The sequence below is a fragment of the Chiloscyllium plagiosum genome, unplaced genomic scaffold (genome assembly GCF_037043375.1).
Source record: "Chiloscyllium plagiosum isolate Xiang-an unplaced genomic scaffold, Cpla_swu_hap1 HiC_scaffold_3, whole genome shotgun sequence".
NCBI classification, from domain to species: domain Eukaryota; kingdom Metazoa; phylum Chordata; class Chondrichthyes; order Orectolobiformes; family Hemiscylliidae; genus Chiloscyllium; species Chiloscyllium plagiosum.
The window spans coordinates 143,355,328-143,639,679 of NW_028270141.1; the positions used below are offsets into that span (position 1 = coordinate 143,355,328).

Here is a 284,352-nt window from a genome sequence, read left to right on the forward strand (position 1 = left end):
TTGAACATTCCTCCTGCAGTATGTGGGAGGTAAGGGTCACCTCTAGTGTCTCCGCTGACTTCAATTGTGGGAAGTGCACCCAACACCAGCTCCTCGCGAACTGTGTTAGGGAACTGAAGCTGGAGAAACTTTGGATCATTCGCAAAGATGGTTATTGAGAGTTAGAACATAGAACATAGAAGAATACAGCGCAGTACAGGCCCTTTGACCCTCGATGTTGTGCCGATCCAAGCCCACCTAAGCTTCACTAGCCCACTATCCTCCATATGCCTATGCAATGCCCGCTTAAATGCCCATAAAGAGGGAGAGTCCACCACTGCTACTGGCAGGGCATTCCATGAACTCACGACTCGCTGAGTAAAGAATCTACCCCTAACATCTGTCCTATACCTACCACCCCTTAATTTAAAGCTATGCCCCCTCGTAATAGCTGACTCCATACGTGGAAAAAGGTTCTCATGGTCAACCCTATCTAAACCCCTAATCATCTTGTACACCTCTATCAAGTCACCCCTAAACCTTCTTTTCTCCAATGAAAACAGCCCCAAGTGCCTCAGCCTTTCCTCATACGATCTTCCTACCATACCAGGCAACATCCTGGTAAACCTCCTCTGCACCCGTTCCAGTGCCTCCACATCCTTTCTATAGTATGGCGACCAAAACTGCACACAATACTCCAGATGTGGCCGCACCAGAGTCTTATACAACTGCAACATGACCTCAGGACTCCGGAACTCAATTCCTCTACCAATAAAAGCCAGTACGCCATATGCCTTCTTCACCGCACTGTTTACCTGGGTGGCAACTTTCAAAGATCTGTGTACATGGACATCAAGATCCCTCTGCTCATCCACACTACCAAGTATCCGACCATTAGCCCAGTACCCCATCTTTTTGTTACTCTTACCAAAGTGAATCACCTCACACTTATCTACATTGAACTCCATTTGCCACCTTTCTGCCCAGTTCTGCAGCTTATCTATATCCCGCTGTAACCTGACACATCCTTCCTCACTGTCAACAACTCCACCGACTTTCGTATCATCCGCAAACTTGCTCACCCATCCTTCTAGCCCCTCCTTCAGGTCATTTATAAAAATGACAAACAGCAATGGTCCCAAAACAGACCCTGCGGAAAACTGCTAGTAACGGCACTCCAAGATGACCTTTACCATCAACTACTACCCTCTGTCTTCTTCCAGCCAGCCAATTCCTATTCCAAACCTCCAACGCCCCCTCAATGCCATTTTGCAGTAGCCTACCATGGGGAACCTTATCAAATGCCTTACTAAAATCCATATACACCACATCTACCGCTTTCCCCTCGTCCACCTCCTTAGTCACCTTCGCGAAGAATTCAATAAGGTTTGTGAGGCACGACCTGCCCTTCACAAAACCATGCTGACTATCCTTGATCACATTATTCCTATCCAGATGTTCATAAATCGTATCCCTTACAATCGTCTCTGAGACTTTGCCCACAACAGAAGTGAGACTCACCGGCCTATAATTACTAGGGTTATACCTACTCCCCTTCTTGAACAAGGGAACCACATTTGCTCGCCTCCAGTCTTCTGGCACTACTCCTGTAGACAACGAGGACATAAAACTCAAGGTCAGTGGCTCTACAATCTCGTCCCTTGCTTCCCAGAGAATCCTAGGATAAATGCCATCAGGCCCAGGGGACTTACCTATTTTCATCCTTTCCAGAATTTCCAACACCTCTTCCCTACATACCTCAAAGCCGTCCATTCTAATTAATTGTGACTCAGTATTCACATCTGCAACAATGTCCTGTTCCTGAGTGAATACTGACGAAAAGTATTCATTCAGTATCTCTCCAATCTCTTCAGCCTCCACACGCAACTTCCCACTACTATCCTTGACTGGACCTATTCCTACCCTAGTCATTCTTTTATTCCTGACATACCTATAGAAAGCCTTTGGGTTTTCCCTAATCCTACCAACTAAGGACTTTTCATGTCCCCTCCTTGCTGCTCTTAGCTCTCTCTTCAGATCCTTCCTGGCTACCTTATAACTCTCAATCGCCCCAATTGAACCTTCATGCCTCATCTTTACATAGGCCGCCCTCTTCCGTTTAACATGGGATTCCAATTCCTTAAACCACGGCTCCCTCACATGACCTTTTCCACCCTGCCTGACAGGTACATACTTATCAAGGACACTCAATAGTTGCTCCTTGAACAAGCTCCACATATCAATAGCGCCCTTGCCTTGAAGCCTACTTTTCCAAGCCACGCATCCTAAGTCATGCCTCACCGCATCATAATTTCCCTGCCCCCAGCTATAACTCTTGCCCTGCAGTGCACACTTATCCCTCTCCATCACCAGTTGTTACAGAGAGATAGTTACTCCACAGCTGTGAGAAGAAGGTAAAGGGGTTACTGTCAGGAGCAGGAAGGGGAGCCGGTAAGCAGTGCAGGGATCTCCTGTGATGGTTTCCCTCAACAACAATATACCGTTTTGGATACTGTTGAGGGGGGACTACTTACTATGGATGAGCAATGGGGCACAGGTCTCTGGCACAAAGTCTGTCCCTGTTGCTCAGAGGGGAAGCAGGTAGAAGAGCAGAGCTTTAGTCATTAGGGACTCCATAGCTAGGGGTACAGAGAGGAGGTTTGGTGGGAACAAGAGCGATTCATGATTGGTGTGTTGCTTCCCAGGTGCCAGGGATTGTGATGTCTTTGCTTTTGGGATTCTTGAGGGAGAGGGGGCACAGCCCCAAGTTGTGATCCACATAGGCACCAGCGACATAGGTAGAAGGAAAGGTGGGGATCTAAGTCAGAACTTCAGGGAGCGAGGGTGGAAGCTCAGAACTAGAACAAACAGAGTTGTTAGCTCTGGTTTGTTGCCTGTGCCACGTGCTAGTGAAGGGAGGAACAGGGAGAGAGTGGAGCTGAATACTTGGCTGCAGGAATGGTGCAGGAGGGAGGGTTTTGGATTCTTGGATAATTGGAGCTTTTTCTGGGGAAGGTGGGTCCTGTACACACACGATGGTCTCCACCTAAACCAGAGGGGTACCAATATCCTGGGGGGAGAAAATTTGCTAATTCTCTCTGGGGGGGAGGGGGGGTTTAAACTAATATAGCAGAGAGATGGGAACCTGAATTATAGTTACAGAATACAGGAGATTAAGGGTAGTGAGGTCAGGGAAGGGTTTACAAAGTCGCGGAGGGCACCGGCAAGCAGGGTGTTGGGTTGAAATGTATGAACTTCAATGCCAGGAGCATCCAGAATAAGGTGGATGACCTTGCAGCATGGGTTGGTACCTGGGATTTCGATGTTGTGGCCATTTCAGAGACATGGCTAGAGGAGGAACAGGAATGGTTGGTGCAGATTCTGGGATTTAGATGTTTCAGCAAGATCAGAGAAGATGGTAAAAGAGGCGGGGGTGTGGCATTGTTAATCAAGGGTACTATTACAATAGCTGAGATAACATTTGAGGACTCATCCACTGCGGTAGTTTGGGCTGAGGTTAGAAACAGGAGAGGAGAGGTCACCCCTTTGGGAGTTTTCTATAGGTCTCTGAATTGTTCCATGGATGTAGAGAAAAGGATAACAAAGATGATTCTCAATAGGAGCGAGAGTAAATGGGTAGTCAGTTTGGGGGACTTTAACTCCCCAATATCGACTGGGAATGCTATAATTCGAGTTGCTTAGATGGGCCAGTTTTTGTTCATTGTGTGCAGGAGGGTTTTCTGACACAGTGTGTAGACAGGCCAACAAGGGGGGATGCCATATTGGATTTGGTACTGGGGAATGAACCCGGCCAGGTGTTGGATTTGGAGGCAGTTGAGCAGTTTGGTGATAGTGACCATAATTCGGTTATGTTTACAATAACAACGGGCAGAGACAGGTACATACTGCAGTGAAAGGTATAACTGGGGGAAAGGCAAGTATGATGTGATGAGGCAAGATTTAGGATGCATAGGATGGAGAAGGAAACTGCAGGGGATAGACAGTGTTGAAATGTGGAGCTTATTCAAGGAACAGCAACTGCGGATCCCTGATAAGTATATCCCTGTCAGGCAGGGAGGTAGTTGTCGAGAGAGGGAGCCATGGTTTATCAAAGAAGTTGAATCTCTTGTCAAGAGGTAGAAGGCAGCTTATGTGAGGAGGAGGCGAGAAGGCTCGGTTAGGGGGCTTGAGAGTTACAAGTTAGCCAGAACAGATCTAAAGAGAGGGCTAAGAAGAGCCAGGAGGGAACATGAGAAGTCATTGGCAGATAGGATCAAGGAAACCCTAAGGTCTTCTACAGGTATATCAAGAATAAAAGAATGACTAGAGTAAGATTATGGCCAATCAAAGATAGTAGTGGAAAGTTGTGTGTGGAATCTGATGACATAGTGGAAGCACTTAATGAATAAGTTTTGGCAGTATCCACATTGGAAAAGGGCAATGTTAATGGGAACATAGGGATATAGGCTATAAGATTCAATGGGATTGCGGTTGACAAAGAGGAGGTTTTAGCAATTTTGGAAAATCTGAAAATACTTAAGACCCCTGGGCCGGATGGGATTTATCCTCACATTCTCCGGGAAGCCAGGGAGGAGATTGCTGAGCCTTTGGCTTTGATCTTTATGTCATCGTTGTCATCAGGGGTAGTGCCCGAAGATTGGAGGATAGCAAATGCTGTTCCCTTGTTTAAGAAGGGGAGTCGGGACAACCCTGATAATTATAGGCCATGAGCATTACTTCAGTGGCGGGTAAGATATTGGAAAAGATTAAAAGAGATCGGATTTATAGTCATCTGGAAAGGATTCATTTGATTTGGTTTTGTGAAGGGTAGGTCGTGCCTCACTAACCTTATTGAATTCTTCAAGAAAGTGGCACAGGTGGATGAAGGTAAGGTGTATATGGACTTCAGTAAGGCTTTGATAAGGTTCTACACGGTAGGCTATTGCACAAAATACGAAGTGTCAGGATTGGAGGTGATTTAGCGGTTTGGATCAGAAATTGGCTCACTGAAAGAAGACAGAGGGTGGTGGTTGATGGGAAATGTTCATTCTGGAGATCAGCTATCAGTGGTGTGCTGCAAGGAGCTGTTTTGGGGCAACTGCTGTTTGTCATTTTATAAATGATCTGGAGGAGGATGTAGAAGGATGGGTTAGTAAATTTGCAGACACATGAGGGTAGACAGAGATATGGATCATACCGAAGGATGTTATGGGTTACTGAGGGACACAGATAACATGCAGAGTTGGGCTGAGAAGTGGCAAATGGAGTTAAATGCAGAAAAGTGTGAAGTACTTCACTTTGGAAGAAGTAACAGGAATACAGCGCTGGGATTATGGTAAAATTCTTGGCAGTGTAGATAAACAGAGAGATAGAACATAGAACATAGAAGAATACAGCGCAGTAAAGGCCCTTCGGCCCTCGATGTTGCACTGATCCAAGCCCACCTAACCTACACTAGCCCACTATCCTCCATATGCCTATCCAATGCCCGCTTAAATGCCCATAAAGAGGGAGAGTCCACCACTGCTACTGGCAGGGCATTCCATGAACTCACGACTCGCTGAGTAAAGAACCTACCCCTAAAATCTGTCCTATACCTACCCCCCCCTTAATTTAAAGCTATGCCCCCTTGTAATAGCTGACTCCATACGTGGAAAAAGATTCTCACTGTCGACCCTATCTAAACCCCTAATCATCTTATACACCTCTATCAAGTCACCCCTAAACCTTCTTTTCTCCAATGAAAACAACCCCAAGTGCCTCAGCCTTTCCTGATACGATCTTTCTACCATACCAGGCAACATCCTGGTAAACCTCCTCTGCACACGTTCCAGTGCCTCCTCATCCTTCCTATAGTATGGCGACCAAAACTGCACACAATACTCCAGATGTGGCCGCACCAGAGTCTTATACAACTGCAACATGATCTCGGTGTCCAGGTGCATAAATCCTTCAAAGTTGTCATCCAGGTTGATAGGGTTGTTAAGAAGACATATGGTGTATTGGTACTTATTGGCAGGGGGATTGAGTTTCAGAGCCATGCTTCAGCTGTACAAGCCACTGGTAAGGCTGCACCTGGAGTATTGCATGCAGTTCTGGTCACCACATTACAGGAAGGATGTGGAAGCTTTGGAAAGGGTTCAGAGAAGATTTACTAGGATGTTGTCTGGTATGGAGGAAAGGTTTTATGAGGAAGGTTCGCAGGAACTGAGGCTGCTTTCATTGGAGAGAAGAAGGTTGAGAGGTGACTTAATCGAGACATAGAAAATTATCAGAGGGTTAGATAGGGTGGACAGGGAGAGCCTGTTTCTTTAGATGATGAAGACTAACACGAGGGGTCATAGCTTTAAATTGAGGAGTGATAGATTTAGGACAGATATTGGGGTAGTCTCTTCACTCAGAGAGTAGTAAGCGCATGGAATAGCCTGCCTGCAACTGTAGTAGACTCACCGACATTAAGGGCATTTAGATGGGCATTGGACATACATATGGATAATAATGGAATGGTGTAGGTTAGATGGACATCAGATTAATTTCACAGGTTGGTGCAACATTGAGGGCCGAAGGGCCTGTACTGCACTGTAACGTTCTATGTTCTATGTTCGAGGAGATAGTTTGGGAGGTCTTAGAGAACATAAAGGTGGATAAATCTCTGGGGACTGATCTAACGAATCTCAGACAGTTGGAGGGAGGAAGAGAGGAAATTACAAGACCCCTTGCAGAAATATTTGCAACATCTGTAACTATGGGCGAGGTGCCTGATGACTGGAGAGTGGCTGATGTTGTACCTTGGATTAACAAAGGGTGTAAAGAGAAACTGGGTAATGGTAGACCTGTGAGTCTGACTGTGGTTGTGGGTAAATTGTTGGAACTGATTATAAAAGATAGGATTTATGGACATTTAGAGAGGGACAAATTGATTAAAGATAGTTGGCATGGTGTGTGAAGAAAATTGTGTCTCACAAACTTGGTCCAATATTGTCATGATTGATAATGGCAGAGTGTTAAGCGTTGTTTATTTGGGTTTTAGTAAAGCCTATGACAAGCTTCTCCATGGTAGATTAATGAGTAAAGTTAGGTCACATGGGATTGCCAATTGGCTTGCCAATTGGATACAGAATTGGCTTAATGGCAGGACACAGAGAGTAATGGTGGAGAGTAATGCTTTTCAGACTGGAGGCCTGTGACCAGCGGTGATGCCACAGGATTGGTTGTGGGTCCTCTTTTGTTTGTCATTATTAGAAATGATTTGGATGAGCATGTAGAAGGCATGATTAGTGGTGACATAGCAGACAGTGAAGAAGGTTTTCGAAGATCACAAAGAGATCTTGATCAGATGGGCCAATGTGCTGAAAACTGGCAAATGGAGTTCAATTTGGAAAAATGTGAGGCATGGCATTTTGGTCCAACAAACAAGGGTAGGGCTTATTCAATTCAATTGGAAGGGCCTTAGGTAATGTTGTAGAGTAGAGGGACTACAGCTGCAGGTACATAATTCTTTGAAGTTTGTGTCACATATAGACAGGGTGGTTAAAAAGGCATTTGGGACGCTTGCCTTCATTGCTCAGTCCTTTGAGTATAGGAGTTGGGAACCTCATGTTGAGGTTGTGCAGGACATTGGTGAGACCTCTTCTGGGAAACTGTGAGCAGTTCTGGTTGCCCTGTTATAGGAAGGTTATTATCAAGCTGGAGAGGGCTCAGAAGAGATTGACCAGGATGGTGCTGGGTATGGACGGTTTGAGTTATAAAGAAAGGTGAGATAAACTGGGATGTTTTTCACTGAAGCGTAGAAGGTTGGGCAGTGATCTGATAGACGTTTAGAAAATAATGAGAGGAATAAATAGTTGTCTTTTCCCTATGATGGAGGATTTCAAGACAAGGAGGCACATTTTTAAAGTTAGAGAAAAGAGCTTTAAAAACTTTTTCACATAGAGGGTGGTTTGTGTGTGTGGACTGAACTTCCGGAGCAAGTGGTGGATGTGGGAACAATTACAGTGTTTAAAAGACATTTGGATAAGTACACGAACAGGAAAGGTTGGGAGGGATATGGGTCAGGAGCAGGCAGGTGGGACGGGTTAGTTTGGGATTATAGTTGGAACAAAGGGTCTGTTTCTATACTGTATGACTCTGTGATTCTCTGTGTTGAAGGGGCAGTGTCAGCTCCAGAGGCTTTAGGGATGGGGAGTGGTGCTACCAGGTCTGGAAGGTGGGGTCAGTACCACCTGGGTCACTTTGGGTTGGGTTTCAGGTTAGTGACGGAGGGGTTGGGTGGGTATTGGGTGAGGATGGGTGATGCGGGTGGTTGTAGTTCCAATCCCATTGGCAGGAGCAGGGGTCACTTTTGGGTCAAATGGGTATCAAGTCTAATGAAAGGACGGGGTTGTTGTTTTGCTGGTGATAGGGTGGGGGGAGGTGACCGTTCCAATGGGGGTGTATTTGGGGAGAAGGGGAGTAGTGGGTCAGTGATGAGGGATCTGTAGGCTCCTGGGGTTGGTGGGAAAGTGAGGGAGTTTTGGGTCAATCCAGGTCATGGTTGTCAGGTTGAGGGGGGTCTATCCGGTCTGACATGGTCATTACAGGGACGGTGTCAGGTCAGGGGAAACGGGAGAAGTGTGTCGGTGACAATGACTGACTCCTGATCAGAATTCCAAGGCCAATGAAGTGAGAAACTTGGATAAAGCCATTGATCAGAATCATTGAACTAATAAACCAGTGGGAACAGTGAGTGTAAATGGGAATGAAATGCTTCCTGCTGATGTTAATGCAGCTGAATAATGTTCAACTGAGAATAAATGCTGTACAGTATTCTTGGTTGGAGTTAAAATTATTGACTGCTAGTAGAGAGCAGTGTTTATAAACAGGATCACAGAATTCCTAAAATGGGACTTTGATGGAATTGTTCAAATTTCCAATATGGGCACGTATACATAACCAAACTCATGAACAGTCATTGTATTACTGGAAGGTAGGTATAAGGGTATATCTTTCTTTTAAAGAGATCAGAAATATGCACAGTACTCTAGATTAATACAGTGTGTACTTCAGCAGCCTCCTGGCTGCTAAAACGCAGATAGATTGCTAACTTGTCCAAACAGCAATGGATGCTGGATACATTGGCAAAGTAAAGCTCTAAAATCACAAAGTCCACACACTAAACACAGTACAAACACAGGAGTCAGGTGCTCATGACATTTGCTAATGTAAAAGACAACATTTATGCAGAACAGACGTACTCCCAACAACTTATTTACTGAACAAAGGAGGGCCCTGACAGCAAGGTACAGTGCTGGGCCCTTCTACACAAAAATAAACTAACACCAGCATTCCATCCAAATGATTGACTCTGTTTCAAACTACTAAGTGTATCTCCCTGATTGGCCAGAACAATAGAAAGTTCCAGAAAACCACCTAAAAGATATAAAAACAGGCTTCACCTATAGATGTTGTTCTTGGAATCTTCTGGAGGCCTCTTGAGGAGACCAGCATGGTAAGAGGCAAAGACCAACTGACCATCCAGAGAGAGAGAGAAAGAGAGAGAGAGAGAGGAAGAAAGCAGCTGCACACACCCAGAGAGAGAGACAGCAATTGTGTAAATCTCCTAGAAACTCAGGAAGTATTGGAACCTTAGGAGCCAAATAAGATTTGATGTTGTGTGTTTAGTATTAAAGGTTGTTGTAACTTTGTTTCTAATCAAGTTGGCAATATTTTTCATTGTTACTGGTTTATATTCATGTTGATCCTCGAGGGTAGTACTATCGGGAATACTCTCGGTACTATGAGCTAATGAGGGTAGGAATAGGAGGATAGCGCAGGTGAATGCGTGGCTCAGGAGCTGGTGTATGAGAAAAGAATTCACAGTTTTGGATCATTGGAATCTCTTCTGGGGTAGAAGTGACCTGTGCAAGAAGGCTGGATTGTGCCTGAATTGGAAGGGGACTAATATACTGGCAGGGAGATTTGTTAGAGCTGCTCAGGAGGATTTAAATCAGTAATGGGGGGAAGAGGGGTGAGACTCAGGGAGATAGCGAGGGAAGAGATCAGTCTGAGACTGGTACAGTGGAGAAAAGAAGTGAGTCAAACAGTCAGGGCAGGCAGGAACAAAGCAGAGAACAAGGTAAGACTGATAAATTAAACTGCATTTATTTCAATGCAAGAGGCCTAACAGGGCAGGCAGATGAAGTCAGGGCATGGTTAGGAACATGGGACTGGGATATCATAGCAATTACAGAAACATGGCTCAGGGATGGACAGGACGAGCAGCTTAATGTTCCAGAATACAAACACTATATGGAGGATAGAAAGGGAGGCAAGAGAGAAGGGGGAGTGGCATTTTTAAAAAAGGATAGCATGACAGCTGTGCTTAAGGAAGATATTCCTGGAAATACATCCAGGGAAATTATTTCAGTGGAACTGAGAAATAAGAAAGGCATGGCTATCTTATTGGGATTGTATTATAGACCCCCTAATAGTCAGTGGGAAATTGAAAAACAAATTTGTGAGGAGATTTCAATTATCTGTAAGAATAATAGGGTGGTTATGGAAGTGGATTTTAACTTTCCAAACATAGTCTGGGACTGCCATAGTGTTCAGGGTTTCGATGGAGAGAGTTTGTTAAGAGTGTACAAGTAAATGTTCTGAGTCAGTGTGTGGATGTACCAACTACAGAAGGTGCAAAACTTGACCTACTCTTGGGAAATAAGGCATGAAGGGGGCTGAGGTGTCAGTGGGGGAAACTTTGGGGTCAGCGACCATAATTCTATTAGCTTTAAAATAGTGATGGAAAAGGATAGACAAGGTCTAACAGTCGAAGTTCTAAATTGGAGGAAGGCTAATTTTGACCTCAATCGGAAATAACTTTCAAAAGCTAATTGGGGGCAGATGTTCATGGGTAAAGGGACCACTGGAAAATAGGAAGGCTTCAGAAATGAGATAACGAGAGTCCGGAGACAGTGTATTTCTATAAGGTTGAGAGGAAAGGCTGGTAGGTGTAGGGAATGCTGGATGACTGGAGAAATTGAGGTTTTGGTTAAGAAAAAGAAGGAAATCAGGAGAGCAAAAAGGGACAAGAAATAGCTTTGGCAAATAGGGTTAAAGAGATTCCAAAGGGTCTTTACAAATACATTAAGGACAAAAGGGTAACTAGAGAGTGAATGCAGCCCCTCAAAGATCAGCAAGGTGGCCATTGTGTGAAGCTGCATGAGATGGGGGAGATACTAAACGAGTATTGTGCAGCAGTGGTTACTGTGGAGAAGGACATGGAAGATATAGAATGTGGGGACAGAGATGGTCACATCTTGAAAAATGTCCATATTACAGAGGAGGAAGTGCTGGGTGCCTTGAAATGCATAAAGGTAGATAAATCCCCAGGACCTGATAAGGTGTACCCTAGAACTCTGTGGGAAGATGGGAAGTGATTGCTGGGCGCCTAGCTGACATATCTGTAACATCGATTGTCACAGGTGAGGTGCCAGAAGACTGGAGGCTGGCTAACGTGGTGCCATTATTTAAGACAGGTAGTAAAGACAAGCGAAAAAACGATAGATCCGTGAGCCTGATGGCGGTGGTGGGCAAGTTGTTCGAGTGAATCCAGAGGGACAGGATTTACATATATTTGGAAAGACAAGGACTGATTAGGGATAGTCAACATGGCTTTGTGCATTGGAAATCATGTCTCACGAACTTATTGAGTTTCTTGAAAAAGTAACAAAGAGGATTGATGAGGGCAGAGCGGTAGACATGGTCTGTATGGACTTCAGGAAGGCATTCGACAAGGTTTCTTATGGGAGACTGGTTAACAAGGTTAGATCCCATGGAAAAGAGGGAGAACTAGTTATTTTTTTGCTCAAAGGTAGAAGGTTGTTTTTCAGACTGGAGGCCTTTGACTAGAGGAGTACCATAAGGAGTCGTGCTGAGTTCACCACGTTTCATCATTTGGATATGAACATAGGAGGTATAGTTAGTAAGTTTGCAATTAACACCAAAATTGGAGGTGTAGTGCACAGCGAAGAAGGTTACCTCAGATTACAACAGGATCTTGATCAGATGGGCCAATGGGCTGAGGAGTGGCAGATGGAGTTTAATTCAGATAAATGTGAGGCTCTGCATTTTGGGAAAGCAAATCTTAGCAGGTCTTACACACTGAGTGGTACTAGGGAGTGTTGCTGAACAAAGAGACTTTGAAGTGCAGGTTCATAGCTCCTTGAAAATAGAGTCACAGGTAGATAGGATAGTGAAGAAGGCATGTGGTATGCTTTCCTTTGTTGATCAGAGCACTGAGTATCAGAATGGCAGATGGAATTTAATTTAGATAAATGTGAGGTGCTGCATTTTGGGAAAGCAAATCGAAGCAGGACTTATATACTTCATGGTAATGTCCTAGAGAGTGTTGCTGAACAAAGAGACCTTAGAGTGCAGGTTCATAGCTCCTTGAAAGTAGAGTCGCAGGTAGGATATTGAGTACCGTAGTTGGGAGATCATGTTACAGCTGTACGGCTGCTTTGGCCATTTTTGGAATATCACATGCAATTCTTGTCTCCTTCCTATCGGAAGGATGTTGTGAAACTTGAAAGGAGTTAGAAAAGATTAACAAGGATGTTGCCAGGATTTGAGGATTTGAGCTAAAACGAGAGGTTGAACAGGCTGGGGCTATTTTCCGTGGAGAGTCAGAAGCTGGGGGGCAACCTTATAAAGGTTTATAAAATCATGAGGGGTATGGATAGAATAAATAGACACAGTCTTTTCCGTAGGGTGGGGGAGTCCAGAACTAGAGGGCATAGGTTGAGGGTGAGAGGGGAAAGATATAAAAGGGACCTAAGGGGCAAAGGTTTCATGTAGAGGGTGGTACGTGTATGGAATGAGCAGTCAGAGGAAGTAGTGGAGGCAAGTACAATCGCAACATTTAAAAGGCATCTGGATGGGTACATGAATTGGAAGGGTTTGGAGCAATCTCGGCAGGTTGCTGGCAGGTGGGACTAGACCGGAATGGGATATCTGGTGGGCATGGGCAAGGTGGACCGAAGGGACCGAAGGGACAGTTTCCATGCTGTACATCTCCATGATTCTATCTGGGGTCTGTACGCCAGCATTGATAAGGTGGCAGTTCCAGGCTATGAAGCCAGTGATGGTGACACAATGGAGAGTAATGTCTCAGAGAGGAACTTGGAGGTGATGGTGTTCCCATCAACCTGCTGCATTTGTCCTTTGAGTGTGAACATTATGGAATGAGAATGAGCAACTGACGAAGCTGCAGTAACTCACTGCAGTCCATCCTGTAGCAAGAACAGACTGACATGCAATATACCAACAGAGGAGAAAATGGAGTACTGAAGATAATGGATGGGATTCTGGGGTCAAGGGGATTGATTTATTGAGGTCTGTTGTGTCAACTTTCTGGAGTGGGAACACACACCCAGGAAATTGGGAATATTCCATTACACACCAGAATTGTGATGTTTATTGAGATTTGTTTGTCCAGAGGGTGAGTCAGTGCAGTCTCGAATCTGGCCTGTATAATCTCCTTCCACCTATCGCATTCCCAATGCCCCTCCCCCAAGACCCTCCTCCCTACCTTTAATCTTAGCCTGCTTGGCACACCCTCCTTATTCCTGAAGAAGGGCTTATGCCCGAAATGTCGATTCTCCTGCTCCTTAGCTGCTGCCTGACCTGCTGCGCTTTTCCAGCAACACATGTTTCAGCTCTGATCTCCAGTTTCTGCAGTCCTCACTTTCTCCTTCTTTCTGAGATGTTGCAATCATTGAGCAGTGAACAGCTCACCGGCCTTACCCTGCTACTGTGAGTAAATGTGGTCTGTCCATGATCAGGGAGCAGAATAGCCCCGTGTTCAAGCTGACTGCAGGGAAAGCTGCAGGAAACCCAAGAAATGAAGATGTACAAAACTGAACCCCAAAGGTGAAATTGTTTTCTCCTCATCACCAGTGACTGGGAGATTAATCTTCCAATCCAGTGCATTCCCAAACCGGGAAGAGTGACCATGTGAGTGGGTAGCAATTACAAAAACAGCTTTCCCAAGTGCTCAGTGTTCCCAGGAGCCAGCACACAGAGAGTTAAGGATTTCTGAATCCATTGTAAAGTCAGAGCTAAGAGAAATTTCCATAATTAATTAGCTGGAATGTTCCTCCACCACGACGTTCCTACCTAAGGATAAGCTGTATTCAAAACCATCTTTATCAAAGAGTATATAACGAGTATAACTCTGTGCTCAAACTGCAGATCCACCTGAAGGTGCTGAGAGTCAGTCAGTGCGTTCACCAGTGATCTGAGAGAACACCAAGATGCTGAGAATCTTCTTAACTATGTCTGTCCTCTTAGGGCATCAAATTGCTGCTCAGGACCCAGAGCAGGAGGTGATCGACTTCTGTGAGGGTGTTGACTGTCCCGAGCCAGAACAAGTCATCGAGGACACGGTCAGTACAGCTGAGAGTTTCCTCTGTTCTGTTGTGTTTGTACCAATGGAAATTATTCGATGTTTTCTTTAGTCCCTAACCTGCAGTGCACCGACAGTGCACATCCCAACCCTGAACCATGAGGCTGGACTGAAATTACTCCTCGGGCCTCATCAACACTTTCTACATGAGCTGCCATCACTGCCTGGCTCCCACTGTCAGCTTGTGCAGTAAGAAGAATATCAGTTCTTCCATCTCCAGCAGCAGGTGAAGGGAGGGGTCAGTGTGCTCACAGAGAGGGGGCTGGTGGGGATCAACACAAGGAGTGGAGAGTCAGGGAGCTCTCCTACTGCTCCTGTCTTCACTCAATCTAACCCTGTTTCTGAAAGGCAGCTGATCACAGGCTGAAGATCTCTGTGTTCAATGTGGAAGAGGCCAAGTCTGGTTGTGAGTGGAATCCCCTCAACTCCATATTTTTTTTAAAGAATAGATTGGATACCCGACAGTGTGGAAACAGGCCCTTCCAGCCCAACAAATCCACACCAACCCTCCGAAGAGCAACCCACCCCCCTACATTTACCCCTAACATTTTGGTCAATTTAGCATGGCCAATTCACCTAACCTGCACATTTTTGGACTGTGACAGGAAACCGGAACACTTGGAGGAAACCCACGCAGACATGGGGAGAATGTACATACTCCACACAGACAGTTTCCCGATGCTGGAATCGAACCTGGGATCCTGGTGTTGTGAGGCAGCAGTGCTAACCATTGAGCCACCGTGCCACCTTGAATTTAAATTCTATCATCTGCCCTGATGGGTTTCAACCCAGGTTCCAACAGTGAAAGAGAAAGGGAATGAATCAGGAAGTGCTGCTGTCAGGAATCCCATTAAAAACTCCAAACTCTGTTTCAGACTCAGTCCCTCCAGAACATGAAGGCTCTTCCACACCTGGACACTTGGGACAGTTCTCTCAGCATTGATGCACTTTGGTGGGAGTACAGTTTATACCATACAGTGACATTTTTTACTCTCATTTCAGAATTATGATGAGGTGGCATACGTAAATGTACAATATGTTGAGGCAGAGGTTCATGGAATGGATTTGGAGCAAGTAGTGGAGCTCGGTCTGGACAAACTGTTCAAGTATTCACGTTTTGGCAATGCTGAAGGTATATCAGATATCCCATCAAAGTAACAACAGAATATAGTGACTGTTTACTTTTTCACATTTCTTGCTTAATACTTTCTACATTGACAAACACATTGACAAAACATTCCACAATTGTCAATCCCTGGGGATCCCTTGGTCACATGCTGCTATTTAGTCAAAGTGTCACCCTCTTTTGATTCTTGACTTTATGGTCCCAGAATCTGGGAAGGTTTCCCTCTTGTGGTGGGAGTGGAATTTCAATCTCACTGTCTGACTTCAGCCACGATCGCTGAATTGTCCTCACACAAATAAAGGCTCCCTGCCAGGCATGAAGCCCACTGTTGGAGTCCTTGTGGAAGGTGACACACTGCACATTCACCATCTGCGATTCCCTCCATCTCTCCCAAAGACCCACAAACAGCCTCACTCACTGACTTCTCTTTAAAAATGAATGTTTTAAGGCAATTAAAACAGCTGAAGTCCTCTTTCCAGCTCTGATGGCTTGGACACTGTCCAAAACCAAACTGCTGTCCTGTTGGTATGGTATTTGTCTTGTGAACAGTCTCCTTGTGGTCTCTGGGCTCCCCTTCTAAAGATGATGAAAGCAATCTCAGCATTCGAAGACGAACCTCTAAATAATGAGAGAAAAGATGTGGATGTTTGGAAAGAGAGCAGGTCAGTGTAATGAGCTGGTTACATCAACCAAACAGCCAGCACAGGAGACCCCTCCCCCAGCGCTGTGTCACTCTGTGAGGCTATTATTCAATCTGTCACAGTGTCTGCCCCACTTCAGCAATGTCACCCTGACCCCTCACCTGTAACCTCTGACTCACTGTCAGTGACACCACAAATGATCACCGAGTAAAATGATATAACAGGGTTTTTCTCTATCTACAGAAACAATAGTTCCTATCACTGCACCTTGGGTACTCACTGGATACTTGGTAAATGGAACATTTCCACAGAGATTCAATGTAGGTGTGACCATCGTTCCTGAGGTTAACAGTCCGCCCACACCTACAGATCAAACAATTAAACAAAGATCGTTCTTTTCGGGTCGGTTCTTTGTGAGGTGAGTTTTGATGCTGAAATATTGTGATTGATGTTTCTCTATGTCACCATCATTCCAGTCTGGGTAAGATTGAGATTAACAGGTCCATCCAGTCACACTGGGACATTGGTCAATATGAATGGTGTTGTGGAGTGGTTCATATCTCACAATCTGCAGCTCCACCTCCTGAGAACACAGCCAGTCCTCCACATTCACATTACTCCAGTTAACACAGACCTGGCTCCTGGGTTCTGAAATTCTCATCTGCAGCATGGTTCACATTTTTCACAGAACACTTTCACTTCATTTGAACAAAGGGTCTTTCAAGCAGTCCCCTTAGTCAGCTTCACCCTTCTCGGTAATGGCAGATCATCCACTTCAATGGAATTTTCCAACAATATTCCCATTCCTATTGAATAATATTGTTAATATTGTTGAGTCATAGAGTGACACAGCACGGGAACAGACTGTTCGGTCCAACCAGTCCATGCTGACCATAATCCCACACTAAACTAGTTCCAACTGCTTGGGCTTGACCCATATCCCTCTTATTCATGTCCTTATCCAAATGTCCCTTAAACATTGTAACTGTACCCATATTCACCACTTTTTTTGGATGTTCATTCCACACACCACAAACCCATCTGTCTAGAAAAGTTGCCCCTCATGTCTTTTTTAGATCTTTCTCCTTTCACCTTCAATATATTTCCCCCTTGTCTTAATTCTCCAGTCTGGGGAAGAGACACCTGCCATTCACCATATTTATATCCCTTACAATTTTATAAACCTCTGTAAGGTCACCCTTCAACCTCCTGTGCTCCGGTGAAAGATGTCCCAACCTATCCAACCTCTCCTTTTTGCTCAAACCCTTCATTCCCGGAAACATCCTCGGTAATCTCTTCTGAAACTTCTCTCCAGCTTTAATAATGCCCATCCTATAACAGAGTGACCAGAACTGGACACATTACTCCAGAAGAGACTTCACCAATCTCCTGTACAACCTCAACACAGTGTCCCAACTCTGATACTCAAACATTTGAGCAATGAAGGCAAGTGTGCTCAATGCCTTCTTAACCACTCTGTCTACATTTGATGCAAACTTCAAAGAATTATGTATCTGAACCATTGGGTCTCCCTGTTCTCCAACATCATGAAAGATCCTACTTTTAATTGCATAAGTCTTGCTCTTGCTTGTTTTAGCAAAATGCAATACTTTGCACTTATCCAAATTAAACAGCCCTGGAGATGGCGACGGTGAGCTGAGTTCACGAACTGCTGCCATCCTTTGGGGACTTGGGCATCCACAATGCTGTCAGAAAGGGAGTTCCAGGTATTTGATCCAGTGACACTGAAGGAACGGTGATATATTTTCAAGTCAGGGTTGTGTGTGGTTTGGAGGGGATCTTGCAGGAGGTGGTGTTCTCATGTAATTACTGCCCTTAGTCCTTCGAGAGAGTAGAGAGCACAGATTTGAATGTTGATGCCAAACGAGCAAGCTGATTGGTTGAAATACAATCTGAGTGATTTTCCAGCCTTCCCTATACAAGCAAATGGTGTGTAGTCTATCCCACTCCTGACCTGTACCTTGTCGATGGTGGACAGGGTTCAGTGAGATACTGCAGTGTATCTTGTAGATGGTACACGTTGTTAACTTTGTGTGTTGATGGTGGGAGGAGACATTTCCAAAGGAGCTGATTTCCGGGGCTGAGGTGAGAGAGACTGCCCTTGTCATCGAGGCTGTGTCTGAACAAATGTGATATTAAGGAGTTCCAGCAAAACTGGAATCAATGGGAACTGGGAAGAATTTCCACTGGTTGAGTCATACCTGGCACATGCTCACTAACCACCTCCCTCTTCAATGGGACTGACTGAAGCCGTCTCAAAGCTGTCTCTGTTACCAGTTTCATTTCATTCTTCATCTCAATTGACCCCTCCTGAGAAATCTTTTCTGTCCCTTTCGGGTGTTAAGGAACACCAGCCCAAATAAATCTCTGAAGAAGAGTCACACTGAACATGAATCACTGACTCTGCTTCTGTCTCCAGAGATTCAGCAAGACCTGGACAATATCTGGGATTGGGCTGACAGGTGGCAGGTGACATTTAGAATGGAGAACATAGAACATATAAGAGTGCAGCACAGAAACAGGCCCTTCAGCCCAACATATCTGTGCTGACCATGATGCAACTCTACACCATTCCTAACTACCTGCACAAGGTCTATATCTCTCTGTTCCCTTAAATGCCTCTTAAACTTTACTCCCATATCTACATCTTCCAGCGCCCTGGGTAGCACATTCCAGGCAGTGACCACGCGGTGTATAAAACATCCCCTCGCACATTCTCCACTCACCATAAAGCTGTGCCCTCTAGTGTTTGAGACTTCCACCCTGGGATAAAGACTCTGACTATCCACTCTCTCCATGCCTCTCATTATTTAATATACTTCAATCAGTTCGTCCCTCAGACTCTGATGTTCTCATGAAAATAATCTGAGTGCGCCCAAACTCTCCTTATAGTGAACACACTCCAATCCAGGCAACATCCTGATAAATCTCTTTTGCACCATGTCCAAGGCCCCTACATCCTTCCTGTAATCTGCAATAATTGGTGGCACAGTGGTTAGCACTGCTGCCTCACAGCGCCACAGACCTGGGTTCCATTCCTGCCTCAGCCGACTGACTGTGTGGAGTTTGCACATTCTCCCATTGTCCGTGTGGGTTTGTTCCGGTTTCCTCCTACAGTCTAAAAATGTGTAGGTTTGGTGAATTGGTCATGCTAGATTGCCTGTTGTGTGAGGTGAAGGGGGATGGGTTGCGGGTCGGTGTGGACTTGTTGGGCCTGTAAGTAATCTGTAATGATTTTGCAAGTTTTATTCTCAAGCCCCAGACTGATGAAGGCAAACATGCCGTTATGCCTTCTCTCCAACCTTATCCATTTGTATTGCCACTTTCAGGGAGCTATGGACTTGACCCAAGATCCCTCTGCAGATCAATTCTTGCCCTTTATTATACTATTTTGAATTCTTCCATTTGACCTTCCAAAGTGCATCATAGCCTGGATTAAACTCCACATGCCATTCATTGCCTACATTTCAAAGTGATTTCTATTTGTTGTTGTATCCGTTGACAACCTTCCTCACTGTCCATAACTGCACCAATTTGGTTTGCACCACATAACTGTCAGGCACTGACCATCTCCAACAAGAGAGAAGGTAAACATCACCCACTGACATTCAATGGCATCACAGTCACTGGATCCACCACTTCAGTGAAAACAGATACAACATATTCATTCAGCTCCTCGACCACTTCTCTATTCCTGAAAATAAATCCATCCAACTCTGTCTGGAATGGACCCACATCCGTTTTAGCCAAACATTTTCTGCACAAGTGGGAAGTTTTGCAGTACATTTCTCTGTTTGTTATGGATTGCATTCATATTCAATTCTCCTGTTCATTACAAGTTTCATGGTCCTCCTTTGTAGAACCATTCTAGTGAGGACTCTCTGCAACCTCTTAAGGAGACTCATGTATTCCCTAAAATGTGATCATCAATGGCCACAATAGTCATAACAGAATTTCATAGGGGTTCAGCAAAACTTCCTCGATTGGGGAATCAATCATCTCGTTATAAACTCAAGGCCCTGTTTGCTTTGCTATTCACTCTCTCAATAAAGATCGGTGCACCAAGATTTCCCTGTCCCTCTGCCATGCAATGTTTTGAACAGTGCCGTTAAGTTTATGTCAACTATCAGAATTCCTCACCAAAACTGTATCCCCTTATCGGCCACGGGACTGTCCATTCTGATTGCTTTTTGATTCTGTTCCTGTAATCATGATGGAACGGAATGATGGAGGGTTCCCAATGGGCTGAAAGCCTGACTCCTGTTGCTGTTGCCCTGTAACCTACTCTGATTCAGACAGGTTTTGTCACGAGGAATGAGAATTAAATGTCTATATTCTTAATTCCGTTGCAGGACTATTCCCAACAAAACTGATGGGAAACAATATGAAGAACTAGTCCTTGATTTCCTGAAAGACTTGGAAAAAGACAAGAGAATACTTAATAGAACATAGAACATAGAACAATACAGCACAGAACAGGCCCTTCGGCCCACGATGTTGTGCCGAACATTCGTTCTAGCTTAAGCACCCATCCATGTACCTATCCAATTGCCACTTAAAGTTCGCCAATGATTCTGACTCTGCCACTCCCACAGGCAGCGCATTCCATGCCCACACCACTCTCTGGGTAAAGAACCTACCCCTGACATCCCCCCTATACCTTCCACCCTTCACCTTAAATTTATGTCCCCTTGTAACACTCTGTTGTACCCGGGGAAAAAGTCTCTGACTGTCTACTCTATCTATTCCCCTGATCATCTTATACACCTCTATCAAGTCACCCCTCATCCTTCTCCGTTCCAATGAGAAAAGGCCTAGCACGCTCAACCTATCCTCGTACGACCTATTCTCCATTTCAGGCAACATCCTGGTAAATCTTCTCTGCACCCTCTCCAAAGCTTCCACATCTTTCCTAAAGTGAGGCGACCAGAACTGCACACAGTACTCCAAATGTGGCCTAACCAAAGTCCTGTACAGCTGTAACATCACTTCACGACTCTTGAATTCAATCCCTCTGCTAATGAACGCTAATACACCATAGGCCTTCTTACAAGCTCTATCCACCTGAGTGGCAACTTTCAAAGATCTATGAACATAGACCCCAAGATCCCTCTGCTCCTCCACCTTACTAAGAACCCTACCGTTAACCCTGTATTCCACATTCTTATTTGTCCTTCCAAAATGGACAACCTCACACTTGACAGGGTTGAACTCCATCTGCCACTCCTCAGCCCAGCTCTGCATCATATCTAAGTCCCTTTGCAGCCGACAACAGCCCTCCTCACTATCCACAACTCCACCAATCTTCGTATCATCTGCAAATTTACTGACCCACCCTTCGACTCCCTCTTCCAAGTCATTAATAAAAATTACAAACAGCAGAGGACCCAGAACTGATCCCTGCAGAACTCCACTTGTAACTGGGCTCCAGGTTGAATATTTCTTATCATTTGGTATAAGAAAGGTGGACTAACACAAATAGCTTTAGAAAAGGAATTGGAATGAAATTTTTCCAGAAGGTTCTGTTACCTTTATACAAACTCAACAGTGAGATGTGCTTAATTCTGAAATTGTTTTGTCTTCCCCAAACTACATTGCATTAACCCAGACTACTGTGCATAACTCTGGTCTCCGTACCGAGAGAAAGATATATCCTTCTCCCTCACTTTCAGTGAATGCAGTGACTATTCCTTAGACATATTATGGACATGTGCCCACTTTGGGAATTTGACCAATTCCACCAATGTCCTTTCTCAGAAATCCCAGTGTCCTGTTTATAAACACTGCCCTCTACTGGCAGTCGGTAATTGTATTTCCAACAAAGAATACAAGCATTTATTCTTCAATCAAAATTATTCAATAGCATCAACAGTCCCCCATTGACTTCCCCATTTACAGTCTCTGTTCCCACTGGTTCTTTAGTCCAATGATTCCAATCAATGGGATTATCCAAGTTACACTTCATTGGCCCCGGAATTCTGATCGGGAGTCAGTCATTGTCACCGACACACTTCCCCCCATTCACCTTGACCCGACAACACCCCCGACATGACCGTATCAGACTGGACAAAACCCTTCACCTGACACCCATGACTCAGCTGGTCCCGAAACTCCATCACTCCTCTCCAACCCCAGGATTCTACAGATCCCTCATCACTGACCCACTCTTCCCCTTCACCTCTACCACAGCCCCATTGGAACGGGACACCTCCCCCCACCCACCCCATTACCAGCAAAACAACAGCCCCTCCCTTTCACCAGCCTTCACAACCCATTCAACCCAAACCCACTAGACCCAAAAGCTGCCCCTGAACAGACACCCCCTGCTCCTGCAATGAGTTTGGAACTGACAGCCAACTGCATTCTCCCATCACCACACAGGACCCACCCAACCCCTGCCTCACTAACCTGAAACCCCACCCAAAGTGACCCAGGTGGTACTGACCCTCCGTCCCGACCTGGTAGCACCGCACCCCATCCCTCAACCCTCTGGGCCTGACACCGCCCCTTCACCTCACAACCCCAGCAGATCCATCAGTCACATTCCTCTCCGAAGTGGTGCCAGCAGAACTGAAATGCTCCCTCACTCCATCCCAGCCCTTACACACCCCAAGCTTTCTCTCACATACCTGACGATATGCCCCTCCCCCCTGGCACCATTCCCTCCCACTCCCCTGGTCCTCTACCTTCCTCACCTACCTCCATGCTACCCCCCTCACACACATTCCATTGAAACCCCTCACCCACCCGTCACTCTGTCCATCCTCCTTCCCACCCTCCCACCAACTGCAGCCCCTCCTCCTCCTGCCCATCATCCTCCCTCCATACTTCCGTCCACTCTCACCTTTGCACGATGGTTTTCAGCTGTCCTAGGGGCTGTACCGTCTTGTCTTTCCCCCGGGTCATAAAAATGTAGGTCCACCATTCAATGAGATCATTGCTGATCTTCTCCTTCAAATCCGCTTTCCCACTCTGTCCCTCGATTGGGTAATCTGTCCAATGATGTCATTGCACTCACTGTAATTCACTCTTGGGTATGGAGAGTAAAACTGCTGATGTCATCCACTGCTACAACTGAAGTGAGATTTTTATACTCTTCACTCCCTTTGTAATAAAGGATACAATACTGTTTGTTTCTCCAGTAGCTTGCTGAACCTGTGCATTAACGCTCTGTGTTTGATGTAGAAGGACATCCAGGTCACTCTGAATGCCACCATTTTCCAGTCACTCACCAGTACAAAACATTCCCCTGGGATATTTTTTCCATATTTGGTTACCATCAGATTTCCCCAAATTCTGCCCACACCCTCAACCCCGCACACGATGTGGCCTCCTCTATATTGGGTCCGCTGCACCTGATGTGGCCTCCTCTATATTGGGGAGACAGGCCGCCTACTTGTGGAATGTTTCAGAGAACATCTCTGGGACACCCGGAACAACCAACCCAACCACCCGTGGCTCAACACTTCAACTCCCCCTCCCACTCCACCAAGGACATGCAGGTCCTTGGACTCCTCCATCGCCAGACCATAGCAACATGACGGCTGGAGGAAGAGCGCCTCATCTTCTGCCTGGGAACCCTCCAACCACAAGGGATGAACTCAGATTTCTCCAGTTTCCTCATTTCCCCTCCCCCCCCCCCCCCCACCTTGTCTCAGTCCCAACTCTCGAACTCAACACCACCTTCCTAGCCTGCAATCTTCTTCCTGACCTCTCCGCCCCCACCCCCACTCCGGCCTATCACCCTCACCTTAACCTCCTTCCACCTATCGCATTTCCAACGCCCCTCCCCCAAGTCCCTCCCCCCTACCTTTTATCTTAGCCTGCTGGACACACTTTCCTCATTCCTGAAGAAGGGCTCATGCCCGAAACGTCAATTCTCCTGCTCCTTGGATGCTGCCTGACCTGCTGCGCTTTTCCAGCAACACATTTTCAGCTCTGATCTTCAGCATCTGCAGTCCTCACTTTCTCCTAGAACACATTAACCAGACATCAGGTTCCAGCTCTGGTCGCTCTGACTGTCCCTGACAGAGCTGTCCTGGATGCTCATGTCCCTTTTAATATCCTTTATAGTGAGGATTTCTCTTCAAAACTAAATTATTGCCCAGTGTTTCAGATACATCTCTGACCAACCATCTCTGTTGGGCATTGGTGACATCAGTTGAAAGTCTTCTTACAGCACATGCAGGGGGTTAAATTTAATTGTAAATGGGGAGCTGGGTCCTTCACTCGGAAACAGGGATTAAGTGTCCTTTAACCTTCTTTGAAATGAATGAATTGTGTATAGCATGAGACTGGGATTTGGTCCTGCTGATGGATTATATTTCTGTTTAATCAGTCATGCTGGGTCAGAATGTTTCACATTGGTGTGGTCAGAGCTCATTGACAGTGGGAGGGATTACAGAGCCTAGTTGTTTGAGGTTGGTCTGTGCTGGAACTGCCCTGTGGAGTATTCCTACATGGAATGGATTTGTATTCCATCAATACTCATTGTTGTGACCCTTTTGGAATGATATCCCACCTTCATCTGAAAGTTAGTGACACATGAGAATCAGTCAGCTTTGTGCTGTTGTGTCTGAGGTCAGAGGTTTCATTTGTTGAACTCTGCAGCACAAGGGGAGGGGGCAGGAGAGTGGGAGCTTACATTGAGGCTCAGGACCAGGAGGGGTCAGTGAGAGGAGGAAGAGGGATGTGGACTGGAGCCTGGAGGAGGGTGTGGGTCTTGCAATTGGAACCAGCAACTTCCAGACACATGGAGAATTCTAAATACGTGAATAATGTGTTCCCAGTCTCACTGGAGGAACTTACATTTGTATTGGAACCAACAAGAAGGAAGAGAGTGGAAGTGCGGGACACTGTCAGGAACACCAGGCCAGGGTGAAAATTTCACCCTCTTTGTGGGTAGTAGAATATTCCCTATTCCTGCCATTCCTGATTATCAGAAACTGAACATTGTGCTGGGATGAGGAGAAAGGTTGTTTCTCAATCCAGTTCAGTTTTACTCAGGTCAGTGCAGGTTCAGAAAACACCTAGATCCAGGTGAAGAAGGACAAGTGGAAGATTTTGGGAATCAGGAATGAAGCAGCTTCAAACTGATCCCTAAAATGGAGAAATAATCCTAACGTGAAATCAGAATCCAGAGTCTGATGAGAGAATAAAATTCAGCTTCAGATCTCCCACCCACACTGAGAGCTCCCACCCACATATAGACTGACTGAATGTGTGATTGAAGAAATGATCTATTCCAATATGATTCCTGTTAACAGGCTGTTTATTCACAGGCTTCTCGTGAAGAAGCCATTGTCTTTGAGTTTGTGTTTGTCTGTGTTTTTCTAACTGCTGGGAATGTATTCTCACTGTGAAGTAAAGAGGGTGATGCATCACAACACTCAGTCTCCTGTTCAATTCTCACTCTGGGGGAAATCCGGGTCACTGATCATATCACGAGTTTAATATTAGATAAAATCTTCCACATTTTAGTGAAATGAATCTGTCGATATATTGAAGATTAAAAGTAATAATTCTCCCATTTCAGAGAATTATCCTGCATTACTGTAGGGCATTTGGTCCACCGTGTACCAGTGGTAACGGGCAAACTGACACTGGGGATTTAAAGTCAGTTACATGTGTGGCTCAAAGATTGATGTATTTCAAATTTCTTCATCACAACCTACTTTCCCAACAATTGTGGCATCATCTGCAAATCCCAGATCCTTTGGAATGGGAGAGCAGGCTCGAGGGGCTGAATGGCTCACTCCTGTTCCTATTTCCCATGGTATTGTAGTTACAGTGAAAGTCACCATCGTCCCAGAGGCTGTTCTCTCCCAAAAGACAGAGGTGGCTGCTGGTGTAGAGTTATACCTGAGGGTCAGCAGTCCTCATGCAAGGGGTGAGGGGGAATATGATGGGGTAGCATTGTTGGTATGGGATAGAATAGTAAGAAGTGATTTGGAATTGGAAGATGAAGTATCCAGGTGAGACACTAGAAATTCTGCAGACAGTAACTCACCTCCTGACTTCCCAAAGCCTCTCCAAGGCACAAGTCAGGACTGTGATGGAATATTCCCCAAGATGTGCTCCAGAACCTTACCAAAGCTCCTCAGACAGAATCTTCCAAACACTCAAACATTTCCGTCTCGAAGGACAAGAACAGCAGATACATGGAATCACCCCCACCTGCACGTCCCCCTCTAAGCCACTCACCATCCTGACTTGTTCAAGTTAAATGGATTTAGTGCAGGGATAAAGGTTCACTTTCAATCCCCATTAAACACACTTCACTGGAGTACTCTGAATGCTGCCTCTAGGTGTAGCAGATACAAGTTCCTGACTCATCACTGAAGCAATTCTTCCAAAAACGAGAAATATTACCCGGAACTGGAAATGGCTGACCCAGCACGAGATCCGACAGGCGACCCACCTTTGATCACTCGACTCAAAGTCTAAAGTTCTTGTCAAATGGTTGGTCTGTGCGACGTACATAGAACATAGGATGTGATAGCGCAGTACAGGCCCTTCAGCCCTCAATGTTGCACTGACCTGTGAAAATAATCTGATGCCCATCCAAACTATACCTATGGATGTCCAATGCCCACTTAAATGCCCTTAATGCCAGCGAGTCTACGACTGTTACACGTCCCTACTACTCGTTGAGTAAAGAGACTACCCCAGATATCTGTCCTAAATCTATCACACCTCAAATTGTGTCAGCCTTCACCATCCAAGGAAAAAGGTTCTCACTGTCCACTCTATCCAACCCTCTGATTATCTTATATATCTCAATTAAGTCACCTCTCAACCCTCCAATGAAAACAGCTTCAATTCCCTTAGCCTTTCCTCATAAGACCTTCCTTCCATACCAGGCAATATCCTAGTAAATCTCCTCTGAACCCTTTCCAAAGCTTCCGTATCCTTCCGATAATGCGGTGACAAGAACTACACGCAATACTCCAGCTGCCACCTTACCAGTGTCTTGCACAGCTGAAGCATGACCTTGTGGCTCTGAAACTCAATCCACCTTGCAAATAAATGCCAAAACACCATATGCCTTCTTAACAACCCTATCAACCTGTGTGGCAACTTTCAGGGACTTATGCACCCAGACACTGAGATTCCTCTGTTCATCTACACTGCAAGAATTTTACCATAAGCCCAGCAACTGTATTCCTGTTACTTTTTCCAAAGTGAACTACCTCACACTTTTCTGCATTAAACTCCATTTGCCACTTCTCACCCCAGCTCTGCATCTTATCCATGTCCCTCTGTAACCCACAACATCCTTCGGCACTATCCACAACTCTGCCTACCTTAGTGTCTGCAAATTTACTAACCCATCCTTCTACACCCACCTCCAAATCATTTATAAAAGTGACAAACATCAGTGGCCCCAAAATAGATCCTTGTGGCATTCCACTGGTAACTGAGCTCCAGAATGATCATTTCCCATCAACTGCCACCCCCGTCTTCTTTCAGCGAGCTAATTTCTGATCCAAACCACCAGATCACCTTCAACCACAAAACTCCATATTTTGTCAATAGCCTACCATGTGAAACCTTATCAGACGCCTTACTGAAATCCATATACACCACATCAACCGTCTTACCTTCATCCACCTGTTTTTTTCACCTTCTTGAAGAACTCAATAAGGTTAGTGAGGCACAACCTACCCTTCACAAAACTGTGTTGACTATCCCTAAGCAAATTATTCCTTTCCAAATGATTATTAATCCTATCTCTTTTAATCTTTTCTAACATCTTACCCACAACCGAAGTAAGGCTCACTGGTCTATAATTACCAGGGTTGTTCCGACTCCCCTTCTTCAACAAGGAACAGCATTTGCTATCCTCCAATCTTCTGGCACTACTTCTGTCGACAATGATGACATAAAGATCGAAGCCAAAGGCTCTGCAATCTCCTCCCTGGCTTCCCAGAGAATCCGAGGGTAAATCCCATCCAGCCCAAGGGTCCAATCTATTTTCAGATTTTCCAAAATTGCTAAAACCCTCTCTTTGTCAACCGCAATCCCATCTTATCTTGTAGCCTGTATCTCCGTGTTCTCACGAACATTGCCCTTGACCAATGTGATTACTGTCAAAACGTATTCATTAAGCACTTTTCCATGTCCTCAGATTCCACACACAACTTTCCACTACTATCTTTGATTGGCCCTAATCTTACGCTAGTCATTATTTTATTCCTGATATACCTATAGAAGGCGTAAGGGTTTGCCTTGATCCTATCCGCCAATTAATTTTCATGTCACCTCCTGGCTCTTCTTAGCCCTTTCTTTGTATCTTTTCTGGATAACGTATAACTCTCAAGCCCTCCAACTGAGCCTTCACACACTTCATCCTCACATAAGCTTTCCTATTATTCATGACAAGCGATTCAATTTCTTTATTAAACCATGGCCCCTTTCTTGATAACTACCTCCCTGTCTGACAGGTATATAAATACCCAGGTCCTGCAGTAGCTGTTCCTTGAAAAAGCTCCACATTTCAAGAGTGTCCATCCCCTGCAGCTTCCTTCCCCAACCTATGCATCCTAAATCTTGCCAAATCGCATCATAATTGCCATTTCCCCAGTTATACCTCTTTCCCTGCGGTATATACCTATCCCTGTCCATTGGTATTGTAAACATAACCGAATTATGGTCACTATCATCAAAGTGCTCACCTACCTCCAAATCTAACACCTGACCAGGTTCATTCCCCAGTACCAACCCCAGTATGGCATCACCCTTGTTGGCCTGTCTACATACTGTGTCAGAAAACCTGCCTGCACACATTGAACAATGGTTGGTCTGTGCAATGGTTGGTTTGTATGATGAATGGTCTATGTGATGATTGGTCTGTATGATGGTTGGTCTGTGTGATGATTTGTCTGTGCGATGGTTGGGTCTGTGCAATGGTTGGTCTGTCTGATGATTGGGTCTGTACGATGGTTGGTCTGTGCTATAATTGGTCTATACGCAGGTTGGTCTGTGCAATGCTTGGTCAGTGCGAAGGCTGGCCTGTGCGATGGTTGGGTCTGTATGATGGTTGGGTCTGTACGATGGTTAGTCTGTGCGATGGTTGGTCTGTGCGATGGTTTTACTATACAGTTCTCACCGAGAATAGGGAGTGAACCTCCATTTTTATGTTTTCGTTCAGTCCCCAAACTGTTCAAATTTCTCCTCTCCAGCTATGAGGTCATCCTTGAAGCTCATTAATAGTTTTTGTCACTGATCTGACTGTCTTTGAGCAATTTAATGCTCTGCTTTAATCTTTTCAGAAGATATTTTCACAATTTTCACCAGGCCCAACAAGTTCACACTGACCCGCCGAAGCTCAACCCATCCAGACCCATTCTCCTAACACATCGGGCAATTTAGTATGGCCAATTCACCTAACCTGCACATTTTTGGACTGTGGGAGGAAACCAGAGTGCTAACCACTTTGCCACCATGCCGCCCACGGTGAGTTTGCTTCACTTGGCTATTCTGCTTCCCAGCATGTATCAGAAACTTCCCTGACCTGCCATTTTAGGTTACAATCAGTTCAGGAAGGCAATGCACCTTATCAATGATGTGAAGGTGTTGGTGTTGGACTGGTTTGGACAAGGTGAAAAATCACATGACACAGGTGATCATGTTTTTCAAATAAACCCATTGGACTCTAACTTGGTGTTGTGTGATTTTTCACCTTGTCAGTGGCAACGAGGAATAGTCAATAAATACCCTCCCAGCCAGCAACACCCTAATCCTGGGAGTGAATTAGAAATAATTCCTAATGTAACCATAGGTTTCTCACTGTTTCTGTAAAGCAAACTCTGTCCCTGTCAATCTCAATTTAATGCAGTCCCTCCCAATGGTTTAGTCTTCTCTCCCAGCACCATTCACCACTCCAAAAATACTTAAGCAGTCCGTGTTCAAAAGCAACAAGGTCTGAACAATATCTGGGCTTGCACTGGTAAGTGGCAAGTAAGTTTTGTGCCACACAAATGCCAGGCTGTGACCATCACCAATAAGAGACAATCTAATCATTGTACCTTGATATCCAATGGTGTTACTATCACTGAATGCCTGACTATCAAAATCCTGGGGGGGTTCTCATTAACTAGAAATTCAACTGGACTCACTGTGGAAGCACAGTGGCTAAAAGAGCAGTTCAGGGCTCAGCATACTGCAGCAAGTATCTCACCTCCTGACTCACCAAAGCCTGTTACCCCATCTGCAAGGCACAAGTCAGAAGTGTGATGGGATACTCCCCACTTGCCTGGATGGTGCAGCTCCAAAAACACTCAAGAAGCTTGACACCATCCAGGACAAAGCAACCGCTTGATTGGTACCACATCCACTCCCTCTACCAATGAAACTCAGTAGCAGCAGTGTGTCGTATCTACATGATGCACTGCAGAAATTCACCAAAGATCCTGAGACAGCACCTTCCAAACCCACAAACATTTCCATCTGGAAGGCCAAGGGCACCAGATACATAGGAACACCACCACCTTCAGGTTCCCCTTTAAGCCACTCACTATCCTGACTTGGAAATATATCGCCCATTCCTTCACGGTCACTTGGTCAAAATCCTGCAATTCCCTCCCCAAGGGCATTGTGGGTCAGCCCACAGCAGGTGGATTGCAGCAGTTCAAGAAGGCAGCTCACCCCACCTTCTCAAGGGGCAACTAGGGACAGGCAATAAATGCAGCCTCCCAGCCAACATTACTTACATCCCACAAAAGAATAAAAAACATTAGAGATCAAACTTTTTAAAAATAACCAACGGATCCCAACTCCAAACTTGGCAGGATCCCCTGAAGTATTATCAGTTTAAAAAAATGGCCGAAAGGGGCAGAATTTTGCAGGAACCCAGCCTGACCCTTGGAGTGAAGGTTCCCTGCTCCAGGACCCTGTGGTGAGAGGCCCAGAAGGAAGTGGGGAAGAAATCTGGAGAGCTGATCCCAGCGATTGCTGCTTCCCTCAGCCTGGAAATCTCTTGGCCCGGGTAAGGCAGCTGAGATAGATTCATAGAGCACAGAAAACAGACCTTTCAGTCCAACCCCTGCATGCTGACCAGCTATCTTAAATCAATTCCGTTCCATTTGTCAGCATTTGGCACATATTCCTCTAAACCCATTCTATTCATGAACCCATCCAGAAATACAAGCACAGCAACTGAAATAAACAGGAACAGACTGAAATAAAAATTGGCCAGAAATCAAAGTATGCTTGGAATGCCTGAGCCAAGACAGACACACAAGAGACAGTTCTCCCCAGGGAAACTGAAGCCCAGGCAATTGAAAACTGGAGTGGCATCAGAACACATGAGGAAGTGTGAAAGGGCAATTCGACCCTTCCTGACAAACAACCAACATGCGATGCACGGGACAGACATTCCTCAGTAAGGTAGAAGACCAGGTGTATGTTCTGGGATGAAACCAGACTTCCAGCCTCAAGGCAGACACATCGAACGGTTCACTGTTAGCAAGCCATCGAGAACCATTAGCAGCATTTCAAGGTGATAAAACCAATTAGTTTGATTCCCCTGATCAGCCAAGTCCTTGGAACATTCCAGAAGGTAGCCAGGAGGGTATAAGAACCCAGCCTGGCAGGGCATGACCGAACCCCACTCTCCAGCCGACCTACAGGCAGGTCAGGATACAGCAGTGAGCAGAGCAGCTCACCCTCCGACCAGAGAGAGAATCAACTCATGAAGAGAGGTACAGACGAACAATTCGACAGAGCAGCAAAAGGTAAGCATGTCTGGGAATTGTTTTAATATTCAAAAGAATCGGATCGTTAGAAATAGAGTTGGTAAAATTGTTGAGTGTAGTTTTTCCCTTTGTTGTCTTAAATAAAGTTGGGACTTGGCTGACTGACTGCAGTCTCGAGCTGTGTTGTCCTTATCTGGTACACGCTAAGGAGCCTGGGTAAATAAATATTGTGTACACCGGTCGAGGAGTCCATAGGGTCTCAGAGATATCCTGTTCCAAGCAACACCATAAATCTCCAATAGGGGAAGGGAAATCAGTCACAAAAGGATTCAAAGTTAATCAGGAAGAGTCTTGAGATACAAGTTATGGGTAATGTCTGGTTCTGGTGATTTGAGTTGATTTTTATCTGAAGCAAATACGAGAGGGTGCCATTGTACTGGAATGACTGAGAGCGCAGATTAAACCATCAGGAGGGGCTGCATTAACATGAGATTCATGATGTGGAGGAGCCGGTGTTGGACTGGGGTGTACAAAGTTAAAAATTACACATCACCACATTATTGTCCAACAGGGTTTGTTTGGATCTACTGTTCCTTCATCAGTAGCTGTGGAGCAGGATCATAAAACGCAGAAATTTTCACAAATGATTACATGTCATGCAGCTGATATGATAGATTGAACAAACCTAGATTATGGTTCAGTTTGAATTAATTTTTATCTGAAGCAGTGCAAACACCATGTTGTGCCATTGAACTGGAAAGACTTGGAGAGCAGATCAAACCATCGAGAAGTGCTGAATCAAAGTGAGATTGACAGGGACACAGCTTGCTTTCCAGAAAGTGAGAATCCCATGGTTTATATTAGAAGGATTTTTTAAAAATTCACTTATGGGATGTAGGTGTTGCTGGCTGGGAGAGTATTTTTTTGCCCATTTCTGTCTGCCGTTGAGAAGGTGATCTGCCTTCCTGAACTGTTTGTAACCTAAAATGACTGGTCAGGGAAGTTTCTGATGCATGCTGGGAAGGACAATGGCCAAGTGAAGCAAACTCAAAACTATTGAAAGAAATCTGAACTGGTTCCATTATAAACCGTTCACAACAACAGACTTCTGTAAAGAGATGAGCCATTCAACACAATCAACAGGTTCGAAGGCAATGCTCATAATAAACATTTTATCCTACCTCATACACAACTCATATCTTGTGAAAACACAGCATTAAATTGCTCAAAGACAGATAGATCAGCGACAAAACCATTGAGGAGCCGCATGGATGATGTCATCGCTGGAGGGAACTCATTTGAACAATTTCGGGACTGAAGGAAAACATAAAAATGGAGGTTCATTGCCTCTTCTCCATGAGAACGGTACAGAGCAATTATCACACAGACCAACCATCGTACAGACCAACCATCGTACAGACCAACCATCGTACAGACCAACCATCGCAGAGACCAACCACCACACAGACCAACCATCGCACAGATCAACCATCGCAAAGACCAACCACCACACAGACCAACCATCACACAGACGAACCATCGTACAGACGAACCATCGCACAGACCACCATCTCACAGACTGACCATCTCACAGACCAACCATCGTACAGACGAACCATCGCACAGACGAACCATCGCACAGACCACCATCTCACAGACCGACCTTCTCAGACCAACCATCGCACAGACCAACCATCGCACAGACCAACCATCACACAGAACAACCATCACACAGACAATCACACAGACCAACCATTGTACAGACCAAACATCGCGCAGATCAACTGTAGTACAGACCAACCATCACACAGACCATCCACGCACAGACCAACCATCACACAGACCATCCACGCACAGACCAACCATCGCACAGACTAACCATCGCACAGGCCAACCATTGCACAGATCAATTGTAGTACAGACCAACCATCACACAGACCATCCATCACACAGACCATCCATCGCACAGACCAACCATCACACAGACCATCCATCGCACAGACCAATTATCGTACAGACTGACCATCGCATAGACCAACCATCATACAGATTAACCATCGTACAAGAACTGCAGACTTTGAGTTGAGGGATCAAACGTCGGTTGCTGTCAGGTCTCGTGCTGGGTCAGCCATTTCCACTTGTGGGTAATAGTTGTCCTTTTTGTAAGAATTGCTTCAGTGATGAGTCAGGAACTTGTATCAGCTGCACCAAGAGGCTGCATTTAGAGTACTCCAGTGAAGTGTGTTTAATGTTGGATTGAAAGTGAATCTTCACACCCATACTAAATCAACACATCAGGATGGTGAGTGGTTTGGAGGGGAATGTGTAGCTTATGGTAATCCCATGTATCCATTGTCCTTGTCCTTCAAGATGGAAATGGTTGAGGGTTTGGAAGATTCTATCCAAGGAGCTTTGGTGAGGCTCTGGAGCACATCTTGGAGAGTATTCCAATTTTACACCTGAATTGTGCCTTAGGCAGGCTTTGGGAGGTTAGGTGGTGAGTTACTCACTGCAGAATTCCTAGTTTCTGACCTGCTTTCAATGACTTGCAGTGAATTAGATTCATCATATCAATACAGTTTCTGGTCAATGGTAATCCCCAGGGTGTTAATAGTGAGGGAATCAGGCAATGGGAACATGACTGAACTTCAAACGATACTGGTCAATTGTCTCTTACTGGATATGGTCAGAAGTCACACAAAACTAGGTTATAATCCAACAGGTTTGCTTGAAATCCCAAGCTTTCGCAGTCCTACTCTACCTGATATGGGGGCTGTGCTCTCACTAATCTCACCTTGCCCATGGTTCATGTACACAGTGGGACAAATACCCTCCATTAGAGCAGGTTCATTTTCTGAAATAAGAGAATTATTACTTTTAATCTTCAATACTTTGACACAATGATTTCACTGAAATGTGGAAGGCTGTGTATAATATTAAAATTGTGATGTGAGCAGTGATCCGGATTTCCCTTTGAATAAGAATTAACAGGAAACCAAGTGTTGTGATGCATCACCCTCTTTATTTCACAGTGAGAAAAAAATTCCCAGCAGTTAGAAAAACACAGACAGACACAGGGCAGTTCCAGCACCGACCAACCTCAAACCATCAGGTTCTGTAATACCTCCCACTGTCAATGAGCTCTTACCACATCAACGTGAAACATTCTGACCCAGCATGACTGAGATTAAACGTAAGTCCAATCCATCACCAGGACCATCCCTGTTTCAGGCTGTACACAATTCATTAATTTCAAACAAGATTAAAGAACATTTAATCCCTGCTTCCCAGTGAAGGACTCAGCTTCCCATCTATAATAGAATTTAACCCTCGGTACGTGCTGTAAGAAGACTTTAAACTGATGTCACCAATGCCCCACAGAGGTGGTTGGTCAGAAATGAATCTGAAACACTGACTAATAACTTAGATTTGAACAGAAATCCTCACTATAAAGGATATTAAAAGGAACATGAGCATCCAGGACTGCTCTGTCAGGGACAGTCAGAGTGACCAGAGCTGGAGCCTAATGTCTGGTTAATGTGTGGTTTGAAAGTTCATGTACGCATTCAGCAAACAATGAGGAAAACAAAGAGCATGCTGGTCTTCACTACAATGGAAGTGAAGAGTACGAATCTCTCACTTCAGTGATAAATGTGGGATCACAATCTTTTGGTCTCTTTACATAAGGAAGGATGTACTTATCCTGAAGGGGAATGCAATGACTGCTCATGAGGCAGATAATAAACTACAAACATCCAGGTCCCCGAGCTTCTTCCCTCTCTTAAGAATCATATCCCTGACTTTATTTATAATTGCTATAATAGATTATTGGCTAAAAGAGAGGCAAGGATGGCAGCTCAACATCCCTGGACACAGAGTTTTCAGGCAGGACAGAGAACGGGATATAAAAAGGTGAGTGTGCCAGGAGCCTTACCAGGAGCACACTTGCTAAATCAAGGTCTTTCTGAGAGTGAAAGGTTGGAGTTCATCATAGCAAATGGACAGGAGTATTATCAGTTGATGGTTCATTGTCATAGTCTAAGGGATTTTCCATAAGTAATGTAGAAACAGGTTGAAGATTTCCCATAAAACATCTAGATGTATTAGATCAGTATAAAATCCTGTGTTCAGATTAATGGCAACTGCCTGTACAGAAATTGAAAGAAAAAGGCTCTTATAAGAAGTTCTTAGAACAGAGTATTAAGATGTAGATGCAGACGTGAAGAGGGATGGAAAGGGAGAGAGCGAAAAAGAGAGAGCGAGAGAGGCAATCTGCGAGTAGCTGTGGTGACAGGGGTTGAGGTAGACTGTGAAATTAAAGTTGAAGTGTTCAAGCTGCAAGAGGGTTTTGTGTGTCTGTTTGAGCTAAATTGACTTAGGCAAAAACATCAAAGTACTTTATGAGTCAACAGATCAGGTTCAAAGAATTTTTTAGATGTTTGGGTGTTGATGGAAAGACAGACCCACATGTCCTGAACCTGTGTACTGTGGTATGCCTCAATGAGTGAAATGTTTAGTGCCAACCTTCACCCTTATTGTATAATCATTCTCTTTGGTTTGCATTTAATGTTGTCCTTCTTACCAGGAAGATCATTGCATAACACAAACTTTTTTTCTCTGGAATTTGAGCCTAAATCCCAACAATTAAGTAAACCCTTTTTTAGATAAGGAGACCATAATTATGCATGCTAATCCAGGTTAAAGCCAAGATGTACCTTGCACATGAATAAAACAGTTTAAGACAGAGTTAAGCATGATTGATTGTTATATGTTATATTGACTGTTATATATAACAGTAAAGGGAACAGAACCTTCCAGAAAAAGGAAATCATTGGGAAGTTTTAAGAAAAGCTATATCCATTAGCCCACGTCTGCTAAAGAAATTAAGAGAAAATATTCCTGGTTCAAAGGGTTGGTTGTCTTCTTCCAAATCCTTCAGGAATTCAAGCACATGTTCTTCATATTGTTTCTCTTCCAGTTTCCTATCAACTGCCCTGCAATATGAATATAGGCATTTCATTCGTGACAACGTCTGCCTGGATCTGAGTAGATTAACAGGACAATATGAACAGGTGACAGCCATTCAGGTCATTGAGAACCCTCCACCATTCAGTGCAATCCCAGCTACAGGAATGTCATCAATAACCTCACAGAATGGGCAGACATGTGGCAGATGGAAATTAGGACGGGCAAGTGTGAGGTGAGACACTCTGGGAAAAGGGATGTTGGGAATCATTATCGATGACGGAAAGGCACCAGGGACAGGGAGATCTGAGGGATATTGACCATTGAAAGATGCAGCACATATTAAGGAAGTATGGGGGACTTTGAGCTTCATTACTGGGGGTAGTGAGTACAAATGGGGGGAGATCATGCTGAAGCTTTGTAAATTGCTGGTTAGGTCACAGCTTAAGCATTGTGTGAAGTGATAATCACTCACACTTTAGGAATGATATTTGCACCTTGTGAGGATGCAGAGGGATTTTACCAATAGGTTTCGGGTGGAGAAGCTGGGAAATTTGTCCTTGGACAGTTGGTTGGAGCTGTACCAGACAGTGACATGAGTTAGGTAAGGGAGACAAAGAAAAGCTGTTCTCGCTGACTCATGGGACAAGAATGAGAGGGAACCGTTTCTGAAGGTGATGTCAGGAGGATGTTTTAAAATCTTTATTCATGGGCTATATGAGTATTTATTGCTCATCCCGACCTGCCCTTGAGAAGGTGGCATTTAGCTGCCTCCCAGACTACTTCTGTCTATTTGGTGTAGGTACATACACAATCTCGCTAGGGAGGGTGTTCCAGGAATTTGACCCAGAGAAACAGAAAGGACGGTAATATATTTCCAATTCAGGAATTTGCAGGTGGTGGTGATCCCACGTATCTGCTGCCCTTCTCCTTCCAGGTGAGGTTGGAGGGGGTGTCTCTTATCTCAAGAGGGTTGGAATATAAAAGCAGAGATGTACTACTAAGACTTTATAAAGCTCTGGTTAGGCCCCATTTGGAGTACTGTGTCCAGTTTTGGTCCCCACACCTCAGGAAGGACATACTGGCACTGGAACGTGTCCAGCGGAGATTCACACGGATGATCCCTGGAATGACAGGTCTAACATATGAGGAACGGCTGAGGATACTGGGATTGTATTCGTTGGAGTTTAGAAGATTAAGGGGAGACTTAATAGAGACGTACAAAATAATACATGGCTTGGAAAAGGTGGATGCTAGGAAATTGTTTCCGTTAAACGAGGAGACCAGGACCCGTGGACACAGCCTTAGAATTAGAGGGGGTCATTTCAGAAAAGAAATGCGGAGACATTTCTTCAGCCAGAGAGTGGTGGGCCTGTGGAATTCATTGCCACGGAGTGCAGTGGAAGCCAGGACGCTAAATGTCTTCAAGGCCGAGATTGATAGATTCTTGTTGTCTAGAGGAATTAAGGGCTACGGGGAGAACGCTGGTAAGTGGAGCTGAAATGCGCATCAGCCATGATTGAATGGCGGAGTGGACTCGATGGGCCGAATGGCCTTACTTCCACTCCTATGTCTTATGGTCTTATGGGTAGGGATGTCATGGGTTTGGAAGGTGCTATCTTAGCAGAAAAAGCAGAAAGTGTTGGAGAAACTCAGCAGGTCAGGCAGCATCTGTGGAGAGAAAAACAGAGCTAACATTTCAAGTCCAGTGTACCATCATCACCGATTTTTTTTCCACAGATATTGTGAGACCCGCTGAGTTTCTCCAGAACTTTCCATTTCTGTTTTATATTCCCAACATCGCAGTTCTTTGTTTTACTTTGTTGTCGAAGGATTCCTCTTGAATTTCAGCAGTGCATTGTGCAGATGATACATATCGCAGCTACCATGTGTCGATGGTGGAGAGAGTAGATGCTTGTGAATCTGATGCCAACCAAGTGAACTGCTTTGATGTGGATGGTGTCAAGCTGCTTGAATGTTATTGGAGCTGCCCAATGGCAGTCAGGTGGGGAATATTCCATCACACTTTTGCCTTGTAGATGATGGACATGTTTTGGAGAGTTAATAGGTGAGTTATTTGTTGCAGGATACCTCTGACCTGTTCTTGTAGCCACAGTAGTTATATGATTAGTCCAGTTGATGTTTTGGTCATTGGGAACTCCCAGGATGTAGATAGTGGGGGATTCAGGGATAGTAACACTACTGAATGTCAAGTGACAATGGTCACTTTCTCCCCTGTTGGAGACAGTCATTGCCTATCATTTGTATTGAATGTTACTTATCATTTGTCAGCCCAAACCTGGATACTGCCCAGGTCTTGCTGCTTTGCACAAGGGCTGCTTTAATATCTGATGAGTGACAAATGGTGCTGGACATTGTGTAATCATTAGTGAATATCCCACTTCTGACCTTATAATGGAGGGAGGATTATTAATGAAACAGCTGAAGATGTTTGGGCCAAGGACATTATCCTGAGGAAATCCTGCAGCATTATCCTGAACCTGAGATCACTGACCATGTGCAACCCATCCAGTTAGTACTGGTTCCACTTCCCCAGAACCAGTCCCAATGTCCCAGGAATCTGCAACCCTCCCCTTGCACCACCTTTCCAGCATGTGTTCAATTATAATTTCCTGGACTTTCTACTCTGACTCGCACGTGGCAATAGTAGTAATCCTGACATCACAACCTTTAAGGTCATACTTTCAACTTACTTCCTAACGCCCTTTATTCTGCATTTAGGACCTCATGCCATATTTTATCCTCTGTCATTGGGACCAATGTGTACCATGACCACTGGCTGTTCACCCTCCTCCTCCAGGATATCCTGTAGTCATTCTGAGACATCCTTGACCCAAACACCAAGGAATCTCATTTGTTGCCAGAGAAACATCCATCTATTCCCCTTCCAGTTGAATCCCCGATAGCTATTACATTCTCACACTTTCCCCTCCTCTTCTTTGCTACAGGGTGAACCGTGGGAAACAGATGTGGCTGTTACTGGTCCTCTCTGAGGGACCATTCCCCCTGACATTATCCAAAGTGTCTGTTTTGCAGGAAATAGCCACAGGGGGTTCCTGCACTGCCTGCCTAGCCCCTTACTCTGCCTGGTGGTCACCCATTCCCTTTCTGCCTATGAAATATGAGCCTGCAGTGTGACCATCTCCCTGTATGTGCTATTCGCAGTACTCTCAGCTTCATGGATGATCCACAGAGTCTCCAGCCATTCCTCCAGTTCTGAAAGCTGAGCTTCAAGGAGCTGCAGCTGAGACCCTTCCTGCCCCTATGCTGGCCCTGGGCACTGGAAATGTGGCCAGCTTCCCACGTAGAGCAGGAAGAGCACACCATGGCTTTGAGCTCTCCTGTCATGACTTACGCATTTGGATGAAACCTTTAAGTGGCACCTTAATGTCAAATAATACCAACTACTATCAGGGCTACTGCCAATATCAGGGCTGATCTTTGACCTGTGCCTAATTCTGAGCGGCTCTGTGAACAATAAATTGCACTGATACCCATTGCCGAGACACATATATGGAAAATGTCCTCAATGGTTTAGTGGCGAGTCACATTGGAACAATGTCATTTATGGGTAAGGGGAGGGTAGAGCTGGCAAAAAGCTGTTGAAAATAATGACAGTAAAATAGAACATCAGACAGCTCAAGGAAACCTTGGATCTTCCACAAATTAAAGGTCATGACTTTCTTTTCAAGAAATATGAAGAATTTTGGAAAAACAGGAGCCAGCTCCATGTGAATGTGAATGTGGAGGAGCAGTTGTATTCTCAGATGATGGGCCATTATCACAGCCTCTGGATATGTCCTGCAGCATCATGAGGACTGACACAGCAGAGGTGGCAGCACTGTCACATATACCAGGGAGTGAGTTGTCCTCGGAGTCCTCAATATTAACTCCTGATCCCATGAAGTCTCATGGTATCAAGTCAAATGTAGGCAAGGAAACCTCTGGCTGATTCCCATGGACTGTCCGCCCGCAGCTGATGTATCCGTGCTCCTCCATGTTGAACACCACTTGGAGGAAGCACGGAGGGTAACAAGGGCACAGAATATATGCTGGGTGGTGGATTTCAGTGTCCACCACCAAAAGTGGTGAGCGATCTGGTCCACTTCTCCAGGACATTGCTGGTAAAACATGTCTGTGACAGGTGGTGAGGGAACCAACAAGAGGGAAAGACATACTTGACCTCGTGCTCACTAATCTGCCGGCTGCAGCTGCAGGTCCCTGCACAGTCCATGTGAAGACAAAGACCTACCTTCACATTAAGAATACCCTCCATCTTGCTGTGTGGCACTGTCATCGTGGCTTGCTGTGTTCTACCAACCTCCTGCCTGTCTACTTTGGATTCCAGCATCTGCAGACTTTTTTTTGTCTCTAATCGTGCTAATTGGGACAGACATTGAATGATCGAGCAACACAAGACCAGCCATCATGAGCCCCGTGGGCCATCAACAGCAGCAGAATCATCCTCCAATAAAATCCAAGCCAATCACAGCCAAGCCTATTCCCCACTCTACCCAATGAAAACCAAACCAATAAAATCCAAGCCAATCACAGCCAAGCCTATTCCCCACTCTACCCAATGAAAACCAAAAAACGACAGGTGCTGTAAATCAGAAACAAAATGGAAATTGCTGGAAAAGCTCAGCAGTTCTGGCAGCCGCTATGGAGAGAAATCTTGAGTTAATCTTTCGGATTAAGTGACCCTTCCTCATAACAATGACCCAGAATGTTAACTCTGATTTCCCTCCACAGATACTGCCAAACCTCCTGAGCTTTTCCAGCAATTTCCACTTCTATCTTCACCCTACCAATACCATCAAGCCAGGGATCAACCCTTGTTCAATGGAGAGTGCAAGAGGGCATACAATGAACAGCACCAGGCATACCTTTAAAATGAGGTGTTGACCTGGTAAAGCTACAAATCAGCTGGTCAGGCAGCATCCAAGGAGCAGGAGAATCAATGTTTCGAGCATCTGCTCTTCAACAAGAATGTGGGGCATGAAGGGCTTATGCTCAAAATGTCGACTTTCCTGCTCCCCAGATGCTGCCTGACTGGCGGTGCTTTTCCAGCACCACACGTTTCGATTCTGATCTCCAGCATCTGCAGACCTCATTTTCTCCTAGAAGCTACAAACCAGGACTACATGCGTGCCAAATAGCACAAACAGCAAGTGACAGACAGAGCTAAGGGATCCCACAACCAACGGATCAGATGGAAGCTCTGCAGTCCCGCCATATCCAGTTGTGAATGGTGGTGGACAATTAAACATCTCACTGGAGGGGGAGGCTCCACAAATATTCCCTCTCCTCAGGGATGGGAGAGACCAGCAGATGAATGCAAAGGACAAGGCATTTGCAGCAATCTTCACCAGCAGTGCCGAGTGGATGACCCATCTCTACCTTTTCCAGTGGTCCCCAGCATCACAGATGCTTACCTGAAGCCAATTTGATTTACTCTGCATCAATATCAAGAAATGTTCGGTGGCACTGGATACCACAAAGGCTGTGGGCCCTGACAACATTCCGGCAGTAGGACTGCAGACTCGTGCTCATGAACTTGCCACATCCCGAGCCAAGCTGTTCCAGGACAGCCACAACACCACTGCCTTGTCTCCCTTCCTTTCCTGAGCAGCTTATTTAACGTGCAGTGTTTCACTGCCTTGAGCCAGATCTCTATCACTGCTACATCATAATTCGAAAGCACTAGCTTTTGGAGTGCTGCTCCTTCATCAGGTGGTTGACAATCTGAAAGCTAGTGCTTCTAAATAAACCTGTTGGAAAATAAGCTGGAGTTGCGTGATTTTTAATTTTGTACATCGCAGTCCAACACCAGCTCCTCCAAATCCCATCATAATTCCACATTGTAATCTGCATCTGTAACTCCCCAGCTTTAATTATTATGCACATGCATTCACTTTGTTTTGGATTTCCTTCCTTTCTTCTCCTACTCCAACTTCACCTGTTCACTGAAGAACCATACCAGACTCAGTGTGAGTTTTCTCTCTTCACAGATGCTGGCAGAGCTGCTGAGTTTCTCTGTTCCTCCCCTCTTCAACCTGCCTCCAGATGATCTTCCAGATGGGACTTGAACTGGGCCGAAGGTAGGGGCACTACCACTTCAACATAAGTACCCTCTGCTGTGTTTCTACAATACATCAGCAACTAAACTCACCTGACAAAGTACCAACCATCAGATACGTTTTTGAATTTAACCATTGGATCTGGAGGTGCTGGTGGACTCCTGACTTGAGGAGTGAGAAGCACATGCACCTCATGCTTCTGTGAAATCTTTCCGTCTACCAAGTGTCCTGTAAGTCCCCAAGGTGCAGTGACAGGAACGATTGTTTCTGTAAATAAACGATATTTTATTCGATGATCATCTGTGGTGTCACTGACAGTGAGTCAGAGGTTACAGGTGAGGGGTCAGGGGTGACATTGCTGAAGTGGGGCAGACACTGATGTGACAGATTGAATAATAGCCTCACAGAGTGACACAGCGCTGGGGGAGGGGACTCCTGTGCTGGCTGTTTGGTCGATTTTTAACCAGATCATTACACTGACCTGCTCTTTTCACACCTACACGCAAATATTCCTTCATCGTGGAAACATTTATCTTTCGAATGTTGTGACTGAATTTGCTTCTATCACCATTCCAGGCAGTGCTTTCCGGATCACAATGCTACAGGAAAAGTCATTCTCGTCTGACCAGACCATAGATACGGCTACTGTCTCATGAGAGAGAACTGGTGGTGGTTTAACCCGAGGGTCACCCCACCTAATGTAAAAGGAGAGTTTGAGGACGTTTTCCTTCATGGTGACCTCAGCCTGTGCAGGACTTGAACCCATGCTGTTGGCATTAGGCTGCACCTCAAGCCAGCTGTACAACAAAGTCAGCTAACCAGCCCCTTGACAATAGCACATTGTTGCAACTGGATGTAGGTTTGCTCACTGAGCTAGAAGGTTTGTTTTCAGATGTTTCGTCACCATACCAGGTATTATCATCAGTGAGCCCCCAGATGAAGCACTAGCGGCATGACCTGCTTTCTATTTGTGTGTTTATATTTCCTTAGGTTGGTGATGTCATTTCCTACGATGATGTCATTTCCTCGTTACACAACTGAAATTCACATACTCTCATCATTAAAACCTCTCCCAAAGTTTCTCCTCCTTTACCCTTCATGGTTTTGAATAGATCTCTCCAATCACTTACTAACCCTTTCTGCTCTAAGGTAAGTAACCCCAACTTCTGCAGTCCCTCCACACAGAGGCCCTGCAGACCTGGTATTAATGCAGTAAATCTCTCCAGCACCCTCTCCTGGACCTTGGCCACCTTGCTAAAACGTAGTGCTAAGTATTAAACTCCACACTCTCGTGTAAAGGCCTAATCAGTGTTTCATGTAGGTTTAGCATAACTTCTTTACTGATGCATTCCATTCTTCTCATTTTAAAACCAAGAATTCTATATATCTTTTGACCACCTACTGACTTTGTCCTGCCTTTTATTGAATATGAAAACAGAAATACGAGAAGTGATCATCAGGTCTGGTTTTGTTGGGGGAAGGGGAGAAGAGAAATGGAGTTCATGACTGGAATTTCCATTTCTTTGTCTCACTGCTGAGGTAGGAGAGATAGAGAGACACCCCCGGCCTCAAAAACAGGAAAGTTAATTAAGTTAACTCCTGAATGAATTATCCACCAGCCTCTCTGCCAATCAGATATCGGGACAGTGATGTCCCACTCTGTTTGAACTGGCCAGTCAGTCAGAGGGATCGACCTGTTGAAGGTCCAGTCTGCTGGCAGGGACCAGGAAGTGTGAGTGATATTTTTGGGGGGAATCATGGGGACAGGGACATGAGGGAAGGTGATGGGGTTAGGGCCTGGTGGTGGTTTTCAGCAGCCTCCCTGAACACTATCTGTGCCCATTATTGCCCTCAGATTGTGGCAAATCAAGGCCCAACCCGACCAGCAGATGCCCCATTAATAACTATCCGGGAGGCTGCCACATTTCTCACAGATCAGGCAAGTGGCAGCTTAAGGCTCTGAAGTGGCTATAAATTCACCTGTGAAAGACTTTAATTGGTCACTGGTTCAGGAAAGTTGAAATTGACCTTCCCACAAAGATCATAATTATTGAGGTAGCTGCAACCATGATCCAGGAGCAGATTGAGGCCAATTGGCCCGTCGAGTGTACACCACCATTCGATCATGGCTGGCTAAGTAGTGGCAGATGGAGTTTAATTTGGATAAATGCAAGTTATTGCATTTTGGTAAAACAAACAAAAGCAGGCCCTGGGTAGATTTGTCAAACAGGCAGACCTAAGGATTCAGGTACAGAGTTCTTTGAAAGTTGCATCACAGGTAGACAGGGTGGTTAAGGTGTTTAGCACACGAGCCTTCATTGCTCAGATCACTGAGTACAGGAGTTGGGATGTTTTGTTGAGGTTGTATGGGATGTTGGTGAGTCGAGAGTGTGGTGCTGGAAAAGCACTTGGTGAGAAGGTGGTGAGTCTGCTTTAGGAGTGCAGTGTACAGTTCTGGTCACCCTGCTATTGAAAAGATACTACTAAATTGGAGAGGGTTCAGAAAAGACTTGCCAGGATTGGAGGGTTTGAGTTAAATGGATAGACTGGGGCATTTTCACTGGAGCGTAGGAGGTTGAAGGGTGACCTTATAAAGGTTTATAAAATCATGAGGAGCATAGATAAGGTAAATAGCAAAGGTTTCTTCCCCCGTGTGGGTGAGTTCAAAACTAGGGGCATATTTTTAAGATTAGAAGTAAAAGATTTAAAAGGGACATGAGGGGCAACATTTTCACACAGAAGGTAGTTTGTGTGTGGAATAAACTGCCAGATGAAGTGATAGATGCAGGTATATTTACAACATTTAAAAGACATTTGGATCGGTACATGAATAGCAAAGGTTTAGAGGGATGTGGGCCAAATGCAGGCAAGTGGGACTAGTTGGGTTTGGGAAACTTGGTCAGCATGGATGAGTGGACTGAAGGGTCTGTTTCCATGCCACAGGACTCTATGACTCCCTGACATCTTTCTCAACCCCATTCTCCTGCTATCACCCTGTAATGTTTGATCCCTTAGTAACAGCTACTTCCCAATTATTTGCCACTTCTGGGGTGGGCAAAATGCCACCCATTGTTTCAGGTCAATGGGTGGCACAGAGTCTCAGTGGTTAACACTGCTGCCCCATAACGCCAGGAACCTGGGTTTAATTCCACCCTTGGTGACTCTATGTGGAGTTTACACATTCTCCCTGTGTCTGCATAGATTGCCTCCAGGTACTCCGGTTTCCTACAGCAGTCCAAAGATGTTCGGGTTAGATGGATTGGTCATGTTAAATTGCCTGCAGTGTCCACAGATGTGCAGGCTAGGTGGGTTAGCCATAGGAACTACAGAGTTACAGGGATAGTGTAGAGGGTTGGGTCTGAGTGGGATGCTCTTCGGAGGGCTGGTGTGAACTCAGGCCAAATGGATTGCTTCCACACTGCAGGGATTCTTGCATTAGAATTGGAGAAAGTTATAAAGGTGCTGGACCAGGCCAGACCCCTTCAAAACATTTTGAGAAGGTAGCCCGGACCCGAATAATTATTTTCCCTTTAAAAGGCAGGTGTGAGCTGGATATTCCAGGAGTGATGCAGCTGGTCAAACCACTCGGCTTCAAGTCAAACAAATTTTATTTACACACTGCACTTGAAACACCAAACAAAACAGAATTTAGAATAACTTAATTTATTTGATAAACCAACGGATACGATATCACAACTTAAAAAAGGAGCTGTTCCAATTCCTACAACATCGTATAAATGCACCCCTTGGCAAAAGGTAAATTCAAACAAGTGTCTTACAGGCTGGAGAGGTTTCGGAGAGAAACTTCAGGCAAGACCTCTGTTGAAGCATGGAACCTCTTTTCACTGCAGCTGCTTCTCTAAGTCCCCAGCAGTTTCTGACCACCGGCTAAAACTAAACCAATCTAGAAACAAAACCTGAACTGGGAGAACGGCCACTCCCCTTTCATTATACAACTGTTTTAAAACAAATCTTAAGGAGTCCTCTGATTGTTGACTTTGGGCATGTCTGTTAGTCACTTCAGCATCACTGACTTTCCAACCCCTCTTGAAAAGAACCAAGACAACATAACCTTGCAAAAGGTGCAGCATCGGGATATAGAAGTGTTAGAACTTGGACATTGGTGCACACAGATTCTGGATTAGTGGTGCTGGAAGAGCACAGCAGTTCAGGCAGCATCCGAGGAGCAGGAAAATCGACCTTTCGGGCAAAAGCCCTTCATCAGGAATAAAGGCAGAGAGCCTGAAGGGTAGAGAGATAAGTGAGAGGAGGATGGGGGTGGGGAGAAAGTAGCATAGAGTACAATAGGTAAGTGGGGTAGGGGATGAAGGTGATAGGTCGGGGGGGAGGGTGGAGTGTATAGGTGGAAAAGCAGATAGGCAGGTAGGACAAGTCATGGGGACAGTGCTGAGCTGGAAGTTTGGAACTAGGGTGAGGTGGGAGAAGGGGAAATGAGGAAACTGATGAAGTCCACATTGATGCCCTGAGGTTGAAGTGTTCCGAGGCAGAAGATGAGGTGCTCTTCCTCCAGGCGTCTGGTGGTGAGGGAGCAGTGGTGAAGGAGGCCCAGGACCTCCATGTCCTCGGCAGAATGGGAGGGGGAGTTGAAATGTTGAGCCACTGGGCGGTGTGGTTGATTGGTGCGGGTGTCCCGGAGATGTTCCCTAAAGCGCTCTGCTAGGAAGCGTCCAGTCTCCCCAAAGTAGAGGAGACCGCATCGGGAGCAACGGATACAATAAATGATATTGGTGGATGTGCAGGTAAAACTTTGATGGATGTGGAAGGCTCCTTTAGGGCCTTGGATGGAGGGAGGAGGTGTGGGCGCAGGCTTTGCAGTTCCTGTGATGACAGGGGAAGGTGCCAGGATGGGAGGGTGGGTTGTAGGGGAGGCGTGGACCTGACCAGGTAGTCACAGAGGGAATGGTCTTTGCGGAAGGCGGAAGGTGGAAAGGGGTGGGGAGGGAAATATATCCCTGGTGGTGGGGTCTTTTTGGAGGTGGTGGAAATGTCGGCGGATGATTTCGTTTATGTGAAGGTTGGTAGGGTGGAAGGTGAGCACCAGGGGCGTTCTGTCCTTGTTACGGTTGGAGGGGTGGGGTCTGAGGGCGGAGGTGTGGGATGTGGACGAGATGCGTTGGAGGGCATCTTTAACCACGTAGGAAGGAAAATTGCGGTCTCTAAAGAAGGAGGCCATCTGGTGTGTTCTGTGGTGGAACTGGTCTGCCTGGGAGCAGATACGGCGGAGGCGGAGAAATTGGGAATACGGGATGGCATTTTTGCAAGAGGTAGGGTGGGAAGAGGTGTAATCCAGGTAGCTGTGGGAGTCGGTGGGTTTGTAAAAAATGTCAATGTCAAGTCGGTCGTCACTAATGGAGACGGAGAGGTCCAGGAAGGGGAGGGAGGTGTCAGAGATGGTCCAGGTAAATTTAAGGTCAGGGTGGAATGTGTTGGTGAAGTTGATGAATTGCTCAACCTCCTCGCGGGAGCATGAGGTGGCGCCAATGCAGTCATCAATGTAGCGGAGGAAGAGGTGGGGAGTGGTGCCGGTATAATTACGGAAGATCAACTGCTCGACGTAGCCAACAAAGAGACAGGCATAGCTGGGGCCCATACGTGTGCCCATGGCTACCCCTTTGGTCTGGAGGAAGTGGGAGGATTCAAAGAAGAAATTGTTAAGGGTGAGGACCAGTTCGGCCAAACGAACGAGTGTGTCGGTGGAAGGGTACTGTTGGGGACATCGGGAGAGGACAAAATGGAGGGCTGGGAGGCCCTGGTCATGGCGGATGGAGGTGTAGAGGGATTGGATATCCATGGTGAAGATGAGGCGTTGCGGGCCGGGGAAACGGAAGTCTTGGAGGAGGTGGAGGGCGTGGGTGGTGTCTCGAATGTATGTGGGGAGTTCCTGGACTAGGGGGGATAGGACAGTGTCGAGGTAGGTAGAGATGAGTTCAGGGGGGCAGGAGCATGCTGAGACAATGGGTCGGCCAGGGTGATCAGGCTTGTGGATCTTGGGAAGGAGGTAGAACCGGGCAGTGCGGTGTTCCTGGACTATGAGATTGGTGCACACAGGATGAGTTGGGGTAAGATGGGGGTGTCAGGTTTGTATAAATTTGATTGTTATGCAACGAACTCTGTTTGTTTGAGTCTGTGTGTCGCCCTGAATGTGATAGTGCCAGCATGAAGCCTAACTCCATGTCTATACAGGATGGACCATGGATTGATGTCTGTGAGAGCCGTTGCAGCACGTGAGATCAAGATGAACAAGGTATTTGTACGATGGTGGTTTCAGCTGACAATATTTCCCCACATCTTCAAACATCCCGATTCTTTTTTTCTTGGCCTGTGCTGGTGGGAATGAGTTGGTCATTGATGCCTGATGCAGCGAGCTGTACAACACAAAGGGAGCCAGGGATTAGGGAGACCTGCCCCCCCACCCTCCACACCCCTGTACTGACTAATGGATCCACAGGACTGATCGATCCATTATCCAGACTACAGAGGTACTGAGCTGAAAATGTGTTGCTGGAAAAGCGCAGCAGGTCAGGCAGCATCCAAGGAGCAGGAGAATCAACGTTTCGGGCATGAGCCCTTCTTCAGGTCAGTACAGAGGTACTGACCCTCCCCACTGAGAACTCCCTGAGCAGGTACCTCACTGTGGTCAATCCCCTGGACTGGTGTCCTAGGCTGTGCCTGATTTACTGTATCAGGACCCCTGACTGATGAGTGTCACTATGGCCTGCACTAAGGACTACTCCACTAAGACATGGCAAGTTGGTAGCTGCCCACGCAGTGAGTGTTTGCCACAGAAAGTGCTGGCATTAGTAAGTGGTGTGGGTGTGAGACTGACGTAGCATCTAGGTCATCTAGAAAGATGTGTGTCCCCTTCTGACTGAGAGCTGCTAAGTAGCAAGGCAGACTGCCTGTTTGTGTGACTGCACAACATGGCACAGCCAGGAAAAGCACAAGCATGCGGGTAGGTGCTAACTGAGTGAGCGCAAAGAGAAAGTGACAAATCTGAGAGGCAGCCTGGTCTAATCTGTGAGGTGGGTGGCCGTCCCACCCAAAGTATCCTTTCAATGCTATTTGCTGAGACATCCTATGATGCAGTTCTGTGCTTTCTGAGCATCCTGCAGATTGGACAGAGGCCAAGATGGTCAGGAGAGGTTGGCATTTGATATTTGCCAATGTTTGTGGATACAGAATGCATGTACCTTGTTCCCATGGGTCTTGCTGTAAGATGCTGTTTGGTGATGAGTACCACAGAGGCTGAAGTAATCAGGAATCCGCCCTGACTTTCACGCTGAGAATTCTCAGCATCTAGTTTGTTCAGTGCTTTTAGCAAAGGAAGAAGCTGTGTATTAATGAGGTGAATTGCAGCATTAATAAGGCATTTAACAACCTAGAATCCCCTTTAATTAGTAACTTGCTGCTGTCTAACAACTCAGCAAAAGCACAAAAGATACAGCGAGTTGCTTGCTCGAGTTGTGTTTGGCTTTGTGGGACTTTTCACCGATAGACCACGTCAGCCAGACCCTGGGAACAGTCAGCTCACTGTGTTTGAAACACACCTGCCACTCCCCAGATTGTAGGACCACAGAGCTGCATTTATCAAAACAGTATTCAAACTGACAGTGTGATCACATTGGCAAATTCATTGGTCATTGGGTCAGTCTGTGCAGAGGTTTCAAACAAGATAAGTTACAGAGTAAACGATTCTTTTCACATCCTGTAATAATATAAAGGAATATGTCATGTACCTTCAGCATTGTTAAAAACTGCATAATTGAGAAGAATTTTCAAACCAATCTCCACTGCACAAACCACATCCATTCCATCAACCTTTGTTTCAATCCATTGGATGGCTGGGTATTGCATCTCTTTATAATTCTAAAACAAGAAGAGGAATTGTGTTATCACATGAGAAAACTAAACCTACACCAATAAAAAGTTGAGAGAACTGTCCTAAAGTGAAAGGACTACTTTAGCTTTTTGTACGGTGAATTAAAATGGGGAGAAGGTACTGTTTGAGACCAAGGAAGATAGGTGCAGTTGAAGAAACAAGTTAGTGGAAAACATTGTGAGTTCAATATTGTGCATTGCTTTATTTGAACAGTGAGGCTGAATTCTGGAAAATAATTAGCATTGCCTAGATTTCTTTAGAGCAATTCTTCCCAGTGGCAATCTTTTGAAAGGCATTTTAATCAACATCAATTGTTATGGACTTAGGAGGGCTCAGCATAGTAACAAGCATTTGATTGGTTCCTGAGCAGGTGGTCACAGCCCAAAACACCAAAGCTTAAAGAGATATCTACCTGTGTAACATCAAATTGGTTATACCAATGTTAAGTCATGCCATTTGGGTTTAAACATGTCCCAGCCACTTTCTAAACACTGATGAATCAAGTCACAGTTAAAGTACCTAATTGTGAAGGTTATTTAGAGAATACAGTAACACATGGGAGGAATTTATAAGGCAATTAGAGGGTGTGTTCAAGCGATTGCAGTTTGTTGACTTTATAATATGTCTGGCCAAAAGGGAATTCATAAAAGCAAGAGTGATTTACCTAGGGCATATCAAGGACAATATTGCAATGAACAGGAATACTGAATGCTGTGACTGGATTCCTTGTTCCTTAACCTAAGTGGAAAACTCTAAGCTGTTTAGTCATGTATTGATTTTATCAGAAATTTGCATTGAACTTGCGCACAGTAGCTGTTCCTTGAACAGATTTGTTATAAAAACAGGTCAATGTGATATGGTCAGCAAAATGACAAGCAGCCTTTGAGAAAAATTGGAAGTAAAATAAAATCCAAACATTTCTCCTCAACATTCCTTTGCATTGTCATTGCCGAATCCACCAATATTCTGGGTTTTACCATTGATCTGGACTAGACAAATCAATGGTCTGGTTCCAAGGGAGATTCAGAGACTCTGAATTCTGCAGTGAATAGCTGACCTCCTTTCTTCCCCATGCTTGTCTACCTGCAAGCCACAGTGCAGGAGTGTGAGTGAAGACTTTAACTTGCCTCTTCCAACAACATTCAAGAAGCTTGACACCATCTTGGAAAACACAATCCATTTGATTCTTGTGCCTGTTCACCAATGTCACCATCCACTCTCTATTCTCTGTCAATGCATCATGGCAACAAGGTGTACAGTGTTATCAGTGCAGTGAAGAATTACTGCATTATCTTCAAGACAAGTACATTCTTTGCTCAAAAAAGAGCAAAACTGCATATAGTACTTGAGACGCAGTCTCACCAAAGCCCCCTGTACAAATGCAGCAAGGCCTTCTCATTCTTGCTCTTCAACTCTTTCAATAAAGGCTGTTTCAAATTCCATGTTTGAAAATGTATCTTTCAGAGGATGTGGGTTTAATTGGCAAGCCCTTCAGTTGTTGCCTATCCCTAATTCTTTGATCTGAGTCACTTGCCTGGTCAGTTTGGAGAGGATTTGAGGGTCATGCACATTCGTGTGGATTAAGTCACATGTAGATCAGTCCAGATAAAGATAGTAGATTTCTTGTTCTATAGGACATTGTGGCTGACAATAACTGATAACAGTTCTGTGGTCACCATTATAGAGAGTAGATTTTCCAATCCAATTCCAGCGACCATTATGGGATTTGAACCCATTTCCCAAAGCAGTTACATCAAAGCAAAATACAGTAGATGCTGGAAATCAAAAATAAAAAGCAAAAGTGGCAGACAAATTCAACAGGTCTGGCAGCACATGTGGAAAGTGAGTAAATGTTTCGAGTCTCATTGAAATAAAGTCATGTCAGCTTGAAATAATTAAGTTTGCTTCTCTCTCCGCAGATGCTGCCAGACCTGCTGAGTTTCTGTGTTTTCCATGTTTATTTCTCCAAAGCATTATACTCCATCTGCCCATGTGTTGCCCATTCAGTTAACCTACCTAGATTTCTTGCCAGATTCTCATTGTCCTCTTAGCAACTTACATTTCCACCTGGCTTCATGTCATCAACACATACATGACACTCAGTCCTCTCATATAGATTGTAAGTAGCTGAGGCCCGGGCACTGATCCATGTAACACTCCTCCAGATTACAGCCTGACAACTTTACATATCCTGTTTCACTTTACTCTTTGCCTTTTCCTTCTTTAAATCCGAGCTGCCCAGATTCCCTGAAAGATCTTGTTCTTGGGTCTATCCATGTCATTTGCTCCTACATGGATCAATCAGATCCTGCTCCTCCTGCATTCCCTTCTCCAGCCTTTAGCCAGACCCAGGGACAGGCTGTACAACCTGCAGACTGCTCAATGGTGACCGTACAGAACGTTATCTCCCTGATTATACCAACCCCGAACACAACAGGGTGTTCTTCTCACCCAGCAATTGGCATGACCTGATCCTCCACACTCTGGTGGCTGTGGTCTGTTTACCCTTTACATTATTGTCCTTCTTCTTGGTGACTCATGTCACACTAACCTGCCTGGAGTTCCCTGTTTCCTCTCTCCCTCCAGTTTTGAACACCAATGATACAGTGGTCACTTACCAATCTGCTGATGCTGTTAGAGAATCTGGGCAGTACAGAAGATCACAAACCATTGGATCCAGTCGTCCTACAGTCAACTTCTTTAAGAATCCTAGGATGCAGGTTACCAAGTGCTGGGAATTTATCAGTTGTTTAAACCTGGAGATTTTCTCATATTTACTTTCTTCTTTACCGAGTAATTCTACAACCTCTTCAGATATTTGGCATCCCACTATTCATGTTTTAATAAAATACTATTGTGTGAAGACAGATTCAATATGTGTGTTTTATATCTCTCCCACTTCCCTCTTCCCTGTCATTTTCCTACCTTTGTTTCTCAGAGTTTAACAACTATTTTTGCTTCTGTCCTTTCTGCTTGTGCAAGCTCTTGTAATATGTAAATTCCTGTCTGGTATGCTGCCACTGTCTATTATTCCCTCTCTGATCAATATTTTGTCATCACTTATACTGGACTACAACTCCCCAAATATGCACATTTACTGGAATTGTCAGAAGAGTCCCGTCTTAAATCTGGTATTACCCTGAATTAATCCCCCTCTCTGTGAGCAGACTGACCCTTCCCTTCACCTGCTGCTGGAGATGGAAGCCCTGATATTCTTCTTACTGCACAAGCTGGCAGTGGGAGCCAGGCAGGCGATGGCAGCTCATGTAGAAAGTGTTAATGAGGCCCGAGGAGTAATTTCAGTCCAGTCTCATGGTTCAGGGTTGGGATGTGCACTGTTGGTGCACTGCAGGTTATGGACTAAAAACAACATCGAATAATTTCCACTGGTACAAACATGACAGAACAGAGGAAACTCTCAGCTGTACTGACCTTGTCCTGGATGACTTGTTCTGGCTCTGGACAGTCAACATGAGTACAGAGGTCAATCACCTCCTGCTCTGTGTCCTGTGTAGCAATTTGATATCCAAAGAGGACAGACACAGTTAAGAAGATTCTCAGCACCTTAGTGTTCTCTCAGATCACTGGTGAATGCACTGACTGACTCCTCAGCACCTTCAGGTGGATCTGCAGTTTGTACACTGAGCTCCAATTTTTATATACTGTTCGATGAAGATGATTTTGAATACAGCTTAGCTGTATTATGTGTTGGGGAAATGCTCCAACTCATTCACTATGTAAAATATTCTTTGTTCTAACTTTGGAATGGATTCACAAACCATTAACCCTCTGTCAGTTGGTTCACGGGAACTCTGAAACCTGGGAAAACGAGTTTTGTAATTGCTATCACTCATCACTGTTGTGCTGACACTTACTCTCCCCTGGTTACTGTTTCTGGTGGTGGTGTACCTATGGTCTTAATTTATCTATTTCTAACTATTGAAGAGGACCAACAGCTCTGGGTAAAAGGCAGGAGAATGAGGTTGAGAAACGTCAGCCATGATAGAATGGCGGAGCAGACACAATGGGCTGAGTGGCCTAATTCTGCTCCTATATCCAAAGATGTGCAGTTTAGGTGCATTGGCCGTGGTACATTGTCATGCAGTGTCCAGGGACGTGTCGGCTAAATGAGTTAGCCAAGCTAAACGTGGAGTTATGGGAATAGAGTGAGTGGTTAGATCCAGGTGAGATGCCCTTCGGAGGGTTGATTCTGAATCGATGGGCCAAATGGCCCATTTCCCTCCTGCGGGGATTCTATGTCTTATTAATTACGAGATATATGAATTACTTTGAAGAAGAGATGGAATGTATTGCATCTGGCTGATGGCACAAACATCACTGGGAAAGCAAATTGGGTGGATGTTATGGCCACGTGAATGCAGCTGTAAGACCAAAAGATAGAGGAACCGAGTTTGCTCAATTCCTTCACACATTCCACTCTTCAAAATATTCCAGATTCAAATAAACGTGTTCCCTTTAGAACTTGTCACCTCCCTGGATCTACCTCTGAGTGGAATCATTCTTGCTGTGAATTGAATAATGAATAGTTCATCAACTCCTACGAATACAACCCCTTTAGCTCCACTCCACACCCCCTCCCCCATTTATTCTTATTGGGATGCAGCTATTTAGTGATGTCCTTCATAAAGGGTCTGACAAGAACTTAACAATCCCATGGCCTGTTTTGCACCTCTGCAGGCCTTCACAGTCTATTCTGTCCATTTGACCATGGGGAAGTTCCCATTTTTATTTGGGATGTCTTTAAAAACGTCTTCCAGCAACTTGAGAATGTGCAGTAAAGCCCTTTGTATTCCTGAACAGCTCCCAAGGTGATCAGAACACTGTTCACAGATTAGATCACTGAACAGCTTCTTAAATTTTATGTTAAGTTCCCCATTGAGTGTTTGAATGACACTGTTTATCAATTTATTTATCAGTACTAATTTCTGAAACGTTCACAAACACTTAGTCTCAGAAGATAACACCTGGCTGGTCAAGGCCAAGTTTCTAAAAGGCAAATCCCAATGGGATGTCTGTAAATTTCCATTAATACACATTTAGAGATATGGAAGGTGTCTGGGAGAATTGAAAGGAAGCTGCCAGCAGAAAGAGTTAACTCACCGTGAGTCTGAGACGGTGGGGGAGGGAGGCAAGTCACTGAGTGATTTTGTTGTAATTGTTCAGGAAAACTGCTGAAATCTGCTGTTCACTTCAAACTGACCTTTTGAATTTGATAATCCTTTCTTTGGTTTTAAGATTTGTCTTCAATTGTCTCCAATGCCATTCAGTAATTTTAAGATCACCTTCAGAGCAGAAGCATTTATTTCTCATTTTCGACTTTTTCTATATTTCTCTGAAACATTTTTGAAAAGCTGAGTTCAGTTTGATATTTGCCAAACGATAGTTTATCGAGATTGTGAGAACAACCTGAAGGTGTAAAGCACAAAAACTTGTTTTTAATTAGAATAAAAAACCATAGTTCACTCCACTCTCAAAGATTTGAAATTCATTATTAAAACAATATTGAATCTTTGATGTTGTGCATGAACAACACCCTAATTTTCAGTGAGCCCTCTTTAACTATGGGGTGAGTTCCCACCTCCGTGCAGTGTAGTGAGGTACACAGCTGTGATTCAGTATACGGGGTGTCCCTGTCTACCTCCCATTTTTCAGCTGTTTCTACCTTATCCTCATCGACACCTGCTGCAGCCACTGACTCACCGTTTCTTCTTGTATTAGTATTAACTCATCGACACAACTGTAAATATAAAGTGATGATGATCACTCCCCTTTCTGATCTTTATCATTCTTCAGAACCATCCATGAACAATTTCCTCTGGAGTGGGGGTGGTCCGATGGGTTGAACCCATCTCTCAGCATTCCCTTCATCAATTTTGACTGTTGTTCTACTGTAAACTCGGTGATGGAGCCCTCTGACATTCAGTCAAAGTTTACAGCCTTTTCCTCATTCACCTCCCTGACTGCATCTTTAAAAGTTTGTTTCATACTCAGTGCAGATCCCACCGGCATGGTCCTTCTTCAGCCCCTACACAGATTCTTCCTGCTTGGATTTTGTCTCCCTCCTGGCTCCTGCACAGCTTCGTCCAGTCCGGATACAGCCGACTTTATTCTTGGTCCCTTCATGGATCCCTCAGTGTGGACCTGACCCATTCCCAGGGTCATTACTCTCGTGTGGAATAGACAAAGAGGAGGCTGGAAGAACACAGCAAGCCAGGCTGCATCAGGAGGTGGATAAGTCAACGTTTCAGGTATTAACTCTGAAATGCCCAAAACACTGATTTCTCCACCTCCTGATGCTGCCTGACTTGCTGTGTTCTTCCAGCATCCTGTTTGTCTACTTTGGATTCCAGCATCTGCAGATTTTTTTGTCTCGACTGTAGTGTGGAATCTGACTCCTGAACTCTCTTGGCTCATGTGTGGTCTATGCAGCGCAGAATTTGGCGTGTCCTCTGTGATCATCCCTCACTTCCCTGGCCCCAGTGTGTTTTCTCAAACGTGGAGTAGCCACTGTGGGCTTCCCCAACACCTCATGTCTAGAGTACTCCTTTCGGATTCTTTTGGTGTGCAACCAGATTGTTCTCAGGATTCCTGAGCTAACTCCGGGTGGGAAGTGAAGTATACTCCACCTTTTGCAGAGCTATTCCAACGTTCTGATATGAGTACCCTGTTCGCAGGCCAAATGTTGTAGCTGACTATTGTATGGAACAAACTCAGGATTCTCAGGCACACGTTATAACCAGTTATTTTGTCAAAGCATTGGGAGAGCGTTAACTCAGAAAGATTTCTGAGGCAGCACTCTTCCCAGCCAAGAAATCATCAGACATTTATACATTGAAATGCAAACAGGCAGAATATAACTTTAATTCCAACTGAACAAAGAGACCTTGGAGTGCAGGTTCATAGCTCCTTGAAAGTGGAGTCGCAGATAGATTTGTTGTCTGCAAACTTACTGACTATACCTCCTATGTTCACATCCAAATCAATTATATGAATGACCATCCATCCAAGTGCAGCAGATACATTGCAACGCCATCACCTACAAGTTCCCCTCCAAGTCACTCACCATCGTGACAAGCACCGATCCTTGAGGCAAACCACTGGTTACAGGCCTCCAGTCTGAAAAACAACCCTACACCACCACCCACTGTTTACTACCTTCAAGCCAGTTCTGTATCCAAACGGCTAGTTCTCCCTGAATTCCATGAAATCTAACCTTGCCAACCAGTGTCCCATGAGGAACTTTGTCAAAAGCCTTACTGATGTCCATATAGATCATGTCTACCACTTTGCCCTCATCAATGCTTTCTGTTACTTCTTCAAAAACCTCAATCAAATTTATGAGACAAGCTTTCCAATGCACAAAGCCATGCTGACAATTCCTATTCATTCCTGCCTTTCCAAACACATGGACATCCTGTCCCTCAGGATTCTCTCCAACAACTAGTCCACCATCGATGTCAAGCCCACTGGTCTCACAGTTTAAATTTCCTTATCGTTCCGGTTTTCTTCAGTTCCTGGAGGCAGTCAGAGAGGTCACGAGGTTACATATTTGGGCAGTTGCTTAACCCAAAACACTACTCAGGTGATGTCTCCCACCCATCCTTCTCCTCTAACCAAAAAAAAAGTTCCATGCATCAGTTTGTTGGTGATAAGTATTTTCATTCATGTTTTTTTTCCAGCAGTCTATTTGGGAATTTAGAATAGCAGGAATGGAGGTTTGGGCAGTTGAATGTTCCTCCTGCAGTATGTGGGAGGTAAGGGTCACCTCTAGTGTCTCCGCTGACTTCAATTGTGGCAAGTGCCCCCAACACCAGCTCCTCGAGAATAGTGTCAGGAAACTGGAGCTGGAGGAGCTTCGGATCATTCGCGAAGGGGGTTATTGAGAGGAGATACAGGGAGGTAGTTACTCCGCAGCCACGAGAAGAAAGTAAATGGGTTAACGTCAGGGATAGGAAAGGGAACTGGCAGGCAGTGCAGGGATCTCTTGTGGTGGTTCCCTCAACAACAAGTATACCATTTTGGATACTGTTGAGAGGGGACAACTTACCAGGGATAAGCAATGGGACACAGGTCTCTGGTGCAAAGTCTCTGTTGCTCAGTGGGGAAAGGGGAAGAAGAGAAGAGCTTTAGTCTTTGGGGACTCCATAGTTAGGGGGGCAGAGAGGGGGGCAGAGAGAGAAACAAAAGCGATTCACGATTGGTGTGCTGCCTCCCAGGTACCAGGGTTTGTGATGTCTCTGATCGTGTTTACGGGATTCTTGAGGGAGAGGGGGCACAGCCCCAAATCGTGGCCCACATAGGAACCAACGACATAGGTAGGAGGAAAGGTGGGGATCTAAGGTAGAAATTCACAGAACTAGGATGGAAGCTTAGAGCGAGAACAAACGGATTTGTTAGCTCTGGTTTGTTGCCTGTGCCATGTACTAGTGAAGGGAGGAACAGGGAGAGCGCGGAGCTGAACATTTGGCTGCAGGAATGGTGTAGGATTCTTGGATAATTAGAGCTCCTTCTGGGGAAGGTGGGAACCTCTACACACAGGATAGTCTTCACCTGAACCAGAAGGGTACCAATATCCTGGGGGGGACATTTGTTAATGCTCTCCAGTGGTGGGGTTTAAACTAACGCAGCAGAAGGACGGGAACCTGAATTGTAGTTCCAGTGTACAGGAGGTTGAGGGTAGTCAGGTCAGGGATAGGTTTACAAGGTTGCGAGAAGGGCACTAGCAAGCAGGATGTTGGTTTGAAATGTGTGTACTTCAATGCCAGGAGCATCCAGAATAAGGTGGGTGACCTTGCAGCATGGGTTAGTACCTGTGATTTCAATGTTGTGGCCATTTCAGAGACATGGCTAGAGGAGGAACAGAGCTTAAAAATGTGTTGCTGCAAAAGCGCAGCAGGTCAGGCAGCATCCAAGGAGAAGGAGAATCGATGTTTCGGGCGTATGCCCGAAACATCGATTCTCCCTCTCCTTGGATGCTGCCTGACCTGCTGCGCTTTTCCAGCAACACATTTTTAAGCTCTGATCTCCAGCATCTGCAGTCCTCACTTTCTCCTAGAGGAGGAACAGGGATGGTTGTTGCAGATTCCGGGATTTTGATGTTTCAGCAAGATCAGAGAAGATGGTAAAAGAGGCGGGGATGTGGCATTGTTAATCAAGGGTAGTATTACAGCAGCGGAGATAACATTTGAGGACTCATCCACTGAGGTAGTTTGGGCTGAGGTTAGAAACAGGAAAGGAGGTCACCCTGTTGGGAGTTTTCTATAGGCCTCCGAATTGTTCCAGGGATTTAGAGGAAAGGATAGCAAAGATGATTCTCAATAGGAGCGAGAGTAAAAGGCTAGTCGTTATGGGGGACTTTAACTTTCCCAATATTGACTGGGAATACTATAGTTCAAGTAGTTTAGATGGGCCAGTTTTTGTTCAATGTGTGCAGGAGGGTTTTCTGACACAGTATGTAGACAGGCCAACAAGGGGCGATACCATATTGGATTTGGTACTGGGGAATGAACCCGACCAGGTGTTAGATTTGGATGTAGGTGAGCATTTTGGCGATAGTGACCATAATTTGGTTATGTTTGCAATAGCAATGGGCAGGGATAGGTATATACCGTAGGGAAGGAGGTATAACTGAGGGAAAGGCAATTATGATGCGATTAGGCAAGATTTAGGTTGCACAGGATAGAGGACGAAACTGCAGGGGATAGACATCTTGAAATGTGGAGCTTATTCAAGAAACAGTAACTGTGGGTTCTTGATAAGTATATCCCTGTCAGGCAGGGAGGTAATTGTCGAGAAAGGCAGCCATGGTTTACCAAAGAAGTTGAATCTCTTGTCAAAAAGAAGAAGGTAACTTATAAGAGGATGAGGTGAGAGGGCTTGGTTAGGGGGCTTGAGAGTTACAAGTTAGCCAGAAAAGATCTAAAGAGAGGCCTAAGAAAAGCAAGGAAGGGACATGAGAAATCATTGGCGGATAGAATCAAGGAAAATCCTTAGGCCTTCTTTGGTATATCAAGAAAAAAAGAATGACTAGAGTAAGATTAGAGCCAATCAAAGATAGTAGTGGAAAGTTGTGTGTGGAATCTGAGGATATAGTGGAAGTACTTAATGAATATGTTTTAACAGTATTCACATTGGAAAAGGGCAATGTTAATGAGAACACGGAGATATAGGCTATAAGATTAGATGGGATTGAGGTTGACAAAGAGGAGGTTTTAGCAATTACGCTTCCCTGGCCCCCAACACCTTATCTTCATGATGGACATCCAGTCCCTATACACTTCCATCAGCCATCACGAAGGCCTCCAAGCCTCCGCTTCTTCCTCTCCCGCCGACCCAACCAGTACCCTTCCACTGACACCCTCCTTTGACTGACTGAACTGGTCCTCACTCTTAACAACTTCTCCTTCCAATCCTCTCACTTCCTCCAAACCAAAGGAGTAGCCATGGGCACCCGCACAGGCCCCAGCTATGCCTGCCTCTTTGTCGGATATGTCGAACAGTCCATCTTCCGCAGCCACACTGGCACCATTCCCCACCTTTTCCTCCGCCACATCGATGATTATATTGGCGCCAACCCGTGCTCCCACGAGGAGGTTGAACAGTTCATCCACTTTACTAACACCTTCCACCCCAACCTCAAATTTACCTGGACTGTCTCAGACTCTTCCCTCCCCTTCCTAGACCTCTCCATTTCTATCTCAGGCGACCGACTCAACACAGACATTTACTACAAACCGACCGACTCCCACAGCTACCTAGACTACACCTCCTCCCACCCTGTCCCCTGTGAAAACGCCATCCCATATTCCCAATTCCTTCGCCTCCGCCGTATCTGCTCCCAGGAGGACCAATTCCACTACCGAACAGCCCAAATGGCCTCCTTCTTCAAGGACGGCAATTTCCTCTCCAACGTGGTCGACGATGCTCTCCACCGCATCTCCTCCACTTCCCGCACCTCCACCCTTAAACCCCACCCCTCCAATCACCACCAGGACAGAACCCCACTGGTCCTCACATACCACCCCACCAACCTCCGGATACATCGTATCATCCTCCGTTATTTCCACCACCTCCAAACAGACCCCATCACCAATTATATATTTCCCTCCCCTCCCCTATCAGCGTTCCGGAGAGTCCACTCCCTCCGCGACTCCCTAGTCAGGTCCACACCCCCCACCAACCCAACCTCCACTCCCACCACCTTCCCCTGCAACTGCAAGAAATGCAAAACTTGCGCCCACACCTCCCCCCCCACCTCCCTCCAAGGCCCCAATGGATCCTTCCATATCCATCGCAAATTCACCTGCACCTCCATATACATCATTTACTGTATCCGCTGCACCCGATGTGGTCTCCTCTACATTGGGGAGACAGGCCGCCTACTTGCAGAACGTTTCAGGGAACACCTCTGGGACACCCGCACCAGCCAACCCAACCGCCCCTTGACTGAACACTTTAACTCCCCGTCCCACTCTGCCAAGGGCATGCTGGTCCTTGGCCTCCTCCATCGCCAGACTCTGGCCACACGACGCCTGGAGGAAGAGCGCCTCATCTTCTGCCTAGGAACCCTCCAATCACACGGGATGAATGTAGATTTCTCCAGCTTCCTCATTTCCCCTCCCCCCTACCTTATCTCAGTCCCAACCCCCGGATTCAGCACCGCTCTTTTGACCTGCAATAATCTTCGCGACCTCTCCGCCCCCACCCTCTTTCCGGCCTATCACCCTCACCCTCACCTCCTTCCACCTATCGTATTCCCAGTGCCCCTCCCCCAAACTTCCCCCCCGCCCTCCCTTTTATGTCAGCCCACTTGGCACACCAGCCTCATTCCTGAAGAATGGCTTATGCCCGAAACATCGATTCTCCTACTCCTTGGATGCTGCCTGGCCTGCTGCGCTTTTCCAGCAACACACTTTTCAAAAGAGGAGGTTTTAGCAATTTTGGAATAACTGAAAATAGATGGGCCAGATGTAATTTATCCTTGGATTCTCTAGGAAGCCAGGGAGGAGATTGCTGAGCCTTTGGCTTTGATCTTTATGTCATCATTGTCGACATGAGTAGTGCCAGAGATTGGAGGATAGCAGATGTTGTTCCCTTGTTTAAGAAGGGGAGTCGGGACAACCCTGGTAATTATAGGCCAGTGAGCCTTACTTCGGTGATGGGTAAGATGTTGGAAAAGATTAAAAGAGATAGGATTTATAGTCATCTAAAAAGGAATTATTTGATTCGGTTTTGTGAAGGTAGGTTGTGCCTCACTAACCTTATTGTATTCTTCAAGAAGGTGGCACAGGTGGATGAAGGTAAGACGGCTGATGTGGTGTACATGGATTCAGTAAGGCGTTTGATAAGGTTCCACACAGTAGGCTATTGCACAAAATACGAAGTTTCAGGATTGGAGGTGATTTAGCGGTTTGGATCAGAAATTGGCTCGCTGAAAAAAGACAGAGGGTGGTGGTTGATGGGAAATGTTCATTCTGGAGATCAGTTACCAGTGGTGTGCCGCAAGGATCTGTTTTGAGGCCACCGCTGTTTGTCATTTTTATAAATGATCTGGAGGAGGGTGTAGAAGGATGGCTTAGTAAATTTGCAGATGACACTAAAGGTAGACAGAGTTGTGGATAGTGTCGAAGGATGTTATGGGTTACTGAGGGACATATTCAACATGCAGAGTTGGGCTTAGAAATGGCAAATGGAGTTAAATGCGGAAAAGTGTGAGGTAGTTCACTTTGGAAGGAGGAACAGGAATACAAGTGCTGGGCTTATGGTAAAATTCTTGGTAATGTCGATGAACAGAGAGATCGCGGTGTCCAGGTGCAAAGTTGCCATCCAGGTTGATAGGGTTGTTAAGAAAGCATATACTGTGTTGGTGTTTATTGGTAGGGGGATTGAGTTTTGTAGCCATGAGGTCATGCCTCAGCTGTACAAGACACAAGTAAGGCAGCACCTGGAGTATTGTGTGTAGTTCTGGTCACCTCATTACAGGAGGATATGGAAGCTTTGGAAAGGATGCAGAGGAGATTTACTAGGATGTTGTCTGGTATGGAGGGAAGAGTTTACAAGGAAGGTCTGAGGGAACTGAGGCTGCTTTCGTTGGAGAGAAGAAGGTTGAGAGGTGACTTAATCAAGATGTATAAGATAATCAGAGGGTTAGATAGGGTGGATAGTGAGAGCCTGTTTCTTTGGATGGTGAAGACTAACACGAGGGGACATAGCTCTAAATTGAGGATTGACAGATTTAGGACAGGGTAGTTTCTTCACTTCAAGAGTAGTCAGGGAGTGGAATAGCCTACCTGCAACTGTAGTAGGCTCGCCAACGTTAAGGGCATTTAGATGGGCATTGGACATACATATGGATAATAATGGAATGCTGTAGGTTAGATGGACATCAGATTAATTTCACAGGTTGGTGCAACATTGAGTGTCGAAGGGCCTATCCTGCACTATGACGTTATATGTTCTATGTTCGAAGAGGAAGTTCGGGAGGTCTTAGAGAACACAAAGGTGGATAAATCTCTGGGGACTGATCTAATGAATCTCAGAATGTTGTGGGAAGTAAGAGAGGAAATTACAAGACCCCTTGCAGAAATATTTGCAACATCTGTAACTATGGGCGAGGTGCGTGATGACTGGAGAGTGGCTAATGTTGTACCTTGGGTTAAGAAAGGTTTTAAAGAGAAACTGAGGAATCATAGACCTGTGAGTCTGACTGTGGTTGTGGGTAAATTGTTGGAAGTGATTATAAAAGATAGGATTTATGGACATTTAGAGAGGGACAAATTGATTAAAGATAGTTGGCATGGTGTGTGAGGAAAATCGTGTCTCACAAACTTGGTCGAGTAGTTTCATGATTGATGATGGCAGAGCGTTAAACGTTGTTTATTTGGGTTTTAGTAAAGCGTATGACAAGCTTCTCCATGGTAGATTAATGAGTAAAGTTAGGTCACATGGGATTGCCAATTTCTCTCCAACGAAAGCAGCCTCAGTTCCCTCAGACCTTCCTTGTAAACTCTTCCCTCCATACCAGACAACATCCTAGTAAATCTCCTCTGCATCCTTTCCAAAGCTTCCATATCCTCCTGTAATGAGGTGACCAGAACTACACACAATACTCCAGGTGCTGCCTTACCTGTGTCTTGTACAGCTGAGGCATGACCTCATGGCTCCAAAACTCAATCCCCCTACCAATAAACACCAACACAGTATATGCTTTCTTAACAACCCTATCAACCTGGATGGCAACTTTGCACCTGCTTTTCAGACTGGAGGTCTGTGACCAGCGGTGTTGCCACAGGATTGGTTGTGGGTCCTCTTTTGTTTGTCATTATTAGAAATGATTTGGATGAGAATATAGAAGGCATGATTAGTAGTTTTGTGGATGACACCAAAATTGGTGACATAGCAGACAGTGAAGGAGGTTTTCTAAGATCACAAAGAGATCTTGATCAGATGGGCCAATGTGCTGAAAAATGGCAGATGGAGTTCAATTTGGATAAACGCGAGGCATTGCATTTTGGTACAACAAACAAGGGTAGGGCTTATTCAATTCAATTGGTAGGGCCTTGGGTAGTGTTGTAGAGCAGAAGGACTACAGCTGCAGGTACATAATTCTTTGAAGTTTGCGTCACATCCAGAGAGGGTGGTTAAAAAGGTGTTTGGCACGCTTGCCTTCATTGCTCAGTCCTTTGAGTAGAGGAGTTGGGAACCTCATGCTGAGGTTATGTAGGACATTGGTGAAACCTCTTCTGGGAAACTGTGAGCAGTTGTATTTATCAAGCTGGAGAGGGCTCAGAAGAGATTTACCAGGTTGTTGCTGGGTATGGACGGTTTGAGTTATAAAGTAAATGAGATAAACTGAGACTTTTTTCACTGAAGCTTAGAAGGTTGAGCAGTGATCTGAAAGAAGTTTATAAAATAATGAGAGAAATAGATAGAGTCAATAGTAGTTATCTTTTCCTTAGGATGGAGGATTTCATGACTAGAGGACACATTTTTAAAGTTAGAAGAGACAGTTTCAAAAACTTTTTCACAAAGAGGGTAGTTTCTGAATGTAGAATGAACTTCCAGAGGAAGTGGTGGATGCGGGTACAATTACATGTGTAAAAGACATTTGGATAAGTACATGAATAGGAAAGGTTGGGAGGGATATGGGCCAGAAGCAGGCAGGTGGGACGGGTTAGTTTGGGATTATAGTTGGAACGAAGGGTCTGTTTCTATGCTGTATGACTCTATGATTCTATGTGATGAAGAGGCAGTGTCAGGTCCAGAGGTTTAAGGGAGGGGGTCTGGAAGGAGGGGTCAGTATCACCTGGCTCACTTTGGGAAGGGTTTTAGGTTAGTGAGGGAGGGGCTGGGTGGGTGTTGGGTGATGATGGGTGATTCGGTGGTTGTAGTTCCAATTCTGTTGGCAGGAGCAGGGGCCACTTTTGGGTTAAATGTGGTGTCAAGGCGAGTGAAAGGGAGGTGGTGATGGGATGGGAGGAGGTGACAGTTCCAATGGGGCTGTGTTTGGTGAAAAGGGAGTGATGAGGAATCTGTGGACTCCTGGGGTTGGTGGGAAAGTGAGGGAGTTTTAGGTCCATCAGGGCATAGTTGTCAGGTTGGGGGGGTCTATCCGGTCTGACACAATCATTACGGGGTTGGTGTCAGGTCAGGTGAAATGGAGGAAGTGTGTCGGTGACAATGACCGACTCCTGATCAGAATTCTAGGGCCAATGAAGTGAGGAACTTGGATAAAGCCATTGATCAGAATCATTGAACTAATGAACCAATGGGAACAGTGAGTGTAAATGGGAATGAAATGCTTCCTGCTGATGTTAATGCAGCTGAATAATTTTCAACTGAGAATAAATGCTGTACAGTATTCTTGGATGGAGTTAAAATTATTGACTGCCAGTGGAGAGCAGTGTTTATAAACAGGATCCCAGAAGTTCTAAAATGGGACTCTGATGGAATTAGTCAAATTTCCAATGTGGGCACATATACAGAACCTACCTCATGAACAGTCATTGTATTACTGGAAGGTAGATATAAGGTATATCTTTCTCTTAAAGAGATCAGAAATATGCACAGTACTCTAGATTAATACAGTGTGTACTTCAGCAGCCTCCTGGTTGCTAAAACACAGATAGATTGCTAACTTGGCCAAACAGCAAGGGATGCTGGGTACATTGGCCAAGTAAAGTTCTAAAATCACAAAGTCCACACACCAGACACAGTGCAAACACAGGAGTCAGGTGCTAATGACATTTGCTAATGTAAAAGGCAACATTTATGCAGAACAGACATACTCCCAACAACTTATTTACTGAACAAAGGAGGGCCCTGACAGCAAGGTACAGTGCCGGGCCCTTCTACACAAAAATAAACTAACATCAGCAATCCATCCAAATGATTGACTCTGTTTCAAACCACTAAGCTTATCTCCCTGATTGGCCAGAACAATAGAAAGTTCCAGAAAACCATCTAAAAGATATAAAAACATGCTTCACCTACAAACTTTGCTCTTGGAATCTTCTGGAGGTCTTCTGAGGAGACCAGAGCTGAAAATGTGTTGCTGGAAAAGCGCAGCAGGTCAGGCAGCATCCAAGGAACAGGAGAATCGACGTTTCGGGCATAAGCCCTTCCTCAGGAATTGCTGGGCCCTTTGCTGACATATTTGTATCATCGATAGTCACAAGTGTGGTGCCAGAAGACTGGAGGTTGGCTAACTAGTACCATTATTTCAGAAAGGTAATAAGGAGAAGCCAAGGAATGATAAACCCAGAAGCCTGGTGTCGGTGGTAGGCAAGTTGTTGGAGGGAATCCTGACGGACAGGATTTACATGTATTTGGAAAGGAAAAGACTAATTAGGGATAGTCAACATGGCTTTTTGCATTGGAAATCATGTCTCATGAATTTGATTGAGTTTCTTGAAAAAGTAACGAAGAGGATTGGATGCCAGTAAGGCATTCGACAACTTTCCCATGGGAGACTGGTCAGTGAGGTTAGATCTCATGGAATACAGCGAGAACTAGCCATTTGGATACAGAACTGGATCGAAGGTAGAAGATAGAGGGTGGCGGTGGAGGATTGTTTTTCAGACTGGAGGCCTGTGACTAGTGGAGTGCCCCAAGGATTCGTGTTGGGTCCATTTCGTTTCGTCATTGAAATAAATGATTTGGATATGAACATAGGAGGTACAGTTAGGAAGTTTGCAATTGACACCAAAATTGGAGGTGTAGTGCACAGCAAAGAAGGTTACCTCAGAGTACAATGGGATCTTGACCAGATGGACCAATGGGTTGAGGAGTGACAGGTGGAGTTTAATTTCGATAAATGTGAGGTGCTGCATTTTGGGAAAGCAAATCTTAGCAGGACTTACACACTTCGTGGTAAGGTCTTAGGGAGTGTTGCTGAACAAAGAGACCTTGGAATGCAGGTTTATAGTTCCTTGAAAGTAGAGTCGCAAGTAGAGAGGATAGTGAAGAAGGCATTTGGTATGCTTTCCTTTATTAGTCAGAGCACTGAGTATTGGAGTTGGGAGGTCACATTGCGGCTGTACAAGATTTTAGTTAAGCTACTTTTGTGCAGTTCTAGTCTCTTTTCCATCAGAAGGACGTTGTGAACTTGAAAGGGTTCAGAAAAGATTTACAAAGTTGGAGGATTCTAGGTATAGAGAGAGTCTGAATAGGTTGGGGCTGTTTTCCCTGGAACTGCGAAGGCTGAGGGGTGACCTTGTGGAGGTTTATAAAATCATGAGGGGCTTGGACAGGATAAATAGACAAAGTCTTTTCCCTCGGGTGGGGGAGTCCAGAACTAGAGTGCATAGGTTTAGGGTGAGAGGGAAAAGATGTAAAAGAGACCTAAGGGACAACTTTTTCACATAGAGGGTGGCACATGTGTGGAATGAGCTGCCAGAAAACGTGATGGAGGTTAGCGCAATTGCAACATTTACAAGGCATCTGGATGGGTCTATATTCAAGAACACTGCTGAAATTTGCTGTCCATTTTCAAACTGACCTTTTGAATTTGATAATCCTTCCTTAGGTTGTACAATTTGCCTTCAATTGTCTCCAATCCCTTTCCTAATTTTAAGATCACCTTCACAGGAGAAGCATTTATTTCTCACCTTTACATTTTCCATGTTTCTCTTAAACATTTCTCAAAGGCTGAGTTCAGTTTTAAATTTGCCAAATGATAGTTTATTTAGATTGTGAGACAACCCAGAGGGCGTATAGCACAAAAACGTGTTTTTAATTAGAATAAAAAAAAGTTCACTCCACTCCCAAAGGTTTGAAATTCATTATTAAACCAATTTTGAATCTTTGATGTTGTGCATGAACAACATCCTAATTTTCAGTGAGCCCTCTTTAACTATGGGGTGAGTTCCCACCTTCGTGCAGTGTAGTGAGGTACACAGCTGTGATTCAGTATACGGGGTGTCCCTGTCTACTGCCCATTTTTCAGCTGTTTCTACCTTATCCTCATCGACACCTGCTGCAGCCACTGACTCACCGTTTCTTCTTGTTTTAGTATTAACTCATCTACACAACTGTAAATATCAAGTGGTGATGATCACTCCCCTTTCTGACCTTTGTCATTCTTCGAACCAACCTTGAACATTTTCCTCTGGGTATGTGGTGCCCTGTGGGTTGAACCCATCTCTCAGTATTTCCTTCGTCAATTTTGACTGTTGTTCTGCTGTAAACCTGGTGATGGAGCCCTCTGACATTCAATCAAAGTTTTCCAGCCTTTCCCTCATTCACCTCCCTGACTGCATTTTTACACATTCTATGATACTTTTCTCCTTCAGATTTGATTTTAACCATTGGAAGAGGCATTGAGACCGTGACTACTCTTGGGAGATCTGTCAGCAAAAACCTGACGTGGTTTTGCATTTTGTTTAGAAGAAGCCCAGTTAAATGTTGGGCTGTAATGTTTTGAAATATTTTTCCTGGGTAAAAATGGCAGAATACAGTATTCAACCCCTCGAGACTGTCCCTCCATTCCCACCCTCGGGTCTGTCCAAGTGTCACTCCAGCTCCCACTCCCATCTCTTCACCACTCCCTGCTCCAGGTTTGTCTTCCCCTTCCCCAGTTGTAATCTCTCCCAGCCCTTTTCCCGGATGACTTTCCCGATGCCAGGAATCATTCCCTCCTGTCTCAGGTGGTGTCACTCTCCCACCCACCAGCCACCTCCTCGTTCCTTCTTGTTTCAGGTTTTACCACAAGATTTGTCACTGTACCAGGGAGTAAAGAGCCTGTGGGAGTTACAGGTACATTTTGTGTCTCATGTTATAAAATTTCCATTTAATCAAATTCAGGAATTTGGATGGTCCAGGTGTGGATGAAGTCAGCTTAGGGCTCGGAATGATGTTTTTCTGCATCACCCATGATTCAACATTAAAATGTTCTGTCACCATGGAGACGTTAACGAGAAACGTGGCCAATTGGTGGCTTGTGTGTCTGTTCATGCAAAGTAATAAAGTTAGCTCAGTATCTCGCTCATGAACAGCAATGGTGTAAATGTTGGTCAAATCTGGACCACCCAATATTCACTGAAGTTAGGTCAAACTCAAAAGGCAGACCTGAAGCTAAATTCCACACGTCCATCAGACATTTACAGGGTCTGCATTTCAGAGCAATGGCTGGAGCTGATGTTCATCTTTAGAAGTAGTTCAGGTGCTCCTCATTGACATCAAAAAAATGAAGCTGGAAAACACTTGAACAGAAACATACCCGGTTTCGGAATTTCACATTGCAGACACTCAGTGTTGTTTATTCCTTCTTGGGGTATGGGAGATTCTGACAAGATTGATTTTTATTGACCATTCCTTGATGCCCAAAGATGGTGGTCAGTCCTCTGTTTGAATTGCTATAGTCCAACTGGGATTGCCATAGTGTTAAGGGTTTAAATGGAGAGGAATTTGTCAAGTGTGTACAAAAAAATTTTCTGATTCAGTCTGTGGATATTCCTTCTAGAGAAAGTGCAAAATGTGACCTACTCTTGGGAAAAAAGGCAGGGCAGGTAACTGAGCTGTCAGTAGGGAAGCATTTGGGGCCAGCGACCATAATTCTATTAGTTTTAAAATACTGATGGAAAAGGACAGACTAGATATTTTAAGATTCCCTACAGTGTGGAAACAGGCCCTTTGGCCCAACTAGTCCACACTGATCCTCTGAAGAGTAACTCATCCAGGCCCCCATTCCCCATATTTACCCCAGACTAATGCACCTAACTCTATGGGCAATTTAGCATGACCAATTCACATGATCTGCACATCTTTGGACTGTGGAAGGAAACCGGAGCACCCAGAGAAGCGCACATAGACATGGGGAGAATGTGCACACTCCACACAGACAGTTCCCCGAGGCTGGAATCAAACCTGCGTCCTTGGCGCTGTGAGGCAGCAGTGCTAACCACTGAGCCATCATGCCGCCAACAAGATCTAAACATTGAAGTTCTAAATTGGAAGAAAGCTAATTTTGACAGCATAAGGCAAGAACTTTCAAAAGCTGATTGGGGGCTGATGTTTGCAGGTAAAGGGATGGCTGGAAAATGGATAGCCTTCAGAAATGAGATAACAAGAATCTAGAGAAAGTATATTCCTGTTATGGTGAAAGGAAAGGCTGCTGGATGTAGGGAATATTGGATGACTACAAAAATTGAGGATTTGGTGAAGGAAAAGAAAGAAGCATATGTCACGTATAGATAGGAAAGATCGAGTGAATCCTTAGAAGAGTATAAATACAATCGGAGTACACTTAAGAGGCAAATCAGGAGGTAAAAAAGGGGACATGAGATAGCTTTGGCAAATAGCATTCAGGAGAATTCAAAGGGTTTTTACAAATACATTAAGGATAACAGTGTAACTAGTGAGAGAATAGGGCCCCTCAAAGATCAGCAAGGTGGCCTTTGTGTGGAGCCACAGGAGATGGGGAGATACTAAACAAGTATTTTGTATCAGTGTTTACTGTGGAAAAGGACATGGAAGATATAGAATGTAGGGAAATAGATGGTGAAATCTTGAAAAATGTCCATATTACAAAGGAGGATGTGCTGGTTTTCTTGAAACGCAAAAAACTGGATATATCTCCAGGTCCTGATCAGGCATACCCTAGAACTCTGTGGAAAGCTAGAGAAATGATTGCTGGGTCTTTTACTGAGATATTTGTATCATCGATAGTCACCGGTGAGGTGCCGGAAGACTGGAGGTTGGCTAATGTGGTGCCACTATTAAAGAAAGGTGGTTAGGGCGAACCAGGGAACTATAGACCAGTGAGCCTGACCTCGGTGGTGGGCAAGTTGTTGGAGGGAATCCTGAGGGACAGGATGTACATGTATTTGGAAAGGTAAGGATTAATTAGGGATAGCAAACATGACATTGCATGTGGGAAATCATGTCTCACAAACTTTATTCAGTTTTTTGAACAAGTAACAAAGAGGATTGATGAGGGCAGAGCAGTTGATGTGATCTATATGGACTAATAAGGCATTCAATAAGGTTCCCCATAGGAGAAGGTTAGATCTCATGAAATACAGAACTAGCCATTTGGATACAGAACTGGCTCATACGTAGAAGACAGAGAGTGGTGGTGGAGGGTTGTTTTTCAGACTGGAAGCCTGTGACCAGTGGAGTGCCAAAAGGATCAGTGCTGGATAAATAGACTAGGGATTTTCCCTGGGGTGGGGGAACCCACAACTGGAGGGCATAGGTTTGGGGTGATAGGGGAAAGATATAAAAGAATCCTAAGGGGCAATGTTTTCATTCAGAGGGTGGTACGTGTATGGAGTGAGCTGCCTGAGGAAATGGTGGAGGCGAGTACGATTGCAACATTTAAAAGGCATCTGAATGGATATATGAATAGGAAGCGTTTGGAGGGATATGGGCCGAATGCTGGTAGGTGGAAGTACACCAGGTTGGGATATCTGGTCGGGTTGGGCAAGGTGGACCGAAGGGACTGCTTCCATGCTGTACATCTCCATGATTCTATCTGGGGTCTGTACGCCAGCATTGTTAAAGTGGCAGTTCCAGGGTATGAAGCCAGTGATGGTGACACAATGAAGAGTAATGTCTCAGAGGGAAACTTGGAGGTGATGGTGTTCCCATCTACCTGCTGCATTTGTCCTTTCAGTGTGAACGTTATGGAATGAGAATGAGCAGCTGAAGAAGCTGCAGTACCTCACTGCAGTCCATTCTGTAGCAAGAACAGACTGACATGCAATACACCAACAGAGGAGAAAATTGAGTACTGAAGATAATGGATGGGATTCCGGTCAAGGGGATTGATTTATTGAGATCTGTTGTATCTAGTTTCTGGAGTGGGAACACACACCCAGGAAATTGGGAATATTCCATTACACATCAGAATTGTGATGTTTATTGAGGTTTGTTTGTACAGGTCCCACCTTCCCCACAAGGTATCCCCATGATCCGCATATCTAACGCCCTCCCTCACACATTTGTTCAAATTTGATTTCCATATAATTTCCAGGCTATTACCTGATGACATCTTACAAATCAGACCACATTTTATAAGTGTGTGGATGACACAAAGATTGGGGAAGCTGTGGATAGTAAGTGGGATTGCCAGAGGATGCAGCAGGAAAGAGATAAAGTGGTGACCTGGGTGCAGAAATAGCAGATTGAATTTAATCCAGACAAATGTGAGGTGATGCATTATTGACATTGTCATGTTGGAAGGAAGTATCCAGTAAATGGCAGAACATTTGGAAGCATTGACATACAGAGGGTCAAGGTACACAGGCCCACAGTTCCCTGAAAGTGGCAGCACAAGTAGGTAAGGTGGTCACGAAGGTGTATGCCATCCTTGCCTCCATCGATCAGGCACAGAGTATAAAACTTGACAATTTATGTTACAGTTGTATTGAATTTTAGTTTGGCCACATTTGGAATATTGAATTTAGTTCTGGTCACCACAAAACTAGAAGGATTTGAAGACTTTGGACAATGAACAGAAAAGGTTTACCAGGATGTCACTTGGTTTGGAGGGTATTAGCTATGAGTAGAGATTGGACAAACTTGGTTTATTTACCACCCTCAAGGATAGTAATCTCTGGGTTATTACCAATACCACATGCTAGTGAGGCAAGGAATAGAAAGGTCGGAGAGATGAATGCGTGGCTAAGGAGCTGGTGCAAGGGGTTCTTGGATCAATGGGATCTCTTCTGGAGAAGGGGTGACCTGTACAAGAGGGACAGTTTGCACCTAAACTGGAGGGGAACTGATATCCTTGTAGGAAGATTTGCTGGTGCTACTCGGTTAGGTTAAACTAGGGAGGCAGGAGGATGGAAACCAGAGCAGCAGGTCACCAAGTGGAAGGATTGATGGGAAGATACATTTTAGGACCAGTAAATCACAAAGTAAAGAAAGGCAGAGACAGGTAAATATACAAGATGGTATAATGAGCTGAAAGTGTGTTTATTTCAATGCAAGAGGTATTAAAGGTAAGGCAGATGAGCATACAGCCTGGACCTACATGGAACTGTGATGTTGCAGCTATTACAGAGTTGATTGAGAGAGGGACAGGACTGGCTGCTTAAAATTCCAGGGTTTCATTGTTTTAGACGAGAGAGGAAGGTAAAAGCGGTGGAGGAGTTGCGTTACATCTGTACTCAGAGAGGACATACTGGAGGGCTTATCTACGAGGGCAATATGGGTAAAGCTCAAACTTAAGATGGGTGTAATCACGCTGATAGGGGGGCCTACAGTATAATCCTAACAAGCACCAAGACATCGAGAAACAAATATGAGGCAGATTATGGAAATATGCAATAAAAAGTGTTTTCACACTGGGTGACTTTAATTTCCCCCAATATCAACAGGGACTCCCTTGCAGCAAGAGGTTTAGATCAGGCAGAATTTGTTAAATGTATTCTGAAAGGGTTTCTTGAAACAGTTTGTGGATTGTCCAATTAGAGGAGGGGGGGCATACTGGACATTGTACAAGAAATTGACATTGGCCAAGTGACTGACCTTTCAATGGGAGAGCAGTTTGGAAACAGTGATCACAACTCCTTCAGTTTTAAGATAGCAATGAGTAAGGATAATTCAGGACCTTGTGGCAAGCTGATAAATTAGAGATGGGCAAATTATGTCAGTACTGGGCAGGAGCTAGAAAGTGTTAATTGGAAGGACAGTTATCAGGCAGGTCCACATTTGACATGTGGGAATTGTTTAAAGACCTGCTGACGAGAGTTCAGGACCTGCATGTTCCAGTAAGGAGGAAGGACAAGGATGGCAAGGTCAGGGACCCTTGATTAACAATGGAGGTTATGACTTTAGTCAAAAGAGAAGAAGCAGCATATGTAAGGTTTAGGAAGCTAAAATTGGACAGGGCCTGTAAGGAATGTCAAAAAAGCAGGAAAGAGCTCAAGCAGGGAAAAAGGACAGCACAAGGAGACATGTAATGACCTTGGCAAGTCAGGTTAAAGAGAATCCTAAGGCATTCTATACATACATTACAAACAAGAGGCTAACGAGGGAGAAATTAGGACCACTCAAGGAAGGAGGGAACTTGTGCTTGGAAACTGAGGATGTGGGTGAGATCCTAAATGAGTACTTTGTATCAGTATTCCCCCAGGAGAAGTATATGGAGGATAGTGAGATTTGGGTGGAGCATGCTAACATGCTACTGTATTTTGCGATCAAGAAAGAAGTGGTGTTGGGTCTCTTAAAGAGCATTAAGATGGATAAATCCCCAGGGCATGATGCTATCCACCCCAGGTTCTTGAGAGAGGCAGGGGAAGAGATTGTTTGGGTCTTGACCAAGATGTTTGTGTCCTCATTCGCCACCAGAGATGTCCTGGAGGACTGGCGAGTAGCTAATGTTGTTCCTCTGTTCAAGAAGGGAAATAGGGATAATCCAGGAAACTATAGACAGGTGTGTCTCACATTAATGGGATAGGGAATAGGATAGGATTTACACACATTTGGAAAAGCCAGGCCTAATTAGGGACGGTCAGCATGGCTTTGTGAAGCACGGATCATGCCTGACTAAAGTGATTGCATTTTTTAAAAAGGTGACAATGGTGACTTATGAAGGTAGAGCAGTGGATGTTGGCTACATGAGTTTTAGTAAGACTTTCAATAAGGTTCCTCATGGTAGGCTCATCCAGAAGATTAAGATCTCAGTAGGATGGGATCCCCACTGACTTCGCCACGTGGATTCAGAATTGGCTTGCCCATAGAAGGCAGAGAGTAGTTATAGAAGGATCTGTACTGGAATCTCTCCGAGTTGTGATATTTATAAAAACGACTTGGATGAAAATGTAGATGTGTGGTTTAGTAAGGCTGCAGATGATACAAGGATCTGTGGAGTTGTGGATAGCGTAGAAGGTTGTCAAAGGAGTCGACAGGATATAGATCAGTGTAGATATGGGTGGAGAAATGATAGATGGAGTTTCATCTGGGTAAGTGTGAGGTGCTGCATTTGGGAATTCAAATGTTAAGGAAATGTATACAGTTAATAGCAGGACCCTGAACAGTATTGCTGTACAAAGGGATTTTGGGGTTCAATTCGATAGCTTCCTTGAAGTGGCCACACCAGTAAATAGGATGGTAAAGAAGGTGTATGGTATGCTTGCCTTTATTGGTTGAGGAATTAAGTACAAGAGTCAGGATTTCATGTTGCAGCTTTATAAGACTTTGGTCTGGCCACACTGAAGGTATTGCGTTCAGTTCTGGTCACCACTTCACAGGAAGGATGTGGAGGCTTTGCAGAGTTTGCAGAAGTGGTTTACCAGGATGTTGCCTCGATTAGAGGGTATGAGCTATAAGAAGAGACAAGAAAAATTACGGTCGTTTTTTTCTGGGGTGGAGGAGGCTGAAGGGAGATTTGATAAAAGTTTATAAAATTGTGAGATGCATAGATAGGGTTTTACCCTGAGATGAAATATCTAAAGTTAGGGAGCATGCATTTAAGGTGAAAGGGGCAAAGTTGAAAGGAGATGTGAGGTGTAAATATTTTACACAGAGAGTGGTAGGGGTCTGGAATGCACTGCCAAGGATGGTGTAGGAGGCAGATACAATAGGGTCGTGTAAGAGACTTTTTGATAAGCACATGGATATGTAAGGGATGGAGGGATATGGACAAAGGGCAGGCAGAAGGGATTTGTTTAAATTGGCGTCATTTTCACCACAACATCGTGGGCCGAAGTGCCCATTCCTGTGCTGTACTCCTCTAGGCTCTATTTTCAACTAATGTCAGAGGCTGAGGGACTACCTGATAGAAATTTTCAAAATTATGAGAGGCATGGAGAGAATGCACAGATGGAACATTTTCCTCAGAATAAAAATGTCACTTACGAGAGGAGATAGATTTCAGGTGAAAAGGTGAATTTTTAAAGCAAATGTGAGAGGGAAGACTTTTTTCCAGAGAGCGGTAAATGCCTGGAATGTGCTGTCAGAGAATACAACAGCAACATTTAAGAAGCAAATGATCAGAAACATGAATAGACCGGAAAAAGGGGCATGGACTGCACAGAGACAAAAGACTTTTAGTTTAGAAATGTATCATGTGTTGGCACAGGCTTGGTGGGCCAAAGGCCTACTTCCTCTAATGTACTGTTCCTTGTTGTTCCTATCTTATTAACATTGATATATCCAAGCATCAACTTACTGGAAAGATAAGGGCAGCACATGGATGGGAAAGCCATCACCTCAGAGCCCCCTCTCCATTGTGTGACCGTCATTGTCTTCAAATCCTGGAACTGCCCACTGAACAATGCTGGGGTACTGACACCACATTGTAGCAGGGAGGAGAAAGTGAGGACTGCAAATACAGGAGATCAGAATCGAAGAGTGTGGTGCTGGAAAAGCTCAGCCGGTCAGGCAGCATCCCAGGAGCGGGAGAATCAACATTTCAGGCATAAGCCCTTCATCAAGATTGAGGCTTGTGGCCCAAGGGGGCTGAGAGATAAATGGGAGGGGGATGAGGTGGGAGGGAAAGGTAGCTGTGATAATGATAGGTAGGTGAAGGTGGGGGTGAAGGTGATAGGGCAGGGAAGAGGGTGGAGCAGATAGGTAGGAAGGAAGATGGACAGGGAGGACAGTTCAAGAGGGTGGTGCCGAGTTGGAAGGTTGGATCTGGGATAAGGTGAGGAGAGGGAAAATTAGGAAACCGATGAAATTCACATTGGTCACATGTGGTTGGAGGGTTCCAAGGTGAAAGATGAGGCGTTCTTTCTCCAGGCGTCGGGTGACTATGGTTTGGCGGTGGAGCATTGTAAATGCCTGCGACTGCTCAGGTGAAATAAAAACCATTAAGAAGGGAGGGCAGAAATACATCAACAGCAACTGGAATAAACAGGGCACAAAAATTGGCCAAAAGTATGTTGGGAATCCTGAGCCAAGACAGACACACAAGAGACAATTCTGCCCAGGGAAAGGTCCTTGCAAGGTTTACGCCCGGATAATTGAAAACTGGAGAGGCACCAGAGCACATTACAAAGTGTGTCAAACAAACAAGATGCATGGGACATGCCTCAGTAAGGCAGAAGACCAGGTGTATATTCGGGGACAAAGCCAGACTTCCAGGCCCAAGGCAGACACATCAAACGGTTCACTGTTAGCAAGCCATCGAGAACCATGAGCAGCATTTCAAGGTGATAAAGCCAATTAGTTTGATTGCCCTGATTAGCCAAGTCCTTGGAAGGATCCAGAATGTAGCCAGGAGGGTATAAGAACCCGGCCTGGCAGGACTTGACCGGACCCCACTCTCCAGCCAAACTATAGGCAGGTCAGGTGACAGCAGTGAGCAGAGCAGCTCACCCTCTGATCAGAGACAGAATCAACTCATGAAGAGAAGTACAGACAAAACAATTCAACAGAGCAGCACGTCTGGGTAATGTTTTAATATTCAAAAGAATCAGATTGTTAGAAATAGAGTTGGTAAAATTGTCGAGTGTAGTTTTTCTCTTTGTCGTCTCAAATTAACTTGGGACTTGGCTGACTGACTGCAGTCTCGAGCTGTGTTGTCCTTACCTGGTACACGCTAAGGAGCCTGGGTAAATAAATATTGTAGGAGAAAGTGAGGACTGCAAATGCTGGAGATCAGAGCTTAAAAATGTGTTGTTGGAAAAGCGCAACGGGTCAGGCAGCATCAAAGGAACAGGAGAATTGACGTTTCGGGCATAATCCCTTCTTCAGGAATGAGGAGGGTGGGCCAAGCGGGCTAAGATAAAAGGTAGGGAGGTGGGACTTGGGGGATGGCGTTGAGAATACGATAGGTGGAAGGAGGTTAAGGTGAGGGTGATATACCGAAGAGGGGGTGGGGGCGGAGAGGTCGGGAAGAAGATGGTGCTGCGTCTGAGGGTTGGGACTGAGAAAAGGTAGGGGGAGGGGAAATGAGAAAGCTGGAGAAATCTGCATTCATCCCTTGTGGTTGAAGGGTTCCTAGATGGAAGATGAGGCGCTCTTCCTTCAGGCGTCGTGTTGCCATGGTCTGGCGATGGAGGAGGCCAAGGACCTGCATGTCCTTGGCGGAGTGGGAGGGGGAGTTAAAGTGTTCAGCCATGGGGCGGTTGGGTTGGTTGGTGCAGGTGTCCCAGAGGTGTTCTCTTAAACGTACACTGGTCGAGGAGTCTGCAAGCTCTGAAAAACACTCATTACTAGATAAAAGACATGGACTGGAGCAATTCAAAAACAGGGCTCACCACCATCTTCGAGCAAGAAGGAATGCACAATAAAAACCAAACTTGTCAGTATTTCCTGCCCACCGAGAGGCAACAGGAAATACTGTGTGTCTGCAAAGTGAACTGACTTACTGGAAATACTGTTGCGGATTCAAGTTTTTTTTACATTTTTAATTTCTTCAATGTGAATGAAGAGCACTTGGACCACTCATATAAAGATAAATGTCAGTCCACCCATTGCTCTGAAATACAGACCCTGTAAATGTACAGATGGACAATTGAAACTTAGCCTCAGGTCTGCTGTTTGGGTCTGTCTTTCTTTCAGTGAATATTGTGTGGTCCAGATTTGACCAACATTTACACCATTGCTGCTCATGAGTGAGATACTGAGCTAATTTTATTACTTTTCATAAAGAGACATGCACGTCGCCATTTGGCCCATTTTATCAATAATGTCTCCATGGTGACACAACATTTTAATGTTGAACAATGAGTCATGCAAAGAAACATTGTTATGAGACAAAGTGAATTCACCCACACCAGGACCATCCAAATCCCTGAATTTAACTAACTGCAAATTCTACAACAAGAGCTATAAAATGTACCTGTAATTCTCGCAGGCTCTTTACTCCCTGGAACAGTGACAACTCTTGTGGTAAAAGCCTGAAACAAGCAGGAATGAGGAGGTGGGTGGTGGGTGGGAGAGTGATACCACATGGCATGGGGACACCACCTGAGACTGGAGGGAATGATCCCTGGCATCGGGAAAGTGGTCCAGGAAAAGGTCTGGGAGAGATTACAACTGGGGAAGGGGAAGAGAAGCCTGGAGCACGGAATGGTGAAGAGATGGGAGTGGGATGTGGAATGACACTTGGATAGACCAGAAGGTGGGAATGGAGGGACAGTCTCGAGGGGTTGAATACCCTATTCTGCCATCTTTATTAAGAAAAAAAAATTCAAAACATTAAATCCTTACATTTAGCTGGGTTCTCCAACGAAAATGTGAAAATACATCAGGTTTGAGCTGACAGATCTCACAAGAGGAGTCACAGTCTCACTGCCTGTGTCAGTGGTTATAATCACATCTGTCGGGAGGAAAAACATTTCGTTGGAGGAGATTGAAAAATGCAGTCAGGGAGGTAAATGAGAAAAAGGCTGTAAACTTTGATTGAATGTCAGAGGGCTCCATCACCAGGTTTACAGCAGAACAACAAACTTGACGAAGGCAATATTGAGAGATGGGTTCAACCCATCGGGCACCCCCACTCCAGAGGAAAATGTACATGGATGGTTCCGAAGAATGATAAAGATCAGAAAGGGGAAGTGATCATCACCACTTTATATTTACAGTTGTATAGATGAGTTAATACTGAAACAAGAAGAAACGGTGAGTCAGTGGCTGCAGCAGGTGTCGATGAGGATAAGGTAGAAACAGCTGAAAAATGGGCAGTAGACAGGGACACCCCGTATACTGAATCACAGCTGTGTACCTCACTACACTGCATGGAGGTGGGAACTCACCCCATAGTTAAAGAGGGTTCACTGAAAATTAGGCTGTTGTTCATGCACAACATCAAAGATTCAAAATTAGTTTAATAATGAATTTCAAACCTTTGGGAATAGAATGAACTGTGTGTTTTTGATTCTCATTAAATCAAGTTTTTGTGCTTTACACCTTCAGGTTGTTCTCAAGATCTCGATATGCTATCGTTTGGCAAATATCAAACTGAACTCAACTTTTGAAAAAGTTAATGAACAGCAGATTGCAGCAGTTTTCCTGAACAAAGTATAATTACAACAACATCACTCAGTGTTGGCCCCACCCCACTGTCTCATACTCATGGTGAGTTAACTCTTTCTACTGGCAGCTTCCTTTCAATTCCCCCAGACACCTTCCATATCTCTAAATGTGTATTAATGGAAAGTTACAGACATCCCATTGGGATTTGCCTTTTAGAGACTTGGCCTTAACCAGCCAAGACATGTGTTATCTTCTGAGACAAAGTGTTTGTAAATGGGAGAAACTGAAACTGACTCCAATCTCTTGGGTGTCTGATCTTGAAGAAAACTGTTTCACACCACCAAACCTGGAGAGTTGTTTCTGAAATTGGGATGAGCGTCATCAAGTCATGCAGCACGGAAACAGACCCTTTGGTCAAACCAGTTCATGCTGACCATCATCCCAAACTAAACTCATCCCACCTGCCTGCGCTTGGCCCATATCCCTCCAAACAATTCTTATTCATGTGGTTATCGCAACGTCTTTTAAATGTTGGAACTGTAGCTGCATCCACCACTTCCAATGGGGTTGTGGAAAGGGCGAAGGGGAGTAGTGGGTCAGTGATGAGGGATCTGTGGATTCTTGGGGTTGGTGAGGAGGTGATGGAGCTTCGAGACCAGCTGGGTCATAGGTGTCAGGTTGAGCGGGTTTGTCCAGTCGGACACATTCATGTCGAGGGTGTTGTCGGGTCAAGGGGAATGGGGAAAGTGTGTCGGTGACAACGACTGACTCCCGATCAGAATTTCGGGCCAATGAAGTGTAACTTGAATAATTCCATTGATTGGAATCATTGAACTAAAGAACCAGTGGGAACAGAGACTGAAATGAAGGAGCGTCGCTCCAAAAGCTAGTGTGCTTCCAATTAAACCTGTTGGCCTATAACCTGGTGTTGTGTGATTTTTAACTTTGTATTCTTTACTGACTGCCAGTAGAGGGCAGTTTTATAAACAGGATACCGGGATTTCTGAGATAGGACATTGGTGGAATTGGTCAAATTTCCAATGTGGGAACATGTCCATAATATGTCTAAGGAACAGTCACTGCATTCAATGGAAGTTAGGGAGAAGAGTATATCTTTCTCGAGGTATGGAGACCAGAGTAGTCTAGGTTAATGCAATGTGTAGTTTGGGGAAGACAAAACAGTTTTAGAATTAAGCACATCCCACTGTTCAAAATGTATAAAGGTAACAGAACCTTGTAGAAAGGTTTCATTTCAATTCCTTTTCTAAAGCTATTTGTGTTAGTCCACCTTTTTTATACCAAACAATAAGAAATTTCCCATTAAGTATTCCCTTGTCTTTTTCCAAGTCTTTCAGGAAATCAAGGACAAGTTCTTCATATTGTTTCACATCAGTTATGTTGGAAATAGTCCTGCAACGGAATTAAGAATACAGACATTTAATTCATTCCTCGTGACAAAACCTGTCTGAATCAAATAGATTAACAGGCCAACAGCAACAGGAGTCAGGCTTTCAGCCCATTGAGAACCCTCCATCATTCCGTTCCATCATGATTACAGGAACAGAATCAAAAAGCAATCAGAATGGACAGTCCCGTGGCCGATAAGGGGATACAGTTTTGGTGAGGAATTCTGATAGTTGACATAAACTTAACGGCACTGTTCAAAAAATTGCATGGCAGAGGGACAGGGAAATCTTGGTGCACTGATCTTTTTTGAGAGAGTGAATAGCAAAGCAAACAGGGCCTTGAGTTTATAACGAGATGATTGATTCCTCAATCGAGGAAGTTTTGCTGAACCCCTATGAAATTCTGTTATGACCATTGTGGCCATTGATGATCACATTTTAGGGAATACATGAGTCTCCTTAAGAGGTTGCAGAGAGTCCTCACTAGAATGGTTCCGCAAAGGAGGACGAAGAAACTTGTAAGGAACAGGAGAATTGAATATGAATGTAATTCATAAAAATCAAAATCGGACTGCAAAAGCTTCCATTGGTGATGATTTGGCTAAAATGGATGTGGGTCCATTTCAGCCAGAGTTGGATGGATTTATTTTCAGGAATAGAGAAGTGGTCGAGGAGCTGAATGAATATGTTGTGTCTGTTTTCACTGAAGTGGTGGATCCAGTGACTGTGATGCCATTGAATGTCAGTGGGTGATGTTTACCTTCTGTCTTGTTGGAGATGGTCAGTGCCTGACAGTTATGTGGTGCAAACCAAATTGGTGCAGTTATGGACAGTGAGGAAGGTTGTCAACGGATACAGCAACAAATAGAGATCACTTGGAAAGATGGGCAGTAAAATGGCATGTGGAGTTTAATCCAGACAGTTGTGAGATAATGCACTTTGGAAAGTTAAATAGAAGAATTCAAAATTATACAAAAAAATGTCAAGAATTAATCTGCAGAGGGATCTTGGGTCAAGTCCATAGCTCCCTGAAAGTGGCAATGCAAGTGGATAAGGTGGGAGAGAAGACATAACGGCATGTTTGCCTTCATCAATCTGGGGCTTGAGAATAAAAGTTGCAAAGTCATGCTACAGATTACAGGAAGGATGTGGGGGCCTTGGACATGATGCAAAAGAGATTTATCAGGATGTTGCCTGGATTGGAGTGTATTCACTATAAGGAGAGTTTGGGCACACAGATTGTTTTCACTAGAACATCAGAGGCTGAGGTGGGGCCTGATGGAAGTATATTAAATAATGAGAGGCATGAAGAAGGTGGACAGTCAGAGTCTTTATCCCAGGGTGGAAATCTCAAACACTAGTGGGCATAAGTTTATGGTAAGAGGAGAATGTGCGAGGGGAGGTTTTATACACAGTGTGGTCAGTGCCTGGAATGTGCTACCCAGGGCGCTGAAAGATGTAGATATGGGAGTAAAGTTTAAAAGTCATTTGGACAGATACACAAACACGCCGGGAACAGAGGGGTATGGACCTTGTGCAGGCAGATAGGGTTAGGGTTAGGGTTAGATCAGCTCAGGTATTTGGGCGAAACAGTCTATTCCTGTGCTTTACTCTTCCAGTGTGACTCTTCTTCAGAGATTTATTTGGACTTGTGTTCAGTCAGTCCTATCGAAGAGGGAAATGGTTAATGAGCATGTGCCAGGTATGACTCCAACCAGTGGAAATTCTTCCTGGTTCCCATTGATTCCAGTTTTGCTGGAACTCCTTAATATCACATTTGTTCAGACACAGCCTCGATGGCAAGGGCGGTCTCTCTCACCTCAGCCCCGGAAATCAGCTCCTTTGGAAATGTCTCCTCCCACCATCAACACACAAAGTTAATAACGTGTACCATCTACAAGATACACTGCAGAATCTCACTGAACCCTGTCCACCATCGACAAGGCACAGGTCAGGAGTGGGATAGACTACACACCACTTGCCTGTATAGGGAAGGCTGGAAAATCCCTCAGATTGTATTGTAACCAATCACCTTGCTCCTTTTGCATCACCGTCCAAATCTGTGCTCTCTACCATCTATGATTTGGAGATGCCAGTGTTGGACTGGGGTGTAAAAAGTTAATTGGAAGCACTGGCTTTTGCAGCGCTGCTCCTTCATCAGGTGATTGTGGAGTACACAATCGTAAGGCACAGAATTTATGGCAAAAGTTTACACTGTGACTTAGACCCCTTTTTACACACACACACACACACATATATATATACATTGGTGGGGTGAATTTGAACTTGCAGAGTTACTTTGTACTTTGCTCAAAAACTGCACGAATCCATGTAAGACTTTGTTAACTCACTTTTTAGATAAGAATCAGTCTAAACATTATGGCACAGACAACAGAACACAGGGGGCTAACACCTTCAACATCTTAACAGCTTATCTGGGTTGACACCAATAGTTACAGTTAATCTGAGAATGTAACTTTTTAAAAACTTTTTGTGACTTACATATGAAAGAAGTGAAACTATCATGGTCATTCTAACAGATGAGAGACTTAACAAACAATCAAGGTATTTTTCAATGTATAATTTCAGTTACATCACACTGTAAACTTTTGCTATAAATTATGTGTCTCACAATTGTGTACTCCACAACCACCTGATGAAGGAGCAGCGCTCCGAGAGCTAGTGCTTCCAATTAAGCCTGTTGGACTATACTCTGATGTTGTGTGATGTTTAACTCTCTACTCCCTAGAAGGACTGAGGGCAGTAATCACATGAGAACACCACCTCCTGTAAGATCCCCTCCAAACCACACTCAACCCTAACTTGAAAATATATCACCGTTCCTTCAGTGTCACTGGATCAAATACCTGGAACTCCCTTTCTGACAGCATTGTGGATGCCCAAGTACCCAAAGGATGCCAGCAGTTCGTGAACTCAGCTCACCGTCGCCATCTCCAGGGCAATTGGGGATAGGTCAAACCCAAATCTCATGAATGGAGAAAAAATGAACCAACATCAGGATCTGGCCATTAGAGAGACCCACACTCCTGCCATTTCTACTGACCCACCTCACCCACTCTACACCCCCATGACAGTGTCCTGCGATCCTCTACCTGGTATCACACACCTATCAGCCTGGGAGTCAGTGCTGAAGCTAGGTCTCTCAGGTACAGTGCCATCAGCAGCCAGGAGCCAGCAGTGCTTGAGGGTCACTGAATGCAGCAAGCTTTCCCTGAGAGGGCTGATGTGGGGCTCTTATCAGCTCTCCAGTCAGTGGGTGAGACACTGATCACCTCCATTCAATTACTGCCTGTGAGCTACTGACTCACAATCGCATCTATTAGAACTACACCCTTTGGGATAAAGAATCTCTCAGCTGTATCCTTTCTGCTACAAAATCTGATTTACAAAGGGATATGACAAAGGGAAACGTTAACCCTGTTTCTGTCTGTCCACAGATGCTGCCAGACCCGCTCAGCCTCTGCAGCAATTTCTATTCTTGTTTCAGATTGTCAGCAGCCGTGCTTCGTTGTTTTATATTTGTATAAAAATCTGAAATTCTGTAACTCCCACTGTTTCATATCTTGATTTCAACTACAATATTCACCTCAGGGGATCTCCCATCCACCACCTCCAACCTCAGTCCCACAACCCCGCACCGCCCATTTCTACCTCCTGCCCAAAATCCACAAACCTGACTGCCCCGGCCGACCCATTGTCTCAGCCTGCTCCTGCCCCACCGAACTCATCTCTGCATACCTCGACACGGTCCTGTCCCCCTTAGTCCAAGAGCTCCCCACCTACGTTCGGGACACCACCCACACCTTCCACCTCCTCCATGATTTTTGCTTCCACGGCCCCCAACGCCTTATCTTCACCATGGACATCCAGTCTCTGTACACCTCCATCCCTCATCATGAAGGCCTCAAAGCCCTCCGCTTCTTCCTTTCCCACCGTACCAACCAGTATCCTTCCACGGACACCCTCCTTCGACTGACTGAACTGGTCCTCACTCTGAACAACTTCTTTCCAATCCTCCCACTTCCTCCAAACCAAAGGAGTAGCCATGGGCACCCGCATGGGCCCCAGCTATGCCTGCCTCTTCATAGGATATGTGGAACAGTCCATCTTCCTCAGCTACACTGGCCCCACCCCCACCTTTTCCTCCGCTACATCGATGACTGTGTCGGCGTTTCCTCGTGCTCCCACGAGGAGGTTGAACAGTTCATCCACTTTACTAACACATTCCACCCTGACCTCAAATTTACCTGGACCATCTCAGACTCCTCCCTCCCCTTCCTAGACCTCTCCATTTCTATCTCGACCGACCGAATCAACACGGACATTTACTATAAGCCGACCGACTCCCACAGCTACCTAGATTACACCACCTCCCACCCTTGCACCTGTAAAAACGCCATCCCATATTCCCAATTCCTTCGTCTCCACCGTATCTGCTCCCAGGAGGACCAAATCCAAAACCGAACAACCCAGATGGCCTCCTTCTTCAAAGACCGCAATTTCCCCCCAGACGTGGTCGACGATGCCCTCCACCGCATTTCCTCCACTTCCCGCTCCTCCGTCTTTGAGCCCCGCCCCTCCAATCGCCACCAGGACAGAACCCCACTGGTCCTCACCTACCACCCCACCAACCTCCATATACACATCGTATCATCCGCTGTCATTTCCGCCACCTCCAAACGGACCACACCACCAGGGATATATTTCCCTCCCCTCACCTATTAGCGCTCCGGAAAGACCACTCCCTCCGCGATTCCCTCGTCAGGTCCACACACCCCCACCAACCCAACCTCCACTCCGGCACCTTCCCCTGCAACCGCAAGAAATGCAAAACCTGCGCCCATACCTCCCCCCTCACTTCCCTCCATGGCCCCAATGGATCCTTCCATATCCGCCACAAATTCACCTGCATCTCCACACCCATCATTTATTGCATCCGGTGCACCCGATGTGGCCTCCTATTCCTTTGGGAGACAGGCCGCCTACTTTTCAGAGAACACCTCTGGGACACCTGCACCAACCAACCCAACCGCCCTGTGGCTGAACACTTAAACTCCCCCTCCCACTCCGCCAAGGACATGCAGGTCCTTGGCCTCCTCCATCACCAGATCATGGCAACACGACGCCTGGAGGAAGAGCGCCTCATCTTCCGCCTAGGAACCCTCCAACCACAAGGGATGAATGCAGATTTCTCCAGCTTTCTCATTTCCCCTCCCCCTACCTTTTCTCAGTCCCAACCCTCAGACTCAGCACCACCTTCTTGTCCTGCAATCTTCTTCCCGACCTCTCCGCCCCCCCCACCCCGGCCTATCACCCTCACCTTATCACCCTCACCTTAACCTCCTTCCACCTGTCGTATTCCCAACACCCCTCCCCCAAGTCCCTTTTATCTTAGCCTGCTTGGCACACCCTCCTCATTCCTGAAGAAGGGCTTATGCCTGAAACGCGATTCTCATGCTCCTTTGATGCTGCCTGAGCTGCTGCGCTTTTCCAGCAACACATTTGAATGAGTTAACTGACATCACAAACTAAGGTCCACCCTTCACGATACATAGGTATCCTGTCAGTGGTGGGAGCTTAGAGTTGTGAGGTGATTTTTTTGATATGTGTTCACCAGAGTTATGGAGAACTCTCCCGAGGGACTGTTCTTCATGTTAATGGCGTGCAGCTAAAGTTGTGATTTAGATTTATGCTGAGGCTGAACCTATCTCCCACAAAAGACAATCACATGTCTTTGATATAACGTAAATACTAGACCAGGTAAGGATGGCATTATCCTTCCCTAATGGACATTAGTTAACCAGATAGAGTCATACAGCATGAAAACAGACTCTTTGGTCCAAATCGTCTATGCCAACCACATATGCTAATCTAGTCCCATATCCCTCCCTATTCATATACCCATCCAGACGCCTTTTAAATGTTGTAACATTCGCATAAACCAAATCATCCGCCGACATTTCTGCCACCTCCAAACAGACCCCACCACCAGGAATATATTTCCCTCCCCACCACTTTCCACCTTCCGCAAAGACCGTTCCCTCCGTGACTACCTGGTCAGGTCCACGCCCCCCTACAACCCACCCTCCCATCCTGGCACTTTCCCCTGCCACCACAGGAACTGTAAAACCTGCGCCCACACCTCCTCCCTCACCTCTATCCAAGGCCCTAAAGGAGCCTTCCACATCCATCAAAGTTTTACTTGCACATCCACTAATATCATTTATTGTATCCGTTGCTCCCGATGCGGTCTCCTCTACATTGGGGAGACTGGGCGCCTCCGAGCAGAGCACTTTAGGGAACATCTCCGGGACACCCGCAACAATCAACCACACCGCCCAGTGGCCCAACATTTCAACTCCCCGAGGACATGGAGATCCTGGGCCTCCTTCACCGCCGCTCCCTCACCAGACGCCTGGAGGAAGAACGCCTCATCTTCCGCCTCGGAACACTTCAACCCCAGGGCATCAACGTGGACTTCAACAGTTTCCTCATTTCCCCTTCCTCCACCTCACCCTAGTTCCAAACTTCCAGCTCAGCACTGTCCCCATGACTTGTCCGGACTTGTCCTACCTGCCTATCTCCTTTTCCACCTATCCACTCCACCCTCTCCTCCATGACCTATCACCTTCACCCCCTCCCCCACTCACCCATTGTACTCTGCTACTTTCTCCCCACCCCCACCCTCCTCACGCTTCAGGCTCACTGCCTTTATTCCTGATGAAGGGCTTTTGCCTGAAATGTCGATTTCGAAGCTCCTTGGATGCTGCCTGAACTGCTGTGCTCTTCCAGCACCACTAATCCAGAATCTGGTTTCCAGCATCTGCAGTCATTGTTTTTACCTCATTGTTTTCCTGACAATCGTCAATGGTCATGACACTCTTACTTCAAGATTTTTATCAACTACAAATTCCACCATGAGCCACAGCAGGATTCAAATTCTGGTCCCCTGAACACCAGCTGGGTCTTCAGGTTGAGAGTCTAGTAATAATTCGACTGGGACACTGCTTCCCTGCTACTTTGAGCAGCCAGCAGTAAGGATAGTGGTGGTGAATTGACTCAAGGTATCCCAGCTGGTTCTGATCCAAACTGACGTTTACATGGTGTAGAGGGGCTGGTGTTGGACTGGGGTGGACAAAGTCAGAAGTCACACAACACCAGGTTACCCAACAAAGGAGCAGCGCTCCGAAAGCTTGTGATTTCGAATCAACCTATTGGACTATAACCTGGTGTTGTGTGACTTGTGAATTTTACAATGTGCCGGCAGCTAGCCTATAGCATCACTATACAGATAGGAGGGTGAACAAAAAGACCCAAATACACTACAGCACAATATTGGCGATAGTTCAAAGGATAAACTGTAATTAACCCACACAATGAGGGATGACGCACACTGCAATTATGAAGTTATCTCTAAGAGTTCCTTCAGGTAAAGGATTATAGATTTGGCACAAAGATGTAACTGCTCAGCATTAAAGTGTGAACAAAGAAATTCACCAAGCATTCTTAGACACCACCTTCCAAACTCATGACCACTTCCATCTTGAAGGACATGGGAACACCACCACCCTCAAGTTCCCCTCAAAGCCACTCCACATCCTAAATATATCCTGATATAAATGATTTCTGATTAAGCGCTTTTGCCCGAAATGTTGATTTTCCTGCTCTCCATGGATGCTGCCTGACCTGCTGTGCTTTTCTAGCACTGCACTCTCGATCCTAAATATATCGCCGTTCCCTCACTGTTGCTGGGTCAAAATCCTGGAATTCCCTCCCTAATGGCATTGTGGGTAGACCCACAGCAGGTGGACTGCAGAGGTTCAAGAAGGCAGCTCACCCCCACCTTCTCAAGGGGCAACTAGGGACAGGCAATAAATGCTGGGTCCAGCCAGCGACGCCCACATCCCATGAGTGAATAAAATAAACAGGTCCCCCCCCACCTTTGTTAAGGACATATAGTTGGTTTTTAAACACATCTCTCCCTGATCTCACCACCTGCCCGTGACGAGATTATGATTTGATATTTCTCCTAATTTTGAAGAGAGGAGAATGTCTCTCCTCACTCCCTCTGTTGGTAGACTCTGACTTGGTAAGGACTGCAATAACGTTGTCAGACATTTATTTGAAATCAAACAAAATTCCCACAGGAGTCACTGTTTTCTTTCCCGGTTATAGAGAGTTTTCTGGGAACTGAGAGGGTGTTCCTCATGGGACTGACATCAAACTCTGACATCACCCTCTGTCCTTATGACGGTAACATTTGCACTTCCTCAGATATCAGACATCTCAAAGTAAGATGTTTGGGATTATCCACTGAAGCTAAATAACAATTATTCTTGTCTGCATTCAGAAAGGGACATAAAATAAATCTCTTAAATATTACTGAAATCCAAGGGACTGGTGAGGATGAGGAGTTGGAGAAGATTAGTCTTAGTAAAGAAATGGTAATGGAGAAACTGATCAGATGAACTCTGAATCAGCCCTGATACTTAATTCTTTGAAGTTTGCATCAAATGTAGACAGATCGGTTAAGAATACTTGCCTTCATTGCTTAGATGCTTGAGTATCAGAGTTGGGACACTGTGTTGAGGTTGTACAGGAGATTGGTGAGGCCTCTTCTGGAGTATTGTGTCCAGTTCTGGTCACTCTGTTATAGGATGGGCATTATTAAAACTAGAGAGAGGTTTCAGAAGAGATTTCTGAGGATGTTTCCAGGAATGAAGGGTTTGAGCGAAAAGGAGAGGATGGATAGACTGGGACTTCTTTCACTGGAGCAGAGGAGGTTGAAGGGTGACCTTACAGAGGTTTATAAAATTGTGAGGGATCTAAATACGGTGAATGACAGGTGCCTCTTCCCTCGAGTGGGGAATTAAGACAAGGAGGAGTATTATTACGGTGAAAGGAAAAAGATTTTAAAAAGACATGACGGGCAACTTTTCCGCACAGATGTGTTTGTGTGTGGAATGAACATCCAAAGAAAGTGGTGAATATGGGTACAGCTACAATGTTTAAGGGACATTTAGATAAGGACATGAATAAGAAATGTTTAAGGGATATGGGCCAGGGCCAGGGCCAAGCCCAAGCAGTTGGAACTAATTTAGTGTGGGATTATGGTCAGCATGGACTGTTTGGACCGAACAGTCTGTTCCCGTGCTGTGTGACTATGACTCAACAATAATAGCGTCAATAGGAATGGGAATATTGTGGGAAATTCCATCCAAGTGGATGATCTGCCATTACCTAGAAAGGTGAAGCTGACTAAAGGGGCTGCTTCAAAGTCCCTTTGTTGTCAGAAGCAACAAATATATGTAGGTTTTTTATTAACAACAAAATTCCTGATATATGGACTTGCCTGGGCCAGCATTAGTACACAAGAGGGAACCATCTATCTGTGTGATCCTGAGCAACAAGAGACTATACACCACCTATGCCAGGATGATGTTCTTGTATGCCAAGAGACTGATTCCTTCGATGTGTTGAACATTACCCAAGATGATTTATATTATTATACATTAATTATTATGATTGTCGTAATGGTCAACTTCATCAAGAAGATTGGATAGTCCATTTACAGAACAACCCCCAATGGTCTTTATCTTGTCAAGGTGTTATATTTCAGTTTGATTTCAGCTGTACTTTGGGCATCCCTGGTAAGCCTTGTCCCCATTCAGATAGATCAAGATAGTAAAAGAGACAAAGCGGGGGGGAATATTAACCTTCACTAACAATTTGTTTCTAGAAACCCATAATAAAATATTTGGAGAGGATGAAGTAGTTTGTTATGCCCTTACTTCAGCAAGAGACTCCCTGACCCCTTTTATCCTCCCAAATCCTAACATGGAGATAAGTGGCCTGCGCCATCCTAAACCGGGTCCCATCCCGGAAATTGGAGTTATGTAAATGAAGCATGCCCCTGACCGCAAGACCAAACCGGACTGAACCATGATGCAAGTTACAGGTAAAACAAATTAAATCCAGCGTCTTCATGATCCCAAATGCCGTATGACAGCCTTGATAGGGTTGATTGGAACCAGGATACCCACTGGTGGCGGAACCTACCTCATGTGCCCGCTCGATGACCACTGCTGGACAACTCTTCCCTGAGAGGATCCTGAAAATGGGGACAGGCAGACCCCACCACTTCAACTTTGAGACTGGCAACAAGACAGCAAAACCCCCAGTGACAAATGGCTGGCCCTTGCTTTAACTGTTGAAATGTGGCCACTGAAGAGTTACGTGTCTTTAATGTTATCTTGGATCTGACGTGAGGAATCGACATGCTCTCTTCCTAGGAAAAGGAAAATCTACTAATATACACTGACTCTTCATTGACAACATGGGCTAAATAGAGTCATGGAGGCATAGAGATGTACAGCACGGAAACCGACCCTTTGGTCCAACTCGTCCATGCCGACCAGATATCCCAACCTAATCTAGTCCCATTTGCCAGCATTTCGCCCATATCCGTCTAAACCTTTCCTATTCATATAGCCATCCAGATACCTTTTAAATGCTGAAATTGTACGAGCCTCCACCACTTCCTCTGGCAGCAAATTCCATACACGCACCACTGTCTGCATGAACAAGTTGCCCCTTAGGTCTCTTTTATATCTTCCTCCTCTCATCCTAAACCTATGACCTCTAGTTCTGGACTCTCCCACTCCAAGGAAAAATACTTTGTTTATTTATCCTATCCATACCCCTCATGATTTTATAAACCTCTATGAGATCAGCCCTCAGCCTTTGACGCTCCAGGGAAAACAGCCCCAGCCTATTCAGTCTTTCTTGTAGCTCAAATCCTCCAACCGTGGCAACATCCTTATAAATCTCTTCTGAACCCTTTCAAGTTTTACAACATCCTTCTGATAGGAAGGAGACCAAAATTGCACACAATATTCCAAAAGTGGCCTAACCAACGTCCTGTACAGCTGCAACATGATTTCCCAACTCAAACACTCAATGCTCTGACCAAGAAAGGAAAGCATACCAAATTCCTTCTTTATTATCCTATCTACCTGTGACTCCACTTTCAAGGAGCTATGAACCTGCACTCTAAGGTCACTTTTAGATTAGATTAGATTAGATTACATTACAGTGTGGAAACAGGCCCTTCGGCCCAACAAGTCCACACCGACCCGCCGAAGCGAAACCCACCCATACCCCTACATTTACCCCTTACCTAACACTACGGGCAATTTAGCATGGCCAATTCACCTGACCCTGCACATCTTTTGTGACTGTGGGAGGAAACCGGAGCACCCGGAGGAAACCCACGCAGACATGGGGAGAACGTGCAAACTCCACACAGTCAGTCGCCTGAGGCGGGAATTGAACCCGGGTCTCAGGCGCTGTGAGGCAGCAGTGCTAACCACTGTGCCACCGCGCCGCCCACTTTGTTCAGCAACACTCCCTAGGACCTTACCATTAAGTATATAAGTCCTGCTAAAATTTGGTCTCCCAAAATCCAGCACCTCGCATTTATCTGAATTAAACTCTATCTGCCCACTTCTCAGCCCATTGGCCAATCTGATCAAGATCCCGCTGTAATCTGAGGTAACCTTCTTCGCTGTCCACTACACTTCAAATGTTGGTGTAACCTGCAAACTTACTAAGTATACCTCCTATGTTCATATCCAAATCATTTATATAAATGTCGAAAAGCAGTAGATCCAGCATCGATCCTTGTGGCACTCCACTGGTCACAGATCTCCAGTCTGATAAACAACCCTCCAATACAACCATCTGTCTTTTACCTTCGAGCCAGTTCTGTCTCCAAATGGCTCGTTCTCCCTGTATTCCATGAGATCTAACCTTGCTAACCAATCTTCCATGGGGAACCATGTCAAATGCCTTACTGAAGTCCATATAGATCACGTCTACCACTCTTCCCTCATTAATCCTCTCTGTTACTTCTTCAAAAAACTCAATCAAGTTTGTGAGACATGATTTCCCATGGACAAAGCCATGTTGATTGCCCCGAATCAGTCCTTGCCTTTCCAAATACATGTAAATCCTGTCCCCTCTGGATCCCATCCAAAAACTTGCCCATCACCGACGTCAGGCTCACAGGTCTATAGTTCCCTGGCTTCTCCTTACTACCTTTGTTAAATAGTGGCACCATATTAGCCAACCTCCAGTCTTCTGGCACCTCACCTGTGACTATCAATGATACAAATATCTCAGCAAGGGGCCCAGCAATCACTTCCCCAGCTTCCCAGAATGCTGGCAAATGGGAAGACATTTATAGAGGATACCTGGTGGGCATGGACGAGTTGGACTGAAGGGTCTGTTTCTGTGATATACATCTCTGTGACTCTGACAAAACTTGAAACAGAGTTTGGAGTTTTTAATGGGATTCCTGACAGCAGCATTTCCTGATTCATTCCCTTTCTCTCTCACTCTCTCATCTTTCATGTTGTCCTGGTTGACTCACCTTGCTCCTTCCCTTTGGGTTTTCAATTACAACATTTAGAGAATTTATTGAAATCCTTCTACATTGAGCCAACGTTAATGACCATATGTCCCTGTGTTGTGTATCTCTGTGTATGTTTTAACACATTATTTAAACAGAGAAATGCATTGGGAAATGAGGGATGGGCATTAAATAGCAGCCATGCCAGGGACACCTTCACTGAATGAAAGGATAAAAACATCATTACTTACACCCTGCTGAATTGGGGCAGGTGATGTCCTCATGGGATTTATCACAAGGCTATTAATCCAGAGCCCAGGTCAGGTTCTGGGGACCTGGGTTGAAACCCGGCACAGACCTTCAGCCTGTGATCATGCTTTTCAAAAACAGGGTTAGATTGAGTGAAGACAGGAGCAGTAGGAGAGCTCCCTGACTCTACAGTCCTTGCATTGATCCCCACCATCCCCCTTCTCTGTGAGCACACTGACACTTCCCTTCACCTGCTGCTGGAGATGGAAGCCCTGATATTCTTCTTACTGCACAAGCTGGCAGTGGGAGCCAAGCAGGCGATGGCATCTCATGTAAAAAGTGTTAATGAGGCCCGAGAAGTAATTTCAGTCCAGTCTCATGGTTCAGGTTGGGATGTGCACTGTCGGTGCACTGCAGGTTATGGAATAAAAACAGCATGAAACAATCTCCACTGGTACAAACACGACAGAAGAGAGGAAACTCTCAGCTGTACTGACCTTGTCCTAGATGACTTGTCCTGGCTCTAGACAGTCAACATGAGTACAGAGGTCGATCACCTCCTGCTCTGTGTCATATGTAGCAATTTGATGTCCAAAGAGGACAGACACAGTTAAGAAGATTCTCAGCATCTTGGTGTTCTCTCAGATCACTGGTGAATGCACTGACTGACTCCTCAGCACCTTCAGGTGGATCTGCAGTTTGAACACTGAGCTACAATCTTTATGTACTCTTTCATGAAGATGATTTTGAACACAGTTTCGCTTCCAGTAGGAACATGGTGTCTTGGAGATACAATCCAGCTGATTAATTATGGAAATTTCTCTTTGTTCTGACTTTGCAATGGATTCAGAAATCATTAACTCTCTGTGTGCTGGCTCCTGGGAACTCTGAAAACCCAGGAAAGCAGTAATGGGTAATGCAAGGATAAGGTAGGGGAATGGTCTGGGTGGCATATCCTTCAGTGGGTTGGTGTGGACTAATGGGCTGAATGGCTTGTTTTCACACTGTGGGGATTCAATGATTCTATGAGCTATTCTGCTCTCTGACTATGGACAGACCATTGTTTACTCACTGAGTAGTAGATGAGGTCGGTGTGGGTGCTGACAGCCCAGTGACTGGAATATCTCACAAACATCCTTCTCTCCTCCCCTGGGATTACTGAGAGTGGCTGAGTGACCCTCACCTTCAAAACTACTCCCACTGACATCCTTCTTCTGACACAGGCTGTACACCAGTGAAAGGCTATCACTGTGGCACAGACTCTCACTGGGTCAGCGTTGCCCTGAGACTCTCACTGGGTCAGCACTGCCCTGGCACAGACTCTCACTGGGTCAGCGTTGCCCTGGCATTTGCTCTCCATTAATTACTGTTTCTGGTGAACAGCATAACTACAATCTTAATTCTATTTGTACCTGTTTACAGGGATTCGGGGCTGAGGGGAGAAAGCAGGAGAATTAGGGTTGGGAAACTATCAGCCATGACCGAATGGCAGAGTAGACTCGATGGGCAGAATGGTTGAATTGTGCTGCTATGTCTATGGTGTCCCAATGTACATTAATTACTTGCAGTGAGAATGTGTTGTAATGACACCCCTCCCTCCTACACCATCCCTCAAGCCACATGTTCTTTCATTTCTACGCTGGCTAGCACGTGGCACCGGTCGTAATCCCGAGATCACTACCTTTGAGGTCCTCCTTTTTAACTTCTTTCCTAGTTCCCTGAATTCTGCTTTCAGGACTTCATCTAATTTTTTACTTATATCATTGGTGCCTATATGCACCAAGACAACTAGCTGTTCACCCTCCCCTTTTAGAATGCTCTGCAGCCAATCGGTGACATCCCTGACCTGAGCACCTGGGAGGCAACATACCATCCAGGAGTCCCGTTTTTGGCTACAGAACCGCCTATCTACTCCCCTTACAATAGAATCCCCTATGACTATAGCCCTAGGAGTCATTTTCTTGCACTAAACTGCAGTGCCCGCCACGGTGCCATGATCTTGGCAACTGCTGCTCTCTCCTGGTGAGCCATCTCCCCCAACAGTATCCAAATCGGTATACCTGTTTTGGAGGGAGATGACTGCAGGGGACACCTGCACTGCCTTCCTACTCTTTTTCTGCCTTTTGGTCACCTATTCACTGTCTCCCTCAGCAATTCTAAACGGTGGTGTGACCAGTTCGCAAAATATGCTCTCCGCGACCTCCTCAGCATTGCAGATGCTCCACAGTGAGTCCATCCGCAGCTCCAGAGCCATCATGCAGTCAAACAAGAGCTGCAGCTGGACATACTTCTTGCAAGTGTAAGAGTCAGGAATGTCAGCCACGTTCCTGAGCTCCCACATCAAGCAAAAGGCACATGTCACGGGTCTGAGGTCCCCTGCCATTGTAAGTCTTAGCTTTATATCAACTAACTAAAACCAATCAATGCACTTAAATATATGGAAGAAAAGAAAGAGAAAAAAGTAAAAACCTTATCTTACAGTCTTCTTCATCTGGTTAGAGGAGGGGGGTGGGCATGTAGTATCTTGGGTTGAGCCGCTGTCCAAATATATACTAAGTCCTTATCTTCCTGGCACCCTCCGGGTCTCCACGTCACCTCCAATCTGTCTCCCGCTGCTCCCAGACAGGTAAAAGGCCAGGAAATTGCTGGAAAAGTTCAGTAAGTCTCAAAAGCATCTGGGGAGAGGAAAGAGAGTTAATGTTTCAGGTCTGGTGAGCGTTCCTTCAAAAGAGTAAAGAAGTCTCACTTCAGTTATAGTAGTGGATGACATCCGTATTTTTGCTCATCGTACCCAAGAGTGAATTCAGGTCAGCGCAATGACATCATTGGACAGTGTGGGAAAGTGTGTTTGAAGATTCTGCAGACTCCTGGGGTTGGTGGGGAGCTGAGGGAGTTTCAGGTCCAGCTGGATCATGGGTGTCAGGTGGAGGGGGTTTGTCTGGTCTGACAGGGTCATGTCAGGAGTGCTTTGGGTCAGGGTATTGGGGAAAGTTGTGTTGGTGACAGCCACTGACTCTCAAAAGATCAGAATTTCCGACCCAACGTTGATGTTAATGCACTAAATAATTTTGAAAGAAGAATAAATGCCACATTTTTGGTTAAGGTTGAAATTATTGACTGCCAGTACAGGGCAGTGTTTATAAACAGGATTGCAGGATTTATGAGATAGGAAATTAAAATTGGTCAAATTCCCAATGTGGGCACATATACATAATCTGTCTAATGACCAGTCACTGCATTCACAGGAAACAAGGTATAAGGGTATATCTTTCTCTCGCTAATGAGATCAGAATTATGCACAGAACTTTTTGGTTAATACAATGTGTAGTTTGAGGAAGACAGAAAAGTTTTAGAATTATCACATCTCATTGTTCAATACATACAAAGGTAACAGAACCTTCCAGAAAAATGTCATTCCAATTCCTACGTAAAACCTACTTGCATTAATCCACCTTTGTTCTTCAAGCACATTGGATAAGTGAATAACAACGCGCAGAGGGACAGTCAATCCAGCACCGAAGGTATTGTAGCTGAATGTGCACAAAATAAGGTAAATGAGCTTATAGGGCAGATTGAAATTGGCAGGTATAGAAAAAATACAGCGCAGTACAGGCCCTTTGGCCCTTGATGGTGTGATGTGGAGGGCATCACAGAGACGTGGCTGTAGTGGAACAGCAGTTGGAGCTAAATATCCAAGGATATACATGCTGTAGAAAAAAAACAGGCTGGTGGGCAGAGGGGAGTGGGGGCATTAATAAAAAAAATGAAATTAAATCAATAATAAAGAACTAAGTAGGGTCAGATGGTGTTGAATCTGCATGGGTAGAACTGAAGAACTGCAAAGGTGAAAAATGAGGGAGTTATGTACAGGCCACCAAACAACAGTCAGGATGCGGGGCACAAGATACATGCCTTTTCTATTTCCTGGTGTAAGAAAGGCCATGTTACAGCGATCCTGGGGGATTTCAATATGCAGGTGGACTGGGAAAATCAGGTTGGTAGTGGATCATAAGGAAAGGAATTTGTGGAATATTGACGAGATGGCTCTACAGGATTATCCTTATTCCGTTTGTTGAACAAGGGAATAACATTTGCCACCCTCTAAACATCTGGCCAGTGGATCATGAGGACACAGACATCATCGCCAAAGGAGCAGCAATCTCTTCCCTCACATCCTGTATCAAACTTGGGTATATCCCGTCTGGCCCAGAGGACTTATTTATCCTCGTGTTTTTCAAAATTTCCAGCACATTCTCTTTCTTAACATCAACCTGTGTCACACTGACCTCAGAAACGTCAAGATCCCTCTCAGTAGTGAACATGGAAGCAAAGTATTCATTAAGGACCTCCCCTACCTCTTCTGACTCCAGACACAAGTTCTCTCCACTATCCCAGATCGGCACAATCCTCTCTCTGGCCATCCTCTTGTTCCTCACATAAGTGTAAAACGCCTTGCAGTTTTCCTTAATTCTACCCGCTAAGGCATTTTCATGCCCCCCCACTTCTAGCTCTCTTAAGTCCATTCTTCAGTTCCTTCCTGGCTACCTTGTAACTCTCTACAGCCCTCTACATTCCTGAAGAAGGGCTCATGCCCAAAACGTCAATTCTCCTGCTCCTTAGATGCTGCCTGACCTGCTGCGCTTTTCCAGCAACACATTTTCAGCACAGCCCTGTCTGATCCTTGCTTCCTCAAACTTAAATAAGTTTCCTCCTTCCTTTTGACTAGATGTTCCACATCTCTTGTTATCAAAGATTCCTTCACCTGACCATCCCTCCCAATCCAGCACTTGCAGCAAGTGCTCCAAGAAACAATCTCCACATTTTTGTTGTGTATTTCCCTGAGAAACATCTGTTCCCAATTTATGCTCCACAGTTCCTGCTGAATAGCATTGTAATTCCCCCTGCCCTAATTAAATAACTTCCCCTACTGTCTTTAACTATCGGGTGAGTTCCCACCTTCATACAGTGTAGTGAAGTGCACAATTGTGATTCAATATACAGTTGTGTTCTTGTCTACTGCCTAGTTTTCAGGTGTTTCTACCTTATCCTCATTGACACATGCTGCAGCAACTGACTCACAGTTTTGTCTTGTGTTAGTATTAACTCATCTACACAACTGTAAATATAAAGTGGTGATGATGACTTCCCCTTTGTGATCTTTATCGTTCTTCCATGAACATTTTCCTCTGGGAATGTGGTGCCCTGTGGGTTGGACCAATCTCTCAGCATTCCCTTTGTCAATTTTGACTGTTGTTCTGCTGTAAACCTGGTGTTGGAGCACTCTGATATTCAAACAAAACCTTTTCCTCATTCATCCTCCTAACAATATTCTCCCCAGATACGATTATAGCCACTGACGGAGGCATTGAGACAGAGACTCCTCTCGTGAGATCTGTCAGCACAAACCTGATGTGATTTAGCTTCTCGGTTCGGAGAAGTCCAGCCTCATGTTGATTTTAATGTTTTGAAGTTTCTGCTCTACAAAAATGCAGAAATAGACTTTCAACCCCTTGAGACTATTCCCATCCTGTGGTCTGTCCAAATGTCACTCCAGTTCCCACTCCCATCTCTTCACATTCCCTGCTCCAGGCTTCTCTTCCCCTTCCCTAGTTGCAATCTCTCCAAGACCTTTTCCTGGACCACGTTCCCGATGCCAGGGACCATTCCCTCCAATCTAATGTGGTGTGGCATCCTCATGCCATGTGGTATCACTCTCCCACCCACCACCTTGTTCCTGCTTGGTTCAGGATTTACCACAAGATTTGTCACAGTTCCAGGGAGTAAAGAGCCTGGGAGAATGACAGGTACATTTTGCGTTTCATGTTGTAAAATCTGCATTTAGTCAAATTCAGAGACTTGAATGGTCCAGGTATGGATGGAGCCCCTTTAAGTCTCAATATTTTTCTACATATCTCATGACTCAACATTAAAATATTCCATCACCATTGAGATACTATTGAGAAAAGGGGCCAATTGATATTCCTCTTAGTGCAAAGTAATAGAGTTAGTTCAGTATCTTTCTCATGAACAGCGATGTTGTAAATGTTGGCCAACATAGTTGGTTTAGTCATTTCACATTGCATACACAGTGTTTGTTGTTTCCTCTTGGGGTGTTGGAGATTCTGACAAGATTGGGCATCAAGGAATGGACAATAAAAACCAAAGATGGTGGTGAGTCACCTGTTTGGAGTCCTCTAATCCTGATGAAAGGCTTTTGCCCGAAACGTTGATTTTCCTGCTCCTCGGATGCTGCCTGAACTGCTGTGCCTTTCCAGCACCACTCTAATCTGGACTAAACGTTGGTCAAATCTGGACCACCCAATATTCACTGAAGTAAAATTAGACTCAAAAGGCAGACCTGAAACTAAATTCCAATTGTACGTCCATACATCTACAAGATCTGCATTTCAGAGCAATGAGCTCCACTTTAAAAGTGGTGGTCGTTCACGTTGAAAAATTAAGTTGGAAAAAACTTGAACAGAAACATATTTGGTTTAGTCATTTCACATTGCATACACAGTGTTTGTTGTTGCCTCTTGGGGTGTTGAGGATTCTGGCAAGATTAGTTTTTATTGCCCATTCCTTGATGCCCAAAGATGGTAGTGAGTCATCTGTTTGAATCGCTGTGGTCTGTGTGGTGTCTATACACTAGCATTGTTAAGGGAGTTGTTCTAGGATATGAAGCCAGTGATGGTGACACAATGGAGAGTAATGTCTCAGAGGGAAACTTGGAAATGATAAGTGTTCTCATCTACCTGCTGCATTTGTCCTTTGAGTGTGAATGAGGACAAACAGCTGAAGAAGCTGCAGTACCTCACTGCATCCTGTAGCAAGTACAGATTGACAGAACAACATTCCTGCCTCTGATGGAACAGAGTACTGAAGATAATACATGGGATTCCGGTCAAGGAGATTGGCTTATTGTGAACTGTTGTGTCTACTTTCTGGAATGTTGTTGGGAATGCACCCATCCAGGAAATTGGGAATATTCCATTTACACACTAGAATTGTAAGTTTTACCAAGGTTTGTTTGTGCAAAGGGTGAGTCAGTGCACAATCTCTAATCTGGCCTGATAGAAACAGTATTGATTTGGATGGTCAAGTTCAGTTTCTGGTCAATGAGAATGACCAGGAATTTGAAACTTGGACCTAACAGTGTTAATATGATCAGACATGGTCACTGCCTGGCACTTTTACAGCATGGATTTCACTTGCCATCCAGGTATCAAAGTTGTCCCGCTCTGAAATGCTGTGTGTAATCATGAACTGCTTCATTATCTGAAAAATAAAGAAAGAATCTGAAGACCCCAGTCAGTAGAGAACAGCCCCATTGAGGGGATTATTTAACTCTGTGTTCACCATTGAGGAAGCAGGATTCAGAAAGACTCATTTTTTCCATTTCATGAATATACTTTATTCATAAAAATATCTTTGCATATATACACATTGTCACAAACGCAGTTCAGTTCTGTACAGTATCATATCAAGGAAACAAAGAAACATTGGAGTTTGATTCCATTATAACAAACCAAAGGCATCTCTGACACATATAGGACTATATTCACATGCATTTGAGGTATTCACATTACAGTACCAGACCCTCCTGCAATGGACTCCTATTTAACTTCAGCAGGAAGACCTCAGACAGTGCTCTTTCTCCACTGCGCCTTGGCAGCAGCTGCCCCAAGCTTTAGTGTGTCCCTCAGCACGTAGTCCTGGACCTTGGAATGTGCCAGTCTGCAACACTCGGTCTTACAGAACAAGGAGTTGACCCTGACTAACAAGTTTCAGGCAGACCGAACGGCTTCTTTCACTGAGTTGATGGTTCTCCAGGCACAGTCAATGTCTATCTCGGTTTGTGTCCCGGGGAGCAGACCATAGCACAGAGCTCTGTGTCAGAGCTGCTCGGGACGAACCTTGACACAGCCACTGCATCTTTCTCCAGCCTTCCTTTGTAAAAGGCACATTCCAGAAGATGTGTGACAGTCTCTACCCCTACCCACCCCACTTCGAGAGCAGTGTGTAGTTCCACAGACCAACAGGGCGTACATGAAGGATCTCACAGGTAGTATTCTTCTCATCACCAGTCAAGCAATGTCTTGAAGCTTGTTGGAAAATTTTGGTTGGAGTGACTTTGACAGTCTGCTCAGGGAACCACGTGACAGGATTTACCTTCTCCTATTCCCTCAGAGTCTCGAGATCACAACGTATTCTCGACTTGAGGTCAAAGGTGTTTCTCTTTGCAAATGTCTCCATAAAGGACAGGTAATACGGAATGGTCCAAATACTTGGAACATTCTTCGTAGGGTATGTGGAACAATCCATCTTCCGCAACTACACTGGCCCCACCCCCCATCTTTTTCTTCGCTACATTGATGACTGTATCGGCGCTACCTCGTGCTCCCACGAGGAGGTTGAACAGTTCATCCACTACACTAACAGCTTCCACCCCGACCTCAAATTCACCTGGACAGTCTCGTACTCCTCCCTCCCCTTCCTAGACCTTTCTGTTTCTATCTCAGGCGACCGAATCAACACGGACATCTACTACAAACCAACCGACTCCCACAGCTACCTGGACTACACCTCCTCCCATCCTGCCCCCTGTAAAAACGCCATCCCATTCTCCCAATTCCTTCGTCTCCGCCGCATCTGCTCCCAGGAGGACCAGTTCAAAATACGTACAACACAGATGGCCTCCTTCTTCAAGGACCGCAATTTCCCCCCCGACGTGGTCGACGGTGCCCTCCACCGCATCTCCTCCACTTCCCGCTCCTCCTCCCTTGAGCCCCGCCCCTCCAACCGCCACCAGGACAGAACCCCACTGGTCCTCACCTACCACCCCACCAATCTCCATGTACAGCGCATCATCCGCCGTCACTTCCGCCACCTCCAAACTGACCCCAGCACCAAGGATATATTTCCCTCCCCTCCCCTATCAGCTTTCCGTAGAGACCACTCCCTCCGCGACTCCCTTGTCAGATCCACACCCCCCACCGACCCAACCTCCACTCCCAGCACCTTCCCTTGCAACCGCAGGAGGTGCAACACTTGCACCCACACCTCCCCCCTCACTTCTCTCCAAGGCCCCAAGGGAAACTTCCATATCCGCCACAGATTCACCTGCACCTCCACCCACATCATCTACTGCATCCGCTGCAGCCGGTGTGGCCTCCTCTATATTGGGGAGACAGGCCGCCTACTTGCGGAGCGATTCAGAGAGCACCTCTGGGCCACCCGGACGAACCAACCCAACCAACCTGTGGCACAGCATTTCAACTCCCCCTCCCACTCCACCGAGGATATGCAGGTCATTGGACTCATCCACCGCCAAACCACAACAACCCGACGGTCGGAGGAGGAGCGTCTTATCTTCCGACTGGGAACCCTCCAACCGCAGGGGATGAACTTGGACTTCACCAGTTTCTTCATCCCCCCTCCCCCCACCTTGTCTCAGCCGGATCCCTCCAGCCCGGCACCGCCTTCCTGACCTGCAGTCTTCTTCTTGACCTCTCCGCCTCCATCCTACTCCGACCTATCACCCTCACCTTGACCTCTTTCCACCTATCACATTTCCAACTCCCCTCCTCCAAGTCCCTCCTCCCTACCTTTTATCTTCTCCTGCTGAACTCTCTCTGCTCATTCCTGAAGAAGGGCCTGTGCCCGAAACGTCGAATCTCCTGTTCCCTGGATGCTGCCTGACCTGCTGTGCTGTTCCAGCAATAAAGTTTCAACATTCTATGGTAGCCAGGCCAGTCCCATCCTTCACAATACTAGGGACAGGTAGAACCTCAGTACATAGTGATACTTGGTGTTTGTGTATCAAGGGTCTATGCACAGCTTGATGCAGCCACATGCAAAGATGACCATCAGGGTGAGGGTAACATGGGGTACATGTCCCCCCTCCCTTTATCCAGGGTTTTGTACGTGGAGACGCTGCAGACACAGTCCATCTTGGGTCTCCAGATGGAGTGGAAAGTGGCTTGGGTAACTGCAATAGAGCAGGTTCTGGGAATGAGCCAGACCCACACCATGTCCAGCAGAGAGAGTGCCTCACACCTATTGACCAGGGTTTTACCTTATGACAATGGAGAGGGAGGGGTGCTCCCAAAAGCCCAGTTTCTGCTTCACCTTGGCAAAGTGCTTTACCCAAGATTTTGTGCACACCCCAGTCCCTCCAAATCATATTCCCAGCACCTTCAGGTAATCAGTCCTGACGGTGAAGGGAATGAAGGATTGGTCGGATAGCACTTTCCAAAGAACACGGTCTTGCTCTTGCCTCGATTTACCTTGGCCCCTGAGGCCAGTTCAAACTGATCGCAGATGCTCATGAGCCTACACACTGACCGTAACACCATAAGACATAGGAGCAGAAATTAGACCATTCAGCCTATCAAGTCTATTCCACCATTCAATAATGTCTGATACATTTTTCAACCCCATTCTTCCACTTTCTCCCCGTAATCTTTGATCCTTGAGAACCTATTGATCTCAGTCTTAATTATACTTAATGAGTTAGCCTCCACAGCCTTTTGTGACAGTAAATTCCATAGATTCACCACTCTGGCTGAAGACATTTCTCCTCATCTCTGTTCTAAAACCAATTCCCTTTACTCTGAGGCTATGTCCTTGGGTCCTCATCACTCCTACCAACGGAAACATCTTCCCAACATCTACTCTGTCCAGGCCAGTCAGTATTCTGTATGTTTCAATTCGATCCCCTATCGTCCTTCTAAACTCCATTGAATCTGAACCCAGAGTCCTCACACGTTCCTCATATGTTCAGCTTTTCATTCCTAGAACTATACTCATGAACCTCTTCTCAGCATGCTCCAGGGCCAGTACATCCTGCGTGAGATATGGGGCCCAAAATTGCACACAATGCTCTAAATGTGGTCTAACCAGGGCCTTATAGAGCTTCAGAAATACTCCGAAATCCTCTTGAAATAAATGCCCTCACTGCATTTGCCTTCCTAAGTACTAACTCGACCTGCAAGTTTACTTTGAAAGAATCCTGGACTAGAACACCGAAGTCTCTTTGTACTTCAGACTTCGGCATTTTCTACTCATTTAGAAAATAGGCCATGCTTGTATTCTTGCGACCAAAGTGCATGACCTCTCACTTTGGACAGAGAGAGGGCAGCCCTGCCTGACTTCAGATCTGTTCGGGAAGCTTTCCAATTCCCACCCGTTGATTCAGACTGCACTAACGATGTTGGTATAAAGCAGTCAGATCCAAATGTGGATTCCCTCCGCAAAGCCTATTTTGAAGAGTATTTGTGTGACATCCTGTCAAAGGCCTTCCCCTGGTCCATGCTGATGAGACAAGCATCCGCCCCCACAGCCCTGCAAATAGGCAATCGTCTCCCTGCGGAGAGAGTGACTCTCAGATGGTCCTGACGACTACGCACAGATTTGTTTGGGTGAATGACTGATTCCAGAGCAGGCCTGACCTGGTTAGACAGGACCTTAGACAGGATTCTGTAGTCTGCATTCAGCGATGATATCAATCGCCAATTTCTAATCTCCTCCTTCTGCTTGTAGATGAGGGTGACAATACCTTTCCTCATGGATTCGCACATGCTACCTGATAGAAGCATGCTGTCTTCCACCTCCAGCAGTCCTGGCCAATCAAATCCCACAGAGCCAAATACAACGGCAGTAAGCCACTGTTTCTGGGCGAGTTTTATTCTTCTCTAAAGGACTCGAGGGCCTTGGTCAGCTCATCAAGGGATAGCACGCGGGAGAGGCTGGACCAGCCACTGTTGTCTAAGACCTCCGTGATAGAAGACAGGAGCTGGGAGGCCGTTCTGTCTGGGAGCTTCCTGTCATCCCGACTGGCATGTGCTGAGGTTCAGGAAGTTAGAGTGAGATGATGTTACCGAGCCATCTTCTTCCTTCAGGCTGCTGAGCACAGAGCTCTCCTTGTGCATATTCTGGAAGGAGAACGCGAGCACGTCTCATCCTACTCCATGATGGATTGGAAGATTATCTTGGAGACCTCCGAGGCAAAGAGCGAGACTTGCTGACTCTTCACCTCCTGGAGATTCTCCATCACATCGACCCCCATCGTCTGTAGCAGGAGTAGGTTCTGCATGGTCTTTTGGAGTTTGGATAGTTTTCTATCCCTCTCTCTTGCCTTCTGAACACCTTTGAGGATAAAGAACCTCTTGTTGTTTCCATTGACTGTTTCTCACCAATCCAATGGACACACAAAGACAGGCTTCATGATTCTCCAATTATGAAATCCCTTTTCAGCTCTTCAGTGTTTTTTGGGGTCAACAGTTTCACATTCAGCTTCCACTTAACCTTGCTAGCCTGCTGGTCGGCCAGCAGGAGGCAGTGGTTTGAAGGGAAAAGAACACCAGTGTGAGGGATCTGACTGAGAACATGGGGATGATAACAGGAAATCTATCCTTGAGTGATGATGAGGTGCCGGTGTTGGACTGGGGTGGACAAGGTCAGAAGACACATGACACCAGGTTATAGTCCAAAAGGCTTAGTTGAAATCACAAGCTTCAGGAGTGCTGCCCCTTCGTCAGGTGAAGCAAAGGAAGCACACAGGCACAGATTTGATAACCAGAGAGATCAAAAGATCGTACAAATGGTGTGAGCGCGATGACCTCTAACACTCTTGATCAGCTGCAGAGACCTCTTATTCAGCTGGTCGACATGCACTCAAGCTCCACAATGCAAGTCAACTCACCGATTGAGACAGAGGTGGATTTCAGAGATACATTGTTTAATAGTGGAATAATATTGACTCCGATGGTTAGAAAATGTTGGACCACAGTTGATTTGTCACTGTTGTACATCTCTAATGGGGAGCTGTGGATAGTGAGGTGGGTTACGAGACGATGCAGGAGGATGTGTATAGGCTGAAGACACGGGATGTCGGTATTGCTTGCTTGAAAAAGTTTAAAATGTCGTTCAGTGATCTGATCAAATACCAGTGTTCTGATCACCTCAGCAGCTGTTCAGGAATAGAGAGTTTTACTGCACATTCTCAAGTCACAAACATAGAAGATAGCAGCAGCAGGAGGCTATTCGGCCCTTTGAGCCTCCTCCACCACTCATCACAATCATGGCTGATCATTCCTGCCTTCTTCCAATAACCTTTGATGCCATTCATTCCAAGTGCTATATCTAGCTGCCTCTTGAATACATTCAATGTTTTGGCATCAACTACTTCCTGTGGCAATGAATTCCACAGGCTGCCCACTCTTTGGGTGAAGAAATACCTCCTCATCCCCATCCTAAATGGTCCACCCAAATCCTCAGACGGCGATCCCTGGTACTGGACACACACCATTGGGAATATCCTCCCTACATCCACCCTGTCTTGTCCTGATAGAATTTTATAAGTCTCTATGAGAGCCCCCCTCACTCATCTGAACTCCAGCGAAAACAACCCTAACCTAGACAATCTCTCTTCATATGTCAGACCCACCAACCCTGGAATCAGCCTGGTTAACCTTTGCTGCACTCCCTGGAGAGCAAGAGCATCCTTCCTTAGGAAAGGAGACCAAAACTACACATAATATTCTAGGTGTGGCCTCACCAAGCCCTGTACAACTGCCAGAACACTTTCCTGCTCCTGTACTCAAAATCTCTTGCAATGAAGGCCAACATACCATTTGCCTCATCAGGGTTTGTTTGATGATGATTCTTTCCAGAATTAATTGTTCAACTATTCGGAGGGCAGCAGATAATCTCAGCAAAATTCTGAGGCTGCATTTCTATCATCTCTCACAGATGGAAGGATGATAGTTTGCGGATCATGTTTGTTTCCAAGTCCTGTGTGCTTACCTTCACCAACTGGACATTTTCAAAAACTCAATCAAGTTTGAGAGACATGATTCTCCACACACAAAGTCCTTGCCTTTCCAAATACATGCACACCCTGTCCCTCAGGATTCCCTCCAACAACTTGCCCACCACCGACGTCAGGCTCACCGGTCTACAGTTCCCTGGCTTGTCTTTACCGCCCTTCTTAAACAGTGGCACCACGTTTGCCAACCTCCAGTCTTCCGGCACCTCACCTGTGACTATCGATGATACAAATATCTCAGCAAGAGGCCCAGCAATCACTTCTCTAGTTTGCCACAGAGTTCTCGGGTACACCTGATCAGGTCCTGGGGATTTATCCACTTTTAACTGTTTCAAGACATCCAGCACTTCCTCCTCTGTAATATGGACATTTCGCAAAATGTCACCACCTATTTCCCTACAGTCTATATCTTCCATATCCTTTTCCACAGTTAATACTGATGCAAAGTATTCATTTAGTATCTCCCCCATTTTCTGTGGTTCCACACAGAGGCCGCCTTGCCGATCTTTGAGGGGCCCTATTCTCTCCCTTGTTACCCTTTTGTCCTTTATATATTTGTAAAAACCCTTTGGATTCTCCTTAATTTTTTTTGCCAAAGCTATCTCAGGTCCCCGTTTTGCCCTCCAGATTTCCCTCTTAAGTATACTCCTACTTTCTTTATACTCTAAGGGTTCACTCGATCTATCCTGTCTATACCTGATATATGCTTCCTTCCTTTTCTTAACCACTCAATTTCTTTCATCATCCAAAATCCCCTATACCTACCAACCTTCCCTTTCATCCTGACAGGAATATACTTTCTCTGGATTCTGGTTCTCATTTCTGAAGGCTTCCCATTTTCCAGCCATCCCTTTACCTGCAAACATCTGCCTCCAATCAGTCTTCGAAAGTTCTTGCCTAATACCGTCAAAATTGTCCTTTCTCCAATTTAGAACTTCAACTTTTAGATCTGGTCTATCCTTTTCCATCACTATTTTAAAACGAATGGAATTATGGTTGCTGGCCCCAAAGTACCTCCCCACTGACACCTGCCCTACCTTATTTCCAAAGAGTAGGTCAATCTTTGCACCTTCTCTAGTAGGTACATCCACACACTGATTCAGAAAATTGTCTTGTACACACTTAAATTTCTCTCCATCTAAACCTTTAACACTATGGCAGTCTCAGTCGATGTTTGGACTGATTCGGGATAGTCAACATGGCTTTGTGCGTGGGAAATCATGTCTCACAAACTTAATTGAGTTTTTTTGAAGAAGTAACAAAGAAGATTGATGAGAGCAGAGCAGTAGATGTGATCTATATGGACTTCAGTAAGGTGTCTGACAAGGTTCCCCATGGGAGACTGATTAGCAAGGTTAGATCTCATGGAATACAGGGAGAACTAGCCATTTGGATACAGAACTGGCTCAAAGGTAGAAGACAGAGGGTGATGGTGGAAGGTTGTTTTTCAAACTGGAGGCCTGTGACCAGGAGTACCACAAGGATCGGTGCTGGGTCCTCTACTTTTTTGTCATTTACATAAATGATTTGGATGCGAGCATAAGAGGTACAGTTAGTAAGTTTGCAGATGAAACCAAAATTGGAGGTGTAGTGGACAGCGAAGAGGGTTACCTCAGATTACAACAGGATCTGGATCAGATTGGCCAATGGGCTGAGAAGTGGCAGATGGAGTTTAATTCAGATAAATGCGAGGTGCTGCATTTTGGGAAAGCAAATCTTAGCAGGACTTATACACTTAATGATAAGGTCCTAGGGAGTGTTACTGAACAAAGAGACCTTGGATGCTGGTTCATAGCTCCTTGAAAATGGAGTCACAGGTAGATAGGATAGCGAAAAAGGCGTTTGGTATGCTTTCCTTTATTGGTCAGAATATTGAGTACAGGAGTTGGGAGGTCATGTTGCGGCTGTACAGGACATTGGTTAGGCCACTGTTGGAATATTGTGAGCAATTCTGGTCTCCTTCCTATTGGAAAGATGTTGTGAAACTTGAAAGGGTTCAGAAAAGATTTACAAGGATATTGCCAGGGTTGGAGGATCTGAGCTACAGGGAGAGGCTGAACAGGCTGGGGCTGTTTTCCCTGGAAATTCAGAGGCTGAGGGGTGACCCTATAGAGGTTTACAAAATTGAGGGGCATGGATAGGGTAAATAGACAAAGTCTTTTCCCTGGGGTCAGGGAGTCCAGAACTAGAGGGGAAAGGTATAGGGTGAGAGGGGAAAGATATAAAAGAGACCTAAGGGGCAACTTTTTCACTCAGAGGGCGGTACATGTATGGAATGAGTTGCCAGAGGATGTGGTGGAGGTTGGTACAATTGCAACATTTAAGAGACATTTGGATGGGTATATGAATAGGAAGGGTTTGGAGGGATATGGGCCAGGTGCTGGCAGGTGGGACTAGTTTGGGTTGGGATATCTGGTCAGCATGGACGGGTTGTACCGAAGGGTCCGTTTCCATGCTATATGACTCTATAACTGGTGAACAAGGACACCCAGGTCCCACTGCACACTCCCCTCTCCCAATTTACAGCCATTCCAGTTGTAAACTGCCTGCTTGTTTTTGCTTCCAAAGGGAATTACCTCACATTTATCCAAATTATACCGCATCTGCAAATTGATTTGTCCACGCACCCAACTTGTCCAGATCTCTGCATCTTCATCACAGTTCATTCTCCCACCAAACTTGCTGTCATCTGCAAACTTTGAGATGTTATATTTTCTTCACTCACCCAAATCAGTAATATATATTGTGAATAGTTGGGGTCTTAGCACTGATCCCTGTGGCACTCCATTAGTTGGTGTCTGCCAATTTGAAAAGGACCCATTAATTCCTACTCTGTTTCCTCTCTGCCAACCAGTTTTCTATCCATTTCAATACACTTCCCCCAATCTATGCGCTTTAATCTTGCACAATAATCTCTTATGCAGGACATTGACAAACACTTTCAGAAAGTCCAAATATGCCACATTGTCTGGATCCCCCTTGTCAACTCTACTAGTTACATCACAGAATTCCAACTGATTTCTCAAGCAGGATTTCTCCTTCATAAATCCATGAAGACTTTGTCTGATCCTGCCACTGCTTTCTAAATGCTACTCTACAAAGCCCTTAATAATGGATTCGAGAATTTTCCCCACCACCGATATCAGGCTTATTGGTGTATAATTCCATGGTTTTTCTCTATCTCCCCTTTTGAATATTGGAGTAACATTACCTAACCACCAGTTTGCATGGACTGTGCCAGAGTCTCTGGAATCCTGGAAGATGACCACCAATGCATCTACTATTTCTAGAGCCACTTTTCTGGGATGTAGATGATCAGGCCCTGGTTATTTATCCACCTTCAATTCCCTCAATTTTCTCAGCATCATTTCTCGACTAATATTGATCTCCCTCAGTTCTTCACTCTCACTAAATCTTGCATTCTCTGACATTTCTGGTATCTGACTGGTGTTCCCTTTTGTGAAGGCAGAACCAAAGTATTTACGCAATGATTCCAGTTGAAACTTTATTGCTGGAACAGCACAGGTCAGGCAGCATCCAGGGAACAGGAGATTCGACGTTTCGGGCACAGGCCCTTCTTCAGGAATGAGCAGAGAGTGTTCAGCAGGAGAAGATAAAAGGTAGGGAGGGGGGACTTGGAGGAGGGGCGTTGGAAATGTGATAGGTGGAAAGAGGTCAAGGTGAGGGTGATAGGTCGGAGTAGGATGGAGGCGGAGAGATCAAGAAGAAGACTGCAGGTCAGGAAGGCGGTGCTGGGCTGGAGGGATTCGGCTGAGACAAGGTGGGGGGAGGGGGTATGAAGAAACTGGTGAAGTCCAAGTTCATCCCCTGTGGTTGGAGGGTTCCCAGTCGGAAGATAAGACGCTCCTCCTCCGACCGTCGCGTTGTTGTGGTTTGGCGGTGGATGAGTCCAATGACCTGCATATCCTCGGTGGAGTGGGAGGGGGAGTTGAAATGCTGTGCTACAGGGTGGTTGGGTTGGTTCGTCCGGGTGGCCCAGAGGTGCTCTCTGAATCGCTCCGCAAGTAGGCGGCCTGTCTCCCCAATATAGAGGAGGCCACACCGGCTGCAGCGGATGCAGTAGATGATGTGGGTGGAGGTGCAGGTGAATCTGTGGCGGATATGGAAGTTTCCTTTGGGGCCTTGGAGAGACGCGAGGGGGGAGGTGTGGGCGCCAGTGTTGCACCTCCTGCGGTTGCAAGGGAAGGTGCCGGGAGTGGAGGTTGGTTCGGTGGGGGGTGTGGATCTGACAAGGGAGTCGCGGAGGGAGTGGTCTCTACGGAAAGCTGATAGGGGAGGGGAGGGAAATATATCCTTGGTGCTGGGGTCAGTTTGGAGGTGGCGGAAGTGACGGCGGATGATGCGCTGTACATGGAGATTGGTGGGGTGGTAGATGAGGACTAGTGGGGTTCTGTCCTGGTGGCGGTTGGAGGGGCAGGGCTCAAGGGTGGAGGAGCGGGAAGTGGAGGAGATGCGGTGGAGGGCACCGTCGACCACGTCGGGGGGGAAATTGCGGTCCTTGAAGAAGGAGGCCATCTGTGTTGTACGTATTTTGAACTGGTCCTCCTGGGAGCAGATGCGGCGGAGACGAAGGAATTGGGAGAATGGGATGGCGTTTTTACAGGGGGCAGGATGGGAGGAGGTGTAGTCCAGGTAGCTGTGGGAGTCGGTTGGTTTGTAGCAGATGTCCATGTTGATTCGGTCGCCTGAGATAGAAACAAAGGTCTAGGAAGGGGAGGGAGGAGTCCGAGACTGTCCAGGTGAATTTGAGGTCGGGGTGGAAGGTGTTAGTGTAGTGGATGAACCGTTCAACCTCCTCGTGGGAGCACGAGGTAGCGCCGATACAGTCATCAATGTAGCGAAGGAAAAGATGGGGGGTGGGGCCAGTGTAGTTGCAGAAGATGGATTGTTCCACATACCCTACGAAGAGGCAGGCATAGCTGGGGCCCATGGCTACTCCTTTTGTTTGGAGAAAGTGGGAGGATTGGAAAGAAAAGTTGTTCAGGGTGAGGACCAGTTCGGTCAGTCGAAGGAGGGTGTCGGTGGAAGGGTACTGGGTGGTACGGCGGGAAAGGAAGAAGCGGAGTGCTTTGAGTCCTTCGTGATGGGGGATGGAGGTGTACAGGGACTGGATGTCCATGGTGAAGATGAGGCGTTGGGGACCGGGGAAGCGGAAATCCTGGAGGAGGTGGAGGGCGTGGGTGGTGTCACGAACGTAGGTGGGGAGTTCTTGGACTAATGGGGACAGGACCGTGTCGAGGTATGCCGAGATGAGTTCGGTTGGGCAGGAGCAGGCTGAGACGATGGGTCGTCTGGGGCAGTCAGGTTTGTGGATTTTGGGCAGGAGGTAGAAACCGTCGGTGCGGGGTTGTGGGACTATGAGGTTGGAGGCGGTGGATGGGAGGTCCCCTGAGGTGATGAGGTTATGGATGGTCTGGGAGATGATGGTTTGGTGGTGGGGGGTGGGGTCATGGTCAAGGGGACGGTAGGAGGAGGTATCTGCGAGCTGGCGTTTGGCCTCAGCGGTGTAAAGGTCAGTGCGCCAAACTACTACTGCGCCTCCCTTGTCAGCTGGTTTGATGGTGAGGTTGGGGTTGGAACGGAGGGAGTGGAGGGCTGCGCGTTCCGAGGGTGAGAGGTTGGAGTGGGTGGGGGGGGTGTGGGAGTTCAGGTAGCGGTTAATATCGCGGCGGCAGTTTGCTATGAAGAGGTCGAGGGCAGGTAGGAGGCCAGGACGGGGTGTCCATTCCGGGGCAGTCAGGTTTGTGGATTTTTCGACCCATCGTCTCAGCCTGCTCCTGCCCAACCGAACTCATCTCGGCATACCTCGACACGGTCCTGTCCCCATTAGTGCAAGAACTCCCCACCTACGTTCGTGACACCACCCACGCCCTCCACCTCCTCCAGGATTTCCGCTTCCCCGGTCCCCAACGCCTCATCTTCACCATGGACATCCAGTCCCTGTACACCTCCATCCCCCATCACGAAGGACTCAAAGCACTCCGCTTCTTCCTTTCCCGCCGTACCACCCAGTACCCTTCCACCGACACCCTCCTTCGACTGACCGAACTGGTCCTCACCCTGAACAACTTTTCTTTCCAATCCTCCCACTTTCTCCAAACAAAAGGAGTAGCCATGGGCACCCGCATGGGCCCCAGCTATGCCTGCCTCTTAGTAGGGTATGTGGAACAATCCATCTTCCGCAACGACACTGGCCCCACCCCCCATCTTTTCCTTCGCTACATTGATGACTGTATCGGCGCTACCTCGTGCTCCCACAAGGAGGTTGAACAGTTCATCCACTACACTAACAGCTTCCACCCCGACCTCAAATTCACCTGGACAGTCTCGGACTCCTCCCTCCCCTTCCTAGACCTTTCTGTTTCTATCTCAGGCGACCGAATCAACACGGACATCTACTACAAACCAACCGACTCCCACAGCTACCTGGACTACACCTCCTCCCATCCTGCCCCCTGTAAAAACGCCATCCCATTCTCCCAATTCCTTCGTCTCCGCCGCATCTGCTCCCAGGAGGACCAGTTCAAAATACGTACAACACAGATGGCCTCCTTCTTCAAGGACCGCAATTTCCCCCCCGACGTGGTCGACGGTGCCCTCCACCGCATCTCCTCCACTTCCCGCTCCTCCGCCCTTGAGCCCCGCCCTTCCAACCGCCACCAGGACAGAACCCCACTGGTCCTCACCTACCACCCCACCAATCTCCATGTACAGCGCATCATCCGCCGTCACTTCCGCCACCTCCAAACTGACCCCAGCACCAAGGATATATTTCCCTCCCCTCCCCGATCAGCTTTCCGTAGAGACCACTCCCTCCACGACTCCCTGGTCAGATCCACACCCCCCACCGACCCAACCTCCACTCCCGGCACCTTCCCTTGCAACCGCAGGAGGTGCAACACTTGCGCCCACACCTCCCCCCTCACTTCTCTCCAAGGCCCCAAAGGAAACTTCCATATCCGCCACAGATTCACCTGCACCTCCACCCACATCATCTACTGCATCCGCTGCAGCCGGTGTGGCCTCCTCTATATTGGGGAGACAGGCCGCCTACTTGCGGAGCGATTCAGAGAGCACCTCTGGGCCACCCGGACGAACCAACCCAACCACCCTGTAGCACAGCATTTCAACTCCCCCTCCCACTCCACCGAGGATATGCAGGTCATTGGACTCATCCACCGCCAAACCACAACAACGCGACGGTCGGAGGAGGAGCGTCTTATCTTCCGACTGGGAACCCTCCAACCACAGGGGATGAACTTGGACTTCACCAGTTTCTTCATTCCCCCTCCCCCCACCTTGTCTCAGCTGGATCCCTCCAGCCCGGCACCGCCTTCCTGACCTGCAGTCTTCTTCTTGACCTCTCCGCCTCCATCCTACTCCGACCTATCACCCTCACCTTGACCTCTTTCCACCTATCACATTTCCAATGCCCCTCTCCAAGTCCCTCCTCCCTACCTTTTATCTTCTCCTGCTGAACACTCTCTGCTCATTCCTGAAGAAGGGCCTGTGCCCGAAACATCGAATCTCCTGTTCCCTGGATGCTGCCTGACCTGCTGTGCTGTTCCAGCAATAAAGTTTCAACTTTGATCTCCAGCATCTGCAGACCTCACTTTCTCCACGCAATGATTCCAGTCTCATTACACAGTAACCAGTCTAAGATGGCCTGCTTTCTAGTTGATTCCTCCACATATTTGGTCAAGAAAACCATCCCATATACATGCCAGGAATTTCTCCTCTATGGCATTGTGGCTAATTTGATTTGCCCAACCTATGTGCTGATTAAGTTGCTGGAAGCAGCTGGTTTTAAAGATATTGCAAATAAAAATGGGAGCTTCCTCACAGTTCAAAGGACACAATAGACTGTCAAGGCCTGTAAATGTGCAAGACAGGCCAAGGGAATTTTTAGTTTTCTTCGGAGCCTTTGTGAAGGTCGTGAGTAAATAGTTGTACCCAACAGGAACTGACAAGGGAAGACGAGGTGAAGCTAAAGGAATTGTATCATGAAAAATTCATGAAGTCGTAAATATTCAGTTCAGAGCAAGATTGATCACAGAAGTAGTTCCAGGGAAGCAACAAATTCCAAGGGGAATGTTTTTGTTTGAATTTGGAATACTTTGAGAAATGAAATAGAGGCAGTCATCAAGATGTACAATTCAGAAACAGACCCTTCAGTCCAACTCATCCATGTGGACTTAATATCTGAAATTAATCTAATCCCATTTGCCAGCATTTGGCCCATTTCCCTCTAAACCCTTCCTATTCATATACCCATCCAGATGCCTTTTGAATGTTGCAACTGTATCAGCCTCCTCTTAATTCCATACACACACCATGCTGTGCATGGAAAAGTTGCTTCGTGGTTCCCTTTTAAACATTTTCCCTCTCACCTTAAACCTATGCACTCTAGTTTTGGACTCCACTCCGCTAACTCTTCAGCCTATCCATGTGCTTCATGATTTTGTAAACGTCTATAAGGTTCCCTCACCGGTCGACCCAGCCTCCGATGCTCCCGGGAAAATAGCCGCAGCATGTTCAGCCTCTCCACATCACTCAAACCTTCAACCCTGGCAACATCCTTGTAAATCTAGCTGAACCATTTCAAGTTTCACAACATCATTCCTATAGCGGGGAGACCAGATTTTAAGGCAATATTCCAAAAGTGGCCTAATAAATGTCCTGTCCAGCTGCAACAGGATTTCCCAACTCCAATGCTCAATGCACTGAACAATAAAGGCAAGCGTACCAAATGCCTTGTTGACTACCCTGTCTACTTGCAACTCCACTTACAAGGAAAAATGAACCTGCACTCCAACGCCTCTTTGTTTGGCAAGTTACCCAAAGAGGAGAAAGTGAGGACTGCAGATGCTGGAGATCAGAGCTGAAAATGTGTTGCTGGAAAAGCGCAGGTCAGGCAGCATCCAAGGAACAGGAGAATCAACGTTTTGGGCATAAGCCCTTCTTCAGGAGTTACCCAAAGACCTTACCATTAAGGTATATGAGTTCTGCCTTGATTTGTACTAACAAAATGCAGCACCTCAATGTTCTCTAAATTAAACTCGATCTGCCACTTCTCAGCCCATCAATTGAAGATTCCATTTTACCCTGAAGTAACCTTTGCTGTCCACTACACCACCCATTTTGGTGTCATTTGCAAACCTACTAAACATACCTCCTATATTCACATTCAAATCATTTATAAAAGGCAGTGGGCAGAGCACCAATCCCTGCGGCAAACCGGTGGTCCCAGGCTTCCTTCTGCAAAGCCACCCTCTACTATCACCTTCTGTCTCCAACCTTCGAGTCAGTCAAGTGTCCAAATTGCTAGCTCTCCCTGTATTCTATGCGATCTTAATCTTGCTAACCAGTCTATGATAGGGAACTGTTGTCAAATGCCTCACTGAAGTCCAGAAAGACCACATCCATCACTCTGCCTTTATCAATCCTCATCACTCAATCATGTTAGTGAGACACAATGTACCACGCGCACAAACTCTCCCTAATCAGTCCTTACTTTTCCAAACAGGTTTAAATCCTGTCCCTCAGAATCCCCTCCAAGATTCTGCCCACCATTGATGTCAGGCCCACCCCTCTGTAGATCCCGACCTTTTCCTTTCCACTTTTCTTCAATGTCAAAAGAAAGTGAATAAATTTTCTTCCTCCATCTTTTGTTCTGACAGTTGCATGCACGTGGCCATAATTTCCCCAATTTGCTTTCCTGACTTTCTTAATATCATTACAACACATTCTCATTCCAAGTATATAATGTACATTGGGACACGATAGACACAGCAGCACAATTCAACCATTCTGCCCACTGAACCTACTCTGCCATTCCGTCATGGCTGATAGTTTCTCAACCCTAATTCTCCTGCTTTCTCTCCTTAGCCCCTAATCCATGTAAACAGGTACAAATAGAATTAAGATTGTAGCTATACTGTTCGCCAGAAACAGTAACTAATGAAGAGAGTTTGTGACAGGGCAATGCTGACCCAGTGAGAGTCTGTGCCACAGTGATAGGCAGCACACCAGTGAAAAGCTGTGTCAGGAGCAGGATGTCAGTGGGAGTAGTTTTGAAGGAGAGGATCACTCAGCCCTGTAATCCCAGGGGAGGAAAGAAGGATACAAACAGGATCTTTGTGAGATATTCCAGTCAATGGGCAGTCAGCACCCACACTGACCTAATCTACTACTCAGTGAGTAAATGATGGTCTGTCCATGGTCAAACAGCAGAATAGGTCATGAAATCATTGAATCCTCGCATTGTGAAAACAGGCCATTCAGCCCAACTAGTCAACAACTAGCTATGAAGAACACCTCACCCAAACCCAGTCACCTACCCTATCCCTGCACTGACCATGACCAATCCCCCTAACCTGCATATCTTTGGACAGTGGGAGGAAACCTCAGCACTTGGTGTGAACCCATACAGGCACAGGAAGACCATGCAAGCTCCACACAGACAGACAGTCGCCTGAGGATGGAATTGAACGCGGGTCCCTGGTGTTGTAAGGCAGCTGTACTAACCACTGTGTAACTCAGCTCAATGGAATCCCCTCAGCCCCAACTCTGGATAGACCCTTAATTCCACATACTTGTTTCATTAAATTCAAACTTTATCATCTGTCACGGTGGCATTCACAGAGTTGTCAAGATGTGCAGAACAATCCAACTCATCCATGCCGACCAGATATCCCAACCCAATCTAGTCCCACCTGCCAGCATCAAGCCAATATCTCTCCAAACCCTTCTTATTCATATACCCATCCAGATGCCCTTTAAATGTTGCAATTGTACGAGCCTCCACCACTTCCTCTGGCAGCTTATTCCATACACGTACCACCCGCTGCATAAAAAAGTTGCCCCTTAGATCTCTTTTATATCATTCCCCTCTCACTCTAAACATATGCCCTCTAGTTCAAGACTCCCCACCCCAGGCGGAAGACTTTGTCTATTTATCCTATCCTTGCCCCTAATGATTTTATAAACTTCTATACGGTCACCCCTCAGCCTCCAACGCTCCAGAGAAGGCGATTTAAGTTGTTCTGGGATTTACATAATAATGAACTGAAACCTGCAACCCATTCTAAAAGATGAAAGACTTGATAGCAATCTAGGTTTGTTCAATATATCATTTCAGTTGCAGGACACTAAGCTGTTGCTATAAGCTCGGTGTCTAATGATCCTGCTCCACAGCTAGCTGATGAAGGAGCAGCGCTCCGAGAGCTAGTGCTTTCAAAAAAAACCTGCTGGACTATAACCTGGTGTTGTGTGATTTTTAACTTTTATTATGTGATTCATCACATTTCACATTCAGGATCAAGAGAAGAACCTGTGGCCTGATGGACCACCTGAAATAATGAATTTACGTTGAACATAGAACGTTACAGCGCAGTAGAGGCCCTTCGGTCCTTGATGTTGCGCCAACCTGTGGAACTAATCTGAAGCCCATCTAACCTACACTATTCCATTCTTGTCCAAATGCCTATCCAATGACCATTTAAATGCCCTTAAAGTTGGCGAGTCTACTGTTGCGGACAATCTTATGCACGCCCCTCCTACTCTCAGTCAAGAAACTACCTCTGAGATCTGTCCTATGTCTATCACAACTCAATTTAAAGTTACGCCCCCTCATGCGAGCCACCACCATCTGAGGAAAAAGGCTCTCACTGTCTAACCTATCTAACCCACTGATTATCTTACATGTCTCTATTAAGTCACCTCTCAACTTTCTTCTCCCTAACAAAAACAGCCAAGTCCCTCAGCCTTTCCTCGTAAGGCCTTCCTTCCATACCAGGCAACATTTTCCTAAGTACCCTCTGAACCCTTTCCAAAGCTTCTACATCCTATAATGCGGTGACCAGAACTGTGTGCAATACTCCAAATGTGGCTGCACCAGAGTTTTGTGCAGCTCAGCTTGATCTCATGTTTCTGAAATTCAATCCCTCTACCAAGAAAAGCTAACACACCATATGCCTTCTTAACAACCCTCTCAACCTGGGAGGCAACTTTCAAGGATTGATGCACCTGGACACGGATCTCTGTGATCACATACACTACCAAGAATCTTACCATTAGCCCAGCGCTCTGCATTTCTGTTCCTCCTTCCAAAGTGAATAACCTCACACTTTTCCACATTAAACTCCATTTGCCACCTCTCAGCCCAGCTCTGCAGCTTATCTATGTCTCTCTGTAACCTACAACAACCTTCGTCACGATCCACAACGCCACCAACCTTAGTGTCACCTGAAAATTTACTAACTCATCCTTTTATGCTCTCATTTAGGTCATTTATACAAATGACAAACAGTGGACCCAAAACGGATCCTTGCGGTACTCCACTAGAAACTGAATTCTAGGATGCAAAGTTTCCATCAACCACCATCCTCTGTCTTCTTTCAGCAAACCAATTTCTGATCCAAACTGCTAAATCAACCTGAATCCCATGCCTCTCCTTTTTGTGCAATAGCCTACTGTGGGGAACCTTATCAAATGCCTTACTGAACTCCATATAAACATCAACTGCTTTATCCTCATCCCAGTGTTTGGTCACCTTCTCAAAGAACTCAATAAAGGTTTGTGAGGCATGACCCACCCTTCACAAAACTGCCTTGACTATCCCTAATCAATTCTTCCTTTTCTAGACTATTCTAAATCCTATCGCTTATAACCCTTTCCAACACTTTACCCACAACCGAAGTAAGGTTCACAGGTCTATAATTTCCAGGATCGTCTCTACTCCCCTCCTTGAACAAGGGAACATTTGTTCTCCTCCAGGTCTTCTGGTACTATTCCTGTAGACAATGACAACATAAAGATCAAAGCCAAAGGCTCAGCAATCTCCTCCCTGGCTTCCCAGGAAATCCTTGGATAAACCCATTCCGCCCAGGGGACTTACCCTTTTTTTTTACACTTTTCAGAATTGCTAATGCCTCTTCCTTATGCACCTCAATCCCATCTAGTCTAGTAGTCTGCATCTCGGTTATCTCCCCGACTGCATTGTCTTTTTGGACAATAATAAACTTACCATGGAGTTACAAAAGATGGACAATGATTAAAGCATGCTGGGAAGTAGAACCCAGTCATGACTAAAGTGATTGTGCTAATCCACATGCTGCAGAATCCAGACAGGCTGCAGCTGCCTACAGATGGTTTGCAAACAAACTTGACAGCTGCAGACCTTGCAATACACACCCGAAGTTGCACTTGATTGGGACGATGGAATGTTGCCTTTAGGACCATCTGTAGCAATGAATCATTTGCTAGACACAGAGGCACCTAGCACCCTTATTGGAGAAGGTTACATGTACCCAGCACCTACCATAATGGACACCCAATGTGCCAGCACCTGGTTGGGTCGGATTGATCAGGGCAATTGAACCAGATCGATCCATTGACAGATCCTCAAGACCCTCCCAAAACGGCACAAAGACTTGGAAGGATAAGAATCACCACAAACCCCCTTCAGGGCATTCGAGAATAACCACCGAAAGAGAACACACCACTAAGACCATCGGAAGAAACAACGACATCACCACAAGCCTGGCCATGTTCTCGTGTGGTGGTATATGATCATACAAAGTTAAAAGCAGAATATAGTTCGTATGTTTTCAGTTAGTTTACAGGATAGTTAACATTAGAACAATAAAGTATGTTAATAAATAAGTATTACTGTCCATAAGCGCCAACTTACAGTTAGTTATTTTGCTTAATGCAAGAATTTAAACACGCTGTAGTAGGTACGACAAAGGATGCTACCTGAGACTGGAGGGGATGAGGCATTGGGAAAGTTGTCTCGGGAAAGGTCTGGGAGAGATTACAACTGGGGAAGGGGAAGAGAAGCCTGAAGCAGGAAATGGTGAAGAGATAGGAGTGAGAGCAAGAGTGACACTTGGACAGTCCAGAGGGAATTGAGGGACAGTTTCAAGGGGTTGAATACTCTATTCTGCCATTTTTACCGAGGAAAATAATTTCAAAACATTAAAGCCTAACATTTAACTGGGCTTCTCCTTCCTACATCATACCACACCTGTGCTGACAGATCTCACAAGAGGAGTCATTGTCGCAATGCCTCTGTCAGTGGTTAAAATCACATCTTTAGTGGGGAACAATATTCTCAGGGGGCTTTTAAAAAAAATGGCAATCTGGGAGTGAATGAGGAGAATTTGATTGAATGTCAGAGAGCTCCATCACCAGGTTTACAGCAGAACAGCAGTCAAAATTGACAAAGGCAATGTTGAGAGGTGGGTTCAATTCACAGGGCACCACACCACTGGAGGAAAATGTATATGGATGGTTCCAAAGAAGGAAAAAGATCAGAAAGGGGAAGTGATCATCACCACTTTATATTTACAGTTGTGTAGATGAGTTTGTACTAATACAAGAAGAAACTGAGAGTCAGTGGCTGCAGCAGGTGTCGATGAGGATAAGGTATAAAATAGCTGAAAAAAAATGGGCAGTAGACAGGGACACCCCGTATACTGAATCAGCTGTATACCTCACTACACTGCACGAAGGTGGGAACTCACCCGATAGTTAAAGAGGGCTCACTGAAAATTAGAGTGTTGTTCATACACTGTGAAAGTGAGGACTGCAGATGCTGGAGGTTAGAGTCAAGATTAGAGTGGTGCTGGAAAAGCACTAAAGGAATACAGCATCCGAGGAGCTGGAGATCAGGGATCATGTTCATACTACATGAGAGATTCAAAACTGATTTAATCGTGAATTTCAAATCTTCAGAAATGGCATGAACTGTGTTTTTTGATTCGATTTTGCAACAAGTTTTTGTGCATTACAACCCCAGGTTGTTCTCAAAATACAGATAAACAATCAATCGGCAAATATCAAAATGAACTCAGCTTTTCAAAAATGTTTAAGACAAACATACAAAACATCAAGGCGAAAGATAAATGCTTCTGCTGTGAAGGTGATCTTAAAAATACTAAAACGATTGGAGACAATTGAAAACAAATCGTAAAATCCAAAGAAATAACTATCAAATTCACAAGGTCAGTTTGAAATGAACAGCAGATTTTAACAGCTTTCCTGAACAAAATTAAATTACAACATCACAGAGCGACTTGGGCCCCACCCCCTATCTCAGTCCTGCAAGGAGTTCAACTCTTTCTGCTGGCAGCTTCCTTTCAATTTGCCCAGACACCTTTCATATTGCTAGATGTGTATTAATGGAAATTTACAGACATCCTACCTGGATTTGCCTTTGAGAGACTTGTCCTTGACAAGCCAAGACATGTGTTATCTTCTGAGACAAAGTGTTCATGAAGGGGAGAACCTAAAACGGACTCCGATCACTCAGGACACTGATCTAACAAAAAACATTTGAAACCACCAAGCCTGGGAATTGTTTCTGAAATTTGGATTGATAAATAAAGTGATAAATTGTGCTCGGCAAGCACTCAGTGGGGAAATTACATGAAGTTTAAGCAGTTCAGTGATCTAAATCTATGAGCAACGTTCTGAAATATTTTAAAACTGAAATGTCTGAAGAAATTTATCAACCGACCTTTAGAATCCTGAGATTCCCAACCGTAACAGGTTCTTGCATGTTCCTGGTTTAAAGTCTCGGATAAAACAGGAATATTTGATTCCTGTTTTAAGAGTATTATGGGAATATTTTCAATCACTGGTAGTTGGAAAATGACACAACATGGAATATGAATAACTACCAAAAGTGTAGGTAAGTGGGATATTTCAAGAAAAAAGAAAAAGTGCCAATGAAATAGGTTAACTGAGAACTTTCTCTTGGTGATGTCTGTCTCTAGCTCAAGAAGTTTTAAGAGAGCTGGATTGCATGCTTTGGCCATTACTCGAAGAATCGGGACCATGTGTGAGGATATATATGCCTCACCTCTTCAACTTTTGATCTTTTGACCTGAAGAGCAAAGAAACATATTTTGAAAAATGAGGTACTGACACACAGTTTCTCTGTGGAGTATCTTTAAATAAAGGGAGAACTGAAGAATGTTTTTCTCTTTTTTTTTAAATATGCTTACTGACACAGGCAACAAGACACCATTGTGTGAAGACTTTATTCTTTATTCTCCACCACCAGGAAAACATCCACATGTGTAGTGAAACATGAATGAGCAAAGCCTGATAAGAGCAATGATTCCATCAAAAGTTGAATTGGCAAGAGGAGAGGAGGGCAGTTCAGGAGAGAACTAAATGAAAATAGAGTTGGCAGGGGAAATAAAGCACTCCACCACCCACAGTGCCCACTACACCCTAAAGGCATCAAGAGCATTGGTGTGGGTGGACACCTCCAAAGAGAACCATGTTCAAAGATAACTGTGGATGAGGGGCAGGCAGTTGGCAGTGACAAGCCCCCTCACAGCCTACTGCCTGGACCAAGTAATTGAAAAGGGAGTGCAAACACCCACAACCAATATATACATGATCCACAGACTTTACAGCACCACAAAATAAGCAATTGTGTTGGGAATCTGTGAATCACTGCAATCTATTGTTATAAGGGACTGCTGCATAAAACACCTTCCACCCCCGGTTCCTGAGGGAAAGAGGGAGGACACGAGCAAAGAGACATCCACTGGGAATCCCGCCACCTGGTGGCAAGTAAGCAAGTTAACTGGCATATGATGCTACATTATGACAGTTAGTGTCATTACACTCTAAATACCCCAATATTTTTGGCTCTATGTAACACATTGCCAAGCTTTGATGACAGGAAAACAGGAATCATTAACACAACACCAATTAACACAAACAGCAATTTTGTGTTAAGACTGCAGGGTCACCAAATGGAAAATGAGATGCTATTCTTAAAGTTTGCTGACACATTGTTCTTGGTGATATATTCCAAAATGATGTTATACACAGGTGCTAGTGCCCTGAGCCAGCACCCAGTGAATTATTTGGCCCTTTGCCAGCAAACGTTAAATAAATGTTCATTTATTGCCCAAGGAGGCACTGTCTCATTAGTCCACCTTAAATCTGCCCTACAACCCGTAGGTGCTACAGGCATCATTCCTGCTCACATAATCTTTTTTAAAATTAATTTGTGGGCTGTGGATGTCGCTGGCTGGCCAGCATTTATTGCCTGACCCTAGTTGCCCTTGAGAAGGTGGTGATGAACTGCCTTTCTAAACCACTGCAGTCCACCTGCTTTGGGTTGACCCACACCATGAGAGAGGGAATACCAGGATTCTGACTCACATTGAAGAAACTAATATGTCTGCAAGTCAGGATGGTGACAGAATTGGATGGGAACTTGAAGGTGGTGGTGTTCCCATATATCCTCCAGGAGTCAGTGAGGGCTGCAGATGCTAGAGATCAGAGTTGAGAGTGTGTTGCTGGAAAAGCACAGCAGGCCAGGCAGCATCCGAGGAGCAGGAAAATCGATGTTTCGGGTCAGAGCCTTTCATCAGGAATGAGGCTGGGAGCCTAGTGGGTGAACAGAAAAGTGGGAGGGGAGTGGGGCTGGGGAGAAGGTAATTGAGAGCATAATGGGTAGATGAAGGCAGGAGTAAAGATGATAGGTTGGAACAGATAGGTGGGAAGGAAGATTGACAGGTGGGACAAGTCATGAGGGCGGTGCTGAGCTGGAAGGTTGGAACTGGGGGGGGGGGGGGGGGGGGGGGGAGAAAAAGAGAGAAATAAGGAAACTGAAGTCCACATTGATGCCCTGGGGTTGAAGGGTCCTGAGGTGGAAGATAACGCGTTCTTCCTCCAAGCGTAGGGTGGTGAGCGAGTGGTGATGGGGGCCCAGGATCTGCATGTCCTCGGTAGAATGGGAGGGGGAGTTTAAATGATCGACCACAGGGTGGTGGGGTTGATTGGTGCGGGTGTCCCAGAGATGTTCTCTGAAGCACTCTGGGGAGACTGGACACCTTCTCGCAACGTAGTGGAGACCGCATCGGGAGCAACGGATACAATAAATGACATGTGAGGAAGTGCAGGTGAAACTTTGATGGATGTGGAAGGCTCCTTTGGGGCCTTGGATGGAGTGGTGAGAGAGATGCGGGCGCAGGTTTTGCAATTCCTGCGGTGGCAGGGGAAGGAGCCAGGAGGGGAGGGCAGCTTGTTGGGGGGGCATGGACCTGACCAAGTAGTTACTGAGGGAACGGTCTTTGTGGAAAGCAGATAGGGATGGGGAGGGAACTATATCCCTGGTGGTGGTGTCCATTTGTCAGTGGCAGAAATGTCAGTGGATGATGTGATTTATGTGGAGGTTAGTGGGGTGGAAGGTGAGGACCGGGGTGTGTTCTGTCGTTTTGAGGTTGGAGGGGTGGGGTTCGAGGACAGAGATGCAGAACGTGAATGAGATGTGTTGATGGGGAAATTTCGGTCTTTAAAGAAGGAAGCCATCTGGTGTGTTTTGTGGAGGAACCGGTCCTCCTGGGAGCAGATGCGGCGGAGGCAGAAGAATTGGGAATACAGGATAGCATTTTTGCAGGATGTAGAATGAGAGGAGGTGTAATGCAGGTACCTGTGGGAGTCGGTGGGTTTGTGAAAAATGTCACTGTTGAGTCGGTCCTTGTGGATGGAGATGGAAAGGTCTAGGAAGGGGAGGAAGGTATCAGAGATGGTCCAGGTGAATTTAAGGTCGGGTGGAATGTGTTGGTGAAGTTGATGAACTGTTTGACCACCTCATGGGAGCACAAGGTGGTGCTGATGCAGTCAATGTAGCAGAAGAAAAAGTGGTGCTGGTGCAACTCCGGAAGATGGACTGTCCAACGTAGCCAATAAAGAGACAAGCATAGCTGGGGCCCATGCAGGTGTCCAAAGCTACCCTTTTCGTCAGGATAAAGTGGGAGGATTGGAAGGAGAAATTGTTGAGGGGGAGGACCAGTTAAGCCAAATGAATAAGAGTGTCAGTGGAAGGGTACTGGTGGGGACTTCGGGAGAGGAAGAAACGGAGGGCTTGGAAGCCCTGGTCATGGCGGATGGAGGTGTCGAGGGACTAGATGTCCGTGGTGAAGATGAGGTGTTGGAGGCCAGGGAAATGGAAGTCTTAGAGGTTGGAGGTGGTGGAGGGCGTGGGTGGACCGGGGAGGGGGGTGGAAATAGGACAATATTGGAGGTAGGTGGAGATGAATTTGATGGGGCAGGAGCAGGCTGAGACGATGGGTCGGCCGAGGTGGGCAGGCTTGTGGATCTTGGGTAGGAGGTAAAAATCGGGCAGTGCATGGTTCCTGAACTAGGAGGTTGGAAGCTGTGGGTGAGAGATCCCCTGAGGTGATGAGGTTGCATGTGGTCTGGGAGATGATTGTTTGGTGATGGGGGGTAAGGTCATGGTCGAGGGGGTGGTAGGAGGTGGTGTCTTCGAGTTGGCACCTGGCGTCAGCGGTGTAGAGGTCAGTGTACCAAACTACCACTGCACTCCCTTTGTCACTGGTTTGATAGTGAGGTTGGGGATGAAGCAAAGGACGTGGAGGGCTGCGTGTTGTGAGGGCGAGAGTTGGTGAAGTGGTTGGACAGGTTGAGACAGCCACCAAACTACCACAGTACCTCCTTTGTCCACTGCGCCAAACTACCACTAGACCTCCACTACAAACACATTACAAATTTCCTGAAGGGATTTTCCTGCTCCTCGAATGCTGCCTGACCTGCTGTGCTTTTCCAGCACCACTCCAATCTAGACTTAAATTCACCGGGCCCATCTCTGACACTACCCTCTCCTTCGCGGACCTCTCCATCAACGGTGACCAACTCAACACTGACATTTTCTACAAACCCACCGACTCACACAGCTACCTGGATTACACCTCCTCCCACCCGATTTCCTGCAAAAATGCTATCCAGTATTCCCAATTCCTCCTCCTCCGCATCTGTTCCCAGGAGGACCAGTTCCACCACAGAGCACCAGATGGCCTCCTCCTTCAAACACCAAATTTCCACTCCCACTTGCATTGGAAGGATTTTCAACCAGCTCATCCACATCCCACATCTCGGCCCTCGAACTTCACCCTCCAACCGCAACAAGGACAGAACCCCCTGGTCCTCACCTTCCACCACACCAACCTCCGCCGACATTTTCGCACCTACAAAAGGACACCACCACCAGGAATATATTTCCCTCCCCATCCCTTTCCGCAAAGACCGTTCCTGCTCCTCGGATGCTGCCTCGGATGCTGCCTGCTGTGCTCTTCCAGCACCACTAATCCAAAGACTACCTGGTCAGGTCCACGCCCCCTAACAAGCCACTCTCCCCTGCCACCACAGGAAGTGCAAAACCTGCACCCACCCACCCTGGTAAATCTTCTCTGCACGCTCTCTAAAGCTTTCACATCTTTTCCGTAATGAAGCAACCAGAACTGAACACAATACTCCAAGTGTAGCCTAACCAGCATTCTATAGAGGTGCAGCATAACTTCATGGTTCTTAAACTCAATCCCCATGTGAATGAAAGCCAACACACCAGCTGCATTCTTAACAACCCAATCAACCTTGGTGGCAACTTTGAGGGAACTATGGATATGGATCCCAAGATACCTCTATTCCTCCACACTGCCAAGAATCCTGCCATTAACCATGCATTTAGCATTCAAATTCGACCTTCCAAAAAGTGAATGACTTTACATTTTTCTAAGTTGAACTCTACCTGCCACTTATCAGCCCAGTTCTGCATTGTCAATATCTCATTGCAACCTACAACAGCCCACCACACTATCCACAACTCCACCAACCTTCATGTCATCGGCAAACTTACTAACCCACTCTTCAACTTATTCATCCAACTCATTTATAAAAATCACAAAAGAGGAATACTCGTCACCAAGCTCCAGGCTGAATACCTTCCACCTACTACCACTTGCTGTCTTCTATGGGCCAGCTAATTCTGTAACCAGACAGACAAGTTTCCCTATATACCATCCCTCCTTACTTTCTGAATGAGCCTACCATGCTAAAATCCATGTACACCACATCCACTGCTCTACCTTCATCAACACGTTTTGTCACATCTTCAAAAGAATTCAATAAGGTTTGTCAGGCATGATCTGCCCCTCACAAAGCCATGCTGATTACTTGGAAAACCATAGTTTGATTAGAGATCATAAATCCTGTGTCTCAGAACCCTCTCAAAAAACTTTGCCCACTACTGACTGGTCTGTAATTTCCAGGATTATCCTAATTCCTTTTCTTGAACAAGGGAATTACATTATTGAACCTACAATCATCTGGTACTACTCCAGTCGACAGTGAGGATGCAAAGATCATTGCCAATGGTGCAGCAAACTATTCCCTCGATTCCTGTAGTAACCTATGGTATATCCTGTCTGGCCCAGGGTACAAACCATCCTTATGTTCTTCAAAATTTTCAACACATCCTCTTTCCTAACATCAACTTGTTCTAGCATATCAGTCTGTTTCACGCTGTCCTCAGAAATGTCAAGGTCCCTTTCAGTAGTGAATACTGAAACAAAGTATTCAGTAAGAACGTCCCTTACCTCCTCCAACTCCAGGCACAAGTTCCCTCCACTATCCCTGATCAGTCCTAACCTCACTCTGGCCATCCTCTTGTTCCTTACATAAGCATAGAACACCTTAGGGCTTCCCTTAATCCTACCCACTAAAGCTTTATCATGCCCCCTTTTAGCTCTCCGGAGTCCATTCCTCAGTTCCTTCCTCACTCCATTGTAAACCTCTAAAAGTCCTGAATGATCCTTGCCCCCTCAATCTTAAGTAAGCACCCTTCTTCCTCTTGACTAGATGCCCCTCATCCCTTGTCACCCAAGGTTCTTTCAACCTCCCATCTTTTCCTCGCCTCAGTGAGATAAACCTACCCAGCACTATCAGTAGGTGCTTCCTAAACAACCTCCATATTTCTGTTGCGCATTTCCCAGAGAACATCTGTTCTCAATTTTGGCACCCCAGTTCCTGACTAATATCATTGTAAATTACCCCTCCCCTCAATTAAATACTTTCCCACACAGTCTGCTCCTAACCCTCTCCAAGAGTATAGTAAAGGTCATAGAGATGTGATCACTATCACTAAAATGCTTTCCCACAGAGAGCTGACACCTGGCACCAAATCCAATATGGCCTCCCCTCTAGTCGGCCTATTACATCAGGAACCCTTCCTGGACACCTGACAAAAACTGCTCCATCCAAACTATTTGAACTAAGCAGGTTCCAATCAATATTGGGAAGTTAAAGTCACCCATGTTAGTTCTGCACATTTCCAAAATCTGCCTCCCATCTGCTCTTCCATATCTCTGTTGGTATTGGGGGTCCTGTAGAAAGCTCCCAAATAAAGTGGCTGCTCCTATCTTGTTTCGGACTTCCACCCACACTGACTTTATAGACAAACCCTCCTACATGATCTCCCTTTCTGCAACTGTGATACTATTGCTGATTAGCCAAGCCACTCCTCCACCTCTTTTATCTCACCCCCATTCCTTTTGAAATTATCTAAACCCTGGAACATCTAACAACCATTCCTGCCCCTATGATATCCAAGTCTCCATAATAGCCACAATATTACAGGGCTTTGCCCTATCAAGTGCCAAGCTCTCCTCTCAGACTTCCCCCATGCCATATCTGCCTGTTCACTACCTATTCCATCACCTGATCTATAGCTCAGGTTCAACCAAAGTTGATCTCCTGGCTTGACGGTAATGGTTGAGTGGGGAATATACTGGGCGATGAGATCGCAAATTGTTCCGGGAGTACAATTCTGCTGTTGATGGCACATAGCACCTCATGGATGCAGAGTCTTGAGTTGGTGGATTTGCCATTTAGCATTGTGTCAAGTGCCACACAGCATTGTAGAAGCTATTCTCAATGTGAAGGTGGGATTTTGTCTCCACAAGGGCTGTGCAGTGGTCACTCTTGCCAATTGCCATGGAGAGGTGTGACTGGCAGATTGGTCAGAATGAGGTCTGTTTCTTGCTCTTGTTGGTTCCCTCACCATCTGCTGTAGACCCAATCTTGCAACTACATCCTTCAGGATCTGACCAGCACAATCAGTAGTGCTGCTGCTGAGCCACTCTTGGATGGACATTGAAATTTCCCACCCAGAGTAAGATTGTGCCTTTGTAATTCTAACTGCTTCCTCCAAGAATTGTTCATCGTGGAGAACTATCGATTCATTAGCCGAGAGAAGACAGTACATGATAATTAGCAAGAGGTTTCTTTGCCCATGTTTAACCTGAAGTCATGAGACTTCATTGGGTACTGAGTCAATCTTTCAGACTTCCAGGGCAAGCCCCTCTGCGGGGTTTGTTACAGGACATATCTAGGGATCATGATGGTGTCTCGTACATTGTCACTGAATCATACCTCACAGACAATGACCATGTTAGCTTTTGCTTGACTAGTCTGAGAGACAGCTCCGAATTTGGGCCCTAACCTCCAGATGTTAGCGAGGAAGACTTTGCAGAGTCAACAGGCCAGTTTCTGCCAGTCATTTCAGATGCCTAGGTCAATGCCAGGTTGTCAGTCCAGTTACATTTCCTTCAGAGTTTGTAGCAATTGATCCAACTTAATGGCTTGATTGGCCAATTCAGATAGCAGCACAAGTCAACGACATTGCTGTGGGTTGAAAGTCACGTGAGGTGAGGATGGCAGATTGTCTTCTCTGAAGGACATTAATGAACCAGATGGGGTTTTTTGACAATCGACAATGGTTTCATGGTCATCAGTACATTTCTAACTCCACAAAAATAGACAGAATTCAAATTCTACCATCTGCCTTGGCAGGGTTTGAACCCAGGTCCCCAGAACATTCAGAGTTTCTTGATTAATACCGGTTATCTGTAGTCTGAAACATTTCTGGCATTTGTCTGCCTTCAGTGATGTCCATTAACCCAAAAAAAAACCCAGTTAACATTCTGGGGATCCAGATTCCAAACCTGCCACAGGAAATGGTGGAATTTGAGTTCAATAAGTATCTGGAGTCTAATCATCACAATGATGATATCATTGCCGATTGTCAGGAAAAAAACTATTGGTTCACGAATGTAGTTAAGAAAGAAAACTGCTAACCTTACCTGATCTCTTGTGCATCTTTTCCAGTCGGAAAGTTGGTAGAGAGTGCTCCTTCATTACAACGGGAGTAATGTGCACAAATGAAAATTATTTCCAGTGGAAAGCCCATGATGGGTCATTGCTTTCGGGGTCAACAAGCAATTAGTTAGCTGTTATATTTTAACCTGGAGAGGAGCAAGAACTATTTCTCTCAGAGGGAAAGAATGACTGCAGAGGCTGGGTCATTAAGTTCATTCAAGTCTATGATAGACAGATTTTTAAACAGCAACCGAATTTAGGCTTATCGGGAAAAAGACAGAAAAGTGGAATTGAGCATTATGTCTTATGGTCTTATTAGGTTCTTGAGTATCAAGGATTACCAGGAGAAAGCAGGAGAATGGGGTTGAGAAACTGATCAACCATGATTGAATGGTGGAGCAGACTTGATGGCTGAGTCGTCTAATTTGTGCTCCAATGTCTTACGGTCTTATTATTTGATCAGCCGTGACCTCATTGAATGGCAGAGTAAAGTAGATGGGTTTTTGTAGTCCATTTTTTTTAAAAAACAGATTTCATTCATATTCAATTTCCTTGTTCCTTATCAGTTGCTTAGTCCTCCTTTGTGAAACCATTTTCATAAAACCTCTTTGCAACCTCAAGGACACTCTCATATTTCCTAAAATGCCGATCAATGGACTCAATGCTCAAGTTGGGGCAATTCCAGACTTCCACTGTGGTTCAGCAAAACCTCCCTCATTCTGTATTCCATCCTCTCAGTATAAACTCAATATTCCATTTGCTTTGCTAGTTACTATCTCAAGTAATGCTTCCTTCAAATATTGGCACACCCAAAATTTCCTTGTTCAATTTTCTGAAGTGACAATCCATTTATTGTAACACCTCACAAAAATACATCCCCTTATCAGCCACAGGACTGTCCATTCTGATCGCCTATTGATTCTGTTTCTGTAATCACAATTGAACTGCATGATGGAGGGTTCTCAAAAGACTGGAAGACTGACTCGTGTTCTTATTGCCCTGTTAATCTACTCAGATCCAGACAGGTTTTGTCACAAGAAATTAGAATTAAATGTATATATTCTTAATTCCATTGCAGGACTTCTCACAGTTAATTTGAATGGAAAGAATATGAAGAACTAGTATTGATTTCCTGAAGGAGTTTGAACAAGACGTCAGAAACCTTGAAAAATCTTTTTCATCAAATAGAATAAAATAAAAAGGTGGATTAATACAAACATGTTTTACACAGAAATTGGAATGAACTTTTTCTGAAAGCTTTTTTGTACATATTGAACAGTGAGATGTGCTTAATTCTGAAATTGTTCGGTCTTGCCCAAACTGCACATTGTATAATTCTGGTCTCCTTACCTACAGAAAGGTATACCATTATACCTGCCTACTAGTGAATAGAATAACTGTTCATTAGACAGATTAGAGGAGATTTACTAGGATGTTGCTTGGTATGAAGGGAAGGCCTTATGAGGAAAGGCTGAGGGACTTGAGGCTGTTTTCGTTAGAGAGAAGAGGGTTGAAAGGCGACTTAATAGAGACATATAAGATAATCAGAGGGTTAGATAGGGTGGACAGGGAGAGCCTTTTTCCAAGAATGGTGATGGTGAGCACGAGGGGGCATAGCTTTAAATTGAGGAGTGATAGATACAGTACAGATGTCAGAGGTAGTTTCTTTACTCGGAGAGTAGTAAGGGTACGGAATGCTTTGCCTGCAACGCTAGTAGAATCGCCAACTTTAAGTACATTTAAGTCATCATTGGACAAGCATATGGACGTATATGGAATAGTGTAGGTTAGTGTAGGGCTTCAGATTTGTATGACAGATCGGCGCAACATCGAGGGCCGAAGGGCCTGTACTGTGCTGTAATGTTCTATATACATGTGCCCATATTGGGAATTTGACCAATTCCTCCAATGGCCCATCTCAGAATCCTGGGATCCTGTTTATAAAGGACAAAGTGAGGACAGCAGATGCTGGAGATCAGAGCTAAAAATGTGTTGCTGGAAAAGCGCAGGTCAGGCAGTATCCAAGGAGCAGGAGAATTGACGTTTCGGGCATGAGCCCTTCTTCAGGAATGAGGAAAGTGTGCCCAGCAGGCTAAGATAAAAGGTTTCTTGCGGTTGCAGGGGAAGGTGCCGGGAGTGGAGGTTGGGTTGATGGGGGGTGTGGACCTGACGAGGGAGTCACGGAGGGAGTGGTCTTTTCGGAACGCTGATAGGGGAGGGGAGGGAAATATATCCCTGGTGGTGGGGTCCGTTTGGAGGTGGCGGAAATGACGACGGATACCATGTATATGGAGGTTGGTGGGGTGGTAGTTGAGGACCAGTGGGGTTCTGTCCTGGTGGCGATTGGAGGGGCGGGACTCAAGGGCGGAGGAATGGGAAGTGGAGGAAATGCGGTGGAGAGCATCACCGATCATGTCTGGGGGGAAATTGCGGTCTTTGATGAAGGAGCCCATCTGGGTTGTACGGTATTGGAACTAGTCCTCCTGGTCCTCAACTACCATCCCACCAACCACCATATACATGGTATCATCCGCCATCATTTATGCCACCTCCAAACGGACCCCACCACCACGGATATATTTCCCTCCCATCCCCTATCAGCGTTCCGAAAAGACCACTCCCGTGACTCTCTCGTCAGGTCCACACCCCCCATCAACCCAACCTCTTCCCCTGCAACCGCAAGAAATGCAAAACTAGCACCCACACCTCCCCCCTTACTTCGCTCCAAGGCCCCAAGGGATCCTTCCATATCTGCCACAAATTCACCTGTACCTCCACACACATCATTAACTGCATCCACTGCACCCGATGTGGCCTCGTCTATATTGGGGAGACAGGCCGCCTACTTGCAGAACGTTTCAGAGAACACCTCTGGGACACCCGGACCAACCAACCCAACCACCCCGTGGCTCAACACTTCAACTCCCCCTCCCACTCCACCAAGGACATGCAGGTCCTTGGACTCCTCCATCGCCAGACCATAGCAACACGACGGCTGGAGGAAGAGCGCCTCATCTTCCGCCTAGGAACCCTCCAACCACAAGGGATGAACTCAGATTTCTCCAGTTTCCTCATTTCCCCTCCCCCCACCTTGTCTCAGTCCCAACCCTCAAACTCAGCACCACCTTCCTAACCTGCAATCTTCTTCCTGACCTCTCCACCCCCACCTCCACTCCGGCCTATCACCCTCACCTTAACCTCCTTCCACCTATCACATTTCCAATGCCCCTCCCCCAAGTCCCTCCTCCCTACCTTTTATCTTAGCCTGCTGGACACACTTTCCTCATTCCTGAAGAAGGGCTCATGCCCGAAACGTCGATTCTCCTGCTCCTTGGATGCTGCCTGACCTGCTGCGCTTTTCCAGCAACAAATTTTCAATTCTGTTTATAAATACTGCCATCTACTGACAGTCAGTCACGATATCCCTAACCAAGCATTTACTCTTCATTCAAATTTTTTCGGCCTGAGTAACATCAAAGTTGGCCTCAAAATACCATTTGTGAACCAGTCATTGTCACTAACAACTTCCGCTGTTCCCCTCAATCCGATAACATCCCCGACATGACCCAGGCAGACTGGACAAACTGACCCAGCTGGACCCAAAATGCTTTCAACTCCCCACCAATCCCAGGAGTCTGCCAATACCTCATTACTGACCCACTACTCCCCTTCACTACCACAGTCCCATTGGAATTGATACTTCCCGCCACTCCATCACCAGCAAAAGAACAACCCTTCCATTTGCCTAGGATTTAAACCTTATTCGACCCAACTCGAGTACAACCAAAAGCTGCCCCTGAACAGACACCCCCTAATCCTGCCAACAGGATTAGAATTGACAACCGCCTGCATTTCTCCATCAGCACACAATACACAGCTCCCCCCCCCCGCCTCAATAATGTGAAGCCCCACCCAAAGTGACCCAGGTAGAACCGACTTCTCCTTCCAGACCTGGTAGCACCACACCCCATTCCTTGAACCTCTGAACCTGACACTGCCTCTTCAACACATCACCACCTTCCTCTCGACCCCACCAGATCCATCAGTCCCACTCCCCTCCAAATTTGACCCAGCTGAACCAACACTTCCCTAACTACAAACTGGTCCCTTGATGGAGCCCAAGCTTTTTCTCACTTACCTGACAATATACCCTTCAATCCCAGGCACTATAACCCCCTCACTCCCCTGGAGCCCACCCCCACTACAATTGATGCAAACTTTCTTTTCTCTCCACTCTCGTCGTAACAAAAGGATACAAGACAATTTGTTTCTCTAACAGCTTGCTGAACCTATCCATTAACTTTCCACGGTTCACAAAAAGGACATTCACACCGTTCTGAACACCAACATTTTCCAGTCACTCACCAATTCAAAACATTCCACTTGTTTATTTGGTCCATATTTTGCTCCCATCACATTTCCCAAAATCCTGTTCCATCTGCCATGTTCCTCTCCATTCCCTCAACCCAATATGGAAGAACTATGTGGTTTTCCAGCCACACATTAACCAGAATTTGGTTCCAGCTCTGGTTGGTCTGGCCCTGACAGAGCAGTCCTGACTGCTTGTTCATTTTAATAGTCTTTGTAATGAGGATTCCTCTTCAAATCCAAATTATTGGATAGAGTTTCAGATTCATTTCAGACCAATTTCTGGACATTTTTGTGACATGAGCTTAAAGTCTTCATACACAGTACTTACAGGGGTGAAAGTCAATTGTCCATGGGTGCCATGTCTTTCATTGGGAAACAAAGATTAATCACTACAGCAAAATTTCTCTGTTGTAATTGTTAAAAATGATTTATTCCCACATGGGGATTAAGGAGGATCTGGTGCCAGATATAATTCCAGAATGACCACTCTGTACATGAGCTCATTGCGGTCTGCAACATATCCTAATTACAAAGTACTGAAGTTGTTACATGTGAAATCATGCAGTGGTTAGATTTCAAATCATTCTCTAACACACTCATTCTGAGCGAGTCCCACACTGAATTATTCAATTACTGGAAAGTGTTTAAACAGTGTTCACCATTTGTAAAAATTGAGTCTTTCATCACAGCATCTGGAAGAACTCCTGTATGTTATTTGTTTTGTCGCCGGTTCTCTATAATGGATTTATCATGGATCAGTTAACATTCAAATATACACTGGGAGCTGCAGGAAGAACAAGACATTTACTGGGTGAACCTGATCACAGGCACACTCAAGGAAATTTCATGAGTTCTGAAGGAGTGGGAAATATGGCCACAGGCTGATGTAATGAGATAGGTACTAAAAATTCTCCATTCCAAGATGAATTCTTGTTCTGCGATTCACTCAATGTTGTGTTTGTGTCAGATTAGTTTGTGAGCAGGAAACTGATTTGTATCCCATCATTACTCATTATCGTGAGCCCCTTTTATAATGATGTTACACCTTCATCTGAAAGTTAGGTACATATGAGAATCACGAGGCATCTGATGTTTATTTAAAAGTGACAAACAACAGTCACCTTTGTGCTCTTGTGTCTGAGGTCAGAGGTTGCACTTGTTGAACTCTGCAGCACAACGAAAGGAGGCAGGAAAGTGGGAGCTTGCTTGGAGGCTCAGGAACAGGAGGGGTAAGTGAGAGGAAGAAGACGGGTGTGGAATGGAGTCTGGAGGGGGAAGGATCTTATAAGTGGAACCAGAAAGTGCCAGACACATTCCTCATGCATTTAGAATTCGTCACGAGTTCCCAGTCACACTATAGACACCTCAAATTTGAATTGGAGTGGCCTCGGAACCAGAAAGAGGGAAGAGTGTGGAAGCGGTGAACACTGGTTACTGCTGTAAGGAACAACAGGGTCAGGATGAAAACTCCACTCTCTACATGGGCAATAGAATATTCCCTTTTCCTGATAAGGAGACACTGGACATAGTAGAGGGGATGAGGAGAAAGGTCGTTTCTCAATCCAGTTCAGTGTTACTCAGATTAGTGGAGGTTTAGAAAACTGCTGGATCCAGGTAATTGATTTATTGTCATGTGTACAAAGTACAGTGAAAAGCTTTATGAGCACTACAGGCATATCACAGTAAGGCTCAGAACAAGATATTCAGACGGAGGACTACAGTAACATTTATCTCTCTTGTACGCCCTGTGCAATGTAGCACACTCAGCATCATTTGAGCGGAGAGTCCATTCAATAGACTGAACTGCACGGAAGCTGCCCCAGAACCTGCTGGTGGGTGCATCATTCTCTATATGGCAGCACCTCCCAATGGTTTAATCTACTTTCCTAGTCTTTCCAGTACAGTGGCATTCTCATGTTTGTACCGCTTCAGAAAAAAAATTAAATCAAAAGGACCAGATATTAACCACAGCTTGTATCTCCGGACCCTATTTGAACCCTCTTGTGACCATGTTCCCTCCTCTGTCACCATGGCCTGGGCAACATCCTCCTCTTCTGTTAAAGATAGATGCCAAGAGTTCATTTCACACCTCAGCCATACCACCTCCCTCCTTGTAAATCCTCTTTCTGGTCTCTAATCAGTTCTATTCTTTCTTGATCTCATCTCTCTATTGAAGAGTGGGATTCCTCTTGGCTAGCTGCTAGTTTTTGTCATAATATGCTTTTTTTGCCTCTCCTCTGAACCTTTAATATGCCAACAGCTTCTTAACTGTATTTTCTGCCATACACCTTATTTAGAAGCACTTTTCTTGCCCGTGTTGCTTTCTACCTCCTTTCTGATTGAGGGACTCTATTTTTGTCCTACCTTCTCCTGTTTGGAGGGAACATACTTTAACTGGACCTCAACCATCTCTTTTTGGAAGGTAGCCCATTTCAGTTCCTGGTTTTCCTGCCATCCTCTTTGTTCCAGTCAATCGGGCCAGCTTTCTTGTCAAATGTTTTTCTCACCCTGGATTGCTGCATGTCATTCTCCAACACCATCTTGTAGCACCAGCTCCAATGATCATTGTCTCCTGTCTCCCACTACCACTTCATCCAAATTGGCCCAACTCATTTCCAAGGACTAAGTCCAACAATGTATCTTGGTGAATGAGCGGAGTCAATCACATGGTGACTAAATGTATTACATTGACTACAAATGACTAGAGCAATGTAATACTGCAGACTGAATACACTTTGATTAATATATTTGTTTTAGTTTAGTCTTAATCAAGTAAACACCAGTTTCTTGTCAGTAAACTTGGTCAGGTTCCATTGGCAGGCTGCAAGAGGATTAGCGCAACCTGGGGTTCATTGCGTTACAGCTTTTGTTGAATTCCTCTTTGGCTCATCTGTCCCAGTCACTTGTTGACATGACAGTGGGACTCACCACCTGAATTTTAAAGTTAGTGTAGAGAACAGCAACAGGGCAACCAGTTTGCGGCAGCCTAAACCAGCTCAAGTTCTCCTATCCCTTCACATCCACCCCAAACTCTTGGGATCTTTATTTTGAATTTGAGAGTCAAGGAAATGTGAAACAGTGCTTTGATGCAGGAAACAAGATGGGTAGAGTAAATGGCATTTTTTATATATTTATTCCAAACAAAATGCTGGTTCAAATCTGGGAGGAGGTTCTGGAACTGCACAAGATGTTAGTGTGACTGCACCCAGAATATTGCTGGACTGAAAGCCAATTCCCCACCCACTAACTATTTGACTTTATCTCCAATGTCCATTTGTCTGTGTGTTCCAGGTATACAATGGGCCAAGTGCTCTCCATTTAATGGAGAAAGTGAGGTCTGCAAATGCTGGAGATCAGAGCTGAAAATGTGTTGCTGGAAAAGCGCAGGTCAGGCAGCATCCAGGGAACAGGAGAATCGACGTTTCGGGCATAAGCCCTTCTTCAGGAATGAGGAAAGTTTGACCAGCAGGCTAAGATAAAAGGTAGGGAGGAGGGACTTGGGGGAGGGGCGTCAGAAATGTGATAGGTGGAAAGAGGTCAAGGTGAGGGTGATAGGTCAGACTGGGGTGGGGGCGGAGAGGTCGGGAAGAAGATTGCAGGTTAGGAAGGCGGTGCTGAATTCGATGGATTTGACTGAGACAAGGTGGGGGGGGGGGGGGAAATGAGGAAACTGGTGAAATCAGAGTTCATCCCTTGTGGTTGGAGGGTTCCTAGGCGGAAGATGAGGCGTTCTTCCTCCAACCGTCGTTTTGTTGTGGTCTGACGATGGAGAAGTCCAAGGACCTGCATATCCTTGGTGGAGTGGGAGGGGGAATTGAAATGTTGAGCCACCGGGTGGTTGGGTTGGTTGGTCCGGGTGTCCCAGAGGTGTTCTCTGAAACGCTCCGCAAGTAGCCGGCCTGTCTCCCCAATATAGAGGAGGCCACATCGGGTGCAGAGGATGCAATAGATAATGTGTGTGTGGAGGTGCAGGTGAATCTGTGGCGGATATGGAAGTTTCCTTTCAGGCCTTGGAGGGAGGTGAGGGGGGTAGGTATGGGTGCAAGTCTTGCACCTCCTGCGGTTGCAGGGGAAGGTGCCGGGAGTGGAGGTTGGGTTGGTGGGGGTGTGGATCTGACGAGGGAGTCACGGAGGGAGTGGTCTTTACGGAATGCTGATAGGGGAGGGGAGGGAAATATATCCTTGGTGGGGTCCGTTTGGAGGTGGCGGAAATGACGGCGGATGATGCGCTGTACATGGAGATTGGTGGGGTGGTAGGTGAGGACCAGTGGGGTTCTGTCCTGGTGGCGGTTGGAGGGGCGGGGTTCAAGGGCAGAGGAGCGGGAAGTGGAAGAGATGCGGTGGAGGGCATCGTCGACCACGTCGGGGGGGGGGGGGGGGGGAATTGCGGTCCTTGAAGAAGAACAGCTCTGGGACACCCGGACCAACCAACCCAACCACCCGGTGGCTCAACATTTCAATTCCCCCTCCCACTCCACCAAGGATATGCAGGTCCTTGGACTCCATCGTCAGACCACAACAAAACAACGGTTGGAGGAAGAACGCCTCATCTTCCACCTAGGAACCCTCCAACCACAAGGGATGAACTCGGATTTCACCAGTTTCCTCATTTCCCCTCCCCCCACCCTGTCTCAGTCAAATCCATCAAATTCAGCACCACCTTCCTAACCTGCAATCTTCTTCCCGACCTCTCTGCCCCCAACCCAGTCTTACCTATCACCCTCACCTTGACCTCTTTCCACCTGTCACATTTCCGACGCCCCTCCCCCAAGTCCCTCCTCCCTACCTTTTATCTTAGCCTGCTGGACAAACTTTCCTCATTCCTGAAGAAGGGCTTATGCCCGAAACGTCGATTCTCCTGTTCCCTGGATGCTGCCTGACCTGCTGCGTTTTTCCAGCAACACATTTCCAGCTCTGATCTCCAGCATCTGCAGACCTCACTTTCTCCTTTTCCATAGGAGTTTTATTAGAATTATGATAAGTTGCCCCATGCGCTCCCCCACTGATACCTCAGTCATTTGCCCTGCCTCATTCCCCAACTGAAGGGATTATTGCTCCTATTCAAGTAAGAACATTTACATACTGAGGTAAAAACAATGACTGCAGATGCTGGAAACCAGATTCTGGATTAGTGGTGCTGGAAGAGCACAGCAGTTCAGGCAGCATCCAAGGAGCTTCAAAATCGACGTTTCGGGCAAAAGCACTTCACATTTACATACTGATCAAGTGCATACAAGAGAACTTCCTTAAAATGCCTCTCCATTCAAGCCCTTAACACCGAGTCTAGGATTGGAAAAAGTCAAAATCCCCCACCATTACAACCCTATTATTCTAGGGATACTTTTACGTATTTGCATTTCAATTTCCTACTGATTATTGGGGGGCAGGGGGAGGGGCACTATAATACAATCCTAACAAGGTGATTGTCCCTTTATTTCTCAGTTCTACCCTTCTACCTATGCTTTCACTGATAAATCATTCAGGAATATTTCCCTAAGTACAGGGATAGTACTATCCTGACCCAAACAAAAAGAAACACTCCACATGCCCTCTTCTCTTGACCCCCTTTGTTTCTCTCCCATAGCATTAATAACCTCAACATTAAAACTACAAGTCCTGCCCATCCCTGACCCACGTTTCTATAATAGCTATGATATCTCAGTCTCACGTCCCCAGCTCTGCCCCAAGTTCATCTGGTTTGTCAGGCTTCTTGCCTTGAAATGCAATGCTAATTTATCAGTCCCACCTCATGCTCTGCCAAGCTCTTGTCTACCTTGACTATTTGACTTACTCCCATACTGTATGAGCTTTTCTCATTATTAGTTGTCTGCCTGATTACATTAGAACCAGTCACCATACCAGAAACTGGCTAAATGCTACCATCCCAAGGACCCACCCCCTACAGTATCCAACACTGGAGAGCAGATAAACATGACAGGAGGATCAGAAGGGCAAATAACCCTGTAGAGAAGGAAGAACAGAAATTATAAATTCCCCAGAGGTCAGGTAGACAGAACTAACAAGCCAAGCTGAAACAGAAATAAGAAGGGCTCAAGAGGGATATAGGCCAAATGGGATCAGATTGGGATGCCTGGTCAACACAGAGGAGTTTGACCAAAACGTCTGCATTCTTGCTGTCTGATTCTATTCCCTGTGTATATTAAATACAGATAAAAGTCAGATGCAAAAAGCCATTTCTCTCTTCAGTGAGTCCTCTACCCTGGGCAGGATGAACACAGGGGGAATCTGGTTTCTCCAAACAGCAACATTCCCATCCTGGGGACAGATTTCAGATTTCACTAATGGCAGCAGGAGTGTGGGGGACAGTGAGTGAGTGAGGGTCAGTGCAGCCTGATTTCCCTGTGCAATACCCTCTCCCTCTCACCCAGGGGGGCACAGTGAGTGAGTGAGGGTCAGTGCAGCCTGATTTCCCTGTGCAATACCCTCTCCCTCTCACCCAGGGGGGCACAGTGAGTGAGTGAGGGTCCGGCTGGTGTGTGCTCACCTGATGAAGGTGGTCTTGCCGGTGGAGTACTGACCGACCAGCAGCAGCATGGGCTTGTTGTCGAAATCCGCATTGTCCAGGGCGGGCGAGTGGAACTCGTGGAAGCGGTAATGTTCCTCCAGGGGAAGCAGTTTGCTTTTGTAGAGCTTCTTCAGGCCGTCCGTCACCGTCTGAAATACCTCGGGATCCTTCTTGCCGCGGTCATGCGCCCCCAGCCAGCTGAACATGCTGCCGGATAACCTGGGAAAGTGTAAACCCAGACTAAAGCAGCAGTTTACAGCGACAACAATAACCTCCTTAAAGCCCGAACCCCCCCCTCCCCCGGCCCCTCCTCCTGAAAGTCTCCCCGAAGCCGCTCCGCTTTAAGGAGCCGCAGCTCGAGACAGCTCCCGCCCCCGCGCGCCGTCCTCTTCCAGTGACGTCAACCAACGGCTTCATCCCGCACGTGCGGTTCAGGGGAAGCGGGGATGAGGCCGTTCAGCCCATCCAGTCTGCTCAGCCAGCCGTGCCTGAGACGTTTCCCAGCCCCACTCCCCCGCTTTCTTCTCGCAACCTTGATAACCAACCTAGCTATCGCCACCTCATCTCACGAACTCGCTAGCTTCACCGAGTTGTCAGACTAAAATAAACTAACCAGTTTCACTAAATTATCCAGAGAAACAAGTCGCAGATGCTGTAATCCAAAGTAAAACACAGTAAGCCAGACAGCATCAGGAGATGGAGAAGTTAACATTTTGGGTGTAAGCCTTCTTCATGCTTGCTGTTTCTTCTCACCCCCTGCTGGGCTACACACTGAATTGGGAGAAAGTGAGGACTGCAGATACAGGAGATCAGAGTCAAAAAGGGATGAAGGAAATGTGGAGAATTGGTCAAGAAAACTGCGCAGTGGGGTAAGAGGTGAGTAAGAATAGAACGTAGCAATTGCCCGAGCAAAACTTCCACATGGTGGTAGTGAAAATTCCATGTGGTGATAATAAAATCCAAGTGGTGTTAATAAAACTTCCACATGGTGGTAGTGAACATTCCACGTGGTGAATATAAGACCCTATAGATAATGTCTCATGGAAACAAGGGCCTGAACAGATAGGGCAAAATAAATAAGGGGGAATTGTTTTACTAAAAGAACTGATAGACCTGTTTAGAAAGCCAGCAGAATTGTAGTGGATGATTAAAAGTAAAATAGTAGCAAATAGTCATAGTGTTAAAATGTTACTAGACTGTTGAATGTTTTAGACAAGGCTTGTATAATACTGAGACAGTAGTTTGGGAAATTAACAAAGGGTCTGTTTAAGTAAGGCTCTGAATGAGAGAGAGAGAGAGATTGATTTACTGCTAAGCTCTTGGCTGTTCGCAACAAGGCTCTGCATGAGAGAGAAAGAGCCATTGATTTAATGCTGAGTTCTTGACTGTGAGTAGAAAGTTTCTGTGTGTGAGAGAGAGAGAGAGAGAGACTTCATAGTTTAACCATTGTGATCTGGTTTGTATGCATAATTGTTTGTTGTTGGTTAAATGTTTATATTTTGTTTCCCTGGAGCTCGAGATCCTGGAGTAGTTTGATTTTATTTTGCACTGTAAGAATTTAAGATAGTGTTTTTTTTTAGAGAGAGATTTTTCAAGAAACCATTAGTGATTGCTGCATTTTGCTGGTGCAGTGTTAGATTGGTTTAAGCTGAACGAATGAGAATTATTAACTGAGAACATTTAAGAATTGTTAGATTGGTAAAGGACAATTGCAAGTTATAAAGTTAAGGATTGCTTATACTGTTGACAAAGCTGTACCAGACTTGAATAGCAGAAGAAAGTGACTAAATGGCCAAAAGAGAATACCTTTGATATTCATATGTGCAATGAGATGGAAGGACTAATTAAGAACCATAAGCTGAAAGAGAAATCTAAAATAGGAACCGAAAGAGGGATCAGGTGATGCAAATACTGAAACTTTTCAGGAAAGAGAGTCAGGAGTGGAAGGTAGCTTGTCAGACACCCATGGTGACTAGGAAGGCTGGAAAGAACAAGCTGAGCAGTTACGGGAAACAGAAAAGCAGGAATCAGATACCCCACAACCCCCCACCCAGATGTGGAGGAGCTGAATAGACCTTCCCACACAAATGTAGAGGCATTGAAGCAGTGTCCAGTAATAAAGGGAGCAGTAAAAATAGAGGGACAGTTAGAATGGGACAGAAGTACAGAAGACAAAAATGAACATAGAACATTACAGCGCAGTACAGGCCATTCGGCCCTCGATGTTGCACCGACCTGTCATACCAATCTGAAGCCCATCTAACCTACACTATTCCATATACGTCCATATGCTTGTCCAATGATGACTTAAATGTACTTAAAGTTGGCGAATATACTACCGTTGCAGGCAAAGCATTCCATACCCTTACTACTGGCTGAGTAAAGAAATTACCTCTGACATCTGTCCTATATATTTCACCCCTCAATTTAAAGCTATGTCCCCTTTTGCTTGCCGTCCCCATACTTGGAAAAAGGCTCTCCCTGTCCACCCTATCTAACCCTCTGATTATCATATATGTCTCTATTAAGTCACCTCTCAACCTTCTTCTCTCTAACAAAAACAGCCTCAAGTCCTTCAGCCTTTCCTTGTAAGACATTCCCTCCATACCAGGCAACATCCTCGTAAATCTCCTCTGCACCCTTTCCAAAGCTTCTACATCCTTCATCTAATGCGGTGACCAGAACTGTCCACAATACTCCAAGTACGACCGCAACAGAGTTTTGTACAGCTGTAGCATAACTGCATGGTTCTGGAACTCGATCCCTCTATTAATAAAAGCTAAAACACTGTACACCTTCTTAACAACCCTGTCAACCTGGGTGGCAACATTCAAGGATCTGTGTACCTGGACACCAAGATCTTTCTGCTCATCTACACTACCGAGAATCTTACCATTAGCCCAGTACTTTGCATTCGTGTTACTCTGACCAAAGTGAGTTACCTCACACTTGTCCGCATTAAACTCCATTTGCCACCCCTCAACCCAGCTCTGCAGCTTATCTATGTCTCTCTGTAACCTACAACATCCTTCGTCACTATCCATAACTCCACTGACCTTAATGTCATCTGCAAATTTACTAACCCACCCTTCTACGTCCTCATCCAGGTCGGTTATAAAAATGACGAACAGCAGTGGACCCAACACCGACCCTTGCGGTACACCACTAGTAACTGGACTCCAGGATGAACATTTCCCATCAACCACCAACCTCTGTCTTCTTTCAGCAAGCCAATTACTGATCCAAACTGCTATATCTCCCACAATCCCATTCCTCCGCATTTTGTACAATAGCCTACTGTGGGGAACCTTATCAAATGCCTTGCTGAAATCCATATACACCACATCAACCGGTTTACTCTCATCTACCTGTTTGATCAACTTCTCAAAGAACTCAATAAGGTTTGTGAGGCACGGCCTACCCTTCACAAAACCGTGCTGACTATCCCTAATCAAATTATTCTTTTCCAGATGATTATAAATCCTATCTCTTGTAACCTTTTCCAACACTTTACCAACAACTGAAGTAAGGCTCATTGGTCTATAATTACCAGGGTTGTCTCTACTCCCATTCTTGAACAGGGGAACCACATTTGCTATCCTCCAGTCTTCTGGCACTGTTCCTGTAGACAATGACGATTTAAAGATCAATGCCAAAGGCTCAGCAATCTCCTCCCTGGCTTCTCAGAGGATCCTAGGATAAATCCCATCCGGCCCAGGGGACTTCTCTATTTTCATACTCTGCAGGATTTCTAATACCTCTTCCTTGTGAACCTCCGTCCCACCTAGTCTAGTAGCCTGTGTCTCAGTATTCTCCTTGCCAACATTGTCATTTTCTAGAGTGAATACTGTCAAAAAATATTCATTTAGTGCTTCCCCTTATCTCCTCTGACTCCACACACAACTTCCCACTACTATCTTTGATTGGCTCTAATCTTACTCTCGTCATTCTTTTATTCCTTAAATCCCTATAGAAAGTCTTAGTCTGAACTGAGGGAAAGAAAAGAAAGAGAGAAAAGGGACAGGCAGGAGCAAATGGAAGCTATGTAACGAGAGCAAGAAAAGCTGAAACATGAGATTAGTATGCTGTGTGGACTAAGGGAACAAAAAGCAGCTGAGGAATACTCATGGTTGAAAGTCTGTGCGAAGATTTGTAGCTCGGGTGCTCGTCGTTGTGGTTCTGTTTGCCGAGCTGGAAGTTTTTGTTGCAAACGTTTCGTCCCCTGGCTAGGCGACATCATCAGTGCTTGGGAGCCTCCTGCGAAGCGCTTCTTTGATGTTTCCTCCGGTGTTTATAGTGGTCTGTCCCTGCCGCTTCTGGTTGTCAGTTTCAGCTGTCCGCTGTAGTGGTTGGTATATTGGGTCCAGGTCAATGTGTTTGTTGATGGAATTTGTGGATGAATGCCATGCCTGTAGGAATTCCCTGGCTGTTCTCTGTCTGGCTTGCCCTATGATAGTAGTGTTGTCCCAGTCGAATTCATGTTGCTTGACATGAAAAAAAAACACACCGGATCATCAACGCCACACTCACAGGAATCCGATTCACGAGAGAAGAAGAAAAGGATAGCCAACTCCCATTCCTAGACGTGATAGTACAGAGAACACCAGACGGAGAATTCACTACAAGGGTATACAGGAAAGCCACACACACAGACCAAGTCCTAAACTATGAAAGTAACCACCCCAACACACACAAACAAAGCTGCATCAGGACACTATTCAAAAGGGCCACAACACACTGCAGTACACCAGAACTGCAAAAAGAAGAAGAGGAACACCTATACAAGGTATTCGCCAAAAATGGATACCCCCGCAACTTCATCAACAGATGCCTAAGAGAAAGACCACGGAACGAGGACATACCACAACCAAAAGGACTAGTCACACTACCATACATCAGGAGCATCTCGGAACTGACTGCCAGACTACTGCGACCCCTAGGACTCACAACGGCACACAAACCAACAGCCACGCTCAGACAACAACTCACCAGAACGAAGGACCCGATACCCAACATGAGCAAGACGAATGTAGTGTACAAAATACCATGCAAGGACTGCACTAAACACTATATAGGACAAACAGGAAGACAGCTAACAATCCGCATACATGAACATCAACTAGCCACGAAACGACGCGACCAGCTATCCTTAGTAGCCACACACGCAGACAACAAGCAACATGAATTCGACTGGGACAACACTACTATCATAGGGCAAGCCAGACAGAGAACAGCCAGGGAATTCCTAGAGGCATGGCATTCATCCACAAATTCCATCAACAAACACATCGACCTGGACCCAATATACCAACCACTACAGCGGACAGCTGAAACTGACAACCGGAAGCGGCAGGGACAGACCACTATAAACACCGGAGGAAACATCAAAGAAGCGCTTCGCAGGAGGCTCCCAAGCACTGATGATGTCGCCTAGCCAGGGGACGAAACGTTTGCAACAAAAACTTCCAGCTCAGCGAACAGAACCACAACAATACTCATGGTGATATGAAAGGGGGGCTGATGAGAAAAGAAGTGAACGTGACGCAGAGGAAGTGGAAAGGGATGAAGAGAGACAAGGAAAGAAAAAATCTCCAGTACCTAAAGAATGGGAGGAAGTGGAAATAGCATCAGACTCAGAGCCCAAGGGGGAATTATTGAGAAGTAGCTCAGGTAAAGGGAAAAAGGGCCAACTGGGAAGGATGCTACTGCTGCTTGTAAACGATAGGAGAAACCCACTGTACATTCCTTGGGGAATTCAGGACCTGGAAGGGCTGAAGAATGTGCTGCCCAGTTTACATGAGGGAGCGGGAAAGTGAATCAGGGCTTTTAAAGGTGAAACCACAGGGTGATTGCTTGCTCTAGGAGACTTGAAGGCACTGCTGGTGAGTTTGGTAGGGTTCCCAAAGTTAAAGGAAATAATAGTCTAAGCCTGTTTGAAAAATGTAGCAGACAATCCAATGATTGATGGGGTCGGGTTTGTTCGAGTGAGACAGAATGTATAGCAAGCCTTAAAAGACTGTTATCCACCCAAAATCACCCCCAGGCTTTGAGAGGGGATCCACTGGGAGAAAGTGAAAACGTGGCGGCCTACTTCGAGAAACAGTTAAGAAAGTGGAGGCGGGAAACAGAGTAAGATATACAGATTAATCAGTTGCTGACCACAATGTACCAAAATTTCTTCATTGAGGCAATGCTCTCCCAAGTCAGGTCAAGACTGGAGGAGGTGGTGAGTCTGACATCATCAATGAGCCACCAGGAATTTAGAGATCATGTAGCTCATGAATTTGAAAGTTTTTGAAAAGACAAAGAGAAACTGTCTGGAGGAGTTGCAAAGGAAGCTGGCGCAAATGCAGCTCAAAGAGCTTAAAAAGAAAGAAAAAGAGAAGGCTAAAAAGGTGTTGCTAGTACGAACCGACACAGTAATCAACACTGGCATGAACCAAGTGCCAGCGCAAGGGGGGGTGGGGGGGGTCCTATCAGGTAGTTGGATAGGGGCCAGAAAGTCCCATGCCAGCAATGGAGGTATTTAGAGAAGCTTTCCTGCAGGTGACGTATCCAGGGCAGGGCAGATTTAAACAACAGCCTAAACAGAACTGGGGTCCCCAAGGACAGGGCTGTAGGAATGGGGGCCTAAGGTACATGATAAATAATCAGGCTCCGGTGGGGGCCAGAAATGATGTGCTGGGGATGCCATTAACTGGGCCACTTTAGGAGGAATTACCCTTATTGGACCGGGCCCACTCTGTCCCACAGTGGGCTTAGACAACAGGAATCCCCAGTGGCCACTTCCCAGAAGCCTACAGGCCCAGCAGGACCTGCTTACCTGTATGGGATGTGCTCAGGATGCCCTGAGAATCTAGGAGGGAAGGGGCACTACCCTGTAATAGCATGGGAGGCTGATCAAGAACCAGTAATACAAGTTAATATCGAAGGGCAGCAGACACCGGTGATGATAGATATTGGAGCTATATAAACTTGTGTACAGCCGCGGTATGCTTCTCACCTTCCCATGTCAAGTAAATATGTTAAAACTGTTGGGTTATCAGGGAATTCATAATTAACTTGATTTACAGCTCCAGTAAGATTAAAAATGGAAGGTAGGGAGATAGTTCTGCCAATATTAGTGTCTAAAGAGACGCCAATTAACTTGTTAATACTGTGAGCAAAAAGATTGGAGTGCACACAGCAGGGCATGGTTGTTTAAAAGGTCAATACACAATTAGTGATGCAAGAAGTTAAACATGTTAATGTTTATTGGACAGGGGGTATAGCAGGTGATATTCAAGACATTTGGGAGGTGTGGTAAGCAGAAGTGTTGACCACCTAAGTTTGAACTGCACTGGGTACAGTGATATTTGATGAGTCTCAGGATGAGGTGTTAGAGAGGCAGTGGCAGCAGGAAGTCACTGCTCCACAACATTTGAGAAGTGAAGCAATAGCAATAAGGGAGCAAGGAGTGATCCTGCAAATAGAGAGAAATGTGTTCCTGGAAAAGTGGTATAGTGTACCAGGCACAGCACCATATGTAACCTTACTGGTAAATAAGGGATATCAATCTAAAGATTTCGGACCTATGGCCAGGCATGTAGAAACAGTTAGGGAATGGCATATACTCACAACTCACAGGGGTTTGGGAATACGGGGATGGCAGTGATATTAAAATCCTAGCATGCTGCTAGCTGACAGGGAATCCAAAAGAAGTCAAGGTAACACCCCAGCGGAGTATGCCAGTGACAGTGGAGGAAGGTGATCAATATGGTAATGAGCAATTGGATACATTACCAGCCACTTTGTGGTCACAGCATGATACAGATGTGGGGAGAGTGAGATCAGCTAGCCCAGTGGAAATAAGGTTGAACCCAAGAGCTATTCTGCCTAGGAGACCGCAGTATCCTTTAAAAACTGAGTGTTGCAGACTGGCACATTCCATGGTCCAGGACTATGTGTTGAGGGACGCGCTGAAGCTTGGGGCAGCTGCCGCCAAGGCACGGTGGGGAAAGACCACTGTGTAAAGTCTGCCTGCCTAACGAAGAACAGGGGGGCCATGCAGTCATTTGGGCTCTGCTGACGCCTCAGCTAATTATATGGACATATGATCAAAAAATGTACAGACCTGTATAAAAATGATAAGTTTTGATCTCTGTATGTACATGTTTACATATGTGTGGCATGACCAACTGTACAGACCATCAAATTATTTTATGAATAAAGTATATTTTTGAAATAAAAAAAATCCTTTAAAACCAGAGGCAATAGAGGGAATAGCAGCAACAATACAAGGATTGCTGAAGGCAGGGATACTTAAAGAAACTTGTAGACCCTACAACACTCCATGTTACCAGTTTTAAAGGCAGGCGGGTCAAAATGGAGACTTGTACATGATTTAAGAGCTATAAATGAGGTAGTGGGGGATTGGCCAGCAGTTGTTCCTAATCGGCACAGACTGCTAACTAATGTGCCCCCACAGGCAGTTTGCTTCTCGGTGGTAGGTTTATGTTCTGCTTTTTTTTAGCATTCCCCTAGCAGAACACTACCGGTATCTGTTTGCTTTTATGTACAAAGGTCAGCAATACACTTAGACAAGAATGCCCCAGGGGTTTACGCATTCACTGTATGTATTCAACCAGGTGTTAAAATCAGAACTGGAGGGTCTGACTTTAGAAAGTACTCTGATACAGTATGTTGATGATTGTCTGTTCAGATAGTCAAAAACTGTGTGAGCAAGATACCCTTTTCTTCTTTTACAAATAGCAGATTGACTATTTGGGTAGGCTGGTTGCTAAGGGCCTAAATTAGAGTGGTGCTGGAAAAGCACAGCAGGTCAGGCAGCATCCGAGGAGCAGGAAAATTGACATGTTGGGCAAAAGACCTTCATTGGTGCCCAAAACGTTGATTTTCCTGCTCCTCGGATACTGCCTGACCTGCTGTGCTTTTCCAGCACCATTCTAATCTAGACTCTGATCTCTAGCATCTGCGGTCCTCACTTTTGCCTGGTTGCTAAGGGCACGAAGGCAATTGCACCAAGTCAGACTGAAGCAATTGTTAAAATTCCTAGGCCAGAGACAGTAGGGCAAATGATGACATTCTTGGGCATGACAGGATTTGGTGCAGATTAGATTGAGGAGTATGCTGAGATTACGGCATCCTTAAGGAAGGATGAAGGATGTCGGACATTCATGTTTAAGGGGCGCTTTGCAATGGAATGAAGAGGCTATTACAGCTTTCAATACCCTTAAATGAGCCTTGCTGTCAGCCTCAGCATTGGCCTTGCCTGATTACGACAATTTTTTTCACCTTTATGTGTCAAACAGGCGGACAGGCTATGCAGTTGCAGTACTAATGCAGGAGGCGAGTGTAGGGAGACGCATGCAGCCAATTGCTTACTATAGCACCCGACGAGATGAAGTAGCTCAGGGCTATCCACCATGCGATCAGGGATTGGTGGCTGCCTATTTTGCATATGAAAAAGCATCCTCAGTAACAATGGGTTACCCCGTCATCCTATACATTTATCATAAGGTGGCAGAGTTATTGGAGAAAGGGAAATTTGTACTGACGCCAGCTAGAATACTAGCATATGGGATGCTGCTGACATTTCCCACCATAACCATACAGAAGTGTACGACAAGGAACATAGTGGACTATGTGCCACTTGTGTATGAGGGAGAGCCCCCAAGGGAAGTGACTGCATTTGCCAAACTGAGGGCTGATTTACAGCCCAAGCCACTGCTTGATGCAGATAAGGAGGTTCTATTTGTGGATGGTTCTTGATAGAGGGATTATGATGGGAATCATGATGGGTACTCGGTTGTAAGACAGGACCAGTCCCAATATAGGACAATCAAACTGGAAACTTGCCCACAGTTGTGTTCAGCTCAGTTGGCTGAACTTAAGGCATTGATGGCAGCCTGTGAAATGATGGAGGGTAAAGAAGCTGACATTTATACTTATTCGGCTTATGCACATGGGGTATGCCACCTGCTTGGGGCAGTGTGGAAGCAAAGAAGCTTTAAGAAGAGTAATGAGGATCCCATATAACACTGCCAGCAGATTGTAGAGTTGATGACTACAATGATGAAGCCAAAGGCACTAGCTATCATTAAGTGCCAAACACACAGAAAAGGCAGCGATATGGGGATAAGGGGTAATCAGGCAGTGGACGCAGCTAAGATGGCTTCGGGTTGTTCTTCATCTGTTATTGCGCCTCAGGTGCAGATAAATCCAGAACCGATGATAGAGGACCTTATTGATATATAGGGGCGGGCTACCCTGGCTGAGCAAACACTATGGAAGCAGAGGGGTGCTGGGCAGAATCAAGAAGGCTTATGGACCACAGAGGAAGGTTTATGGGTAGCACCCACCCCACTGTTGACATTTCTTATTTCAGAGGTGCATGGATTGGATCACTGTGCGCGAGGGGAAGTGCTGAGGAAGATAAAGCGGGATGGTTTCTGGTCACCATATCTGCAGGCTTCAGTGGACTATTTATTGTCACAATGTGAGGTGTGTGCACAGTACAATATTAGGAAGGGGATAACAACCCCTTTAGGACACATACCAGTGCCGGAAGGGCCATTCAAGCATTTAGTAATTGACTATGTGGACATGATAAAAAAGGTGAGAGGGAAAAGGTACATGTGAGTGGGAATTGATAGGTTTAGCCAATGGGTGGAAACTGTCCCTTCCAAAGATGCAGGAGCTGGAACAGTCGTGAAATTTCTGATGAACTAAGTTATCGCAAGGTTTGGTATACCGTCGGAAATCAGTGCAGACAATGGGTGTGCCTTCATTCAGAAAGTAAAGTTGGTGCTGCAGTCTTTCAGAATCTAACAAAGGGTTGGGTGCGTGTATCCAACGAATCTCATCCACATCCCGCACCTCCGCCCTCAGACCCCACCCCTCCACATGTAACAAGGACAGAACGCCCCTGGTGCTCACCTTCCACCCTACCAACCTTCGCATCAACCAAATCATCCGCCGACATTTCTACCACCTCCAAACAGACCCCACCACCAGGAATATATTTACCTCCCCACCCCTTTCCGCCTTCCGCAAAGACCGTTCCCTCCGTGACTACCTGGTCAGGTCCACGCCCCCCTACAACCCACCCTCCCATCCTGGCACTTTCCCCTGCCACCACAGGAACTGTAAAACCTGTGCCCACACCTCCTCCCTCACCTCTATCCAAGGACTTAAAGGAGCCTTCCACATCCATCAAAGTTTTACTTGCACATCCACTAATATCATTTATTGTATCCGTTGCTCCCGATGCGGTCTCCTCTACATTGGGGAGACTGGACGCCTCCTAGCAGAGCGCTTTAGGGAACATCTCTGGGACACCCGCACCAACCAACCACACCGCCCCGTGGCCCAACATTTCAACTCCCTCTCCCACTCTGCCGAGGACATGGAGGTCCTGGGCCTCCTTCACCGCCGCTCCCTAACCACCAGACGCCTGGAGGAAGAACGGCTGCAGCGGATGCAGTAGATAATGTGGGTGGAGGTGCACCTCCACCCACATTATCTACTGCATCCGCTGCAGCCGGTGTGGCCTCCTCTATATTGGGGAGACAGGCCGCCTACTTGCGGAGCGATTCAGAGAGCACCTCTGGGCCACCCGGACGAACCAACCCAATCACCCTGTAGCACAGCATTTCAACTCCCCCTCCCACTCCACCGAGGATATGCAGGTCATTGGACTCATCCACCGCCAAACCACAACAACGCGACGGTCGGAGGAGGAGCGTCTTATCTTCCGACTGGGAACCCTCCAACCACAGGGGATGAACTTGGACTTCACCAGTTTCTTCATCCCCCCTCCCCCCACCTTGTCTCAGCCGGATCCTTCCAGCCCGGCACCGCCTTCCTGACCTGCAGTCTTCTTCTTGACCTCTCCGCCTCCACCCTACTCCGACCTATCACCTTCACCTTGACCTCTTTCCACCTATCACATTTCCAACGCCCCTCCTCCAAGTCCCTCCTCCCTACCTTTTATCTTCTCCTGCTGAACACTCTCTGCTCATTCCTGAAGAAGGGCATGTGCCCGAAACGTCGAATCTTCTGTTCCCTGGATGCTGCCTGACCTGCTGTGCTGTTCCAGCAATAAAGTTTCAGCTCCTGCACCAGTTCCCCAACCACACATTCAAGTCCACTATCTCCCTGTTTCTGGCCTCTCCAGCCCGAGGAACTGGAAGCAAACCGGAGATAACCACCCTGGACATTATGCTATTCCGCCTTCTTCTGAGTTCCCCGAAGTCCCACTGTAGTATGTTCCTCCTCTTCTTCCCGACATCATTTGTGACGACATGTACCACCACCTCTGGCTCTTCACCTTCGTCCTTGAGGATTTCCTGCACTCTGTCTGTGATGTCTTTAACCCTGGCACCAGGAAGGCAACAGACCATCCTTAAGTCCCGCCTGCTGCCACAAAAACCCCAGTCAGTTCCTCTCACTATGGAGACCCCTATTACCACGGCTCTGTGCGATGTATGACTCTTCCGCTCTGCCTCTGCGCCAACTTTTTATTGACAGACCTGGCCGCCTCGCGGACTGGCAGTGTCATCTGTCTCTACTGTTTCCAAAAGATTCAACTTGTTCCTGACAGGTACTTCGCCCGGGGTCTCTTGCACCTGTCTCCTCTCTGCCTTCCTCATCGTCTGCTTGCTTCTGGTACGATTTGTGTAATAACCTTGCTGAAGGTCTTGCCCAGAAAGATCTCGTTCTCTCGGATGAGCCTAAGGTCCTCGAGTTCTTTCATCAGTGCTGCGATATGCTCTGTCAGTAGCTGAATGTGCACACACTTTCCACACATATTCGAGCTAGACACACCAGAGTCGTTGACCTCCCACATCAAGCAGTAGCACACTGAACCAGCTTGGCAGTCATGTCTTCACCCTCTTTAACTGTGGCATAATCACTTCACTCAACCTTCTTGTCAAAGACTCCTGAGCTAAAGCCTCACTCTTCAATCCACAGGAACTTCCTTGGACCCTCTTTTTGGGGCAAGTCTGTGGAATTTTAATTTAGGTTAGAGGAGGCAGGAGGGAGGAAGGCCCTACTTTGTAGGACCTGGGGTCTAGAACACACTCACTCTAATAGCAATCACTTACCTTCCCGACCGGCTTTGTGCTTTTGGGACTTTTTTTCCTGTTCTGGTTATTGGAGGACAGGTTTTTGGTCCAAGGGACCCCAGGAATGGAGGAAGAATCCTTTAAACCTCAGACTAAGAAACGTATTTAGTCCGTGTTGGGCATCAGAGGGTCTGAGCTTATTGTCGTCTTTCTCTAGGTAAGACCAGTAGGTCTCAAAGAGGGGAATATGGAAGACAAAGAGCATGAAAGCAAGGGAAGGATTAAAACATGGAGACCACTGCCAATCTGTTGCAGGGGTGTGTGGAATGCAGAATGGGATAAGAATATTGAAATGCTCTTACACCAATTACAGAGTAAGGTTGAGGGTGAAAGGTCACTGTGGCGAGATGAGATAACATAGTTTGTAAAGTTAGCCTCCCTGCTAAATATCATCATGGCAGGATTGGCTCCATACATCGGTGTGGCATAACATTAAATATCTAATTAGTAGTTAGTAGAGTCAGCTTGAGACAGGAATCTATTATAATAGATGGAATAGCTAAATATTTAATCATGAAAGGTTAGTCTGGAATGGAACACCACTGTAGTAGACTTGATAATAAATATCTAACCATGACATTAGGAAAATATTTAGTAGGGTCTGGAATGAAAAATCATTGTTGCAGAAGCTGACACTAAACATCGAACCGTGCCATTAGAATAATATTAAGTCGAATGTAGGAAAAACTATATAAGCACAACTGAAGAGTTAATGGGACCAACATCTCTGGTTTATTGTGTAGCTAGAGTGAGGTACTTTTGATGAGTATAGTTGGACATGCTGATAAGCTAACAGAAACATGATAAAAAAAATTAAAAACCACGCACCCTGAGGTTCGTGGGCATTCGAGAATCTGCTTTCTGAGTGTCACGGTTTTTCGTTTGCAAATAAAAGACCTACTTCTTGAAGAACTCTCTGCGTCTCCTGGTGATTCTCTACATTTTCTCCACGACAACTACATTTTAAAAAAAACTCAATCTACTCAACCGAGCTAAGTAACCAAGCCATCCGACAATGGAGGAATTGTCGTATGAGGAAGAGGTTGATGGGTTGGGCTGAAAGGTGGCAGGTGGGTGAGGGAGGGGGAATAAGGGTCTGTTGGGTCTGTAAGGGAGTAAGGGTGAGGTGTTTGGCTACCAAGTAAGGACAAGAAAGCTGAGCTTAGTGTCTGAGTGGGAGGGGGTATCAGGTCTGCCAGGGTCGGCTGAGAATAGGTGTCAGTGGTGGGGAATCTGCCATCTCCATGGAATGGTGGGAGTTGAGGGAATTCCAGGTCCAGCTGAGTCATGGATGTCAGGTTGAGGGAGTTTGTCCACTCTGACACATCATGTTGGGGTGTTGTCAGGTCAGGGGGAGTGGTGGAAGTTGTGTTGGTGACAACAACTGACTCCCGCTCGCAATTTTGGGGCTAACATAGTTGAATAATTTTACATGAAGAATGTAAAAATTATGTCATCCGGCATTTGATTGGCATTTGATTAACGGAGCAAAATACTCCCTGCTCGTGTCCTTCAGGTAATTGAGATTCTTCAGTAAATGCTGTTTTGTTGGTTGGAGATAAAGTGATAGACTGCCAATAGAGGTCAGTGTTTATAAATAGGATCCCAGGATTTCTGAGAATGGATGTTGGTGAAATTGATCAAATTCCCAATGTGGGGACATGTACATACTCGACTCAGAGAAAGTGCAGATGCTGGAGATCAGAGTCAAAAGTGTGGTGCTGGAGAAGCACAGCAGGTCAGGCAGCATCCGAAGAGCAGGACAGTCGATGTTTCTTGCATAAGCTTTTCATCAGGAATGGGGGCCCTCAAGGGGGTCTGAGAAAGAAACAGGAGTGGGTAGAGCTGGAGAGAAGATAGCTAGGAATGCAATTGGAGGATGAAGGTGGAGGGTGATGGTGATAGGTCAGAGTGGAAGATGGAGCGGACAGGTGGAAAGGAAGATGGACAGGTAGGACAGTTCAAGAGGGTGGTGCTAAGTTGGAGGATTGGACCTGGGATAAGATGGGAGGGGAGATGAGGAAACTGGTAAAATCGACACTGATCCCGTGTGGTTGGAGGGTCCCAAGGTGGAAGATGAGGTGTTCTCCCTCCAGTTGTCAGATGGCTTGGATTTGTGATGGAGGAGGCCCAGGACTTTCATGTCCTTGGTGAAGTGTTAGGGGGAATTGAAGTGATCGGCCACAGGGCGGTGGGGTTGTTTAGTGTGTGTGTGTGTCCCAGAGATATTCTCAGAAACGTTCTGCAAGTTGGCGTCCTGTCTCCGCAGTGTAGAGGAGACCACATCGAGAGCAACGGACATAGTAGATGAGGTGTTTGCAGGTGCAGGAAAATCTCTGCCAGATGTGGGGCCTTGGATGGAAGTGAGGAGGGAGGTATGGGCACAGGTTTTACACCCTTGCAGTGGCAAGGGAAGGTGCCGGGAATGGAGGGTGGGTTGGTGGGGGCCGTGGACCTAACGAGGGAGTTGCGGAGGGAATGGTTTCCTCAGAGTGCTGAAAGGAGTGGGGAGGTGGTGGGATCTGACTGTAGGTGGCAGAAGTGGTGGACGATGATGCATTGCATCCGGAGGTTGGTAGGTTGGAACGTGAAGACAGGGGTAGTTCTGTCCTTGTTGCGATTGGGGAGGTGGGGTTGAATGGTGGAAATGCAGGAAGTGCTGCTCCCAGGAGGACCAATTCCACTCCAGAAAATCCCAGATGACCTCCTACTACAAGGACCGCAATTTCTCCTCCAACCTGGTCAACAATGCCCTTCAACTCATCTCCTCCACTTCCCGCACCTCCGCCCTGGGATTCACTGCCTGCACACTTGGTCAATGTTGTCAGGTTTATATGTTGCAGGCAAGGATGCCTTGAGGCATGGTCCACTGAAGAGACCAAGCAGGCACTACAACAATGAAAGAATGGACAACATGCAACAATCGCCAGATATGGCTGTTCCCTCCCAGTCGGGGGACACTTCAGCGGTCAAGGACACTTTCATATCTTTGTGTGACCATCCTCCAAGGCGGACTTTGGGATATGCAACAATGCCAAGCAGAGGCTGATAGCCAAGTTTGGTACCCATGAGAATGGCATCAAACGGGACCTTGGGTTCATGTCACACTACAGGTGACATCAGGACTGAAGAAGGGTTACACCTGAAACGTTGACTTCTCCACCTGCTGCTGCTTGACTGACAACTCTGACGAGTGCTATTGTCACCTTTACAATACTTATTCACAATATGAGGTTAAGAGTTTAAGTGTTTGAGATTTCTGCAATTAAAGCGGTGATAGATTTTGATGATTGCCACTATTTTTGCCCTGTTGTAGGAAGAGGTTTATTTTAACGGAGTGGAATGTTATGAATGAATACACTTGTTAAGAAATAATTTTTCACAAAACCTGCTGTCAATGTGTGGTTCATTGCTTCTGTACAGTGTACAGTGGGTAAATAGGCAGTGGTGCTCCCTAGCTTTGGGAACTTGAGGGACTACAGAGTTTGTTTGAGGGGCATACATTGACCGGGGCATACGAGAAACTGTAGGGGTTGTTTGTGGTTTGCACGGGAGGTCGGAGGAGATTGGATGGGATGGGGGAATGGGTTTGGGGTAAAGACTGTAGGGTTTTTCTGTTTTTATTGGAACTGGGATGAAAAGGCTGCCTCCAAACTTTTTCCCAGGTTCATGGCCTGGCAGCAGCCCACAGCTGACATTCTGAGTGTCTTCCTTGTCATTTTCTCCCAGTGCAAGGGAGACAACTCTCACTTTCCATTTTCAGATGAAAATCCAGGACAGCATTTCCAGATTCTCCAGCCAAGACAGACAGTTTCTCAGAATTCACTCTCCCAAGTGTCAACAGCAACTTGGATGTTGTAATGGGATCACCTTCTTTTCTTCTAATATCTGGGTCCTCAGCACTGATGAAACGTCGATTTTGCTGCTCCTCAGATGCTGCCTGAACTGCTGTGCTCTTCCAGCACCACTAATCCAAAATCTGGTTTCCAGCATCTGCAGTCATTGTTTTTATCTCAGCACTTATATCCAGAGCATCCAGAGCATACTTGTCAACATGAAAATGTGACTTTCATTTCTACTTCCTACTTTTTCTTCAGTAACCAATTCTTTATCGTTCCTGAAGAAGAGCTTATGCCCGAAACATCGATTCTCCTGTTCCTTTGATGCTGCCTGACCTGCTGCGCTTTTCCAGCAACACATTTTTAAGCTCTGTTCTCCAGCATCTGCAGTCCTCACTTTCGCCTAATTCTTCATCCATGCCAATATTTTACCTCCAACTTTCAAATTAGTCCTTTGAGAACAACTTTATCAAAAGACTTTGGAAGTTTAAGTGTTCTAAAGATACTGATTCCCTTTCACCTAACCCACTAATTATAATCTTAAAATCAGCGAAATAGTTTCTCAAGGATCTTTAAACAGTATTGACTTTGAACAGATGATGCGCTCCTAACTTTATTATTCAGCTTTCCTGAATTATCATTTTCAGTTTTCATCCAATAACATAGAACATAGAACATTACAGCACAGTACAGGCCCTTCAGCCCTCGATGTTGCACCGACCTGTCATACCAATCTGAAGTCCATCTTAACTTACAATATTCCATGTACATCCATACGCTTGTCCAATATCGACTTAAATGTACTTAAAGTTGGCGAATCTACTATCATTGCAGGCAAAGCATTCCGTACCCTTACTACTCTCTGAGTAAAGAAACTACCTCTGACATCTGTCCTATATCTATCACCCCTCAATTTAAAGCTATGCTCACCCCCCCCACCCCGTCACCATACTTGGAAAAAAGCTCTCCCTGTCCACCCTATCTAACCCTCTGATTATCTTACATGTCTCTATTAAGTCACCTCTCAACCTTCTTCTCTCAAACGAAAACAGCATCAAGTCCATAACGTCATGGTTCCGGAACTCAATCCCTCTATTAATAAAAGCTAAAACACTGTATGCCTTCTAACCTGTAGTTCCTTGGTTTATCTTTTTTTTTCTTGAAAACCAATCTTACATTTGCTCATTTCTGTTTTCCTAAAATTTGTGTGACAGTTGACGGTGAAGAAGGTTACCAAAGTTTACGAAGGGATCTTGATCAATTTAGGCCAGTGGGCTGAGGGATGGCAGATGGATTTAAATTTAGACAAAGGCGAGGTATTGCATTTTAGTAAAGTGAACCAGGGCAGGAGTTATACAGTTATTGGTCGGGCTTTGGGTGATGTTGTTGAACAGAGAAATCTTGGGGTCCAGGTACATAGTTTTTGAAAGTCACAGGTAGACAGGGTGCATCAGAAAGCATTTAGCATGGACACCTTCATTCATTGCTCTGACCATTGACTACAGGAGTTGGGACATCATGTTGATGTAGTACAGGATGATGGTGAGGCTACTTCTGGAGTAATGTGGACAGTTCTGGTTGTCCTGCGATAGGAAGGATATTATTAAATTTGAAAAGGTTGAGAAAAGATTTACCATGATGTTGCTGGGAGTGGGAAAAGATCTGCCACCCTGCCTACCCATAATAGGCGCACACAGAACACAGGAAAGCATACTTGGCCAAACTATACCAGAAACACCCACAATGCCTCAGCAATGTCCAAATAGGTTGACAAGTGAAACCAGACAGCACTTGCAGACAAGGGAATACACTTCCCAAAACACACTAACAATACCCAGTCAACACAGCTGTCCCAAAGCCCCGAGGGCAGTCTCATAACACAGCAATACCAAAGCCACACAAAGAACAGGTCAGACGGAGAAGCGCAACCAAGGGCTTCACTCCCAGGACAGGGCAATGGAAGCACCTTACTGTTTCAAAAGAGACATTCTCACCTACCTGCAAAGAGAACTGGAATCTTCTGATCCCATTGATACTGTCAGGATGTTGCATTGTATCGACAATCAGGACATTCCTCCGATAACTGTTTTTCAATTATCACCATTGTAAATGAATTACTCCATTTCCAAATACATTGTATCTTGCCCCATTTTAATTAACCTTATTATACAAGATTCCTATAAAACCTAGCTTCATCCTCAGCTCGAGGAAGAGAATTCTCGGCTACCTGGACAGACTGTCTGTGCTGTTCCAGCTTAGTCAATTTCTATTCCGCGATATCACTGTAGTAATAACCTGTTTGTCGATTTCACTTTGAACTGTGCTTTGTGATCTCTAATTTATTAGGCTAATTTCTCCGACACTGGATCTGGAGGCTTTGAGCTATAAAGTGAGGCAGGATAGGCTTAGAATGTTTTCACTGGTGTGGAAGAGGTTGAGGGGTGACCATGTGGAGTTTTATTAAAATAATGAGGGGCATAGATAATTTGACTTCAAAACTAGGGGATATATTTTTAAAGTGAGAGGAGAAATATTTAAAAGTAACCTGAGGGACAACTTTTTCACACAGAGGGTGGTTCATATGTGGAATAAGCTGCAGGAGGAAGACACATTGAAGACTGAAGCAAAATATTTTTTCACCTATCCCTTAAAGTTTCCTCACTGCAGAAGTTTCATCAATAGGAATTTATAGGGGTAATGTATATTTTAGCTCATCTTTATATTTCTAGAAAAGTTAATTCACTGTCCTTTTTTTCATTTTTCATCAGAATTGTTTCTGAGGTACCCTCAACTCTCAAGTTGTCAGTTACAACTTTAAAAACCCATTCTTTCATTTTAATTCTATCATTAACATCGGTAACAAATCATTGATGAATCTTTTTTTGCTGAATTTTTATTTCTTGAGTCTGTTTTTAACTATCTTTTTAAATGTTTAACAATTTAGTACGTTTTAGTTTATTTAACAAATTTATTTGAGTCAACTCTCCACTCACACCAATGTAATTGTCTTTGATTTCATTCAAGATTCTTGTTTGAAGTTAATATGGAATTCAATTGCATGATGATGTTTGTTCACTAAAGATTGTGAAATTTTGAATTGAACGTGCCTGATTGCTCAATAGATCTGAAACAGTTTTATCTCTCGGTGCTTCCACAATATAATTCCAGGAAGTTATCATATTGTCTTTTATAGACTTACATCGTCAATTTATTTTGTCCAATCTCTGTGAAGACAACAGTTGTCCCTCACAATTATTATATATCTTTGTTGCAAGTCCAATTATTATTGGGGTGGTACGGTGACTCAGTGGTTAGCACTACTGCCTTACCCAGGTTTGATTCCAGCCTTGGGAGACTCTGTGTGTGGAGTTTGCACGTTCTCTTCCTGACTGCATGGGTTTCCTTTGAGTGCTCTGGTTTCCTCCCACATCCAAAAATGTGCAGGTCAGGTGAATTGGTCATTCTAAATTCCCATAGGGTTAGGTGCATTAGTCAGAGGGAAATGGGTCTGGGTGGGTTAGTCTTCAGAGGGTTAGTGTGGACCTGTTGGGCCGAAGGGCCTGTTTCCACACTGTAGGGAATCTAGCCTAATCAATTTTGCACCAAACTGTAAGGTTATGATTAAAAGTACATGAGTATACAAAGTAAAGGTATGTAAAGTATTTCCACTAGCATTTGTTCTTCCTAATCTCCATCTATACTGATGGAAATTCTGAACCAGGTTTCTTCCTCATCATTGCTGCTTGTCATCCCTTAATTTCAGGGATGACAAGCCTGCCCCTCCTCCTTTACTATTCTGTTGACCTTTTTGAAACCTTTGAGGAGAAAGTGAGGTCTGCAGATGCTGGAGATCAGAGCTGAAAATGTGTTGCTGGAAAAGCGCAGCAGGTCAGGGAGCATCCAGGGAACAGGAGAATCGACGTTTCGGGCATAAGCCCTTCTTTCTGAAGAAGGGCTTATGCCCGAAACGTCGATTCTCCTGTTCCTGGATGCTGCCTGACCTGCTGCGCTTTTCCAGCAATACATTTTCAGCTTTTTGAAACCTTGTAAACCCTAGAATATTTATTTCCAACATTGGAGACTTTGTGAGAATATCTCTGGATACTAAATCTATTTTCCTTTTTTTTTTATGTCATTATTTCATCTAACGTATTATAAATGTTCTGTACATTCAACTAAAGAGTCTTCAATTTATTTACTGATAATCTTTACATTGATCTTACTCTCCGATACACTATTCCCATGAAACTCTCTGTCTCTTCCTATGTCACTTGGCTTACCTTTTCCCGGATCACCCCTCTGCCCTATTGCCTTGACTTTTGTCCCTGATATTAGAAAACCTTACTTTATCCCATGTAGCTCTGGGCTGGATAAGTTCGCCATGTCCAAAGACAAATCAGAGATCATGATTGGAATGAGAAAGTGAGCTTGGTATATGCACTGATAATCATCTGAGTGAAGCTGGAGATTCCACAACAGGTTTATCACTGTTTTTCAGTGCTGTCCCTATCTCCCTTGATATTATTTAGAAATCTATTGCTTAATGTCTTCAACATAATCAATGGCCAAGCTCCCAGGGGTAAGGTTTTCCAAACTTCACTGCCCTCTTAGTGAAGAGATTCTCCTCATCTCAGTCCGAAATGGCTGATTCCCTTATTCCGAGACTGTGTTCTCCAATTTCCGAGACGCCAAGCCAACAGAAACACCCTTTCTACATCTACCTTAGCTGGCCCGTTAAGAGTTTTGAAAGTGTCAATGAGATCATCTCAGTCTTATAAATCTCCTGGTCCTGACCAGGTATATCTAGAACATTGCAAGAGACTGGAGAGGAAATTCAGGGGTCCCGGCTGATATTTTGCATCATCATTAGCAACAGATGAGGTCCCGAAAGGCTGGAAGGTTGCGAATCTTGTGCCCTTTTTCAAAAGGAAAAAGCTGCAAAGAAAAACTTGGGAACTATAGACCAGCAAGCCTAACATCTGTGGTAGGTCAATCACTTGAGAAGACTCTGAGAGATGAGATACATATGCATTTTGAAAGACAGGGTTTGGTTAGGCATCGTTTGTACATGGGTGATCATGCCTCACAAATTTGTTAGAGTTCTTTGATGAAGTGACTAGAAAGGTTGATGAGAACAGGGCAGTAAATGTATGGATTGTCGTAAGGATTTTGATAAGGTTCCACATGGTAGGCTGCTCTGGAAGGTTATATCGCATGGAATCCTGGGACAGCTGGCAAATTGGAGAAACAATTGGCTTGATGGTAGGAAGCAGAGGGTAATATTGGAAAGATGCTTGTCGGGCTGGAGGCCTGTGACTAGTGGAGTGCCTCAGGAGTCGACGCTGGGCCCATTACTGTTTGTTATCTATATCAATGATTTAGATGAGAATGTACAAGGTATGATTAATAAGTTTGCAGATAACACTAAAATAGGCGGTATGGACAATGAGGAAGATTATCCGAAATTACAGCAAGACCGTGATCAACTGGGAAAGTGGGCCGAGAAATGGCAAATGGAGTTTAATATAGATAAGTAAGAGGCCTTGCATTTTGGAACGTCAAAGGAGTTTCTTTGTGAATGGTAGGGCCTTAAGGAGTGTAGTGGAACAGAGGGATCTTGGAATTCAGGTGCAAAGTCACAGGTAGACAGAACAGTGAAGAAGGTGAAAGTGAGGACTGCAGATGCTGGAGATCAGAGACAAGATTAGAGCGGTGCTGGAAAAGCACAGCAGGTCAGGCAGCATCCAAGGAACAGGAAAATTGACGTTCGGGCAAAGGTTCTTCATCAGCAATGATGAGAGCAGTGAAGACTGCTTTTGGCACACTGGCCTTCATCAGTAAGGGTACTGAGTATAGAAGCTGGGAAGTGACATTGCAGTTGTACAAGATGTTGGTGAGGCTGCACTTGGAGTATTGTGTTTTGATCACCTCCCAATAGGAAGGATGTCATTAAACTGGAAAGAGTGCAGAAGAAGGTTACAAGGATGTTGCCAGGACTCAACAAAAGTTATAGGCAGAGGTTGGACAAGCTAGGATTTTTTTCTTTAGAGCATAGGAGACTGAGGGAGGATCTTACAGAAGGATATAAGATTATCAGAGGCATGGATAGGCTGAATGCACTCAGTTTTTTTTCCAAGGGTTAGGGAATCGAGGAGTAGAGGACATTTGTTTAAGGTTAGAGGGGAAGAATAAAAGGGAACCTGAGGGGCAAAGTTTTTACACAGAGGGTGGTATGCATATGAAATGAACTGCCAGCAGAAGCAGTTGAGGTGGGTACATTAACAACATTTAAAAGGCATTTGGACAAATGCATAGGTAGGAAAGGTTTAGAAGGATAATAGCCAAGTGTGGAGAAATGGGGTGAGCATGCCTTTACATTAAGGATTAGCAGTTAGGCGATCAAGAGTAACTGAAGTGGTGTTGGGGTGAGGTTGATCATAGGGTTGGGGCTAGTTGGCTTGGATGATGGGGTGGTGGTCATGTGATGAGGGTGTCTTCACGTCAGACACGTCTTCCCCCCCCCCCCCCCATCCTGACGTGAAGACACCCTCATCACATGACCACCACCCCATCATCCAAGCCAACTAGCCCCAACCCTATGATCAACCTCACCCCAACACCACTTCAGTAACTCTTGATCGCCTAACTACTAATCCTTAATGTCCTTCAAGCGAGCCACCACCTGCCACTTTACCTGTGTTTGTCACATTTGTACTCGTTCTATAGCTTTTTGCAAAGGCTTTGGGATAACTCTTCACCTTATTGGGATGTTGGTGCTTGTGCTGTAAAGGTGGGCACTGCTTCTACAAAGACTCTCTGTGCTGCTTTCTGATTCTTATACTGGGTGAGTTCTGCAGGATCCTCCATCTGAAGACTGGTTGAAAAATTGGGGTGTTCAGTAACTATAGCCAAATTCTTTGGGGGGGTTGGAACAATATGGGCAATGGTAAGATGTGTGGCTGAATCAGGAGAGAAGTCTGGTAAGATTCTTTTCAATGTTGGGATCATCTCATTGCAGCTTTACACTTTTCACAAGCAGAGTGACAAATTCTCGCTGGGCAATGGTGAGTCCCAGTCGATGGCGATTATTGTTTGGTTATGTCCTGGTTAACGGTTTAATTCATCTCACTAATATTCCAGTTGTGCTCGTATCAAACTTAGCAAACAAATAGCCATTAGGAAAACCATCCGGAATAGTCCTGGACATCTTTGCTAATTTTGAATCTGCTGGAACCATACTAGGATCTAGGGGCATTTGGAAAATTATAGCTTTTTGCAGCATTGTTCAGAAACTAAATGCTAGCCATAGGGTTCATAGCATTATTTCATTTTGTCTCCTTAAATTCTTCAATGCTTGTCTCTACAGATCTTAATTTCTTGAAGTATTAACACAAATTAATGGGATTTAATGGCAGTTAGATTTAAAGTTCAAAACAACATGTAAATTGCCTTGAAACTTTTCCAGGTGATCACGAATCAGAGAGAATTGCAGATAAATTTAAAATACCATCCGATAAAATCCATAAGTAGTAAAATACCTGGATTTGTTTTCTACAAATGATCAGGGAAAGATGAACTGACTTTACATTTTGTGTAAGAGCACTTGAACAATTTACAGATTTAAAAATGGGAGCTACCTATTTCTCTGCATCTCTCATGAGTTCAACATCAAAAGCTGTAAAATACCATGTAAATATTACTGAGAAGCCGAGAGATGGGTTGTGGGTGTCTCAGTGCAAAGTCGTCAAGTGAACTCCCTCAAATCCAGAATCATGGTCAATGCCCCTGAAATCTGGACCACGAAAAACTCACTGAAGTAAAGCCAGCACCCAGAGGCAAATCTGAGGCCAAATTCTATTTTTCCGTCTTGACATATAAGGGCCTACATTTCAGAGAAATAGGTAGCTCCCATTTTTAAATCTGTAAATTGTTCAAGTGCTCTTCAGTCCCCCAACAAACAATCTTCATTGTGCATTGCGTTCATGTTGTTTATTTCTTCCTGGGAAATGAAAATTAGTGACAGACTGACATTTATTTGCCATTTTTTCCTTCCCTTTAGACAAAGGTGGCAAGTTGTAATATTGAACCACTGCGGTCTGTGATATGAGTATTTGTAGCGAGACAGGAGTGTGACCTCTTCTGGATAAGACCATTTGTTAGACCGCAGCAAGATGATTGGGTACAGTCAGTGGGTGGCATATTATCAGAGAAGTATTGGACAGGGTGCAGAAGTAATTTACAAGAATGGTTCCAGGAATGAGACACTTCACTTATGAGGCTAGATTGAAGAAGTTAGGACTGTTTGCTTTGGAGAGAAGAAGGCTGTGAGGAGATGTGATGGATTTTTCAAAATCATGATCGAGCTGGATAGAGTAGGTCGGGTGAAGTTGTTCCTGATGATAAAAGGAACAGAAATAAGAAGGCAGAGATTTAGAGTCAGTGGCAATCACCTGCTGATACATATGATTGTCCACTTTGGACATTCCATGTCACTGGTCAGGTTTGTGTGAGTCCTGGTGAGGCTGATGAGGCTGATCCTAGACACGTATCTCCAACCACTTTGGGCAGATGTTTCTGGGAGGAGGTGGAAGTGGTCCTTGGCCTTGAGATCATTGGCATTCCTTTCTCTGGTACCTTTTCTCTGCTTTCTCTTGCCGACAAGCCTTCTCAAAGAATTGTGTGTTTTCATACAGGAGTCTCCTCCAAGTCAGTTTCTTCTGAACAAAGGTCTCCCATGTATTGATGTTTATGTTATATTTCTTGAGGGAAGTGTCAGGGAGTTTTTGAAATGCTGCCTTTGTCCTTCTCTTCTTCACCCAGCTGAAGGAAGGCACTTGGAAAAGATTTGCTTTGACAGTCGGAACACAGACATCCAAAACACGTGGTTAGCCCAGGAGAGGTGGTTATGGATGGTCATGGCCTCGATGTTGTTGATATTAGCTACTTCAAGGATGCTGATGTTAATATGTCTGTCCTCCCAGATAATGTGGACAATCTGTCTCAAACAGTGTTAATCATATTTCTCAAGGATGTTGAGGTGCCATCTATATGTAGTCCAGGTTTCAGAGCTTGGAAAAGGTGTCAGAAGGATGACTGCCTTGTACTTAAGGGTCTTAGTATCACTGATATCAAAATCATCAACGGCTTTCATCCCAAGGTGACAAAGATGATTCTCTCAGATTGGATGTGATATTGAATCTCTGCATTGATATCAGCCTAAAAGTGGTGGTTTCCCAGGTAAGGGAAATGTTCCAAGTTTGGGAGGATTTCTCTATTGATCTTAACAGAGGGATGAGCAGGAACCTGATCTGGGGATGGCCTGGTAAAAGATTTGAATTTTCTTGAAATTGAACTAATTCTTCGGAATGTTTCTGCAAAGACATCCAGCGGGGCATGGAGATTCTCTTCCAAGAAAGCAGATTGTCATCAGCACACTGTGGGTGCCATTTTCTTCTTGGGATTTCAACCAGTTGAGGTTGAAAGGTTTTCTGTCCATCCTGTGGACAATGTCTACGGCAATGGGAAGCTGTGAAGTATTCACTCCATCAACGGCTGATGTGTTCTCTGTCTCTCTAAAGATTTCCGTCCTTACTGCACATGAGTTTGAGTCCATATGTTGTCTTGGTGGCACTAGATACACCTGAGTTTTCTGTTTGTCAACAATGAGTTATAGCTCTTTAGCTTTCTCAGCCTACCACTGATTTTTGGTCTCTCTCTTTCTTCTTTATAACTCCGGCTTTGCTGTTGATGAGTTCCCCTCCGTGTCTTGCTGGTGGTATTGTTTTGCCAGGGAAAGAACATAGAACATTACAGCACAGTACAGGCCCTTCAGCCCTCGATGCTGTACCGAGCTGTCATACCAATCTAAAGCCCATCTAACCTATACTATTCCATGTACGTCCACATTCTTGTCCAATGACGACTTAAATGTACTTAACGTTGGCGAATCTGCTACCGTTGCAGGCAAAGCATTCCATACCCTTACTACTCTGTAAAGAACCTACCTCTGACATCTGTCCTATATCTATCACCCCTCAATTTAAAGCTATGCCCCCCCTTGCTCACCGTCACCATACTTGGAAAAAGGCTCTCCCTGTCCACCCAATCGAACCCTCTGATTATCTTATATGTCTCTATTAAGTCACCTCTTAACCTTCTTCTCTCCAACGAAAACATCCTCAAGTCCCTCAGCCTTTCCTCGTAAGGCCTTCCCTCCACACCAGGCAACATCCTAATAAATCTCCTCTGCACCCTTTCCAAAGCTTTTCAATCCTTCTTATAATCCTCCTATCTGGCTCGTTGGTCTCGGGGTATGATTCTCACTTAGGGTCTTCTACTACGCAGACTTGTGAGAGGGCCCGGGTTCAATTCCTGGCTGAGCCCGGATAGTATAGTGGTTAGTATTCCTGCTTGTCATGCGGGAGACTGGGGTTCAATTCCCTGCTGGGAAAAACTGATGTATTTTTAGAAAAAGGATTCTGTGTAAACCAAGGTGGAGGATGGGAAAATTTTCTGGCTGGAAGAGCTGCTCCTTTTTTTTTTGAGGTATTTTAGGTGTTGGAGGCGATTTCCTCGAATTCCAGGAGCAGCAATTACTGTTTTATATGCTGTTGCATTGTTTTGGAACTTTGGAAAAAAAAAGTCAAAACAACAGCAGTTTAAAAGGGAGAAGAGCAGACAAAGGAAGCACATGGTGAGGACAGTACAGGAGAGAGAGAGAGAGAGAGAGAACCTGCACAGTTACTGCCTTTGCTGTTTGAATTTGTGTATTGCTGGACATCGGAGTGCATCTGGGAAAATTAACAAACAGTGAAATTCACAACTAATCTTGGAGGAACTGTTGGGTGAAGTTCACAGCACAGAATCAGATAAGTTAATTGTTGCTTTAAGTTTGTCCAAGAGAAAGGCTGCAGTAGTGAGTATAGTGGATTCTTTCTTGATTATATGTTTTTAGAGATAAGTCTCTTGATTAAACTTAAAATATAAGCCATAGCTATTAATTTAACCTGGGGCAGTGTTTGTAGATGAAGAAGACGGTGTTAATTTCCGGGTCTGTAGATTGTGAAGGAGCAAAAATGGCCTTTGCAGTGATATGTACTTCTTGTAAGATGTGGGAGTTTAAAGAGAGTCTAAGGGTTACTGTGGATTATATCTGCCATAAATGCTGTTGGATGTGAATCTTATCAGATCGAGTGGATTGGTTGGAGAGACCGATAGAAGCGATGAGGAATTTGCAACAGCAATAGTATGTGATGGATGGCAGTTAAAGGAAGGGGGTTGAGTCTCAGACACAGTCCCATAGATGGGTTAACTCCAGGAAGGGTAAGAGAGGTAGGCACCTAGGACAGGAATCTTTTGTGGATATACCCATTTCAAACAAGTATGCTGCTTTGGAAAATGTAGGGGGTAATGAATTCTCAGGGGAACATAGCACGAACAGCCAAGTTTCTGGTATTGAGACTGGCTCGAATTTTTTAAGTGTGTACAAGACAATTTTCTGATTTAGTATGTGGATGTACCTACTAGAGAAGGTGCAAAACTTGACCTACTCTTGGGAAATAAGGCAAGGGAGCTGACTGAGGTGTCCGTCGGGGAGCACTTTGGGGCTAGCAACCATAATTCTATTTGTTTTAAAATAGTGATGGAAAAGGATAGACCAGATTTAAAAGTCGAAGTTCTAAATTGGAGAAAGGCCAATTTTGACGGTATTAGGCAAGAACTTTTGAAAGCTGATTGGACGCAGATGTTCGCAGGTAAAGGGACGTCTGGAAAATGGTAAGCCTTCAGAAATAACGAGAATCCAGAGAAAGTATATTCCAGTCAGGGTGAAGGGGAAGGCTGGTAGGTATAGAGAATGCTGGATAACTAAAGAAATTGAGGGTTTGGTTAAGAAAAAGAAGGAAGCATATGTCAAGTATAGACAGGATAGATCGAGTGAATCCTGAGAAGAGTATAAAGAAAGTAGGAATATACTTAAGAGGGAAATCAGGAGGGCAAAACGGGGACATGAGATAGCTTTGGCAAATAAAATTAAGGAGAATTCAAAGGGTTTTTACAAATTTATTAAGGTCAAAAGGGTAACTAGGGAGAGAATAGGGCCCTTCAAAGATCAGCAAGGCGGCCTTTGTGTGGAGCCACAGAAAATGGGGGGGATACTAAATGAATATTTTGCATCAGTATTTACTGTGGAAAAGGATATGGAAGATATAGACTGTAGGGAAATCGATGGTGACATCTTGCAAAATGTCCATATTACAGAGGAGGAAGTGCTGGATGTCTTGTAAAAGGTAAAGCTGGATAAATCCCCAGGACCTGATCAGGTGTACCTGAGAACTCTGTGGAAAGCTAGACAAGTGATTGCAGGGCCTCTTGCTGAGATATTTGCATCATCGATAGTCACAGGTGAGGTGCCGGAAGACTGGAGATTGGAAAACGTGGTCCAACTGTTTAAGAAGGGTTGTAAGGACAAGCCAGGGAACTATAGACCGGTGAGCCTGACCTCCGTGGTGGGCAAATTGTTGGAGGGAATCCTGAGGGACAGGATGTACATTTATTTGGAAATTCAAGGACTGATTAGGGATAATCAACATGGTTTTGTGCATAGGAAATCATGTCTCACAAACTTGGTGTGCTTTCCTTTATTGGTCAGAGTATTGAGTACAGGAGTTGGGAGGTCATGTTGCGGCTGTACAGGACATTGGTTAGGCCACTGTTGGAATATTACGTGCAATTCTGGTCTCCTTCCTATCGGAATGATGTTGTGAAACTTGAAAGGGTTCAGAAAAGATTTACAAAGATGTTGCCAGGGTTGGAGGATCTGAGCTACAGGGAGAGGCTGAACAGGCTGGAGTTGTTTTCCCTGGAGTGTCAGAGGCTGAGGAGTGATCTTATAGAGGTTTACAAAATTATGAAGGGCATGGATAGGATAAATAGACAAAGTTTTTTCCCCGGTGTCGGGGAGTCCTGAACTAGAGGGCATAGGTTTAGGGTGAGAGGGGAATGATATAAAAGAGACCTAAGGGACAACTTTTTCACGCAAAGGGTTGTACATGTATGGAATGAGCTGCCAGAGATGTAGTGGAGGCTGGTACAATTGCAACATTTAAGAGGCATTTGGATGGGTATTTGAATAGGAAGGGTTTGGAGGGATATGGGCCAGCTGCTGGCAGGTGGGACTAGATTGGGTTGGGATATCTGGTCGGCATGGACGGGTTGGACCGAAGGATCTGTTTCCATGTTGTACATCTCTATGACTCTATAACTCTATGACTAATGCGGTAACTAGAAATGTACAGAATACTCCAAGTGCAGCCGCACCAGAGTTTTGTACAGCTGTAGCATAACCTCATGGTTCTGGAACTCGATCCCTCTATTAATAAAAGCTAAAACACTGCAACCCTGTCAACCTGGGTATATGTGGACACCGAGATCACTCTGCTCATCTACACTACCAAGAATCTTACCATTAGCCCAGTACTTTGCATTCTGGTTACTCTGACCAAAGTGAATCACCTCACACTTGTCCTCATTAAACTCCATTTTCCACCTCTCAGCTCTGCAGCTTATCTTTTACATTACATTACATTAGATTACATTACATTACAGTGTGGAAACAGGCCCAACAAGTCCACACCGACCCGCCGAAGCGCAACCCACCCATACCCCTACATTTACTCCTGACCTAACACTATGGGCAATTTAGCATGGCCAATTCACCTGACCTGCACATCTTTGGACTGTGGGAGGAAACCGGAGCACCCGGAGGAAACCCACGCGGACACGGGGAGAACGTGCAAACTCCACACAGTCAGTCGCCTGAGGCGGGAATTGAACCCGGGTCTCAGGCGCTGTGAGGCAGCAGTACTAACCACTGTGCCACCCACAATGTCTCTCTGTCTCTCTGTCTGTGTCTCTCTGTAACCTACAACATCCTTTGTCACTATCCACAACTCCACCGACCTTCATGTCATCTGCAAATTTACTAACCCACCCTTGTACGCACTCATCCAGGTCATTTATAAAAATGATGAACAGCAATGGACCCAACACCGACCCTTGCGGTACACCACTAGTAATTGGATTCCAGGATGAACATTTCCCATCAACCACCACCCTCTGTCTTCTTTCAGCAAGCCAAACTGCTATATCTCCCACAATCTCATTCCTCCGCATTTTGTACAATAGCCTACTGTGGGGAACCTTATCAAATGCCTTGCTGAAATCCATATACACCACATTAACTGGTTTACTCTCATCTACCTGTTTGGTCACCTTCTCAAAGAACTCAATAAGGTTTGTGAGGCACGACTTACCCTGCACAAAACCGTGCTGACTATCCCTAATCAAATTATTCTTTTCCAGATGATTATAAATCCTATCTCTTGTAACCTTTTCCAACACTTTACCAACTGAAATAAGGCTCATTGGTCTATAATTACCCGGGGTTTCTCTACTCCCCTTCTTGAACAGGGGAACCACATTTGCTATCCTCCAGTCTTCTGGCACTGTTCCTGTAGACAAGGACGATTTAAAGATCAATGCCAAAGGCTCGGCAATCTCCTCCCTGGCTACTCAGAGGATCCTAGAATAAATCCCATCCGGCCCAGGGGACTTATCTATTTTCACACTCTGCAGGATTTCTAATACCTCTTCCTTGTGAACCTCAATCACACTAGTCTAGTAGCTTGTATCTCAGTAATCTCCTCGACAAAATTGTCGTTTTCTAGAGTGAATACTGTTGAAAAATGTTTATTTAGTGCTTCCCCTATCTCCTCTGACTCCACACACAGCTTCCCACTACTATCCTTGATTGGGCCTAATCTTACTCTCGTCATTCTTTTTATTCCTTAAATACCTATAGAAAGCCTTAGGGTTTACCCTGATCCTACCTGCCAACAACTTCTCATGTCTCCTCCTGGCTCTTCTGAACTCACTATAGGTCTTTCCTGGCTACCTTGTAATCCTCAAACGCCCTAACTGAGCCTTCACATCTCATCCTAACATAAGCCTTCTTCTTCCTCTTGATCAGACATTCCACTTCCTTCTTAAAACACCGCTCCCGTGCTCTACAGCTTCCTCCCTGCTGACAGGTACATACTTCCAGAAAGTCTTGAACTTGTCTTTTTGATGGAACAGTGTGTTGGTGTTGTCATAGTCTTACTAGACCACAGGGCAGCTCTGTCATTGGAGATAGAAAGATAACTGTGGCAAACAAATTTCTTAAGGAGAAGCTTTTCTCTCATTGCCACTGAATTCCACAATGATATCCTGTCATTTAGTCAATCTTTATTTATATATAGAGTGTCCTTGACACTGATCCAGGTTCCTCACAGCCAACTCTCAGCATGAACAGGATAACTGATATATTTTTTTCTTTTTGTTTTCTTTACCCCCACACTACCGCCTAACTGCGGTAGTGCTTATTTTTTCCCCAGCACCCATGTTGTGTGTGTGCAGGTGTGAGACACAGTGAGAGACATAAGGTGCACGAATCTTTACTCGGTTTCCACCACCAGGAAGCAAAGAAACACCCAAGTAGCCCGTGACAAGCAGTGCCCTCCACAGCAAAGGGCAATGCTGTGTGATCAAACAGTGAAGGGGTGGGCAGGGATTAAATCAAAATAGAGTTGGAGGGGGAAATAATGCACTCCACTCCCTGCGGCGCCCACCTCCCCCTGAACAACTCCAGGCTGTTGGTGGACACCACGTACTCCTTCTCCAGAGACACCCGGGCTCTAACGTAACCGTGGAAGAGGGACAGGCAGTCGGCCCGAACGACCCCCTCCACAACCCGCTGCCTGGACCTGTTTATGACACACCTGTTTTTTTATTGCACCTCAGTGGCAGCTCTCAGAGTGAACAGAACCTCTGACACTCCTGTTTATTTATTTTAATTTTCTTATTACCACACCATGGGTGGTAGGGAAAATAAGCAATATTACTGTGGTTAGGCGGTAATGTGGGGGTTGATTTTGAAAAAAAAAAGTAGTGCTTATTTTTTCCCCAGCACCAATGTTGTGTGTGTGCGCAGGTGAGAGACACAAGGTGTATGAATCTTTATTCAGTCTCTACCACCAGGCAGTCGGCCCTAACAACCCCCTCCACGGCCCGCTGCCTGGACCTGTTTATGGCCAGTTTGACCAGGCCTAGGAGCAGACCCACGAGGAGGTCTTCAGACCTGCCCTCCCTCCTCCGTACCGGGTGCCTGAAGATCAGGAGCGTAGGACTGAAGTGCAACCAAAAGCAGACCAATATACACGTGGTCCACGGACGCCACAGAACAAGCAGTTGGGCTGGGAGTCCATGAACCACCGCAATCTGCAGTTGCAGGGGACTGCTGCTTGCAGCACCCTCCACCACAGATCCCCGAGAGAAAGGGGGAGGACTCCTGCGTAGAGAGCCCTCCATTGGGGATCCCCACCTCCCGGTGGCAAATAGGCACACCAAGGCCTGTCCAAATGGTGGATGAGGGAGAAGAGGTGGACGGTGTGCAGCAGCAGTCGATACAGGGCCCGCCTTTTTACATCCTTAAAAAGGGACAAAATTAAAATTCCGGAGGCTGCTCAGGTTGTGGGGCACAGGCTCCCATGGAAAGTACTGGACCTTGGGGCCAATGTGAAATTCCGTCCGGGCTGGGGTGAGCGCGGACGGGATCCCACCGCATACCTGAGCATCCTCCAGATGGTGCACTACGTCGGGTCCGAGCACCGTCATTTTAAGGTGCGGATGGCGGTGGCCACGTACAGGACGTCTACCGCTGCCCTGCTCGCTATGTCCTGCGGCAGCGTCCAGCCCAGACCCCCAGCACATCCCCGACCCTGGGCACCCTCGCTTCCACGCCCTCCCCTCCGACAGCAACTTGAACCTGCGAGTATGGAGGTGCGGATTCCTGAGCAACGGCTCCCTGATGACAGCCACTACTCCTGCCGGAAGGTAGGCGCGACGCAATTCGACCATGTTCAAGACAGTGATCAGGTCCTGGTAAAAGACAGGCAGTGTCTTGAGGGTGACCTAAAAACCGTCACGGTTGACGAATAAGAGCTGTGTGTCTTGGTTAAGGGAACACACCTGGCAGAAAAAATACGTCGTCAGGGCACACCACCTAGGAGGAGGCTCGACGTAAAGGTATCGCTGCAAGGTCTGAAAGCGGAACATCGCAACCTGGGTGTGGACGCACACCAGCGACTGACCGCCCTCCTCAATAGGGAGACTCAGAACCTGCGCGGCGACCCAGTGCATCTTTTTGTCCCAGAAGAAGTCGACCAACGTTCTCTGGATGTCAGCAACAAAGCCAGAAGGAGGGACCAAAGTGACCAGCCGCTACCACAGCATGGCGGCCACCAGCTGGTTTATGACCAGCACTCGACTCCTGTAACTTAGCACTCGGAGCAGTACTGTCCAACGGCCGAGGCGAGCCGAGACTTTGGCCTCTAGCTTCTGCCAGTTGGCCGGCCAGGATTCCTCAGCCGGGCTGTCACTCCTGTTTAATAAAATTTAAAAAATTTTAAAATAAATAAACAAATTACAAAACAGTTTACAAAAAACATTTACTGCTGTACACAAGAGACAGCAATTTTACAAGGGAGAGGAGCAGCAAAGCTAGGCCCCCAAACCTACCGTTCAACCATTTTACAGGGAGATGAGGACAAACCTCAAATCCCAGTTCCACATATGACAAGACAGTGACAATGACATTGTACATTAGACAATACTATTACATACAAAAGTGCACACAATACAGACCCAGCAAGCCCCCATCCCTCCCACCTTCTGACCACTAAGGCAGCCCCGCCCCTACCCACCTTCCGGTTCTCAGTCCACCCCATGCTCCTTCCAGTTCTCGTCCGCCTTGACACACCTTTCGACCACCTCTAGGACAGCCTGCACTGGTGCCTGCCTAGAGTGACAGCGGTCAGGACGGCCTACCCACCTTCCGGCTTCACTAACCACCCTCAGCACCTTTCGACCACCTCTAGAGCAGCCCATCCCAATTACCCCTTCTCAGGACAACACAGTGCTCAGAACAGCTTACCCACCATCTGGTTCTCGGGGCGACTGGCATAAGGGTGGCCTACCCACCCTCTGGCGTTCAGAACAGCCTTACAACCTTCAGGTTCACAGGATAGCCTACTCACCCTCCAGCTCTCGGGGTGACAGCTTTCAGGACGACCCATGAGTCTCCCAGCTCACAGTAAGGCCTGCCAGACCCAGGGACACGCAAGGCAGTGCAGGTGATAGACCAGGAAACACCACAATACAGATAATTACTAAAACACAGTCCTTACTGGTACACATTCCCAATCTATACACAGTCTTCAAGATATAGAATCCATTTCCAGGAAGACTCCATTCCAGTATACAATGTGCATTGTCAGAAATAGAGTCCACTCCAAACTGCAGAGTCCGTTGCTAAAAAACAGAGTCCGCAACCAAGGGCAGAGTCCACTCCTGAAGGCAACAAATCCACACCCCACAGCACACAGGTGTTCAGTCTCCATCGAGTCCTGGCCCAGCCTTGGAAAACCAGGCCCACTCACAGGAACATAGTACAGGTGCAGTTAACTCACAGGGGTTTGGTCCACTCCTAAAGGAAAGGTCTTCACCCAAACTCCAGGATACAGCAAGTGCTCACCTCCCAGCACACACACGTTCAATCTTCAGAGGCCCAGTCCCAGGGCTAGGCCTCCCCACAGGAACAGCTCCTCTGGTGAAATGTATGTCTTTCATAAGGGCTCAGTCCAAACACCAATAAAAAGTGAAGACACATACAAAAAAAAAAACAAAGAAAACTAGAGTCCAAGGTCTAAGCCCTACCATAAAATCCACATTGTCCTTTTCTTAAAAGTAAAAAGGAGAGAAAAGAGTAACACACAGGCTGTAACCAGCCAGTGAAACAACAATCCCCTAATGAGAACTGAGTTACACCTGAAACACATTATGTGCATCAGGAGTTTAACAATCAGTCCTCACGAAAAGGAACACCAGTTAACAAACTGGCTAAATAATTCAGCCAGTTCAGGAATCAGGTTTTCCCCCTCCAAAAAAAGCAGAAACTAACAGTAACATACTGACTATAACACCAGCCAGCTAGCTAGCATAGAGTTAGTCCCCCGACACAAATGGAGTGTTCTTGAGACTCATCCAGCTCTCTCAGTGAGCAGAACCTCTGGCACACCTGTTTTTTTTTATTTTATTAAACTAATTACAAAAACAGTTTACAACAAACAAACAGTTACATTTACAGCTGCATACAAGAGACAGCAATTTTACAAGGGAGAGGAGCAAAGCCAGGACCCAAACCCTACCATTCATACAGTTTACAGGGACATGAGGACAAACCTCAAATCCCAGTTTCACATAAAGATATAAAGAGACAACAGCAATGACAGTTGTACATTAGACAGTACTGTTACATACAAAAGTGCAGACAATACAGACTCAGCAGGCCCCCACCCCTCCCACCTTCCGACCGCTCGAAGGCAGCCCGCCCCTATCCACCTTCCGGTTCTCAGTCCACCCCATGCCCCTTCCAGTTCTCGGTCTGCCCTGACACACCTTTCGACCACCTCTAGGACGGCCCACCCCAGTACCCGCCCAGGGTGACAGCAGTCAGGACAGCCTACCCACCTTCCGGCTTCACTAACCACCCTCAGCACCTTCCGACCACCTCTGGGGCAGCCCGCCCCGGTACCTGCCCAGGGTGACAGCGCTGAGGACGGCTACCCGCCTTCTGGCTCTCGGTCTGCCCCTACGTACAATTGGGCTCTCACCCACCCCGTTGCACATCCGACCAGTGGGCTATCCTGGCACACCTTTCGACCACCTCTAGGACAGCCCATCCCCTTCCCTGGGACGACAGCGTGCAGGGTAGCCCACAAGCCTTCCGGATCTCAGCTCGCCCCTACGCGCCTTCTGGCTCTCAGCTGCTCTGACACCTTTCGACCACCTCTAGGACAGCCCGTCCCGATTACCCCTTATCGGGACGACTGCTCAGAACAGCCTACCCACTATCTGGCTGTCGGGGCGACTGGCATCAGGGTGGCCTACCCACCCTCCAGCTTTGGGGTGACAGCTTTCAGGACGACCCATGAGCCTCCCGGCTCACAGTAAGGCCTGGCAGACCCAGAGACACGCAAGACAGTGCGGGTGATAGACCCAGGAAACACCACAATACAGTTAGTTACCCAAAAAAACAACTCCTTTCTGGTACACAGACCAAATCTATACAGTCTTCAAGATATGGAATCCATTTCCAGGAAGAGTGTACTCCAGTATACAATGTGCAATGTCAGAATTAGAGGCCGCTCCAAACTGCAGAGTCCGTTGTTAAAAACAGTCCACAACCAAGGGCAGAGTCCACTCCTGGAGGCAGCAAATGCACACCCCACAGCACCCAGATATTCAGTCTCAATGGAGTCCTGGTCCAGCCTTGGAGAGCAAGGCCCACTCACATGAACACAGTACATAGTACAGTTGCAGTTAACTCACAGGGGTTTGGTCCACTCCTGAAGGAAAGGTCTTCACCCAAACTCCAGGATACAGCAACTGCTCACCTCCCAGCACACACACCGGTGTTCAATCTTCAGAGGTCCATCCCAGAGCTAGGCCTCCCCACAGGAACAGCTCCTCTGGTAAAATGTATGTCTTCCACAGGGGCTCAGTCCAAACACCAATAAAAAGTGAAGACACATACAAAAAACAAAGAAAACTACAGTCCAAGGGCTAAGCCCTACCATAAAATTAACATTGTCCCTTTCTCAAAAGTGAAAAGGAGAGAAAAGAGTAACACACAGGCTGAAACCAGCCAGTGAAACAACAATCCCCTAATGAGAACTGAGTTACACCTGAAACACATTATGTGTATCAGGAGTTTAACAATCAGTCCTCACGAAAAGGAATGCCAGTTAACAAACTGGCTAAATAATTCAGTCAGTTCAGAAATCATGTTTTTTCCCCCTCCCAAAAAAGAAAGCAGAAACTAACAGTACCATACTGACTATAACACCAGCTAGCTAGCTTGCACAGAGTTAGTCCCCTGACACAAATGGAGTGTTTTTGAGACTTATCCAGCTCTCTCAGAGTGAGCAGAACCTCTGGCATACCTGTTTTTTTTTCTTTTTTTTTCTTTCCCCCACACTACCACATAAGTGTGGTTGTGCTTATTTTTTCCCCAGCACCCATGGTGTGTGTGTGTGTGTGTGTGTGCAGGTGTGAGACACAGTGAAAGACACAAAGTGCACAAATCTTTATTCAAATTCCACCACCAGGAAGATAGGAAAACACCCGGGTGGCCAGTGACAAACACTGCCCTTCACATCAAAGGGCAGTGCTGTGTGATCAAAAAAGTGAAGGGGAGGGTAGGGACTAAATCAAAATAGAGTTGGAGGGAGAAATAATGCACTCCACTCCCTGCGGCGCCACACCTGTTTTTTGTCTCTTCCCCTTCACAAAGCCAGGCTGACACTGCCTGATTATATGATGGAGGAGAAAGTGAGGTCTGCAGATGCTGGAGATCAAAGTTGAAACTTTATTGCTGGAACAGCACAGCAGGTCAGGCAGCATCCAGGGAACAGGAGATTCGATGTTTCGGGCACAGGCCCTTCTTCAGGAATGAGCAGAGAGTGTTCAGCAGGAGAAGATAAAAGGTAGGGAGGAGGGACTTGGAGGAGGGGCGTTGGAAATGTGATAGGTGGAAAGAGGTCAAGGTGAGGGTGATACGTCGGAGTAGGATGGAGGCGGAGAGGTCAAGAAGAAGACTGCAGGTCAGGAAGGCGGTGCCGGGCTGGAGGGATTCGGCAGAGACAAGGTGGAGGGAGGGGGGATGAAGAAACTGGTGAAGTCCAAGTTCATCCCCTGCGGTTGGAGGGTTCCCAGTCGGAAGATAAGACGCTCCTCCTCCGACCGTCGCGTTGTTGTGGTTTGGCGGTGGATGAGTCCAATGACCTGCATATCCTCGGTGGAGTGGGAGGGGGAGTTGAAATGCTGTGCTACAGGGTGGTTGGGTTGGTTCGTCCGGGTGGCCCAGAGGTGCTCTCTGAATCGCTCCGCAAGTAGGCGGCCTGTCTCCCCAATATAGAGGAGGCCACACCAGCTGCAGCGGATGCAGTAGATGATGTGGGTGGAGGTGCAGGTGAATCTGTGGCGGATATGGAAGTTTCCTTTGGGGCCTTGGAGAGAAGTGAGGGGGGAGGTGTGGGCGCAAGTGTTGCACCTCCTGCGGTTGCAAGGGAAGGTGCCGGGAGTGGAGGTTGGGTCGGTGGGGGGTGTGGATCTGACAAGGGAGTCGCGGAGGGAGTGGTCTCTATGGAAAGCTGATAGGGGAGGGGAGGGAAATATATCCTTGGTGCTGGGGTCTGTTTGGAGGTGGCGGAAGTGACGGCGGATGATGCGCTGTACATGGAGATTGGTGGGGTGGTAGGTGAGGACCAGTGGGGTTCTGTCCTGGTGGCGGTTGGAGGGGCGGGGCTCAAGGGCGGAGGAGCGGGAAGTGGAGGAGATGCGGTGGAGGGCACCGTCGACCACGTCGGGGGGGAAATTGCGGTCCTTGAAGAAGGAGGCCATCTGTGTTGTACGTATTTTGAACTGGTCCTCCTGGGAGCCGATGCGGCGGAGACGAAGGAATTGGGAGAATGGGATGGCGTTTTTACAGGGGGCAGGATGGGAGGAGGTGTAGTCCAGGTAGCTGTGGGAGTCGGTTGGTTTGTAGTAGATGTCCGTGTTGATTCGGTCGCCTGATACGTATTTTGAACTGGTCCTCCTGGGAGCAGATGCGGCGGAGACGAAGGAATTGGGAGAATGGGATGGCGTTTTTACAGGGGGCATACGGATTTTGAACTGGTCCTCCTGGGAGCAGATGCGGCGGAGACGAAGGAATTGGGAGAATGGGATGGCGTTTTTACAGGGGGCATACGGATTTTGAACTGGTCCTCCTGGGAGCAGATGCGGCGGAGACGAAGGAATTGGGAGAATGGGATGGCGTTTTTACAGGGGGCAACGTATTATATGATGTCATGCTCATAACATGTTTGTTACCTCCTTTCTAACAGATGCTAATATTTTCCCAATAACAGATGTTAATCAAGCTGTTCTACACTTACCAGTTTTATCTCTCCTTCCCTTTATTAATAAAGGCGTTGTACTGGCAATTTTCTAACTGGGACTTATCCAGATTCTAAGGATTCTTGGAAAATTACAACCAGTGTGTTCCTATCTCTGTGGTTACATCCTTTAATGTTTGAGGGTTATCCCATCAGGTCCAGGTGACTTATTGGTCTTTTGCACCATTATTTTCTCTTGCACTATTTCTTCATTGATGGTTATTGTATGTATTTCCTCTCCTCCTTTTGCCCCTTGATTTGAGGTAATTTTGAAATGCTATTCACTTGTATTACTATGAAGACTGATGCAAAGTATTTGTCCATCTCCTCTGCTATTTCCTGGTTTCCCATTATTTCCCTCTGCCTCCTTCTCCAAGGTGCCTGTGTTGACTTTGGGATCTCCCTTTTTAAATATTTTAAGAAGCACTTGCTGTTCATCTTGATATTACTTGCAAGATTATCCTCAAAGGTTATCTTTTTCTTTAATATTTTTACTTGTATTTTGTTGGATTTTAATCTTACCCAATCCTCTGGCTCAACAGTCATCATTGCCAAATTGTATGTTTTTCTTTTGATTTGATACTGTCCCAACTTATCTGGTTAACCATGGGCAGTTTATCCCATTCCTAGGATCTTTCTTCCTCACATAACAATGCCCATTGTAACTGCAGAATAACCTGCATACTTCTGTCTGTAATTCTCCTCACAATAAACTGTGTCACATTCCATTAACTTTCATAGTATTCTTGCTGTATCTGCATTCTAAATCTTTGGCATCCATGCACTAGCACACCTAGTTCTCCCTGGACCTCAGAGCTCTGTAATCTCTCATCATTTAGGCAATATATGTTCTTTTTTATTTTTCCTACTAAAATAGACAATGTCACATTTTCTCACATCCCAGGCCTTGTTCAGATTTTGCCCACTCACATAATCAATGGCGGTGGAGTAGGACGCTTCAGCCAGAGCTCGCCATTCCATCCGTCCCAATTATTTTTCTTTCCTTTTTCCTTCTTTTATATTTTTTCTTCCTCTTCTCTCTTCCCCAACTCCCAGCCTCAGAACTTCCAGTCTCCAATATCCCGACCTCAGAACGCATAGCCTCCAACCTCCTGACCTCTGACCTGGCTGCCTCAGAACTCTCGGCCTTGGAACTCCTAGCCTCAGTACAGACTCGATGAGGCGGTCTCTTGGCCCAGGGTGGTGATGTCCCAGCGGTTCAGCATGGTGGTCTTCCGACGGTACTGGCAGTTTCTCAGCCTGGCACAGTCTCAGTGTGGACTTCCGGTCTCGTGGAGATACCAGAGCGATCTCCCGACCTTGTGAGTCCTGAGGTGACGCCAGACACGGTCTGGATCAAGGCCCAGTGCAGACTGGAAGTTAGGTGTCAACACGGACTGGGTCGGAGGACTTTCTCTGTACTTTTTTTTTCTCCATTTTGTAATTTATTCCAAAATCCACAATGTTGATGTTCTTACTTCTCTCGATTAGAGTGGTGCTGGAAAAGCAGGATTTTCCTGCTTCTCGGATGCTGCCTGAACTGCTCTGCTTTTCCAGCACCACTCTAATCGAGACTCTGGTTTCCAGCATCTGCAGTCATTGTTTTTACCTCGTTCTTACTTCTCTGTTTTTCCATGAGCTCTATCTGAAATAGCTGAACCGAGGGACCTTTGTATCTAAGATTGTGCCATAAGTGACAACTTGTTCACTTTTCACTGTATTCATTTGAGTACATGGGACATGCTCATTCATTCATTCATGTCCTCTTCACAACTTACTTTTTCACTTGCCTTGGTGTCATCAGCAAATCTAATCACCAAACCTTTGGTTCCTCATTTATGCCATTTGTAAAAGTTGTAAAATGTTAAGGCCCTGCATTGATGCCTTTGGCACACAAACATTTACTTTTCACCAACGTGAGAAAGGACCATTTATGCCGAGTCCATTTCCTGTCACTTAGTCAACCTTTCATACATGCTAGTACATGTCCATGCAAGAATATGGATCCACTCTCCCTTCAGCCACATCTGTTATAATCTTTGAATGAAGCTGAACAGGTCCTGGGAAGTCACTGGCTTTTATTTAATAAGTTAAAAATCACACAACACCAGGTTATAGTCCAACAGGTTTAATTGGAAGCACTAGCTTTCGGAGAGCTGCTCCTTTATCAGTACGCAATTGTCAGACACAGAATTTATCGCAAATGTTTACAGTGTGATGTAACTGAAATTATTGAAAAATACCTTGATTGTTAAGTCTCTCATCTGTTAGAATGACCATGCTAGTTTCACTGCTTTCATATGTAAATTTAATGAGGTTCTCTTGTAATGTTTGTTACTTATGTTAATTATTTGAAGTTCCACACTTTCATGGTCACGCTGTTTGTCCTGTGCCCCATCCCAATGATTTGTCTCAACTGGGCAGTCCTGTGGCATCCCCGAAGTCTCCATACTCTCTGTGCCTTTAAATATGTTGGAAAAACAAAACGGTGAATGTGGTTCCCTATTATTTTCGATCTGCTTTTTGTGCCTTTACTGTGAGGTCTCTCGCGTTCCCCCTTTATAATTCTCCAGTCTTTGCTGCCAAAGGATCAGGAGGTTACTTTTACAGGTTAAATAACATGTGTTAGCCTTGATGGATGTATGTTGTGACTTTGTGTCTACTTTACATTAAGAAGCATCTGAGTCATCACTTGGCCTCTCTTCTGAGTAAAATTTACATGATGCTTTTCATCTTTGCTGAATGTTGTCACAAGATCTAAAGTGACTTCATCGACACCTGGATAAACCAAAATTTGGAGATTTTGTGATATCATACTCAAAACGTAACCACAATTCACTGATACTGTTGTCTGCACCAGTTACAAGGGACTGCATTTTACCAGAAATCATTCAAGTCTCAAGTTGCATAGGTTTCTGTCCTTATGCCCCAAAAGAGTTCTCTCACAATATTTTCCACAACTTGCCCTATTAGTTATGCCTTGCAATACCTTCCCTTTTGTCAGAGGTCGAATTTTATGTCAGGACCTCTGAGAATTTCCAGCACTGGGGTCATGTTGCAGGAAAGAATTATGATCTGGAAGTGCTGGTGTTGGACTGGAGTGTACAAAGTTAAAAATCACACAATACCAGGGTGTAGTCCAATAGGTTTAATTGGAAGAACTAGCTTTCAGAGCGCTACTCCTTCATCAGTTGATTGTGGAGAATAAGATCATGAGACAAAAAATTTATAGCAAAAGTTTATAGTATGATGTAACTGAAATTATATATTGAAAAAGACCTGGATTGTTTGTTAAGTTTCCCATCTTTTCGAATGATCATGTTGGTTTCAGTTCTTTCATATGTAAATTGCAAAAGTTTTTTTAAAAGTTACATTCTCAAGTGAACTTTAACAATTGGTGTCATGTCGGCCCAGACAAAGCATTGAAGGTGTGAGCTGCCCTGTGTGATACTGTCTGTGCCACAATGGTCAGACTGATTCTCATCTAAAAAACAGTATACAGAATCTTACATGGATTCATGCAGCTTCTGAGCAAAGTAAAATGTAATTCTTCAAGTACAAATTCACCCCACAAACTTATATGTGTGTGGATGCATGTGTTTGTGTGTGTGTGGGGTAGGTTATGAGTGTCTGTGAGAGTGTGAGTGTAAAGGGGTATAAGTCTGTAAAAGAGTATATGTGAGAGTGTATGAGAGAGGGTCTGCATGAGTGTGTGTGTGTGTGTACGTACGCGCGCGTGCACACGTGAGTATAGTGCAATGGGGTCACCAGTAGTGTGACCTGAACCCAAGGTCCCAGTTAAGGCCACCCTCATCGGTACCGAACTTTGCTATCAGCCTCTGCTCGGTTACGCTGCGTTGTTGCCTGTCCCGAAGTCCACCTTGGAGGACAGTCACCCGAAGGTCCGAGGTGAATGTCCCAGACCAATGAAGTGTTCTCCGACTAAGAGGGAACACTCCTGTCTGTTGATTGTTGTGCGGTGTCCATTCATCCGTTGCCGTAGGCTCTGCTTGGTCTTGCCAATGTACCATGCCTAAGAGCATCCTTATCTGCAGCATATGAGATAGACAATGTTGGCTAAGTCACATGAGTACCTGCCACGGACATGGTGGGAGGTGTCCCCACGTGTAATGGTGGTATCCGTGTCGACATTCTGACACGTCTTGCAGTGCCTACCGTGACAAGGTTATATGGTGTTGTCCTGAAAGCCGGGCACGAACAATGATGTGTTACAGGTTTGGTGGTTGTTTAAAGGTGAGAAATGGAGGTGTGGGGAAGGTCTTGGCGAGCTGCTCATCCTCATTGATAATGCGTTGCAGGCTGCAAAGAACATGGCGTAGTTTTTCGGTTGCTGGGAAGTACTGGACAACGAAGGGTACCCTGTTAGTTGCAGTTCATGTCTGTCTCCTGAGGAGGACATTGCGGTTTATCGCTGTAGCATGTCGTAACTGGCGGTTGATGAGTTGAGCATCAAACCCTGCTCTTATGAGGGGATCCCCGAGTGCTTCCAAGTGCCCGTCACGTTCCTTCTCATTTGAACAGATCCTGTGTATGCGTAGGGCTTGTCAATAGGGGATGGCTGTTTTAATGTGTTTCAGGTCAAAGCTGGAGAAATGTAGCATCGTGAGGTTATCTGTGGGTTTGCAGTAGAGTGAGGTGCTGAGGTGTCCATCTTGATGGAGGTGCATGTGTCCAAGAATGAGACAGATACTAAACAGTAGTCCATGGTGAGTTTGACGGTGGGATGATATCACTGTGTAGTTGTTTCAGTGACTCTTCACCATGAGTCCAGAGGAAGTGAATGTCGTCAATGTACCTGATGTGCAGTATTGGTTCGAGGTCCTGCATAGAGAAGATGTCTTGTTTGAACCTGTGCATGAAAATGTTGGCATAAATTGAGGTGCAGATTTGGTCCCCATGGCTGTTCCGTGTCTGGATGTAGACTGGTTGTCAAAGGCGAAGACGTTGTGATTGAGGATAAAGTGGATAAATTGTAGGATGGTGCTTGGAGATTGGCAGTTGTTGGTGTTGAGTACTGAGGCTGTTGCCACGATGCCGTCAATGTGGGGGATGCTGGTATGGAGTGCGGAAACGTCCATTGTACGAGGAATGTTCCCAGTTTGACTGGTCCGTGGGTGCTGAGCTTCTGTCAGGAATCTGTGGTGTTGTGACAGAAGCTGGGAGTCCCCTGTAGAATAGGTCTTTTTCAATATATAATATCAGTAATGTCACACTGTAAACTTTTGCTATAAATTCTGTGTCTTCTGATCTTATACTCCACAACTACCTGATTAAGGAGCAGTGATCGGAAAGCTAGTGCTTCCAAATAAACCTGTTGGACTATAACCTGGTGTTGTGTGATTTTTAACGAGGAAGGAATTACACAGTGTAAACACAAGACATTCCTGCTTGACACTTGAGCAAATTATTATGAATGCAAATCCTGTGCATGTCCCCAGATGGACAACTGGAGCTTGGCTTCAGATTTGCTTTTGGAGTCTGGCTTTACTTCAGTGAGCTCTCGGTATTCCAGAATACATGGACATTTACAATGACAAAGGAGTTGTCTGAGATACTGACGTAGATTGACTACAGCACAATAAGAAACACGTGCAGTACTAATTTTCTCTCTTCTCAGTAATGTTTACATGACACTTTATATCTTTTCATGTTGTACTCATGAGAGATGAAGAAAAACATTATCACAAGACCTAAAGTGACTTCATTATTCCTTTACATAATCCAAATGCATGCATTTTATTAATTGAAATTTTTGTATGTACCCAAATTGTATCCAAAATTCTCACTGACTCTTTATTCCCTGGAGTATTAACACAATGAATATCTTAGATTAGATTAGATTACTTACAATGTGGAAACAGGCCCTTCGGCCCAACAAGTCCACAACGCCCCGCTGAAGCGCAACCCACCCATACCCCTACATTTACCCCTTACCTAACACTACGGGCAATTTAGCATGGCCAATTCACCTGACCTGCACATCTTTGGACTGTGGGAGGAAACCGGAGCACCCGGAGGAAACCCACGCAGACACGGGGAGAACGTGCAAACTCCACACAGTCAGTCGCCTGAGGCGGGAATTGAACCCGGGTCTCTGGCGCTGTGAGGCAGCAGTGCTAACCACTGTGCCGCCCAAAATAATTGAAAAATAATTACTTCCAAATTCTATTAATTTAAAGTTCAGTTAAATAATAGCAGAGAAAATGTACTGGGGAAATGTAAGTGACTGGAAAGGAACAAATGTTCTAGACCTAGTGGTCTTCATCTTCGGGGTTTAACCAAAACAGCTACTGAGGATGTGGAAGGACACGTTATGATTTTCCAAAATTCCTTAAATTCTACATTGGCCCTCGTTGAAGTTTGCAGATTTGACACCACTATTCAAGAAAGGAGGGAGGAAGGAAGCAGATCAATTGGCTTGACATCAGCAATCAAGAAAATAATGGTATCATTTCTAAAAGACGTATGAATGCAAAAAGAGAAATCCTGGAGTTATAGAGTCATACAGCATGGTCCAACCCGTCCATGCCGACCATAATCCCAAATTTAACTGGTCCCACCTGCCCACGCTTGGGCCATATCCTTCCAAACCTTTCCTATTCATGTACTTATGCAAATATCTTTTTAGCATTGCAACTGTACGTGCACCCACCACTTTGTCTGGCAGTTCATTGCACACACAGACCACTTTCTGTGTAAAAACATTGTCCATCATTTCCTTTCTGAACCTTTCTCCTCTCACCTTAAAAATATATCCCCTCGTCTTGAAATCCCCCGTCCGAGGGAAAAGACATGGCCTTTCACCACATCTATGTCCCACATGATTTAAAAACTTCTATAAAGTCATTCCTGAACCTCAGCTTCACCCAATAACTCACACCCTCCATTCCCAACAACATCCTGGTAAAGCTCTTCGGAACCCTCTCCAGCTGGATAATATCCTTCCAAAAACAGGGTGATCAGAAGTGGACACAATACTCCAGAAGAGGCTTCACCAATGTCCTATACAACTTCAACATGATGTCCCAACTCCTATATTCAAAGGATCTGAATAGTGAAGGCAAGCATACCTTCATAATCACTCTGTCTACTTAGAACCATAGAGTCATAGAGATGTACAGCACGGAAACAAACCCTTCAGTCAAACCCTTCACCCGGCCCATATCCCTCCAAACCCTTCCTATTCATATACCCATCCAAATGCCTCATAAATGTTGCAATTGTACCAGCTTCCACCACTTCCTCTGGCAGCTCATTCCATACACGTACCACTCTCTATGTGAAAAAGTTGCCCCATCGGTTTCTTTTATATCTTTCTTCTCTCACCCTAAACCTATGCCCTCTAGTTCTGGACTCACTGACCTCAGGGAAAAGACTTTGCGTATTTACATTATCCATGCCCCTCATAATTTTGTAAACCTCTATAAGATTACCCCTCAGTCTCCTACGCTCCAGGGAAAACAGCCCCAGCCTGTTCAGCCTCTCCCGGTAGCTCAAATCCTCCAATCCTGGCAACATCTTTGTAAATTTTTGCTGAACCCTTTCAAGTTTCACAACATCTTTCCGATAGGAAGGAGACCAGAACTGCACGCAATATTCCAACAGTGGCCTAACCAATGTCCTGTACAGCCGCAACATGACCTCCTGACTCCTGTACTCAATACTCTGGCCAATAAAAGAAAGCATACCAAACACCTTCTTCACTATCCTATCTATCAGCAACTCCACTTTCAAGGAGCTATGAACCTGCACTCCAAGGTCTCTTTGTTCAGCAACACTCCCTAGGACCATTAAGTGTATAAGTCCTGCTAAGATTTGCTTTCCCAAAATATAACACCTTGCATTTATCTGAATTAAACTCCATCTGCCACTTCTCACCCCATTGGCCCATCTGATCAAGATCTGTAATCTGAGGTAACCCTCTTCGCTGTCCACTACACCTCCTTACTAACTATACCTCTTATGCTCACATCCAAATCATTTATGTAAATGAAAAAAAGTAGAGGACCAGCACTGATCCTAATGGCACTCCACTGGTCACAGGCCTCCAGTCTGAAAAACAACCCTCCACCACCACCCACTGTCTTCTCCCTTTGAGCCAGTTCTGTATCCAAATGGCTAGTTCTCCCTGTATTCCATGAGATCTAACCTTGCTAATCAGTCTCCCATGGGGATCCTTGTTGAACGCCTTACTGAAGTCCATATAGATCACATTTACCTCTCTGCCCTCATTAATCCTCTTTGTTACTTCTTCAAAAAACTCAATCAGGTTTGTGAGACATGACTTCCCCACACAAAGCCATGTTGACTATCCCTAATCAGTCCTTGCCTTTCTAATACATGCACATCCTGTCCCTCAGGATTCCCTCCAACAACTTGCCCACCACCGACATCAGGCTCGCTAGTCTATAATTCCCTGGCTTGTCCTTACCACACTTCTTAAACAGTGGCACCACGTTAGCCAACCTCCAGTCTTCCGGCACCTCACCTGTGATTATTGATGATACAAGTATCTCAGCAAGAGGCCCACCAATCACTTCTCTAGCTTCCCACAGAGTTCTCGGATACGCCTGATCAGGTCCTGGGGATTTATGCACCTTTATCTGTTTCAAGACATCCAGCATTGCTTCATCTGTAATATGGACATTTTGCAAGGTATCATCATCTATTTCTCTACAGTCTATATCTTCCATATCCTTTTCCACAGTAAATACTGATGCAAAATACTCATTTAATATATCCCCCATTTTCTGCGGCTCCACACAAAGGCCACATTGCTGAGGGGTTCTATTCTCTCCCGAGTTACCCTTTTGTTCTTAATATATTTGTAAAAGCTCTTTGGAGCAAATTCAAGGAATTACATAACTGACACCTCAAATCTCTGTACTATAACACCACCAAAGGTCCTACTTTTAATTGTAGAAGTCCTGCTAGTGTTTGTTTTACCAAAATGTAATAACTTGCATTTATCTAAATTAAACTCCATCTGCACTCCTCAGCCCATTGACCCAATCGATCAAGATCTCTTTGTAATCTTACATAACCTTCTTCACTGTCCATTATACCACCAATTTTGGTGTCATCCACAAACGTACGAACCATACCTGCTATATTTTCATCGAAACCATTCATATAAATGACAAACAAAAGTGGACCCAGCACGAAACCCTGCGGAGCACCACTGGTTACAAGTTTCCAATCTGAAAAACAACCCTCCATCACCACTTTCTATCTCCTGCCATTGAGCCAATTTTGTAACCAATTGGCAAGTTCACCCTGACTCCCATGTGGTCTCACTTTACTGATTAGTTTACCATGCAAAGCCTTGTCAACTGCTTTACTAAAGTCCAAGTAAACAACAAATTCCGTTCTGCCCTCATCAACCTTAGACAGTCATAGAGTCATAAAACCTTAAAGCATGGAGACAGGCCTTCGGCCCAAACTGGTCCATGCTGACCAGAATGTCCATCCATTTCCCTGCACTTGGCCCATATCCTTCTCAACCTTTTCTATCCATGTGTTTGTCCAAAAGACTTTTGAATGTCGCCTCAACCACTTCCGCTGACAGCTCATTCATATGCGTCCCACCCTCTGTGTAAAAACGTTCCTCGGGTTCCATTTATTCTTTCCCCCCTAACCTTAAACTGATGTCCTCTCGTCCTCAATTCCACAACCTTGGAAAATAAGACTGAATGCATTCCCCCTATCCATGCCTCTCATGATCTTATACATTTCTGTAAGATCCCTCCTCAGTCTCCTAAGCTCCAAAGGAAAAAGTCCTAGCTTGTCCAGCCTCTTCCTACAACTCAGTCCCTTAAGTCTTGGCAACATTCTTGTAAATTTCTTCTACACTCTTTCCAGTTTAATAATATCCTTCCGATAGCAAGGTGACCAAACCTGAACACAATACTCCAAGTGTGGCCTCACCAACGTCCTGTACAACTGCAATATAACTTCCCAACATCTATACTCAATGCCCAGACTGATTAAGGCCAATGTGACTGATGGACCAATATTCTTGGTTACTCCTTCAAAAAAATTCAATCAAGTCCATGAGACACTATTTCCCTTGTACAAAACCATGCTGATTATCCCTCATCATTCTTTGTCTCTCCATGCACATATAAATCCTATCTTTCACAATCACTCCCAACAATTTACCCCCCACCAAAGTCAGAATCACAGGGCGATAGTTTCTGCTTACATCTCTTTTTAAACAGAAACACAACATTAGGCACTCTCTAGTCATCTAACACCTCACATGTCATTATAAATGATACAAATAGTTCTGAAATTTCAACCCTAACTTCCCACAATATCCTGGGATATACTAGATTGGATCCCAGAGATTTATCCACCTTTATATTTTCTCGGACTTCCAGCACTTCCTCTCATGTAATGTGAACTGATTACAAAACAGCAACATTTATTTCCCTGAATTCTCTAGCCACATTTCTTTCTCCACAGTAAAACCTGATGTGACACATTCATTTAATATCTCACCCATCTCATGGGGTTCAACACAATTTTTATAATAAATGAGACCATTTAAGACACAGCTGAAGTGAAATCATTTTCCACAGAGGACCATGAGGCTTTGTAACCATCTTCTTCAAAAGCTGATGAAAACAGGGTCTGAGAATATTACTAAGGCTAAGGTAGGTCGATTCTTGGTGAGCAAAGGAGGATAAAATGTTATCAGGGATAGGCAGAAATGTGCAGTTGAGTTTACAATAAAATCTACCGGGATCTTACAAAATGACGGAGCATGCTCGAGGAAGTGTCTGCTCCCCATGTTTTTGTTGAATTCATACTTAATTTTATAAAAACATACAATGTGCCAAAGTTTAGTGGTAAGCCAACGGTTTGGGAGAGTTTGAAAAATCAACAAGAGAAAACCAAAAAAAAGGAGGAAATATACCTTTGGGATAAACTTGCATGTAATATCAAGACGTACAGCAAGAGAAAATCCAAAATGAATATAAATGTCTCAGAGAATGAAGCTGAGGAAATGATGATGGGGATCCAAGGATTGGCAGAGGAGCTGAAGAAATCATTTGCATTCAACTTTACCACAGAAGAAAATACTGGCATTCCAGAAATATTAAACAGTCAAGGGGAAATGGTTGAAGGAGAATTGGAAATAAATAGAACTACTATGATAAGAGAAAAAGAGCTAATATATTTCAATGACTTGGATGGGAAATGTTCAAGTACGACAGCCAAGTAAATGGATGACATTAAAACAGCTGGGAAGTCAAGTGGTGAAGCTAATCCGAAGGGTCCGCACAGGGATACAGAAAGGTCGAATCGAATGTGTAAAATTCTTGGTCGAAGCAATCTTATGTGGAAATGTCTGATTTTGTTTTGTCTTTGCCAACAAGAGTAAAGGAGTTGAATATTATTTGAATGGAGAAAAACTGCAGAAAACTACAAAATAGAGGATTGAAGAGTCCTGAACCATGAATCACAAAAACGAAGCATCCAAGCTCAGTAGTTAACAGGGAAGAGAAACATAATGTTAGTCTTTCTGTCAAAGGGAATGGGGTTTAAAAGTGGCGATCATTAGACTGTCACAATTGTAATGATGTCAGCCAGGTGGACCTCATAGAATATGATTTCCCTCATTAGACCAGATTAACAGCCCCAGTCAGGGAATCCTGGCTGACAGATATAAACACGAGTGTCAGGCATCCTGTTCACTCTGAGAACTGGCTCTGAGGGAGCTGAATTAGTGTATGGACTCTCCACACATAAATAAAGGGTGACTTAGAGACAGGATACTGGCATCTATGAAGTTATTTTAGTGGTGACAATAGAAAAGCACTCCTGAAGATATTCATTAACAATAGTTATCTAGTTTTGAGAAGATTTGTAGCTCAGGTTGAGGTTCTGGGTGTAAGTTTGCTCGTTGAGTTGGAAGGTTCGCTTTCTGACGTTGTGTCACCATAGTAGGTAACATCTTCAATGAGTGTCCGAATGAAGCAATTTGTGTTATGGCCCACTTTCTATTTGTGTGTTTAGGTTTCCTTGTGTTGGTGTTGTCATTTCCGGTGGTGATGTCATTTCCTGTTTTTTTCTCAGGGGATGTTAAATGAGATCCAAGTCAATGTGTTTGTTGATAGAGTTCCAGTTGGAATGCCATGTATCTCGGAGTTCTCCTGCGTGTCTCTGTTTGGCTTGTCCTCGGATGGATGTGTTGTCCCAGTCGAAGTGGTATCCTTCCTCATCTGTATGTAAGAATACCAGTGAGACTGGGTCATGTCTTTTTGTGCCTAGTTGATGTTCATGCACCTGGTGGCTAGTTTTCTGCCTGTTTGTCCATTGTAGTGTTTGTTACAGTTCTTGCAAGGTATTTTGAAAATGACATTAGCTTTGCTTATTATCTGTATAGGGTCTTTCAAATTCATGAGCTGTTGTTTTACTGTGTTGATGGATATGTGGGGTCCCATGATGCCAAGAGGACTGAGTAGTCTGGTAGTCATTTCCGAGATGTCTTTGATCTCGGGGGAGTAGCTCAGGATTCTGGACATGTTTTATCTGCTTGTTTGAGTTTGTTGCTGAGAAACAGCCAATGAACAAAGTCCGCCAATTTGATGTTGCAAAATCTCCCAATTTTGGTTTATCCAGGTGCAGATGAAGTCACTTTAGATCTTGTGACAACATTCAGCAAAGATGAAAAGCATTATGTAAATCTTATTCAGAAGAGAGGCCAAGTGATGACTCAGATGCTTCTTAATGTAAAGTAGACACAAAGTCACAACATACATACATCAAGGCCAACGCATATTATTTAACCTGTAAAGGTAACCTGCTGATCCTTTGGCAGCAAAGACTGGAGAATTATAAAGGGGGAACGCGAGAGACCTCACAGTAAAGGCACAAAAAGCAGATCGAAAATAATAGGGAACCACATTCACTGTTTTGTTTTTCCAACATATAGAACATAGAAGAATACAGCGCAGTACAGGCCCTTTGGCCCTCGATGTTGCGCCGATCCAAGCCCACCTAACCTATACTAACCCACTATCCTCCATATACCTATCCAATGCCCGCTTAAATGCCCATAAAGAGGGAGAGTCCACCACTGCTACTGGCAGGGCATTCCATGAACTTACGACTCGCTGAGTGAAGAACCTATCCCTAACTTCAGTCCTATATCTACCCCCCCTTAATTTAAAGCTATGCCCCCTTGTAATACCCGACTCCATACGCGGGAAAAGGTTCACACTGTCAACCCTATCTAACCCCCTAATCATCTTGTACACCTCAATCAAGTCACCCCTAAACCTTCTTTTCTCCAATGAAAACAGCCCCAAGTGTCTCAGTCTTTCCTCATACGATCTTCCTTCCATACCAGACAACATCCTGGTAAACCTCCTCTGCACCCGTTCCAGTGCCTCCACATCCTTCCTATAGTATGGCGACCAAAACTGCACACAATATTCCAGATGCGGCCGCACCAGAGTCTTATACAACTGCATCATGACCTCAGGACTCCGGAACTCAATTCCTCTACCAATAAAAGCCAGTACGCCATATGCCTTCCTCACCGCACTATTTAAAGGCACAGAGAGTATGGAGACTTTGGGGATGCCACAGGACTGCCCAGTTGAGACAAATCATTAGGATGGGGCACAGAACAAGCAGGGTAACCATGAAAGTGTGGAACTTCAAATAGTGAACATAAGTAACAAACATTATGTGAGAATCTTAGTAAACAAAAAACAATGACTTCCCAGGACCTGTTCAGCTTCATTCAAAGATTATAACAGATGTGGCTGAAGGGATAGTGGAACCGTATTCTTGCATGGACACATACTAGCATGTATGAAAGGTTGACTAAGTGACAGGAAATGGACTAGGCATAAATTTGGTGAAAAGTAAAGGTTTGTGTGCCAAAGACATCAATGCAGGGGCTTTAACATTTTACAACTTTTACAAATGGCATAAATGAGGAACCAAAGGTTTGGTGATTAGATTTGCTGATGACACCAAGGCAAGTGGAAAAGTAAGTTGTGAAGAGGACATGAATGAATGAATGAGCATGTCCCATGTACTCAAATGAATACAGTGAAAAGTGAACAAGTTGCCATTTATGGCACAATCTTAGGTACAAAGGTCCCTCGGTTCAGCTATTTCAGATAGAGCTCATGGAAAAACAGAGAAGCAAGAACATCCAACATTGGGATTTTGGAATAAATTACAAAATGGAGAAAAACATGTCCAGAGAAACAGTCTTCCGACCCAGTCTGTGGTGACACCTAACCTCCAGTCTGCACTGGGCCTTGATCCAGACCGTGCCTGGAGTCACCTCAGGGCTCACAAGGTTGGGAGATCGCTCTGGTATCACCGCGAGACTGGAAGTTCACATCGAGACTGTGTCAGGCTGAAAAAGTGCCACGGACAGCAAGTGCTTCTTTAAATATTTAAAAAGGGAGATGTCAAAGTCAACACAGGCACCTTGGAGAAGGAGGCTGAGGGAAATAATGGGAAACCAGGAAATAGCAGAGAAGATGAACAAATACTTTGCATCAGTCTTCATAGTAATACAAGTGAATAGCATTTCAAAATTACCTCAAATCAAGGGGCAAAAGGAGGAGAGGAAATACATACAATAACCATCACTGAAGAAATAGTGCAAGAGAAAATAATGGTGCGAAAGACCAATAAGTCACCTGGACCTGATGGGATGAACCCTTGAACATTAAAGGAAGTAACCACAGAGATAGGAACACACTGGTTGTAATTTTCCAAGAATCCTTAGATCCTGAAGAAGTCCCAGACAGTTAGAAAATTGCCAGTACAACGCTTTTATTTATAAAGGGAAGGAGAGATAAAACTGGTAACTGTAGAAGAGATTGTTTCACATCTGGTTTTGGGTAAATATTAGAAAGGATGTAACAAACATAGCATGAGCATGACATCATATAATCAGGCAGTGTCAGCCTGGCTTTGTGAAGGGGAAGAGACAAAAAAACTGCAGATGCTGGAATAGACAGGCAGGAGGCTGGAAGAACACAGCAGGCCAGGCAGCATCAGGAGGTGGAGAGGTTGACGTTTCGGGTGTAACCCTTCTTCAGGACCATTTGATACAGCCAACAAAGAGGCAGGCAGAGCTGGAGCCCGTCCGGGTGCCCATGGCCACTCACTTGATTTGGAGGAAATGGGACGAGTTGAAGGAAAAGTTGTTGAGGATGAGGACCAGTTCAGCCAGGCGGAGGAGGGTATTGGTGGAGTGGGATTGAATGGGTCTGTTGGAGAGGAAGGAGCAGAGGGTCGAGAGACCATCCTTGTGGGGTACGGACATGTATAAGGACTGCACACCAATCATGAAGATAAAGCTCTGGGGGCTGGGGAACTGGAAGTTGCTGAAGAGTAGGAAGTGCCTGAACTAAGGGAGAGAGGATGGAGTCAAGGTAGGACGAGATGAGTTCAGTGGGGCAGGAAAATGCTAAGACGATGGGTCAGCCGGGGTAGTTGGGTTTGTGGATCTTGTGGAGCAGGTAGAACCGGGAAGTGTGGGTCTGGGGGACTATGAGTTTGGAGGCAGTGGAGAGGTGATCACCACAGACAATGAGGTCACAGACAGTGTGTTTGATTTTGGCATGATGGGTCGTGGGCAAGGGGGAGATAGAAAGTGGTGTCGGAGAGTCGGCGTTTGGTCTCTGTGCTGTAGAGGTCCTTTCTCCAGAGGACTACCTTTGTCAGCAGGTTTGATGGTGAACCAGGGGTTGGTGAGGGGCGAGTGGTGTGCTGCACATTCAGAGGGGGTGAGTTTGGAGTGGGTGAGGCGAGTGGAGAAATTGAGGCAGTCCTGAAGAAGGGTTACACCCAAAATGTCGACTTCTCCACCTCCTGATGCTGCCTGGCCTGCTGTATTTTTCCAGCCTCCTGCCTGTCTATTTTGTGAAGGGGAAACCACTTTAAAAATTTAATTAGAGTTCGTTGAGAAGGTAACAAACAGATGAGATAAAGTGAAGCTGTGAATATAACATATCTGGTGTTCCAGAAAATGTCTGATCAATGAACACACATTAGTCTCCTTGATAAGAAAGGAGTCTGTTGTGTTGGAGGAGAGTATATGAACATTCAAAGTTTGTGAGAAGATTTGTAGCTCGGGTGCTTGTTGTTGTGGTTCTGTTTGCCGAGCTGGGAATTTGTGTTGCAGACATTTCGTCCCCTATCTAGGTGACTTCCTCAGTGCTTAAGAGCCTCCTGTGAAGCATTTCTGTGATCTTTCCTCCGGCATTTATTGTGGTTTGAATTTGCCGCTTCCGGTTGTCGGTTCCAGCTAGTCACACCAACTAGCCACGAAACAACACAACCAGCTATCCTTAGTAGCCACACATGCAGATGACAAGCAACATGAATTTGACTGGGACAACACTACTATTATAGGACAAGCCAAACAGAGAACAGCCAGGGAATTCCTAGAGGCATGGCACTCATCCACAGATTCAATCAATAAGCACATCGACCTGGACCCAATATACTGACCACTGCAACGGACAGCTGGAACTGACAATCGGAAGCGGCAGATCCAAACCACTACAAAAGCCGGAGGAAAGATCACAGAAGCGCTTCACAGGAGGCTCCCAAGCACTGAGGATGTCACATAGACAGGGGACGAAACGTCTGCAACACAAATTCCCAGCTCGGCGAACAGAACCACAACAGTATACGAACATGGATAGAGTTATATGTCACCAATTGAAGACAGAGAGAAGGGATAATGGGGACATTTTCAGGATGGCAACCTGTCACTAATTGACTGCCACTGGGGTAATCAGTGTTGCGGCCACAATTACTGACAATGTGCATCAATGACTTGGATGAGGAGAATGAATACACTGTAGCCAAGTTTGTGGATCACAGAAAAACAGGTGGGGAAGCAAGTGGTGAGTTAACACAACCAGTCTGCAGAGGGATAGAGACAGGTTAAGCGAATGGGCAAAGCCTGGCAGATAAAATATAATTTAATAAAACATTGAGACTATGCACTTTAACAGGAAGAATCGAGGATCTGAATATTATTTAAATGGAGAAGGACTGCAGAAAGCTACAGAACAGAGGGATTAAGTAATCATCATCCGTGAATCAGAAAATGCTCGCATCTAAGTTCAACAGGTAATAGAGGAGGCAAATAGAAATTTGACACCAACATTTTTTATAAACCCATCAACTCCCACAGCTACCTGGATTACACCTCTTCCCACCCTACCTCCTGCAAAAATGCCATCCCGTATTCCCAATTCCTCCACCGTATCTGCTCCCAGGAGGACCAGTTCCACCACAGAACACACCAGATGGCCTCCTTCTTTTGAGACCGCAATTTCCCTTCCCACTTGGTTAAAGATACCCTCCAATGCATCTCGTCCACATTCCACACCTTCGCCTTCAGACCCCACCCCTCCAACCGTAATAAGGACTGAACACCCCTGGTGCTCACCTTCCATCCTCCCAACCTCCGCATAAACCAAATCATCTGCCGACATTTCCGCCTCCTCCAAACGTACCCCACCACCAAGGATATATTTCCCTCCCCACCCCTTTCTGCCTTCCACAAAGACCGTTCCCTCCGTGACTACCTGGTCAGGTCCACACCCCCTACAACCCACCCTCCCATCCTGGCACCTTCCCCTGCCACCGCAGGAATTGCAAAACCTGCACCCACAACTCCTCCCTCACCTCCATCCAAGGCCCTAAAGGAGCCTTCCACATCCATCAAAGTTTTACCTGCACATCCACCAATATCATTTATTGTATCCGTTGCTCCCGATGCGGTCTCCTCTACACTGGGGAGACTGGGCGCCTTCTCGCAGAGCGCTTTAGGGAACATTTCTGGGACACCCGCACCAATCAACCACACCGCCATGTGGGCCAACATTTCAATTCCCCCTCCCACTCTGCCGAGGACATGGAGGTCCTGGGCCTCCTTCACCGCCGCTTCCTCACCACCCGACACCTGGAGGAAGAACGCCTCATCTTCCACCTCGGAAGACTTCAACTCCAGGGCATCAATGTGGACTTCAACAGTTTCCTCATTTCCCCTTCCCCCACCTCACCCCAGTTCCAAACTTCCAGCTCAGCACTGTCTCCATGACCTGTCCTACCGGCCTATCTTCTTTTCCACCTATCCACTCCACCCTCCTCTCTGACCTATCACCTCCATCCCCTCCCCCATTCACCTATTGTGCTCTATGCTACTTTCTCCCCAACCCCACCCTCCTCTCATTTATCTCTCCACCCGTCAGGCACTCTGCCTGTATTTCTGATGAAGGGCTTTTCCCCGAAACGTCGGATTTTCCTGCTCCTCGGATGCTGCCTGAACTGCTGTGCTTTTCCAGCGCCTCCCTACTCCAGAATCTGGTTTCCAGCGTCTGCAGTCATTGTTTTTTCCTAGTCTGAGAAGCAAGCCTCTGACACCAATCTCTGTCTCCTGCCATTAAGCCAATTATGTATCCAATTGGCAAGTTCACCCTGAATCACTTGGGATCTTGATTTATTAATTAGTCTACCATGTGAAACCTTGTCGAAGGCTTTGCTGAAGTCTAAGAAAACAACGTCTACTGCTCTGGATACTTCCTCAAGAAACTCAATCAAGTTTGTGAGATGTGATTCCCCTTACACAAAACCATGCTGATTAACCCTAATGATTCCTTGCCTCTCGAAATGCATATAAATCCTATGTATGAGAATGACCTCCAGCAACTTACCCGCCACTGAAGTCAGACTCACAGCTCTCCAGCTGCCAGGCCTCTCCTTACATCTCTTTAAACAAAGGCACCATACAAGCTACTCTCCAGTCATCTGGCACCTCACCTGGACTTATAGATGAAACAAATATTTCTGAAAAGGGTCTAGAATTTCCTCCCTAACTTCCCACAACATCTTGGGATACACTTAATTGAATACTTGTGATTTATCCACCTTCGTATTTTCTAGGACCTCCAGCACAGCCTCTCATGTAATGTGAACTGTTTTCAAAACCTCAATATTTATTTCCCTGAATCCTCTCGCCTCATTTCTTCTCCACATTAAAAAGTGACCTGACATTGTCATTTAATATCTCTCCCATCTCATGAGGTTCAACACAAAGATGACCTCTTTGATGTTTCTTAAATAAGCCCATTTTAGACACAGCTGAAGTGGAATTATTTTCCACCGAGGGTCATGAGGCATTGTAAACGTCTTTGTCAAATGTTGATGAAAGTAGTGACTTAGAACATCATGTACGCCGAGGAAGGATAAAATGTTATCAGGGATAGGCTGAAATGTGCAGTTGAGGTTACAATGAAATCTGCCGAGATCTTACTAAATAATGGAGCACGCCCGAGGGGCTAAGAATCCTACAGGATAAAGTACTGACTGGATGGCCTTGCAGTTCGGATTGGGTGAGGTCAAACCATGAAGCATGCAGCAGGGAGTGACTATTCCCCAAGTTTATAGCTTTAAATTAAGGGGGGGTAGATATAGGACTGAAGTTAGGGGTAGGTTCTTCACTCAGCGAGTCGTAAGTTCATGGAATGCCCTGCCAGCAGCAGTGGTGGACTCTCCCTCTTTATGGGCATTTAAGCGGGCATTGGATAGGTATATGGAGGATAGTGGGTTAGTATAGGTTAGGTGGGCTTGGATCGGCGCAACATCGAGGGCCAAAGGGCCTGTACTGCGCTGTATTCTTCTATGTTCTATGTTCTATGTTTCCGTTTCATTAATAATTAATTATTTTCAAAATGTATAATATCGCAAAGATTAATGGTAAGCCAGAAGATTGTGATAATTTAAAAAACCAACAAGAGGAAATGGAAAAAAAATAAAGAGGGAGGAAAATAAACACTGAGCTCCTTGGATGCTGCCTGCCCTGCTGTGCTTTTCCAGCACCACACTCCCGACTCGGAGGGTAAGTTGCATGTCACATCATGATGGAGTGCAAAAGCTTCTTTAAGTGTATAAGAAATGACCAGACAGTCCAAAGTGAATATAAATCCCTGAGAGGATGTGGCTGAGGAAACAATAATCGGCAACAAAGAATTGGCCAAGGTGGTTGGATAAACCATTTGCTTGATTCTTTACCATATAAAGCAATCATGGCATTGCAAATATGAAATCATTAAGGCAAAATGGGGGAGGGTGAATTGGAAATAAATACAACTATTACAAGAGAAAAAGAGCTGGTATATTTCATTGACTTTGATGAGGAAGGTTATAGCCAAGTAATTGGATGACACAAAGATGGATGGGAAGGCAAGTGGTGAGGCTGACCCAAAGTGTCTGCAGGGGGTTATAGACGAAGCAAGTGGGTAAAACACTTGGTCAGTGGAATCTGATGTGGAAAAATCTGACTTTATGCTCTTTGGCAAAAAGAATACACAAGTTGAATATTAGTTAAATGGAGAAAGACTGCAGAAAGGATGTGGCCAGGGTTGGAGGATCTGAGCTACAGGGAGAGGCTGAACAGGCTGGGCCTTTTTCCCTGGAGCGTCAGAGGCTGAGGGGTGACCTTATAGAGGTTATTAAAATCGTTAGGGGTGTGGATAGGATAAATAGATAGTCTTTTCCCTGGGGTGGGGGAGTCCAGAACCAGAGGGCATAGGTTTAGGGTGAGAGGGGAAAGATATAAAAGAGACCTAAGGGGCAGCTTTTTCATGCAGAGGGTGGTACGTGTATGGAATGAGCTGCCAGAGGAAGTGGTGGATGCTGGTACAATTGCAACATTTAAGAGGCATTTGGGTGGGTATATGAATAGGAAGGGTTTGGGAGGGATATGGGCCAGGTGCTGGCAGGTGGGACTAGATTGCGTTGGGATATCTGGTCGGCATGGACGGGTCGGATCGAAGGGTCTGTTTTCATGCTGTACATCTCCATGACTATTTCAAAAGTTGCCTTCTCATGAAAATAATGAGAATGATAACAATAAAGTTTGAATGATCATAGATATATTGTGTTGGTTCAAGTTCTGATGAATATTTTCAAACTAGCTTATTGAATATGGATTTGGAAGTTGAAGAATTTTTTAAAATGCTGGCAATTCTACTAAAGACAACATGAGGAAAACGTCCTTATTCAATGAATAATTAGAATTAGAATTTCTCCACTGATAGATAAAAAATACAGATCCAACGCAAAGTTCAGAAGCAAATTAGGTAAGTTATTGAAAGAGAAAAACATTGTGGGGTTAAGAGAATGAGCAGGGAAATAGAACTGTCAAGGCTGGATGTCCTCACTCTGTGTTGCACTGTTTCATTATTCTCATGAGGCTTGTTAAGAAATATGATGTGCATACCTGCAATGAAAGCATTTGTAAAATGTAAAAAAGTAAATAATATATTTTTATAAATTGAAAAAGACCTAGTTCAAAGGCTTATCAATACTAAAGACGTATAGAGTACAGGAGTTGGGAGGTCATGTTGTGGCTATATAGGACTTTGGTTAGGCCACTGTTGGAATATTGCACGCAATTCTGGTCTCCTTCCTATCAGAAAGATGTTGTGAAAGTTGAAAGGAATCAGGAAGGATTTACAAGGATGTTACCAGGTTTGGAGGATTTAAGCTATAGGGAGAGGCTGAATAGGCTGAGGCTGTTTTCCCGGGAGTGTTGGAGGCTGAGGGGTGACCTTATAGAGGTTTATAAAATCATGAAGGACATGGATAGGATAAATAGACAAAGTCTTTCCCCTGGGGTCGGGGAGTCCAGAACTACAGGGTTTAGCTCTAGGGTGAGAGGGGAAAGGTATAAAAGAGACCTAAGGGGCAACTTTTTCACGCAGAGGGTGGTACGTGTATGGAATGAGCTGCCAGAGGAAGTGGTGGAGGCTAGTACAATTGCAACATTTAAGAGGCATTTGGATGGGTATATGAATAGGAAGGGTTTGGAGGGATATGGGCTGGGTGCTGGCATTTGGATGGGTATATGAATAGGAAGGGTTTGGAGGGATATGGGTTGGGTGCTGGCAGGTGGGAGTAGATTGGGTTGGGATATCTGGTCGGCATGGACAGGTTAGACCGAAAAGGCTGTTTCCATGCTATATATCTCTATGACTCTATTTCAAAACTACTAAAGAAAGGGATTTAAGAGTCCTGAATCATGAAACACAAAAAATTGGCATCCAAGCTCTGTGGGTACGAGGGAAGAGAATTGTCCTTGTGACCAAAAGTAATGGAATATAAAAGTAGGGAGCATTAGAATGTTATGATTGTAAAGCTATCAGCCAGGTGGACTTAATTGAATATGAGCTCTCTCTAATTAGGGCTGTTAGCATGGTCCAATCTGGGAGTCCTGGCTGACAGACATAAACGGGTATGCCAGAGGTTCTGCTCACTCTGAGAGAACACTCCATTTGTGTCAGGGGACTAACTCTGTGCTAGCTAGCTAGCTGGTGTTATAGTCAGTATGTTACTGTTAGTTTCTGCTTCTCTTTTTTTGGAGGGGGAAACCTGATTCCTGAACTGGCTGAATTATTTAGCCAGTTTGTTAACTGGCATTCCTTTTAGTGAGGACTGATTGTTAAACTCCTGATGCACATAATGTGTTCTCATTAGGGGATTCACTGACTGGTTACAGCCTGTGTGTTACTCTTTTCTCTTTTACTTTTTGAGAAAAGGACAATGTTAATTTTGTGGTAGGGCTTAGCCCTTGGACTCTAGTTTCCTTTGTTTTTTTTGTATGTGTCTTCACTTTTTATTGGTGTTTGGACTGAACTCTTGTGAAAGACATACATTTTACCAGAGGAGCTGTTCCTGTGGGGAGGCCTAGCCCTGGGACTGGGCCTCTGAAGATTGAACATGTGTGTGTGCTGGGAGGTGAGCACTTGCTGTATCCTGGAGTTTGGGTGAAGACCTTTCCTTTAGGAGTGGACCAAACCCCTGTGAGTTAACTGCACCTGTACTATGTTCCTGTGAGTGGGCCTGGTTTTCCAAGGCTGGGCCAGAACTCGATGGAGACTGAACACCTGTGTGCTGTGGGGTGTGCATTTGCTGCCTTCAGGAGTGGACTCTGCCCTTGGTTGCGGACTCTGTTTTTCAGCAATGGACTCTGCAGTTTGGAGTGGACTCTATTTCTGACAATGCACATTGTATACTGGAGTGGAGTCTTCCTGGAAATGGATTCTATATCTTGAAGACTGTGTATAGATTTGGACTGTGCACCAGTCAGGACTGTTTTTTAGTAATTATCTGTCTTGCGTGTCCCTGGGTTTGGCAGGCCCTTACTGTGAGCTGGGAGGCTCATGGGTCATCTTGAAAGCTGTCACCCCGAGAGCTGGAGGGTGGGTAGGTCATCCTGAAGGTTGGTAGGCTGTCCTGAAAGCCAGAGGTTGGGTAGGCCACCCTGATGCCAGTCGCCCCGAGAGCCAGATGGTGGGGAGGCCGTTCTGAGCACTGTCGTCCCGAGAAGGAGTAATCGGGACAGGCTGCCCTAGAGGTGGTCGAAAGGTGTGTCAGAGCAGCTGAGCCACCAAAAGGTGCGTAGGGGCGGGCTGAGATCCAGAAGGCTTGTGGGCTACCCTGCACGCTGTCGTCCCAGGGAAGGGGACGGGCTGTCCTAGAGGTGGCCAGAAGGTGTGCCAGGATAGCCCACTGGCCAGATGGTGCATCGGGGTGGGTGAGAGCCCAGTGGTACGTAGGGGCAGACAGAGAGTCGGAAGGCGGGTACCCGTCCTCAGTGCTGTCACCCCGGGCAGGTACCGGCGGGCTGCCCCAGAGATGGTGGTTAGTGAAGGTGGTTAGTGAGAGTGGTTAGTGAAGCCGGAAGGTGGGTAGGCCGTCCTGACCGCTGTCATCCCGGGCGGGTACTGGGGCGGGCTGTCCTAGAGGTGGTCGAATGGTGTGTCAGGGCGGACCGAGAACTGGAAGAGGCATGGAATGGACCGAGAGCCGGAAGGTACGTAGGGGCGGGCTGCCTTTAGAGTGGTCGGAAGGTGGGAGGGGCGGGGGCGTGCTGGGTCTGTATTGTATGCACTGTTTATGTAACGGGATTAGCTTTTAATATACAAATGTCATTGTTGCTGTCTTGTCATATGAGAAACTGGGATTTGAGGTTTGTCCATCACATCTCCTCACAGCCGCCTTCTCTCCAAAGCAAACCGTCCTAACCTCTTCAATCTAGCCTCATAAGTGAAGTGTCTTATTCCTGGAACCATTTTTGTAAATCACTTCTGCACCCTGTTCAGCACTTCTCTGATAATGTGCCGCCCACCAACTAGAACATAGAACATGGAAAATGCTTCCGCACTGCAAATTTGATCACTTTGCTGGGATCACTTCCCAATACCAAGTCCAGGAATTATCATTTTCCCTCTTGAGTGCCTCAACTGAATCAGACGTTGCATTCCAGATCCTAACTACTTGCCATGTGGAAACATTTTTTCTCATATTCCATTTACTTTCTTTGCAAACACTTTCAAATCTGTGCCTCTCATTTGGAATCCTTTCATGAGTGGGAACTACAACCCTACTGTGTCCAGACCCCTCAGGATTCTTGTGGAAGCCATTTTCTTGATCGTGGCTTCCCTGCCGGTTAAGGAACCATTTTGCTGAAGTGTCCCTCATCCCGTAGAGCATTCGTCCTTGGCATGTAGCTGTGAGAGGCTTTCTCGCCATCGCTTCATTCCTCCCTCACCAGGAGGTAATACTAAAGTGTAGCTTCTCTGTACAAAGTATCACAGTTTGCCTGCTCAGTGTTTCCCTACTGTGATGTATTGCTAGAGCATGTAGCTTAGTTGCTCAAGCGTGCTGAGCCCCATCAATTGGTTTATGATATATTGCCAACATGTGTTGTTCCTCTGAATAAGGACACCTGTCCTACATTTGTTCTGCATTTCTGTAAACAGCACGTTGAGTAATAACTTTCAATCCTGTCCACTTGCGGAATGAGTAGCATCAATTGGGGTTGACCCCGAGAGCTGACCCCTGCTTCAGTATCTCCTCGAACCATCCTGACACCTTGTAATTAAGATCATAAGACATAGGAGTGGAAGTAAGGCCATTCGGCCCATCGAGTCCACTCCACCATTCAATCATGGCTGATGCGCAATTCAGCTCCACTTACCAGCGTTCTCCCCGTAGCCCTTAATTCCTCTAGACAACAAGAATCTATCAATCTCGGCCTTAAAGACATTTAGCGTCCCGGCTTCCCCTGCACTCCGTGGCAATGAATTCCACAGGCCCACCACTCTCTGGCTGAAGAAATGTCTCCGCATTAAAGGTCAGCCTGTGTCTCAGCCCTGTATAACCTTGTACCTTTCTGCCATACTTCGGAGTTCTGCCGAGCCACTGTCAGGACAATCTTCTCCACATGATGCACCGTGTCATAAACTAGTCAATGCTCAAGGTCTGCCGCCAGAGATTTTTCTTCAGCAATTCTAAAACCTCCCGTCAAATCATACAGAAATACGAAATAGGAACAAAAGCCGATCGTTTGGCCCCTTGATCCTCCTCTAGTAAGATCATGGCTGAACTATCTGTATTTCAAATTCCATATTCTCATCATTCCTGATAATCTTTCATTCCTTTGACTAAATGTATAAATATTCAATGACCCGCACCTCCACAATCTCAGGCAGTGAGTTCCAAAGTCATACAACCCTCTGACAGGAAAATATTCCAATCGGGTGACCCAATTTTACAGTAATGACGTCCTACTTCTGGACTGAACCACAAAAAGAAACATGTTTTCCATGTTCACCTTGTCAAGACCCTTCAGGAGTCTTATACACTTAATCCAATTACCCCTCACTCTTCTAAACTCTAGTGGAGACAAGCCTATCCCGTCCAGTGTATCCCGCATGACTCATTCACTTCAGCTTTTAATCTAGTAATCTTTCTGTAAACCACCTCCAGTACATTGACAATCTTCCTTAAATAAGGAAATAGAAACTGCACCCAGTATTTGACATGTAGGCACATGAATGCTCAGTGCATCCTTACTTTCATGTTCAATTCCTCTTGTAATAAATTGTGTCATAAACAACTGTACACAAGCATCTTGCTGGGGTCTAACAAATGGTCTTATTCAGAAGAGGTCACTCTCCTGTCTCGCTACAAATACTCATATCACAGACCGCAGTGGCTCAACATTACAACTTGCCACCATTGTCTAAACAAAAGGAAGGAATAGGTAATAAATGTCAGTCTGTCACGAATGATCATGTCCCAGGAGGAAATAAACAACATGAAGACAATGCGCAATGATCCAGTCAGTTATGATTCTGCTGAAGATTGTTCGTTGGGAGACTGAAGAGCACGTGAACAATTTACAGATTTAAAAAGGGGAACCAAATATTTCTCTGAAATGCAGGCACTTAAATGTCAAGACGGAAAAATAGAATTTGGCTTCAGATTTGCCTCTGGATGCTGGCTTTACTTCAGTGAACTTTTTGTGGTCCAGATTTCAGGGACATTGACCATGATCCTGGATTTGAGGGAGCTACAGAGTTAATTTGTGTACTTTGCAGTCAGACACCCACAACCCATCTCTTGGCCTCTCAGTAATATTTACATGGTATTTTACATCTTTTGATGTTGAACTCATGAGAGAAGCAGAAAAACAGTCACAAAATGCAAAGTAAGTTCATCTAACCGATTTGTATAAAACATGTCCATGTCTTTTACTACTTGAAGATTTTATCAAATGATATTTAAAATTTACCTGCAATTCTTTCTGATTGGTTATCACCTGGAAAATTTTCAAAGCAATTTACATCTTGTTTTCAACTTTAAATCTAACTGCCACTAAATCCCAATAACTTGTGTTAATACTTTAAGAAATTAAGATCTGTAGAGACAAGCATTGAAGAATTTAAGGAGACAAAATGAAACAATGCTACAAACCCTATGGCTAGTGTTGCAAAGTGCTGTAATTTTCCAATTGCCCCTCCACCAAGATCCTGGTATGGTTCCAGCAGGTTCAAAATTAGCAAAGATGTCCTGATGGCTATTTGTTTGTCAAGTTTGGTAAGAGCACAGCTGGAATATTAGTGAGATGAGTTAAACCATCAACCAGGACATTACCAAACAATAATCGCCATCAATTGGGACTCACCATTGCCCAGTGAGAATTTGCCACGCTGCTTGTGAAAAGTGTAAATGGTGAAATGAGATGATCAAAACATTGAAGTAAATCTCACCAGACTTCTCTCCCGATTCAGCCACACATCTTACCATTGCCCACATTGCTCCAACCCCCCGAAGAATCCGGCTATAGTTACTGAACTCTCCAATTATTCAACCAGTCTTCAGATGGAGGATCCTGCAGAACTCACCCAGTATAAGACTCCCCACAGAAAGCAGCACTGAGAATCTTTGTAGAAGCAGTACCCACCTATGACAGCACAAGCACCAACATCGCAATAAGGTGAAGAGTTATCCCAAAGCCTTTGTGAAAAGCTAGAGAGATAGTAAAAATGTAACAAACATGGGTAAAGTGGCAGGTGGTGGAGGTGTCAGTGTGGCAGATGGGTAAGGGAGGAGAGTGGCAGGTGGGGGAGTGAGCAGGGTGGTAGATAGTTCTGGGGGTAGAGTGGCAGACGGGTGGCTTAAAGGACAGTAAAGATTAGCAGATGAGGAGTTACTGGAGTGGTGTTAGGGTGAGGTTGATCTTAGGGTTGGGAGTAGTTGGTTTGGGTGATGGTGTCGTGGTCGTGTGATGAGGGTGTCTTCACATCAGGATAGGTCGGTGGGGGATAAAGGCAGTTGCGTAAGGTCATGGAGGGCCGAGGTGGGAGAGAGGTTAGGTCAGACCATTGGTGGTGGGGTCAGTGATTAGATTTGGTTGCATGAGCCGGTGAGGGAGGTGAATCATAGAGTCATAGAGTTCAAACAATCCAGAGACAGGTCTTTTGGTCCAAATTGGTTGATGCCATACAAAATGTCTAACCACGCTAACCCCATTTCCCTACACTTGGCCCATATATTTCCAAATCTTTCCTCTCCATGTATTTGTCCAAATGCCTTTTAAATATTGTTAATGTACCCACAGCAACCACTTCTGCTGGCAGCTCATGCCATATGCATACCACCCTCTGTGTAAAAAGGTTGCCCCTCAGGTTCCTTTTTATTCTTTCCCCTCTAACCTTAAACTGATGCCCTCGAGTGCTCGATTCCCAACCCTTGGGACAAAGAACTGATTGCATTCACCTTATCCATGCCTCTGATGATCTTATACCCTTCTGTGAGATCCTCCCTCAGTCTCCTATGTTCGAAATAAAAACGTCCTAGCTTGTCCAACCTCTGCCTGTAACTTTTGTTGAGTCCTGGTAACATTCTTGTATATTTCTTCTGCACTCTTTCCCATTTAATAACATCCTTCCTATTGCAAGGTGACCAAAACTGAACACAGTGCTCCAAGTGTGGCCTCACCAACATCCTGTACAACTGCAACATCATTTCCCAATTTCTATACTCAGTGCCCTGACTAATTAAGGCCAGTGTGCCAAAAGCCTTCTTCACTCCCCCATCTACTTGTGGTGTAGGTCTCCACGTTCAGGGAACTGTGCACCAGAACTCCAAGGTCTCTCTGTTCCACTACACTCCTTAAGGCCCTACCATTCACCAAGAAACTCCTGCTTTGATTTGTCGTTCCAAAATGCAAGACCTCACGCTTGTTATATTAAACTCCATTTGCTATTTCTCGGCCCACTTCCCCAGCTGATCAAAGTCCTGCTGCATTTTCTGAAAGCCTTCCTCTCTGTCCATAATACCACCTATTTCAATGTTATCTGCAAACTTACTAATCATGCCTTGCTCATTCTCATCCAAATCATCGCTCTCGATAACAAACAGTAATGGGCCCAACACCGACCCCTGAGGGACTCCACCAGTCACAGGCCTCCAGCATAACAAGCATCCTTCCACTCTTACCCTCTGCTTCCTACCATCAAGCCAATTGAGTATCCAATTTGCCAACTCTCTCTGGATTCCATGCGATCTAACCTTCTAGAGCAGCCTACCATGTGGAACCGTATCAAAGGCCTTATTGAAGTCTATATAGACTACATTTACCACTCTGTCCTTGACAACTCTCCTGGTCATTTCATCAAAGAACTCCAACAAGAACTGAAACATGATCTCCCGTGCACAAAGCCATGCTGACTACACTTAATCAAACTCTGTCTTTCCAAAAGCATGTATAACTTCTCTCTGAGAATTTTTTCAAGTAACTTACCTCCCACAGAGGTTAGGCTTACTGGTCAATAGTTTCCATGCTTTTCTTTGCTGTCTTTCTTGAATAAGGGCACAACATTTGCTACCTTCCAGCCTTCCCAAACTTCAACCGTGGCTAACAATGATGTAAAAATATCAGCCGGGGTCCCTGCAATTTCTTCTCTCCTCTCTTGTAGCGTTCTTGGGTATATCTGGCCAGGACCAGAGATTTATCCACCTTCATACATTCTAATACATCCAGCAATCCTCAACTCTGATATGGATTGTCTTCAAGGTATCACTATTAACTTCCCCAAGTTCTCACGTTACCATGTCTTTCTCCACAGTAAACACTGAGGAGAAATATTCATTGAGGACCTCGCCTATCTCCTGCAGTTCTACACATATGTGAGTGGTTGGTTCAGTCTGGGGAAAGTCAGATCAGTACGGGGTGTAGTCACATGGTGGGTTGTTCATTGGATCAGAAGGGCTAGTCTGGTGATAACAGGGTTAATCACCTGGTCAATGGTATAATTGGATGATGCTGGACAACCAGATCCACACAGAATGGTTGAATAGTGGGTTGTAGTACTGTTGTGTAGCCAGGGAATTTGGTGACATCGGAGGTGGGGGCACAGTGAGAATCAAGCGGGCGAACTGTATAGTTAACCTGGAATTAGAAATGTTTTTATTATCCATGAATTATTTCTAGGGCAAACTCAGTGAGTCGGCACAGTGGTTAGCACTGCAGCCTCACAGAGTCAGGGATGCCGGTTTGATTCCTGCCTCGGGCGACTGTCTGTGTGGAGTTTGCACATTCACACCGTGTCTGCGTGGGTTTCCTCCAGGTGTTCTGGTTTCCTCTCACAATCCAAAGGCGTGCAGGTTCAGTAAATTGGCCATGCTCAATTGCCCATAGTGTTAGGTGCATTAGTCAAGGTTAGAGTGGTGCTGGAAAAGCACAACAGGTCAGGCAGCATCTGAGGAACAGGAAAATCAATGTTTCAGACAAAAGCCCTTCATCTGGAATCATTCCTGAAGGGCTTTTGCCCAAAACGTTGATTTTCCTGCTCCTCGGATGCTGCCTGACCTGTTGTGCTTTTCCAGCACCACTCTAATCTTGACTCTGATCTCCAGCATCTACAGTCCTCACTTTTGCTGAGGGGTAAATATAGAGTGGGGAAATGGGTTTGGTGAGTTAATCTTCTGAGGGTCAATCTGGACTTGTGGGGCTGAAGGGCCTGTTTCCATACTGTAGGAATCTAATCAGATCTCTCCAATTCTCCACATCGAATTCAGGGTGAGAGACCCACCCGAAGACTTTAGGACACAAGATTGGATCGGGATTTCTGAGGGACACTGTTTCATATCTTTTGGTGTATCCAGCCTCTGACTATCCACAGAAAGGACGAACTGGGCCCATGATCCATCGCAAGGTTGTAATAAAATAATATTTCCATATTTAGTCAGCTGTGGTGTTTCTGTATCTGTTTCCTTATCATGTGAAATTCATGCCTGCAGCCAAGCCATATTCAAAACCATCACCCCAAAACAGTATAAAGCGATCCATAGTCTCTACTCAAACATCAGATCGACCTGAAGGTGCTGAGAGTCAGTCAGTGCGTTCAAGACCGATTTGAGCAGACACCAAGATGCTGAGACTCTTCTTAACTGTGTCTGTCCTCTTCGGGTATCTGGTTGCTGCGCAGAACCACGTACAAGAAGTGGACAATTTCTGTGAAGAATTGGACTGTCCTGAACCAGAGGCTGCCGTCTTGGAGAATGTAAGTACGATTCAAAGTTTATTGCATTCTGTCATTTTTGTACCAGTATAAATTATTTAATGACTGTTTTCAGATCTATAGCCTGTAACCGATCGCCCACAACCACTCTACCCCTCAACTCTGAAACATGACTGCACTGATATTCATCCTCAGGACAACAGATTGGGCACATAATCTCCAGAGTTTTCAAGACTGCGAGGTCTACTCATTGACATTTTAAAAACACTTAAAGGGCCAGCTAAGGTAGATGTAGAAAGGGTGTTTCTGTTGGCTTGGAGTCTCGGGAATTGGAGAACACAGTCTCAGAATAAGGGAACCAGCCATTTCGGACTGAGATGAGGAGAATCGCTTCACTAAGAGGGCAGTGAAGTTTGGAAACCTTTCCCCCTGGGAGCTTGGCCATTGATTATGTTTAAGACATCAAGCAATAGATTTCTAAATAATATCAAGGGAGATAGGGATAGCATTGGAAAGCAGCGATGAGCCTGTTGTGGAATCTCCAGCTTCACTCAGATGATCATCAATCTTTAGACTATTTAGTTGTCGATGATCAACTGGTGAGAATATTCAAGGCTGGGGTAGATAAATCTTTGGGCTCAAAACACATCAGGAGGTATCATAACAAGGTGAGAAACTGGAAGATCAAGTGTAGTCAAAGATCAGCCAAAATCTTACTGCCTTGTTCCTGTTTCTAATATCAGATATTCTTTTGAAATTGGTTATTTTTTGTCCAGATTTCTCAACCAGAAACGAGGACCAAATTCAAGGCCATTGACATTTTCTTAATCTTGTGTACATCTGCAGTAACTGAGTGTGGAAGATTTTTCAATAACATTCCATACATTTTATACCAAAGGCCCAAGGGAGAAAATGGCCCATTGTGCAAAAAATGACCAAGATGAAAGAGTTGAATGGAAAACAAAATGAATTAAGAAGTGTTGAGACCAAGATCCCAACAACATCTCCCAATTCCCTTTAAAACTCAAAGCTTAAATGACACCTTAATGCTCCATCCAGAAACCTGGGACAGTCCTTTGAACAAAGTTCTTTTTCAGAGACACTTTACAGTCATAGAGATGTACAGCACGGAAACAGACCAATTGGTCAAACTCATCCATGTCAACCAGTTATCCTAAACTAATCTAGTCCCATTTGCCAGCCCTTGGCCTATATCCCTCTAAACTTGAAGGTGGCTCAGTGGCTAGCATTGCTGCCTCACAGCACCAGGGACCCGGGTTCAATTCCAGCCTCAGGCGACTGTCTGTGTAGAGTTTGCACATTCTCCCTGTGTCTGTGTGGGTTTCCTCCGGGTGCTCTGGTTTCCTCCCACAATCCAAAGATGTGCAAGTCAGGTGAATTGGCCATGCTAAATTGCCCATAGGGTTAAGTGCATGAGATAGAGTAGGGGAATGGGTCTGGGTGGGTTAGTCTTTGGAGGATCGGTGTGGACTTGTTGGGCCGAAGGGCCTATTTCCATACTATAGAGATTCTAATTCTAAACCTTCCCTATTTCCATTCCCATCCAGATGCCTTTTAAAAGCTGTAATTGTGCCGGCCTCCTCCATTCCTGTGGCAGCTCATTTTATACACGTACCACCTTCTGTGTGGAAAGGTTGCCCTTTAGGTCCCTTTACATCTTTCTCCTCTCACCCTAACCCTATGCTCTCTATTTCTGGACTCCCCTACCCCAGGGAAAAGACTTTGTCTATTTATCCTATCCATGCCCCTCATGATTTTACGAACTTCTATAAGGTCACCCCTAAGCCTCTGATGCTCCAGGGACAACAGCCCCAGCAGAGTCAGCCTCTCCCTATAGCTCAAATCTTCCACCCCCGGCAACCACTTTGTAAATCTTTTTGGAACACGTTCAAATTTCACAACATTCTTCCGTTAGGAAGGAGACCAGAATTGCACGCAATATTCCAAAAGTGGCTGAGCCAATGTTCTCTATAGCCTCAACATGACCTCCCAACTCCTATACTCAATGTTCTGACCAATAAACGAAAGCATACCAAACTCCTTTTTCACTACTGTATCTACCCGCGACTCTACTTTCAAGGAGCTATGAAGTTACACTCCAAGGTTTTTTTTCAGCAACACTCGCTAGGACCGTACTATTAAGTGTATAAATCCTGCTGTGATTTGTTTAATCAAAATGTAGTGCCTCACATTTATCTAAATTAACTCCATCTGCCATGCCTCAGCCCATTGGCTCATTTGGTCAGGATCATGTTGTCCTCCAAGGTAACTTCGCTGCCCACTACACCTCCAATTTTGTTGTCATCTGCAAACTTACCAAGTATACCTACTTGTTCACATCCAAATCATTTATGTAAATGACAAAAAGTAGAGGACCCAGCACCGATCCTTGTGGCACTCCACTGGTCACAGGCCTCCAGTCTGAAAGGCAACCCTCCACCACCATCCTCTGTCTTCTACCTTTGAGCCAGTTCTGTATCCAAATGGCTAGTTCTCCCTGTATTCTGTGAGATCTAACCTTGCTAACCAGTCTTCCATGAGGAACCTTGTCAAATACTTTACTGAAGTCCATATCGATCATGGCCACCACTCTGCCCTCATCAATCTCGTTACTTCTTCAAAAAACTCAATCAAGTTCGTGAGACACGATTTCCCACACATCATATGTTAATAAATGTTATTTTCTTGTTTTAGGGTTATGAAGAAGCAGAATTTAAGCCTGTCCCCTGGGTTGAAACAGAAATAGACGGAATGGATATCAATAATGCGGTGGAGGCCGGCCTCAAAAGAGTTTTTGAATATTCACAGTTCCACAATGATGCAGGTAATTTTCCTGTTCCTTCACTGTAACATTGGAATTGAAAACAACCCTTTAATATTTGACCTGGCTTATTTGAAACTTTCTGTATGTCGATACACACTGACTAAAGGATTCCAGCTTGCTGATCTTAGTGGTTGTTCCAGGATTCTGTCCATTGTGCCCTCCATTACTAACCTATTGGAATCTGTGGAAGCTGTCCATATATGGGTACAGTGGGATACCAAGCACACTTTCTTATTCCAACCATGATCTCTGATTTGTCTTTGGACATGGCGACCTTATCCAGCCCAGAGCTAGGTGGGGTAAAGTAAGGTTTTCTAATCTCCGGGACAAAAGTCAAGGCAATAGGGCAGAGGGGTGACCTGGAAAAAGGTAAGCCAAGTGACATAGGAAGAGACAGAGAGTTTCATGGGGATAGCATATCGGTGAGTAAGGTCAATGTAAAGATTATCAGTAAATAAATTGTAATACTTCAGGTAAACTGGTTACATAAATAGATAAAAGGAAAATAGATCCAGTACCCAGAGATATTCTTACAAAGTCACCAATGTTTGGAAATAAATATTCCAGGATAGAAACATTTCAAGACCAATAGAATAGAAAAGGTGGAGAAGTCGGCTCTGAAATTGAAGGATGACAATCAGCAGTGATGGGAAAGAAACCTGGTTCAGAATTTCAAGAATTTTAATCAGTACAGATGGAGATTAGGAAGAACAAATGCTGGTGGGAATACTTCATATACTTTTACTTTGTATACTCATATACTTTTAATCATATCCTTACAGTTTGGTGCAAAACTGAGGAAACAATAATTGGAAGTGAATGACAGAATTAGAATAAAAGAATAGGTTGGTAAGATTCCAAATAACAACAGTAAACCTGAGAGTTGAGAGTATTTCAGAAACAATTCTGATGACCAAAAGAAAAACATGAAAAAAAGACAATGAATTAACGTTTGTAGAAATATAAAGATGAGCTCAAATATACATTGCCTCTATCATTTCCTATTGATGATAGTTCTACTGTGAGGAACATTCAAGGCAAACGGGAAAATACATTTTGCCTCAGCCTTCAATGTAGAAGATATAAGTTGCATATCAGAAACACAGGGAAACCAAACAAACTTGAAAAAAACTGACATAATTCATCTGAGATGACAAAAAGATTGGGTGAAATTTAAGGGTCCAAAAATTGACAAATCTAATAGCTAAATCTTGGGGTTCTGAAAAATGGAATTGTGAGGTCTAATTTTCCAAATCTCTCCAGATGCTAAAATACAGTAAAAGAGTTATAGCCATATAGCACAGAAACGTACCCTTCGGTCCAACTCATCCATGCTGAGCACGTTTCCCAAAGTAAACTAGTCCCACTTGCCCGTGTTTGGCCCATATTCCTTGAAACCTTTCCTATTCATCGACTCGCTCAAACGTCTTTTAAATGTTGTAACTGTACCTGCATCTGCCACTGCCTCTGGCAGTTTATTCCACATAAGAAACATCATTGTGAAAAAACATTGACCCTCAGGTCCCCTTTAAATGTTTCTCCTCTCACATTAAAACTAATGCCCTCTATTTTTGAACTCACACACCCCAGAGTTATTTGTTATTTGTCTTATCTACGCCCCTCATGATCTTGTAAGACTCAATAAAGTTACCAAGCAACCCCCGCCACACCAGTGAAAAAAGTCCCAGCCTATCCTGCCTCTCCTGATAACTCAAAGCCTCCAGACCCAGCAACATCCTGGCAAACCTTTTCTGAACCTTCTCCAATTTAATAATATCTCTCCTTGAGCAGTGCAACAAAGACTGTATACATTACTCCAAAATTGACTTCACCAGTATCCTGTACAGTCACAACATGATGTCCCAATTCCTTTCCTCAATGATCTAGGTAATGAAAGCAAGAGGTTTTTGAGGGTAAAAGGGAATCAGTACCAATAGAATGCTTAAAGTTCTAAAATGTTTTGATAAGGTTGTTCATAAAAAACTAATTTGACAGTAAGTATTGGAGGTAAAATATCGGCAAGAAAGAGTATTGGTTAATGAAGGAAAAAAGGAAGTAGAAATAAAAGTAGCATTTTCATGATGGCAAGCATAATTAATGGATGCTCTGGATATAAGTGCTGAGGCCCCAGATGTTAGAAGATGGTGATCCCATTACAAGATCCAAGTTGCTGATGACACTTGAGAGGGTGAATTCTGAGAAACTGTCTGTCTTGGCTGGAGAATCTGGAGATGCAGGCCTGGATTTTCATCTGAAAATGGAAAGTGAGAGTTGTCTTCCCTGCGCTTGGAGGAAATGACAAGGAAGACACTCAGAATGTCAGCTGTGGGCTACTGCCAGGCCATGATCCTGGGAAAAAGTTTGGAGGTAGCCTTTTCATCCCAGTTCCAATAAAAACAGAAAAACCCTGCAGTCTTTGTCCCAAACCCATTCCGTCATCCCCACCCCAACCTTCCATCCATGCCACAAACAACCCCTAGTTTCTTGTATGCCCAGGTCAATTTATGCCCCTCAAACTCCATAGACCCTCAAGTCCCCAATGCTAGGGTGCACCACTGCCTATTTACCCACGGTACACTGTACAGAAGCAATGAACCACATATTGACAGCAGGATTTATGAAAATTTTTTTAGAAGTTCATTCTTTCATAACTTTCCACTCCGTTAAAATAAACCTCTTTTTACGGCAGGATATAAATGTTGGCAATCATCAAAATTCATTGCAGCTTTAACTGCAGAAACCACAAACACTTAAACTCTTAACCTCGATTAAATAAATATTGTGAAGGTGACAAAAGTAGTCACAGTCACAACTGTCAATCAGGTGGAGAAGTCAATGTTTCAGGTGTAACCCTTCTTCAGTCCTGATGCTGTCTGGCTTGCTGTGCTCTTTCAGCCTCCTGCGTGTTCATCTTGGATTCCTGCATTTGCTGTTTTTTTTGTCTCTAACCAGAGCTGTCAATCAAGCAGGGCTACAGGTATTTCAAGAGAATGATAGATGTGTGGGGTGTTAACCAGTCCATCATCTCTCCCCCATTTGTAACTTTTAAATCACGACCGGCAATGCCCCTAATTATCACCTTGTCAAACACTGCAACTGTGTTCCCTTTTGTCTGCAGAAACAATTGTTCCTCTCGAGGCCCCTTGGGGAATCTTTGGATACATAAAAGATGGCAAAATACAAGATAACTTCAAAGTATTTGTCATATTAACTCCTCAAATCACAAGTACACCTCAGCCAAAAGATCCATTGGTTCGAATCGGAGCAAAAATTCATGATTGGTTCTATGTCAGGTGAGTATGATGTGTAACAAAATGACTTAAAATGCTTTTTTTGTGTCTCCTGAAGCAAAGGGTTGATATTGTGACAGTGTCTCTACTGGTAGTTCATGTTCAGTGAACATTTTAAGTAATTCTTCTACAACCTTCTCGTTGTGATATTGTGTAATGGGACTGCCTCAGGAAATCTCGTCGATATATCCATTATTGTTAATAAGTACTTATTCCCACTTTTTGTTTGAGGTAAGGGACTTACATAATCAATCAAGACTCTTGTGAAAAATTCCTCAAATGCTGGAATAGGTATTAAAGGTACAGGTTTTATTACTGCCTGCGGTTTCCTATGAGCTGACATGTATGACATGCCTGGCAAAATTCAACTCCATCTTTGTGTAGTCCAGGCCAGTAAAAATCTTTGTATTTTAGCCTGTGTTTTCCTCATTCCGATATGACCTCCAAGTGCTAGCTCATGTGCCACTCCAACACCTCCTATATTCTACTGGCAAAACAATCTGATGAACATCTGCCCATTTCTCATCTGCTTGAATGTCTGATCGTCTCCATTTCCTCATTAAGGCATCATTTTTCAGGTCATATTGCACAGGGATACATTCACTCTCCTTCCATGTATATGCCTTTTGATACAACTGCTTTAAATTCTCACCTTTCTGCTGTAACTCAATAAGCTTCGCAGATCGAAAGATACTTGCATTTTTAACAATTGGCTCCTGCTCTGTCCCACTTATCTGATCAAAAACAGTCTTGGATAATGCCTCCTTATCTGTGCCTTTTGATCTCTCCTGCTTCAGCTTGTGACTCTGTGATCTCATTAAGACACAATCTGGAAAGATTCCTGGATAAACATCCTGCATTGCTTCAGTTGCCTGCGCCTCCACTGGCTTTTCAACTAGAATAGAGCTGATATCGGTGTATCAGCTCCATCATTTGCAATGATAAGTTGTATTCCTGGAGCTGAGAGTTTGACCTGTACTCCTACCACAAATTCTCCACTCTTCTCCAGACACTCAAGCCTCACTTTACATAGCTGAACACTTTTTGTCTCACCATCATTAGGCATCTGGATGGGTATATAAATAGGAAGGGTTCAGAGGGATATGGGCCAACTCCTGACAAATTGGATCAGATTAAGTTAGGATATCTGGTTGGCATGGACAAGTTGGACCAAAGACTGTTTTCATGCTGTCCATCTCTATGACTGTGTAGTTTTCTTGATTTATATCATCTGTTTGCAAAAGCTAAACTTTTGCCATCAGTTTTCTTTGCCTGGATTATTTGAGAAGTTTAATTTTCTCACTGTGTTGATCTCTATGAGTATTGTACCAAAGTCTTTTACATTAAGTGCGTCACTTCTTTTACCTACGTGACTCAAAATCAGGTCAGACTGTGATTAATGGGCTGCTCACATCAGGTGCAGATGCTGATTAACACAAACCTTTTACTGAGTCGACACACGTCACAAAACCTTCACTTCCTACTTCGGAGAACATGGCAATACCTCCCCATTCAACTGAGCCCGTTTATCTGAAGGTGGGCTTCTCTTCTTTCTGTCATTCTCACAAATATCTCACTTGGTGGTGTTTGGAAGAACACTTTCACTCTCTTTGATCAGAGCCCCACCCAAACTACATCGTTTCCCTGTGATATCTGATGTTCTATTCTATTACAGTTATTTCAAGTGGGAGCTGAATAGCCTGCTGTTGTTCTTCTTTTCAATGGCCTTATGCTCCAAAGTAAACTGACATTTACTTCACTCTGTTGCAGGGCTTTTGATGAAAAAGATGGCAGTAATCTTAGCAGCCAAGCATACGGAGATCGTGTGCTTCAATTGAAGAAGGACTTGGAAGCTGACAACAAATCCTTTGATAGCAGTTTCTTTTCCCTCTGTTGGTTTAACAAACGTGGGCTAATGGAAGTTGCCTTTCAAAAGAAAAGTTAAAACTTTTCTAAACATTTCAGACATCAAACAGTGAGCTGTGCTTAATACTATTCTATGTTTCTAAGCTTTTTTGATCTCCCATCTGGTACACATTGGATTTCACTCTGTGCATGGGCCAGTATTTGCAGTATCGAACAGTTCCCCCAATCTCCTCTCCTCAGAGCCCTATGGTCCTCTTCATAAACACTGCCCTTCACCAGCAGTGAGAAAGTTTTGTCTCCAACTCACAGTGCCTCATTTTGGCATGAGCTTACTTCAGCTCTGTTCACTAAAACAGTCAGGTTTTTTTTGCCTTTTCTGATTCTGTTGGACATTCAGTTTTCAAATGTTTTTGGTTAATTACTTTCTGAAGCTCCTCTTGCATGTATTCAACTCAAAATGTCAACACATAATCCTGGGTAGGTAGTTCTTTAGTTCTTCGCTCTCACTAGGAACTGCAGTCCTGTCATTTCCCAGTTAAAATAAATTGCAGAGAGCACAAAGGGAAGGAAGTGATGGTAAATATTTATAAAACAATGGCTTGGCTTCAAATGGAGGACTGGATTCATTTCCGATACCTGGATCTTAGGGAGAGGGGAAAGACTTTAGTGACTCCTCTGGTGATTTGATCTTAAAGTCTCACACACACATCGGATTAATCCCAATTGTTCACAGGTAGTAGACTCTGCGCTAACAGGGATTCAGCTATCTACTAATTTCCCTTTTCTATAAAGTTGCTTTAAATAAATTGGGTATAAACTGAGGTCAAGAAGTTTCTGGTGATAGGATAAGTTCCAAAATGTTCTCTCTTCACACAGCAATGGGTTATATTTGCTTACTCCATCATGCTCATCAGAATGTTTAAAGTTGATATCAGAACAGTGTATTGTTGCAGAGCACAAAGTACTGAAGTAATTACGTGTGAAATCATGACACTTTACCACTCTGTTAGTTTCAGATTGAAATATTTACTTACAAGGGAATGCTTAAATTGTAACGATGCAGAGGATTTTTTAGCACAGCTTGCAAATTTCAATCTATGTGTGCCTTCTGTAAAGTGAAATTACAATTGGACAAATATAACTGTATCAACCATAGATGGTGCCCAGTATGAGGGCAACATATTCACTGGAGGCACCTGCCAATGGGGCATTGAATATATTTGAGACTCCAATATGAAGCACTTTAAAATTGGTCCAAATCATTATCCAGAGACTGGAGATGAAATACAATTCTGACTTCCTCAAAAGTATCTTCGCATATTGAGCACAGACAAACTGAATCTGTGATTCTGAAAAGGTTTTATTCCTGTTTAAAATGACACATTCACAGGTTTCTTTTATGGAGTAAATAAGCCTTTATTTTCTCGCCTTTGCTTATCTGATGTTTTTCTAATTGCTGGGAATGTATACTCACTGTGAAATAAAGGGTGATGCATGACAACACTTTGTTTGTGGGTGTGGACGTTGACTATAAGGCTGGCCACAGTGTTAATTTGGGGAAGGCCCATGCATACATACTCACAAGGTAGGAGTAGTGCAGGCCAATCAGATCCTTGAGTCGGATCCATCAGTTAATCAAATCATGCAGCGGATGGATCCTCACCATCTGCTGGAAGATCCATTTACTGTCTTTGCTGTATAACAAAACAGTGAAGCAATAAGGAAAACAAAACAATACCAACTTTGCCACACCATAGATGCCCAATCCCTCAATACCTCCAGTCCCCACCAGGATGGTCTGACGGCTCTTGGCTTTGTGCTAGACTAGAGGCCTGCACACTCCCTATCCACCACCACACTCCTCTGCCTGGCTGAATCTGTTCTCACTGAACACTTTCTCCTTTAATTCACCTCACTTTGGCCAAGTCAAAGGAGTGGCGATGGACACCTGCATGAGCCCCAGTTCTGCCTGTCTCTTTATGGAGTATGTGGAACAATCCTTGTTCCAGTCCTACACAGGCACCCTCCCACAATTCTTTATTGAATACTTCGACAACTGTTTGGGCGCTGCTTTTTGCTCCCATCCGGACCTTGAAGAAAATTGTGCATTTTGTCTCCAACTTCCACCTTTCTATAACTTTCACACTGTCCATTTCCAACACTTCCATTCCTTACCTTGACCTCTCCATCCCCATTTTGGTGAATAAACTGTCCACTGCCATCCACTGCAAAGCCACTGACTCTCATAGCTACCTTCACTGTAATTTGTCACACCCCACATCCTGCAAGAACTCCCATCATCCCTCTCCCAGTTCCTTCACCGATATCGTATCTGTTCGGATGATGCCACCTTCCAAAGCAGCGCTGCTGACATGGCTTCCTTCTTCCATAACTATGGTTTCCTGCCACTGTGGTTGACAGGGCCCTCAGCCACATCTGACCATGACCTGTGGATCTGCCCTTGTCCCTCCCATCACTCACAACAGCGTGATCTCATCTCCCTTGCCCTCACTTTTCATCTCACCAGTCATACTGCATTCAAAGGGCCATTCTCCAACATTTCAGACAATACCAGCAGAAAGGCACCACCAAACACATCTTCCCCTCACTCCCACTGTCTGCATTTCACAGGGATCATTCCCTCCAGGACATCCTAGCCCATTCCTCGATCACCAACACCCCTCTCCTTTCCAGGGCACCTTCCCAGGTAACTGCAGAAGGTGCAACACCTGCCCCTTCCCCTCCTCCCTGCTCACCATCCAAGGGCCTAAATACTCTTTCCAGCTGAAGCGGCATTTCAGTACTCCAGAAAAGGCCTCACCAAGTCTCATACAACTTCAAAATGACTTCCTAATTCCGAGACTCAAAGGTCTGAGCAATGAAGGCAAGTGTGCCAAACACCTTCTTAACCATCCTATCCATAAATCATGCAAAGTTCAAAGAATGTGCACCTGAACCCTTAGGTCTCTGTTCTACAAAATTACCCGAGGCCCGACTTTTAATTGTTTCAGTCCTGCCCTTGTTTGTTTTACTAAAAGTGTAATACATCGCATTAAACCAAACTAAACTGCAACTGCTACTCTTCAGCCCATTGACCCAGTTATCAAGATCTGTGACAATAATACATCAAAGTCGAGAAGTGTGGTGCTGGAAAAGCACAGCAGGTCAGGCAGCATCCAAGGAGCAGGAGAATCGACGTTTCAGACATAAGCTCTTCATCAGGAATGAGGGAGGTGAGGTCATGGTTGAGGGGGCAGTAGGAGGACGTGTCCATGAGTTGGCACTTGGCTTCAGCGATGTGCCAAACTACCACTGCGCCCCCACCTTGTCTGCTGGTTTGATGGTGAGGTTGGGATTGGAGCGGAGGAAGTGGAGGGTTGCGTGTTGCGAGTGTGAGAGGTTGGAATGGGTGAGGGGGGTCGACAGTTTGCGGCAGTTAATGTCCTGGCAGCAGTTGGAAATGCAGAGTTCAATGGCAGGTAACAGACAGCATGGGGTGTCCAGGTGGATGGGGTCCTCGGAGGGTGGGCAGGAGTCTTTGTGGAAAAACTGAGCCCGGAGGCGGAGGAAGAAATCTTTGATATCACATCACGTGTAAACCCATTGATCCGGGAGTGTGGGGGAATGAAGGTGAGGCCTTTGCTGAGGCCTGAATGTTCATCCTCAGTGAGGGGGAAATCAGGGGAATGGTAAATACATGGCAGGGCTGGGAGCTACGACCTGGTGTGGGGCTGGAGTTGGGAGTGGGGGCGGAGACATTAACTGGAGTGGGTGTGGTTATGGGATCGTGGGTGACATCACCAACAGAAGTGACCCTCATCCTTGGGGTCAGGGGGAAGTGATGCCCTTAGTGTCATCCACGGGGACGGAAATGATGTAATGTATGACGTAGGCAATGTCATTGTTGGTGTTCTGGTGAGTGACATTCGTGGGGGCAGAAGTGGCTGCTGTGGAGGCAACTACGAGGCTGAAGTGACGTGCTAGGTAGGCCGTGCATTGGTTTCGGAGGCAGTGGATCTTGCAACGGTCGAATAAAGCTCCTCCCGGGGTGGCTCGAATTCACAGCCCCAGCATTGCTTGCGACTCTATACTAACATATAAGTTCCCTGCATTCACCTATTGTGCCAGCAGAACCTTCATCAAGCTCATTGCTAATGAAGCGCTTATGCCTGAAACCTCGACTCTCCTGCTCCTCGGATGCTGCCTGACCCGCTGTGCTTTTCCAGCGCCCACACTCTCCGACTCTGATCTCCAGCATCTGCAGTCCTCACTTTCTCCAATTATAAATCAAACCAAGCTCACCAAGTCAGCTAAAAACCTAAAAACTGAGGATGCTGGAAATCAAGAACAAAACCAAACATTGCTGGAAAACCTCTGGCAGCATCTGTTGGGAGAAAGTAGAGTTAACATTTTGGGACCAGCGACCATTCTTCAGAACTGACGGCAGTCTGGAAAAGGTTGGTATTCATGTTAAAGAAAGGATGGCAATTCCATTGGAGAGTAGTGTGGGGATGTGGGAAGGTGTTGGGAGTGGAGGAGGAGTAGACCAAAGTGTCTCAAAGTGAACAGTGCCAGTGGAACGCTGGGAAGGGAGGGGAGGGGAGGGGAGGGGGGGCCACATGTACGGCGGTGGCATCCCGCTGAGGGAGAGAAAATGGCGGCTAATGATTCGATGGATATGGATCCTGGTTAGATTGTGGTGAGGACAAGAGGGACCCTATCACTGTTGTGGGAGGGAAGAGAGAGTGTGAGGGCCAAAATGTGGCAGGTTGGTCGGACACGGCTGAGGGCTCTGTCAACCGTGGTGTGGAGAATCTTCGGTTGAGGAAGATGGTGGAGGTTTCTGAGCACCCATTTGTCAAAACTGACATCATCAGAACAGATACGACAGAGATGGAGGAACTGGGAGAATGGAATTGAGTCTTTACAGGAAGCAAGGTGAGAGGATGGTTAGTCATGGTAACTGTGGGAGTCGGTGGGTTTGTGGTGGATATTGGTGGCCAAAACTGGAAACAGAGATATCGAGAAGGGGAAGGGAGGAGTCAGGAATGGACCATGGAAGGTGAGAGCAGGGTAAAAGTTGAAATTGCAACAAATAAACTTTTCCAATTCAAACTGAGAGAGGGATTCAGCGCTGATGATGTCATCAATGAACACGAGAAAGAGTTGTGTGTGGGTGTCAGAGCAGGACTGAAACAAAGAATTTCCCATGTACACCACAACGAGACAGACCTAACTATGGCCAATAAGGGTGCTCATCCACCCCCTGTTTGACCTGAATAAAGTGAGAGGAGTTAAAGGGATGAGTTGTTCAGGGTGAGAACAGGCTTGGCAAGGCGGAGGAGGTTAGTGGTGGATGGGGATGATTCAGGCCATTTTCTCAGGAGGTGGAGAGCCTTGAGACCATCCTGATCGGGGATGGACGTGTAAAGGGATCACAGGTCCACGCTGAAGACGAGGTGGCTGGTGCCTGCAAACTGGAAATTCTGAAACTGATGTAAGGCATCAGAAGAATCGGGGATGTAATTGGGAATGGACTGGACAAGGTGGGAAGAAATCAGATCGAGGTTGGAAGAGATGTGTCAGAGGAGCAGGAGCCGGCAGGAACAATGGGTCTGCCTGGATGGTTGTGTTTGTGGATTTTGGGAAGGAGGAAGAAGCAGGGTCGAGGGATGATGAGCTTGGAGACACAGGGTGGAGATCACCAGGTGAAATGAGATCAGTGACCGTGATGGACACAATGGCCTGGCATTCAATGGTTAGATCATGGTCCTGGAAGAGGTAGGAGGAGACATCTGAGAGTTGGCGCTCAGTCTCTGAGATGCAGAGATCAGTACGCCAAGCAACAACAGTACCACCCTTGTTGGCAGGCTTGATCAGAAAGTCAGGGTTAGAACTGGGAACCACAGAGCGCAGTCATTTCAGAGGGAGATAAGTTGAAATGGGAAGGGACACAGAGAACTTGAGGTCACCAATGTCACATTGACAGTTCTCAATGAACAGGGCTGGCACAATGACTCAGAGGTGAGCTGCGTTCCAGTGCCTGGGACCTGGGTTCAATTCCACTCTTGAGTTCCTTAATGCGTGAAAGGAAAAGAAAAGGTTTCTTGTTAGAATGTCCGGTGAGCCGGAGGAGGAAGAGGAAAATGGGGGCTGTACAACTCTGAGCCAGCTTGAGGCACTGCTGATGGAGACAGAGTTCAGAGGGTGCAAAAGGTGACGCTTTCCTGCAGTTTCAGAATTTCCAGCTTGCAGGCACTAGCCGCCTCCTCTTCAAACAAAAAGAGAAATTGCTGGGAAAACTCGGCAGGTCTGGCAGCATCTGTGGAGAGAAAGCAGAATTAATGTTTCAGAGCTAGTGACCTTTCTTCAGAACTGATTGATGCTGGGAGAAGTTTGGAATATGTGCTGATGATGTCGTAGGAGGTGGGAGGAGTAAATGAGAGGTGGAGATGGAGCCCAGAGAGAGAGCACAGCAGTTGGACAGACACAGGAATGGGTAAAGGTCTGCCTGGCACAATGAATAGCAACCAATGGGAATTATTAAAACTAGAAATATCACAATAGATGCACATCAGACACAATCACCCCAGCCCTATACTCACACTGCAACATCCTCTGGCAAGTTCGCAAATGTGCAGTTTAGGTGGATAACAGCCATGTTATATAGCCCATGGTCTCCAGAGATGTGTGGGTTAGGTGAATTAGCCATGGGATATGTAGGATTACTGGGATAGGATGTTGGGAGCAGGCGGGTCTGGGTGGGATGCTGTTCGAATGGCCAGTGTGGATTCGATGTGCCAAATGGCCTGCTTCCACACTCGGGATTCTGTGGCTATACGATTCTACGAACTGGATAATAAGGGCACCGATGTCAGACTGTTACTTATTGAGTTAAATATTGATTTAAATTAAGATAGAGTCTCCCTTGTCCTCACCTAGCATTCCATTGGCATTGTCAACTCCCAGAGAAAAACCCTCATCTCGTTCACTAATGGTGAAGGAAACTGCCATCCTGACCTGGTCTGGAATACATGTGCCTCCAGATTCACATCAATGTGGGTGACACTTACCTGTTCTCTGGGCAATGAGAGATGGGTGATAAATATTGGCCTAGCCAGTAACACCCACACCCTGTGAAGGAATTTAAAAATAAATTTACATAATTCCACCAGAATACCTTTAATCAGAACATAATTCTGTTGCACAAAGAATATAAAGAGCTCTACATATACATGGCAACTTGGAAGGATCTTATTGTAAACAGCAAAAGAAAGACTCAATTCTTTTTATCAGCAATATCCTGCGCAGACACTCAACCTCAGTGAGGTACCATCCTCATCCTCATTCTATCTTTTTGAATCTGATGAGGTACTCATGAGAACACCATTTTTTTTTCTTTTAGTCTATTTCCATGCACTCATCAGAAGGGATTCACCGTGACTCTCTCAGAGACACTCAGACCTGTTTGTGCACTGACATTCCTCTGACTTTGAATACTTTGAGCCTGTTAAAATAGAGTTCCCTCCCCCACCAAAAATCTAAGCAACTGTGCTGCTGGCATGGGTCTTTTCGACTGAACTGAACCCCATTGTGGCCCCAGTTTATTCTAGAAATGCTCATGAAAACTCAACATTACCTGACTAAGCTAACCCATATAGAATAGGCCAAAAGGCAGCCAGCAGATAATAGTGGTCATAAGGTGTTTCTCCCTCTGGGAGCAAGTACACAGGGCAGTGTCCCTACCCCTGAGCTATGTTCAAGTCTCACTTGCTCCAGAGGTATGTAATACTTTCTCTTAACATGTTGAATTAGAAAATATATGCAGTGCTATTGCCGAGAGATCACAGTTACCCAATTGCACTTTTATGAAATGTTGTTAGATCTGCATTTGGGTATTTGAGGTGTAAATTTAAAAATTGAAGATGATTAAAAAAAATTTGGAAAGTGCAATAAATAAGGAGGATTCCAACAGAGGAGCCAACATAAACTGAACTGAACAATATTAAGATGGAATTCAAGAACAAAGACCTGGGATATTTCTACACAAATCTCTGACAGTGGCATTTCATAGTCAATGTGGATACAGATAAGTTGGAAAGTTGGGTGGAGAAATAGCAGATGGAGTTTCATCTGGTTATGAGGGGTGATGCATTTTGGGAGATCAAATGTAAGAGAAAAGTATACAGTAAAAGGCAGGACTCTTCAGAACATTAACGTACAGCGGGACCTTCAAGTAGAAATGCACAGCCCCCTGGAAGTGGCAACGCCAATGGATAAGGTGGTAAAGAAGGCGTATTACGTGCCTTCATCTTATCCGGCATTGGGCAAAAAGTTAGCAAGTCACGTTGCTAACGTGTTAATTGGGCCACATTTGGAGCATTGTGTGCAGTTCTGATCGCCAAACTATAGGAAGGATTGTGGAGACATTGTAGACGGTGTGAAAGGGGTTCAACAGGATGTTACCTGGATTGGAGTTTCTAAGTTATAGGGAGTAGTTGGGGAAATGTGGACTGTTTTCGCCAAAGCATCAGAAACTAATAGAAATATAGATAATGATGTGAGTCATAGATAGAGTGGATAAACAGATCCTTCTTCCCAGAGTGAAAATCTCAAATACTAGAGGGCACATGTTTAAGGTGAGAGGGGAAAAGGAGATGTGTGAGGCGATGCCTGGAATGTGCTGCCAAGGGAGGTGGTAGAAGCAGATATGAGAGCGCGATGATAACACTAGGATGCAGGCCATCATATCCAGGCAAACTCATCAGTTTGTCAAATACTTTGCCCCATGTGGTAGATTGTCACAAGTTCTTTCCACCTATTAGCTCCTTCCGTATCTGTTGTCCTATACTGTTACAGTGTCCTCTACTGTGAAGAGCAATGTGATGTAAATGATATGCAATTTCCACTGACCCATCCCAGTTCCCCAGTTGTGTCCTCCAAGGCTCCCACACTCAGGAGAAATATTTTCTCACCAACAGTCAAACCGAACTCTGATACTAAAATTGTCGAAGAGACAATGGTAATGTCACTGGATGCCATCCAGAACCCCAGGCTTATGCTGAAGGGACATCAGTTTCAGTCACACCACAGCACATGGTGCCATTTGAATTCAGTAAAACCTGGAATAAAAAGCTGTTCCAATGCAACCAACAGGTCACTGTAGATTATTGTAAGAACATATCCAGTTCACAAATGTCCTTGTGGGAAGGAAATCTGTCACCCTTACCGACATGCGACTCCAGACCCACAGCAATGTCGCTGATTTTTAATCTCCCTCTGGGCAATGAAGGATGGGCAGTAAATGCTGGACCAGCAACGCCTCTTCCCCAGAACAAAAAAAATCCCTCCAAATATTCCAGTATCTGCACCCTCACAAGGACCCACACACCTTTCCCAAAGTGTGGGTGATTATCACTTCACACACTACTTAACCTGTGACATCACCAGTGGTTTACAAAGCTTCAGCATTTGTACTGAATACCCCTAGTATTGAAGCTCAAAGTCCCCCATGCTTTCTTAATAGGTGCTGCCTCTTTCAGCGATCAATCTACCTCAGATCTCCCTGTTCCTGCACGGTCTTCAGAACTGTCCCATTCAGTCTATGATGATTCCCAACATCCCTTTTCCCAGAGTGCCTCACCTCACACTTCCCTGTCCTAAATTCCATCTGCCACGTGTCTGCCCATTCTGTGAGGTTATTGATGACATTCCTGTAGCTGGGATTGCACTGAATGGTGGAGGGTTCTCAATGGCCTGAGTGACTGTCACCTGTTCATATTGTCCTGTTAGTCTACTCAGATCCAGATCGGCTTTGTCACGAGGAATGAGAATTAATGTTTGCATTCATAGTCTTGTTGGAGAACGTTTCATAATATATTTGATGAGTAACAATATAATGAACAAGTGCTTGCATTCTATATTAGATTAGATTAGATTACATTACAGTGTGGAAACAGGCCCTTCGGCCCAACAAGTCCACACCGACCCGCCGAAGCGTAACCCACCCATACCCCTACATTTACCCCTTACCTAACACTACGGGCAATTTAGCCTGGCCAATTCACCTGACCTGCACATCTTTGGACTGTGGGAGGAAACCGGAGCTCCCAGAGGAAACCGGAGCACCCAGAGGAAACTGGAGCACCGAGAGGAAACTGGAGCATCCAGAGGAAACCAGAGCACCCAGAGGAAACCGGAGCACCCAGAGGAAACTGGAGCACCCAGAGGAAACTGGAGCATCCAGAGGAAACCGGAGCACCCAGAGGAAACCGGAGCACCCAGAGGAAACCATGAAGGACTTGAAACAGGAAAACAAACAGTTTGAACAGAGATTTAAAATCTTGGCTTTTATCAAATGCTTTTTAGAAAGATGTGGAATAATTCTTTTTCTGGCAATGTTCTGTTACATTTCCCACATTTCTGAATAGTGAGATGTGCTTAATCAAAACCCATTTCCTCTGCCCCACATTGTACTAACCTGGGGTTCTGTGGATAATTCTGGTCTCTGTACTGAGAGAATAACATACCCTTATCCTTACCTTACACTGGGGTCATTGAAACTGAGTGGCAGGAAAGGCAACCAGGACTCCCAGAAACTGCAGTCGGGCAAGGAAACCTCATGCAGGAGGCCCTGAACTGTGCAATACCGTCTGTTGTTTCGGGTTAGAATGTAGAATCTGAGTGAGAAGAGAATAAAGAATTGCCTTTTTTGTGTTTTTATTGTATCACGACCTCCCTGTTCAAAGATGGCGGCAGAGAGGGCTTCCGAGTGCAGGGCTTGTACTCTCCATCCGTGTTCCTTTTCGTTTTTTTTCTCTTTTCCCTCTCCCTTCCCTCGTGTTTTTTTCTCTTTTATTTTATTTTGCTGACCTCTTGGTGAGGAGCTCAGTCGTGGTGATGGCATCGTCAGTGATGAGTAGGCCTAAGCGGCACAGACTCGTGGCAGCGTCATTGGGGGTGAGTTCCAGTTTCTGGCAACTTCTGTCGGGGTGGTCCTCGCGCTGGCTCAACACCAAACTCAACTTATGCTCCTTTGGCGGCTCAGAAGGAGGAAGGAGTTTCTGGGAGGCTGCTGCAGTGGAGTGGATCCAGTCATTCCCCGTGGCTGCTCCCTGTGGGGTGGGGGGAGTCCTTCGACTCGGCTGCTTTGGCAGTGGCTGAAGTTGAGGTGGGTACGTGTTCGCAATTCCAATGGCCTGGGTTTTCATTCAGCCTTGTGCAGCGACAGCATGGTTGGCCTGGTCCGGCCTGGGGCTCCTTCTGACGGCTGTTCCTATCGGTGTTGGCCTGGGTCTCCTTGTGGCTGCTTCACTCAGTTTGTGACTCTGTGTGACATTTTCTTTGACATCGTGGTGGGTCTGGACCGGGATTCCGAGGAATGGAATTCCTCAAACCCAGAGCCATGAAATGGATAAAGTGGATTATGTCTTAAATTTGCTTTTCTGTAAATTTCTTTGTTATATTATGTTGGGAGGACTGCTTTTCTGAGCTTAATATCTGCTTATTGTTCTCATATTTTTATCCCTTCGACTTTGTACACAAGCATCTGTACCGAGGTACCTATGTACCTCAGATGGCACCATAAGTGGTGACCTGTAAATCTTTCACTGTTCTCAAGTGAGTATGTGACAATGAAACTAATTCAAAACAAATTCATTTACAGTGAACGTTATGACTGGTCATTAGACAGTTTATGTTCATGTGCCCACATTGAGAATTTGACTAATTCCACTAACATCCGATCTCAGAAATCCTGGGATCCTATTTATAAACACTGCCCTCCACTGTCAGTCAATCATTTTATCTCCAACCAACAAAACAGCATTTACAGTGGAATCTCAATTATCCAAAGGGCACGGGTAGGGAGTATTTCACTCTGTTAATCAAAGGCCAAACAATCGAATGCTGGATAATCAAGGTTCCTCTGAATTCTTCATGTAAAATTATTCAGCTATGTTAGCCCCAAAATTCCGATCGGGAGTCAGTCGTTGTCACCAACACAATTTCCCCCACTGCCCCAGACCTGACAACACCTCCTGACATGACATTGTCAGACTGGATAAACCCCCTCAACCTGACACCCATGACTCAGCTGGACCTGAAATTCCCTCAACTCCCACCATCCCCTGGACACAGCAGATTCCTCACCGCTGACATCTATCCCCAGCCGACTCTGGCTGACCTGATACCCTCTCCCCCTCAGACACTAAGCTCAGATTTTGTGTCCTTACCTGATGGATAACCACCTCACCCATTGAGCCTTACTCCCCCTCCCTCACCTACCTGCCACCTTCAGCCCAAACCATCAACCTCTTCCTCATAAGACAAATCCTCCACAGTTGGGGGAAACTCGGTGAAATATTTCTGAGCGGCTCGTCTATACTTCCTTAGATAAGGGAAGCAAAACTGTTCACAGGCTTCTCATGTGGAGTAAAGAAGCCTTTCTAACTACTGGGAATATATTCTCACTGTGAAATAAAGAGGGTTATGCATCATAACACTTGGTCTCCTATTCAATTCTTACTCTGAGGGAGGTCCAGGACACTGATCACATTATGAGGTTGATATGCCATAAAAATCTTCCACCTTTCAGCTATGTTGAAATAATGAAGAGTGTAACAACCCATGAGATCAAAGAGACAGAGAGCAAAACCTGCCAGTCCCAGAGGTGGGGACATCATGGGAGGGAAGGGTCACACTGTTCCAGAGTTCTGGGCCATGAAGCCCCATGCTCAATTCCTACCCTGCCACAATCAGAAACCGTCAAATGCTCAACTGAGAGCCGTAGTTATCTCATCTTCATGTGGAATGAGGAAGTTCAGTCCCCCGACTGATAAAGCAGCGGACCTTGCCCTTGTTTCTGATTCCCCAACCCCACCACTATCTCGCGCCCCCACCCCCCCCCATAGGATCCTGCAGAATACTTGAATGTCGAACAATTCAGGGTCTCCCTCGGACCCTGTGTACTCAAACTGTACCCTGTTTATTTCCGTTGCTGTGCTTGTATTTCTGGGTTTATGGTTGTTATAGCTGGGTCCTGTTTGATGATATTTTACTTCAGCAGGGTCAGGCTGCTCCAGGCAGGTCTTCCTGCTGCTGCTCCCCATAATACTCGGAAACTCAGGGGCTGAGTCTGACTGTCTTTTCAGCAAGTGACTGGGATACACAACAGAAAGAGGAGATTCCAGCTGGAGAGTAATTCAAGAAGAGATGCAACACTCAGAATGAACTCCGTGATGGTGAGGTGACAGCTCATATCCCCCTCACAGTGAAACCAGACAAAGTTCGCTCTGTCGGGAATCATATGTTTAATAAGTTGTTTTAGTTTAGTCATGTTCAAATAAGCGAAATGTATTCATCAGTCAGTTAGATAAGACAGTGTTCTGGTTAATTACAGTCAATGTTGCACATTTACTCCATGACTTCCTGGTCAGGTCCACGTCCCCCTACAACCCACCCTCCCATCCTGGCACTTCCCCTTCTCACCGCAGGAACTGTAAAATCTGCGCCCACACCTCCTCCCTCACCTCCATCCAAGACCCTAAAGGAGCCTTCCACATCCATCAATGTATTACTTGCACATCCACTAATATCATTTATTGTATCTGTTGCTCCCGATGCGGTCTTCTCTATATTGGGGAGACTGGATGCCTCCTAGCAGAGCGCTTTAGGGAACATCTCCGGGACACCTGCACCAATCAACCACACTGCCCTGTGGCCCAACATTTCAACTCCCCCTCCCACTCTGCCGAGGACATGGAGATCCTGGGCTCCTTCACCACCGCCCCCTCACCACCAGACGCCTGGAGGAAGAACGCCTCATCTTCCATCTCGGAACACTTCAACCCCAGGGCATCAATGTGGACTTCAACAGTTTCCTCATTTCGCCTTCCCCAACCTCACCCCAGTTCCAAACTTCCAGCTCAGCACCGTCCCCATGACTTCTCCTACCTGCCTATCTCCTGTTCCACCTATCCACTCCACCCTCTCTCCCCCCCCCCGACCTATCATCTTCATCCCCTCCCCCACTCACCTATTGTACTCTATGCTACTTTCTCCCCACCCCCACCCTCCTCTCACTCATCTCTCCACCCTTCAGGCTCTCTGCCTGTATTCCTGATGAAGGGCTTTTGCCCGAAATGTCAATTTTACTGCTCCTCGGATGCTGCCTGAACTGCTGTGCTCTTCCAGCACCACTTATCCAGAATGTGTCTGACTCAGCCCATTCACTAAGTTGTGAGAAAGGTGTATTGTTGGACCTGGTCCTTGGAAATGAGCCAATTGGATGTAGTGGCAGTGAGAGACAGGAGACAATGATTATTGTGGCGCCAGGTCCAGGATGGTGGTGGAGAATGACATGCAACAATCCAGGGTGAGAAAAACGAATTGACAGAGAGCTGACTTCAATGGGGCAAGAGCAGAGCTGGTCAGATTGACTGGGTTTGGCTCCAACCAAGGTATGTTCCCTAAAATGGGAAAGGGTAGGACAAATAAATCCAGAGTCCCTTGTTATGGACTAGCCCAGACCATAACTTTGCAATGGTCTGTGGAAGTGAACAGATAAGTGTGCAGTGAACATTACCCGGAGTAAGTTAGCTCAGTTGACGACTAGATTTTAAAACAAACAAAAGTTTATTCACAAAGTTACACAATGAAACACAAAGAACAGAATAAGGAACCCTACTGAACTCAGTCTGTCCAAATTAGACTTAATTATGCTGTTCCACATATACACAACAGTCCCAATAAGCAAACTCCCCTTAAACCCAGTATACATGGAACACATGTTTACAGGTTGAAGTTGAAGTACAGAGAGAGAGAGTGTTTCCGCACAGCTCACTGTTGAACTCCTCACAGTTCCAGACTGAAGCAAACTATTCAGCTCAGCTGGAGAGCTGACCACTCCCCTTTCTTCAGACAGGTCACTTCTAAGATATGACCATTTTGGCCTGAAGTCCCATCTGTTTACCTATAAACAAACGACCTCTCAAAATCCTTTTTGTCTCTGTTCCAAACCAGACTGATAGGAGCCCGGCCAGGTTTGTTACCCCTCCGAAAAAAATCAAGAACAGAGTCTCCTTGAGCCAGGCTTTTAGGGAAAAAAAGAGGCTAGCTTTGTGACACCCTCGATCAGAAAGGAGGTAGAAATTGATAATGTAAAGAGATAAAAAAGTGTGCTTATGACAAGATGCAAAATAGACAGGCAGTAGGCTGGAAGAACACAGCAACCCAGGCAGCATCAGCTGGTGAAGTCAACATGTTGAGTGTAACCCTTCAGGACTGGGGGTGGATGTGGGGGTGGATGTGGGGGGAGCTGCAGATAAAGGGAGTGGTGGGGGCAGGGTGGTAAAATGGGGATACATGAAAACAGGAAGAGAGTATGATCTGGCTGGTCAATGTGAGGAATTAATCCGGTAGGTAGCAGGGGGCAGTGGAATGGATGGGGAAGGCCTGGGAAGGGAGTTGGGGAATGGCAAGTGGGGTTATTTGAAATTGGAGAACTCAGTGTTGGGTCCTCTGGGCTGTAGGTTGCCCAGGCGGAAGATGAGGTGTTGTTCCTCCAATTTGTGGTGTGGTTCATAGTGACAATGGAGGAGGCCAAGGATGGTCATGTCGGAAAGGGAGTGGTTAGGGCGAAGTGAAATAGGAGGTTACTGGGAAGTCCAGCCAGCCCCTGCAGGCCCAGCTGCGATGCTCGGTGAGTGTACCCTCAGTTTACATTCGGTCTCCCCGATATGGAGAAGACCACACCGGGAGCACCTGATGTAGTAAACTAGGCTGGAGGAGAGGCAGGTGAACATCTGTCTCACCTGGAAGGACTGTTTGGGGCCTTGGATGGACGTGAGGGGGATGGTGTACAGACAGTTTTGCATCTTTTCCGGTTGGAGGGGAAGGTATTAGGGGTGTGGGTGGGGGTTGGGGAGGGAGTTGTTGGGGAAAGTGGCGTAAAACAACGATCTGCTCTCCCAGTCTTTCCAGTACAATGGCACACTCTGGTGTTGCACTGCTTCAGATAAAAATAACCACAGCTTGTATCTCAAGACCTTGACCTTATTAACATTGCACCCTTTTGTCAAAGGGAACAGTCCTTGCGGAAGGCAGAGAGGACTGGGGAGGGGAAGATGTTCTTGGTGATGGGGTCTAGTTGAAGCTGGCAGAAGTGTTTAAGGATGATGCGTGGATGTAGGGACTGGGTAGGTGGTTTCGAGCAGTGTCGTGGGGAATGGGGGTGGTGTGGTGGAGGGCTGTCTGGTTGACAGAGGGAGGAAAGGCACTGGTTTGGAATAGGATGACATCTGTAGGAATACTGAAAGTTCAGAGGGGAGGGGAAAAAGAAACTAACTGAAGAGGAATTATAAGAACAGACCAGTAACTAACATGAAGGGGAATCCCAAAGTATTCTGTAGACATATAAATAATAACTGAGTGATTCAAGGAGGAGCAGGACTGATTAGGGACCAACAAGGGGATTTACACGGAAGCATCTGTCTTTACAAACGAGGAGGATGCTGCCCAGGCCCTGGTGACAGAGGAGGGAACACGCTCACGAAAGGGTTCAATGTTAATATGGTCATGGTCTTGAGATACAAGCTGTGGTTCATGTCTGGTTCTTGTGATTGGATTTTTTATCTGAAGCAGTACAACCACCAGGGGGTGCCGTTGTACTGGAAAGACTGGGAGAGCAGATTAAACCATCGAGAAGTGCTGCATGAAAGTGAGATTGACAGGGACAGAGTTTGCTTTACAGAAACAGTGAGAATCCTGTGGTTACATCAGGAGTTATTTTTAATTCACTCCCAGGATGTGGGTGTGGCTGGCTGGGAGAGTATTTATTGAACATTCCTTGTTGCTGTTGAGAAGATGAACTTTCTTCTTCAATGATTTGGAGATGCCGGTGTTGGACTGGGTCGTATAAAGCTAAAAATCACACAACACCAGGTTATAGTCCAACAGGTTTAATTGGAAGCACACTAGCTTTTGAAGTGACACTCCGATGATGAAGGAGCGTTGCTCCGAAAGCTAGTGTGCTTCCAATTAAAGCTGTTGGACTATAACCTGGTGTTGTGTGATTTTTAGCTTTCTGCTTGAAATGTTTGTAACCTAAAATGGCTGGTCAGGGCAGTTTCTGATGCATGCTGGGAAGGGGAATGCAGTTGAACAGTATGGTGCTGGAAAAGCGCAGCAGGCCAGGCAGCATCCGAGGAGCAGGAGAATCGACGTTTCGGGCATAAGCCCTTCTTCAGGATTCAAGGAGGGCTTATGCCCGAAACGTTGATTCTCCTGCTCCTCGGATGCTGCCTGGCCTGCTGCGCTTTTCCAGCACCACACTTTTCAACTCTGGTCTCCAGCATTTGCAGTCCTCACTTTCTCCTGGGAAGGAGAATGGCCAAGTGAAGCAAACTCAAAACCACTGAAAGAAATCTGAACTGGTTCCGTTGTAAACAGTTCACAACAACAGAACTCTGTAAAGAGATCAGCCATTCAAGGCAGTCGACTGGTTTGAAGGCAATGGACGTGGTAAACAGTTAATCCTGCTTCACACAGAACACACATCTTGTGAAAACACAGCATTAAATTGCTCAAAGACAGTCAGATCAGTGACAAAAATACTCGTGAGCCCCATGGATGACTTCACAGCTGGAGGGGACACTATTACAGTCACAGAGCTGTACAGTATGGAAATAGACCCTTCCGTCCAACTCTTCCATGCCAACCAGATATTCTAAACTAATCTCGTCCCATTTGCCAACATTTGGCCCATTTCCCTTGTCACAAAACTGGTTCCTTTTTTCTAAAAGCTATTCCTTTTCTCAAGGATACTATGAGAAGAAAGTGAGGTCTGCAGATGCTGGAGATCAGAGATGGAAATGTGTTGCTGGAAAAGCGCAGCAGGTCAGGCAGCATCTAGGGAACAGGAGAATCGACGTTTCGGGCATTAGCCCTTCCTGAAGAAGGGCTAATGCCCGAAACGTCGATTCTCCTGTTCCCTAGATGCTGCCTGACCTGCTGCACTTTTCCAGCAACACATTTCCATCAAGGATACTATGTCCTTGGTTTTTTAAAGAGGGGCCGTAAACACTCCCGGTGCTGATTAGACTGGTTTGGTTCAGAGATTAAACGGTATAGAGAGGCCTTTTTGTTTATATACAAACAGGTGAGACTTCAGGCCAAAGTGGTCATGTATCAGAAGTGACCTGTATTATGGAAGGAGAGTGGTCAGCTCTCTAACTGAGCAGAGTCAAGAGTGCAGGTCCTCAGACAGCATCTGAGGAGCAGGAAAATCGATGTTTTGGGCAAACGCTCTTAATCAGGAATGGGCTTCCTCGAGCTGAGCAGTTGAGATCAGTCCAGAACTAGTTGGGACCTCAGCTGGGGGCTTTGTGAACAGGCTGACTCTTTTTCTGCCCTCCTAACTTCAACCTGTAAGCATCTGTTCCATTTTTGTAACTGTGTTATAAAGGGGTTTGCTTATTGGGACTGTTGTGTATATTGGGAGCTGCATAATTAAGTCTAATTTGGATAGACTGCGTTCTGTAGGGGTTCTTTATTCTGTTCTTTGTGAATCTTGTGAATAAACTTTTGTCTGATTTAAAACCTGGTAGTCAACCTAGCTACCTCACTCTGGGTAACTTTCACTGTACACCTACCAAAACAAATTGCAAAGTTATGATCTGGGCTGCCTACTTGAGAATGTTTTGAGTGGTCTGCTGTAGTCCATAACAGATTAGGGGCTCTTTGTGGGATTTTAAACAGCGAGTGTAGTGCCTTTATTCCTGATGTTGGTTTGGTTGGGGAGACACAACTTGGAATAGTAATGGCCCTTTCAGTCGCCAAACATTTTCTGAATGTGGATGTGGTGACTTTGGAAGTTTTGCAAAAGGTGAATAAGACTAAGCTGCAGGAATTTGCAGACAAGCTGGAATTGGAACTGCCTGCTTCTGTGAGGAAAGGAGAGAGAATTACAGCAGTAGCTCAGTGTTTAAACTTGCTGGAGAAATTATCAGAATCTACAGAGATGGCAAGAATTCGATTGCAATTGAAGCAGATTGAGTGAGAGGCAAGAGATAAGGAAAGGGCAGCAGGAATGGGACAGTTTGAGTTACGATTAAAAGCAGAAGAGAGGGAAAAAGAGAGAGTAGAGACAGAAGAGAGAGCTTTTGAACTTCAAAAACTGATACTTAAAAAGGGAAGTCAGCTTTAAAGGCTGGAGATAAAGGCTGAGGGTAGGCTCAGTGAGGAAGAGAGTGAGGAGGAGCAAGCCCCTGGTGGTCAGAGGCCTAGTGAGAAAATGTTTAAGTATGTTCAAGCATTGCCTAAATTTGATGAGAAGGATGTGGAAGCCTTTTTCATCTCATTTGAGAAAGTGGCTAAACAAATGCAGTGGCCAGTGGCAATGTGGGTTTTGTTGATCCAAATGAAACATGTAACTAGAGCATGTGAGGTATTCACATCACGATCAGAGGAGGGATCTGGGGAGTATGAGGAGGTGAAAAAAACCATTTTAAGTGCATCTGAGCTTGTACCAGAAGCCTATACACAACGTTTCAGGAATGTAAGGAGGGACCCTGGTCAAACCTATATTGAGTTTGAAAGGATCAAACTGAGTAATTTTAGTCGATGGATAAGTCCTTTAAATATCGAGCAAACCTACGGATGCCCTTAGAGAGGTAATTATTTTGGAGGAATTCAAAAATTCATTACCTGAAGTAGTGCGAACTCATGAGAAAGAGCAGAGAGTTAAAATGGTAAGGTTAGCAGCTGAAGTGGCTGATGATTATGAGCTGCTTCAGTTGCCACTCAGGTGGATAGAGCTTGTAAGAAGGCCTATGGTGTATTAGCGTTCATTAGCAGAGGGATTGAATTCAAGAATCGTGAGGTGATATTGCAGCTATACAGGACCTTGGTAAGGCCACATCTGGAGTACTGTGTGCAGTTCTGGTCGCCTCACTTTAGGAAAGATGTGGAAGCTTTGAGAGGGTGCAGAGAAGATTTACCAGGATGTTGCCTGGAATGGAGAATAGGTCGTATGAGGATAGGTTGAGAATGCTAGGCCTTTTCCCATTGGAATGGCGAAGGATGAGGGGTGACTTGATAGAGGTTTATAAGATGATCAGAGGAATAGATAGAGTAGACAGTCAGAAACTTTTTCCCCGGGTACAACAGAGTGTTACAACGGGACATAAATTTAAGGTGAAGGGTGGAAGGTATAGGGGAGATGTCAGGGGTAGGTTCTTTACCCAGAGAGTGGTGGGGGCATGGAATGCGCTGCCTGTGGGAGGGGTAGAGTCAGAATCATTGGCGAACTTTAAGTGGCAATTGGATAGGTACATGGATGGGTGCTTAAGCTCGGACAAATGTGCGGCACAGCATGGTGGGCCGAAGGGCCTGTTCTGTGCTGTATTGTTCTATGTTCTATGTTCATAAAACTCAGTTTGGCCAGGGAGGAGATTGCTGAGCCTTTGGCTTTGATCTTTATGTCATCATTATCGACAAGAATAGTGCCAGAGATTGGCGGATAGCAAATGCTGTTCCCTCGTTTAAGAAGGGGAGTCGGGACAACCCTGGTATTTATAGGCCAGTGAGCCTTACTTCAGTTGTGGGTAATATGTTGGAAAAGAGATAGGATTAATAATCATTTGGAAAGGAATAATTTGATGAGGGAAAGTCAACACAGTTTAGTGAAGGGTAGATCGTGCCTCACTAACTCTATTGAGTTCTTTGAAAAGGTGAGAAAACAGACAGGTGAAGGTAAGGCAGTTGATGTGGTGTATATGGACTTCAGTGAGCCATTTGATAAGGTTCCAAATGGTAAACTAATGTACAAAATATAGAGTTTTGGCGTTGAAGGTGATTTAGCGGTTTGGATCAGAAATTGACGAGCTGAAAGAAGACAGAGGGTGGTGGTTGATGGGAAATGATCATTCCAGAGCTCAGTTACCAGTGGTATGGCATAAGGATCTGTTTTGGGGCAACTGCTGTTTGTCACTTTTATAAATTATTTGGAGGTGGGCGTAGGCAGAGTTATGGATAGTGCCGAAGGATGTTGTGGATTACAGAGGGACATGGATAAGGTGCAGAATTGGGCTGAGAAGTGGCAAATAGAGTTTAATGCAGAAAAGTGTGAGGTAGTTCACTTTGAAAGAAGTAACAGGAATACAGTGCTGGGCTTATGGTAAAATTCTTGGCAGTGCAGATGAACAGAGATATCTCGGTGTCCGGGTGCATAAATCCCTGAAAGTTGCCACCCAGGTTGATAGGGTTGTTAAGAAGGCATATGGTGTGTGGCCATTTATTTGGAAGGTGGTTTGAGTTTCAGAGCCCGTGGTCATGCTTCACCTGGTAAGGTGGCACCTGGAGTATTGCGTGTTGTCTGGTCATCGCATTATAGGAAGGATATGGAAGCTTTGGAAAGGGTTCAGAGGAGATTTATTAGGATGTTGCCTGGTATGGAAGGAAGGTCTTATGAGGAAAGGCTGAGAGAATTGAGGCAGTTTTCACTGGAGGTTTGAGAGGTGACTCAATCGAGACATATAAAATAATCAGAGGGTTAGATAGGGTGGACAGTGAGAGCCTTTTTCCTTGGATGGTGAAGGCTAACAGGAGGCGACAAAGCTTTAAATTGAGGGGTGATAGATTTAGGACAGATATTTGGGGTATTTAAATGGGCATTGGACATCCATAGGTATAGGTTGGATGGGCATCAGATTATTTTCACAGGTCGGCGCAACATCAAGGGCTGAAGGGCCTGTACTGCGCTGTCACGTCCTATGATCTATGTTCATCGCACAGACCAACCATGGCACAAGAACTACGGACTTTGAGTCGAGTGATCAAAGGTGGGTCGCCTGTCGGATCTCGTGCTGGGTCAGCCATTTCCAGTTACGGGTAATATTTCTCCATTTTGTATGAACTGCTTCAGTGATGAGTCAGGGACTTGTATCAGCTACACCGAGAGGGAGCATTCAGAGTACTCCAGTGAAGTGTGTTTAATGGGGATTGAAAGTGAACTAAATCAATTTAACTTAAACAAATCTGAACGGTGAGTAGATTAGAGGGCAACGTGCAGATGGGGGTGATTCCATGTATCTGTTATTCTTGTCCTTCGAGGCGGAAATGTTTGAGTGTTTGGAAAATTCTGTCTGAGGAGCTTTGGCGAGATTCTGAAGCAATATTCTTGGGGAATATTCCATTCCAGTCCTGACTTGTGCCTTGGAGAGGCTTTGGGAAGTCAGGAGGTGCGTTTCTCACCTGATTACTCCATCTTCCAATTCCAAATCACTTCTTACTATTCTATCACACACCAACAATGCTACCCTCATATTCCCCCTCACCCCTTGCCTGAGGACTGCTGACCCTCAGGTATAACTCTGCACCAGCAGCCACCTCTATCTAATGGGAGAGAACAGCCTCTAGGACGATGGTGACTTTCACTGTAACTACAATACCATGGGAAGTAGGAACAGGAGTGGGCTATTCAGCCCATCGAACCTGCTCTCCATTCCAAAGGATCAGGGATTTGCAGATGATGCCACAATTGTTGGGAAAGTAGGTTGTAATGAAGAAATTAGAAATACATCAATCTTTGAGCCACACATGTAACTGACTTTAAATCCCCAGTGTCAGTTTGCCCATTGGCACTGGTACACGGTGGACCAAATGCCCTACAGTAATGCAGGATAATTCTCTGAAATGGGAGATTTATTACTTTTGATCTTCAATACATCGACAGATTCATTTCATTGAAATGTGGAAGATTTTATCTCATGTTAAACTTGTGATGCGATCAGTGACCCGGATTTCCCTCAGAGTAAGAATTGAACAGGAGACTGAGTGTTGTGATGCATCACCCTCTTTATTTCACAGTGAGAATACTTTCCCAGGAGTTAGAAAAACACAGACAAACACTGACTCGAAGACAATGGCTTCTTCACTCCACACGAGAAGCCTGTGAATGAACAGCCTGTTAACAGGAATCATATTGGAATAGATCATTTCTTCAATCACACATTCAGTCAGTCTATATGTGAGTGGGAGTTCCCAGTGTGGGTGGGAGCAGATCTGAAGCTGAATTTTATTCTAACATCAGACTCTGGATTCTGATTTCATGTTGGGATTCTTTCTCCATTTCAGGGACCAGTTTGAAGCTGCTTCATTCCTGATTCCCAAAATCTTCCACTTGTTGTTCCTCACCTAGATCCAGCTGTTTTCTGAACCTGCACTGACCTGAGTAAAACTGAACTGGATTGAAAAACAACCTTTCTCCTCATTCCCAGCACAATGACTGACCATCAGGAATGGCAGGAAAAGAGAATATTCTACTGCCCACACAGAGGGCAGAATTTTCACCCTGGCCTGGTGTTCCTGATGGCAGTAACCGCAGTGTCCCCCACTTCCACTCTCTTCATTCTTTATTGGTTTCAGTTCAAATGTAAATTCCTCCAGTGAGACTGGGAACGCATTCCTCACGAATATAAAATTCTCCATGTGTCTGGATGTTTCTGGTTCCAATTGCAAGATCCTCACCCTCCTCAAGGCTCCACTCCACATCCCTCTTCCTCTTGTCACTGACCCCTCCTGGTCCTGAGCCTCAATGAAAGCTCCCACTCTCCTGCCTCCTCCCCTTGTGCTGCAGAGTTCAACAAGAGCGACCTCTGACCCCAGAAACCACAGCACAAAGCTGACTGATTCTCATGTGTCACTAACTTTCAGATGAAGATGGACATCATTCCAAAAGGGTCACAACAATGAGTATTGATGGAATACAAATCCATTCCATGTAGGAATACTCCACAGGGCAGTTCCAGCACCAACCAACCTCAAACAACCAGGCTCTGTAATCCCTCCCACTGTCAATGAGCTCTGACCACATCAACGTGAAACATTCTGACCCAGCATGACTGAGATTAAACAGAAGTATAATCCATCACCAGGACCATCCTGTCTCAGGCTGTGCGCAATTCATTCTTTTCAAACAAGATTAGAGAAAAGAACATTTAATCCCTCCTTCCCAGTGAAGGACCCAGCTCCCCATCTACAATTGAATTTAACCCTCTGTACATGCTGGAAGAAGTCTTTAAACTGATGTCACCAATGCCCAACAGAGATGGTTGGTCAGAAATGAATCTGAAACACTGAGCAATAATTTAGTTTTGAAGAGAAATCCTCACTATAAAGGATATTAAAAGGAACACAAGCATTCAGGACAGCTCTGTCCGGGACAGTCAGAGCAACCAGAGCTGGAACCTGATGTCTGGTTAATGTGTAGTTGAGGGAGTGGACAGGAACTGGGCAGATGGGATAGAATTTGGGAAAATGTGATGGGAACCAAATGTGGAAAAAATATCCCAAGGGAATGTTTAGTATTGGTGAGTGACTGGAAAATGGTGGCATCTGAGTGACCTGAATGTCCTTCTACATCAAACACAGAGCGTTAATGGACAGGTTCAGCAAGCTACTGGAGAAACAAACAGTATCTTATCCTTTATTACAAAGGGAGTGAAGAGTACAAAAATCTCACTTCAGTTGTAGCAGTGGATGACATCAGTAGTTTTACTCTCCGTACCCAAGAGTGAATTACAGTGAGTGCAATGACATCATTGGACAGATTACCCAATCGAGGGACAGTGTGGGAAAGTGGGTTTGAAGGAGAAGATCAGCAATTATCTCACTGAATGGTGGATGGTCTTTTTTATGACCCAGGGGAAAGACAAGACAGTACAGCCCCCAGGACAGCTGAAAACCATCGTGCGGAGGTGGTGGAGAGGTATATTGTCCACCATCGGGTGGAGAGGTATATTGTCAGGTACATGAGAGGAAGCTTGGGGTGTGTAAGGGCTGGGATGGAGTGAAGGACCATTTCAGTTCTGCTGGCACCACATTGGAGAGGAATGTGACTGATGGATTTGCTGGGGTTATGAGGTGGATGAGGTGAAGGGGCGGTGTCAGGCCAGAGGGTTGAGGGATGGAGTGCGGTGCTACCAGGTCGGGACGGAGGGTCAGTACCACCTGGGTCGCTTTGGGTTGGGTTTCAGGTTAGTGAGGCAGGGGCTGTGTGGGTGTTGGGTGGTGATGGGGGAATGCAAATTGCTGTCAGTTCCAAACCCATTGGCAGGAGCAGGGAGTGTCTGTTCAGGGGCTAGTGGGGTTGGGCTGAGTAGGGTGTGAAGGCTGGTGAAGTGGAGGGGCTGTTGTTTTGCTGGTAATGGGGTGGGGGGAAGGTATCCCATTCCAATGGGGCTGTGGTCGGGGCGAAGGGGAGTCGTGTGTCAGTGATGAGGGATCTGTAGACTCCTGGGGTTGGTGAGAAGGTGATGGAGATTTGGGACCAGCTGGGTCATGGGTGTCAGGTGGAGGGGGTTTGTCCAGTCTGACACGGTCATGTCGGGTCTGTTGTCGGGTCAGGGGGAATGGGGGAAGTGTGTCGGTGACAACGACTGAACCTGATCAGAATTCCGGGGCCAATGAAGTGTAACTTGGATAACTCCATTGATTGGAATCATTAGATTAAACAACCAGTGAGAACAGTGAATGTAAATGGGGAACTAAATACTCCCTGTTGATGCTATTGTATCTGAATAATTTGGATTGAAGAATAAGTGCTTGTAAAATTACTGACTGCCAGTAAAGGGCAGTGTTTATAAACAGGATACAGGGATTTTGGAGATAGGACATTGGGAATTTGGCCAATTCCACCAATGTGGGCACATGTCCGTAATATGTCTAAGGAACAGTCACTGCATTCACTGGAAGTTATGGAAAAGGGTATATCTTTCTCAAGGTACGGGGACCAGAGTTAGGCACAGTAGTCTGGGTTAATGCAATGTGTAGTTTGGGGAAGACAAAACAATTTCAGAATTAAGCAGATCTCACTGTTCAAAATGTATAAAGGTAACAGAACCTTCTAGAAAAGTTTCATTCCAATTCCTTTTCTAAAGCTATTTGTGTTAGCCCATATTTCTGAAACCAACCAATAACAAATTTCCCATCAAGTATTCTCTTGTCTTCTTCTAAGTCTTTCAGGAAATCAAGGACCAGTTCTTCATATTGTTTCCCATCAGTTACATTGGGAATAGTCCTGCAACAGAATTAAGAATATAGACATTTAATTCTCATTCCTCGCGACAAAACCTGTCTGAATCAGAGTAGGTTACAGGGCAACAGCAACAGGAGTCAGGTTTTCAGCCCATTGGGAACCCTCCATCTTTCTGCTCCATCATGATTGCAGGAACAGAATCGAAAAGCAATCAGAATGGACAGTCCCGTGGCCGATAAGGGGAGACAGGTTTGGTGAGGAATTCCATAAAAAACAGAGAAATGTCCTGCAAAAGTTCCCACTGGTACGGTAAATATTTGGATAAAACGGATGTGGGTTCATTCCAGACAGAGTTGGATGGATTTATTTTCAGGAATAGAGAAATGGTCGAGGAGCTGAATGAATATGTTGTGTCTGTTTTCACTGAAGTGGTGGATCCAGTGACTGTGATGCCATTGAATGTCAGTGGGTGATGTTTACCTTCTCTCTTGTTGGAGATGGTCAGTGCCTGACAGTTATGTGGTGCAAACCAAATTGGTGCAGTTATGGACAGTGAGGAAGTTGTCAACGGATACAGCAACAAATAGAGATCGCTTGGAAAGATGGACAATGAAATGGCATGTGGTGTTTAATCCAGGCAATTGTGAGATCATGCACGTCGGAAGGTCAAATGCAAGAGTTCAAATTTATATCATAAATGGCAAGAATTGATCTGCAGAGGGATCTTGGGTCAAGTCCATAGCTCCCTGAAAGTGGCAATACAAGTGGAAAAGGTTGTAAAGAAGGAATAATGGCTTGTTTGCCTTCATCAGTCTGGGGCTTGAGTATAAAAGTTACAATGTCACGCTGCAGATTACAGGAAGGATGTGGGGGCCTCGGACATGGTGCAAGAGAGATTTATCAGGATGTTGCCTGGATTGGAGTGTATTCACTATCAGGAGAGTTTGGGCACACTCGGATTGTTTTCACTAGAACATCAGAGGCTGAGGGATGAACTGATGGAAGTATATTAAATAATGAGATGTATGGAGAGGGTAGACAGTCAGAGTCTTTATCCGAGGGTGGAAATCTCAAACACTAGTGGGCACAGGTTTCTGGTGAGAGGAGAATGTGCGAGGGAAGGTTTTATACACAGTGTGGTCACTGCCTGGAATGTGCTACCCAGGGCGCTGGAAGATGTAGATATGGGAGTATAGTTTAAGAGACATTTAAGGGAACAGAGGGATATAGACCTTGTGCAGGTTGTTCGGAATGGTCAGCACAGATATGTTGGGCTGAAGGGCCTGTTTCTGTGCTGCACTCTTGTATGTTCTATGTTCTCCATTCTAAATGTCACCTACCACCTGTCAGCCCAATCCCAGATATTGTCCAGGTCTTGCTGAATCTCTGGAGACAGAAGCAGAGTCAGTGATTCATGTTCAGTGGGACTCTTCTTCAGAGATTTATTTGGGCTGGTGTTCCTTAACACCCGAAAAGATTTCTCAGGAGGGGTCAATTGAGATGAAGAATGAAATGAAACTGGTAACAGAGACAGCTTTGAGACGGCTTCAGGCAGTCCCATTGAAGAGGGAGGTGGTTAGTGAGCATGTGCCAGGTATGACTCCAACCAGTGGAAATTCCTCCCAGTTCCCATTGATTCCAGTTTTGCTGGAACTCCTTAATATCACATTTGTTCAGACACAGCCTCGATGACAAGGGCGATCTCTCCCACCTCAGCCCCGGAAATCAGCTCCTTTGGAAATGTCTCCTCCCACCATCAACACACAAAGTTAACAACGTGTACCATCTACAAGATACACTGCAGTATCTCACTGAGCTGAAAATGTGTTGCTGGAAAAGCGCAGCAGGTCAGGCAGCATCCAAGGAACAAGAGAATCGACGTTTCGGGCATAAGCCCTTCTTCAGGAGGGCTTATGCCCGAAACATCGATTCTCCTGTTTCTTGGATACTGCCTGACCTGCTGCGCTTTTCCAGCAACACATTTTCAGCTCTGATCTCCAGCATCTGCAGCCCTCACTTTCTCTCAAGTATCTCACTGAACCCCGTCCACCATCGACAAGATACAGGTCAGGAGTGGGATAGACTACACACCACTTGCCTGTACAGGGAAGGCTGGAAAATCACTCAGATTGTATTTCAACCAATCAGCTTGCTTCTTTGGCATCAACGTCTAAATCTGTGCTCTCTACTCTCTAGAAGGACTAAGGGCAGTAATTACATGAGAACACCACCTCCTGTAAGATCCCCTCCAAACCACACACAACCCTGACTTGAAAATAGGGTTCCTTCAGTGTCACTGGATCAAATACCTGGAACTCCCTTTCTGACAGCATTGTGGATGCCCAAGTACCGAAAGGATGGCAGCAGTTTGTGAACTCAGCTCACCGTCGCCATCTCCAGAGCTGTTTAATTTGGATAAGTGCAAAGTATTGCATTTTGCTAAAACAAGCAAGAGCAAGACTTATGCAATTAAAAGTAGGATCTTTCATGATTTTGGAGAACAGGGAGACCCAATGGTTCAGATACATAATTCTTTGAAGTTTGCATCAAATGTAGACAGAGTGGTTAAGAAGGCATTGAGCCTTCTTGCTCAGATGTTTGAGTATCAGAGTTGGGACACTGTGTTGAGGTTGTACAGGAGATTGGTGAGGCCTCTTCTGGAGTAATGTGTCTCGTTCTGGTCACTCTGTTATAGGATGGGCATTATTAAAGCTGGAGAGAGGTTTCAGAAGAGATTTCTAAGGATGTTTCCGGGAATGAAGGGTTTTAGTCATCCAGCTTTCCCTATACCTACCAGTCTTTCCTTTCACCCAATCAGGAATAGACATAAAGAAACATTAATCACAATATTGCAACATCAAAACTCACCTCACAAAGAACCGACCCGAAAAGAACGATCTTTGTTTAATTGTTTGATCTGTAGGTGTGGGCGGACAGTTAACTTCAGGAACGATGGTCTCACTTACATTGAATCTCTGTGGAAATGTTCCATTTACCAAGTATCCAGTGAGTACCCAAGGTGCAGAGATAGGAACTATTGTTTCTGCAGAAAGGGAAAAACTCTGTTATAACATTTTACTCGGTGATCATTTGTGGTGTCACTGACAGTGAGTCAGAGGTTACAGGTGAGGGGTCAGGCTGACATTGCTGAAGTGGGGCAGACACTGATGTGACAGATTGAATAATAGCCTCACAGAGTGACACAGCGCTGGGGGAGGGGTCTCCTGTGCTGGCTGTTTGGTTGATGTAACCAGCTCATTACACGGATCTACTCTCTTCCCAAACATCCACATCTTTTCTCTCATTATTTAGATGTTCATCTTCGAACGCTGTGATTGAAGCTGCTTCCTGCACTATTCCAGGCAGTGAATTCCACATCATACAGGAACACACGTGGACACAAACATACAAACGGAGAGCAGGAGAAGGCCATTCAACCCCTCACACCTGAACCACTGATCCCATAGTAATTCTTTCTCTTTTGTAAATTTGACAAAATTTAATTAGGCTTCTTCCTTGCGATCCTCATTGTTAATTGCGAAGCTTCAGGCACAATCTCCTAAATATTGAGCACTGTGTCTTTGACTGTGTTGTACTCTGCAGTTCTACTCCGCTTGTCCCTCTGACAATCTGACAAACACAGTCAGAGCTGTACCTGCCAAAACACACTGTCCTGTTCAGGTCCAGACCTCTCGAAGCCACATCCTCTGTTCAACAACCTTTTCAGATGAGGCACAAGACCTTTTGACTCCATTGTCAGTAAATGTAAGGATTCTGTGTAGATTCTTGGTTTAAGGAAATCCCTGATTGGAACCAGAATCATCCTCCAAGCTCCTCCCTCCTTCTTTCTTCATTTTCCCACTGAAGCTTTTCTTTCGCTCCTCCAGTTCTCAGAGTTCCCTGGCTCTTTAGAATTCAAGTTATCTTTCTTTCAGATTCCTTGGTTTCACCTTGCCTCCATTTTAATTTTTCTTACCTTTTCCTCCCATTCTATTTCAACTTTCTCTGAATTCTCTTTCCCTTATTTCTGTTCTTCTCCAAACTGAAGGCCTGTCATTTCTATCCCTAACTGTGTTACTTTCACCTGTGACATCATACTTTCATTTTCCTTTCTTCAACTGGGGAGACATCATCGTCTCATGGTATTATTGCTCATATATTAATCTAGAGAGCTCGGTAATGTCCTGGGGACTCCGGTTCAGATCCTGTCAGGGTAGAATTTGAGTTCAAAGGTGAACAAAAACCTGGAATTAAGTATCCGCTGATAGCCATGTAACCACTATTGGGGATAAAACACCATTCTGGTTCAGTAACACCCCTTTGGAGACAGAAACTGCTGCCCTTGCCTGGACTGGTCTATATGTGACACCAAACCTGCAGAAAAGTGGTTGACTTTGAACAGCCGTCTCGACAGGGAGGGATGGGTAATAAAGGCTGGTGTAGCCAGCAATGCCAACACCCCAGGAATGAATGAAACACATTCTCATTGTTGGATCATTACTTGAACAATCTCATCTGCATGAGATCCTACTTTGCATTGTACCTTCCATTTATCTGATAATTCCCTAGTTTTAATTTTGATCAAATAACCCACTGTTATTACTTTAACTCCCACAAAGCTGTCAGTAACATTAAAATGTGCAACAAACATCACCACAATGCTGCTGTTTTAGGTCCCGAACCACCGCCAAGTTGTGACTTTAAAAAGAAAGACATAGATCTTTCTTAAATGCAGTATTTTAAAAAATTCTGCCACAAATCAAAATATGATGATCCCAGCTGATGGCATTACAGCCGAAATCAAATCCCAGATGGGCCTGTGGCTGGATCGATCATATTGTGAAATGTTCTTAGTTCAGAGAGAGACCAGTCACAAAAACCACAAGCACTCAAACGTGCAGATTGCTTTGAACAGTAAAGCAGGCAATGTTTATAAGGAGTGAAAATAAAACAGATTGAAGTGGATTATTTTCATAGAGCGTAAAATTAATGATTTCAAAACACACCCCAAAAGTGTGTTCCAAAAGCACCTTCGACAAGAGTCACACGAGCGACAATTCCATTCTCTATCTTCCCCTACAGTCCTTCAGCAAACTTTAGTCTCTCTTTCTGTCTTGAGCAACTGTTTGACACATCTGCCATCAGTGAAGAACACTGCAGAAAATCCCCAAATAGAAGCTAACTCATAAACCATAAAGCAATCCCATTTTTTCCCAACTGATAGGGGTTTTGGCCCATCAACAAAATCCATTCTTGATCTTCTAAACGAGACCACAATACACATCTGTTTCCCCTGTTCACACATAAAAGTTTCCCAATGTGACCAAAAACCCATTTGAGCAGAAATTGAATTTGATGCTGAAAGGGGAGAATGTGCTGAGCTATGAGGAGAAGGTGGAGAAGTGGCCTTTTGTGAGTGGTCCTTAAGAGAGCTGGCACAGGCATGATGGGCTGAATGGCCTCTTACAATACAGTAAACAGGTTTTCCCTCTGCTCGATTTCCCCAGCGTTAAATAGATCACATTGTGAGAGGCAGAACAAAGAAATTCTGTTTTAAACTTTGGTTCACAACAGTTATTCCAAGAAAGAATTAGACCTTCCCTAAATGGTGAAATAATCGATTTGCAGTGTTTACAATGCTGAGATTTTATTTGTCATCTTTAGAAGGAGAGCCCAGAGACCACAAGGAGACAAGACAAATACCGTACCAACAGGACAGCAGTATAGTTTTGGACAGTGTCTAAGACATCAGAGCTGGAAAGAGGACTGCAGCTGTTTTAATTGTCTTATAACATTCAACGTTAATGAGATGTCAGTGAGTGAGGCTGTTTGTGGGTCTTTGGGAGAGATGGAGGGAATAGCAGATGGTGAATGTGCAGTGTGTCACCTTCCATAAGGAATCCAACAGTGGGCTTCAAGCCTGGCAGGGAGCCTTTATTTGTGTGAGGACAATTCAGCGATCATGGCTGAAGTCAGGCAGTGAGATTGAAATCCCATTCCCACCACAAGAGGGAAACCTTCCCAGATTCTGGGACCATAAAGCCAAGTATCAAAAGAGGGTGACACTTTGACTAAATAGCAGCATGTGACCAAGGGATCCCCAGGGATTGACAGTTGTGGAATCTTTTGTCAATGTGTTTGTCAATGTAGAAAGTATTAAGCAAGAAATGTGAAAGAGTGAACAGTTACTATATTCTGTTGTTACTTTGATGGGATATCTGATATACCTTCAGCATTGCCAAAACGTGAATACTTGAACAGTTTGTCCAGATCGAGCTCCACTACTTGCTCCAAATCCGTTCCATGAACCTCTGTCTCAACATATTGTGCGTTTACGTATGTCACCTCATCATAATTCTGAAATGAGAGTAAAAAATGTCACTGTATGGTATAAACTGTACTCCCACCAAAGTACATCAATGCTGAGAGAACTGTCCCAAGTGTCCAGGTGTGGAAGAGCCTTCATGTTCTGGAGGGACTGAGTCTGAAACAGAGTTTGGAGTTTTTAATGGGATTCCTGACAGCAGCACTTCCTGATTCATTCCCTTTCTCTCACTCGCTCATCTTTCATGTTGTCCTGTTCTGTCCCTTTGGGTTATCAATAACAACATTGAGATAATGTTATTGAAATGCTCCGACATTGAGCCAATGTTAATGCCCACATGTCCCGGTGTTGTGCATCTCTCTGTCTGTTTTAATAAATTATTTAAACAGAGAAATGCCTTGGGGAATGATGGATGGGCATCAAATAGCAGCCATGCCAGTGACACCTTCACTGAATGAAAGGATAACAACATCATTACTTCCACCCTGCTGGATTGGGGCATGTGATGGCCTCATGGGATTTATAACAAGGCTATTAATCCAGAGACCCAGGTCAGGTTCTGGGGACCTGGGTTGAAACCCACCAGGGCAGATTATAGAATTTAAATTCAAGGTGGTACGGTGGCTCAGTGGTTAGCATTGCTGCCTCACAGCACCACGGTCCCAGGTTTGATTCCAGCACCGGGCAACAGTGTGAAGTTTTCACATTCTTCCCATGTCTGCGTGGGTTTTCCCCGGGTGTTCCGGTTTGCTCCCACAATCCAAAGTTGTGCAGGTTAGGTGAATTGGCCATGATAAATTGCCCGGAGTGTCAGGTGCATTAGTCTGGGGTAAATGGAGAGGAATGGGTCTGGGTGGGTTGCTCTTCGGAGGATTGGCGTGGACTTGTTGGGCCGAAGGGCCTGTTTCCACACTAGGGACTCTAATCTAATCTCAAAAAAAATATGGAATTAAGGGGCTTTCCAGGGTTGGGGTTGAGGGGATTCCACTCACAACCAGACTTGGCCTCTTCCACATTGAACACAGAGACCATCAGCCTATGATCAGCTGCCTTTCAGAAACAGAGTTAGATTGAGTGAAGACAGGAGCAGTAGGAGAGCTCCCTGACTCTACAGTCCTTGTGTTGTCCCCCACCAGCCCCCTCTCTGTGAGCACACTGACCCCTCCCTTCACCTGCTGCTGGAGATGGAAGCCCTGATATTCTTCTTACTGCACAAGCTGGCAGTGGGAGCCAGGCAGGCGATGGCAGCTCATGTAGAAAGTGTTAATGAGGCCCGAGGAGTAATTTCAGTCCAGTCTCATGGTTCAGGGTTGGGATGTACATTGTCGGTGCACTGCAGGTTAGGGGTTAAAAACAACATGGAATAATTTCCACTGGTACAAACACAACAGAACAGAGGAAACTCTCAGCTGTACTGACCTTGTCCTGGATGACTTGATCTGGCCCGACACAGTCAACACCCTTACCACCAACGGTCATTTGAGTGGGAGCAGCGGCCGAGTTGAGGTGAACCCGGGAGACTACAGCTAAGGTAAGAGTTTTTTTCAAAATTACTTACCTGTAGCGGGCATTGGTGTTTTGTTTTCTCTCTCCTTCACAGAAAGAGCGGGAGCAGCAGAGGAAGTGACGGCAAGCAGAGGGGCAGCCGAGACCCGGAAGCAGTTAGTGTAAGCTTAGCTGGGTTAGTTTTTTCCCCCTTTAAAAGCGTGAAGTCGTGGTCCACATTGGCACCAACGACATAGGTAGGAGGAGTGCTGAGGATGTTAGACAGGCTTTCAGGGAGCTAGGTTGGAAGCTTGGAGTTAGAACAAACAGAGTTGTTGTCTCTGGTTTGTTACCCGTGCCACGTGATAGAGATTCGAGGAATAGGGAGAGAGAACAATTAAATGTGTGGCTTCAGGGATGGTGCAGGAGGGAGGGGTTCCAGTTTTTGGATAACTGGGGTTCTTTCTGGGGACGGTGGGACCTCTATAAACAGGATGGTCTACACCTGAACCTGAGGGGAACCAGTATCCTTGGGGGGAGGTTTGCTAGTGCTCTTGGGGGGGGTTTAAACTAACTCGGCAGGGGCATGGGAACCCAGATTGTAGCTTCAGGGTGCAGGGCCTGGAGTGTAGGGAGGTGAGGAACATGGCATCAATTTCCAAGGAGGGTGCCTGTAAACAGGGAAGTGGCTTGAAGTGTGTATACTTCAATGCAAGAAGTATACGAAATAAGGTAGGTGAACTTGCAGCGTTGGTTGGTACCTGGGACTTCGATGTTGTGGCTATTACGGAGACATGGCTAGAACAGGGACAGGATTGGCTGTTGCAGGTTCCGGGATTTAAATGTTTTAGTAGGGTCAGAGGTGGGGGTAAAAGAGGGGGAGGTGTGGCATTGCTTGTCAAAGATAGTATTACAGCGGTGGAAAGGACGATGGATGAGGACTTGCCATCTGAGGTAGTTTGGGCTGAGGTTAGGAATAGGAAAGGTGAGGTCACCCTGTTAGGAGTCTTTTACAGGCCTCCTAATAGTCCTAGAATCATTGAAGTAAGGATTGGGAAGGTGATTCAGGAGATGAGTGACAGTAATAGGGTGGTTGTTATGGGGGATTTTAACTTTCCTGATATTGATTGGGAAAGCTATAGCTCAAGTTCGTTAGATGGGTCAGTGTTTGTTCAATGTGTGCAGGAGAGTTTCCTGACACAATATGTAGACAGGCCAACAAGAGGTGAGGCCATACTGGATTTGGTTCTGGGTAACGAACCAGGCCAGGTGTTAGAATTAGAGGTAGGTGAGCACTTTGGGGATAGTGACCATAATTCGGTGATTTTTACACTCGTGATGGAGAGGGATAAGTGTGTACTGCAGGGCAAGAATTATAGCTGGGGTAAGGGAAATTATGATGCGGTGAGGCATGACTTAGGATGTGTGGCTTGGAAAAGTAGACTCCAAGGCAAGAGTGTAAATGATATGTGGAATTTGTTCAAGGGGCAACTATTGAGTGTCCTTGATAATTATGTACCTGTCAGGCAGGAAGGAAAGGGTCGTGCGAGGGAGCCGTGGTTTAATAAGGAATTGGAATCCCTTGTTAAATGGAAGAGGGCGGCCTATCTCAAGATGAGACGTGAAGGTTCAATTGGGGCGATTGAGAGTTATAGGGTAGCCAGGAAGGACCTGAAGAGAGAGCTAAAAGCAGCAAGGAGGGGACATGAAAGGTCCTTAGTAGATAGGATTAGGGAAAACCCTAAGGCTTTCTATAGGTATGTTAGGAATAAAAGAATGACTAGGGTAGGAATAGGTCCAGTCAAGGATAGTAGGGGGAAGTTGCGTGTGGAGGCGGAAGAGATTGGGGAGACACTGAATGAATACTTTTCTTCAGTATTCACTCAGGAACAGGGCATTGTTGTCGATGAGAATACTGAGGCACAAATAAGTAGAATGGATGGCTTTGAGGTATGTAGAGAAGAGGTGTTGGAAATCCTGGAAAAGGTGAAAATAGATAAGTCCCCTGGGCCTGATGGCATTTATCCTAGGATTCTCTGGGAAGCAAGGGAGGAGATTGCAGAGCCATTGGCCTTGATTTTTATGTCCTCTTTGTCTACAGGAGTAGTGCCAGAAGACTGGAGGATAGCAAATGTGGTTCCCTTGTTCAAAAAGGGGAGTAGGGATAGCCCTAGTAACTATAGGCCGGTGAGTCTCACTTCTGTTGTGGGCAAAGTCTTAGAGAGAATTGTAAGGGATAGGATTTATGCACATCTAGATAGGAATAATGTGATCAAGGATAGTCAGCATGGTTTTGTGAAGGGCAAGTCGTGCCTCACAAACCTTATTGAATTCTTTGAAAAGGTGACGAAGGAGGTTGATGAGGGGAAAGCGGTAGATGTGGTATATATGGATTTTAGTAAGGCGTTTGATAAGGTTCCCCATGGTAGGCTACTGCAGAAAATACGGAGATATGGCATTGAGGGTGAGTTGGAGGTTTGGATTAGGAATTGGCTGGATGGAAGAAGACAGAGGGTAGTAGTTGATGGCAAAGTTTCTTCATGGAGTGCCGTCACTAGCGGTGTTCCGCAAGGATCTGTTTTGGGACCATTGCTGTTTGTCATTTTTATAAATGACCTGGAAGAGGGGTTAGAAGGTTGGGTGAGCAAGTTTGCGGATGATACGAAAGTCGGAGGAGTTGTTGACAGTGAGGAAGCATGTGGCAGGTTACAGCAGGATATAGAGAAGCTGCAGAGCTGGGCAGAAAGGTGGCAGATGGAATTCAATGTAGCTAAGTGCGAGGTGATTCACTTTGGGAAGAATAACAAAAAGATGGGGTACTGGGCTAATGGTCGGATACTTGGTAGTGTGGATGAGCAGAGGGATCTTGGTGTCCATGTACACAGATCTCTGAAAGTTGCCACCCAGGTAAATAGTGCGGTGAGGAAGGCATATGGCGTACTGGCTTTTATTGGTAGAGGAATTGAGTTCCGGAGTCCTGAGGTCATGATGCAGTTGTATAAGACTCTGGTACGGCCGCATCTGGAATATTGTGTGCAGTTTTGGTCGCCATACTATAGGAAGGATGTGGAGGCATTGGAACGGGTGCAGAGGAGGTTTACCAGGATGTTGCCTGGTATGGAAGGAAAATCGTATGAGGAAAGACTGAGGCACTTGGGGCTGTTTTCACTAGAGAAAAGAAGGTTTAGGGGTGACTTGATTGAGGTGTACAAGATGATTAGGGGGTTAGATAGGGTCGACAGTATGAACCTTTTCCCGCGTATTGAGTCGGGTATTACAAGGGGGCATAGCTTTAAATTAAGGGGGGGTAGATATAGGACTGATGTTAGGGGTAGGTTCTTCACTCAGCGAGTCGTTAGTTCATGGAATGCCCTGCCAGTAACAGTGGTGGACTCTCCCTCTTTATGGGCATTTAAGAGGGCATTGGATAGGTATATGGAGGATAGTGGGTTAGTGTAGTTTAGGTGGGCTTGGATCGGCGCAACATCGAGGGCCCAAGGGCCTGTACTGCGCTGTATTCTTCTATGTTCTATGTTCTAGGTCGATCACCTCCTGCTCTGGATCCTGAGCAGCAATTTGATGCCCAAAGAGGACAGACACAGTGAAGAAGGTTCTCAGCATCTTGGTGTTCTCTCAGATCACTGTTGAACGCACTGACTGACTCTCAGCACCTTCAGGTGGATCTGCAGTTTGAGCACAGAGTTACACTCGTTATATACTCTTTGATGAAAATGGTTTTGAATACAGCTTATCCTTAGGTGAGAACGTCATGGTGGAGAAACATTCCAGCTGATTAATTATGGAAATTTCTCTTAGCTCTGACTTTACAATGGATTCAGAAATCCTTAACTCTCTGTGTGCTGGCTCGTGGGAATACTGAACACTTGGGAAAGCTGTTTTTGTAATTGCTACCCACTCACAGGGTGGCACAGTGGTTAGCACTGCTGCCTCACAACGTCTGAGACTCGGGTTCAATTCCCGCCTCAGGCGACTGACTGTGTGGAGTTTGCACGTTCTCCCCGTGTCTGCGTGGGTTTCCTCCGGGTGCTCCAGTTTCCTCCCACAGTCCAAAGATGTGCAGGTCAGGTAAATTGGCCATGCTAAATTGCCCATAGTGTTAGGTAAGGGGTAAATGCAGGGGTATGGGTGGGTTGCGCTTCGGCGGGTTGGTGTGGACTTGGTGGGCCGAAGGGCCTGTTTCCACACTCTAATGTAATCTAATCTAATCTAATCTAATCTAATCTAATACATGGTCAGTGTTGTCACTCTTCCCGGTTTGGGAATGCACTGGATTGGAAGATTAATCTCCCAGTCACTGGTGATGAGGAGAAAACAATTTCACCTTTGGGGTTCAGTTTTGTACATCTTCATTTCCTGGGTTTCCTGCAGCTTTCTCTGCAGTCAGCTTGAACACGGGGCTATTCTGCTCCCTGACCATGGACAGACCACTGTTTACTCACAGTAGGAGGGTCAGGCCAGTGGGTGTTCACTGCCCTACGATTGCAGCATCTCATAAAGATCCTGTTTGTGTCTTTCCCTCCTTCCCTGAGACTGGCTGAATGATTCCTACGCCCCCTTCAAAACTACTCCCACTGATATCCAGATCCTGACACAGCCTGTCACGAGGGTACACTTCCCCTGGCACTGTTTATCACTGCATTAGTGTTCACATGGCATTGACTCTGGCGGGGTCACTCTTTCTCTGACTCTGTCTCTCACTGAATCAGCATTTTCCTGGCATTGGCTCTCATTGGGTCACCATTTCCCTGGCACTGGCTCTCATTGGATCGCCATTTCCCTGACACTGACTCGCACTGGATGACCATTTCCCTGGCATGAAAACTCACTGGATCATTGTTGTCTTGGCACTGACTGTGATTGGACCAATACTTCCCAGGCACTGACCGTCACTGGGTCACCACTGCCTTGGCATTTACTCTCCACTGTTTCCTGATTCTGGCAAATGGCCTAATTATGATCTTAATTCATATGTTTGTACAACATTGTTTACAAGTAATCAAGGGCTACAGGCAAAAGGCAGGAGGATGGTGTTGAGAAACTTATCAGCCATGATAGAATAGCAGAGTAGACTCAATGGGCCGAATGGCCAAATTCTGCTCCAATGCATTATGGACTTACAAATTAATTCCTTGGAAGGAGAGGTAAAATGTGTTGTATCTGTACTGGCTGATGGCCCGGAAGATAGTTGGAAAAGCAAATGAGGTGGAAGTCATAGCCACGTGAATGCAGCTGTAAAATGCAGTGATGGAGAAACAGAATTTGCTCAATTTCTTCCAATATTTCACTTTTCAAATATCAATAAAACCAGCTGCTTTCAGCAACTTGAGGATATGCAGTAAAGCCCTCTGTGTTCCTGAACAGCTCCCGAGGTGATCAGAACGCTGCTCACAGACTAGATCACTGAACTGCTTCTTAAACGTCATGTAATTTCACCATTGAGTGCATAAAATAGCACTGATTATCAATGCATTTATCAATTTATTTTAGAAGAGGTTTACCAGGATGTTCCCAGGAATGGAGGATTCGGGTTATAATGAAATGCTAGACAGGCTGAGAATGTTTTCACTGGGGTGTCGGAGGGTGAGCGATGACCTTATAGAAGTTTATAAAATCATGAGGGGTATAGACAAGGTGAATGACAGGTGCCTGTTCCTTCGGGTGGGTGATTTCAAGACAAGAGGGTATATGTTTAGGATGAGAGGAGAAAGATTTAATAACAACATGAGATGCAAGTTTTTTACACAGAGTGGTTCATGTGTGGAATGAGCTTCCAAAGGAAGTGGTGGATGCAGCTACAGTTACAACATTTAAAAGACGTTGCGATAACCACATGAATAAGAATTGTTTGGAGGGATATGGGCCAAGCGCAGGCAGGTGGGATGAGTTTAGTTTGGGATTATGGTCAATATGAACTGAACATAGAACATAGAACAATACAGCACAGAACAGGCCCTTCGGCCCACCATGTTGTGCCGAACATTTGTCCTCTCTTTAGCACCTATCCATGTACCTATCCAATTGCCGCCTAAAGGACACCAATGATTCTGACTCTGCCCCTCCCACAGGCAGCGCATTCCATGTCCCCACCACTCTCTGGGTAAAGAACCTACCCCTGACACCCCCCCATACCTTCCACCCTTCACCTTAAATTTATGTCCCCATGTAACACTCTGTTGTACCTGGGGAAAAAGTCTCTGACTGTCTACTCTATCTATTCCCCTGATCATCTTATAAACCTCTATCAAGTCACCCGTCATCCTTCGCCATTCCAATGAGAAAAAGTCTAGCACTCTCTACCTACCTTTGTACGACCTATTCTCCATTCCAGGCAACATCGTGGTAAATCTCCTCTGCACCCTCTCCAAAGCTTCCACATCTTTCCTAAAGTGAGGCGACCAGAACTGCACACAGTACTCCAAATGTGGCCTAACCAAGGTTCTGTACAGCTGTAACATCACCTCACGACTTTTGAATTCAATCCCTCTGCTAATGAACGCTAATACACCATAGGCCTTCTTACAAGCTCTATCCACCTGAGTGGCAATTTTCAAAGTGCTATGAACATAGACCCCAAGATCCCTCTGCTCCTCCACCTTACTAAGAACCCTTCCGCTAACCCTGTATTCCGCATTCTTATTTGTCCTTCCAAAATGGACAACCTCACACTTGACAGGGTTGAACTCCATCTGCCACTCCTCAGCCCAGCTCTGCATCATATCTAAGTCCCTTTGCAGCTGACAACAGCCCTCCTTACTATCCACAACTCCACCAATCTTCGTATCGTCTGCAAATTTACTGACCCACCCTTTGACTCCCTCATCCAAGTCATTAACAAAAATTACAAACAGCAGAGGACCCAGAACTGATCCCTGCGGAACCCCTCTTGTAACTGGGCTCCAGTCTGAATATTTACCATCTACCACCACTCTCTGACTTCGTCCGGTTAGCCAGTTCTCTATCCAACTGGCCAAATTTCCCACTATCCCATGCCTCCTGACATTCCGCATAAGCCTACCACGGGGAACCTTATCAAATGCCTTACTAAAATCCATGTACACTACATCCACTGCTCTACCCTCATCCACATGCTTGGTCACCTCCTCAAAGAATTCAATAAGACTTGTAAGGCAAGACCTACCCCTCACAAATCCGTGCTGGCTGTCCCTAATCAAGCAGTGTCTTTCCAGATACTCATAAATCCTATCCCTCAGTACCCTTTCCATTACTTTGCCTACCACCAAAGTAAGTCTAATTGGCCTGTAATTCCCGGGGTTATCCCTATTCCCATTTTTGAACAGGGGCACCACATTCGCCACTTTCCAGTCCCCTGGTACCACCCCTGTTGACAGTGAAGACAAAAAGATCATTGCCAACGGCTCTGCAATTTCCTCTCTTGCTTCCCACATAATCCTAGGTTTGACCAAAGGGTCTGTTTCCGTGCTGCATGACTTGGTGACTGTCATCCCAGTTTCAGAAACAACTCTCCAGGTTTGGTGGTGTGAAACAGTTTTCTTCAAGATCAGACACCCAAGAGATTGGAGTCAGTTTCAGGTTCTCCCATTTACAAACACTTTGTCTCAGAAGATAACACATGTCTTGGCTGGTCAAGGCCAAGTCTCTAACAGGCAAATCCCAATGGGATGTCTGTAAATTTCCATTAATACACATTTAGAGATATGGAAGGTGTCTGGGGGAATTGAAAGGAAGCTGCCAGCAGAAAGAGTTAACTCACTGTGGGTCTGAGACAGGGGGGTGGAGCCAACTCTCTGAGTGATGTTGTTGTAATTATGTTCAGGAAAACTGCTGCAATCTGCTGTTCATTAACTTTTTCAAAAGCTGAGTTCAGTTTGATATTTGCCAAACGATAGTTTATCGAGATTGTGAGAACAACCTGAGGGTATAAAGCACAAAATCTTGTTTTTAATTAGAATCAAAAACATACAGTTCACTCTATTCCCAAAGGTTTGAAATTCATTATTAATCCAATATTGAATCTTTGATGTTGTGCATGAACAACAGCCTAATTTTCAGTGAGCCCTCTTTAACTATGGAGTGAGTTCCCACCTCCGTGCAGTGTAGTGAGGTACACAGCTGTGATTCAGTATACGGGGTGTCCCTGTCTACTGCCCATTTTTCAGCTGTTTCTACCTTATCCTCATCGACACCTGCTGCAACCACTGACTCACCGTTTCTTCTTGTATTAGTATTAACTCATCGACACAACTGTAAATATAAAGTGATGATGATCACTCCTCCTTTCTGATCTTTATCATTCTTCGGAACCATCCATGAACATTTTCCCCTGGGGTGGGGATGGCGCGATGGGTTGAACCCATCTCTCAGAATTCCCTTAATCAATTTTGACTGTTGTTCTGCTGTAAACCCGGTGACGGAGCCCTCTGACATTCAATCAAAGTTTACAGCCTTTTCCTCATTCCCCTCCCTGACTGCATTTTTCAATCTCCTCCAATGAAATGTTTTTCCTCCCTACAGATGTGATTATAACCACTGAGCTGAAAATGTGTTGCTGGAACAGCGCAGCAGGTCATGCAGCATCCAGGGAACAGGAGAATCGACGTTTTGGGCATAAGCCCTTCTTCGATTCTCCTGTTCCCTGGATGCTGCCTGACCTGCTGCGCTGTTCCAGCAACACATTTTTAGCTCTGATCTCCAGCATCTGCAGACCACACGCTCTCCTCCATTATAACTACTGACACAGGCAGTGAGACTGTGACTCCTCTTGTGAGATCTGTCAGGTCAAACCCGATGTATTTTCACATTTTAGTTGGAGAAGCCCAGCTAAATGTAAGGATTTAATGTTTTGAATTTTTTTTTCTTGAGAAAAGATGGTGGAATAGGATATTTAACCCCTCGAGACTGTCCCTCCATTCCCACCCTCTGGTCTGTCCAAGTGTCACTCCAGCTCTCACTCCCATCTCTTCACCATTCCCTGCTCCAGGCTTCTCTTCCCCTTCCCCAGTTGTAATCTCTCCCAGACCTCTTCCCAGACCACTTTTGTGAATCCAGGGATCATTCCCTCCAGTCTCAGATGGTGTCCCCATGCCGTGTGGTATCACTCTCCCATCCACCACCCACCCCCTCGTTCCTGCTTGGTTCAGGTTTTACCACAAGATGTGTCACTGTTCCAGGGAGTAAAGAGCCTGGGAGAGTGACAGGTACATTTTGTGTCTCATGTTGTAAAATTTGCAGTTAGTCAAATTCAGGGATTTGGATGGTCCTGGTGTGGATGAAGTCACTTTATGCCTCTTAACAATATTTCTTTGCATGTCTCACGGTTCAATGTTAAAATGTTGTATCACCATGGAGACATTATTGTGAAATGGGCCAAATGGTGACTTGCGTGTCTCTTTATGCAAAGTAATAAAATTAGCTGAGTATCTCGCTCATGAACAGCAATGGTGTAAATGTTGGTCAAATCTGGACCACCCAATATTCACTGAAGTAAAGTCAAACTCAAAAGGCAGACCTGAAGCTAAATTCCACACGTCCATCAGACATTTACAGGGTCTGCATTTCAGAGCAATGGCTGGAGCTGATGTTCATCTTTAGAGGTAGTTCAGGTGTTCTTCATTGACATCAAAAAAATGAAGCTGGAAAACACATGAACAGAAACATGATTGGTTTAGGAATTTCACATTGCAGACACTCAGTGTTGTTTGCTCCTTCTTGGGGTGTGGGAGATTCTGACAAGATTGTTTTTTATTGACCATTCCTTGATGCCCAAAGATGGTGGTCAGTCCTCTGTTTGAATTGCTGTAGTCCAACTGGGACTGCCATAGTGTTAAGGGTTTAGTGGAGATGAATTTGTAAAGTGTGTACAAGAAAATGTTCTGATTCAGTATGTGGATTTACCTACAAGAGAAACTTGACCTACTCTTGGGAAATAAGGCAGTGCAGGCACCTGAGCTGTCTGTGGGGAAGCATTTGTGGCCAGTGACCATAATTCTATTAGTTTTAAAATAGTGATAGAAAAGGATAGACTAGATCTAAAAGTTGAAGTTCTAAATTAGAAGAAGGCTAATTTTGATGGTACGAGGCAAGTCCTTTCAAAAGCTGATTGGGGGCAGATGATCGCAGGTAAAGAGACCGCTGGAAAATGGGAAGCCTTCAGAAATAAGATAACAAGAATCCAGAGACAGTATATTCCTGTTAGGGTGAAAGGAAAGGATGCTAGGCATCAGGAATGTTGGATGACTACAGAAATTGAGGGTTTGGTTAAGAAAAAGAAGGAAGCATATGTCAGGTACACAAGGATTACAAGGAAGTCAGAAAAGACCGAAAAAGAGAGCTCAGAAGAGCCAGGAGGAGACATGAGAAGTTGTTGGAGAATAGGATCAGGGTTAACCCTCAGGCTTTCCATAGGTATGTCAGGAATAAAAGAATGACGAGAGTTAAATTAGGGCCAATCAAGGATAATAGTTGTGTATGGAGTCAGAGGAGATAGGGGAAGCACTAAATAAATACTTTTTGACAGTGTTCACTATAGAAAATGAAGATACAGAGATACTTGCATCTGGACTAGAAGAGATTGAGGTTCACAAGGAAGAGATATTAGAGTGTGAAAATAGACAAGTCCCCTGGGCCGGATGGAATTTATCCTAGGATCCTCTGGGAAGCAAGGGAAGAGATTGCCAAGCCTTTGGCATTGATCTTCAAATCATCATTGTCTACAGAAATAGTGCTTGAGGACTGGAGGATAGCAAATGTGGTTCCCTTGTTCAAAAAGGGTAGTAGAGACAACCCTAGTAATTACAGACCAGTGAGTCTCACTTCAGTTGTTGGTAAAGTATTGGAAAAGTTTATAAGAGATAGGATTTATAACCATCTAGAAAAGAATAATCTGATCAGGGACAGTCAGCACGGTTTTGTGAAGGGTATGTCGTGCTGAACGAATCTTATTGAGTTTTTTGACAAAGTGACCAAACAGGTAGATGAGAGGAAACCAGTTGATGTGGTGTATAAGGATTTCAGCAAGGCGTTCGATAGGGTTCCCCACAGTAGGCTATTAGACAAAATGTGGAGGAATGAGATTGTGGAAGACATAGCAGTTTGGATCAGTAATTGGCTTGCTGAAAGAAAACAGAGGGTTGTAGTTGATGGAACATGTCCATCTTGGTGTCCAGTTACTAGCGGCGTACCGCAAGGGTTGGTGTTGCGTCCACTGCTGTTCGTCATTTTTATAAATGACCTGGATGAGGGCTTAGAAGGGTGGGTTAGTAAATTTGTGGACGACACTAAGGTTGGCGGAGTTGTGGATAGTGACAAAGGATGTACAGTAGCGCCTCGACATACGAACAACCCCGTTCACGAACAAATCAGTTTACGAACAGGACTGTATGTAAAATTTTACTTCAACATACGTACGAAATTCAAGGTATGAATGAAGGGACAAACGCAAAAAGCCCGTGTGCGACCATGTGGTTTCATTGTTCTGCTTTGCTACCCTCCTCATTCCTGAAGAAGGGCTTATGCCCGAAACGTCGATTCTCTTGCTCCTTGGATGCTGCCTGACCTGCTGCGCTTTTCCAGCAACACATTTTTCAGCTCTGATCTCCAGCATCTGCAGTCCTCACTTTCTCCTGCTTTGCTACGCGGTTGTTGAACGCAAAAACTCTCGGGCCCTGCGTGATCTCATTCAGTTCATCTTTGGCGCGTGCGCTGTGAACAGCTGTCCAAGCATTCTTACGCTATCCGAACAATGGGAAAAATTGATTCAGTTTGCGAACTTTTCTGTTCGCGAACCGGGTCCCGGAATGGATTAAGTTCGTAAGTCGAGGCGCTACTGTAATAGTTTGCAGAGAGACATACTAGGTAAAAATAATGACTGCAGATACTGGAAACCAGATTCTGGATTATTGGTGCTGGAAGAGCGCAGCAGTTAAGGCAGCATCCGAGGAGCAGTAAAATCGATGTTTCGGGCAAAAGCCCTCCTTGCTGCTCCTCGGATGCTGCCTGAACTGCTGTGCTCTTCCAGCACCACTAATCCAGAATGCAGAGAGACATAGATAGGATGCAGAGCTGGGCTGAGAGGTGGCAAATGGAGTTTAATGTGGACAAGTATGAGATGATACACTTTTTGGCTGGAGTAATCGGAATGCAAAGTACTGGGCTAATGGTAGGAATCTTGGGAGTGCAGATGAGCAGAGAGATCTCGGTGTCCATGTACACAGATCGCTGAAAGTTGCCACCAGATTGACAGGGTTGTTAGGAAGGCATACAGTGTTTTGGCCTTTATTAATAGAGAGATTGAGTTCCGGAGCCAGGAGGTTATGCTGCAGCTGTACAAAGCTCTGGTACGGCCGCACTGGGAGTATTGTGTACAGTTCTGGTCACCGCATTATAAGAAGGACGTGGAAGCTTTGGAAAGGGTGCAGGGGAGATTTACTAGGATATTGCCTGGTATGGAAGGATTGTCTTACGAGGAAAGGCTGAGGGCCTTGAGGCTGTTCTCATTAGAGAGAAGAAGGTTGAGAGGTGACTTCATAGCGACATACAAGATAATCAGAGGGTTAGATAGGGTGGATAGGGAGAGCCTTTTTCCAAGTATGGGGACGGCAAACACAAGGGGACACAACTTTAAAGTGAGGGGAGATAGGTATAAGACAGATGTCAGAGGTAGTTTCTTTAGTCAGAGAGTAGTAAGGGTATGGAATGCTTTGCCTACAACGGTAGTAGATTCGCTAAGTTTAAGTGCATTTAAGTCGTCATTGGACAGGCAAATGGACGTACATGGAATAGTGTAGGTGGGATGGGCTTCAGATTAGTGTGACAGGGCGGCGCAACATCGAGGGCCGAAGGGCCTGTACTGCGCTGTAATGTTCTATGTTCCAGGTACAGACAGGATAGATGGAGTGAATACTTAGAAGGGAATAAAGGCAGTAGGAGTATACCTAAGAGGGAAATCAGGAGGGCAAAAAGGGGACATGAGATAACGTTGGCAAATAGGGTTAAGGAGAATTCAAAGGGTTTTTGCAAATACCTTAAGGATAAAAGGATAACTCAGGAGAGAATAGGGCCCCTCAAAGATCAACAAGGTGGCCTTGGTGTGGAGCTGCAGCAGATGTGGAGAGATACTAAAGGACTATTTTGCAGCAGTGTTTACGATGGAAAAGGACATGGAAGCTATAGAATGTGGGGAAATAGATGGTGACATCTTGATAAATGTTAATACATTACAGGGCAGGAAGTGCTGGATGTCTTGAAACACATAAAAGTGGATAAATCCCCAGGACCTGATCAGGTGTACTCTAGAACTCTGTGGGAAGCTACAGAAGTGATTGCTGGGACACTCGTTGAGATATTTGTACCAACAATAATCACAGGTGAGGTGCTGGAAGACTGAGGTTGGTTAATGTAGTACCACTATTTAAGAAAGGTTGTAAGGACAAGCCAGGGAACTATAGACTGGTGAGCGTGACGTCGGTGGTGGGAAAGTGGTTGGAGGGAATTCTGAGGGACAGGATGTACATGTACTTGGAAACATAAGGACTGATTAGGGATAGTCAACATGGCTTGGTGTGAGGGAAATCATGTCTCACAAACTTTATTGAGTTTTTTGAAGAAGTAACAAAGAAGATTGATGAGGGCAGAGCAGTGGATGTGATCTATATGGACTTCAGTAAAGCATTCGACAAGGTTTCTCATAGGAGACTGATTAGCAAGGTTAGATCTCATGGAATACAGGGAGAACGAGCCATTTGGATTCCGAACTGGCTCGAAGGTAGAAGATAGAGGGTGGTAGTGGAGGGCTGCTTTTCAGACTGGAGGCCTGTGACCAGGGAATGCCACATGGATCAGTGCTGGGTCTACTACTTTCTGTCATTTATATAAATGATTTGGATGTGAGCATAAGAGATATAGTTAGTAAGTTTGCAGATAACATTGGAAGTGTAGTGGACAGCGAAGAAGGTTACCTCAGATTACAATGGGATCTTGATCAGATGGGCCAAAGGGCTGAGGAGTGGCAGATGGAGTTTAATTTAGATAAACCTCACATTTTGGGAAAGCAAATCGAAGCAGGACTTATATACTTAATGGTAAGGTGCGAGAGAGTATTGCTGAACAAAGAGACCTTACAGTGAAGGTTCATAGCTCCTTGAAAGTAGAGTCGCAGGTAGGATATTGAGTACCGTAGTTGGGAGGTCCTGTTGCGGCTGTACAGGACATTGCTTTGGCCACTTTTGGAATATCGCACACAATTCTGGTCTCCTTCCTATCGGAAGGATGTTGTGAAACTTGAAAGGAGTTAGAAAAGATTAACAAGGATGTTGCCAGGATTGGAGGATTTGAGCTAAAAGGAGAGGTTGAACAGGCTGGGGCTTTTTTCCCTGGAGAGTCAGAGGCTGAGGGGCGACCTTATAAAGGTTTATAAAATCATGAGGGGCATGGATAGAATAAATAGACAAAGTATTTTCCGTGAGGTGGGGGAGTCCAGAACTAGAGGGCATAGGTTGAGGGTGAGAGGGGAAAGATATAAAAGGGACCTAAGGCGCAGCGTTTTTATGTAGAGGGTGGTACGGGTATGGAATGAGCAGTCAGAGGAAGTAGTGGAGGCTAGTACAATTGCAACATTTAAAAGGCATCTGGATGGGTACATGAATTGGAAGGGTTTGGAGTGATCTGGGCTGGTTGCTAGCAGGTGGGACTAGACCGGAATGGGATATCTGGTGAGCATGAGCAAGATGGACCGAAGGGACTGTTTCCATGGTGTACATCTCCATGATTCTCTGACATGCTGCAGACCAACAGAGGAGAAAATAATGAATACTGAAGATAATGGATGGGATTCTGGTCAAGGGGATTGATATATTGAGGTCTATTGTGTCTAGTTTCTGGAGTGGGAACAGACACCCAGGAAATTGGGAATATTCCATTACACACCAGAATTGTGATGTTTATTAAGGTTTGTTTGTGCAGAGGGTGAGTCAGTGCAGTCTCGAATCTGGCCTGATAGAAACAGTATTGATGTGGGTGGTCAAGTTCACTTTCTGGCCAATGAGCATGACCAGGAGTTTGAAACTTGGACCCAATAATGTTAATATGATCAGACATGGCCACTGCCTGGCACTTTCACCGCATGGATTTCACTTGCCATCTGGGCATCAATGTTGTCCCGCTCTGAATTGCTGTGTGTGTGCATGAACTGCTTCATTATCTGAGTAATAAAGAAAGAATCTGAAGACCCCAGTCAGCAGAGAACAGCCCCCCTGAGGGGATTATTCAATTCTGTGTTCACCATTGAGGAAGCAGAATTCAGAAAGACATTGACAGAGCAAGTGCTCCTGCCATACCAGACTGTAACACTCATCACTGCAGGAAGGAGCTGGCCCTGTATTTCACCGAGACATCAGGGTGACTCTCCCGGTAACTCGTGTGGTTTCTCACCTCTGAGATGTTTCTGACCCCACTGGAAGTGATGTGTTGTTTAAACATCACTGTCCTCACTCAGCACCCACACAGAGACAGAATTCAGCAGAGCTCACTGGCTATTCCCCTCAACTGGGACGATGCTAGTCACCATCCTGACACCAGGAGGTTAAACTTCCTGTTGTGACCTTCCTGCCACCTGGGTGAGATTGTCTAACCCAGCACAGACTGTAGATTACCAGCCATTTAAATACCCTGGAGTGTGACTTCCTTAATGGGAGCATTGAGAGCCAAGGGAAGGTTGTTGAGTGAAGTTGATTTATCTCATCTACTCTGACAAACTACTCTGACAACGCTGTACTTTCTGTATTACCAGGGAAACTCTCAGCCTGACACTGTGGGAGCTGAAAGCAAATGCTGCTGGGGACCTTCAGACTTCCCTGGAGCCAGCACTCAGTGAGTTAATCATTTCAAAATCCATCTCCAAGTTGGAATGAAGGAAACTGTTCCAGAAGCAAATTGCTGCTATTTGCCTCCTGTGTTTCATGTTTGAGTAATTTATTCCAAAAACAGGCCCAAAAACAGTATGTAAATATCTGAGATCACACTAATCCACATACCCCTCATTTTGCTGTCATCCAAGTGCTGATCCAATACTCGTTAAATGTCCGTAATGTATCTGACTCTCCTACCACTGCTGGCAGTGTATTCCACACACCCAGCACTCTCTGTGTAAAGAACCTACCTCTGACATCTCCCCTAAACCTTCCTCCAATCACCTTAAAATTATGCCCCCTTGTGATAGCCATTTCCACCCTGGGAAAAAGTCTCTGGCTATCCACTCTACCTCTGACTTGCATCATCTTGTATCAAGTCACCTCTCATCCTTCTTCGTTCCAATGAGAAATGGCCAAGTTCCCTCAACCTTTCTTCATAAGACATGCCCTTGACTCAAGGCAACATGCTAGTAAATCTCCTCTGCACCCTCTCCAAAGCTTCCACATCCTTGCTACGATGAGGAAACCAGAACTGAACATAATATTCCAAGTGTGGTCTAACCAGGGCATTACAGAGCTCCAATATAACCCTGCGGCTCTTCAACTCAATCTCCCTGCTAATGAAAGTCAACATACCATACGCCTTCTTAACAATCCTATCAACTTGCTTGGCAACTTTGAGGGATATATGGACATGACCCCAAAAATCCCTCTGTTCCTCCACACTGCCAAGATTCCTGCCTTTATCCCTGTAATCTGCATTCAAATTCAACCTTCCAAAATGAATTTCAGACTTCTCCAGGTTAAACTCCATCTGCCACTTCTCAGCCCAACTCTGCATCCTGTCAATGTTCTGTTGCAATCTTCAACAGCCCTTCACACTATCCACAACTCTACCAACGTTTGTGACATCAGCAAACGTACTAACCGACCCTTCCACTTCCTCATCCAAGACATTTATAAGAATCACAAAGAGCAGAGGTCCAAGAACAGAACTCTGCGTAACACACTGGTCACCGAGTGCCAGACTGAATACTTTCCAACTATTACCACCCTCTGCCTTCTATGGGCCAGCTAATTCTGTATCCAGACAGCCAAACTTCCCTGGATCCATTGAATCCTTACTTTCTGAACGAACCTACCATGCGGAACCTTATCAAAAGCCTTGCTAAAATCCATATATACACATCCATGGGGTGGCATGGTGGTTCAAGTGGTTAGCACTGCTGCTTCACAGTGCCAGGGACCTGGGCTTGATTCTAGCCTCAAGCAACTACCTGTGTAGAGTTTGAACAATCTCTCCTTGTTTGCGTGGGTTTCCTCCAGGTTCTCACACAATGCAACGATGTGCAGGTTAGATGAATTGGCCATGGGGAATTACCCATAGCCCATTCAGGGATGTGTAGGTTCAATGCATTAGTCAGGGGAAAATATAGCATAATTAGTATGGGAATGGGTCTGGGTGGGGTAGCTTTCAGAGGGTCAGTGTGGACTTGTTGGGCTGAAGGGCCTGTTTGCACACTGTAGTGATTCTATGATTCACAGCTCTATCTTCATCAGCGTGTTTTGTCACACAGAGTTATGGAGATGTACAGCACGGAAACAGACCCTTCGGTCCAACTCGTCCATGCCAACCAGATATACCAACCTATTCTAGTCCCAGTTGACAGCACCTGGCCCACATCCCTCTGAACCCTTCCCATTCATATACCCATCCAGATGCCTTTTAAATGTTGCAATTGTACTCACCTCCACCACTTCCTCTGGCAGCTCATTCCACACATGCACCACCCATTGTGTGAAAAAGTTGCCCCTCAGGTCTCTTTTATATGTTTACCCTCTCAATCTAAACCAATGCTCTCCAGTTCTGGACTCCCCCACCCCAGGGAAAAGACTTTGTCTATTTATCCAATCCACAACCCTCATGATTTTATAAACCTCAATAATGTCACCCCTCAGCCTCTGACACTCCAGAGAAAATAGCCCCACCCTATTTAACCTCTCCCGATATCTCAAAACCTCCAACCCTGGCAACATCCTTGTAAATCTTTTCTGAACCCTTTCAACTTTCACAACATCTTTCCAATAGAAACGTGACCAGAATTGCACGCAATATTCCAAATGTGGCCGAACCAACATCCTGTACAGCCACAACATGACCTTCCAACTACTGTACTCAATACTCTGACCAATAAAGGAAAGCAGACCAAACACCTTCTTCAATATCCTATCTACCTGCGACTCTACTTTCAAGGAGCTGCACTCCAAGGTCTCTTTGTTCAGCCACACTCCCTGAGACCTTACCATTAAGTGTATAAGTCCTGCTAAGATTTGCTTTCCCAAAATGCAGCACCTCGCATTTATCTGAATTAAACTCCATCTGCCACTCCTCAGCCCATTGGCCCATCTGATCAAAATCCCGTTGTAATCTGAGGTAACCTTCTTCGCTGTCCACTACACCTCCAATTTTGGTGTTATCTGCAAACTTATTAACTATACCTCTTATGCTCACATCCAAATCATTTATATAAATGACAAAAAGTGTGGACCCAGCAGTGATCCTTGTGGCACTCCAGTGGTCACAGGCCTCCAGTCTGAAAAACAACCCTGCACCACCACCTTCTGTTTTCTGCCTACGAGCCAGTTCCTAATCCAAATGGCTAGTTCTCATTGTATTCCATGAGATCTAACCTTGCTAATTAGTGTCCCATGAGAAACCTTGTCGAATGCCTTACTGAAGTCCATATAGATCACGTCCACCACTCTGCCCTCATCAATCCTCTTTGTTGATTCTTCAAAAACTCAATGAAGTTTGTGAGACATGATTTCCCACCCACAGAGCCATGTTCACTATTCCTAATCAGTCCTTGCCTTTCTAAATACATGTACATCCTATCTCTCAGGATTCCCTCCAATAACATGCCCATAAACGACGTCAGGCTCACCAGTCCATAGTTCCCTGAATTGTCCTTATCACATTTCTAATATAGTGGCACCATGTTAGCCAACTGCCAGTTTTCCGCCACCTCACCTGTGACTATCAATGATACAAATATCTCAGCAAGGGACCCAGCAATCACTTCTCAGCTTCCCACAGTGTTCTAGGGTACACCTGATCAGGTCCTGGGGATTTATCCACCTTTTTGCGTTTCAAGATGTCCAACACTTCCTCCCCTGTCATAGTAATGTTTTTCAAGATGTCACCATCTATTTCCCCACATTCTTTTTCTTCCATGTCCTTGTGCACAATAAATACTGTTGCAAAATACACATTTAGTATCTCCCCCCTCCATCTCCTGCGGCTCCACACAAAGGCCACCTTGCTGACCTTTAAGGGGCTCTATTCCTTCCCTAGTCACCCTTTTGTCCTTAAGGTGTTTGTAAAATCCCTTTGCATTCTCTTTAACCCTATTTGCCAGAGCTCTCTCATGTCCCCCTTTTGCCCTCCTGATTCCCCTCTTAACTATACTTCTATTGCCTTTTATACTCTTCTAAGGATCCACTCCATCCATCCTGTGTGTACCTGACATATGCTTCCTTCTTTTTCTTCACCAAACCCTCAATTTCTCTCATCATCCAGCTTTCCCTCTATCCTCAAATAATTCAATAAGGCTTATGTGGCATAACCTGCCCCTCACAAAGCCATGCTGATTATCTCTCATCAAATTAAGCTTTTGCAAATAATCATAAATCCTGTCTCTCAGAATCCTCTCCAATAATTTTACCCACCACTGATGCAAGACTGACTGCCCCATAATTCCCAGGGTTATTACTATTCCCTTTCTTGCACAAGGGAACAACTTTTGCCTCCCTCCAACGATCTGGTAGTACTCCAGTGGACAGTGAGGACACAAAGATCATCACCAAAGTCACAGCAATCTCTTCCCTCGCTTCCCGTAGCAACCTTGCATATATCCCGTCTGAGCCGAACACCTATTCCCAATGTATTCTCCATAGTTCCTGCCTAATCGCATGGTAATACCACCTCCCCAATTAAATACTTTCCCATACCATCTGCTCCGATCCCATTCGAAGACTATAGTAAAGGTCAGGGAATTGTGATCACTAAGAGATCTGACCCCTGTCCTGGTTTATTGCTAAGCAGTAAATCCAATATAGCCAGTATCGTGTACTAGTGAGGCAAGGAACAGAAAGATCGGAGAGATAAACATGTGGCTAAAGAGCTGGTGCAGGGTTACTAATCAGCGAGAATGGTACATCGGTATTCAGAGAGGACATACTGGAGGGCTTATCGACTCGGATAAAAAGAAGCATATTTAAGGTTCAGGAAGCTAAAATTGGACAGGGCCTGTAAAGAATGTCAAAAAAGCAGGAAAGAACTCAAGCAGGGAATGAGGACAGCAAGAAGAGGACATGAAATGACCTTGGCAAGTCGGGTTAAAGAGAATCCGAAGGCATTCTATACACAAGAGGCTAACGAGGGAGAAAGTAGGACCACTCAAGGAAGGAGGGAACTTGTGCTCGGAGACTGAGGATGTGGGTGAGATCCTAAATGAGTACTTTGTATCAGAATTCCCCCAGGAGAAGGATATGGAGGATAGTGAGATTTGGGTGGAGCATGCTAACATGCTGCGGTATTTTGAGATCAGGAAAGAAGTGGTGTTGGGTCTCTTAAAGAGCATAAAGGTGGATATGTCCCCATGGCATGATGCTATCCACCCCAGGTTATTGAGAGAGGCAGGGGAAGAGATTGTTTGGGTCTTGACCAAGATGTTTGTGTCCTCATTAGCCACCAGAGAGGTCCTAATGTTGTTCCTCTGTTCAAGAAGGGAAATAGGGATAATCCAGGAAACTATAGATGGGTGTGTCTCACATTAATGGTTGGGATAGGGAATAGGATAGGATTTACACACATTTGGAAAAGCCAGGCCTAATTAGGGACAGACAGCATGGCTTTGTGAAGTACGGATCATGCTTGACAAAATTGATTGCATTTTTAAAAAATGTGACTGATGAGGGAAGAGCAGTGGATGTTGGCTGCATAGGTTTTTGTAAGGCTTTCAATAAAGTTCCTCATGGTAGGCTCATCCAGAAGATTAATTCTCAGTAGGATGGGATCCCTGGTGACTTGCCCACATGGATTCAGAATTGTCTTGCCCATAGAAGGCAGAGGGTAGAGTTTTCAAGCTGGAGTTCCGTGACTTAATGGTGTTCCATAGGGATCTGTACTGGGATCTCTGCTGGTTGTGATATCTATAAAAATGACTTGGATGAAAATGTAGATGTGTGGTTTAGTAAGTCTGCAGATGATACAAGGATCTGTGGAGTTGTGGATAGTGTAGAAGGTTGTCAAAGGATTCGGCAGGATATAGATCAGTGCAGATATGGGTGGAGAAATGATAGATGGAGTTTAATCTGGGGAAGTGTGAGGTGCTGCATTTGGGAATTCAAATGTTAGGGAAATGTATACAGTTAATAGCAGGACCCTGAACAGCATTGCTGTACAAAGGGATTTTGGGGTTCAATTCGATAGCGTCCTTGAAGTGGCCACACCAGTAGATAGGATGGTAAAGAAGGTGTATGGCATGCTTGCCTTTATTGGTTGAGGAATTAAGTACAAGAGTCAGGATTTCATGTTGCAGCTTTATAAGACTCTGGATCAATGGTGCTGGAAGAGCACAGCAATTCAGGCAGCATCGAGGAGCTTCAGCAAAATCGACGTTTCGGGCAAAAAGCCCTTCATCAGGAATAAAGGCAGAGAGCCTGAAGCGTGGAGAGATAAGCTAGGGGAGCGTGGGGGTGGGGAGAGTGTAGCATAGAGTACAATGGGTGAGTGGGGGAGGAGATGAAGGTGATAGGTCAGGGAGGAGAGGGTGGAGTGGATAGGTGGAAAAGGAGCTAGGCAGGTTGGACAAGTCCGGACAAGTCAAGGGGACTGGAAGTTTGAAACTAGGATGAGGTGTGGGAAGGGGAAATGAGGAAGCTGTTGAAGTCCACATTGATGCCCTGGGGTTGAAGAGTTCCGAGGCGGAAGATGAGGCGTTCTTCCTCCAGGCGTCTGGTGGTGAGGGAGCAGTGGTGAAGGAGGCCCAGGACCTCCATGTCCTCGGCAGAGTGGGAGGGGGAGTTGAAATGTTGGGCCACGGGGCGGTTTGGTTGATTGGTGCGGGTGTCTCGGAGATGTTCCCTAAAGCGCTCTGCTAGGAGGCGCCCAGTCTCCCCAATGTAGAGGAGACCGCATCGGGAGCAACGGATACAATAAATGATATTAGTGGATGTGCAGGTAAAATTTTGATGGATATGGAAGGCTCCTTTAGGGCCTTGGATAGAGGTGAGGGACGAGGTGTGGGCACAGGTTTTACAGTTCCTGCGGTGGCAGGGGAAAGTGCCAGGATGTGAGGGTGGGTCGTAGGGGGGCGTGGACCTGACCAGGTAGTCACGGAGGGAACGGTCTTTGCCGAAGGCGGAAAGGGGTGGGGAGGGAAATATATCCCTGGTGGTGGGGTCTTTTTGGAGGTGGCGGAAATGTCGGCGGATGATTTGGTTTATGCGGAGGTTTGTAGGGTGGAAGGTGAGCACCAGGGGCGTTCTGTCCTTGTTACGGTTGGAGGGGTGGGGTCTGAGGGCGGAGGTGCGGTCTGTGGACGAGATGCCGTTTGAGGGCACCTTTAACCACGTGGCAAGGGAAATTGCGGTCTCTAAAGAAGGAGGCCATCTGGTGTGTTCTGTGGTGGAACTGGTCCTCCTGGGAGCAGGTATGCCGGAGGCGGAGGAATTGGGAATACAGGATGGCATTTTTGCAAGAGATAGAGTGGGAAGAGGTGTAATCCAGGTAGCTGTGGGAGTCGGTGGGTTTGTAAAAAATGTCAGTGTCAAGTCGGTCTTCACTAATAGAGATGGAGAGGTCCAGGAAGGGGAGGGAGGTGTCAGGGATGGTCCAGGTGAATTTAAGGTCAGGGTGGAATGTGTTGGTGAAGTTGATGAATTGCTCAACCTCCTCGCAGGAGCACGAGGTGGCGCCAATGCAGTCATCAATGTAGCGGAGGAAGAGGTGGGGAGTGTTGCCGGTGTAATTACGGAAGGGACGAGAAAAATTCAGGTTGTTTTCTCTGGGGTGAAGGAGGCTGAAGGGAGATTTGATAGAAGTTTATAAAATTGTGAGATTCAAAGATAGGGCTTTACCCAGAGATGAAATATCTAAAGTTAGGGAGCATGCATTTAAAATTCAAAGGAGATGTGAGGTGTAAGTATTTTACACCGAGAGTGGTAGGGGTCTGGAATGCACTGCCAAGGATGGTGGAGGAGGCAGATACAATCGGGGCGTGTAAGAGACTTTTTGATAAGCATGTGGTTATGTAAGGGATGGAGGGATATGGACAAGGGGCAGGCAGAAGGGATTCATTTAAATTGGCGTCATTTTCACCACAACATCCTGGGCCGAAGGGCCCGTTCCTGTGCTGCATTCTTCTCAGTTCTATTTTCAACTAACGTCAGAGGCTGAGGGCCTACCTGACAGAAATTTTCAAATTTATGAGAGGCATGGAGAGAATGTACAGATGGAATCTTTTCCTCAGGATAAAAATGTCACTCACTTGAGGAGATAGATTTCAGCTGAAAAGGTGAACTTTTAAAGCAGATGTGGGAGGGGAGATTTTTAACCCAGAGGGTGGTAAATGCCCGGAATGTGCTGTCAGAGAATACAACAGCAACATTTAAGAAGCATATTGTCAGAAACATGAATAGACGGGAAAAAAGGGATATGGACTGCACAGAGACAAAAGGTTTTTAGTTTAGAAATGTATCATCTGTTGGCACAGGCTTGGTGGGCCAAAGGCCTACTTCCTGTGATGTAATGTTCCTTGTTGTTCCCATCTTATTAACACTGTTATATGCAAGCATCAACTTACTGGAAGGGTAAGGGCCACTGGAAGGATAGGGGCAGCACGTGGATGGGAACGCCATCACCTCAGAGCCCCCTCTCCATTGTGTGACTGTCACTGTCTTCAAATCCTGGAACTGCCCACTGAACAATGCTGGGGTACTGACACCACATTGTAGCAGGGAGGAGAAAGTGAGGATTGCAGGTACAGGAGATCAGAGTCAAAGAGTGTGGTGCTGGAAAAGCTCAGCCAGTCAGGTAGCATCCCAGGAGTGGGAGAATCAACATTTCAGGCATAAGGCCTTCATCAGGATTGAGGCTTGAGCCCAAGGGGGCTGAGAGATAAATGGGAGGGGAATGAGGTGGGTGGGAAGGTACCTGGGATTGTGATAGGTAGGTGAAGGTGGGGGTGAAGATGATATGGCAGAGAGGAGGGTGGAGCAAATCGGTAAGAAGGAAGATGGGCAGGGAGGACAGTTCAAAAGGGTGGTGCTGAGTTGGAAGGTTGGATCAGGGATAGGGTGGGGAGAGGGCAAATGAGGAAGCTGATGAAATTCACATTGGTCACATGTGGTTGGAGGGGTCCAGGGTGAAAGATGAGGCATTCTTTCTCCAGGTGTCGGGTGACCAGGGTTTGTGGGTGGAGCATTGAAAATGCCTGCGACTGCTCAGGTGAAATAAAAACCATTAAGAAGGGAGGGCAGAAATATAGGAACAGCAACTGAAATAAACAGAGCACAACAATTGGCCAAAGAGCAAAGTACGCTGGGAATCCTGAGCCAAGACAGAGATACAAGAGACAATTCTGCCCAGGGACAAGTCCTTGCAAGATTTACGCCCAGATAATTGAAAACTGGAGAGGCACCAGAGCACATTACAAAGTGTGTTAAACAAACATCACAAGATGCATGGGACATGCCTCAGTAAGGCAGACGACCAGGTGTGTATTCGGGGACGAAACCAGACTTCCAGGCCCAAGGCAGACACATTGAACGGGTCACTGTCAGCAAGCCATCGAGTACCATGAGCAGCATTTCAAGGTGATAAAACCAATTAGTTTGATTCCCCTGATTGTCCAAGTCCTTGGAAGGTTCCAGGATGTAGCCAGGAGGGTATAAGCACTTGGACCTGGGAGGACTTGTCTGGGCCCCACTCTCCAGCCGACCTACAGGCAGGTCAGGATACAGCAGTGAGAAGAGCAGCTCACCCTCCGACCAGAGAGAGAATCAACTCATGAAGAGAGGTGCAGACAGAACAATTCAACAGAGTCGCAAAAGGTCTGGGAAGTGTTTTAATATTCAAAAGAATTGGATCGTTAGAAATAGAGTTGGTAAAATTGTCGAGTGTAGTTTTTCCCTTTGTTGTCTCAAATAAAATTGGGACTTGGCTGCCTGACTGCAGTCTCATGCTGTGTTGTCCTTACCTGGTACACACTAAGGATCCTGGGTAAATAAATATTGTGTACACTGGTCGAAGAGTCTGCAGGCTCTTAGAAACACACATTACTAGATAAAAGACATGGACTGTAGAAACTCAAGAACAGGGCTCACCACCATCTTCGGGCAATAAGGAATGAACAATAAAACCCACCTTGTCAGAATCTCCTGCATACCGAGAGGCAACAGAAAATACTATGTGTCTGCAAAGTGAAATGACTGAACTGAAGTACTGTTGCGGGTTCAGGTTTTTTTTTACATTTTTTATTTCTTCAATGTGAATGAAGAGCACTTGAACCACTCATATAAAGATAAATGTCAGCTCCACCCATTGCTCTGAAATGCAGACCCTGTAAATGTACAGATGGACAATTGAAACTTAGCCTCAGGTCTGCCGTTTGGGTCTGTCTTTCTTTCAGTGAATATTGTGTGGTCTAGATTTGACCAACATTTACACCATTGCTGATCATGAGTGAGATACTGAGTTAATGTGACTACTTTGCATAAAGAGACACGCAAGTCACCATTTGGCTCATTTCACAATAATGTCTCCATGGCGATACAACATTTTAATGTTGAACCGTGAGACATGCAAAGAAACATTGTTACGAGACATAAAGTGACTTCATCCACACCAGGACCATCTCAATCCCTGAATTTGACTAACTGCAAATTTTACAACATGAGACAGAAAATGTACCTGTAATTCTCACAGGCTCTTTACTCCCTGGAACAGTGACACATCTTGTGGTAAAACCTGAACCAAGCAGGAACGAGGAGGTGGGTGTTGGGTGGGAGAGTGATACCACATGGCATGGGGACACCAACTGAGACTGGAGGGAATGATCCCTGGCATCGGGAAAGTGGTCCGGGAAAAGGTCTAAGAGAGATTACAACTGGGGAAGGGGAAGAGAAGCCTGGAGCAGGGAATGGTGAAGAGATGGGAGTGGGAGCTGGAGTGACACTTGGACAGACCAGAGGGTGGGAATGGAGGGACAGTCTCGAGGGGTTGAATATCCTATTCTGCCATCTTTACTCAGGAAAAAAAATTCAAAACATTAAATCCTAACCTTTCGCTGGGCTTCACCAACCAAAATGTGAAAATACATCAGGTTTGAGCTGACAGATCTCACAAGAGGAGTCACAGTCTAACTGCCTGTGTCAATGGTTATAATCACATCTGTAGGGAGGAAAAACATTTCGTTGGAGGAGATTGAAAAATGTAGTCAGGGAGGGGAATGAGGAAAAGGGTGTAAACTTTGATTGAATGTCAGAGGGCTCCGTCACCTGGTTTACAGCAGAACAACAGTCAAAATTGATGAAGGAAATGCTGAGAGATGGGTTCAACCCATCGGGCCACCCCCCCACCCCAGGGGAAATTGTTCATGGTTGGTTCTGAAGAATGATAAAGATCAGAAAGGAGGAGTGATCATCACCACTTTATATTTACAGTTGTGTCGATGAGTTAATACTAAAACAAGAAGAAACGGTGAGTCAGTGGCTGCAGCAGGTGTCGATGAGGATAAGGTAGAAACAGCTGAAAAATGGGCAGTAGACAGGGACACCCCGTATACTGAATCACAGCTGTGTCCCTCACTACACTGCACGGAGGTGGGAACTCACCCCATAGTTAAAGAGGGCTCACTGAAAATTAGGGTGTTGTTCATGCACAACATCAAAGATTCAATATTGTTTTAAGAATGAATTTCAAATCTTTGGGAATAGAGTGAACTGTGTGTTTTTGATTCTCATTAAATCAGGGTTTTGTACTTTATATCTTCAGGTTGTTCTCAAGATCTCGATAAACTATCGTTTGGCAAATATCGAACTGAACTCAGCTTTTGAAAAAGTTAATGAACAGCAGATTGCAGCAGTTTTCCTGAACAAAGTATAATTACAACAACATCACTCAGTGAGTTGGCCCCACCCCCCTGTCTCAGACCCACAGTGAGTTAACTCTTTCTGCTGGCAGCTTCCTTTCAATTCCCCCAGACATCTTCCATATCTCTAAATGTGTATTAATGGAAATTTACAGACATCCCATTGGGATTTGCCTGTTAGAGACTTGGCCTTGACCAGCGAAGTGATGATCCAGTGTGAGTCAGTGTCATGGAAATGGTGATCCAGTGCGAGTCAGTGCCAGGAAACTGATTCAGTGAGAGACAGAGTCAGAGAAAGAGTGACCCCATCAGAGTCAATGCCATGTGAACACGAATGCAGTGATAAACAGTGCCAGGGGATGTGTACCCCAGTGACAGGCTGT

At 45.4% G+C, this 284,352-nt stretch overlaps 2 protein-coding genes across 6 annotated transcripts; one reads left to right on the plus strand and one right to left on the minus strand.

Annotated features, from left to right (window-relative positions):
- The first annotated feature begins 31,535 nt into the window (after positions 1-31,535).
- Positions 31,536-224,564, plus strand: LOC148151762 (heme-binding protein 2-like). Its single transcript, XM_087984002.1, has 7 exons — positions 31,536-31,947; positions 81,211-81,372; positions 214,620-214,756; positions 214,842-215,104; positions 217,778-217,907; positions 221,026-221,200; positions 222,968-224,564. Exons 4-7 carry the CDS (start codon positions 214,973-214,975, stop codon positions 223,140-223,142), a joined length of 612 nt encoding a protein of 203 aa, XP_087840128.1. The 5' UTR covers positions 31,536-31,947; positions 81,211-81,372; positions 214,620-214,756; positions 214,842-214,972; the 3' UTR covers positions 223,143-224,564.
- On the minus strand, positions 34,924-144,382 carry LOC148151763 (EH domain-containing protein 3-like). Of its 5 annotated transcripts, XR_015754744.1 has the most exons (4): positions 144,075-144,382; positions 97,828-98,033; positions 50,732-50,861; positions 34,924-36,902 (listed from the first exon to the last, which is right to left on the minus strand). XR_015754744.1 is itself a non-coding variant. In XM_087984008.1 (3 exons), exons 1-2 carry the CDS (start codon positions 144,299-144,301, stop codon positions 50,771-50,773), a joined length of 318 nt encoding a protein of 105 aa, XP_087840134.1. In that variant the 5' UTR covers positions 144,302-144,382; the 3' UTR covers positions 34,924-36,902; positions 50,732-50,770. The 5 variants fall into 5 exon arrangements, 3 of the variants coding, with proteins under 3 accessions (XP_087840134.1, XP_087840137.1, XP_087840132.1); XM_087984008.1 differs by lacking the exon at positions 97,828-98,033; XR_015754746.1 differs by lacking the exons at positions 34,924-36,902; positions 50,732-50,861 and adding an exon at positions 81,819-82,680.
- Positions 224,565-284,352: the final 59,788 nt, after the last annotated feature.

Excerpts from the sequence above, each read along its gene's own strand:
- LOC148151763 (XM_087984006.1), bottom strand. The coding sequence starts at position 144,301 with ATGTTCAGCTGGCTGGGGGCGCATGACCGCGGCAAGAAGGATCCCGAG. Across the intron at positions 82,681-144,074 it reads GGCAAGACCACCTTCATCAG|GACTATTTCCAACATAACTG; the intron begins GTGAGCACACAC and ends ATTCCGTTGCAG.
- LOC148151762 (XM_087984002.1), top strand. The coding sequence starts at position 214,973 with ATGCTGAGACTCTTCTTAACTGTGTCTGTCCTCTTCGGGTATCTGGTT. Across the intron at positions 215,105-217,777 it reads AGGCTGCCGTCTTGGAGAAT|GGTTATGAAGAAGCAGAATT; the intron begins GTAAGTACGATT and ends TTCTTGTTTTAG. Across the intron at positions 217,908-221,025 it reads ACAGTTCCACAATGATGCAG|AAACAATTGTTCCTCTCGAG; the intron begins GTAATTTTCCTG and ends TTTTGTCTGCAG.